This window comes from Jaculus jaculus, chromosome 9 (assembly GCF_020740685.1).
Source record: "Jaculus jaculus isolate mJacJac1 chromosome 9, mJacJac1.mat.Y.cur, whole genome shotgun sequence".
Classification (NCBI taxonomy): Eukaryota; Metazoa; Chordata; class Mammalia; order Rodentia; family Dipodidae; genus Jaculus; species Jaculus jaculus.
This window is the reverse complement of record NC_059110.1, coordinates 41,284,486-41,572,843: the sequence shown is the minus strand read 5'-3', so window position 1 is coordinate 41,572,843 and position 288,358 is coordinate 41,284,486. Positions and strand designations below refer to the sequence as shown.

At 39.4% G+C, this 288,358-nt stretch overlaps 1 protein-coding gene and 1 pseudogene across 1 annotated transcript; both read left to right on the top strand.

Moving 5' to 3' along the window:
• The first annotated feature begins 111,889 nt into the window (after positions 1-111,889).
• Positions 111,890-233,582, top strand: Rnf217 (ring finger protein 217). Its single transcript, XM_004651348.2, has 6 exons — positions 111,890-112,663; positions 201,919-202,152; positions 219,103-219,267; positions 222,350-222,551; positions 230,046-230,117; positions 231,106-233,582. Exons 1-6 carry the CDS (start codon positions 111,890-111,892, stop codon positions 231,177-231,179), a joined length of 1,521 nt encoding a protein of 506 aa, XP_004651405.2. The 3' UTR covers positions 231,180-233,582.
• Positions 165,931-166,974, top strand: LOC123463402 (annotated as a pseudogene).
• Positions 233,583-288,358: the final 54,776 nt, after the last annotated feature.

The window sequence follows — 288,358 nt, the reverse complement described above, 5'->3', positions numbered from 1 at the left end:
AGAGTCTTTTTGGTAGGCTGCACCTTCAAACTATAGCCCACAATGGGCCATTCTTAGCACCTCTGCCTCCATCACCCTACCACATGTTACTTGTGCCCCCCACCACCATGACTGCTAGACCCCTAACTAGCTTTCCGGTTTCCTGTCTTGGCATCTACATTCCACACATGCCAGCCATAGAATCCATTGAATCATGTCCCTCCTTTTCCTAACACTCCTTGATAACTTCCTTCCACACTTAAAAAAAAATCAACCTTTCAAAGCATGAGGTGAGACCCTCCATGAGCTAGCATCATATCCAGACTCAGTTCCCAACATGTTACCTGCAGTCCATCTGGCCTCTACTGGCCCAATAAAACAATGATTTCACCTTACTCTTTTTTTTTTAAATTTTTTATTTATTTATTTGAGAGCGACAGACACAGAGAGAAAGACAGATAGAGGGAGAGAGAGAGAATGGGCGCGCCAGGGCTTCCAGCCTCTGCAAACGAACTCCAGACGCGTGCGCCCCCTTGTGCATCTGGCTAACGTGGGACCTGGGGAACCGAGCCTTGAACCAGTGTCCTTAGGCTTCACAGGCAAGCGCTTAACTGCTAAGCCATCTCTCCAGCCCTCACCTTACTCTTGCTGTGAGGGGAAAGCAAGCCCTGTGAGAAAAGCAAGAGAAGAATAAGACTAAAAAGAGAATATCTTTCTCCTTCTCTCAATCCCTTCAATTCCAAATAAAAGGGAGACTTAAGACACCAGGAGGGAGCAATGGTGACACAGTGGATCAGGGATAGAGAAAATGGAAGAAAACACACTCATGTCTTGAGCATGTCTCTATGTCTTACGAGTTTGTCTTGATGATATAATAAATAGCTACATCATGAGCTGTTTAAAACATCTCACTTACTGTGTCATAGTTCTTTAAGTTGGAAATCTTATCAAGCTGGGACATTTCTCTGGGCTTCACAGGCTCACATAAAAGTGTTGTCACGTTTGTGTTTGTTTCTGGAGGCTCTGGGGTGAATCTGTTTCCTTGTTCATGAAAGCTGTTGGCAGAATTCCCAGTCATCCCTTTGCAGAGCTGAGTCACTGTTGGCTAGCTGAAGGACAGGGTTGCTCTCAGCTTTTGAAGTCTCCCAACATCCCTGGGTAACAACATTGGATCAGCTCTTTCTCTTATTTCAGCTCTCTGGGACTTCTTACACCATAATGCTATGTGGTTTCTGCCTTCCTCTTCTGGTTTTAAAGACTCATGGTTAAAATGGACCCTTCTGGATAATTCAAGATAATCTCTGTTTTAGGATCAGCTAATGAGTAACCTTAATTACGGCTGCCAAGTGCCTAAGGACAATATCTCATTCCATTTTTGGTTGAATAATCAGGGGATGGGGATCGTCAGCTGGTGTACTGTGAAATCTGCCTTCCACGGCATCCATTGCCATGCTGACTGCTTTGCATTCATTATGGAATCTATTTTTCTTAGAACTAGTATTACCAGCCAATCAGTGCCATGGCACTAATAAAAGCAACAAGGAAAATCTTCATAATCTCTGTTTCCAAACCAGAAGACTATACCTAGCAGGTTGCTTTTATATACCTCATCTTATTTTACTTTTGAAAGTGTGTGTGCATGAACAAGAAACTCTTTAAAAATCATGCCTATTGTATAACCAAGAGGCAAAAGGATAGCAGAGGTTATTTTGAAAACTGTTAAAGTAAATTTCAACTTGCCTTCTTTCTGTGTTCATTTCAGTCATGTGGCCAAAAATCCTGATACTGAATCAGCGATCATGGCATCTCCATGGCAACACTCCAGGGCACCTCCCGCACACACGGCGCTATCTTCACCTAACTGCAGCAGAAACAGTTCACCTGTCTGTAGGCTATTAAGAGGCTCAGTGCAAGAGCATGTGAGTAGAGCAAGAAAGGGGTGAGACACATTGTTTACATGTTGGCCATCGCTAACAAGTCCTGACCAGGAGGAAAATACTGACAAAATTACAAGAAATTCTTCCCAACTAATTCTGCAAAAATTGGACAGCTGGCTTTGTCAAAGTGCTTCCGTAGATTTCAGAATGTTTTTGCTCTATAGGAAATACAGATTTTGCAATATTTTTTTTCTAATTTTCCTCATTATCCACAAAAATCATTTTCTTTTTACATAAAAAACACAAAAATGGGAATGTGTATGACATATAAACACATATATGCTATTTTAAGCTGAGAAATAATATATTTATATTTGACTCTTTTTGTAAAGAACAAAGCCCAGAGGTAAAAACCTTTTTAGAAACCTCACTCATAATGTTTTCCTAAATGCTCCTAATTTCATACTACTCTCCTGACAGATGCCAGCTCATTGTCAAATTAGATGACCTTCACCTCAGGCTTGAGACCAAGGCAGACCCATCACTGAGGTGCACATCTTTGTCTATGCTTTCAACTGATGAAGAAATGACTATTATACCACTGTTCTTAAACTTCCTGGGAGAAGAAATATGCTGAGTCACATTAAAGTTAATGAGTTTCATTAAGTACAGTCTTGTATTATCTTGCTGCTTAGAGCCTACCATACTTCTTTGCCAAGGGAGTTAGAAAACACTCCTTAAGGCTCATACCTCATATATACCAAGTAGGTAGCCTTTTTGTAAGTTCTCCAGAGCATGCACCAACTAAGCAGTTCTTATTTTGGTTTTAACCCAGTTCTGGCCATCCACTGATGACCCTGTCATCATGGGAACTATAGCATGCTTTACCTGAACACTGCCTTACTCTGGATAAATTTTAAGGGCCTATACATGACCTCACTATTAGAAGTTTCAATACAAAGGACATTCTCTTCTCTGACAATAACATCATTTTACCAGAAACTCATTAGTGAAATTATTACTCAGCAAGGTCAACAATGAGATCTAACAGAGCCTTATGGAAGAAAAACAGAATATTAAAACAATAAAGCTTTTTAATATATCAGAGCCCTTTGAAATTACCCAGCAAAGCATGAAGTGGTGATAAATCTACAAAGAAACCAACCACAGCCATTTAAAGGGCTGTTAGCATCCATGAGTAGTTGTGTTTCATTTTGAAAATTGAATTATGTTTTATGTGGAAAGTTTATTTGCACTTATGACTTAACCTTAGGGTCTTCAAGATAAGCAATAAATCATATCCCTCAACAGGAAAAAGAGAGTGAAATGTGTTCTGAAGAAATTTTGAAGACAGACACAACCTTTATGAAGTGGAAAGAGAGACAGTTTCAGCGATAGAATTTTCTGTTACAGTACTAAAGAATTTCCAAATGTCACATTAGGCCAGTTGTTTAGCTTTTATTAGTGTTGATTCCAACAAGTGTAAAACATGGACAATAAGAGGACAGATTATACACTGTCCCATTGGATACTTTGAACATTACTCTTAACACACTAGGACAATGGGAGTAAAATCAGGCTGTTAGGACAGGCCAGAATGTATGGTCGTCTATGAGAATAATTAAAAATACCTACATGGACAACACTACAACAGTTCTACATCAGTTACCTTTCTGCTGCTGGGACAAAATGCCTGATGAAAATGAGATTCAGGGAAGGACAGTTTTTTTCAGTTTATAGTTCCAGGTAATAGTCCATCATGGAAAGGAAGGCATGTTCACAAGAACTAAAGGTATTTGCTCACATTTAGTCCATGATGAAGAAGCAGAGCGGAGGGATAAACGTTGCTGCTCAGACAGCTTTCTCTTTTGAATATAGTGCAGGCTCCCAGTCCATGGGATGGTGCTGTCCATAGCTGGGGTAGGTACACCCACCTTAAGTAACCTAATCTAGAAAATCCCCTACAGACATGACCAGAGATTTGTTTCCATGGTGCTTCTCAACTTTTTGAAGTTGACAGCCAGAGAAAAAATCATCACAAGTTCACCTCTTGTCAACTTGACACTCAAACAATACATCTAAGACATAAACTTCTATTCCTTGTACGCTACACTTGTGACCATATCATAATGCAAAGTATATTCAGTTCAATTTCAAAACTCCGTAGTCTTTGAATTGTCCCAACACTTCTTGAAAGTGTATATATAGAGTCTTTTCCAAGCCTCAGACAAATCCTTAACTATGAGTTCCTATAACATCAAAAAATACATACCTCCAACATAGATTGGCACAAAGTAAGCATGTTTAATCCAAAAGGAAAAGATGGTTGTATTCCAAGAAAACCAGAGCAAGACTGAAACTCAGTAGGGCAAAATCAAACCTTGCAGCTCCATATCTAGCATCTATGACTCGTGATGGGATCATCTGGACTCTGAAGGGCAACTTTACTCTAAATCCACAGCTTGCCTTTGTAGACAACCTAAGGTTCTGACATCTCCAACATCCTGGGTATCCATTATAATTTACAATCCACCTTCATATCTTCAAGCAGTGGCCTCCCAGGGCCACCTAGCAGGGACTCTGACCCTGACACACATTGCCTGTCCTCAGTGGCTCTCTGGATCTGAGGTATGATACTCCATGATCCCCTTAATCATGAAAATTAAATTTCATTTCTCCAACATCATTGCCATGTGAATGGTACTGCTAAGTTCTTCTTGCAATTGGGGTTGAAGACTGAACTCGTTGAACCATAGCCATAGTGGCATTTGTGTGCATTCCAGGATGATCTTGGTGAAGCATTTCCTGATGGGATGTATCTGAGCAGGCAACCCTTCAGTTTAGGCTTTCTTCCTTCCAGTGAACTTGGAATTTCACAAGATGAAGATTCCCATGGGTGGGGCCTCGCCCTCAGAGCACTTTTTATAGTGTCCCAATACAGCACAGGTGGTTTCCGTTAATAGTGCTGATCTCATTAATGGTCACATCTCTTTCTCAACATCAGCCTGAATGTTACCCCTATGTTAACATTTTCTCCAACAAATTATCCCATTACATTGAAGATCAGTGTCATTCAAGTTCTCAGGACATAGGCAAAATGCAGTCACTTTCTTTGACTGCATATGACATGAACTAGATAAGAGCCCTTGATTCCCACTGAAACTTCATGAGTCATGTCTCCACTGCCTGTGTTTCTCTCAGCATTCTTCTTCTAAGCTCTCACCAGGATGGCTTCTTAAGTTTTTTAACATTGTAGCATTATAGGCCTTCTCTAGCCCCAAAGTTACAAACTCTTCCACATTCCTTTCCATAACCAGCTTCAAAAGCCTATGAACAACACAGTCTGGTTTATCACAGCAACTCCCAGTACCAATTTTTGTATTTGTTACCTTCTTATTGCTATGACAAAAATACCTGACCAGAAGCAACTTGTGAAGGGAAAAACTTATTTCAGCTTACACTTGAGGTTTCATTTCATCATAGCAGGGAAGGCATGGTGGTAGGTGCATGAAGAACTGGTCACATTGTATCAGCAATTAGGAAGTAGAGGATTATGAACATTGGTTCTCAGCCAGCTCTCTGTTTTATACAGTTCAAGACCCACCCTCCACCCATGGAATGGTGTGGCCCACAGTTGAAAATATTAACTAGGGCCCAAGGCAAGGCCTCAGTAGGAAAGTATTTGCCATACAAACATGATGACCTGTGTTTGGATCAACAGCACTCACATAAAGATGCATAACAGAAAAAACATATAATCCCAGTGCTGGAAAGGCAAATGCAGTAGAATCCCTGGGACTCACTGAATAGCCTAGTCAATGGACCTCTGGTTCAGTGGGAGACCCTATCAAAAAACGTGGAGGATAGCATTTGAGGAGGACAATTTACTTCACCCTCTAGACTCCATATGTCTCCTCACACATGTTCATACACACACCTACAACAAACACATATGGAAAATAAAATGATAAAATGAGAGTTCTAAATTTACTTTTTAAATAAAGAAAAAATCAATTTGTAACACTACATTTTTTTTTTGCAAATCGATAAGAAGAAAATATATTAAATACTTAGCACACAGTCAGCAATGGGCACTCCAGTAGTATAATCAGTTAGTGTGTGGTAGTTATACATAGTCAGCTCTCTATAAAAATTAGTTTCAGGCTGGAGAGATGGCTTAGCCGTTGAGGAACTTGCCTGAAAAAGCCAGAGGATCCAGGTTTAAGTCCCCAGAACCCACGTAAGCCAGATTCACAAGGTAGTGCATGGATCTGGAGGGTTTTTTGCAGCATCTGGAAGCCCTGACATGCCCATATTATTTCTCTCTCTCTCTCTCTCTAATAAATAAATTAATTTTTAAAATATTGTCTATCTCCCCTGATTTTAAAAAATATTAATAAAGAACACATTATTTTAGCACATTTATGCAATTGAGACATTACTTCATAGCTAACAGTACTTATGACTTTGCTCAATAAAATATATTTAATTAAAATATACTGTTTCACCAGTATATGCTCCACAGTACTAGTGTAATCATACTTGTTAAATGAGCAACTGAATAACTTAGCCACAAACTTTTCTCTGCTGTGCATCACTCTTGCTTGTGTCTCCACCATTTTTTATGGAGGTGAGGACAGGAGATGTTCTTGAGAAGGCCTGGATGTCTGGTTCTACAGTGATGTGATCTTGAGAAAATTAAGCTCTTGGCACCTCAATTACTGCATCTGTCAGACCAACAATCACTGAACTCTGAGATCGATAACTGACAACTGTTTAATGTTAGTTTCCTTCTCCCTGCTTCCCTTGTGTGCTTCCAACTTGACCTGAGATTAGAAGTGTTATAGAGGTTGCTAGCAAGCATTAATAGTTCCTGGTTATCGTGAACTACTCTGCTTAAAGTACACAGTTTAGTAACTATTAAATTAATGACTTACATCAATTTTCAGAAATTTAATTATACAAATAGGGAAATAGAAATTCTTATCCAAAATCCACTAATAAATTGGCATTTTTCATATCAACCAACAAACAGAAGAGGGAGCTCTAAGATTGAAATTCAAATTCTGTCCACCAAAGAGCTACAATTTTATCTTATTTTGGTTGTGAACAAACTCTGACCTAAAAATCCCTAAAATACATAATAAACTTAGAGAGACAGCAAAAAGTGAATTCTGAGCCATAACCCAAGGATTTGGACATAGAATCACTGATCTTTCCAAATGCAGTACAAACTCGTCTAATGCTACTAACAGAAAATGCTTTCAATAAGCACTACATCTTAAATCTCTACTCATATAAAAAGATATACAATTCTTTGTCAGTATTCATTATGTTTGACAACATCATTTTTATGTTTAAGATGTTTGGTGACTTGTAGAGAACAGAGTCTTTTGTTGTCGTTGTTGTTATATCCATCAACCTTTTTCCTTACTAGTAAAAGTTAGGGACTCATTCCTGTGGTTGTCTAAACGGCTGCCTTCTATGAGTCATAGATGAACTGGTCTTTTATCCATTTATTACATGGCTATGACTCTTAATATTCAATCCTTAAATCTGTATCTATTCTATTCTATTCTATTCTATTCTATATATAATGCTATCAGTTTAGACCCCACAATATATATACTAATAATTTGTCAAAGATCAACCAGAAACTTTGTGAACTATCATTATTTTATGACTTATTTGTAGAAGTTACATAAACAACAGTAGTGAAAGAAGATCAAAACATGAATACTTCAGTCAACTAAATTAACTGAATCATAAGAAAAATAAGAAAATAATCTCCATTTAATGAATAGAATGCCTTAATTGTATTTCCTATCACAAAATAAAAATGGACAATTGGGTTTTTCAAAATGTCTGTAGCATTAATTTACTTCTATGTACAGATTTTTAGGACAAAATTATAGTGATTACATAAGAACCACTGGCTCATATGAGAAGATTGGAGATTGTGATGTTCTTTCAGTCTTCAAAACATATTATTTATAAAGAAAAAAATACTCATTTTGTTTGAATTATATTGAAAAGGGAATTATGTTGAGCAAGCAACTACTTCCCTGAATCAAGTATTTCCTCTATCACCAACTCTAACAATGTGTTCTTTATTCTGTCAAAAATAATTTAGGAATCTGGGTGTGGTGATGCACGCCTTTAATCACAGCACTCGGGAGGTAGAAGTAGGAGGATTGCCGTGAGTTCAAGGCCACCCTGAGACTCCGTAGTGAATCCCAGGTCAGCCTGGGCTAGAGTGAGACCCTATCTCAAAAAAACAAAAAATAAAAATAAGTTTAAAAAGAATAATTTATGGGCCTAAGAATATAGCTCTGGTAAAGCACTTGCCTAGCATGTATAAAGTTTTAGGCTTAATTCTGAGCACTGCCAATAATGACAATAACAACTTAGTGATTAAAATATAAACATAGCTTTTGTCTTTTGGCTTCATCAATTCAAGATTATTTTTTAATTGAAATCATTGTTGAGATAATTGTAGACTCACAAAAAAATGTCAGAAATAATACTAAGGAAACTGTGTATCCTTTATTCAGTTTCTCTTTTTAAAAAGCGTTTTGAGGACTGGAGAGATGGCTCAGTGGTTAAGATGCTTGTGTGCAAATCCTGACAGCCTGAGTTCGAGTCCCGAATAACTAGATAAAGCCAGATGAATGAAATGAAGCATGTAACGGGAGTTCATTTGCAGCAGCAGAAATCCGTGAAGTGCCCACACTCTCTGTGTCTCTCTTTCTCTCTCAAATAATACATAAAATATATTATTTATTTGAGAGAAAGAGAAGGAAGGTTCTGTGGAATTGAACCTGGGTCCTTAGGCTTCAAAGCCAGTGCCTTAGCCACTAAGCCATCTCTCCAGTCCATCATATTTTTATGTTTTGAACTTATCTTCATTTTCAGTTGACTCATGGAGACATGTAAGATGAAATTTTAATTGTTGTAGTACATGATTTCAATCATTGTCCAAAAAGCTATCTTTCTATCAACAAACAGTTTTTACAGCTTTGACACAAATTGCATGCAGTTTCTCTTTTGTTCTATTCATCTGGTCTCTCCCACTGCCAGCCACACTGCTGTGATCATTATGATTCCTTGTCAAGTCTTATGTAATTTTCCTTGTTATTATTTGTAATGATTGTTCTAAAGAAGGTGTGGTGATACATATCTATATAATGGAAGGCTGAGTCAGGAGGATTACCAGGAGGTCAAGGCCAACCTGTACTACATAGTTAGTTCCAGAGCAGTTCAAGCTACAAAGGAAGACCTGGCCTCAAAATACATTAGAAAAAAAAATATCCCCTCAAAACCACAAAGATTCTTGTAGCTATTGTACATGCTGCACCTTTCTATATAAGTTTTTTTGTGTATGTATTTGTGATCTTGTACGAATGCAGGCATGAGCATGAACTTTGTTTGAGATGGGTTCTCTTGTTTGCTACATGTATGCCAGGCTAGCTGTCCTGCAAGCTTATGGGGGTCTTCCCATTTCACTGTAGGCACCGTGGTATTACAGATACCTGCTACTATGTCCAGCTTCACATGGCCTGTAGGTATTTGAACTCAAGCTAGCATGCTTACACAGCAAGTACTTTCACCCACTTAGCCATCTCCTCAGCCCTCTGTAATAATTTTAAAATAATCTATGTCTAAAAAACAATGTTATGGGATTTTAATTTGAAGACAACGAAGAATATTGAGTTCTGCCCCTCAGTCCATGCTCATTGTTGGGGTCTTGTTTGAGTTCTTTCATCAGTAGTTTGGAAAAATTTTCAACATACAGATACTATGTGTGATTTATCTATGTATCGATCAGAGAGAGAGAGAGAATGAGAATAAGCATGTCAGGGCCTCTAGCCACTGTGAATGAACTCCAGACACATGTGTCACCATGTGCATCTGGCTTATGTGGGTCCTGGGGAATTGAACCTGGGTCCTTAGTGTTCATAGGTAAGTGCCTTAACTGCTAAGCCATCTCTCCAGCCCAACTATGTGTGTTTTAATAAATATATAAACATTGAATTTTATTTTGTATGCTTATAAATGTTATGTTATTAAATTTATGTTTTGGCATCTTTGTTGTTATTATACAGAAATACTGTTGATTTTTGTATCTTGTTTGTGTACCTTGTCTTTGCTATGCTCATTGTTCATTAACTCTAGGAAGTTTTCCTGTGAATTCCTTATCCTGAGTCTTATCTCTTCAGAGATCATTTTTTTCTTCATTTCTAACGTGTGCGTGCGCGCCCGCGCGCGTGCGTGTGTGTGTTCTGTTTCATTTTCTTGTCTTGTTACTGTGCCTAGAATTTCTAGCAATGTAGAATTAAGAATAAGACAGATTCTTGCCTTGTTTCTTATCTTAGTCAGTGTGGAGTGGTTCTTCTTGTTATTAAAACTGTTGTTGTTTCTACTTATTCTTAGGCAGGCTGAAGTAATTTTCTTCTATTCCTAAAGAGGGAAAGCATTTTTGTGGGGGGATTAAAATATTTTTATTTACTTATTTTCAAGGACAGAGAGGGAATGGGTACAATGAGGGCCTATTGCCACTGTAAATGAACTCCAGATACACGTACTACTTTGTGCATCTGGCTTTATGTGGGTACTGGAGAATGGAACCCAGACCAACAGGCTGTGTGAGCACACATCTTTAACTGCTGAGCCTTCTTCACAGCCTTAGAGTGTTTTTTAATTAATTTTTTATTGGTAACTTCCATAAATATTAACAGTAAACCATGATCATATTCACCTCCCACCACCCTCCCTTTATCCCTCCCAAACCTCCCCTCCACTGAGTACTTTTTTTCCAATTTATAAGTATGTATATATTTTACATGGGTCTTGTATCCCTTCATCCCTAGTCTTTAGTTCTCTGAGGGCCCTCCTAAGTAGGGTACTTCGTGTTCACTGTAGCATTCTGTCAGTCTCTGGCAAGGAGTTGTGCCTCAGGATATTTTTACTCTCCCTGTGGCTCTTAAAATTGTCATATCCAGGCTGGAGAGATGGCTTAGTGGTTAAGCACTTGCCTGTGAAGCCTAAGGACCCCGGTTCGAGGCTTGGTTCCCCAGAACCCACGTTAGCCAGATGCACAAGGGGGCACACGCATCTGGAGTTCGTTTGCAGGGGCTGGAGGCCCCGTCGCGCACATTCTCTCTCTCTCTCTCTCTCTCTCTCTCTCTCTCTGCCTTTCTCTCTGTGTCTGTGTCTCTCAAATAGATAAATAAAAAAATTTAAAAAAAATTGTCACACCCTTTCTTCCACAGTGGTCCTTGAGCCTTGGCAGGAGTTTAGCAGTTTATTCTTGGTATAGAGTTCTCTGTAGACTCTGTATTTATGTTGTGATGTGTTTTGGTTCTCCACAATATTTGTTGGTATTTCCCTGGAGGTGGGTCCACATTGGGAGCAACACTCATCACTGCTTCCTCTGCAGATTCTTCTGGACCTCAATGAATGTGGTAGAGGTGGCTGACTTTTAATGTCAAGTTGACAGATCTTAGACCTTGCCAGTATTCTCTGCCACCTGTAAAATAAAGCAGATTCTCCAGCCAAGGGTGAGAGCAGCTCTGGTAAATGGGGAATGCATATAATGCTGAGAGGCATTTTGATGAGGATACCTACTCAACTTGTCCAAAGAACAATGAGGCCTTCTTGCTAGTGATGGTGAGCTTCCTGCCCATGGAGTACTAACATGAATCCCAGTACCAGTTTTTGGGTTCTCTCCCAATGAGCAGGTCTTATGTCTAATAGGAGGATAGTTGGTTGCTCACAAATGATGTGTGCCAAATTGCACTAGTTTGTATTTTTTGTCTGGGTGGTAGATCCCATAGCTTGCTGGACCTCCTGCTTATTCATGTTGTTGGTGACCATTTTGGCTTGGTAGCTCCCATATTTTTCAGTGCTACAAGTGTTTGCTAGGAGAAGATTGGCTTTCCTCTTGGTTCCATGTGGGCTCTTGGTGTCCTGAGATGGTTGTATCTTCAGCAATAGGATCATACATTTTAGCTCTGCTGGGCAATCAAGTGCTTGGCAATAGCCAATATTGCTTTGGGGACCTCATGGGTCTCCATGGACAAGTACTCAGTGCAGAAAGGAGGGTAACCCAGTTCTGTCCTGGGATTCACAAGCCCAGTGATTTTAGCATTAACCTTTCTCCACCTTATACTGGGCATATCAGTCTGGTCTGACAGCATCCCTTAATTAGGTGTTTTATATTGCATACTGCTATCTAAGAGGAAGGCACCCAGTGTGCTAACTACCATGCACTATAGGTTTGTGTATTTCCCCTCCCCACCCTGCCTTTCCTCAACCCTTCTACCCTCCTGCCCTCTTATCACCCATATTCTTTCCCTTAACTAGTTTTTCTGGTATCTGCTCCTTCCTCCCTCTCTGATTTAAAGCTTTACTGGTCTTATTCTAGTTATAACCCCATAGTCTTAATGCTTTTTTCCCTTCTCTTCAGCTGGCCCGTTTTAGGAGCCACATATAACAGAAACATATGGCACTTGTCTTCTTATACTGTATAACTTCTAATAGGATGATATTTTCCAAGTCCATCCATTGTCCTGAAAATTTCATTATTTCATTTTCTTACTGCTGAGTAGACTTCCACTGTGTATATGTACCATATCTTCATTATCTATTCATTGGTTGATGGGCATCTGGATTGACTCAAATTCTTAACAATTGTGAATAGAGAGAGACACTATAAACATGGTTGAGCAAGTATCTCTGCAGTGAAGAGTGGAACATTTAGGGTAGATGCCCAGGAGAATAGCTGGATCAGTTGGTAGCTATATTTTCATCTTTTGCAGGAGTATCCATGCTGATTTCCATGCTGGTTGTACAAGATTGCACTCCCACCAGTACTGAATGAGGGTTCCTCTTTCCCCATATCCTCACCAACATTTATTGTGATTTGATTTTTTAATGAATGCCATCTTGACTAGAGTGAAGTAGAATCTCATAGTTATTTTAATTTGCATTACCCTGATGGCTAAGGATATTGAACATTTCTCTTTTTAAAGATTTTTAATTTTTTTTATTTATTAGGGACAGGAAGAGAGAAACAGAAAATGGGCATGCCAGGCCTCCAGCCACTGCAAACGAATTCCAGATGCATGCGCCACCATGTGCATATGGCTTACATGGTACCTGGAGAATTGAACCTGGGTCCTTAGGCTTCACAGGCATGTGTCTTAACCACTAAGCCATGTCCTCAACCCTTGAACATCTTTAAGTGAGTACTGGCCATTTGTATTTCTTCCTTTGAGAATTCCCTATTTAGTTCTCTGCCCCCTTTTTCAGTGGATTTTTGGTTTTTTTTTTGTTTTTTTTTTTTTTGCTTAGTTTTTTTAGTTCTTTGTAGGTTCTAGATATTAAGCCTTTGTTGCTGGTGTAGCTGGTAAAGATTTTCTCCCATTCTGTGGGCACTTTGTTACTGTTGCAGTCTGGTTCGCATTGCTGTTAGAAATCACCCAACCAAGAGCAGCTTCTGGGAAAAAGAGATTTATCTTGGCTTACAAGCTCGAGGGGAAGCTCCACGATGGCAGGGGAAAACGATGGCATGAGCAGAGGGTGGACATCACCCCCTGGCCAACAGAAGGTGGACCACAGCAACAGGAGGGTGTGCCAAACACTGGCATGGGGAAACTGGCTATAAAGCCCATAAGCCCGCCCCCAACAATACACTCCCTCCAGGAGGCATTAATTCCCAAATATCCATCAGCTGGGGAGCTAGCATTCACATCACCTAAGTTTATTGGGGACACCTGAATCAAACCACCACAGTTACCTAAGTTTATGGTATGTCTGTTTGTACAAGAGCTTTGTAGTATCATTATATCTCACTGGTCAAGTGATTGTTTAGCTTTGTGGGCTACTGGTGTCTTATTCAGGAACTCTTTCCCCATTCCTGTATAATGGAGAGTTTTCCCTATTTTATCTTCCAGGTATTTAAGAGTTTTGGGTCTTATATTGAGGTCCTTAATCCATTTGGAGTTGATTTTTGTGCAAGATGAGAGGAGTGGGCCTAGTTTCATTTTTCTACATGTGGCAATCCAATTTCTCCAACACCATTTGTTGAAACCACTGTCTTTTCTCCAGCAAGCATCATTGACTGCTTTGTCAAATATTGGGTAGGTATAGTTGCTTGAACTCAGGCCTGGGTCTTCTGTTCTGTTCCATTGATTTACATGTATTTGTATGCCAGTACCATGCTCTTTTTTATTACTATAGCTTTGTAGTATAACTTGAAATCAGGTTTGGTGATACTGCCAGAGGTGTTTCTATTGCTGATAATATTTTTGGATTTCTGGGACCTTCTACAGTTTCATACTAATTTTGAGATTATTTTTCCTTTTTATGTGAATAACGATGCTGTAGGGTTTTTTTGCAGGGGGGGAGGTCCAGGTAGGGTCTCACTGTAGTTCAGGCTGACCTGGAATTCCTATGTAGTCTCAGGGTGGCCTTGAACTCGTGGTGATCCTTCCTCTGCCTCCCAAGTGCTGGGACTTAAGGCATGCACCACCACTTCCAGCTGGTACTGTAGTTTTTATTGGCATTGTGTTTAATCTGTATATTGCTTTGAGAAGAATGGCCATTTTCACAATATTAATTCTGCCTATCCATGAGCATGGGAGGTCTTTCCATCTTTTTATGCCACTCTCAATGCCTTTCTTCAATGATTTTTATGTTTTCATTGTATATTTCTTTTACTTCCTTGGTTAGTGACATCCCCAGATATGTATTTTTTGTGGCCCAGGCTTACCTTGAACTCCTGACAACCCTGCCTCAGCCTCAAGTAGATTACATGTGTGAGCCAGCATGCCCAACTAATGCATATAATTTTGATTTTTTTCTACCTTCCTATTCAGCTCTATTAATTTTTATGTCATCATTTTCTTTTTTCCTTACATACATTGTTTGGCCTGTACACAGTTAAACCTTGTTTTGTCTTCCTGATTTGGTGATTCTTTCATTATAATGTAACATTCCCCTTTTCTTCAGTAATGTTCATGGCTCTAAAAATTATGGTATGTCTGTCTGTACAATAGCTTTTAAGTTTCATTAGCTCTCTGAAGTATACCATATATATATATGTGTGTATATATATATGTGTGTATATATACCATATATATATATGTGTGTATATATATGATATATATATATGTGTGTGTGTATATATATATATGCAATCTTTACATTTTTATTTACTTAATGAATTATTGTTCTACATCCCCAACCCCCCAAAAACTGTTTGTATCCATATTTAATAAAAGACTTCAAATAGTTATTTAATAGTATTTGTAAATATTACTATAACTGTCCTTGAAAATAAACATTTTGAACGCTAATAATTCAGTGCAATAAAGCTACTAGAACATGGGCTGTAGAGATGGCTTAGTAGTTAAGGCACCTGCCTGCAAAGCCAAAAGACCCAGGTTCTATCTCTCTCCAGAGTCCATGTAAGCTAGATGCACAAAAGATGAGTTGCAAAGTCACACATGGTGGCACAAACCAATTTTCTCTCTCTTATCCCTTATTCCTGCTAAAAAATAAAAAAATAAAAGAAAAGAAACCTTACTAGAACATGGCTGGAGAAATTTCTTAGCAGTTAAGGCACCATCTTGCAAAGCCAAAGGATTCAGGTTTGATTCCCCTGTACACAGATGCACAAGGTTGCACATGCCTGGAGTGTGTTTGCAGTGGCTGGGGGCTCTGATGTGCCCATTCTCTTTCTCTCTCTCTTTCTCTTTCTCTTTCTCTCTCTCTCTCTCCCTCTCTTTCTCTCAAATATATATATAAAATTTTTAAAATACTACTAGAGCACTAATGACACATAAGGAATTAGAGATTTAAAGACACCTAAAATGAAAAGGAATAACGCACACACAGTTTCTGTTCTCTGTCTGATGGGACAAGCACAGCAGGAACACTTACTGGGGAATGTCATAGCCTGATATTAGAGGTCATTAGAAATGGAAGACACTGGAAATTGAGGCTGAGAAGAAAATGGATGGAGAAGACAGCGTACCATACAGCATCATGTATACATTAGAAATGAGGGAAATGATCAGGAGGTAAAGAAATCATTAGAAGACCACACAGCCTTTTAACCTTTTCCTTTCAGAATGATAGTGTTGTCTTTCATCAAAGTACTCCTGAAAATATTCAACATATTCATTTGCCTGTTTAGCTATCCATCTTTCTTCAGTAAATATTATGTGGTTCCTGTCATATGCTAAATACTGCCCTTTGTGCCAGAAATACAGGGACAGTGAGCCACACAAGATCCTCCTTTGAATGACATGCCTATATCCTGTTCCTTAAAGGTAATATTTCTTGACATGGTAGGTCAGCACCCAAAACCTTCAGTTGATTCTGCTTTTCTTTAGATTTTTTTTTAATTTATTTATGAGAGAGAAAGAGACAGAGAGAGAGAGAGAGAGAGAGAGAGAGAGAGAGAGAGAATGGGCACCTCAGGGCTTCCTGCCACTGCAAATGAACTCCATATGCATGTTCCACCTTGTGCATCTGGCTTTATGTGGGTACTTGGGAATCAAACCTGTGCTCTTCGGCTTCACAGGTAAGTGCCTTAACTGCTAAGCCATCTCTCCAGCTAGGTTTCTTTTACTTTTGCTCTTACCTAATGAAAAATACCTCATCACTGATCAAAGTACTAAGAAGTAAAGTACCAATTGTCTCAAATTAAGTTAATGGTCAAAATAACAAGGAAGAATTGTAGCTTTTAAAACCTTGAATTCTGTGATATAATTTTAAATTGTCATTTTCTAATGTGACAAAACCTGCAAACTTGGGGCAGGGAGTGCAATGAAAACAGTGACCAAGAAATAGAGACAAAAGAGACCCAATCAGGAAAATGTAGTGTCTGCCTTCTCTGAAAACCAAGGGAAACAGCATGAGTCACATTTAGAAACCCCAAAACCATAATAGACAAACACACATATTGTAAAAGGCATTATTCACCATCACTAAACTTTAGTACTGTGCTTCCTTCCAAACTGAACCAGAACAATTAATTTAAGATGCTAATGCTTTATACCCAAGTGTCAATAACTGCCCCCCATGTCACCTGTGGATAGAATATTTTATAGAGAGCAAGTAAATGGTTAAAATTTATTGGAGAATAGATGTGCCAACAGATTACCATTTATAGAACTGACTCAGCCTATCTCCTTAGACATGTTGGGAGTTTCCCTATTTATAACACAGGTTCATAGAACTTGTCAGCAAGAATGTGTGAACCCCCAAGTAAAATTTAGTATGGGAGCCAAGCTCTCAGAATTATCATATTATTACCCAAATTGGAATTGCCTGTGTGACAGACAGGCCAGCAGCTGCAATCAGCCTGCACATTCGGGGTGAATGGGGAAGCATAGCCGGCAGGCTAGGGCATCTGGTTTTCCAAAAGCAGCAGCTGCAGCTGCTCTGAGGCTGCGGAATCTGATTTGACAGCCCCTCCTGGCTGGCAGCATCACTGCCATTTGGGAGAAAGATCATGGAACCTGTGTCATCTTTGCCTTTGACGTGCAGCTCACAGACATCAGCAGGATGCTAGAAGGCCTGGGTAGCAGATTACAACAAACCTGTGAAACAGGAATTCCTTCTCCTAGGCTGGAAACTCAGGCAGGCATTCCTGATGAGCTCAGGAAGACCCAGCATTGGGAGAAAACTACATTTGAAACTGTCACCTTCTTAGGTTTCTATCAAGGGGCAAGAAAGCTAAACACTTTGTGATCAAGTCTGTGGTCAAGAAAGTGGCAGTAGGAAGTGTAGGGAGAGAAGGTGAGACTGTAACCTGAGTAGAGGAGATGCTTAAGAAAACATAAGCAGGCAATACTCTTCCTTTTCCCCTTTACAAGGATGTTTTCCACAGGATTTCCTGCATGAGGAACTATGTAATTATTCCCCTTTCACTTTGTGGCAAGAATCATTTCCTGTCAGGTTCTTTTGGGCCAGAAGAAACAAACACACAAAAAAAGACCCCAAGTAGCCCACAAAAAAAAAGTAGAGTTCATCATATGAGATAAGGTTAAGATTATTCTTCTGGAAAGACTGGCATTTTTGCCCAATGCACTCAATTTGGTTGCTTGTGTTTTTGCTTTATACTGTTTTCTTAAATACATACACCTCCTAGATTGTGAAATACACAAATGTTTCCACCTTGTAATTGTTGCTCAAAATACATTCCACGGGCTGGAGAGATGGCTTAGCGGTTAAGCACTTGCCTGTGAAGCCTAAGGACCCCGGTTCGAGGCTCGGTTCCCCAGGTCCCACTTTAGCCAGATGCACAAGGGGGTGCACGCGTCTGGAGTTCGTTTGCAGAGGCTGGAAGCCCTGGTGCGCCCATTCTCTCTCTCTTTCTCCCCCTATCTGTCTTTCTCTCTTTGTCTGTCACTCTCAAATAAATAAATAAATAAATAAAAATACATTCCACTTCTTGAAATATTTGGGGCTTTTTCAGGCTCAGAGTGGTATTTTAAAAGCTCTTCCCCACCCCCCAAGCCCCACTGCCACTGTCTCCATTCACATTCCCACTTTGTATTGTTTACTGTGAAAGTAGGAAATCCTCCTTTGACAGAGACATGGTTGTCGAGATTAGGAAGGAAAAAAAATACTTCATGGAACTCAATCAATCATTTGCCTCTTCTTTTTTTCTTTTTTCGTTTTGTTTTGTTTTGTTTTGTTTTGTTTTGTTTTGTTTTGTTTTGTTTTTCAAGGTAGGGTCTCACTCTAGCTCAGGCTGACCTGGAATTCACTATGTAGTCTCAGGGTGGCCTCGAACTCATGGTGATCCTCCTATCTCTGCCTCTCGAGTGCTGGGATTAAAGGCATGCCTGACTTAATTTGCCTTTTCATCTGCATGATTCTCTTTCTCTCAGTTTGGGTTCTGCTTTTCCTAATTTACATTTAATGATCTGGGTTCATTACTCAAATTTGTGTCACTGAAGTATATTAATATACCTGAGGAACTCAGCCTTTCCTGCCTAAGGTGTTTTTGCTGTTTCTCTTATTCAAAAAGCTCATGGCTTCCTTGGACAAATTCATTCTCTCTCTCTCTCTCTCTCTCTCTCTCTCTCTCTCTCTCTCTCTCTCTCTCTTTCCCTTTTTCCTTCCCTCCCTCTCATCTTAAGAAGCTCTCTCTCACCTCTCAGTCTCTCAATTAAGCACTCATTGAAGACACTGGAGAGACATTTACTCTTCCTTCTCTCCAATTTAAAAAGGATTACAAAAGTGGCCATTCCATGACCATGGCAGAGGCCACCATGTTTACACACATGTTGTCTGGAGACAACATGTTAAACTGGCATAATATATGATGATGTTGTATCATAAAGCTCTTTATGTAGAACATTTTTCAAAGTGTTTCATTAAACAGTAGTACTTCAGGGTGCATTCTAACAGAAGAAGAGATATTGCTGAGTGTGGGAAGCCGCGCTGGCTTCGTCAGGCTTTGCTACGTCAGCTTGTTTACTGCTTTTGTATCCTAATCGTCTGCGCATGAGCATATGACGTTATCCTAACATGGCTGCTCACCTATCCCAATTGGGTGATGCAAAGTCGCCTGATGAGACTTAAGCCAATCAGACGACACTTCACATCCATATGATCACAAGTATATAAGCTTGGCACTCCGTAGGGTAGGGGTCCTTCTCTCTTTCAGCTTGGAGCTCCCAATAAAGTGTGCTTGAGAAGAATCCTGTTGTTGTCGTTCTTCCTGCTGGCGGGACGGGTGCAACAAGTGGTGCCAAAACCCGGGACTTGTCAATAAATGGCCAGTTGAGAGGACCCCTGAGGATACTTCCGAGGGAGGATTCAGAACTCAACACACGGAGCGGCGGTATCGGTAAGTTCCCCTGGATGTGCTATATGCTAAGTTTGGGCTTGTAACTGATTTGTAAGTCTGATATACATAAGTTAGTTGATCGTCTCAAACGTATATAAGGGTGCAGAATGGGACACCACCACTCCACCTTTTTGGAGCCACTACAGGAAGTATTAAAACAACGCAAACTTAAGATTTCAGATAAAACTCTTAAAGGGTTTTCGGAAGAAGTGGATATAATAGCGCCTTGGTTTGAGCTGACTGGGGGTTTAAATTTGACCTTCTGGGATAAGTTAGGTAGGGACATTGACCGTGAGGCAGAAACGCGAAAATTGCGCGCAGGTACACAGAGCCCTTATGGCGTTTGGTGCGATCATGTTTGGAGGACAAACGTTGTGAAGAGGTGATCAGGGAAGGTCAACGCATATTAGCACATCATCAAGATAGCATGTCAGAGTCTGAAGAAAATAAAAGGGGAAAACAAAAAAAGGTTAAAATAAAAAGAGAACCTAGGCTTCAGACAGAACAGAATAAAAGTGCACAGAATAAAAGTGAAACACAAAAGGGAGGGCCAAATTCCGGTCCGAAGCTATATCCAGATTTGACGGAACTTGCAAATTTATATATAGAAAGTTCTAGTGAATCGGAGGGAGAAGAATTAACTCCAGAGGAAGAACAGGATTTTGAGGAAGTAGAGGCCGAGTGTGGTCAGGAATGTTCTAGACCCAGAAAAGATGACGTCTTTGCTCCTCCGCCAGCTTATGCCTCTACGAGCAAGAGGTGTAAACAACAAGATGGCCTACTTCCACCCGGGGCGTGTGCTTCATCCGGATGTAGTTTGATAAAACCAGATACTTGGAGAAAGCTGGCTAGTGCTTATCCAGTTTTTCAGAACCCTGACACCAATGTTAGATATCATGAAGCTATAGGATATAAGGAGCTCAAGGATCTCGCTGAAGCTACTAGAACTTATGGGATAAATGCTTCTTTCACTATAGCGTTGTTAGAACGTCTTGCCAGCAATTGTATGACTCCAGAAGATTGGTTTGGAGTATCGAAGGCTTGTTTAAGCCTAGGACAATATTTAAACTGGAAATCCATATATACTGATGCTGCTCAAAGTCAAGCCAGAACTAATGCGGCAAATGGTCAGCCTGTATGGACTTTTGATATGCTTATGGGACAAGGACAATGGGCTAATAATCAGATTGCCTATCCTCCTCAAGTTTATCAGCAAATAAATGCCATTGCTCTCAGAGCCTGGAGGGCATTGCCAAATAGAGGGGAAGTGTCAGGCAACCTTACTAAAATTATTCAGGGAGCTACTGAACCATTTTCAGACTTTGTAGCTCGCATGATGGAAGCAGCTGGTCGTATTTTTGGTGATGCTGACCAAGCCATGCCACCTGTGGAACAACTAATTTATGAGCAATGCACTAAAGATTGTAGACGGGCAATTATGCCCTGGAAGGGAAAGGACTTCAGGCTTGGATGAAAGCCTGCAGAGAAGTTGGCGGTCCACTATCTAATGCAGGGCTTGCTGCAGCAGTCTTGGCTGCCACTAGGGGGCACAGAGGAACTTCTTCATGCTTTAAGTGTGGGAAGACTGGACATTTTAGAAAACAATGACCTCAAAATAATTCTAGAGTGCAGGGTCAGGTGTGCTTGCCTGGCTTATGTCCTAAGTGTAAAAAGGGAAAACATTGGGCAAATGAGTGTCGCTCTGTCAAAGATATCAATGGACGACCAATTAATCAGTCAACAGCTAATACAAAAAATGGGGTCAGGGGTCCCCAACCTCAGGGCCCTCAAATATATGGGGCACTTCAGAATCCATCTCTCCATCCTCCGGCACAATCAGAAGAGCCACTACAGGTTCCGCAGGATTGGACATCGTGCCACCACCAGACTCATATTAACACCACAGATGGGAGTGCAACCTGTGGAGTCAGATTTTCAAGGTCCATTACCCCCTAATACTGTAGGTTTACTGCTTGGTAGATCTTCCTCAGCATTAAGAGGATTGACTATTACTCCAGGAGTCATAGATTCTGACTATACAGGCACAATAAAAGTGCTTTGTTCATCCCAGAAAGGAATTATTGCCATTTCACCTGGGGACAGGATAGCTCAGTTACTGGTTATTCCTAGCCTCCATAAGCAGTTCCCTTCTGGTGAGAAAATTAGAGGGAACAAAGGACTCGGCTCTACAGGAGTTGATTTGACATACTTATCCATGGAATTAGATGAGAGACCAATTCTACAACTTATTATTGAGGGGATACATTTTCAGGGATTGCTGGACACGGGAGCTGACCGCAGTATTATTGCAACTAAGTATTGGCCCAAGAACTGGCCCAAACAATCATCTTCACAAACCTTGCAAGGTTTGGGGTATGCTCAAACTCCAGCTATTAGTTCTCGGGAACTTACATGGTCTACCTCTGAGGGACAAAAAGGGAAAGTTATTCCTTATATAGTAGATATTCCTATTACATTATGGGGAAGGGATATTTGGGCACAAATGAATTTAAAATTAACTAATGAGTATTCTCCTCAGAGTCAATCTATTATGAAAATGATGGGTCATATACCAGGTAGAGGACTAGGTAAAAAATTACAGGGGCAGGTAGATCCTCTAGTGGCCTCAGATAATTCAGGCACGTGAGGGTTGGGTTTTTCCTAGGGGCCACTGAGGATGCGATTCCCATTCCTTGGAAAACGGCTGAACCAGTTTGTGTACCTCAGTGGCCCCTGTCCTTAGAAAAACTCCTAGCAGCAAAAGAACTAATACAAGAGCAATTGTCATTAGGTCACTTAGAAGCCTCTCACTCTCCTTGGAATACTCCTATTTTTGTTATTAAAAAGAAGTCTGGAAAATGGCGGCTACTTCATGATCTCCGAGCTGTAAATGCACAAATGCAAATTATGGGTCCGATTCAGCGAGGTCTCCCTTTGTTATCTAGCTTACCGAATGGCTGGCCTCTTATTATTATTGACATAAAAGACTGTTTCTTCTCCATTCCTTTGGCTTTGGAAGATTGTAAACGATTCACCTTTACTCTACCAGCTATCAATCATGAGGAACCTGATCAACGGTTTCAATGGACAGTTCTCCTGCAAGGGATGGCCAATTGTCCTACTATCTGCCAACATTATGTAAGCCTAGCAATAGCACCTACTAGAAAGAGATTCCCAAAATTGAGGATTTGCCACTATATGGACGATATCCTTTTAGTGGCTCCCGTGGAGGATATTCTGTCAAAAGCTTTTCTATCTCTCAAGAAGGATCTTGAAGCCTATGGTTTACATATAGCTAGTGAAAAGGTACAGGAAGGACAGGTAGGTAATTTCCTCGGAGCAACAATTACTAAACATATTATTAGACCTCAAAAATTACAAATTAGAATAGATGCATTGAGGACGTTGAATGATTTTCAAAAGTTGTCAGGGGATATAAATTGGATCAGACCATATCTAAAGATTCCTACCCGTGAGCTGAGACCCCTATTTCAAATATTGGAAGGTGATTCACATATCTCTTCATTTAGAACTTTAACTCCAGCTGCATGAGTAGCTATTTTTAAAGTAGAGCAAGCGTTACAGTCTGCACAGTTATGCAGAATAGTCCCAGGACAACCTATTTTATTGTGCATTCTTGCTACACCAGAAACTCCTACAGGAGTCTTATGGCAACAAGGTCCCTTGCTTTGGATACATTCTCATTCTTCTCCTAAAAAATGCATAGAGCATTATCCTACTATGGTAGCCACCCTTGCTCTTCAAGGTATAAAGTCATCTTTGATGCACTTTGGTGTGGCACCTGATTCTTTGATTACCCCTTATAACTCTGAACAGGTATGTATTTAGCTGCTACTACTGATGATTGGGCCATCTTGATGTGTTCCTTCTCTGCAAGATTGGATAATTATCTACCCAGAGATCCTTTATTGCATTTTGTCTCGCTACACCCCATTGTGTTCCCTAAGATTACCTCGCAGTCACCTATTGCTGATGCTTTAGATATCTATCCTGATGGCTCTAAGACAGGCCTTGGAGCCTATGTAATTCAGGGACAACAACCAGTTACTGTACAATTTGAACCAAATACTCCTCAAATAGTGGAATGCCAAATTGTATGTCATGTGTTTGCACTTTTCAGTGAATCTTTTAATCTCATTTCTGATTCTCAGTATGTTGTTAATGCTATTAAAAATCTAGAAGTAGTAGGTCTTATTAAGGATTCTAGTCCTGTTGCTGTATATTTATCTAAATTGCAACATTTAATTTGGTCCTGAACCAATCCATTTTTTATTCAACATATTAGAGCTCATTCTATGCTTTCTGGTCCCATGGCTGTTGGCAATGATCTTGCTGATAAAGCCATGCAGTTTTTTTTTCTCCTGTCCTTGGATAACTTGTCTAAGGCTCGGGGTTTTCACAAATTGTATCATGTGTCCTCTGCAGTGCTGCGTAAAAAATTTAATATATCTCGGGCCATGGCACGTGATATAATTGTCAACTGCCCTGCCTGTGCCCCTTTCTTGCACTCTCCTCATATTGGCATTAATCCCCGGGGACTGTGTTCAGGAGAGATTTGGCAAATGGATGTTACGCATATCCCATCTTTTGGCAAGTTGCAATATGTACATGTGTCTATCGATACCTGTTCAGGAATTATTTATGCTTCTCCCCTTGTTGGTGAACGTACTCAGCATGTTATTACTCATTGTTTAGAGGCCTGGGCAGCTTGGGGTAATCCCCGGGCATTGAAGACAGATAATGGACCTGCTTATACTGCAAAAGGTTTTTGCCAGTTTTGTGATGCTATGGGCGTCGCTCATACCACTGGCCTTCCTTATAACCCTCAAGGGCAAGGCATTGTTGAACGAGCCCATCGTTCTATTAAAGAATGCTTACAAAAACAAAAAGGGGGAATAGGCCAAGGCCACACCCCCAAGAATAAATTATCTCCAGTACTTTTTACTTTGAATTTTCTGACGATTGATGCTGCGGGTCTAACGGCAGCTGATCACCATATGATCCAATCCCCTCCTTGTTATGAAGATGCAAAATGGAAGGATGTACTTGAAAATGTCTGGAAAGGCCCGGATCCAGTTATAGCCAGATCCAGGGGAGCTGTTTGTGTTTTTCCACAGGGCCAAGCTGATCCTATCTGGGTGCCAGAGTGGTTGACTCAAATTGTACATCATGAGAAGACAAGGAATGACAACCTTCTTACTACAACTGATGATCCTGAGCCTGCTCCTGCCGATGATGTTAAAGGGAATTAAGATGCAATTTGGGGCTGTGGCCAGAACATGGCCTGTCCCTATGCCAGTTCATTCCTATTCTAGTGTCTTACCTACTTTATTTTCTACATCCTGCCAAGGGGAAATGCCTTGCAGCAGGGATCCTATGCAAACACCAAAAATTTATAATCAAACCTCTTTTCAACTGAATGGCACTTTGTGTTTTTTCCAGGGTAATAAGAATCAGGCTCCCCCATGTATTGTATTACAGAAACAAAATCTTAGTGCTTGGCAGGACCCATTAGAAAAGTCTAAAGTTGATATGAGCATAATAATTGCAGCTTTAACTCAGATAACTAAGAGAAAACAAAATGGGTCAGGAGAGGGAGGTAATGTTACAAATATTAACATTACCACATTATTGATACAGAGTGAAGTGACCGTCCCCTCTAGACAGCCAAATCTTAAGATAAATGCTAGTAATATAAAAACTGCCCCCTGGTGTGAACCTAATTATGCATTTCCTCTGACTTTCACTCCATGTCAGAGTCCAGATAAAATCCAGAAACAGATCTTGCAGGGATTTCAAATGACACCCCCATTAAGGCGTTACCAATTTAAGAGTAAAGGAAATGATACACTTAGTAATAGTGCTGGATGGCCATGGTATCAATGGCTTCTGTCCAATGAGGTATGTGCAATGGCGGATGTGTCAGCTTTAGCAGGATTATTGGGTACTAAACATGCATTATGGAATATTTCAGCAGTTCGAATCAATATGAATGATAGAGTTTATATTAAGGATATAACCAAAAATCACCAATGGATTAATAGTAGCTTTAATCCAGCCTCAATTTGTGTACAAGCTCCATTCTTTTTTCTAACAGCGAATGTTAGCACTAACATCTCTTCGATAGACTGTAGGAATATCACGTGTTAGCTTGCAGAGTGCTGGAATGCCAGTGTCAATCTGGCTTTAATAGTAAAATTACCTACTTTTGTCCCCATTCCAGTAGAGGCGGATCCAACTACCTTCCCTTTAGTAGGACTTATTCGTCATAAAAGAGATTTTGGTATTACTGCAGCAATCATTTCAGCCATAGTCATTTCAGCTGCAGCAGCAACTACTGCTGCTCTTGCTATGAAATCTCAGGCTCAAACTGTGTAAGTTGTTAATAACATAGTGGAAAAGACTTCTGCAGCACTAGAAACACAAGAAGCAATCAATAAGCACCTTCTCGCTGGTATTCATCTAGTTAATCAAAGAGTAGATCTGGTGCAAAATCAAGTAGTGGAATTATATAAAATAATACAACTTGGCTGTGTTTCCCAGTATCAACATTTGTGTATTACTCCTTTGCAATTTAATTTTACTGCTTCTTTTAATCAGAGTCGCAAGCTAGCTGAATTTTTGGCAGGAAACTGGACGCTTGAAGGAGAGCACTTATCTCGGAAGTTACTATTCCAGATTGTACAGCTGAATGGAACTCATCTGGAGCCAATCTCCTTGGGAGATTTTACCTCTTGGCTATCTTCTGCATTTTCCTTCTTTAAGGAATGGGTGGGGGTGGCTATGTTCGGAGCAGCCCTTCTGTGTGGTATGGTGTTCTGTCTCTGGCTTATCTGTCGAATCAGACGACAACATAAGCAGGATAACATAAAGATTGTTCAGGCACTTACGGCTTTGGATCAAGGAGAATCTCCACAAGTGTGGCTGGCAAGCCTGCGAGATGGTTAGTTCTACCCTACCATTTGTAAGGCCTTTGTATACCAAGTGACCTTGTTGCCATTGCACCTTGGAAGGCTTACATCCCTGCATGAGCAGCCTTTGCACCCCGAAGGGATTTTTCCCATTGCACTCGGGAAGGTGCTTAAGCAGGCTTTTAGTCTTGGGCTCTACCCTCGGTCGGACTGGCCATCATGAGGGCTGGTCCTGGATTGGGTATCCTGAGGTTCAAAACAATTTTTATAAGGGGGAACTGTGGGAAGCCGCACTGGCTTCGTCAGGCTTTGCTACGTCAGCTTGTTTACTGCTTTTGTATCCTAATCGTCTGCGCATGAGCATATGACGTTATCCTAACATGGCTGCTCACCTATCCTGATTGGGTGATGCAAAGTCGCCTGATGAGACTTAAGCCAATCAGACGACACTTCACATCCATATGACCACAAGTATATAAGCTTGGCGCTCCGTAGGGTCGGGGTCCTTCTCTCTTTCAGCTTGGAGCTCCCAATAAAGTGTGCTTGAGAAGAATCCTGTTGTTGTCGTTCTTCCTGCTGGCGGGACGGGCGCAACAGCTGAGAAAATTTACTCTGCCACAAAACGATCTTGAAGATCTATAAGGCACCATCAAGTACTGAAAATTAAAGCAGACAAAGAAAAATGAAACCATGTCATCTGCAATAAAATGGATGGAACTATGGATCATTTAAGCAAAATAAGTCAGACTCAGAAAGACAAATGTCAAATGTTTTCACCTATTTTCATAATTTAGGTTTTTAAAAAGAAAAGACATGAAAATGTTTGGAATGAAGGATACAAGCAGGAGAGGGAAGGTGGAGAAAGAGTAGTGAGGAGGCAGGATATGATCAAATTACAATATATGCACAAATGAAAGGCTCAGAATGAAACCAATTATTTTGTACACTTAACATTAATAAAAGTTATCATTAACAAAGCAATAGTAAAAACCACATTTTGATTCTTTTTAACACATTTTCCCTACATTGACAAACATTTTAAGCCTCAAACTTATCAATTCTTTCACTAATTCATATGCTTTGAAATACATTCTATATCAAAATTTTTAAAAATGCCTAGATAAATCAGAAAAAAATTTTAATCACATTAAAATCATTTGGAATTTATTTTCAAGATATTTGTGTATATTTTTCCTAATGAGCCTATCTTTCTGGATTACTCTATATAATACCTGCTACCAATTTTACTTACATGCTTGCAAGTTCAAGTTCATTGTTCTTCCATATGCATTCTTCCTCTGAAAAACAGTGATTCCACTGTCCCCATAGTTGACTTTTTGAAGTGATACCACATACAATGTCTGTGCATCACCTAAGAATATGTCACCAAAACATACTCTACAGAAGTTCAACTATATAGTAAGTCAACTGCATATGAGCTATGTAAAAACAGAAAAATTTCAGAAATATCAACATGCTATTTCATTTACTCTTTCACCAAAACTCATATATCAGACCTTTCCATTTGCTCAACATTACAATACAACTCACATCTCTTCTCAGTGAACCTATGGTTTATAAATCAATGTTTAATATTGAAATGTTTTGGGGCTATTAAGAAGGTCAAGTAGTAAGCTATTGGCCAGGGATACCCATGTGATTCCCAAAACATGCAGATCATTGCCAAGGCACTTGGTTACTCACCAGAGCTAAAAGATAGACCCTGGGCTGGAGAGATGGCTTAGCGGTTAAGCGCTTGCCTGTGAAGCCTAAGGACCCCGGTTCGAGGCTCGGTTCTCCAGGTCCCACGTTAGCCAGATGCACAAGGGGGTGCATGCGTCTGGAGTTCGTTTGCAGAGGCTGGAAGCCCTGGCGCACCCATTCTCTCTCTCTCCCCCTATCTGACTTTCTCTCTGTGTCTGTCGCTCTCAAATAAATAAATAAAAAAAATAAAAAATAAAATAAATAAAATAAAAGATAGACCCTATTGATGAAGACACTACAGGTTGTGGTCACAGGACATTGAGAGATCATGCTGGAATTGAGAGGGAAGCCAGCTCCCTCCTGGATAGCCCTCATAGTGCTGAAAAGTGCTACAAGAGCTGCTGGGAGATACTGGTCAACAACAGCCTGAACAAGCAGAAAATCGTACAAGCTACAAAGTCAACCAGCCAGGCAGAAAGTATATACCTGTGTACTAGTGGCAAGCAGCCTGTGCAATAACCAACTGTTCTTAGATTGGATATGAGGCCTCCTCACTGGGAAACAACTCATACCTGGTATTGGAACCAAGTTACAATCCTATGATAGGAAACACATAGACTCCAGAGGGAATCTACCAGTACTGTTTGGCTGAGAAGAGTGGGTATGCACATTAAAAAGTCTCTCACATAACTCTGCATATCCCATCTTATCCAAACTACTTCACTCTTGGTTGAAGAATCTCACCCTCACCCGTTTTCTTTATGTTTGTCTTTTTCTTTTTCTTCTTCTTATCTTTCTTTCTTTCTTCCTTTTTTATTCTGTTGTTGGTTTTGAGGTAAGGTCTCACTCTAGCTCAGGCCAACTTGGCACTCACTCTGTAGTCCCAGGCTGAACTCTAACTCATGGCAGTCCTCCTACCTCTGCATCCCAAGTGCTGTGATGAGAGGCATGTGCCTCTATTGTTAGAGACAGAAAGGGAGAGAAGGGGAGAGAGAGAGAATGCAACAGGACCTCTAGCCACTGCAATGCAAATGAATTTCAGATGCATGTGCATCTGGCTTACATGGGACCTGGAGAATTGAACCAGATCCTTTGGCTTTGCAGGCAAACGCCTTACCTGCTAAGCCATATTTCCATCCCCATCCCCCAGCTGTTTTTTGTGTTTTTTTTTTTTTAACAGGTGGCAGAAAATACTTGGGAGGTCCAAGATGTATCAGAACAACAAAAAGGGTAGCTGACTGCCTACTATGGCACTAGTGCTCCCTACCATACCTATCTGGGCCCAGAAGACATTGTAGAGAAAGCAGAGACAGGTGTATTTCTTTCATTGCTAGCATGACATAAAGCTCTAGGGAGATGGCCACAGACACTTTGGTCACTCAAATTTCGTCAATACAGAAATTCAGAGGTTTGAGAGAGCTCAACACTTAATCAGATTTCTAACATACTTGCCAAGTCTCAGGGAACATTGAGGAAGAGGGAATGAAGAGAAAATAAGAGCCTCAGAATAGGTAAGAGTATCCCATTCCCACAGAGACTGACTGAGGCTTTCAAGTCCCCACAGTGATTACCAATAACCTCACTGAGAGGACGCCCAGTGGAATGGGGGCAGGCGAGATGGGATATAAGAGTATTACCTTTAAAAACATAAATTTAAAAAGAAGATCAAGTTTAAAGTGGATGGTGAAAGGATAATAGTTTACCAAATAGGAAATTTCAAGGTAAGAGGAAGTATATGATTCACACAGATGTAAAATATGGTGGTGTATGGGAACATTCTGGCAGAGGAGACTGGAGGACAAAGGCGAAACCAGGTCATAAGGTCATGAAGAGATCCTTGTAGAAAACAAAGATCTAGATGGTCTCAAAGCTAAGAGATCTAGACTTCCCGCTTGACAAGAGCAAACTGTGCATGACAAGAAGAGATGTTGTCTTCCTTAATTGTTCATTAGAAGTACAGGGTTTCTCTTCTTTTTTTTTTTTAGCATCTTAGATCAGCATTATTGTCTCTCATTGTCCTCCACTTACTTATATAAGCAGCAGAAAGAGAAATAAGGCCAACCTGCTCATCAATGTCTCCCAGACAGCAAATTAAAGCTGTCAAGTAAGAATTCTTCCTACCACAGAATTTTTTTTTCTTGCAATAAAACAAATAAATGGTTCTGTGGAAACCAATCACAAGGCACCAAATAATTCCTACACAGTTCAACCTACTTAGTCTAAACTTTGTCCTTAGGTAGAGGGTGGAACTCCTTATACTTTATAGCAAAACAGCCTTATAAGCACCAGCAAGACACAAAATGTATGTTAGATCTGAGAGTATAGATCAAGTTTGTGACCAGGGTGCATATACCTTTGAAAGCTTTTCCACCCAAGGCTGAACTTTGATTTTGTCTTCCATAGTACAGGGGCAATTATGTTTTTAAGAAAAAAATTTATGGTGGAACCTGGTCATTATTAGAATAATCATACTCTGAACCTCGCCCTAAGGAATGTTGAAGGAATTGGAGGAGTCATCAAAAGTGAAGCTGATACTCTCGACTGATTTGGCCAGAGGATATCCATCTTCTATCTTGGGTAGTTTTCATAGCCATGCATTGCAATAGGAGTGACAGTAAGGCCTCCTTTTTCAGGATACATATGCTCAATCAAAACACTCTGGGAGCAGCACACTGCCTTACAAGCCTAGACTGTTCTTTCTGAATAATAATACACCTATGTCTGAGCTCTCCTAATCACTGATGTATAGAAACATATCCTTTCTATTGTCTTCCCATGAGCATCTAGGCACACTTTCTGTCAATGAGATGTCCAGATTCCTGAATTTTCTATGTCATTCATCATGGCATAAAGGCCAGACATTTCTGTCTTCTGTAGTCAAGCACTACGCAAAGAGCTTGCAGTGACAGAGTTGCAGGTCTATTTGTGGGCAACTCACCTCAAAGGCTTTTGTCCCTGTGAATCAATGTAATGTGCCTTCCCTGTAGCTCTTCCTAGCACAGCTATCGCTGAGAGCTGTCCCTCTTCCTGGCTTGGCTCACCTTGCTGACACTTTCCTCTCCACTCTCTCTGGCCGTGCCTTTTTTCCTCTCCCTGAGCAAAGCCTCCCTCCGATAAGGATTCTGGTTATCGTCTTCCTGAGAACTCCTGCTTCATGTCCTCAACCCTGGCTTTTTGTGAATGAATTACCCCCTGACCCTAGCCCCATCCAATGTCACATTTCTTCCTGTTTTCTGATGGTGACACCTTTTGAGCTCCCAGTCAGCGGAAAAGGATAAACACAGAGGTCTCTGTTTCCTCCCATGGCTTCTCCAGCCTCACAAGGGGACTGGTCTTGATAGCACTGTCTGCAGATCCGTCTTCCCTTTCTCGTCCTTCACCAGAGGCTCTTTTTTCCCTTATCGCGCTTCATCAGTTGCCAGATTGCGGCCACTTCCTCTGCGTGATCCGGCAGCTCGGCCCTTTCCTCTCAGCGCAGCAGCAGGCACCTGAGGCAGACTGTCACTTCTTCCGGTGTGCACTCCTCCTGTTCAGAGTTTTCATTGAAAACAATTGGTGGATACCAGCTTCTCCAACCCACTTATTTGTTCATATTTTACCTTGGCTTTCCTCTTCACTCTGCACTGGCTTCTGTTACTTCTGCTTTGTTGGGAGATATTTCCAAGGTGAGTTACATTTTCTGTCTTCTTCAGGCCATTTCCTTTATAATCCATGAGACAGAACTTTCTCATAATTCTCATAAATAAAAGTCTATTAGAGTCCTTAATTATATGTGTATGTGGTATGCATGCATGTGAGTACATGTGCATGTTCAAGTGTACAGGCATGTGGAGGCCAGTGGACAACCTTGGGTGTCATCCTCAAGAAAGCTATCCACATTTTCTTTTGAGACAGGGACTCACCTGTCTTAGAGCTACCCAATTTGGTTAGATTGGCTGGCAAGCAAGTCCCGGGAATCTTCCTGAATCCACATTCCCAGCATGGAGATTACAGGTATGAGCCATCATGTCTGTCATTTATGTGGTTCCTGGGGATCAAACCCAGGGGTCCTCATGCTGGCAAGGCAAGCACTTGACCTGCTTTACCTATCTGCTCAGCCTCAATTTTTAAGAGAGTTATGGAGACCAAAATGTTTCAAAACCCCTTATTTAATAGGTTGTCACCAGCATTTTTAACAGGCAATTGAATGTAAAGGAACACTGTATTTAAATACTATTAAAGTCTCTTTAAACTGGGCGTGATGGCACACGCCTTTAATCCCAGCACTTGGGAGGCATGGTAGGTGGATTGCCATGAGTGTGAGGCCACGCTGAGACTACATAGTGAATTTCAGGTCAGCCTCAGCTAAAGTGAGACCCTACCTCAAGAAAAACAAACAAAAAAAGTCACACTTTAACTTTATGCCTATATTATTTTGTTATATGACTCAATATAGTCTCTTAAAACAAGTACTTCAATTATGCAGATCCAAGTGTGCATACGCAAGTAGCGGGTCACAAGATAAAATAGATTTTTTTTTTATTGTTGCCATCAAAGAAATTTGAACAAAACTGTCCAAGATTACTCTGGGCTAAGGAAAAAAAAACTGTTTTTTTTTTTTATCTTTTTAGGCCAAAATAGTAAGCACAATGTCTGACACATATATCAGCTCCATAAATATAGACTAAGCCCCATCTGTCTCTCAATTTCCACACCCTATGCATTGGCACATTCTGCCAGTTCTGCCTTCAAAGCGTATCCAGAATCTGCTCATCACCAGCACATTTGGAGACTCTCATTTCTACCCTCATTACTGTAACGGCCTCCTAGCTGTTCACTTTGGGTTCACCATTTACTCCTACAGTCCATTCTATTTAAAAAACTGTATGTGTATGTGTGCATATGTTTGTGTGTGTTTGTGTACATGTTCATGTATGCCTGCACATGTTTGTGTGTGCACGCATGCACATGTGCATGTATAGAGGCAGGAGAAAACTTCCAGGTTGATCCTCCCCTCCCCACCCCATCTGAGGTGGAATTTCTCTATGAATTCCCACTGCACACTGTTGTTTGCTTCACTAACTTCAAGCTTCTGGGAAATTCTGTTTCTGCCTACCACCTCTCAGGCAGTGTGCTGGTAATGCAGAAGCTAGCCTTGGCTGCCAGCTTTTTACCTCAGGACTGAGCGGGCAAGCACTGAACCATCTCCACATCCCAGTAATCCATTCCTTTTTTAAATATTTTTTTAAATGTATTTTGACAGAGAGAGGCAGAGAGAAAGAGAGGGAGTGGGCGGGGGGAGAGGAAATGGGTATGCAAGGGCCTCCAACCACTGAAAATGAACTCAATACATGTGCCACCTTGTGCATCTGACTTACATGGGTCATGGGGAATAGAACCTGGGTCCTTTGGTTCTGTAGGCAAGTGTCTTAATTGCTAGACCATCTCTCCAGGCCCTCAGTAGTCCATTTTTAATACAGATGGTGGAGTTGTTCTTTTGCCCCTATATTAAAAGGTTACCCATGTTCAATAACAACCCCTTTTTTCTTCCCTTTAGTCATTTCCTGCCAGCTACCTTAGCCTCTCCATCAGTTCTGGAACATGACGACCTACCACCAGGGCTTAGATTGATTTTCTACTTGTGCTAAGAACAATCAGTTAATGTCCTGTTTCTCTGTTAATGTTTGGCACCTGCTTCCCACACCATTGATGATCTCATCTCCTTTGAGGAATTCTTCCATTATTCCCTGGAACTATTCCTTCATTCCAATTCTATGCATCTTTTTAGAACTGAGTAAATAGCAATTGTGGTGGTTTGATTCAGGTGTCCCCTGTAAACTTATGTGTTCTGAATGCTTAGGTTCCCAGCTGGTAGCAATTTGGGAATTGAAGCCTCCTGGAGGCAGTGCATTGTTGGAGGTGGCTTATAGGTGTTATAACCAGCTTCCCCTTCCCAGTGTTAGGCACACTCTCCTGCTGCCATTGCCCACTTAATGTTGACAGGAGTGATTGCCACCCTCTGATCATGCCATTGTTTTCCCCTGCCATCATAGAGCTTCCCCTTGAGTCTATAAGCCAAAATAAACCCTTTCCTCTCACAAGCTGCTCTTGGTCAGGTGTTTTCTGCCAGCAATGAAAAACTGACTGCAGCAGTAATGTTTAAGCTGGCCACTGAACCACCCAAAAATGCTAATAAGAACTTGGCAGAAATTAGATGCCCTTGCCTCTAGATATTGTCTATAAATCAATTCTGAATATTTCCTAAATAAGAAGCTTAACTGAAGTAAGGTTAAATAAGGCAACATTCCAACAATGTTTTTGGGAAGAAAGGCTGGAGAAATATTTCAGTAGGTTAAATGCTTGCTTTGCAAGCATGGATATCTGAGTTTGATCCCCAGACTAAAGTTTAAAAACAAACAAACAAAAAAAAAAAGCTAGAACTAGTGATATGTGATTATAAACACAGAACTAGGGAAACAGAGACAGGTGGATCCCTAGGGCCAGCCCATTGAGTCCCTTTAAACAGGTTCAGTGAGACTCTCTTCCAAAGGTGAGCAGCACCTGAAGAGCAGTGCCTGAGCTTGTCCTGTGGTCTCCACGCACATGTGCGCCCACACGTCCCAGCCCACACGCACATTTGGAAGGTTAAAATAAAAAAAGCTCAATTTTTTAGGTATACTAGCTCCACAACAGTAGGACATCTTTTTTAAAACAATATTTTTAATTTTTATTTATTTGTTTGAGAGAGGGAAAGAGGCAGAGTGAGAGAAAGAGAGAGAGAGAATAGTGGTGCTAGGGCTTCCAGCCTCTGCAAACGAACTCCAGATGTGTGTACCACCTTGTGTATCTGGCTTACATGGGTCCTAGAGAATCAAACCGAGGTCCTTTGGCTTTACAGGCAAGGGCCTAAACCACTAACACATCTCTCCAGTCCAACAGTAGGACATCTTGAAAACAGAAATATAAACTGATATTTTAAGGAAATAATTTTAGTAAATAAATCTAAATTAATTGGGAGCTAAATTAAGTGGGAGCTGTGGGTTTGCTAATAAAATACTAAGGGAAATACATGGGGTTAGGTCACAGAACCATTGCCTCTTTGCCCTTTCCATCACATCAACCAAGTTCTTAAAGTCCCACCCAACTTAAATAATAGCAATTTATCTTAGACTTACATGAAGTGATAAATTATAATTTACTAATTAACATCTGGTAAATGCATAATTAAAATGTGGCATTCCGAGAATATATTGAGACTATCAAAAGGATCCCAGAGAAGAGGAGAGGCAGCAGTTGCCTACTAGATAGCAGCAAACACGCTCTTCCTATACCTAGTTAAGCCTGCATTCCTGTTCCAGCCTCCATGGGATTATAAATCACATCGGATTTTTGAAACTTTTCTTGTATAATAACCATACATTGTGAATTTTTATATACTTTGAGGAAGAGAATATAACGCTAGAGGAAAGTGTTATCCTTTTTGTTATCATGAAAACAATGAAAAACAGAAATGAAAGGCAAAAGGGAATGCATGGGCAGTGAGAGAAAATATGAGCCAATGTGTGTAGACACGATGAAGATGACTGAAAACAAAGAACAAGAACATGATGGAAAGAAAGATACTGGTGGCTTTTGTTGGCCATGCTTCCTCAAAGGACTCTGATATTCAATAATGTCACCTTACACCCAGAGTAAGCTGTGACATGAGTACTGCTCTTACTGCTAGCCTGATAAATCATTCCAAGGTGATGCGGACAGACATGGTGATCAGTCAAAGCCTATCAAAGCAGAAATCAGAGGCTACAGAGAACTCAACACTAAATTGGCGTGCCAATAGGCCGACCATGGCTCAGGGAACATTGCAGAAGGGGGGCAGAAAGGTTTAAAAGGCCACAAATTGGGCAGGAAGACCTGAGGCATGGTTTCTCCCCCTACTACCTCACAGGGGCTGACTGAGGTCTTCATGAGCCCACAGTGAATACCATAACACCACAGAGAATGGCCGCCAGAATAAGGGAAGCAGGGGTGAGGGGATAAGAGTATAAGCTGTTAGAACATATATAAAATAAAAAATAAACAAAAGTAAAAAACATGTATTACAAGGGCCTTAATGCTTACCAGTTTGGAGAGATAAACACTTGTAAACAAGTACTTTTAACTGTGAGCTTCAATAACACTGTGAGAGCTGGATTGGATGATAAAATATGCATCGGCCTATAAAGACAGAATAAACCCAAAGGAAAATAGTGCATTAAAAACACTTAGCTTTTTATTTACATTATCAATTAAATTTTGTTTCATTGGTATAAAAATACTCAAAAAAAGTGATATGTACACATTAAAATAGAATTCTAAAATGTGTTTCAGTCATATTCAGGGCTACCAAAGAAAGAACACTGAAGCAATGGAAACAATTTTTTAAATGACACAATTAAGTCTTAAAGTAAATATCAAAAATTACACTAAATGTACATTTTATGCATGTACATAAAATAGAGATTGGGGCTGATGCTATGGCTTAGTTGATAAAGGGCTCATCACTTAAGTTACAGAGCCTGCAGTCAATCCCCATCCCCACCTAAGCCAGAAGCTTTGGTTGGCTTCTGTAATCACAGCATGCTGACACTGACCCCCCCATGCCTCCTCACACAAAGAAAGACCTGAATAGAAGCAGGGAAAAATGATGATGTCAAAAGTTGGCAGAGTGAGTTCAAAACATGGCCAAAACATACATTTTGTATAAGAAATGGCTTCAAATAAAGAAATCCAAGTTTTGCTTGAAAGTAAAAAATATAGAAGCAATATATCATGTAAATATTAGTCACTGGAAAGTAGTAGGGCTATAAAACTGATGTCAGATAAACTAGACTCCTGGGCAAAATGTACAGGTCAAGCAAAAACAGAGTACCTGTCAAGTTCTACCTCCACCCCTAAGCCTTTTTCCTCATTATAAGGAGAATGAGAAAAAAAAAATTTTAATAGCCAGGATAGGATATGACAGAAACTACAGAAACTTAATAGCAATTAATTATGAACAATTATTCTCATGTGATTAAGAAGTAGGCAATCAACTTAAAGAGACATTTCTAAGGAGAAGACATACCAGTGGCAGCAAGCAAAATGCTCAGCATGACTCACTAGCAGAGAAGTGCTAATCCAAAACACAATGGAACTTCTTAGAACTCCAGCAAGAATAATAACCATCAAAAAATCGTAAAATTAACAGGTGCTGTTAGTAAGGGCTGCTTTTTACCATATAGAAATGATAAATGTTTGATATTTATTTATGTAACTTTAAAATTATTTTTTGGAACTACAATACCAATTGATAGGTCTCATTTGCTAAGTAGAATTTTTATAAAAATGGAGACCTGTTAGAATGTGAAAATCTATGTCCAAGTGCAAAACCTGTTGGAGGCATAGACAGCATTGTTGATGCACATCAGCTAGGAAAGCTTAGGATGTGTCTTACTGAACTTAAAAACATAAACTCAAATTTTTATATGGCAAAATAATTTTATGCAAAGAATTGCCTTAGTTCTTAGCTAATATATGGTGATATAACTGGAAATAAGAGTCCATAAAAGATGAAAGCCGTATGCACTTTAAAAATGATCCATGAGCAACAAGCGTCTCCCCCTTCACTCTGTGTTCGAGCATGCACTATTATCTTTTCTGTGCCTACAGCCATAGCTACAGAAGCAGAGAGAATGCAAAGATCTTGTTTTCCTTAAAGTCTTACAGTCTAGTATCTGATTGTCTTTGCAACGTCCAAGATACTGTAGCTAATACATTTCTAGCAAGCATATATACTTATGAACTTTTGCTACTTAATAGTTCTTAAGTCTTTACATATTATGTACAGGTAGCTAATATTATTATCTTAGTGAAAATTTCCAGCTATTTAAACCAATAATTTGGTAAACAAATTCTACAAAACATAGAAAAAATAAAAATTTATAGTATAATCATATAGATTTAGAGCTCATTGGCAGTGGCAAGAGGCCATGGTATACCCATTCTCTCTCTGCCTCTCAAATAAATAACTATATATAGAATAAAATAATCAGAAAAAGAGAGAACCTTCCTCAGGTCCTTGAAATAGGCAGGTGGAAGCACATTCCTGGTTTAACATAACTCCGGAAATGTGGATAAAACTATCCCTTTTGTCTGAACTTTTATTCTACTTTGTATACTACTATATTTTCCTTTCTTTTCCAGTAGTGAATAGCAATAAAGTCCTTACATGGAGGGGATCACTGAAGAAGTACAATCTGAGTGGTGTCCTGCTTCTGTGTGGCCAGCGCTGGGGAAGGAAAAGACACAGAGAGAAGAGAGGGAAGAGAGGAAGGAGGCATGTGGATCATGCCCCAGGGCAGGCATAGGAGAAATGAAGTCAGTTCAAAGGTGTCCCCAGACTTCACTCAGCTCCTGAGTCCCTGCCTGCATCTCTCATATGTGCATCTACCCTCAGTTCCTGAAGGTATTTGCACAGGACACACAGCCATTTAATGCCCTGGGTCTTACAACCAGTGAGTGTTAAACCATGACTGCCTCTGGGCTTCTCTCAGCCCTTTCCTATTCCTGTTTCTAATGGCTGTTTGTTAGCTAAATCCATCACTACTGTGTCTTGTTTTCCTAGCTAATCTGATTTGCACCGTAAGTAGTTCAGGGCCTGAAAGCTCTGAACACAGCAACTGGCCATGGCCTCAGAGGGCAGCTGTGTTACAGGCTGCAGTCACGGAATCCCCCCAGGTCTCTCAGAACCACAGGAGTTAGATTCAATTATCTCTGAGCTCAAGGATCCTGTTGCTGGTTTTTCCATTCTGGGATAAATTATAGACATCACAGATGCTTCCAGAGCATAACTGATTAAATCGCATAAGATCATTTCTGTTTACGAATAAAAAAGATGCTAATGCATCTGAAAATAAGGACAAAAATATTTTCCTCTTCTAAAACTTACTTTTAGGCAGAAATCTGAAGAGCAAAATTCAACTCTTCATTTTGAAATATGTAAGACCTAGGAGATAGTTCTATGGCATTGTGTGCTCCTGACACTTGTGTAAGCATCATGTCCTCCAGCTTCTTTCATCTTCCCTACTAAAGAGAATCTTGTCATCCTTCCTCCCCCACTCCTGGGTTCATATTCTACATTCTGTATGTATGAGCTTGACTGCACTAGGAATCTCATACAAAGTAACCCTATAGTATCTATACTTCTGAGACTGGCTCATATTATTTAACATGATGTCTTCAAGGTTTATTATGCTTTATCATGTATCCAAATTTCCTTCTTTTCTAAGACAAAATAAGACTGTATGTGCATACATTTATATCACATTCTTTTCATTTGTTAATGAGGGGTACTCTTGCTTCTTTATTTTATTTTATTTTATTTTATTTTATTTTATTTTATTTACCATTTGGCTATTGTGAATATTGCTACTGTGAACTTGGGTATACAAATGCATGTTCAAGTATCTGCTTTTCTCTTCTTTGGAAAAGTAAGCAGTACTTTTCTAAAGAAAAGTAACTGCCACCTCATGGGGAAATTCTATGTTGCATCCGTTGTCCTACTATCTATAATGATCTGTTTTTCACATCTTTGCAAAGGGTTGTTATTTTATGAATTTTGTTTTCATTTCATTTAGCTTGAGTATTGAAGTGGTTTGACTTAGGAGTCCCCCATAAACTTATGTATTTTGAATGCTAGGTTCCCAGCTGGTGACAATTTGGGAATTGAGGCCTCCTGGAGCCTGTATATTGCTGAATGTGGGCTTATGTTAAAAGCCAGCTTCCCCTTACCAGTGTTTGGCACACTCTCCTACTGCTGTGATTCACCTGATGTTGGCCAGAAGGTGATGTCTACCCTTTGCTCATGCCATCATTCCCCCATGGAGCTTCCCCTCAACTCTATAAGCCAAAATAAATACTTTTCTTCCACAAGCTGCTCTTGGTCTGGTGTTTTCTACCAGCAATGTGAACCTGACTGCAGCAAAAGAGTCTGCATTCTTCCTGCTGTCCCAATGCAGGTCAGTTGGTCCATTCTCAATAGTTGTCACTTCTCAAACAATTACAGCTGAACTGGCAGCAGTTTTGGCCCAAAGATTTTTTTTTTTTTTTCTGTATCATATCCCTCTGCTCACACCCGTCCATTTCTATACAATACACTTGCTGCACAAGTTCTCAGGACATGCGCATAACAACAAGCCTGTCACACAAACTGCTTCTAGCCTAGTCCAGGCAAAGCTCTTCCCCTCAAAAGCCAAACCTTACAGTCCATAGTTCTTACTGCATGCAGGTCTTTCATCACTGACCAGAATAGTCCATCAAGCTGTTCTTATAGGACTGCAAGTCAAAATTGAAAATCCACCAACATTCCTCATGCATATCAGTTCCAAAAGGCCAAAAGCCATGCAGTCAGGTTTCTAGCAGCAACAGCACCACTTCTGAATACCAATTTTACTGTTGCAGTTAGATTCATGTTGCTGGGGGAAAAAAAAAAAAAAAAAAACACCTGACCAAGAGGAGCTTGTGGAAGGAAAGGGTTTATTTTGGCTCATAGACTCCAGGAGTTCCATGAAGGGAGGGAAAAATGATGGCATGAACAGAGGGTGGCCATCACCTCCTGGCCAACATCAGTTGGACAACAGCAGCAGGAGAGTGTTCCAAACACTGGCAAGGGGAAGCTGGCTTAATACCCATAAACCCAAATCCAGCAATTCCCTGCCTCCTTCAGTTCCCAAATTTCCACCAGTTGAGGACCTAGCATTCAAAGGTTATGGAGGACATCTGTATCAAACCACCACAGGTACAAAGTAGCACCTCCTTTTGTTTTCTTAAAAGAAAATTTATTCATTTATTTGCTTATGTGGGGAAGGTTGGTTAGTATTAATACCATTTGCCATTGCAAATGTATACCAGACATTTGTGCCACTTTTTCATGGGGCTTAAGTAGGTGGCTTGGGAATTGAACCCAGGCTAGAAGTCTTAAAAGCTAGCACCTTAAGCCTCTGAACTATCTTGCCACCACACCCCCACTTCCTTTTGGTTCTGATTTGCATTTCTGTCATGGGTAGAGATGTTTAGCACCTTTTGATGACTTCCTGGGCTATTGGTGACTTCATTAGAGAAATTTCAAGGCTGTTGCACATTTTATAATCATAGCCATTTTGGCTCATTTTGTTAGTGAGTTGTAAGTTCTTTTTATACATTCTAGAGATCATTCCTTTATCGGGTAGATGGCTTACAAACATTTTCCCTTCCATGAGTGGTGTTTTTACTCTGTTGATAGGATCCTTTGATGAACAATATTCATGATGATTAGGTTTAACTTTTTCCTTGTATTTTTAGTGTCATGTACAAGATGATGTAGCTAAATACAGTGGAATAAAGGGTTTTCTGTTTTCTTGTAAGAGTTGTAAAAGACATAGTTGCTAAATTTATGTCATTGATCCATTTTGAGTTAAACTTGTATGTGGTACAAGGGTCCAAATTCATTATTTTACATGCAGATGTTCAATTTTTCTAACATTGATTGTTGAAAATATTGTCCCTTTTCATTAGATTGCATTGGCATCTGTATTAGACAACTTCATGTTGCTGAGGTGAACTTCCAGACAAAGCAGAGTTAAGGAAGAAGAGATTTATTGAAGCTTATAGATCCAGTGGAAGTTCCATAATGGCAGAAGTTGGCCCCCACTTAATGGAACAAACAGAAAAAGAGAAGACTCAAGCCAAAAACCCAAAAGCCATACCACACAGCACACTTAAGAAACTTAGGCACTTTGCATATCTTTAGACTGGAATTTCAAATCTACCACCATACCTTAGGGTTGGACACTAAGATCTGCCCAGTGATATCTCCTCCACCCAGGTGGCTACAGATCTAAATTTCAAACTATAATAAAATCCTGAATATAATGGGGGCAATTCATTTAAACTACCACAACATGCTTGTCAAAGTCTTTGACTATATGTGCAAAGGTATATTTCTGTGACATCTGTTCTATTCCTTTGTTCTTTATTTTTATCTGTATACCAGTACTACACCATATTAATTACTGTAGCCTTATAGTATTGAAATTAGGTAACATGGAATCTCCAAATTTTTTCTTCTTTTTCAAGATTGTTCTAGCTATGTAGGGAAATCTAATTTTTTAAATGAGGAAGTTAATGAACACAATTAGAGTAAGCCCTTTATGTAGGCACACACAATATTTTATTATTTATTGAGTGGGAATTTATTTAGGAGCTATTTATCTGGTGAGACAATTTCTTGTAAATATGTTACAAAGAATGTGTTGAATGTGCATATTGCTCAGTTCAATTTTAGAATTTTCCAGTAACTTGCTCTACCCAGCCTGGTAGAATACCTTAATAGCAGGCAAACCCAACACCTAAGTTCACTTCTGGTGTTACTCTGGGAGTATAAGAGCTACACCTGGCACCTTAAACTCCATGTACATGGCTAAGAACACTGCAGATAATTACAAAACCCTAGCATCAAATTAACTCACGATGCAAAAATCTCTACATTATAATACAAGAAACAAAAATCAAGACAACAATTCCACCAAAAATTGTAAATTCATCAGAACTGACCTCTAGTGAGATGGTTTTAGATGAAATGCCTGACAAATATTTCAAAAAGAAATAATAACATCAATACTCAAAGAAATAAAAGGAGAAATCAAAGGAATAAAAGAAGAAAACTAACTCCTGAAGGAATCCCAAGAGAACACAGGAAACCAACTTAATGAAATAAGGAGGTCAATATAAGAAGTGAGTAAGGAAATAGAAATAATGAAAAATACCAATCAGAAATATTAGAAAAAGCAGAGTAAGTCAAATAGAAAGCTGTAAAGTCTCACCAGTAGAATGAATTAAAGTGAGAATACAATATCTAAACTGCAAGACAAGGTAGCAGACCTAGTGCAGGCCAACAAAGAGAAAGACAAACTAATAGGAAGGCATGAATGGGAATTTCAAGATATTTGGGGCACTATGAAAAGATCAAGCATAAGAATTCAGGGCATAGTAGAAGGAGAAGAATTTCACTCAAAAGTCATAGTAGGTATTTTCACCAAAATCATGCAAAAAAATTTTCCCCAAATAGGGAGAGAGATGCCAACACAGATACAGGAAACCTTTAGAATGCCAAACAAACAAATATCAAGAAAGACCCTCTCACCGCTACATTGTAATTAAACTACAAAACACACAATATATTGAAAGTAGTTAGAGAGAAAAATCAAGTCACATAGAAAGGCAAGCCTATCAGGATAACTGCAGATTACTCAACACAAACTTTATAAACCAGAAGGGCTTGGAATGATATATTCCAAGTTCTAAAAGATAACAACTGTCAACTAAGATTACTTTATTCATTGTGTACTTTTCCAAATTTGAAGAACAACAAAATCTTTTCAACATGATTTTAGAACTAAGGATTTAAAATGTCCTTTTAAGAATGGCCTAGTTTGAGTTTCTTTTTGAAGTGCTAGCAAAGGTCTAGAAATATATTGTGACAATGATTATAAACATTGTACATGTATTTAACACTACTAAATTATATATTTTAAAGTGGTTAAAATACAGGGTCTTGGATAGATGGATCAGTTGATAAAGTGCTAATTGTGCAAGTATGTGGAAACAAGTTTGGATCTCAATAATCCTCATAAAAAGCCCAGTGCATCAGCTCATACCTATAATTCCAGTGCTGGGGAGTTTGAGACATGAGGATCGCTGAGGTTTGTTCATCAGCTATCTATGCAAATCTGTGAGCTCCATTCAGTGACAGACCCCGTATCCAAAATTATGGTGAACAATTGAGGGAGACACGCAATGATGGCCTCTGGTCTCCACAAGCATGTGCTCATATACTCACAAATATACATATGCACATACATATACTTTATACACACACAGTAATAAAGTTTAGAAAGTAAAACTACTTAAAATGAGAAACTTTATGTTACATTATTTTCCAGTGGATTACAGAGGAGAACTTAATCCAGGCCTAGGACCAACCAGCAAAGATTTCTGGGACACAGAGCTTTTTCTCACTTATCTACAAATCCTCTCTCCTCTGGCCTTCTTTCATAGATATGTCATGAAAACTTGTCCCTTTTCCTTGGTAGTCCCCAAATAGCTAATCTAGACATCATGACAGACATTAGTAATACCAAGACTCAAGAGGCTAAGGAAGGAGAAATGTAAGTTTGAGACCAGCCTGCTCCATGGTAAGATCTTGCCACAAACAAATTTTAATTAATTAATTTAATAAACAACTCATAAGGAGCTAAGAAGGATTTTTGGTGCCTTAAAATACTGGCAGGCTTCCTGGGATAAGAAGATATAAGGCCTTTGTTCTACCCTCTAATAGTTTTTCAGAATTTTCTCTCTCAAACTCTTTCCCACTAATGTCATAATTAGCCATGGAATTGACTAGATTAGCAGCAAGACTATGTTGACTATGTGTTGGCTAAGACATATTATGTAATGCCAGGTGTGATGACATGGGGACACACACCTGTAATCCCAGCACGTGGGGAGTAGATGAAAGAGGATCAGAAATTCAAGGTTAGATTCAGGTACATGCTAAGTTCAAGGCCATTCTGGGCTGTTTAAGATCATGTCCAAAAGAACAAAACAAAACAACAACAACAAAAGTCCTATTTTGATGATGAAAGGAAGAAAATGCATATGACAAAAGCCATTGTCACCAAATGTCTTATATAAAAGATGAGCCTGACATCATCAATGTTTGCAATAAGTATTACTACACCTATGAGTGCTCATGCATATAATAATCGCAGGTTACACATCTCCCATGTAAAATGGCTGGCTCCAGAACACTGGGTGATCTAGATGGGAAATATGTCTCATGCAACACTGGAGCCCTGAGCATAAGCAGAGCCAGAGAATGGAAAGGGAACCAGAGGTCTGAGTGACATTCTGCATTTATTGTTTTTTTTCCATATTTCCATAAGTTCTCTAAACAATTTATTCTTAATACATGCAAGTTTAAAAACTATTTTATTTATTTACTTGAAAGAGAGAGTGGGTAGGTGTAATAGGACCTCTAATCACTGCAGACAAACTCCATAGGCAGGTGGCACCTTGTATATCTGGTTTATGTGGGTACTGGGGAATGGAACCTGGGTCCTTAGGCTTCATAAGCAAGTGCCTTAACTCTAAGTCATCTTTCTACCTCAACACATACAATTTTAAACAAGTTCCTTTGAAACAGAAATAAGCACTGTCATTTTATAAACAGAAAAGACAATGCACCCACCAAAATCATTACATGATTTTCACAAAGCATTTTGTCAAAAAATACCATATTTTTGCCACACAAATAGACAAAAATTCATGTATAGAAAAATGTAACTTAAAAGTCTGTACAGGAATTCTATGGGCAATAAGACAGAGAGGTAAAAATAATTGTATTTGCTACATTTCTCATTGGTTTGGAAAAATATCTGACAAAAGCAACTTAAGGAACACAGGGTTCATTTTGGCTCACATTTGAGTTTACAGTCAGCCATTGTGGAAAAGGCATGGTAGCAGAAGCTTCATGTACATCTCATCTACAGTCAGGAAGCAGTGAGAGATCCACACTGGTGCTTAGCTTGCCCTCTCCTAATAAAGTCCAAGACCCCACCATCAAGATGCTGTCACCTATGCTTAGGGTGTAATTTCTCATCTCCACTAACCTACAGTAGAAACTCCCTCACTGGCACACGTAGAGCTTTGTTTCCAAGATAATTACAAATCCTATCAAGTTGACAGTTATGGTTACCTATTATAATGTCACATTTCACACTAGTTCTTATATGCAATTATTATTTGTTGTTGTGTTTTAATGATCATGCATTATATGCAATATAAATGTGTGGCTTAAATAATGTATTTCTCTAATATGAGGCAGCATGCACTTAGGCAACACTTCACCAACTATAGAAGAAGACCACACCTGTGGTTCTTGACAGAAATATAGAATGATCTGGGAAGGCAAATCTCTCCCTATACTGAAGATGAGTAGGATACCCTGGGCTTTCACTCCTCTTAGTCCAGCATGTCATGTAATACCCAGGACATGAAATTCAGGGGAACATTGCTTATGAGGCCCTTCAGCTGTGTTATAACTAGGGACCATGCAAACAAGAAACCCAGTGGGTTTCTGGACATTTGAAGATGAGTTCACAATGAATCCAAGGTTTCTCTTGTCCCTTGGGACCTGTCTATAAATAACAATCATGCTTTATGTCACCTGTATGAAAGAGTGTTTGCTGTTGGCAGATTTAAGACATGTTGATAGCTAACACTCAGTGAATCTGCTTCACACCCCCTTTGTAATAATTCATCAAAAATGTCCTTTAGCTCCTGTTTAGCCACTCTAAATATCTGGTTATTGAGTGAAAGTGAAAAGTTCTTAGTCATGTTAAAATACTCCCCCTGACATCTCAAAGAGTAGTTATAAGATCCTTCAGCAACCCTGGTTGTCTCTCTGTCTAGTGAGAGATACAGAAGAGATAAGTATCCTCTGAGAACACAGAGGAACTGCATTCCTATTCTGTCATTTGGTTGGTGTTGCAGTTATGTTCTCAATGCTGGGATAGCCAACCAGAAGAAGCTTGTTGGATAAAAGGGTTTATTTCACAGATTCTGGGGGAAGCTACATCATGGCAGAAGCTGGCACACTTCATGACTCAGCACCCAGTAGGGAAAGAACAGCAGCACCAGCAAGCATGAGCTGAATCTGAGCACACAAGGCTGGACTCCACCTCCAGGTCTGCCCTGGTGACATACTACCTCCAACAGGGCTCCGCCTCCCAAGTGCTCCAGGCTGAGACTATGGAGACATTTTATATTCAAACCACCATAGTTTTCATAATAACCAGAAGCAATTAATCTACATAACTCCCAGTAATTGTTTGTAGCTATTTCAATAGTAAGGGACCTAGAAAAAAGGAAAGCAAATATATCACATTTGCAGAATATTGTACTGTATTAAAAAAACAGATTGCTATTTCTTTTGTTTCCTCCACCTAAGTTTGGTTTTATTTTTATTTCTTTTTTCTTTTCACAATTTTTGTTAACATTTTCCATGATTATAAAAAATATCCCATGGTAATACCCATGTTAATAAAAATTGTGAAAAGAACAAAAATATAAATAAAATTAAAATTGAAAAAAAAAGAATGTTTCTTTAGTTGTATGCTGATTGCTTCACTTCTCCCTTTATTTTGATTTCCAGTGAACATAACTCTAACCAAACAGATTTGGGGCCTGAGCAATTAGGGTTGTATCCAGAAAATCTTTGCCAAGACCAATATGTTCAAGGGTTTCCCCTACTTTTTCCTCCAGCAGTTTCAGAGTTTCAGGTCTGATGTTAAGGTCTTTAATCCATTTGGACTTAATTCTTGTACATGGAGAGAAAGAAGGATCTATTTTCATCCTTCTACAGATATATATCCAGTTTTTGCAACACCATTTACTGAAGAAGCTGTCTTTTCTCCAATGAGTATTTTTGGCACTTTTATCGAATATCAGGTGGCTATAGCTACCTGGACTTACATCTGGGTCCTATATTCTGTTCCATTGATCTACATGTCTGTTTTTGTGCCAGTACCACGCAGTTTTTGTTACTATGGCTCTGTAGTATAGGTTAAAATCAGGTATGGTGATACCACAAGCCTTATTTTTGTTGCTCAGGATTATTATAGATATTTGAGGTTTTTTATGATTCCAATAAATTTTTGGATTGTTTTTCTATTTCCATGAAGAAAGCCTTTGGAATTTTAATACATATCGCATTAAATGTGTATACTGCTTTTGGTAAGATTGCCATTTTCACAATATTGATTCTTCCAATCCAGGAAAAAGGGATGTTTCTCCACTGTCTAGTGTCTTCTGCAATTTCTTGCTTGAGTGTTTTAGAGTTCTCATTGTAGAGATTCTTTACTTCCTTGGTTAGGTTTACTCCAAGGTACTTTATATATATATATATATATATTTTGATGCAATTGTGAATGAGAGTGATTCTCTGATTTCATCCTCTGTGTGTTTGTTGTTAGCATATAGGAAGGCTACTGATTTCTGTGTATCTATTTTGTATCCTGCTACATGGCTGTAGGTTTTGATCAGCTCTAACAGTTTGCTAGTAGAGTTTTTAGGGTCCTTTATGTATAGAATCATGTCATCTGCAAATAATGATAACTTGATTTCTTCCTTTCCAATTTGTATCCCTTTTATGTGTGTCTCTTGCCTTATTGCTATGGCTAAGACTTCCAAAACTATATTAAATAAAAGTGGGGACGTGGACACCCTTGTCTTGTTCCTGATTTTAGTGGAAAAGCTTCCAGTTTTTCCCCATTTAGTAATATGTTGGCTGTAGGCTTGTCATAAATAGCCTTTATTATATTGAGATATGTTCCTTCTATTCCCAGTCTCTGTAGGACTTTTATCATGAAGGGATGCTGGATTTTGTCAAATGCTTTCTCTGCGTCTAATGAGATGATCATGTGATTTTTGTCCTACAACCCATTTATATAATGTATTGCAATTATAGATTTGCGTATATTGAACCATCCGTGCATCTCTGGGATAAAGCCTACTTAGTCAGGGTGAATGATCTGTTTGATATATTCTTGTATTCTGTTTGGCAATATTTTGTTGAGAATTTTTGCATCTATATTCATAGGGAGATTGATCTGTAATTTTCTTTTTATTGTTCTGTTTTTGCCTTGTTTTGGTATCAGGGTGATGCTGGCTTCATAGAAGGAATTTGGTAGAATTTCTTCTTTTTCTATTTCCTGGAAAAGCTTAAGAAACAATGGTGTTATCTCTTCCTTGAAAGTCTGGTAAAATTCATCAGTGAATCCATCTGGGCCTGGGCTTTTTTTAGTTTGGAGATTATTGATAACTGTTCAGATCTCCATGTTTGTTAGAGGTGTATTTAAGTGATTAACCTCGTCTTTGATTTAATTTAAGTAGGTCATATAAATCAAGGAACTCATCCATTTCTTTCAGATCTTCATATTTTGTGGAGTATACGCTTTTATAGTATGTCCCTATGATTTTTTAAATTTCTATGGAATCTGTTGTGATGTTACCTTTTTTGTCTCTGATTTTATTAATTTGTGTTTCTCTCTTTCTTTTGGTCAGATTTGCTAATGGTTTATCAATATTGTTTATCCTTTCAAAGAAGCAACTCTTTGTTTCATTAATTCTTTCGATTTTTTTTATTTCTATTTCATAATTTCTGCCCTAATCTTTATTATTTCTTCCTGTCTACTGATTTTGGTTTGCCTTGTTCTTCTTTTTCCAAGGCTTTAAGGTGAAGCATCAGGTCGTTTACTTGTGACCTTTCTAAATTCTTAATATAGGCACTTAAGGCTATAAATTTACCTCTTAGAACTGCCTTCATTGTGTCCCGGAAATTTTGGTATGTTGTGTTCTCATTATCATTTGACTCTATGAATTTTTTGATTTCCTTCTTGATTTCTTCATTGACCCATTCATCATTTAGTAGTGTATTATTTAGTTTCCATGATTTTGTGTATGCTCTATAGCCTTTCTTGCTACTGATTTGTAGTTTAATTCCATTATGGTCAGATAGAATGCAAGGAATTATTTCAATTTTCCTGAATTTGTTAAGATTTGCTTTGTGTCCTAATATATGGTCTATTTTAGAGAATGTTCCATGTGTTGCTGAGAAAAATACATATTCTGCAGCCTTTGGATGAAATGTCCTGTATATATCTGTTAGGTCCATTCCTTCTATGACCTCATTTAGTCCAGATGCTTCTCTGTTTATTTTTTCCCAGGATGACCTGTCAATGGATGAGAGTGGGGTGTTAAAGTCACCAACCACCACTGTGTTTGGTGTTATCTGTGACCTTAGTTCTAATAGTGTTTGGTTGATGAATTGGGAGCCCCCATGTTAGGTGCATATATGTTTAGGATTGTAATGTCCTCCTGTTGGAGTTTGCCCTTAATCAGTATAAAGTGACCTTCCTTATCTTTCTTGACTAACGTTGGACTAAAGTCTACCTTGTCAGATATTAGGATAGCAACCCCTGCTTGTTTCCTAGGCCCATTTGCTTGAAACCCCATCTTCCAACCTATTACCCTAAGATAATGTCTATCCTTTGTAGAAAGGTGAGTTTCTTGGAGACAACAAATTGTAGGATACTCCTTTTTAACACAATCTGCAAACCTATGTCTTTTGGTTGGGGCATTGAGGCTGTTGATAGTAAGAGAGATTATTGAAAGGTGTGTATTTATGTTTGCCTTTTTGTGTGTGTGTGGTTCTGGTTCTACCTTTGCTCTCTTGTGTTAACTAGTATTTGAGTATTGCTTGTTTTTTCCAGGTTCCTTATATGTTTGCTTTTCCTTTTCTTCAGCATGGAGGATTCTATCAAGTATTTTCTGTAGAGCTTGGTTTGTCTTCAAATACTCCTTTAACCTGCTTTGTCATGGAATGTCCTTACTTCTCCATCTGTTTGAATGGATGGGTTTGCAGGATAAAGTATCCTTGGTTGACATTTGTTATCTTTCAGAACATGGAATACATCACTCCAAGCCCTTCTGGCTTTTAAAGTTTGTGTTGAATAATCTGCTGTGATCCTGATGGGCTTGCGTTTGTAGGTAACTTGATTTTTCTCTCTAATTGCATTCAGTATTTTTTCTTTGGATTGTGTGTTTGGTAGTTTTATTATAATATGGCGAGGAAAGGTTCTTTCCAGGTTTTATCTGGCTGGTGGTCTAAAGGCTTCCTGTATCTGCATTGGCACGTCTTTCCCAATTTGGGGGAAGTTTTCTTCTATGATTTTGTTGAAGACGCCTACTATGCCTTTGAAGTGGAATTCTTCTCCTTCTACTATGCCCTGAATTCTTATATTTGATCTTTTCATACTGTCCTGAACATCTTGAAATTCCCACTCATACTTTTCTATAAGTTTGTCTTTCTCTTTGTTGAACTGTATTAGATCTGCCACCTGGTCTTCTAGCTTAGATATTCTGTCCTCTTCTTCATCCATTCTACTGGTGAGATTTTCTACAGAGTTTTTTATTTCATTAACTGTGTCTTCATTGCTAGTAATTCTGACTGGTCTTTCTTTATTATTTCTATTTCCTTATTTATATCTTGTATTACCTTTCTTTATTTCATTAAATTGGTGTCCTGCCTCTTCTTTGATTTCTTCTTTGATTCCTTTGATTTGTTCTTTGACTTCTTTGAACATATTTACAGTCATTCTTTTGAAATCTTTCTCAGGAATTCCTCTAACTTGTTCTCACTGGAGGTCATTTCTGATGCATTACTACTTTTAGGTGGATTTATATTGTCTTGATTTTTAGTGTTTCTTGTGTTATAATGTATGTATTTTTGCATCTTGGATTAAGTTAATGCTTGGATTTTCTAGCTAGCTGGGTATTCTTAGCTGTATCCATTGATTTGATGTTATATATCTCAGTGTAGGAGCTTAAGGTGTTAGTTGTGGCTCTTAAGACTCTCAGAGTATCTACAAAGGTGTTCCTAGGGGTTGAGTTTCCCTGCTATGGGAGTATTCAAGTAGGCTTAGTGGAATAAAATACAGGTAGATACTAAAATTTTACTAAACACTGTACACATTCAATCAAAAACAGCACCAAGTATTTATGCAAGAGTAGATATTATAACAACGAGATCCTCTATCAACAAAGAGGTTAAGATTTCTGGTCTGTTGAGGGATCCAAGTCAGCTTGTGACCAAGTGAGACCCTTCCCTGGTACAATCCCAGTTACCTTTTTGGATGGTTTTGGTCTCAGTCAAGTTGCTGGCTGGGTCATTGGGCTGCTGTTCTGATTTCTGGACCTGGGCACTGGCTTTTCCTGTGGGGCAAACCAAGCCTGGCAACTGTGGCCCTGCTGATGGGCACCCCTGCTGCTGAAACTGCTACTGCTGCTGCTGAAGCTGCCACTGCTGGAACTGCCACTGCTGCCTCTGAAGCTGCCACTGCTGGAAACACTGCTGCTACTGCTGAAGTTTCTGCTACTGGATCTGCTGCTGCTGCCACTGCTGGATCTACTGCCGCTGGTGCCAATGTTGCTGATGCTGCTGCCACTGATGTTGCTGCTGGACTCTGCTCCTCCTTGGGTCCCGCTGTTGGCTCAAGTTGGTGTGGCTGCTCCCAGGACTGCTGCTGTGTTTGCTGGAGCTGGGCACAGGTGGTGGGGGAGGGGAGGGAGCCGCACCTGCTCTAGTTCTCTCACTGTTCCACATGTTCTTCTACCTCGTGGTCTGCTCCTCCGTTGTTCACTGCCACTCTCCCTTCATGCTTCTAGAGTTTGCAGAGCGCTCCGGTGTGAGTGGAAGCTCCCCTCACCTGGATTTTCCTGTGGCTTGAGCTGAGCCTGGCAGCTTTCTGGTGCACTGCCGCCACCACAGTTGGTGGACCTGCTGAGGCCGCTTTTGCCGGCCTGAGCAGGCTCTGGATCCTCTGAATCTCTTATACTTCTCCACTGCTCTTTCAATTTCCTGTACACCTCACTTTTTAGTAAAAGTGTGTCAGAAAAATTCTTAAGTACTAAATATGAGAAACTTATTAATTGTTTCTAACCATAAGGTTATTCCCTTTCTATATTCAATTGCCAAAAGAAGGATTTTCATTGGACATGAATCTAGGAAAGGCTTAAGGCAGGCAGGCATATGGAATAGCTTGGCATCTCAGGACACTACTTGGCTTGGACAGTAATCACACCTCTGCCTTCACAATGCTTAGCAACCTGTTGGCAACTTGGATACTCCCATATACATCCAGCTACAGGTACACCCCATTCTAAACAATGAGATGACTATTTCCTCCTCTAGTCAACTTTACTTATTCCTTTTTTTGTGGATTGTTTCTATTAAAATACATTTCAAAATATATGTAGGATCAAGAGATAGAGAGCCTGGACATTTAATGGTGCAAACTCAATAAAACAAACTATGTCCTCTTGATTACCATCTTATGCCTATGCATAAGTGGGTATACATATGATTAATATCAGATTCATCATAGGAAGGGACATGAGCAGTAAACATTATATTACTTCAGTTGGTCAATCAAAATAGATTTCCACCCAAACTATGTTCCTTAGTAACAAATAAAAGAAACCCAGGCAATAACAACCTGGAGCCCTTGACCACTTTCTCACTCAAGTGGCTTGCTGCCCCTTTTGGCTGTGCATTTAGGTCACACTACTGCTTTTCTCTCAATACAGTTTCTTACTGCTTTACATGTTATGTGCATCTTTCCTAACTGTAAAGACAGAGAATACATTAACAGACTCATAAATGACAAAAGCCAAACTAACAGATTCAGGGTTGAGATGTGACTCAAAAATAGCAATAAGAATAGATATTGTGTGGTACATGTTTTAGTGCATTAATACCCTTGGAATTATAATACTGTGGTCTGTCTTCTCTCAAGTGTCTTTTCTCTGCTTAAGTAAAAGCGAGCATCACCAGATCCATTTTCCTACTCCCTGGAGCTTGCCTTCTGCTAATTAAAGGAGATAGTAATGGCTCTTAGGTTTCATCTAATCCAGCTCTGTGTAATTATGGTTCATTGTAGCAATTACAAGTTACAATTATAATGAACAATATAGGGAAAAACCTTTCAAGTGTACTATATTAGGCTCCACATCCCTATTATGAAATGGACAGTGAAGGTTTCATGAGCAACCTCTATAGTAAGGATGTACAATGTGGCTCTCTTTACACTGGATTCAAAATTCATTTCCTCCAATCCTCCTCTGCCTAACTCTAGAAGGGCACAGGCATTTTAATGTCTCCTTCTTCAGCATTCTACACAGAAAGTCCATAATGATAATTTGATGTTGCATAAAATATAGTGTCATTCTACATATTTAATTTTTTTCATGTTTATGGTATTCCATTTATATGAAGTACAGTGAGAATGATCACCTCTATTCCTTTGGGTTCATTTTGTGGATCTGATGTAAAGTTTACTTTGTGTCTTCCTTTCTCCTTACCTCTCATTCAAATTCTTTCACCGGATGGGCATGTTGGTCAGTCATCTCAAGGTCCAACTGGGGCCCTATCTATTTTAGAGTTTCTTCCTATTTTAAGAGCCAGTAAGCTAGAAAGGAAATATAAAGGGAATATAAAGAGAGGGGGAACTAATAGGATGGCATTGTATATATGTAAGTAGAAGAACAGATTAGTGGGGGGGGGGAAGGTCTAAGTGAGGTCAGGGGAAGAAATTGAGTAAGGAAAGGTGGAAGGGGGGCTCATCAAAATCTAAGAGGCTATAAATAAGCCATATGGAAACCTACTTTTTTGGGCAATAACTCAGGAGCCCTAGATTGTTACTAGAAAATTTTCAGTGCCAAGGATGGGATACCTTTCAGTGAGTTGTTGGCCAGGGAGGTCTCTGATGCCTCCCAAACATAACTGGCCATTGCCAAAGCCCTTAGTTTCCCACCAGGAATAGATGAGAAGATCCTATTGCTGAAGACTCCACATACTTGGGCTGCAAGGCCACTGAGAAATCCAGATGTAACTGAGCTGCAAACCTCCTCCATGTAGACCAGCTGACAGAAACTGGAAAAAGCCATGCTGCATGCAGTTCAATGAGAAAGAGAGAAATCACCAGTGAAGATACCCAACAGTGGACACTGCAAGCCTTATATTTGGCCATCCAGGCCAAATGAGCCAATGGGTACAATAGTGGTATATCTGTTATGGGGGAATCCAACCACCCTCTAATTTGACTGGAGGCCCACTCCATGGGAGGGAATATATCCCTGATACTGAAAACCTATAACAGGGGTAGTCATGAACCCTAAGAGTATAACGTCTGCTGCTGTCTGGCTAAAAGTATATACTATGCTCACCAAACTGCCCAGTAAGCACTTCTCTTAACGTTCATATCCATATTTTAATGCTACTCTCACTTTTGGGTACAGAACCTTCTCTTTTCAGATGACAGTGACCTTGGGATGACTCAGAAGGCACCATGGTGCTGAAAAGAACCGACACAGGAGTACTCAGCACTCAAATATCTTAATCACACCTTCCATGGCTCAGGGTGTACTGCAGAAGAGGCACCGGAAAGAATGTAAGAGCCAAAGAAGGGTAGGACTCCTTAAAACGTGCTCCTCCAGACACAAAATGGCCAGGGTATACATGACCTCACAGTGCCTGACACTACCTACAAGAGACTATCATAATAGGAAGAAAAGATCATGACATCAAAATAAAAGAGAAACTGATTGAGCGAGGGAGGGGATATGATGGACAGTGGAGTTTCAAAGGGGAAAGTGGGGAGAGAGAGGGAATTACCACTGGATATTGTTTATAATTATGGAAGTAGTCAATTAAAAAACAAACAAACAAGCAAGGGCTGGAGAGATGGCTAAGCAGTTAAGCACTTGCCTATGAAACCTAAGGACCCTGGTTCGAGGCTTGATTCCCCAGGAGTCACGTTAGCCAGATGCACAAGGGGGCTCACGTGTCTGGAGTTTGTTTGCAGTGGCTAGAAGCCCTGGCATGCCCATTCTCTCTCTGTGTCTCTCTCAAATAAATAAATTAAATAAACAAAAAAAAATTTTTTTGTCTGTCTTTCCCGCTACGAATCTCCTGTGAATTCGCTCATATCTAACATTTCCCTTATCTCTATATTGTTTAGTTTTATTAGAATTATTAGTTATTCAAACTGGAAACCTCAGAATCAATCTTCACTATGTCTGTTCTCTTCTTGACCAATCAACATACCACTTAATTGGTTTTTCTCAGCCATCTCTCTTTTCTTTGCATCTTCCCCTGCTTGAGCAAGGCCATTAATGTCTCTTAGCTAAAGTACTATTATAAGTCCCTCTTAGCATTTTGTCAAGTAAATATACAAACAAGGGCAAACATCTTTAAAATTCCCACCAACCTTAGATGATCACATCTTTCTCTACATTCCTCACCCATCTTCTGTCACTCTCCCAATTGCAAACTGTGGTCTTTACATTTAGGACTATTAATTACTACTAATATACCTTCCCAACTCAAAAGGCCAACTTTGTATTTGCATAACAAGATTTCCACCTCTATTCTCCAAGCTGACACTATCATTTTCAGTCTGGCACAAGCTAAACTATTCCTGCACTGTGCACTTACTAGCCTGACATGATACCTATCACACTCAGCATTTTGTCTGTTGTCATCTCCACTAGACACAAGACACAGTGATGCCACTCTCCACTGTATCCCCAGGGCCTTGGAAGATGCTTGGCAAGTAAGAGGGCATCAGTAAGTACTGGCTCAGTGAGTAGTTAATGACTTAACAATTCATGACTTCATAGTATTTTTCCATGGTCTGAGTATAGGCCTCAAAATTTCATGTGTGAAAACTTAAATGCCAATGTAACATAATTAAAAGATTGAGTCTCTAGGTGGTAATTAAATCATGACAGTGAATGTCTCATGCACAGCATTAGTGAACTTACAAAAGAGAGTCAAGGAAGTTGTGTACCCCTCTGCCCCTTGCCTTCCTTTCCCTTCTATGTATATGATGCCATCTGTGAAATGAGCCTTCACTAGGAACACACTTGTTGGTGCCTTGATCTTCAACTTTTCCACCTCTCAAATTATAAAGAATAAACGCCTATGTTTTTTAAACTACCTAGCACTGTCTGAATTAAGACCTTTTAACCATTTCCATTTTGTCTGAGCTTCATTGTCAATATCATTACCTCCATCCAAGGGTTGTAATGAGAATTAAATGGTTTAATTTATATAAATTGCTTTAAAACTGCCCAGCACATATTAAGCAGTAATATATTAGCTCGTATTATACTACTATTATTTTTAAGAAAAATCCACTCAGCACATAGATAAAATTTTCAGTGTTTTTCCAAATATTGCCACTTTTTAGAGAACTACTGTGTGAATGCCTTCAAAGTTTCTTGTATAGATGAATTCATTTTCAGTTTTTGTTCTTTGGGGGTGGTGCTTGTGTCTTGCTTATGCAAGGCAGGCTCACATCCACAGATCAGTATCCACACCCCACAAAATTATCTTTATATCCTGATATTTTAAATAAATTTTTTGTAAAACTCTTACCATGGAACCTACTATTTTTTGTCCACTTTTAGAATATTCAATAGCTACTTAATTGTTGGTACAACATAGTCAATCCTCTAGCCAAAATATTGTGTTTGTCATTTTTAATGCCATGTAAACTCTAAGGAACAAGGTATTAGGTACCATCTGTTTGGGGAAAATGTCTGGGGATGATATTGAGATCCATGTGACTTAATTTGTCAATTGCCAACTTCTCTTACCCTTGCATACCAAGGAACTATCAAAATCTTATTTCTTATTATAAAGATACACACTGCTTTTTAAAGTCATTGAATTAATACTTATAGTCTTATGGCAGCTGGCTTTAGAGTAAGATTAGAATAAGCTGTCCCAAAATATGCCATTTGGAATAAAACTATTTTAAGCTTAAGGCAGTTGGGAATATATACACACAAAATAAGCCTTCTTGAAGCTTCCCTTATCTGTGTAAAAGCAGTATTAGCCAGTCAGGAGAATAAAAGCCCCTCTGAATGTAGAGAAGTGAATAAAATGTACTCTAAATCTCACCTCTAGGGGAGGAGAGGAAAAGATCACTCATACCTGAACAGACGAACATGAGACCCCCCCCCCCCATCTCTCATCTCTTCTCCCAGGAACCCATTTGGCATTCATAAGGAAAATTCTATGTTCTTTCTTGCCTACTAAACTGGGTTTATAAGGCACTAGCCTTATCTGTATAATTAGCCTGCTGCTTCTTTTGCTGGCTTTCTTCTGTATATTAACAATCCAACAAACCATCTCCTTTGTTAATTTGTTTTCTGTAAGCTTAATTTACAACCCTCTGCCCAAATTAAATATTATAACTATAGGAAAAGTTGTTTTTTTTTTTTTCTCCTATAAGAGATATAGTGTACTTGAAAATAATAATGAAAAAAGACTTTCAACCATGTTGACCTTTAAATCCTTGCCATATGACTGGAGAAATCACTTTAAAAATAAAATTGACGTATTAGATACTGAACCATGGTAACTTCACTGGCTAAGGCCCAACCTGCTCTAAGAACAAGGTCTATTGTGTGCAGGTGATATTGACGTAGTCTTGTAGAAATGGAACACTTAGGGAACAGGTTCTCCACATGGCCTTGCTATGGTTCTGCTTGGGAAATTAGCCTGGCCAGTGGCTTCTACTAAGGAGCTCATATCCACTCTCATCTACATATTCCTCTTATATGCTGAGTGTTCTTTAGACACAATCTCAAACATCTAATAGATAATGTTCAACCTTTGTATAAATCTGGCTTTCAGCTCATCTGGCTTCTAAGCAGGTAACAATATTAAGGATGCTTTGAGGCGACCTGGGAGAATATTTTTCCTCCCAAGTCTGAGTTACAAAGCTTGCTGTCTGAGACAGAAATTTGTAACAATAAACAATGTTGGCTTGCTCTTGTTACTTAAACCTTTCTTTTTTACTCTGTGAAATTAGTGCTTCAAACACTATTTGCATTTGAAAATACCTTATTTTATAATATTAAAAGAGGCAGAAACAAAATTAAATGAGATTACTAAACATGGGCTCTTAAAAAACACAAGAAAGGGCTGAAGAGATGGCTTAGTGGTTATGTGCTTGCCTGTGAAGACTAAGGACCCTGGTTCAAGGCTCAATTTCCCAGGACCTACATTATCCAGATGCACAAGGGGGTGCATGCGTCTGGAGTTCGTTTGCAATGGCTGGAGGCCCTGGCATGCCCATTCTCTCTCTCGCTCTCTCGCTCTCTCTATCTGCCTCTTTCTCTCTCTGTCTGTCACTCTCAAATAAATAACTAAATAAAAATGAACAAAAAAACACAGGAAAGTATCATATCCTGCTAAACTTTAACAGTATAGTAATTTTGATAACTGTTTGGAATTACTGTTGGATAACTCCAGCAGGACTTCCCTGGTAAATAAATTAGGTTAAATAACACAAAGGAAAGAGTTTAATAAATGAAGCATATTTAAGTCTTCACATTGCTTATGAAGGTTAAATTTTGAATAAATAAAAGTATGACAAAACACATTGCAACTTTGTTCATCTTTCTAATTTCAACAAAACATAAACACTTCCATCATGCCTATTATGGTGGTTGATTCAAGTGTCACCAGTACCTTAGGTATTCTGAATGCTAGGTTCCCAATTGATAGTGATTTTGGAATTAAACCCTCCTGAAGACAGTGTATTGTTGGGGGTAGGCTTATGGGTGTTATAGCCAGCTTCCTCTTGCCAGTGTTTGGCACACCACTGTTGCTGTTGTCCATCTGATGTTGTCCAGGAGGTAATGTCCACCCTCTGCTCATGCCATCATTTTCCCCTGTGATCATGGAGCCTCCCCTCAAGTCCGTAAGCCAAAAATAAACCTGTTTTCCCAGTAGCTGTTCTTGGTTGGGTGTTTTCTGCCAGCAATGCAAACTTGATGCAACAGTAAAGTTGGTACCAGAAGGGTGGAGTTGTTGCTGCTAGAAACCTGACTCTCTGGCTTTGGCCTTTTGGAACTGCTTTGCAGGAGGAAGAGACACCTTGCAGTGCTGTAAATACAGTTTAATGGACAACTCTAGTCAGAGTTGAAAGACATGAATTCAGTAAGAACTATGGATTGTGAGGTTTGGCTTATGAGGGTGAAAAAGAGTTTTGTCTGGACTGGGCTAGAAGCAATTTGCATGAGAGACTTGTTATTATGCCTGTGTCCTGAGAACTTGTACAGGGTTGCTTTGCATAGAAACAGACTGCTGTGAGCAGAGGGATATGGCACAGAAAAAAAATGAAATCTTTGGGCCAAAACTGCTGCCTGTTCAACTACAATTGTTTGAGAGATTACAGCCATTGAGTTTTGGACCAGCTGACCTGCACTGGGACAACAAGAAGAATGTAGGAGAGGCCTGAATGCTGAAGAAGTGTCACATTCTTAAAAGTCTGCTTTATTGCCCCCTGGATTAACAAATTGGTAGCCTACCTAGTATTATGGAATATAACAAATGCAGGAAAGAGAGGGTCATTGAATTTGCAACATGGTTTGGTATTTTGGGAATGCCCATGGGCAGTGTGAAGCAGGCTTGTTGGATTACCTGCATGGAGACACTATGGGGCCATTTGGATGAACCTTGGGTTGCAGTGGAGATGCACAGGAGATGCCAGGACTATGAGTGGCTGCCAAGGACAGCTGCAGGCACTGGATTAAGTTTACCAGACTGTGAGTAGCCTAGCCAGAGGAGTGGAACTTCAGAAACTTATTGCTATTTAGAATTATCAGACTTGGAGACTTGACACTGGTTAATTGGAGCTACAAAGTTTGATGTTTGCTCTGGTTGTTTTAACTCTTGTATTGGTTGGATATTTCTTTGTTCTGCCCAATGCCATCTCTTGCAATGTGAATGCTTATACTGTGTCATTATAGGATTTATTATTTGTTTTTTTTTAGTATTGTGACTCAGTTAAAAGATATTGGACTATGGGGATGTTTGAATATCACTGGGATTGATTAAAAACCACAGGGATTTTTAAAGTTGGATGAATACATTGCCTTTTACATCATATATGGTTATCAGTTTGTGGGGACCAGCAACAGAATGTGGTGGTTTGATTCAGGTGTCCCCTATAAACTTAGGTGTTTTAAATGATAGGTTCTCAGTTGATTACAATTTGGTAATTAAAGCCTCCTGGAGGCAGTGTATTGTTGTTGTGGGCTTATGGATGTTATAGCCAGCTTCTGCTTGCAGTGCTTGTCACACTCTCCTTTTGCTGTTGTCCATCTGATATTGGCCAGGAGGTGATGTCCACCCTCTGCTTATGCCATCATTTTCCCCTGACATCATGGAGCTTCCCTTGAGTCTGTAAGCCAAAATAAACCTTTTTGCCCACAAGCTGATCTTGGTCAAATGTTTTCTGCCTAAAATGTGAACCTGACTGCAACAACTGTCTCATAGTACAAAGCTTTCTGTTGACTACCTTTCCAATTAGAATACTTCAATTTTCAGTTAATACCACAGCACTCCTCCAGTCTGTTGTTTTACTTTAAAAGACCTGAACACCTAAACTTCTGGTCTCTTAAATCCTGGAACCCCTGATCTCCTGGACACAAGTCCTGATTTAGGGTGCTATGGTGAATGTCTATGCCCTGCTCAAAATTCATATTGAAACTTCATCCCTAGATGAAGCATTAGAAGTAATGGCATTAAAGTCATTAGGTGATAGGGATGAGATCTGTGCCTTAGAAAAAGGCTGAAAGAGCCATATTCTCCTATCTAGTCATGGATAGAGATAGAAAAAGGATAATATGTATTTCTTAATTAAAAGTTTAAACAAAATGTTTAGATTACTGTAATAATATGATATTATAGTATTAGTGATTACTAAATTTCTAGAATCAAAATTTTGAGTTTATTAAATATAAATCTTGCTTTTAATGTTTTTTAAATGCCTGATTCTCTGTTTGCAACTATAAATCTATTAGATGTTTATGTGTATTTACTGAAGCTTACAACATGGTTTAAAGACAAAAATTTTAAATATGTATTTTTTCCATTAGATGAAGCCTTTACTTTGTTTGATATAATGTCTGCTTCGCTGCTTATAACAATAAAATTCCTTAAATACTGTTCTGCTTTTATCTATATTTAAGAAATGGCTTGCAATGATTGTAATCTACGGTTAAAATAGATCTAAATGTGAAGTTTTCCTGCTCTCCCACTGCTTCTCTGTCCACAAAAATATGGTTTCTAAAATATTATTCTGCTCTTAACAACATTTATGAAAATGGCTTACCAAGATTTTATGTTTCATCCTTTTTTAATTTTAGTTTTATTTATTTATTTGAGAGAGAGATACAGAAACAAACAGGCAGGGAAAGAGAATGGACATGCCAGGGCATCCAGCCACTGCAAACAATCTCCAAACGCATGTGCCACCTTGTGCATCTGGCTTATGTGGGTCCTAGGGAATTGAACCTGGGTCCTTTGGCTTTGCAAGCAAGCACCTCAACCACTAAGCCATCTCTCCAGCCCTGTTTCATCCTTTTACTAATTGAAACTTCTAATAACTTCTTGTTAAATTATACCTAAATGCTGTTTTTATGTTTTCCCTTTGAGTACATCTGGATTTGTTTGAGAGAACACTTGATTCTCCATGTACAATATAAGATATTCTTAACTGTTGATTTGTTCTCATGTGGTTTCCTATTAGGTGAAACCTGATTCATTTTTAATTCAGCCTAATTATGCAAAATTTCATAGTTTTGTGGCTAGCTCAGCAATTGACAATAATAAGTTGTTAAGATTGATCCAACTTTTTATTTTCTTCAGCCTGACACATTTTTACTAGTCCCTCTAAAGCCTTTCTTGTGCACACGTGATTTTAAATTGTTTAAAAAATTTTAAATGAGCCAGGAATGGTGGAACTTGCCTTTAATCCCAGCACTTGGGAGGCTGAGGTAGAAGGATCACTGTGATTTGGAGGCCAGCCTGAGACTACATAGTGAATTCAAGTCAGCCTGGACCTAGAAAAAAAAAAATGCTTCTTCCCTTCTACAGACACCCCTCCCTCACCTACTGCCTGTTTTAGTTACTATGTTCAACCTCTGATATAATGTCATATCACATTCAAAGTCATATATATATATGATCTGGCATATATATATATATATATATATAGCTAATAGATTTAATATGTTCCAAGAGATTCTTTCCTAATGGCTCTGCTAATTTTCTCTCCCATGAAGGGCTAGCTCCCCACCCACTTAGCATCATCTACAGCAGATCCCAGGAGGAAGCTTCCTAGCCTCATGGGACAAAAGACTGCCAGGTGCACAAAATGCAACATGCCAGGCAAAAGGGAATCAAGAGCTGAAGCTCCCAGAAGCTACACCTGTGTTTCCAGACGCTCAGCAGTGGACTGCAGCAACTGTGGAGAGTTAAATGTTGCAGGCCCAGAGCCAAAGTTACCATTGCATTATCCTTTTAAATTGCCAGCTTATTATCTTTTGTATATGACTTGACACCTCTATGACTAGATAAGATATCCTTTGTCCTGGGTCATAGTTCTCCCAGTCGTACTAGACCTATGTATGGTCCTGCTTATCAGCTCTCAGCTATCACTCATTTTCCTGTGTGCTGGAACTTCTCCGTGTCCACCGAGATGTTTCTGCTTTGCAATTTCCTAAGAACCACAGTTCTGTGAGGAGAGCAGTTCAGTCCCTATTTGCCTGCCTGCTTGCCTGATCCATTCTAATAGATCTAAGTCCTTCAGGAAACAGTTTTGATTCTTATATTTATAGACCCTTCTCTAGTCTTCCACTAATGATGCATCCAGAGCAACCCGACACACCACATGGACTTCTTTATCCTGCTGATGGGAGGCTACAGATATGGGTCTTTGAGATCCTAAAATGGTGTTGCCTGTAACACAACTCCATCCAATTTTCAGCTTAAAGATATGATCACACCGTTCTTGACCTGATGAGGCTCTCTCTTCCCCTTCTCCTTTCAAAAATTACCTCTCTGTTCTTTTTATGTAAACAAAAATACTTTAATATTAGGGTCTAAGATCCCTTTCCCTCTCCCAATTGGGAATAATTGAGGATTCTCCCCCTGCCCCGCAAGGCTCAATGAGGGGTCTAGCCAGCCTAGCTCCTGCACTAGCATGTCTCCCAAGGCCTTTCCCTGGCAGAGCAGTTCCCCCACCCCCAAAGAGAGTATATATAAGGCCTCCCTTAGTCAGTCACCCTTCTCTTTCATCCTTGGTCCTTCTCTGAAAATAAGATGCATGTTCTGTTTTCTCTGTCTCTGTCTCTCCCTCTGTCTCAGCCTTTCACATCTTCTCTCTTTCTCTCTCAAGAATCATCTTTCTTTTTCTATCCCATCCCTCTTTTTTTTTCTTTTTTCTCTTTTGTTTTTTTTTAATTTTTTAATTTTATTTTATTTATTTATTTGGGAGCGATAGACACAGAGAGAAAGACAGATAGACGGAGAGAGAGAGAATGGGCGCGCCAGGGCTTCCAGCCTCTGCAAACGAACTCCAGATGCGTGCGCCCCCTTGTGCATCTGGCTAACGTGGGACCTGGGGAACCGAGCCTCAAACCGGGGTCCTTAGGCTTCACAGGCAAGCGCTTAACCGCTAAGCCATCTCTCCAGCCTTCTTTTGGTTTTTTTAAGGTAGGGTCTCACTCTAGCCCCGGCTGACCTGGAATTCACCATGGAGTCTCAGGGTGGCTCGAACTCATAGCAAGCCTCCTATCTCTGCCTCCTTAGTTCTGGGATTAAAGGTGTGCACCACCATGCCCAGCCCCTCTTCTATTTTTAATCTTACATCCACCTGTTCTTTTCTCCTCTTTCTCCAGCTCCCAGTTCAAATCCGGCTGAAGTTTTCCCTCTTCCTTCTGTTGCTACTCTGCCCCACTTTGTCCCAAGTTCCCACACACCTGCCTGGCCATGTCAGGTACCAGGTGGGAGCTGCAGCCACCATCATTTCTGTAGTCGCTACCATTTCCCTTGGCCCTTTCTCCCTCTTCTACCGAAGCCGTGCCGCTCTCCCATTGTGGTGGTCTGAATATACATGTTCCCCGTAGCCTTAGCTATTTTTGATTAAGCTTCCTACTTGGTCTCCAGCTGGTAGAATCTTTGGGGGGTGGAACCTTGCTGGAGAAGGTACTAGATGCAGACCTGGAGGTTTATTAACCCCTAGCTTGCCAGTGCTACTTTGGCTCACTCTCCTGTTGCTGTTTTCTACCTGCTGTGTCATGGAGGTAATGTTCAGCCTTTGCCTATTCCATGCTTTCCCCGGTCATCATGAATTTACCCTTCTAGACTATAATCTAAAATAAATCTTTTCCATCCATCAGCTGCTTTTTTGTTGGCTGTTTTGTCCCAGAAATAAGTAGGTGACTACAACAGAAAACTGGTACTAGAGGAGTAGAGTCGTCTGCCAGAAACCTTTACTTGTGGCTTTTGGTCTCTGGGGACTTACTTGCATGGAGAATGTGGAAGGATTTGAAAGCATTGTCTAAGAGACAGCTTGTAGTGCTGTACACAGAGTTTGGTGGATCATTATGGTCAAAGTTGAAAGCCCTAAATGCAGAAAAAAACTGTGGACTGTGAGGCTTGCCTTATCAAGGGAAAATAACTTTGTCAGGACTGAGCTAGAGGTGGTTTCTGAGCAGCTAGTGGCGTCTGCCATTGTGCTGAGAGCATGAGCTGGGTTGATTTTAAAAGAAATGGGATGGGGCTGGAGAGATGGCTTAGCGGTTAAGCGCTTGCCTGTGACGCCTAAGGACCCCGGTTCGAGGCTCGGTTCCCCAGGTCCCACGTTAGCCAGATGCACAAGGGGGGGCACGCGTCTGGAGTTCGTTTGCAGTGGCTGGAAGCCCTGGTGCGCCCATTCTCTCTCTCTCCCTCTCTCTGTCTTTCTCTCTGTGTCTGTCGCTCTCAAATAAATAAATAAAAATTAAAAAAAAAAAAAAAAGAAATGGGATGGTTGGTGCGAGTAGAAAACAGAAAGAAATGAAAAGTTTTGGTAATAGACAGCAGCCTAATTCAGCTGCAATTGTTTGAAAGATCACTACCACTGAGATTGAGCAAGCTGTTCTGCACTGGGACAGCAGGAAGAATGTTGAACATGTCTTGCTTTTCAAAGGTTTTTTTTTTTTTTTTTTTTTCTCCCTGGATTAACAAATGTCGTAGCTTTCCTTGAACTATGGGAGTATAACAAATGCAAGAAAGAGTCGCTGAATTTGCAATGCAGTTTGCTTTTGGAACGAGCTACTGAACATGTGAAGCAGGGTTGTGGGAGTCCCTGTCTGGAAGTCTGATGGAGCCATGAGGATGAACTATGGATTGCAGTGCAGAACTCAGGATTTGGGAGTTGGTCAGGCCACCAAGGAGAGCTGTAGGGGTTGTGGGCCACTGTGTTGGAGAGGGAATCAGAACTCTAGAGGCTTGATGTGGATCCTACATTTTGGACATAGAGCTGCTTGTTTTAGTTCTTGCCACCTTTTGCAGTATGAATATTTACTCTGTGCCATTATGTATATTTAATTTGTGTTTTAATTTTACAAGCTTACATTGAAGATACTGTCCTGAATCTGAGATGAGATCTTGCACTTTGGACTTCTCAAGACTTTTGGGTTTCATAAAATGAACAACTTTTTGTTTGGGGACTTTTTGAGATTGGCTGAATATATTTTATATCATGAAATTGTCATGAATTTATGGGCATTAAGGGCAGAATGTGGTGGTTTGAGTCCCCCATAAATTCGTGGGACTTGGGAGCTTAGTTCTCGCTTTTGGTAATTTGGGAGGTGGATCATTGCTGGAGGAATCATGTTGTTGGGGGCAGGCTTTAAGATTATAGCTGGCTCCTCCTTGCCAGACATCAGCTCACTCTCTTGCTGCTGTTTTCCACCTGCTGTTGGCAAGGAGGTGATGTCCAGCCTCAACACTATCATCTTTTCTTTGGCATCTTGAAGCTTCCCTTGAGACTGTAAGCCAAAATAAAAACTTTTCCTCCTACCAGCTGCTTTTGTTCAGGTGTTTATCTCCAGCAACACAAAGGTAACTATGACACCCACTGACCTATACTCTCTGTGATCCAGGGCCCCAGATGCTTCCCTTCTTCCTCCCACAGCAGCTGGAGCCACCAGATCATCCAAAACACACTCCCTCCCCTCCTAAAAACCTGTTCCTCTGTGAATTGCTACAAAATAAACCTTGCTTCTATCCCAAGCAAAGCAGTGGTCTCAGTCCTCTACCGGAACCTGTAAGAGCAATTGAACCCTTTTGTGCCATCAGACATGTAAGAACCTAAATATAAAACCCTCACCAGACACCAAACATTTGTATCTTGATTTGACCCAAGTTCTCAGATTCTAGAACTGAAGAAAATTAAGTTTCATTCACAACTATTTTACAATAGCCACACAAACAGACTAAGATAGAGGCCCTTGAAATCAGTCTGGCTCAGTTGTCACTATTCCATCCCTTTCCTCACAGCTTCTGATCCCCAAGAATTAAAAAATTAAAAAAATAAAAATAAAATAAAAAATTAAGGTTCCCAGAAGTAATCACTGTAATCTTGAGATTACACGCACCTTGCTGGACATTGATGCACAGGTCACTCTGGAAGATGCTCAAGTTTTCATAAAATCTCATCTTACTTAACACAGAAAACATCTAGATAAACCACTGGCATTTAATTGAAATTTATTGGCTTTATAATTCCATTTTAAAACAAAAGTCTTGGGCTGGAGAGATGGCTTTGTGGTTAAGGTGCTTGCCTGCAAAGCCTAATGACCCTGGTTCAATTCCCCAGTGCCCTTGTAAAGCTAGATGCACAAAGAAGCCTTTTGTTTGTAGCAATTGGAGTCCCTGAAGCATCCATTCTCTCTGTCTGTCTCCTATCTCTCTCTTCTTGCAAATAAATAAATTCATATATTTTTAAGTACAGGCTTTAAAAAACAATAGGCTTAAGAACTTTTAAGTAAAGTGTGCCTGCAATAAATGCCATAGAAATATAATAAGTGGGTCACACACTTAGTGTGTATTCTGCAGTGTAGAACAGTGAAGGAGAGAGACCACGCCTGTACTGCTGAGGTACAGCAAAGCTCACCACAGGGTTTCTTTTGCAATGTGTGAGCTGCTGCTGGCTCTGTGCTCTAAATACCCTTCAGAAGGCCAGGATTGCATTTTCCAACCTTCCCTTTCATGGTAACCTAAAGCATGTTTCTTCCAGTTCTCCCCTTCCCTGGTGCGATGACATTCACCCGGGGAGCACATTTCCAGGAGAAAGAGCCATCTGTAGCTCTGCCACTAGCCAGGCGTCACCTCAACATTCCTTTCTACCTACCAAACACTTTTTGAAAAAGGAATCCATTTAATCCCTTTTTAATGTGACCCAATATGTTTTCACAAATGGGAGATTTTCTCAAATGTGGCATTCATAACAGTCTGCATGGTTTATGTGGCATGAGTAAATCACACAGGGAACCAGGCCATTTTGACAGTCTGATTTAACTAGACCATTTTAATGCCCCATGAACAACAAGAGCAAATACAGACAGGCCAACCAAGGAATTTCTAGACTGGCCCAACTGAACCACAAGTTTACTCACATAGACGACCTCACTCACCTAAAAAAAAAAAGAAAAAAGAAAAAAGAAAAAAAAGGAAGGAAGAAAGAAACCTCTCTTAGTTTCATTATATTTATATTCTACGCTTTTAGAGACTTCATTAGAGATTTTTAAAGACAAGAATTATCTTGCTCTCCACAGAAAGAAATAGTAGTGGTTGGCATGTGCCTGCATGACTGGGATCGTCTCTCCCACTCTTAATCACTACATCATCTATCCAAAACTCCACACAGCATGTTTGGGCCAATACTAGACATAATTGTTTGGTTAATTCATAGGAAGCTGCATTCTCTGAACTTAATTAGAGACAGCCTATACTACTGATTTTCTGTGTAAGCAGAAGAAGCAAATGAGCCAGTTGTTTTTCATGTAGGATAATTAGCTCTGGATCTGTTTAGTTGAAGAAAAGACATAAAGAAACTTGTTTTGACCAGACTACTCCACAAAAGTGTGTTCAACTTCCACCCAAATCCTATAATTTGGTGACTTTGTATTCCTTTGTGTTACCAAGATTTAATCCTCTGAGGGTGTACTGTGGTCCAGATATCCAAGAAAATACTCCACTCGAGAAGTCATTCAGCAATATGCAGCTGCTTAAGAGATAAGAGAAATTTTCTCTTTCCAGTAAGTTCTCCAGCTTCCTCCTGATGCAAACAGAGGAATTGCTGACTGAAATCAGAACTGTTTGCTACCTTTTCAACTATCTAGACATCTGAAAGATGTGCTATGATGAGGAGACAAACTTCTTTTTTCTAACTCCATAAACCTGAATAAAATAAAGAAACATTAAACAGGAAACAAAAAAAACCTTAAAATTACATATAGATTAACAAGAAGTTACTTGACCAAAGGAGAAAAAGATTAACCTATTCCACAAACATTTTATATAAGGCAGTTCTTTGTCTCTGATAGGAATTAGCCTCAAGGAAGCAGGAATCCCAGGTATTCTTAAAATATTGTCCAAGAACCCATAGCTTTATATGCAAATAATTACATGATGATGTAATTGACTAGACAATAGTTTGAAACTTTTTGCATCAATTAAGCAAATGTTTTAGATTACTATGCCAGTTCTGCCTTAGACAATACAATGCATTTTAATGTTCCACAGATTCCCCTTTCTAGGTGTGGTGGTGCATGACTTTAATTCCAGTACTCATAAGGCTGGGATAGTAGGATCACTGTGAGTTCAAAACCAGCCTGAGTCCCAATAGTGAATTCCAGGTAAGCCTAGTCCAGAGCAAAACCCTACCATGAAAAGCCAAAAAAAAAAAAAAAAAAAAAAAATCCCTTGTGCTTCTATTCCCTCAGAGCTTTTTATTTTTATTTATTTGTTTATTAGAGACATAGAGAAGGAGAGAGAGAGGAGAGGATGGATACACCAGGGCCTCTAGCCACTGCAAATGAACTCCAGATGCATGTGCCACCTTGTGCATCAGGCTTACGTGGGACCTGGAAAATTGAATCTAGGTCCTTAGGCTTCATAGGCCAGCACTTTAAACCTTATCCACCAAGCCTGTCTCCAGCCACCCCTCTCAGTTTTATTGTTGGTTTGTTTTCGTTTTTCTCACTCTAGCCCAGGCTGACCAGGAATTCACTATGTAATCTCAGGGTGGCCTCCACCTCATGGCGATCCTCCTACCTCTGCCTCCCAAGTGCTGGGATTAAAGGCATGCACCACCTCGCCTGGCTCCTCCCTCACAGTTTTAATGACTACATTCTGCTTTAGCTCTATTACTTTTCAAATATGAATGGTCATATCACTTAAATATCTTGAAATCTCATTTCTTTTATATTGTTTTCAGTTCACAGCCTAAACCCAAAATACTCAAGTTTGAATACTATCCCAAATATTTAACACCTATTGTAACTTATTTAGGACATAATTTTAATGTCTATAATCTCCAGTTTCCTTATTGCCAAATTGTGATAATCATTACATAGGCCTAAAAATATGTATTTAGAGGACAATTTGATGGGCATAATTTATTCATGCAGCCAAACAACAGTAGTAACTTCCCCCTGTGGCCTGTGACCTTCCCAGCTATAGGCTTTGACTAAGTTTCCAGTATCGTGCATGAATTCCCTCCTGTAGAGTGGGACAGGATTGAAAAGTAGCTGGTTAAAACCATAACAGACATCCCACTATTTCATTAGTGTGTGTATCTTGTCTATGTGGACAGCTGAATATCTTTCAAGGTGCACTGATGGTTAGAATTGCCAATAACTTTTCTCCCCCAGCAGGCTGAGCAACACTTTTCAGTACTATGATGACTACTCAGAAGGGAAGAGGCTTCCAGTTCAGTTCTAGCTTGGTTTTTCAATGTTCTTCAATCAAATCATTTGGTATCATAACTGTTTTTAACATTTAAACTTACTTATTTTCTACTATTATTTTTTGTGAGTGGCGATGGGAGTTGACTCAGGGCTGAACACATGTTAAGTCAAGCAGTTTACCACTAAAGCATGCACAAAGCCAAAAAATTTATTTATTTTTTATTTTTTAAACTTATTTGCACTTGTATGTGTTGGGAAAGGGGTGTCCACCAGAGCCTCTTTCTGCTGCAAACAATAACCACTCGACCATCTTCTCTGCCTCCCAGAATTTATTTATTTTTTTTTTTTTGAGGTAGGGTCTCACTGTAGCCCAGGCTGACCTGGAATTCACTATGTAGTCTCAGGCTAGCCTCGAACTCATAGCAATCCTCCAACCTCAGTCTCCCAAGTGATAGGATTAAAGGTATGTACCAACACACCTGGCTAGAATTCACTTATTTAGAATTTAATTATCTAAAATTTAATTCAAAATTGTACACTGTCTGGTTTACCTGGCATGATAGCAAGAGTGAATAAACCAATTAACCATGTCATTTATGTGACCACATGCACATTTTTTATCCATTTATGACCTTGACACCCTCATTTACAAAATGAGAACTACACATAGAAAATAAGTTTTCTTTCTCTCTGTTATTATATCTACATAGGTTGTAAACATTCAACTTTATATCCACTTAGTATTACACATTTACTAACTGTCTTTGTTCACTTCATGCTGCTGTAACAAAGCATCTGAAGCCAAGTCATTTATAAAGAACAGAAAACTATGAAGTCCAAGATCAAGAGAACCACATCTGCTGAGTGACTTCCAGCACAGAAGACAGAAAAGCAAGAAAGTGCATTGGTGAGGGAGTTGGTGGAGGTGGGGTCCCACTTCTGTGAAAACTAACCCCCAATAAGGATCTTAATTCATTTATGGAAGCAGAGTCCTCATGAGGAAAATAGCCAAGGAAAAAGGAGTAACCAGTTGTAAGTATAAAACCAAAAAAGGAAAATGCCATTGTCTTAACTGTGGAAAAGGAAAAGGTTGAACCCCCAGGACATCAGTTACCCCTGCCCCACACCTGAGCTTCACTTGATCTACTCAGCAGTGCTTTTGGGTTGCAGTTTCATGCTGGCAGCTTTTCCAGGTTGGAGTGGCATACTAGTGGCCCCACAAATACTGGTTTCTGGGGCTGCCCTACTTCTGTGTCCTCTAGATAGGTCCCTAGTGGGAGCATTCTGCAGGAGCTCTGCCTCTACAAGTCTCACCATGGTCCCCTAGCCTGTGAATATCATTTGAAATTTAGGTGGACACCACCAACAGCTATTTTGTAATGGATATCAGCAGATTTGGGCTTGTACTTTCTGAAGAAACAGGACAAGCCCCACCTGTGTCTATTTGTGCCATTACTCAGAAGCACTGTCTCACAACTGAGGCAGAGTAGGTCACACAGTGCAGTAGGTGGTAAGCTCCCTTCTGTATCTCTCTAGGAAGCCTGCTCTCATGTTCCTAGCTTTCCCTGGAGATCCCTGAAGTGCCTTTGAGGCTATTCTCCCATTGTCTTGTTGAAAAGAACCTGACTTCCTCTTAGCTCTATTACTTTCTTTAGCTAGTGGTCACTAGACCTGGGACTCTCTCTAGAACATACTTTTACTCTTTTCATAAGCCAAACTGAGAGCTTTCCTAATCTTTCCTTTCTGCTTCCTTTTTTAAATTTTTTTTTTATTAATTAGTTTTGTAATCAGTGAATACAGTCAAATTGGTACCATTGTTAGGCTCATCCATGACCCTACCCCCTCCCTCTGGTCTCTCCTTTTTGAGGTATATGGGTTGTACATTGTGGAGTTAGCCCACAGTTATGGGTAGGAGAAATGTCTCTGTCTATCATGACCCAACGTGTGGCTCTGACATTCTTTCTGCCCCCTCTTCTGCAAAATTTACCTGAGCCATGTTGGGTTTATTTTTGGTCTGCTTCATTAATGAGGTGTTGGGGGCCTCTGGGTCTCTGGATATCTGATTTGGTAGGAATTGATTGTTTTCTGTGTCAATCTCCTTCACACTTGTGCTGGTATCTGGTTCACCAAGAAAATAGCTTCCATTTTAATTACAAATTCTATCATAAAAAATTCTTTCACTGGTCGTGGTGGCTCACGCCTTTAATCCCAGCAATTGAGAGGCAGAGGTAGGAGGATCGCCATGAGTTCAAGGCCTGTCTGAGACTACATAGTGAATTCCAGGTCAGCCTGGGCTAGAGTGAGACCCTACCTCGAAAAACAAAAGCAAAACAAAAACAGAAATTATTTCTTCTCTCATTTCACCATGAGTAGCCAAAAGAAATGGGGGCAAGGGAGAAGGGATATAAGATTATAAACTGAATATGACCAAACTTTAATATTTAAAGTTCTTAATTTTTTTAAAACATGAAACAATGGAAGTATCTTAAATGCTTTACTGCTAAGATGTTTCTTCCATGAGATATCTGACCTCATTGCTCTTAAGGTTTGACTCCCACAAAGGCCTTGGATAGACACATTTCTGCCAAGATTCTTGCAGCTATATAACAAGGATGGCCTTTCCTACACTTTCCCATAGCTCATTCTATGCTTCCTTCTAAGCCCTCTCCAAGTTGTCATTACTGTACATATCACTACCAGCATTCTGATCATCAGAACTGAAGTAATTTCTTATAAGAATTAGGCTCTCTCCCATTACTCATGTATTCTGAATGTTTGCCAGAACTGTTCTTAATGCCACATCCATTGTGATCTTGTCCTTCTTATAGCCAGCTCCTCTCAGGTCTTTCAGTCTCTACCCATAAACTCAGTCCAAAGCTACCTCCGCATTTTCAAGTACTTGCTACAACAATAACCTCATTTCTCAGCATCAATTATCTGTTTCATTTATTTATTTACTATTTATTTGTGTGTGTTTATATGTGTGCCTGTGTGCATGTGACATGTATGCATAGACATGCTTCTGTCATAGCACATGAATGGAGGTTAGAAGACAACCTTAGGGTGCTCTCCTTGCCTTCTAACCCTTCTCCTGGCTGCAGATGCTGCTGCTTGTGAGTTTCCAGATCCTCCTGGCTCTGTCTCCCATTGCTGTAGGAACATTGCGATTACAAACATGTGCACCACATCTCATCCAGCTCAATGTTGAGGTGGAAGAGGATTGAATTTACAAGCTTGCACCATGAGCCATCTCCCAGCTGAATTTTCCGTTTTAATCCATTGTATGTTTTATGTTTACTGTCACATAATATTTAAGACTGGATGATTTACAAAATAAAATGATTCACTTCTAATATTTCTGTAGGTTGTTAAGTCCAAAGTCAAAGAGCACACATCTGCAAAGGACCAAGCATCCTTTTATCAGGAACCCATTCTTATGATAACTAACCCATTCCCAAAATAACAGCATTAAATCCATTCATGAATGCTATTAATGGTGTCACCTTTTAGGACTCTTGCATTGGGAATTAACTTTCTAGCATATGAACTTTGGAGGACATAGTCAAACTACTGTACCCAGTCTTTCCATTCAGTGTTATTTTCTCATGTGTCCTTTAATATGTTATTATATCTTATACATTATATTTTTCTTTTTTCCTCCCTCCTTCCTTAGATAGGATCTCCCTCCTAGGTAGTCCAAGCTGTACTTGAACTCACATTGCATCTGTTTCAGGGTCTCCAGTGCTAGGATTATAGGTGTAAGCCACCATGCCTGGTTATATATAGTCTTATTTCTTAAGTAGGACTTGATAAGCTCCATAAATACAGAGTAAAACTAATTTAATTTAGTGTTATTTTTGCACTGTATTTTTTCTTACATTCTCCTAAAATTAGCTTTCCTCATTACCCTACATAACAACATATTGCTTGTAAATTCTCAATGGAAACCTGCATGTTGAACAAGTCCTTGGGAAATGATGTAATGGCATTATATCATCAAGTAAACAAATTTTTTCTAAACTTAGAAATGTTGTTATATGCTGTCTAATAAACCCAAAAGTAATCCTTATTTTGTAAGAAAAAGTTCAAGAGCTTGTATTTGAAAAGTTAAACCATATTTTAAGTACTTACACTATAAACACATATTGAACATATAAATAATGTGTCTTCAAATCTTGTGCCTGGAAAATTCTCACTGCTGAATCTCTTCTCCTGGAAAGCTGGTCTTAATTTGCATTGAATTTCAATGACTTCCTTAAGCAAACACCTGGAGATCCTCCAGTCTAATGAAAATGTGTGTCCACAGTCACAATTTTGCAAACACAGTGTGCTCTTTGGCAATTTTAGAAAGGTTGAAGGTGGCTATTGTCCAGACATCAAGCAGTTCACACTGCTATTCCCAGACAGAAAGAACTAGCAAAGGACAGCATGCCTTTTCTGGAGAAAAAGAACTGGGCTCAGATACTGATAAAACTGGGGGTCTATGTGGTAGAATAGTTCCATTGTGGTGATACTCATAGTCTTAATTTGAGAGGTTCCCATACTCTGGTTTGGGACTTCTGCCAAGTATCCACATCCTGAAATAATCCCTCCAGAGCTCTTCTGATAGTCTAGATTCTAGACTGTGTCCAGAATGGAGGAAAACACATCTGTCTTTGTCTTTGTGTTTTTATGTTTCTGTCCATATTCTTAGACTATTGATGTAAGGATAACTCAGTTTCTTTCCTACCTTTGGATACATCTACAACAACCAAAGCTAGAGTTAGCCCAAAGAATTGCAATCATTGGTAGTAGCTTTAGAAAAGAAGAATTTAAATATGTTAGCTGTTTAACAACAGCAAATAGAGGAAGTGAAGCAATACTCACTCCATGTCTGGAAGATTTTAAATGAGGTAGGACAACAGAATTAAAACCTAAATCTGGAGAAAAGGAAATGAACATAATCAACTAGATTCTAGATGGTATTTCCTCACTAGAGCATGTTATGTCCCATGGTGCTACCAAAGGGAGTTCTATCAAATTCTGCACGTCTAGACAAATCTTCTGTTGGAAATGCAGCTGTACAACATTACAACATGAACATTTGAATACGTAGGCTTGGCTAGGTGAGATAGAGCTGGTTATAAGGTAGAAGTAAGAAAGTACAATGTAAAAACAACCTTCAAGACAAACCATGGTCTGTGCATGTGGATTAGTGGGGGAGTGCCCTCTAGAATGCTGAAAGGCCACACTTGATTGCAGCATCATAGGGGAAGGCGCAGAAGACAGAACTGGAACAGGGATGGGGATAAGGATAACACATCATTTGTAAAAAGGCACAACTGCATGTTTACAGAGATTGGCAATAAATTTGTTTTTCCAGGCTATTAGACAAAACTTGAAGAAAAATTGTTTATCAAAAGTACAGTATATTGGGCTGGAGAGATGGCTTAGCAGTTAAGCGCTTGCCTGTGAAGCCTAAGGACCCTGGTTGGAGGCTGAGTTCCCCAGGTCTCATGTTAGCCAGATGCACAAGGGGGCGCACGCGTCTGGAGTTAGTTTGCAGTGGCTGGAAGCCCTGGCACACCCATTCTCTCTTCCTCCCTCTATCTGTCTTTCTCTCTGTGTCTGTCGCTCTCAAATAAATAAATAAATAAATAATGAACAAATATTTATTTAAAAAAGTACAGTATATTTAAGTAGATCAAACAATGTGGAATTTGTAGATAATTTCCTGCACTCTGTAAGATCACAATTTACTTTGAGGCTTTCAAAATTTCAACATTATTTTTGTATTCCAAAGGGTGTGTGTACTGAGTACAAAAAAAAAAAAAGATTGTAAATTATTTACCTAAAGAGTTATTTTAATTTTGGAAGGAGGAGATAAACATCACTCCAGACTGTTTCTGATACATCCATCAAGGCAGCTGGCTCTGAAGATCTTCCCCAGAACTGCTTACATAAGCTGAAGAAAAGAAAATTTTAATTTTTAAAAAATTTGAGAAAAGCCTACTTTGAAAATCATTTTATAAAATGGTCAACATTTTGATTGTTTTCTCTTGCCAGTCTTTTAATTCACCACACAACTATTTTAAATAAAATTTAAGCAACCTATATAGTATGTGTTCTTGGGATGAAGCTATTAATAAGAAATATAGGTCTGCCATGGTAGCACATACCTTTAATCATCCACATGGGAGACCGTGGTAGAATTGTTCTGAGTTCAAGGCCACCCTGAGAATACATAGTGAATTCCCGGTCAATTTGTGGTACAGCAAGACCCTACCTGTATAAAACAAAAAGAAAAAAGAAAAGAAATGAAAGTGAGTATATAAACTATAACATTTTCAACATAGTTCATAGATCATTTATTTTTGGATACAGTTATCTTAAAATAGGAATTAACTTTCAATTTATTGAAATTTAGCTAATATTTTCAATATCAATCTTATAATTAACAAAGAATCTTTGTAAGTAAATGAATTTCTTCAGAAAGACAATAAATTCTATAAAGTTAAGTGATAGAGGAAGTTTAATTTTAACCAATGATATAAGCATAGGGACCTAATAAAAACCTCAATGTGAGGGAGAATTGGCCTCAAAGAAAAATGTAATTAAATGGCAAGTTCAGAGTGTCACATGTACTCTTATAGATTGATCATCTTTAAATGTCCAAGTTGGTTATATTCTAGGATACTTTTAAATTGTTAATGTCATGAAACTTGCATTTAGAATTATGAAATGGGCTTTATAATATTGCTTCTTCAAATGAATTTTTAAAATAAATGTTCAGTGCTTGATAATGTTATAAGTTAGAAAAAAGATAAATATATGATAGGAATGATATAAACAATGGCAAGAGAGAATTTAATAGGTGTAGGCCCTCTTGTGCCCCATGATTGATGGTAGCTTGAAAATGGAGAGTGGGCTCATTTTTGCATATGGTTCTGACTTGTTTCCCAGCTCCAGCTATGGGTTCCATTCCACTGAGCAAACCAGTTGGCCAAATCAAGAGCAGTTGTTTTCACACCATGGCTATATGCTACTATTGCACTTATGTGAGCATCATGACAGGTTATTTGCTGCTAAATAGATTAGACCATGAGTTGCTTGGGCAGATATTGGTCATTTTCGCCCAGTCATCCAGGTAGCAATTTCTGGCACTAGACATGCTGACTGTCTGGGGAGAATCTGTCAGATAGACGCAGATCCTAAAGAGAGAACCACATCATCATACTTCAAAAGGGCCCCAGCTGAAACTAAGAATAATTGGCAAAACAAGCAAGGGTGCTGTTTTTTTGGTGAATCTGGTATCAACACAAGGGTGAAGGAGATTGACACAGAGAACAATCAACTTCTACAAAACCAGATATCCAAAGACACAGAGTCTCCCAAGACCTCATCGCTGAAGCAGACCTAAAATGAACCCAACATGGCTCAGGGAAATTTGCAGAAGAGGGGGTGTAAAGAATGTCAAAGCCACATATTGGGTCATGACACACACAGACATTTCCTCCTAACCATAACTGAGGGCTAACCCCACAATGCATGACCCATACACCTCAACAAGGAGGGGCCAGGGTGAGGAAGGAGGACAGGGAGAAGGCTAACAATGGTACCAACTTGACTGTATTCACTGAGTGCAAAACTAATTAATCAAAAAAAGACATAAAAAAGCAATGGCTATTCTGGCAAAAATTGCACATAGTATACTTTGGGTAATTAGTCTTAAATAGTTCCAACATACCTTTGTACTTGAGAATGAACAGCTGACTAATTTAATACTTTCTGCTATAATTCATTTGCCTCTTGGTTATAATTCTCATTTGTCTGTTGTCATTTAAAAGTATGGAAATATATAATTCCTAATTTAAATATAATAGAAGATTGTCCAAATATTTCCTTCCTTAAGAAACAAAAACTGTTTTTAGGATGTGGCTTCTTATGTGATTGGAACTCTCAAATTTGATTAGCATTTTAGATTTCTCTATGGTCTGAGTTAAAGAAAACAGAACTGGGCAAAAGTCATTTCATTTTGATTTTGAAATTCCAGTTCCAAAATTATGTCCTTATTTTATTTTGCCATTTTTGTGGTGACATAAAGTAAATACAAGTAGTCTATGAAAGTTTTTCCCATTTCCTTGCCAAATCCAGTCCTTTGGTAATGCCAGTCCCTCTCTTTCCTTTACTTTTTAGGTCTCCATTGAAATTCAGACAATTTCAACACTGAATTCATGAAGGATAAAGTCCTGAATACTGAGAAACCTACAAAAAATAAGTGTAACACATCAATCATGATTATTTGAAAAGAAACCAGGAGACATGTATAAGTACAGAGCAGTTTAACTGGATCTGTACTGAAAGTATTTGGCTATACTCTATCAGTTCAAGTTACCATGGGGGAGACTTTGAGAAGCATAGCGTATTAGAAAATTCTCAGCTTCCCCTAGAATTCATAAGCTAAAAATAAACTCTTTCTTTCCATAAGCTGCTTCTGGTTGGGTACTTGTCCCATCAAAGAGAAGGTAACTCCAACATGAATTCATGAAAGGTAAATTTAACTTATAAATTATAAGAATGATTCATGGCCAGCTTGGCAATAAAATATTGTGCTCTTTCCACCAAGCTCCAACTTTACTGTATTATCTAATCAATTGACCAGAGATGTAACTGTTTTGTTTTCTTCATCTTATTCTAACTGTCTAATGATCCAGGAAAGCTTATTTCTCTCCCAGTTAAGGTTTAAAAGAACAACCTAAGATTCTTGGGGTAGATTTTCAGTATACCCATGTTTGTCCCTTCTTAACATAGTGTGAATTTGTCATATGCGCTGTTCTATTTTCTTACCTGTGAAAACTAAATGTCTTATCTGAGTTATCTTCAGTATTTATCAATGAAATGTTAGAATATATTGTAAATTGATTCTTGGAAAGTACAGAGATAGGACTTCAGCAAAAGAGAAGGTAGTGAAAAGTCCATAACTAGAAAGAAATGAAGTAACATAAATGAGTGAAGGTCAAATAAATGGAGAACATAAAGTAGAACTCAATAAATATGAGGCAACAGAAGTGTGACTGTATTGATGTTCCCTGTGGAAAATCAGGTCAGGCAACTGAGTCTAATAAATCATAATTTATTCAATATTTTGCTTACTAAGGATATTAAGAAAGGATTTTTTATGTCAAATACTCACCCTTTTCCAAAATTCTTTGTAATCAAGTTTCAAACCCCTGATTTCAATGAGGTGTTCCTTCCATCCAAACCCACTGCTACCACTGCCTTACAATTCTATTTTCTTCCTTCACTACTTCCTCACTCCTGCCCCCGCTCCTCCACCAAGTAAACAGAATTCTATCCTGTTTCTGTTATGAACCACTTTACTCACAATCCCTTTTCGAGACCCTCTGCCCTTTCTCTTCCTTACTCAACTGTCAGTGAGAGTTTTGTCCTCACCTCCATGCTTAAGCAAATGAACCTCAGTCAGAATATCCTGTTCCCTCCTGCAGAGTAATCTACATTTCTCAGTGTCTAAAGAGTCTCTTTGTGTGTACCACCATTAAACATCAGCACCCACTCACCACTGAGGAAACAATAGTGCAGAACTACAAAGAATAGGGTTCTGTTAGTCAAGCACTTGCTAATCAAACACAAGAACCTCAGTTTGAATCCCCAGAACCTTTGTAAAAGCTGAGCACAGTAGTACCTGTGATCCCAGCACTGGGGGTGGGGGGTGAGGGGAGAAATTCTAGGGCCTGCTGGCTAACCTAGCCAAATCAGTGAGCTCTGACATAGACCTCTGGCCTCCACATCTACATGCACACACATGCATGTACAGCCACATGCATGAGCTCATGCATACAATATCCACAGCACACATGCTTGCAAAAAGAAAGTATTCTAATTTCAAAACACTTACCATTAACTGGGAATCACAATGAGCAGACTAGCAGAAGAGTGGAATATCAGTAGAAGGATTTGAGTGATGATAGATTAATATGTTGGTATTTGGGCTGGAGAGATGGCTTAGCAGTTAACCGCTTGCCTGTGAAGCCTAAGGACCCCGGTTTGAGGCTCGGTTCCCCAGGTCCCACGTTAGCCAGATGCACAAGGGGGTGCACGCGTCTGGAGTTCGTTTGCAGAGGCTGGAAGCCCTGGCACGCCCATTCTCTCTCTCTATCTGTCTTTCTCTCTGTGTCTGCCGCTCTCAAATAAATAAATAAAAAATGAACAAAAAATATTTTTAAAAAATATGTTGGTATTTACTTTGTTTTTTATATTTTGCAGCTCTAATGTTTGTTAGCTATGTGGTATGATGTAAAAGGCTGTTTAAATTTAATTTAATGAGCAAACTTACTCTACAAATATTTATGGCATTCTAGTTCCATGACTGATCCTCTGCTAGAAACACAAGTGACACCCTTGCCTTCAAAGAGACTATAGTTTGGTGGGGATGTGAGATGAGCTACCAGTGGTTACAACACGGTGAGTACCTGCAGAGTTCCAGGGAAGCAGGAGGCAGTGTATGGGGACATTGACCCAACCCAAGAATAACTTCAAATCAAGCCACAGCGACAGGAAATATGGAAGCACTTGCTTGATTAAAGATAAAAATCTTATAACCTACACTGCTTTCTCTGAAACAAAAGCCACCCATAGTGCTATCTATAAGGAAGAGTCAACATGGCAGTGCAATTAAAATTTTTACCAGGCCGGGCATGGTGGTGCACACCTTTAATCCCAACACTTGGGAGGCAGAGGTAGGAGGATTGCCATGAGATCAAGGCCACCCTGAGACTACAGAGTGATTTCCAGATCAGCCTGAGCTAGAGTGACATGCTACCTCATAAAAGAAAAAAAAAATTACCAGGAAATATGTATTTGTAGAATACATTACTCCTAAAACCAGTACCATCATAGTGAATATTCATACTTTCAGCTTTAAATATTCTGCTGAGCAAATCCGCTTGTCATGATTGCTGACACAGAGTACTTGTGTCATAGAACCGTACCATTTGCTGAGCCGATCACTTTTGGTCTTCTGAATCAAGGCCAACTAGAAAGTAGTTGACTGAGAGATGGAAAATCCCTTTCCAAAGTCATCATAAAGAGCTACACAGGTATAATGATTTACCTTTATAGTTTTATAAGCAAAATATACCTCATAATTGCATATCCACATTTTTGTATAGATGCATACAGAGCAAAATGTCTCTTGCTGAACAATGCCATGTAGGAGCTCTGAAATTTCTCTTCATCTGAGAATATGATAGGCCATATTTTTCCCACAATCAATCATCTCAAGCTTTCAAACTACATTGAGGCATGCCTTCTATATAAGACAACTAGGCCTGGTTTGTGCTTTCCATTAAAAATTATTAGTTTTAAGCTGGGTGTGGTGGCACATGCCTTTAATCCCAGCACTTGGGAGGCAGAGGTAGGAGGATCGCGGAGAGTTTGAGGCCACCCTGAGACTACATAGTTAATTCCAGGTCAGCCTGGGCTAGAGTAAGACCCTACCTCAAAAAAACATATATATTAGTTTTGGGCATGACGAGATGGCTTGGTGGCTAAGGCATTTGTTTGCAAAGTCTAAGGACCCATGTTCAACTCTACAGGTCCCATATAATCCAGACATATAAGGTGATGCAAGCACACAAGGTTGCACATGTGTACAATGGGGTGCATATGCCTGGAGTCCAATTAGAGTGGCTGGAGGCTGTGGCACACCAATTCTCTCTCTCTCATAAGAAAATATTTTAAAATGATTTGTTTTTATCTATAAATTACTAAGGGATTTGTTGTTAATTTTAAAATTTCATTAGAATTGCCTTTAAAATTCTATAGATTGGCATAAGATTATTTTTTTCTCAAAAATGTATTTTTTCCATGAGATATAAAGAAAATGTCAAAAAAATTTAAATAAAACATCCAAGAAATGTTTAAATAAGGCTAGTACTCCAAAACATAATCCCTACTTACGAATTGTATTAAGTTTATTAAATGATAATAAATTAGTAAACATCCATGTTCCCACCACCTAGATTCTTCTACTAGCATTTTCTTGTTTATTCACTTACCTGTTTATCCATGATGTGGTGGTTTGATTCAGGTGTCCCCCATAAATTTAGGTGTTCTCAATGCTAGCTTCTGAGCTGATGGAGATATGGGAATTAATGCCTCCTGGAAGCAGAGTATTGCTGGGGGTGGGTTTATGGGTGTTATAGCTAATTTCCCCTTACCAGTGTTTGGCACACTCTCCTGTTGCTGTTGTCCACCTGATGTTGGCCAGGAGGTGATGTCCACCTTCTGCTCATGCCATCGTTTTCCCTTGCCATCCTGGAGCATCCCCCCATGTCTGTAAGCCAAAATAAACATTTTTCCCCACAAGCTGCTCTTGGTCCTGTGATTTCTATCAGTAATGTGAGCCTGACTTCAACACATGAATTTTAGCATATCTCATGCTATTACATAGTTTAAGGTAAATCACTGTCATCTATATCCTCCTCTTAAATGCTCTAGCAATCATATTTAGGATTCAGGAATTTGTTTTGGTTTCTAAGCTTTGATAAATATGAATATTAGTACAACCCGACATGCATCAAGACACCATACCCTGAGAAGTTCCTCATTCCCCTTCACAAAGGATCTTCTTTTCCTTTATCTACCATTGTGATTTTTCTACTAGGTTGTTTAACTTCATATAAATGGGAAGAACATAGTAGACATTCTCATGTAAGGACTATCTCTAGGCTCAATAACTTAAACCATCTATGCTAATGTGTGTATCAGTAGCTCCTACTTTTACTGCAAGGTAGTAATACATTGTATGAAAATAACATAAGTTTAAAAATATTATGCTATGTCTCACTTGGGGTCATTTTAAAATTCTTATAATCACTGCTGTAATAGTTTTATAGACATATAATTTTATTTCATTTAGATTTAGGATTAGAATTCAAGGGCCATATAGTGTTACTATCAACAGCTCAGTTTTATATTTGTTATGAAAGACCCAGAAACTAAAAGATGCCATGACAGGCTTCAGCAGAGCACTGCCCTAGCTAGGCCTAAGCTTCAAGTTTTAGCTTAAACAAAGGGCAGTTGCCCCGACATGTGTTCAGGAAATATTTCCGCCTAAGGGCCTGAATCAGGCCCCAGACATGCCCAGAACTTGTCTGAGACTTGCCAAAGACTTGTCCTCCTGCTTCCCTGCCCCGACCAATCAAAAAAAAAAAAAAAAGTTATTGCTGCTTGTTTAGCCAATCACAATGGAGGTTACTTAGTTTCCTCCCCCCTCCACCAGTCCCCATCTGTCAACTTTGCCGCCAATGTCCTAAGCCAATCAGAAGGGCACAAGTACAGTCACTGTTTAAATCAACCAATCATGTACCCATCCCCTACTTCTTTGTTCTAATCTCTATATAAACCCCACCCTCCTGATGCTGGGTGCTCTTGTATGAATTCACTGCCGTGGAGCAGTCAAGAGTCCAAGCTTAAACCTGAAATAGAAGCTCCTTGCCTTCACATACATGTTTGGTTCTCTTTGGTGGTCATTGGGGGTGCCAGCAACTGGGCAGAGCAGTTAGACATCTTTAAAGGGCAGTGATATAATTTTATGTTATCATGAATATATGAAAATTCTCCTTGCTCTATTTTATTATCAACATTAGACAACCTAGTCTTTCAGATTCCAGTTTGGTATGTGTGCATGAAAATACCTGTAGGTCTTATTAGGTATTTACCTGAGGGTCAATAATATGCATACTTTGGTGTGGGTAGTGATCATTTCTGTATCCTTTGGGAGGAAATTTTCTCCTCAAATCTTTACTGATTTGTAGGACATAGTCTGATGTCTTAATAATGGATCATGGCAGGGTTTTTGTTTTGTTTTGTTTTTGTTTTGAGTTAGGGTTGCACTCTAGCCCAGGCTAATCTACATTTCACTATGTAGTCTCTGGGTGGACTTGAATCCATGGCAATCCTCCTACCTCTGCCTCCCAAGTGCTGGAATCAAAGGCATGTGCCACCATGCCTGGCATAGCAAATTTTGAATATGATCTAAATATTAGTCTTTTCTTTTTTCCTCTCTCTTTCTTTCCCTCACTTTCTTCCCTTCTTCTTTCATTCCTTCCTCCCTCCTTGTGGTGGTTTGAATAGATGGCCCCCAATATATTCAGTTTTTTGTTTGTAGTTTGCATCTGCAGCCACCTGGCTGGAGGCAGTGTCACTGGGTAGATCTTAAGGTGTGATGGTGGGTTTCAGATTTCAATCTAAAAATATGCAAAGTGTGCCTATCAGGAGTTCCTGAAGTGTGCTGCATGGCTTTTGGCTTGTGCTTCTCTCTCTGTGTGTTTGGTCCTGTGAAGGCAGGCCAGCTTCTTCTGCCATTTATGGAAATTCCCCTGGATTTGTAAGCTTCAATAAATATCCCTTCCTCCATAACTGTGCCTAGTTTGGAAGTTCACCTCAGTGAACCTGCAGCTGTATGCTACATTCCCTCACTTCTTTTTTTCTTTGCATGTGCATAGTATGTGTGCTGTGTGCATGAGTACACACTCATACAGCACCATGTGTGCTGTCTGCTAAAGCCAGAGGAGAATGTTGGATGCCCATTAGTTTTTCCTTATGACTTGGCCCAACTAATTCTGAATTTTGATGTTCACAAGCTCCAGTGATTCTTTGGTTCCCTACCCCACAGGACTGAGTTTACAGACATGTGTGGCCATGCCAGCTGTTTACAAGGATTCTAGGGATTAGAATGTGGTAGTCTCAAGCCCCATTAGATCCTCATGCTTCAGAAGACTACCTAGACTATGAACCCTCTCTCCAGCCCCCAGTCTTTTCTTTCTTTACTATGTTTTATTTTCTACTTGCAGTAGTCTCAGTTTTCTTCAATAATTATATTTTGCATTAATTTTTGATAAACAGGCATAAAAGAAAGAATCTCATTTTTATGTGTATAAATACATATTGTAATATATACATATATATTCAAATGTATCTCTGATCTGAAATACTTGTAATTCTGGTATGCATAAAACTGATGTTACAATTTTGGACCTACTATGAATGGCTCAACTTGAGATTTTTCTTTTAATTTTAATTTTCGTAATTGACAATTTTTATACTTGATGCTAATGCAATTTGATCATAATTTTTAAATCTCCCTTCTACTCTTCCCTTCCACTAAATGCTTTCCTTCCAACTAGTCTCTATACTCTTTTGATGACTTTTTTTCCCTTCCTCTAACACGGTGACATGTGGATGAACTCAATACTGTGGAGGTCTTGCAGAGGCAATGACAGCCACTGAGAGGTCATGAAGTAATAGACATTAAGCAGGAAGATATTGTCCCAAAGCTTTCCTTTCTATCCTCTGACACATTCTTTCTGCACCCTGATCTGCAATGTTCTCTGAGCCTTGGAGGGCATGATACATATGTCTCATTTAGCACTGAGTGCTCACCATCATTTGTTCTCAGCTCTTCGATACGTTCTGAGTCTCTCCAGAATTCACAGTCTTCTGCAAAGAGAAACTTCTCTAGCCAAAGGTGAGAACAGCACTAGTCTATGGGCATAAATATAATGGTACAGGATTCTGCATCTAGGGAGGCATTAAATTCTATAAAGATGCAGGCCCATGTATCCCAACATTTGGGTTCTTGTCTGAATTAGCAAGGCACTGAAAAACTGGACACCAAGAAGGGTAAATTATGAAGTTGGTATATTTCTTCATTAACTTGATTCACTAATTTGTCTCTGCAATATTTTGTAATCTTTCCATGTAGTAGTCTTTGAATGTTTTGAAACATGTATTGCCATATTTTTATAGATTCTGTATGATTTTCATAGTAAATAATTATGTCATATATTAAATAAAGCTACTATCACTCTGTTTTCTTCTTTTTTGTTTTTTGTGAGGAAGGGTGTCACTCTAGCCCAGGGTGACTGTAATTCACTATGTAGTATCAGCCTGCCTTCAAACTCACAGCCTCACAGTGATCTTCCTCCTCAACATCCCAAATGCTGCTGGGATTAAAGGTGTATGCCACCACACCCAGCATCTTTTTTCTTTATTTTCCTGGCCATGACCTCCAAAATAATGTTGATTAGGGATGGGAGAAGTAAGGTAGGACTTTATAAAAGTATATAAAGAAGTATAAACTGAGAACAAAATATATTTCCTAAAAGACAGTGTCAGATTATTTCTTTAAATATTTACACGTAGTTTAAATAAATTAAAGAGAAAAAAATATCTTAAATTATACAGTAGTCAATGTTTTTTACTCTCTTCACTTCATCATTAGGATAACAATGTTTTCTTTTGCTATCATTTTCTATAGCCTAAAGAACTTTTTAGGCATTATTTATAGGTAGGTGGATTTACTGGTGATACTTTCTCTCAATTTATCTGAATTGTCTTTATTTCACCTCTGTTCTTCAAGGTTATTTTCAATGGCTGTATATTTCTAAGGGAACAGGTTTTTTTTTTTTAATGTTGTGTTTTAACAGTTTAAAGATGTTATGCTCCCATCCTTCCCTGATGAGTTACTGGCTGTTAATGGCTACTGGAAGAGTGGGAGCTATTTGTTCAGGGGCGTAGCCATTCCTAAATTGCACATGCTGTGGTAAATAATGCCCCACTCATGTTCATGGAGCCAACCTTAATTAAACTCAGTGTGACACATACACACAAATGCACATGTACACACATGGGCATGTGTGTGCCTGCACACACACATGTTCCAGAAGAATTATTTGCAACTTATGTTATGGAAAAAGGTTAGTTTTCTCATATATGAGTGTCTAGAAATCAATGCATAAAAAAACAACAAACTAGCAGAAAATTGACAAAGGATGTGAACAAAGATCACAGAACAAGAAATGTAAATGTCTTGTTAATGATGAGATATATGATCTTATCAAAGAAATCCAAGTAATTATTTTGCTATCAGTTTAGTAAAACAAACAAGCAAGTAAAAAGCAGATGATTAGACCTCAGTAAATCCTTATGGTGGGTCAATAATTATCTATAAAAATAATATACAATTAATCAGAGATATGGCAAGATTGCTAAGACAATATAATGAATAAAAGACTAAAGATAAGACAAGTAGAGAAAAATGTGTTGTTATAGCATTTTTTGGCCCCCATAGTTGTACATAAGATGTTAGTTATCATTTGAAGCAGTGTTTTCCTGTATGCAATACTGTTTTTTTCCTTTGCCTTAAAAATATGAGTTTTCAGCAATTTGAATGTGACTCTCAAAGGCTGACCTTTCCTTATGTGTTATTATCCTGTTTGGGATTGGCTAAAATTGTTGATCATTAAATTATGGAAATTTTTAAATATTATTCTCTGTGTATATATATATATATGTATGTATGCATATATATGTGTATATATACATATGTATATATAAGTTTTACTCTAGCCTAGGCTAACCCAGAACTCACTCTGCAGTCTTAAACTGGCCTGGTACAAACAGGGCTTTTCCGATCTCAATCTCCATAGTGCTGGGATTACAGGCATGTGACAACATGCCTGGCCCTTAAAATAATTTTCACCTCATAATCTTTTCCTTTTCCTTCTGTGACTCCAGTTACTTGCATGAGAGAGATAGTTTTATATTGTCTCACAGATATCTGAGGATTTTTCTATTTAAGAAATTATTCTTAAAAAAGTTCTGAGTGTGGTGCCACAGGCCTTTAATCCCAGCACTCAGGAGGATCACTTTGAGTTCAAGGCCACCCTGAAATTATATAGTGAATTTCAGGTGGGCCTGGGCTAGATCAAATCCCTACCTTGAGAAACCAAGAAAAAAAGAAAGAAAGAAATTATTCTTTTCCAGATTGAATAAATAATTTTGTTTACCTATTTTCAAGTTTTGTTGACTCTTTTCTCTGAAATCTCCATCTTTTGTTATAGAAATATAGTGACTTTTAAATTTTGATATTTTTCTTATACTTTGTGTTTCTACCAGAATTCTCACTTGGTTTTGTTTTATATTATCTATATTTTGCTGAGATTGTAAAAGTCCATTATGAGAAGGTGCCACATTGAGCATGAGTACATCTTTAAATTCCTTTGTCTGATAATGCCAACATCTAGGTTACCTTGTAGATGCTCTCTGAAATGGGATTACACTTTCCTTTTTTGCTTAAATCAAGTAATTCTGAATTAAGCCCTGGGCATTTAAAGAAAATTCTACAGTAACTCTCAATTCTTTATGTCTCAAAAATGTTTTATTTTGTTTGCTTTGTCAAGAAATTGACTTTTGACTTGGTTCAAACTACAAATACTATTTCCTGGTAGCAGTTGCAGCTCAATTTAATTATGCTATGAATAGGGCCACTTATAATCTTTCCCATGCAAATTGTTTTAGGGTTAGTCACATATTTTGGCAGAATTAATAAGAAGATTTTGCAGCTTACCATTGTAACTCTTTTCATGGGATTCCTTCTTTACTTCCAGTAGAAGAGGTTGCTCTAAACTCCACTATTACATCATTCACACACCTGGGATTTATGTTGGGGTTTCTGTACAACATAGACCAAAGCCTCCCTCAGATTAAGTCCATTGGAAATAGGAGATTATATATGAGCTAATTTTTTATTCAAGTGACAACTCTCCTCCAGAATCTGCCTGTCTTTATCATTGTCCAGAGCATTCAGATAATTGGAGGAGGTTGTTGTCTTTGCTGCTTTATATTTCATTAGGAAGGCATGGTTCAGAGTTCATACCTGTCTTAGCAAGGAGAGTCAGTCTACTAAAAGCTCACCTGTCCACAGAAGCCAGACTTGGTTGTCACTGTTTAAGAAATCTTAATAACTCAAATTTCTGGACACCTGAATCAAACCACCACAACAGTTCAATGTATTATCTCAAATATCAAGAAAATAAACATGCACTTTGAATAACTCTATTGTCTATTTAACTGGATCCACATTTACTTTCATAAGCTTTGGAAAATTATACAAATTTCTTGTAACATTTCATTGTAATGAACTATTTTAGATCTAGAAGGATGAAATTTTTTTCAGTTTGACTAGTGAAAGCATTCAGAATACAGCCCTAATCAATGAAACAGATCCAAAAGACCCAGATAAAACCTTTAGTTTCACTTAAGAGAAATTCAAGACTAAATAATTATGTGATTTCTACATTAATACACATGAGAATTATCCAGTATCCTGAGGTTGCATATCTAGCATGAGCTACTGGGAGTGATTCCTTCTATTGAATGGAGTTGTACAATCACAAGATTCTTGTGTAATACACACAGGTTCATAAACAAAGGAGAATGCTGCTGCTGTATATTGAGACACACAATTATTAATTATCTTAATGGAAAAGTATGTCCTAGAATGCTTAGTATGATGTGCATATCTTTTTTAGTCTATCTTCTATTTTGATGCCATCATTCTTTTTCCTTAATCTTTTATTTTTATTTATTTATTTGAGAGAGAGAAATAAATAGGCAGGGAGGGAGGAAGAGAGAGAGAGAGAGAAGGAGGGAGGGAGAGAATGGGCATACCAGGTCCTCCAGCCACTGCAAATGAACTCCAGGTGCATATGCCCCCTTGGGCATCTGGATTATGTGGGTCCTGAGGAATTTAACCTGGGTCCTTTGGCCTTCCTTTCTCAGTTAAACCTTTATTGAAACACCTTCACAGAAACATCCAGAGATGTGTTTCATAGTGAATCAAAATCCAGTCTAGTGACAATGACAATTGCTTTAACGGATATGAGCCGATGATATCAGCACATAAGATGGTGAGCAAGAGCACAGCAGGCAGAGGGAACATAGTTGAAGGAAGTGAGATTAGAGCATGATGTGATATTGGAGGAAGAGCAAGTAGTCGGTGAAAGTATGTAAAACAATTGAGGGTGAGGGTCTAGGAGTGTGTGGGAAATGGTGGACCACATGAGGTAGACACTGGAAGTCATCAGTATCCCTTACTACTGCCTACTCCTATCATGTCTCAGCAATATAACAGCAATAGTTGATTATCTCACATTGTGTTTCTTGGACTCCATTCTTTATTGTATATTTTTAATTTGCCACTATATCTACTTTTCTTAAGCAGAATGGATCATGATTCTCCTGTTAAAAATACTTCACTCTCAAACAAAAGACAATCAAATCTACATAGTCAGAATCTCTGAAGAATATACAAATATACAAAGAATATACAAATATGACAAATGCAGTGTATTGAGAACATATTAATGGTATCATTTATACAGGATAGACAGTTGTAAATCCTGAATAAGATGATTCAGAACCATTGTTACAGTCAGGTTTGCACGGCTGGTAGAACTCACCCAACCAAGAGCAGTTTGTTGGAAAAAGAGGTTTATTTTGGCTTGTAGGCTCAAGTGGGGAGCTCCATGATGGCAGGGGAAATAGCATGAGCAGAGGGTAGACATCACTCGCTGGCCAACATAAGGTGGACAATAGCAACAGGAGCATGTGCCAAACGCTGGCATGGGGAAACCAGCTATATAACACCCATAAGCCCACCCCCAACAATACACTGCCTCCAGAGGGCATTAATTCCCAAATTTGCATCAGCTGGGAACCTAGCGTTCAGAACACCTATGTTTATGGGGGACATCTGAATCAAACCACCACAACCATGGGATTAGAAAATGTGGAGCATGTTTTTTTCTTGAAATGGGTGAAACTATGTCGCTCTAAAAGATATGTAAAATGTGAACCCCATGCACTTCAGAGTGTGATCCTATTTGGAAGTAAGATATTACAGATGGGATTAGTTCAGATGAGGTCACACTGAGTAAGGTGTACTCTTATGGAAAGTGGCCAGTGTCCTTATAAAAAAAAAAGAGAGAGAGAGAGGGAGAAGAGTCACAGGTGGATAGATGGCCATATGATAATAGAGACATGGATTGCAATCATACATCTACAAGGCAAGAAATACTGGGGGTTATTAGCAACCATCAAAGGCTAGAAGAGGAAAAGAAACATTTTTTCCTACAGGTTTCACAGAGAACATAGCCCAAGCAACATTTTGATTTCAGAACTTTAATTTCTAGAACTATGAGACAACATATTTCTATTGCTTTAAGGCATTCAGTTTATTACAACCCTGACTATATGTTACTATAATATCAGCCCTAGGAAACAAAATGCATTTTCCTTTGGCTCAAAGGAAGCACTCTGAGGATATAGAGATAAGTAGTGCCCATGGCCTTTGACAAGGATCCCAGACAGTATACAACAGCCTTGAAGGTTAAGAGCTGGAAAAGTAACCAAATCCATTCTCCTCTCATCACCTGCAGGTGACTTCCATTGGTTGAACTAATTAGAAGACAGGGTAGTCAAAGTTCCCGACCTGTGCAACTTTGGGTTAGCCTCTAGGAGCACAGAGGATAGGGAAAGAAGAAATGAGATCTACAAGAATAAGTGAAGCTATCCTGTAAAAACTATCTAAATGATTTTGTGCCAATTTATCTTTGCTTCCCCTTGTGTATTTACAAGAAACAGGACCAGAAACCCAGGGCTGGTACTCAAGTGCCTTATGTTCTGTCAACATGGGTCCACCAATGCAGTCTTGCCTTCAAATAATTAACTGCCTCTTCCATCTTATTCATCTGTAAAATTCTAGCCCATCTTTCAGGACTTCCATAAACTTGCCATGGTCCACCAGACAGAAGTCACTCCCTGAGCTGTCAGGCTCTATGATCCATCCACAATCTTTCCAGTGTCCCAGTTAGCCCTCTTTCCTTTTTAATTGTATGGTTCTTCAGGACTTGGATTATTATTGCTATGTAGAGGACTTACCTAGGCATTTCCTGACAATAAACACAAAGAAGAGATTAATGCATGTTGGTTTAAGAAAATTATGACGGGCTGGAGAGATGGCTTAGCGGTTAAGTGCTTGCCTGTGAAGCCTAAGGACCCCGGTTCGAGGCTCAGTTCCCCAGGTCCCACGTTAGCCAGATGCACAAGGGGGCGCATGTGTCTGGAGTTCGTTTGCAGAGGCTGGAAGCCCTGACACGCCCATTCTCTCTCTCTCCCTCTATCTGTCTTTCTCTGTGTGTCTGTCGCTCTCAAATAAATAAATAAAAAATTTTAAAAAAAAAGAAAATTATGATTTTTGTTTCAATCAAGATAGCATCCACCTAACCATGCCTTACCTCTGAGGGAAGGAAAGGCAAGATCTTTGGGGTTCTTTGAGGCTTTTAGGGGTTTTCAGATCCTAGTAGACCTTCAGTGTAAGGGTGCAGAGGAGCAAAGTAGGAATCCACTGATTCCCATGCTCTGGGGTACACCACCAGTCCCCCAGTCTCTTCAAGCAGCCATCCCCACCACAGCCTCAGCTGCAGTCCCAGCCGCCATGGGAGCTGCAGGTTACTCCTGCACTATGCCATTCCAGCCTCGACCACCAAGCACAGACCAGGTCCTCCTGCCAGATCAGCATGCTAAGTGGACAAGTCTCCAGGATATCATTCCCCTCTTCCTGTTTTACCACCACTGGGGACCTCCAGCTGCAACCACCTTCCCACTTGTGGCCCCACTGTGTGCGAACCAGGTTCTCCTGCACAATCTGCAGGCTAAGCCAACCCCTGGTTAGCAGGATAGCACTCCCCGCTCCTGGACCTCCACGCTCAATCACCATTTCACCCGCTGTCTACCATGCACACATGCAGACCAGGTCCTCCTTCACTTTGTGCAAGCTACTTAGACCCAGACTAGCAGCCTAGCAGTACCCCCTTCCTCCCCTTTCACCCATCACCTGACCCACAGCAGTCCCATATCCTCACCCAGCCATATCACAGGACCTAGCAGTCCCATCCACCCCCTGCTACATGGTCTCAGCAGACCCTGTAGTCCCATCCCCTCAAATCTCAGCACCACAGAACCACCACACAATCCCATCCTTACCCTTCTACCACCTCCCCCAACACCAGTAAGCTTTGCTCCATTTCCCTCTACCTTCTGCACCCTCTGGCCACCTGACCATGCAGTCCCATACCTCAAACCACCCCACCAACAAACCCCTTCATCAGGTCCTCAGGCCCCCACCAGAGCCTCAGGAGCTCCTTCCCTTTGAGCAGGCAGACCCCATTGTCATCAGAAGCCTAATGGAAGCAAACATAAAAGGGAATAATCACTGAAGACACTTCAAGGGTAAAATACAGCTTCCTCCTAAATTAAATAAGATTCCTACACTGTGATGGGCAGACCACAGCACAAAAGGAATAACATGAAAAAATCAAATGTAAGTAAATACAACAAAGTCACACAATCACACAATGGATATATGTAATCAAAACATAAAAGAGACAATAGGATTATAATCACACAATGAAGATACAAGCTAAGCAAATGGAAATAAGAAAAAAAAAAGCAGGCATAGTTATACTAATACTGGATAAAATAGACTTCAAACCAAAAGTAATCAAAACAGACACAGCCTGCCTCCATATATTTAGGAAGACCAAATAATTTCCTGCATGACATCAGATCACAATGCTGTATTGCTAGATATTAACAACAAAAGATGAACCAGGATTGCCACCAGTTCCTGGATACTGAACAACACACTACTAAATAATAAATGTGTAGTACATGAAATAAAAAATTAAATTGAAAATTTTCCCAAATTAAATGACAATGAGAACACATTGTACCAAAACTTAAGGGACATAATGAAGGCAGCCCTTAGGGGAAAATGCATAGCACTAAATGCCTTCATAACAAAGACAGAGAGATCCCAAATCAGTAACCTAGCCATCCACCTAAAGGCATTGGAGAAATAAGAAGAATACAACCCAAAAAGCTCCAGATGGAGAGAAATAACTAAGATCAGAAGATAAATTAATGAATTGGAAACCAAGAAAACAATTAAGAAAATTGATGAAACAAAGAGCTGGTTCTTTGACAAAACTAAACAATACTGATAAACTCCTGGCTAATATGATCAAGCAAAAAAGAGACACTTCAAATTAACAAAGTTAGAAATGAAAAAGTAGAGCTCACAGCAGACATACATAAAATTGGGAGAATCATCAGGACTTATTTCAAAAAAACTTCTATCCCACAAAACTGTATAATGTGGAGGAAATGGATGTATTCCTGGACACATACCACCTACCCAAGCTAAACTCAGAACAGATTAATCTCCTAAACTAACCTATCACATCCATCAAGATTGAAAAGATATTCAAAACCTTCCCAAAAAGAAGAGTCTAGGGTCAGAAGGTTTCTCAGCTGAATTCTATCAGACCTTCATGAAGGAACTGAAACCAATTTTTCTCAAACTATGCCACATAGTCAGAAAACAAGACAAGCCCCCCAACTCCTTTTATGAAGCTAGTATCACACTAATACCAAAACCAGGCAGAAATGCCACATGAAAAAAAGACTATAGGCCTATATCCCTGATGAACTTAGATGCAAAGATTCTGAACAAAATCCTCACAAACAGAATTCAACACACCAAAGCATTATCCACCTTGATCAAGTAGGCTTTATTCCAGGAACACGGGGTTGATTCAACATATGAAAATCTGTCCATGTAATACACCACCTAAATAAGCTTAAGCACAAAAACCACATAATCATTTCAGTAGATGCAGAAAAGGCCTTTGACACCATACAACATCACATCATGATCAAAACATTGGAGAGACTAGGCATGGACAGTTTAAATCTCAACATAATAAAGTCTATATATAAAGTTCCTAAAGCCCAAATAATACTCAATGTGGAGAGACTGAAAGAATTCCCATTGAGATCAGGAACAAGATAGGGGTGTCCTCTTTCCTTCTCTTTTGCTGCCTCCTTCTCTCTGCCGCTCTCAAGTAAATTAATAAAAATAAACCAAAAAACTTTTTTTAAAAAGGGGCTGGAGAGATGGCTTAGCAGTTAAGCGCTTGCCTGTGAAGCCTAAGAACCCCAGTTCAAGACTTGATTCCCCAGGACCCACGTTAGCCAGATGCACAGGGGGGTGTTCGTGTCTGGAGTTTGTTTGCAGTGGATGGAAGCCCTGGTGTGCCCACTCTCTCTCTCTCTCTCTCTCTCTCCTTCTCTCTGTCACTCTCAAATAAATTGATGAAAATAAACAAACAAAAAAAATTTTTTTAAATATAGGGGTGTCCACTCTCACCTCTGCTCTTCACATGGTACCGAAAGTCCTAGATAAGCAATAAGACAGGAGAAAGAAATAAAAGGGATACAAATAAAGGAAGGAGTTAAATTAATCCTATTCACAGATTACATGATTCATACATAAGTGACCCAAGAATCTCCATCTCAAAACTATTAAAAGTGATTAACTTCTTCAGCAAAATAGCAGGATACAAAAATCAATGCACAAAAATCAGTAGACTTTCTATATGCAAAAGACAAAGATACAGAGAAAGAAATAAATGACATTGTCCCCTTTTCAATAGCAGTAACAACAAAAAAAACCTTGGAATAACATTAACCAAGGATGTGAAAGACCTATACAATGAAAACATAAAAACACTCAAGGAAGAAATTGAGGATGGCTTGAGAACATGAAAAGACCTCCCATGCTCTTGGATAGGCAGAATTAATAATGTGAAAATGGCAATATTACCAAAAGCACTATACAGATTTAATGTAATAACAATAAAATATCCCAACATTTCTCTTCACAGAGATAGAAAAATTGACCTCAAATGTTGGAATGGAATGGTATGGAATGACAGAAGGCCTCAGATATACAAGCACATCCTTAGCAAAAGAAACACCTCTAGAGGCATCAGCATACCTGATCTAAAGCTATATTTCAAAACCATGGTAACAAAACAGCATGGCACTAGCATAAAAACAAGATTATAGATTAATGCAACAGAATCGAAGACCCAGAGTTTGGGTCAAGTATCTAGAGCTACTTAATATTCGACAAAGGCCCTAACAATGTAGGCTGAAAAACGACATCATCTTCAACAAATGGTGTTGGACAAACTGGATAACCATATGCAGAAAAATTAAACTAGATTCACACATCTCTCCATGCACAAAAATCAAGTCCAAATGGATCAAAGACCTCAATATAAGATTAGAAGTGGCTACTACTGGAAGAATAAACAGGAGGAACTTTCCATGATATAGGAGTGGGAAAGACTTCCTGAACAAAACCCCAGTAGCTCAGGAAATTAAACTATTCAACCATTGGGATCTCATGGAGCTGAAATGTTTTTTCACTGACAAACCTATAATAAGCAGAGCCAATAGATTACCCACAGAATGGGAAAAAAATTTTGCCAGCTATACAACTGACAGAGACCTAATTTCTAGAATCTACAAAGAACTCAAAAACCTAAGCAATAAAGTCAAACAACCCACTCACAAAATGGGGCAGTAAAATGAACAGGGAGTTCTCAGAGGAAGAAATATACCATATACTGTTGGTATGGCTAGAATCTGGAAGAGAGTCAGTCCCCAAAAAGTTAGCTTGCCTAGTGCCAGAAGGTACTTCATGAGCAACTGGGGGAAAATGGCCAATATCTGCCCAAGCAACTCATGGTCTAAGCTACTCAGCAGCAAACAACCTGACATGATGCTCTCTCAAGTGCAATAGTGCCACACAACCATGGTGGGTAACCAACTGCTCTTGAATTGGCTAAGAGATCCACTCAGTGGAACGGAACCCATAACTGGAACTGGGAAACAGGTCAGAAACATATGCAAAAAAAATGAGTTTCTTCTCAAATATCAAGCTCCTACAAATCTTGGGCTACAAGAGGGCCTACACCTATCAAATTCTCTCTAAAACAATAATGGTTTTCCCATTTATCCAGTGGTACTTTCACTCTATGTTGGCAAATCTGCTTCTCTTTTTCAGATAGATGCACACCCTGAAGAGAGACTCAGCCCATCGTACCTGAAGCCTTCTGAAGCCACAGAGTAATTGGGAAAATGAGAAAGAGTGCTGCTTTCTTGGTGAACCTGGTATCAGCACAAGAGTGAAGGAGATAGACACATAGAACACTCAACTCCTACTAAACCAGAGATCCAGGGACACAGAGGTTCCCAAGACCTTATCATTGAAATAGACCTAAAATGAATTCAACATGGTTCAGGGAAATTCATGGAAGAGGGAGCGGAAAGATTGTTAGAGTCACATGTTGTGAAATTACACACAGAGACATTGCCTTTTCCCCATAACTGATGGCTATCCCTGCAATGCACGACCCACAATCCCCAAGGAAGAGGGTCCCTTCAGAGCGGGGAGGACAGGGAGAAAGCTAAGGATGGTACCTACATGGCTGTTTACACACTGAGTATGTACATAACATATAAAGGAAAAAATAAAATTATGATTTTTATATGGACATGAACCATAGAATCATCCAGTTTAATCTTCCCATTCTAAAGTAGTGATAATCAAAGCCAAGAGAGTGCAGAGAAATGCACAATTAATGGCAAAACAGGGCTAGAATAAAGATGTTAATATGCTCTGTTTGGTTTTTTCCCCAAAATGATTATAGAAAAAAAAAAAACATTATTCTTCTAAAGTTCATGGATGTCACACTAAAGTCCTTTAAATATAAGAAAAATTAAATGTAAATGAATTAGAATAGGAATGTTTTGATACTTATATATTTTGAAAATTTTAAAAAGTATTTGAGAAAATATTTTGAGCTGTATTTATTCCACAATGTTTGAAAAGCAGCTTGTGGTATTTAACATCCCCCAAAGGCAGCTGGGTTTTCCCATCCCAATTTCGTAGCAGTGTGCTGAGAGATAAATAGATAAAATAATTTTCCATAATTTTAGCACAAATATAGCTGAGTAGCTTAAGCTGTCATATTAAAAGTTTTAGAACCAGTTAATCTTCTTGCTCAATTTTGTCAAGTAAAATGTCATAACTACTTTCAAGTAGCCAAAAAAATCACAAGTGAAGGAATTTCTCACTGACAAGTCAAGCTTTTGTGACAGAGCGAGGCAATGACTCTTTTCTTTTTCTCATGTTACTCTTTCTCTTGACTTGGTAATGTCAGGCCTTCTCAGTGACACCTTTTTGCTTGAGATACCAAGCACTTGAAAACCTATAAAGGGCAAAGGACTTTCATTTTTGCACTGTTGTAATTCAGGAGGTTCCAAGACAGCCAACTCCCAGGTTTAGTAATTCTCCAGACACAGAACTCAGCAAAACAGCTCCTGCACACTTACGGTTTAGTCCAGTGAGGGATTCAAACTGAAGACAATAAGTGACAGGGAAGGCAGTTAGAATAGACAGGGGACAGTAGTCACCAGGCACAAGCTACCAATTATCATCTGCCAATGCCACTAGTAGACAATGCTTATGTCTGTCAGCAATGATAGGCAACAAATTGAGTATTGCCAATGAGGAAGTTCACTCAAGTCTGTGTCCAGGGTTCTTGTGAGGGTGGGGTGTGTGGAGGTCAATAACGTAGACATGGCTGATTGTTTATGATCTTAGTTTCTAACCCTCCAGTGTTCAAGCTGACATGACTCAAAGCCTGGATCATAAATCCCATTATTAGCACAGACAGTGCGCAATGAGCAGTGGATCCCAGTTAAACAAACGCTGTCCTAGTTGAGCAGTACAAGGCTGTAGACGTTACTTCAAGCAACTTGATACAAAGGCCAAACCTTTCTTCATTCAAGGTTAATACTTTACAAATGAATTTTATAAATTTAAATTTTAGTTGTCTAGAGATAAGACTCCTCAGCAACTTACTCCTTCCCTCCTTTATTCTTCCTCTCTCTCCCAAAATCTCCAACCTCCTTTGGATTAGAATGCCCTTACATCTTATTAATCATGGTATTCCATAAACTCGTGGGAATTTCTAATATTATAACTTAATTAGGTCAAACAACAGTTAAATAATATCACATGGTGTCTGAAAAAAATGCAGTAATTCACTCAAGAATTCAAAATTCATGTTATCCGTAATATTTACACATAGATCTTTTTAAATTTTTTTAATTTTTGTAATTATTTTCAATTTTATTTTTTATCTTTTCACAATTTTTATTAACATTTTCCATGATTATAAAAAATATCCCATGGTAATACCCTCACCCATCCCCCACACTTCCCCCTAAAAATTCCATTCTCCATCATATTACATCCCCATCCCAATCGTTCTACTTACATATATACAGCACCAGCCTATTAAGTACCCTCCTCCCTTCCTTTCTCTTCACTTAATATCTCCTTTTTAACTTGTTGGCCTCTGCTACTAAGTATTTTCATTCTCACGCAGAAGCCTGATCATCTGAAGCTAGGATCAACAAATGAGGGAGAACATGTGGCGCTTGGCTTTCTGGGCCTGGGTTACCTCACTTAGTATAATCCTTTCCAGATCCATCCATATTCCTGAAAATTTCATAACTTCATTTTTCTTTACTGCTAAGTAGAAGAACTCCATTGTATAAATGTGCCACATCTTCATTAACCACTCATCAGTTGAGGGACATCTAGGCTGGTTCCATTTCCCAGCTATTATAAATTGAGCAGCAATAAACATGGTTGAGCACATACATCTAAGGAAATGAGTCCTTTGGATATATGCCTAGGAGTGCTATAGCTGGGTCATATGGAAGGTCAATCTTTAGCTGTTTTAGGAACCTCCACAATGATTTCCACAGTGGCTGGACCAGATTGCATTCGCACCAGCAGTATAGAACACATTCTGTTTTTCACATCCCTGCCAACATTTATGATCCTTTGTTTTCATGAGGGTAGCCAATCTGACAGAAGTGAGATGGAATCACAATGTAATTTTAATCTGCATTTCCCTGATGACTAGTGACAGAACATTTTTTAGATGCTTATATGCCATTCATATTTCTTCCTTTGAGAATGCTCTATTTAGCTCCATAGGCCATTTTTTGACTGACTTATTTGATTCCTTATTATTTAACTTTTTGTGTTCTTTGTATATACTAGATATTAATCCCTTATCAGATGTATAGCTGGTGAAGATTCTTTCCCATTCTGTAGGTTGCCTCTTTGCTTTTGTCACTGTGTCCTTTGCAGTGCAAAATCTTTGTAATTTCATGAGGCCCCAGTGATTAATCTGTGGTTTTATTGCCTGAGCAATTGGGGTTGTATTCAGAAAGTCTTTGCCAAGACCAATATGTTGAAGGGTTTCTCCTATTTTTTCCTCTAGCAGTTTCAGAGTTTCATGTCTAATGTTAAGGTCTTTAATCCATTTGGACTTAATTCTTGTGCATGGAGAGAGAGAAGAATTTATTTTCATCCTTCTGCAGATATATAACCAGTTTTCCCAACACCATTTGCTGAAGAAGCTGTCTTTTCTCCAATGAGTATTTTTGGCACTTTTATCGAATATCAGGTGGCTATAGCTACCTGGACTTACATATGGGTCCTCTATTCTGTTCCATTGATCTACATGTCTGTTTTTGTGCCAGTACCATGCTGTTTATGTTAGTATGGCTCTGTAATATAGGTTAAAATCAGGTATGGTGATACCACCAGACTTATTTTTGTTGCTCAGTATCATTTTAGGTATTCAAGAGTTTTTTGTGATTCCACATGAATTTTTAGATTGTTTTATCTATTTCCATGAAGAATGCCGTTGGAATTTTGATAGGGATTGCATTAAATGTGTAGATTGCTTTTGGTAAGATTGCCATTTTCATGATGTTGATTCTTCCAATCCAGGAACAAGGGATGTTTCTCCACTTTCTAGTGTCTTCTGCAATTTCCTGCTTGAGAGTTTTAAAGTTCTCATTGTAGAGTTTCTTTACTTCCTTGGTTAGGTTTATTCCAAGGTACTGTATTTTTTTTTTATGCAATTGTGAATGGGAGTGATTCTCTGATTTCATCCTCTGTGTGTTTGTTGTTAGCATATAGGAAGGCTACTGATTGATTTCTGTGTATTTATTTTGTATCCTGCTACATGGCTGTAGGTTTTGATCAGCTCTAACAGCTTGCTAGTAGAGTCTTTAGGGTCCTTTATGTATAGAATCATGTCATCTGCAAATAATGATAACTTGATCTCTTTCTTTCCAATTTGTATCCCTTTTATGTGTGACTCTTGCCTTATTGCTATGGCTAAGACTTCCAAAACTATATTAAATAGAAGTGGGGACAGTGGACACCCTTGTCTTGTTCCTGATTTTAGTGGAAAAGCTTCCAGTTTTTCCCCATTTAGTAATATGTTGGCTGTAGGCTTGTCATAAATAGCCTTTATTATATTGGGATATGTTCCTTCTATTCCCAGTCTCTGTAGGACTTTTATCATGAAGAGATGTTGGATTTTGTCAAATGCTTTCTGTTTGTCCAATTAGATGATCATGTGATTTTTGTCCTTCAACCCATTTATGTAATGTATTACATTTATAGATTTTTGTATACTGAACCATCCCTGCATCTCTGGGATAAAGCCTACATGGTCAGGGTGAATGATCTTTCTGATATATTCTTGTATTCTGTTTGCCAATATTTTGTTGAGAATTTTTGCATCTATGTTCATGAGGGAGTTTGGTCTGCCATTTTCTTTTTTTGTTCTATCTTTGCCTGGTTTTGGTATCAAGGTGATGCTGGCTTCATAGAAGGAATTTGGTAGAATTCCTTCTGTTTCTATTTTCTGGAAAAGCTTAAGAAGCAATGGTGTTAGCTCTTCCTTGAAGGTCTGGTAAAATTCAGCAGTGAATCCATCTATGCCTGGGCTTTTTTTAGTTTGGAGATTATTGATAATTGTTCAGATTTCTATGCTTGCTATAGGTCTATTGAAGTGATTAATCTCATCTTGATTTAATTTAAACTCATGGGAATTTCTAATATTTTAATGTAATTAGGTCAAACAACAGTTGAAGATCACATAGTGTCTGAAAAGAAATGGAGTAGTTCACTCAAGATATGAAAATTCATTTTACCCCTATTATTTACACATAGATCTTTAAGGCCCTTGATTCATAATTTTGGAACTTCAGCTCTATGTCATGCATAAGTCACTACAGAATATGGTTTCATTGTTTATTTTCTGTAATATTGAAAAGATATTTTAAATTTTTTTATTTTTATTTATTTATCTGAGAGTGACAGATGGAGAGAGAAAGAGGGAGAGGGTGAGAGAGACAGAATGGGTAAGCCAGGGGTTCTAGCCACTGCAAATGAACTCCAGATGTGTGCCCCCTTGTGCATCTTGCTAACTTGGGTCCTGGGGAATAGAGCCTTGAACAGGGGTCCTTAGGCTTCACAGGCAAGCGTTTAAGTGCTAAGCCATCTCTCCAGCCCTGAAAAAATATTTTGTTGGTTTCTAAATATATGCAGAATGTTAAGGCCTGGTCTTCCATATATCTGTAATACCTTCTTTGAACATTTTGAGGTATTCTACAAATCATAAAGGAAAATGCTGGGACGAGGACTATTTTCTCCATTGAACAAATCAACAACTGAATTTTCCTGAGCTTGACACATATTTGATAGAGCTCAAGAAATACCTGTTGTCCCAAGAACAAGTGTACTTGCTTGGCTTAGTTATGTATACACATGCAGACAGGAACCTTTAACGTCTGTCCCATTTCTCCTCTGTTCATTGGGATGAAACTGTTTCATTCTTATTTTAAATTTTTCTTGGTCTGTCCATTATAAAAGCAGAAGTGAAAAAAACACTTATAATGATGGACGTAAAAGCACTAACATTGACTCAGTTTTTTGATCAGAAGACTACCATCACTAGGCAGGTAAAAGAAAATCCAGAAAGATTTCAGGGATGCTGTCAGAACCTGGATCAGGAATGGAAAAGCACAAAATGCAGAGGTAAATTATAAACACTCAGAGGATGCTTGGTAGTTACACTTTAATCACTTTTTTATGTTAAAAGATTATTTAAGTGTGATGTCACATATTAAACAATCCTTAGAGTGATTAAATAAGTAGATTCTATACACCCATAAGGTTGATGAGACTACAAATTGGTACTCCATTGTTGTGGTAATGTCCACAGAAACCTTTAAAACACAACTAATCCTTTCTGCAGGCATTTTATTTCTAGGATTTTAATGTATAGTATAAAGGTGTCCAAATGGTACACTAAATGTTTATGTTCTACTTATCAACACTTCAAGATCATATTTTTTATTGAAATCATAAAACACTTATTTCACACAGTTAATAAATTCTCACATTATCTGCATAGAAATATTTCACATGGGGACTTCCGGTTAAGATGGTGGCGTAGGTACCACGGCAAAGCAGCCTGGGGAGAAAAAAGACCAAAAAACCCCAGCAAAATACACACATTACTAAAAAGTGAGGTATATAAGAAATTGAAGCAGCAGTGGAGAACTAGAAAAGATCCAGAGCATCCAGAGCCCGCACAGGCTGGCAAAAGCGGCCCCGGCATCTCTACCAACCACGGCAGTGGCGGCGCACCAGAAAGCCACCAGGCACGGCTCAAGCCACAGGAAAAACCAGGTGCGGGAGCTTCCACTCACACCAGCACTCTCCACAACTCAGGAAACATGAAGGGAGAGCAGCAATGAGCAATGGAGGAGCAGACCACAAGGTAGAAGAACACGTGGAACAGCGAGAGAACCCGAGCAGCTGCGGCTCCCTCCCCTCCCCCGCCACCTGAGCCCAGCTCCAGTGAACAGAGCAGCATCCCAGGACCCAGCCACACCAACTTGGGCCAACAGCGGGACCCAAGCAGGAGCAGAGACTGGTAGCAACATCAGCGGCTCCGGCACTGGTAATAGAGACCCCCAACAGCAGCAGACCCAGCAGCAGCAGACCCAGGAGAAGCAGCAGCGGCAGACCCAGCAGCAGCAGCAGCAGCTTCAGTGGCAGCAGCGGCAGTGGACCCAGCAGCACCAGCTTCAGCAGCAGCAGTGGCTCCAGAAGTGGCTGCTACAGCAGCAGCACCAGCAGAGGCAGCAGAGGCAGCAGCACTGGTGGGCCCAGCAGCAGCAGCTTCAGCTGCTGACAGACCCAGCAGAGGCAGCTTTAGCAGCAGCAGTTCCTGCAGTGTGAGGGGTGCTGATCTTCAGGGCCACAGTTGCCAGGCTCGGTTTCCCCAACAGGAAAAGCCAGCGCCCAGCTCCAGAAATCAGAACAGAAGCCCGATGACCAGGCAGCAACTTGACTGAGACCAAAATCATCCAAGGTAATTGGGATTGCACCAGGGAAGGGTCCCACTTGGTCACAAGCTGACTTGGATCCCTCAACAGACCAGAAATCTTAACTTCTATGTTGATAGAGGATCTGGTTGTTATAATAACTACTCTGGCATACATACTTGGGGCTGTTTTAGATAGAATGGGTACAATGTTTATTTAACTTTTAGAATCTACCTGTATTTTATTCCACTCAGCCTACTTGAATACTCTCATAGCAGGGAAACTCAACACCTAAGAGTACCTTTGTAGATACTCTGTGAGTCTTAAGAGCCACACCTAACACCTTAAGCTCCTACCCTGAAAATATATAACATCAATTCAATTGATACAGCTAAGAATACCCAGCTAGCTAGAAAATTAACTTAATCCAAGATGCAAAAATATATACATTATAACACAAGAAACACTAAAAAGCAAGATGATATAAATCCACCTAAAAGTATTAATGCATCAGAAATGACCTCCACTGAGAACCAGTTAGAGGACATGCCTGAGAAAGATCATTTCCTTGATTTATAGGGCCTACCTAAATGAAATCAAAAGGAGATTAATCACTTAAATAGACCTATAACAAACATGGAGATCCGAACAGTTATCAATAATCTTCCAACTAAAAAAAGCCCAGGCCCAGATGGATTCACTGCTGAATTTTACCAGACATTTAAGGAAGAGCTAACACCATTGCTTCTTAATATTTTCCAGGATATAGAAAAAAAAGGAATTCTACCAAACTCCTTCTATGAGGCCAGCATCACCCTGATACCAAAACCAGGAAAGATAGGACAAAAAAGGAAAATTACAGACCAATCTTCCCCATAAACATAGATGCAAAAATTCTCAACAAAATATTGGCAAACAGAATACAAGAGTATATCGAACAGATCATTCACCCTGACCAAGTAGGCTTTATTCCAGAGATTCAGGGATGGTTCAATATATGCAAATCTATAAATGTAATACATTATATTAATGGGTTGAAGGACTAAATCACATGATCATCTAATTGGACAAACAGAAAGCATTTGACAAAATCCAACATCCCTTCATGATAAAAGTCCTACAGAGACTGGGAATAGAAGGAACAACAAAGAGTTGGCACACAGAGGATGAAATCAGAGAATCACTCCCATTCACAATTGCATCAAAAAAATAAAGTACCTTGGAATAAACCTAACCAAGGAAGTAAAGAATCTCTACTATGAGAACTTTAAAACACTCAAGCAGGAAATTGCAGAAGACACTAGAAAGTGGAGAAACATCCCCTGTTCCTGGATTGGAAGAATCAATATTATGAAAATGGCAATCTTAACAAAAGCAATCTACACATTTAATGCAATCCCTGTCAAAATTCCAAAAGCATTCTTCATGGAAATAGAAAAAACAATTCATTTGGAATCACAAAAAACCTCAAATATCTGAAATAATACTGAGCAACAAAAATAAGTCTGGTGGTATCACCATACCTGATTTTAACCTATACTACAGAGCTATAGTAACAAAAACAGCATGGTACTGGCACAAAAACAGACATGTAGATCAGTGGAACAGAATAGAGGGCCCAGGTGTAAGCCCAAGTAGCTATAGTCTCCTGATATTTGATAAAAATGCCAAAAATACTCATTGGAGAAAAGACAGCTTCTTCAGCAAATGGTGTTGGGAAAACTGGATATATATCTGCAGTAGGATGAAAATAGATTCTTCTCTCTCGCCACGCACAAGAATTAAATCCAAATGGATTAAAGACCTTAACATCAGACCTGAAACTCTGAAACTGCTAGAGGAACAAGTAAGGGAAACCCTCCAACATATTGGTCTTGGCAAAGACTTTCTGAATACAACCCCAATTGCTCAGGCAATAAAACCACAGATTAATCACTGGGACCTCATGAAATTACAAAGATTTTGCACTGCAAAGGACACAGTGAAAAAAGCAAAGAGGCAACCTACAGAATGGGAAAAAATCTTCGCCAGCTATATATCTGATAGAGGATTAATATCTAGGATATACAAAGAACACAAAAAGTTAAATAATATGGATTCATACAAGCCAATCAAAAAATGGGCTATGGAGCTAAATAGAGCATTCTCAAAGGAGGAAATACAAATGGCATATAAGCATCTAAAAACATGTTCTATGTCACTAGTCATCAGGGAAATGCAGATTAAAACTACATTGAGATTCCATCTCACTCCTGTCAGATTGGCCACCATCATGAAAACAAAGGATCATAAATGTTGGCAGGGATGTGGAAAAAGAGGAACCCTTCTACACTGCTGGTGGCAATGCAATCTGGTCCAGCCATTGTGTAAATCAGTGTGGAGGTTCCTAAAACAGCGAAAGATTGATCTACCATATGACCCAGCTATAGCACTCCTAGGCATATATCCAAAGGACTCATCTCATTTCCTTAGAAGTATGTGCTCAACCATGTTTATTGCTGCTCACTTCATAATAGCTGGGAAATGGAACCAGCCTAGATGTCCCTCAACTGATGAGTGGATAATGAAGATGTGGCACATTTATACAATGGAGTTCTACTCAGCAGTAAAGAAAAATGTAGTTATGAAATTTGCAGAAAAATGGATGGACCTGGAAAGGATTATACTAAGTGAGGTAACCCAGGCCCAGAAAGCCAAGCGCCACATGTTCTCTCTCATATGTGGATCCTAGCTACAGATGACTTGGCTTCTGCGTGTGAATGAAAATACTTAGTAGCATAGGCCAGTAATTTAAATAGGAGACCTAAAGGGAAGAGAAAGGAAGGGAGGAGGGTACTTAATAGGTTGATATTGTATATATGTAAGTACAATGATTGTTTTTGGGAAGTAATATGATGGATAATAGAATTTCAAAGGAGAGTTTTGGGAGGGAGGGAGGGGATTAACATGGGATATTTTTTTATAATCATGGAAAATGCTTATAAAAATTTAAAAAAAAATGAAATATTTCACATGGTCCCAAATCATGATATATAGACACTTTAGTAACTTGCTAAGTGCTCAGGATTTTTCACTAAATAATAAAGGAAGTGAAGCAGAAAAGAATTATAGTTTATATATTTCATAAACACAGATGCAAACAGAAAAATGAAACATACCAATGTGATTTAAGTGTTGAGTACATTGGTGTGCTCCCTCCCTCCCTCCCTTCCTTCCTCCTTTTCTTCACTTCCCCCCACTTCTTAGTTTCTTCTGCTTTCCAAATACTTTAAAATTTGGATATATTACATTGTTTCATTTGACTGCTAACTTACTCATAAATTTTGCTATTTTTATTTTTCTTGGAGGATTTAGATGGAAAAAGAAAATGAAATCATATTTTCTTCTCTTTTCCAGTTGCTGCTCTTTTCATCTCACCATTCCAAGTTATCTTCCTCCACTCCAAGGATGAAAAGGAAAAATAATAGGAAGGAAAACCAACTGCCTTTGAGAAGCATAAAACTATTATCCTCATTTACTATACTTCAGGAAACACATTTTTAATTAAATTAATATTTTCACTTGGTTTGATAATTGAGGTGCACTTTGGTAGACAAACAAGCCTGCAATTTTTCCATGTAATTGTCCCATGGTATTTAAGTATTATGTATTCCTTCTCCACAATAGGTAAGAATTTCATTTAAAATTTAATATGCTTTAGTAAAATGATTCATAGTGTCTCTGATCCAATATAATTTTTCTAAGTTAGCTCTAGGCTTAAAAAAATGTACTTATTTGCAATGGGAGAGAGAGTGAAAGAAAGAAGAAAGAAGGAAAGAAGAAACGAAGAAGAGAGAAAAAGGAAGGAGAGACAGAGAGAAAGGGAGGAGAGAGAACAAGATAGGAGAGAGAATGAGAATGGATGCTCCAGAATCTTTTGCAGCTGCAAACTCCAGATGAATGCACCACTTTGTTCACCTGGCATCATGTGGGTACTGGGGGATTGAACCTAGGCTGGCAGACTTTGAAAGCAAGCAAGCTTTAACTGTTGAACCATCTCCCTAGCCCACCTGTGCTTTTTAATTGTCTAATGCCCAGATAAAAATTTTCAAGAGAGGCAAAAGTAAGTCATGTTTAAAGCCCAGGATAAGCAAAGTGTAACAGAGCACATTCAGTAATGACAAAAAGCATTTAGCTTATGCCAATCCTAAAATTCTGGATCTGACACTGAATTTTGTATTGGAGTTCTGATATTGAAGATCCGTTTTATGCAAAATACACAGTTGATGAGAACATGTTCAGCTGAAAGTGGCAGAGGCAGAACATTAAAGACAGTTACATGACCGATGACATGCAGCCTACTGTCTGTCAGAAAACAGTCTGAGTGTGGACAGCATTAAGCTTGTGGTAGGTAAATGGAATTCTTGCTTATATGTAACTATATTTTCAGCCAATACCCTTTTGGGGAAAGGACTTACATCAGCACAATCATTACCTGTGTTTCATGATAACTTATTTATTTATTTTTTATTATTTGGTTTTTCAAGGTACATTCTCACTCTAGCCAAGGCTGACCTGAAATTCACTATGTAATCTCAGGGTGGCCTCAAACTCACAGCAATCTTCCTACCTCTGCCACTCAAGTTCTGGGATTAAAGAGTGCGCCACTGCACCCAGCTAATTTTTTAAAATTTTTTTATTTATGAGAGAGAGAGAGAGAGAGGTGGGAGTAGGGAGGGAGAGAATGGGTGCACCAGGGCTTCTACCCACTGCAAATGAACTCCAGATGCATGTGACACCTTGTGTGTCTGACTTACATGGGTACTAGGCAATTGAACCTGGATCCCTAGGCTTTGCAGGCAAGCATCTCTCTAGCCCTGTTGCATGATAATTTTAATATTGGGTCTCAAGAGTGAATGCCAGGGGTGTCAGGCACAGGCTTCAAGCAATTCCGGGGTTACCTGGAACTTAGAGAACAACATGACTGCATGTTTAAAAAGCCAGAGGCTTCCTTCCCGGAAGAAGTCAGCAAGGAAAGAGCTACAGTTTATGCTGAAGGTATGACCAACCTTCAGGAATCCCAGCAGTGATGTCTGGTCAATTGAGTGTCAAGAAAATTCACTGTCAGAAACTGGCATAAAGAGATCAATTGCAGACACTGCCAGATCAAGTTCACAGTACCCAAGTGGTACTTTGGGATCCCAAGATCCCAGAAGGATTTTGAAGGGTTTTATTCTTATAAATGTTGCAGGGCACACATTTTTATTATTGCATCTCTTATAGTTTAGCTTGTGTTATTCTCAGCTTGCTGTCACTTTTCACTTGGAAAACAGATTATTGTCATAACCCATTGGAAAGAGTTGGCACACAGAAGGGGCTTATTGTCCCTGCCTTTAAGACAACAGTAAGCAGGAGAGGTAGGAAGCCATTTAGTCATGGTTGAAAAAAAAATGGAATAAAATTTAATCGTGATATGGCATTTAGTGATCAAATCCACTCCTTCCACATTTTCCCCGTGCATCAGATGCAGCTGAAGAAAACAGCCTAGGGTGCTACACTGCTTTCTCAGTACTCCTGAAGTAGTCAACTTTGTGGCATTTGCATTTGATTTAGAAAATATTTTAGAACAACTCAGTAAGAACTTCAAGGTTAAAAAAAAACTCTGCACACTTAACAGTGAACACTTCTCATATTATAGTTATGTGTAACTTGAATGCCCTTCTAAGATTAAAAAAAAAAAAAAGTAAAAGTAAGAGTTGGTTTCCCAATAATGTTTTCATTGGCTTTAGGGAACTAAAACACACCAGTGTCTGGGTGACTAATACTTCCTGTAAAATAAAGATAGATCAACACATAAGTTTTGGCTCAAATATAATTGTCTTGGAAACAGTTTTGGGGATGAATATGTTAATATTAACAAAACTAATGATTTTTACTAATGATGTAGTTTATTAATTAGGCAGGTCACATTACTACCTTATGTTAGCTAATAAAGGGTTACACACAGAGAGAAAGAGAGAGAGAGAGAGAGAGAGAGAGAGAGAGAGAGAGAGAGAGGGAGGGAGGAGAGAGAACACTGAGGGGAGGAAAAGGGGATAAATATCAGACTAGTTATTCATTAGTCTAAGTATTCCAGTTGGAGTACTAGTCTAACAGTGCTCTTGGGATTATCTGTAGGTTTCAGGTATCTTTTTCTTGCCGTACAAGGTGGAAAACATGGTTGGATATCCACAAGAGTCTGAAGAATTGCTGCCTTGGCATGGCTTCTTTGAGCTGCACATCCTAAACCAGTGTTTTCCAGTGCCAGGTTCCACGACACAGCAGCTTCATAGGAAGTTCCACTTAAGGCGCCAAGGGAGACTACAGGGTCTGCATGGGGTCCAGTGTGAACTCGGAGTGCATCTCAGCCTAACTCAGCCACCCCAACAGGGTGTGTGTGAGTGTGTGCGCGCGCGTGTGTACGTGTGGGGAGGTGTGCGCAGCGAGGGGAGGGGAGGGGAGGGGAGGGGAGGGGAGGGGAGGGGAGAGGCGGCGAGCCAGCGGGCTAGGTGAACACGAGGCGCGGGCGGCCGCCAGCTCGGCCTCTCCCGGGGCGCAGGCGGCGGGCGCGGGCTGGGCACCTCCCGGGCGCCGCAGGCCCCTGACCCTGCCCGGACCGCGATGGCTCGGGACTAACGGCCGCCGTGCCCGGGACTCGTCCGCCCCGCCCGGGGCTCGCGGCACCGCCCCGACCTGCATGTGGGCCGGGCGGCGCGGCGCCCCGAGCCAGCGGCCCTCGGCGTCCCCCGAGGCGGTGCCCGGCCGCGCCGGAGGAAGCGCAGCAGGAGCGGCGGGCCGGGCCGGGCCGCGCCGGGTTCTGCACGCACCGCGGCCCGGGAGCTCGGGGCGTCCCGGCCCCGGAGGAGGGACCCGGAAGCAGAAGCGGAGGCGCGCGTGGAGCCGAGCCGCGGCCCCCGCCGCCCGCCGGCGCCGGCTGGGGGTCCCGGCGGCTGGATGGGCAGCGGCGGCGCGGGCCGCGGGCGGCGATGGGCGAGGAGCAGAGCACGGTGAGCGGCGGCGGCGGCGGGCCCCAGGAGGCGCGGGCCCCGGCCGGGGGCGTCACGGCTGTCCGGGGGCCCCCGAGCCCGCGGGGGGACAGCGCCGGGGCGCCCGGGCTGCGCGCCGACCCCGAGGAGCCGAGCGGCGGCGCCCCGGGCAGCGCGGACGCGAGCGCCGCGGCGTCCCCGAGCAGCCTCCGAGGGCCCCTCGACTCCCAGGCGCTGGCACTGCAGCCCGGGCCGGACGAGGACGCCGGCCGCCCGCCGCTGCGAGGGCACGGACGGCGGGACGAGCCGCCCGAGGCCCGGCCCCGCGCCGCGGCCCCCGACGGGCTGCTCCTGGACGTGCTGGGGCCGCGGCGCCCGCACCCCGCCAAGAGGCCGGTCTTCTGCTCCGTGTACTGCGTGGAGAGCGACCTGCCCGAGGAGGCGCCCTCCCCCGAGCCGCCGCCGCCGCCGGCGCCCGACCCGGCTGGCCCCCCGTCCTCCTTCCCCAGCCCGCCGCCGTCGCTCCCCGCGGACCCTCTCTCCCCCGACGGCGGCAGCATCGAGCTGGAGTTCTACCTGGCGCCGGAGCCCTTCTCCGTGCCCGGCCTGTTGGGAGCGCCACCCTACTCCGGCCTGGGCGGGGTAGGGGATCCCTATGCGCCCCTCATGGTGCTCATGTGCCGGGTGTGCCTGGAAGACAAGCCCATCAAGCCCCTGCCCTGCTGCAAGAAGGCCGTGTGCGAGGAGTGCCTCAAAGTCTACCTGAGCTCCCAGGTAACCGCACCCCTCCCAGGTCCCCCCTTCACCTTGTCAAATCACCAGCAAGAAAAGGTGCTCCCCAGAGCTCTCTGCTCACAGTGGGGGGATAGGGCACACTTACCCAGGACCCCTATCACCTCACCTATCAGTTGTTACTGTGTAAGTGCATTTGGCCCTCACTGGTTTATTGACTGGAATTTAGCCCTGCTCTGTGCCCGGGGCTTTGGTTGGCAGCTGTAGGAGGAACAGGGTATAGGGTGAACTGACCTGTGCTTGCTTCTCTCAGGAGGTCGCCTGCAGGAGCTTGCTTCTCAGAGCGCTTTGAGACTGCCTCATTGGCCTGGCATCCCAGAAACTAACAGACTGTGAGCATAAGATAAATATTTATGGAGCTGGTGAAGAGAAGGTAGTCCGTGATACCCAAATTTTAAATTTGACTCTTTATATATTTCAGAGAAGTGTAAATTAAAAAAAGAGAAAAAGAAATTCTCTTTATCTCTTACTTTTTAGTTTTCTTTTTCTATACTGAAGTTTAAGTACTTCACTCAAGTTGTAAGCCTACACAGTACTTTATTTCTTTAAGACAGAATCAAAACAAAGCCAAACAAGCAAAGGGAGACCAAGAGGTTTAACCAAACAAGTGCTGGGGGAAATTTCCTCCTCGCCCTCATTTTGAGAGCTTGTTGGATTTTTTTTCTTGGAAAGCTTGAGAAACAGAGCAGCTCTCTTCAGTGCCGGTGACTGTGCTTTTCAGCGGGGTTCAGTCTGGGATGTTTCTGCCTGTGTTTTGCACAATCCTTAATGCCCTTTGATCTTTGATTGTGTTGGGCCTGTTCATCTTTCAAAACCCTGTCTGTTCAGGTGCCAGTTCTTCTGTGAAGCCTTACCTCACCCTCCAGGCCCTTGCTTGGACATTTTCAACAATACTTCCCCATATCTTGTGTGCAGCTGAAGTCTTGCTAGACTGTCTGGACAGTGTCTTACAGTTGGAATCTGATAGTTCGAGTTGAGTTCCTTTCAGACGATAGTGTTGGAACACTGGCTGAAGTGAACTGAGCAGACTCCACACAGTGCAGTTCCTGTAGGTTTTGTGGCTAATCCATGCTGGCTGGCGTCTCAACTGAAAGTGTGCATTGTGCCCAGCTGAAAACGCAAAGGCAAGCTGATGCAGAATGGAATGTTACACAAACAGTAGCTTGGTCCAAATGGCTGAGATTATCCAAACGCCTGCTCGAGGCCATGATGTCTGTTACAGGATTTATCCACAAATACTTGAATGAGGAATGTCTGCTGCTTGTTGTGGTCGTTTCTATGACATCACCATCAAACAGATATTACTGCCATCCATGTGCAAAGCCCTGTGGTGGGAGTCAGACATTCCCAAAATATGGGCCTCAGTCCAAAGAAAGTGTAAGAGCAAATGTATTCATAGGTAAAATGCAAAATAACATTACTGTGAGATGTAAACAGCAATGCCAAATGTTACTTCTTTGTTTTATTTTTATTTGTTCTGCTTAGGTCAGGATCTTTTTGTGTAGTGTATTCTGGCCTTGAATTTGTGAATCTGATTGCTGCCTTGGCTTTTTGGATGCTCGGATTAAAATGTGTATTTTCATGCTTTGCTCCAGCACTCAACTGGTAAATGCTGGTTTCAAATACCTGTAGGTTTATAAGTTCAAGGTTGGTACTTAGGGTGCAGGGAGGGGTGAGGGAAGGGGGGCTGGGACTCTGTCCTAACAGTTTAATTTTCTTAACGTTAGCCCTTTCTCCAGAGCAGCTTTTTCTTTCCTTTTTAGCCATCACAATGTAGTTTTAGGAAGTTCATGTTTTGAGCTGTATTGCAGAAGAGAAGACATAGGAGGAATGGTAGCAAGGTGAGTCAAGTGCTCATTGCAACATATTCCCACAGAAACTACTTTGAAGTGACATACAGATCTGGAGCTGACTGCAGCATTTTGACATGTACCCAAACTTTTCCCAAAGCACTGAGCAGAACTCTCAGTACAGAAAAATATATGTTATTTAAAATGATGACAGCAGAGTTTAAGCCCCAAATGCCAGGCATGCGTGTACTTCAGGGTTTTAACATTCATTCTCTGCCTTTAGAATACTCATCCTCCCTTCCTATCCTTCTTGCTTGTTCTTCATGTCACCCCTGAATGGCACCATCTCAACTTTATATCCTCTAGAGGTCTGGGCTTCCAGTCCCTTCATCTGTCTGTGCTTTCATGTCTTCATCAGGGAACTACAAATGCAGATCTGTCCACCAGTGCTGAGAAAAACAGCATCTAACTGCAAGCACATAGGGGCCAGGCCTGATAGCCATAACCTGTAGGCTCTGTTATGCAGATTGAGGCAGATTAAAAATTCAGGCTTGCTTGGGAGACAAAGTGAGTTCATAGCCAGCCTCAGCAATTTAGTGTAACCCTGTCTTCAAATAAAAAGTAAAATGAAGAATGAGGATACAACTCAATGGTAGAGTGCTAGCCTATCATATGTGAGGCCCTAGGTTCAATCCCAATAGTGAAAAAAGGAGGAGGGCCAGAGGATAATGCCTGTATTCTATTTTTCATCTCAAGATTTCTCATGGAAGCAAATATGGCCTGGCTTAACTTTCAGAGCTCTAAGGCCTTTGGCAAAACAACAACAACAAAAGAAAAAACCATGCTCTTCTAAAGACCTGTTAGTGACTTCTTCATTTGAGCTTGTGCCATATGCTTAGTGCATTCATTATTAACATCATTTCAGGAAATAAAGCAGAATTTCTATTATAAGCATTTTATGCAAACAGTAAAACGCATATTAATTTTGAGTTGGAATGTTGCCTGGTTAAGTGAACATTCTTCTGAAAAAGATGCTGAGTTCTTTGAAAGAAGTCATGAATTTGGAAGCCAGGAACATGAACTTTTAGCTGATAAGTCTCTTTCTGTTGGTTTCAGGGACTGGATATATGGTCAAGGGTGATGAGGAAAAATGTTGGTACCATTTCATTGCAGACCTAACAGACTGGGTGGGAACTTAATGCCTACAAGCTATTTGAAGCATAGTTGCTTTTAAGCATAATTGTTCCTTGCTTATTGCTGTGTACTGTTGTTAGAAGAGTGACTTTATTGTGCAGTGGGTACTGGGTACTTTCTGGTTGCCATGGCAAAGGGTAGAACTGGCAAGTCCTATCTCTATCACCATATAATTATTCATTTAGAGGCTGTGTGGATCAAGATAAAGACAGTGGAAGTGACTTGGTTTCTATGGCTTGGGCCTGGACATGCTTTGTACATACACTCTAGAAATGCATTTCCAGCGGCCTACATAGGAATCTGGCTGGCACACGCACACATGTCCCCAGGATGCCTGCATGTTGCAGCTTCCCAAGCTCTTCCAAGTGTCCATCTTCTCAGCTGGTTTGGTCTTTGTCATATTCCCTTAGGAAGAAAGCTTATCTGCACAGAAATCCTCTACAAAAGTCTTCTCTTTATGATTTTGATTTTGATTTTCAGTAGGAAGTGTGTTTTAAATGTAAAATATTAATGTTAGTAGTCTGGATAGAGAAGGATAGTGCTGAGCATACTTGAGGGCTTTCTAACGGGAGCAGCTGTCGTGACTTTTCTATTCCACTTTAGTGCTGGAGATTGACAGGTGCATATACACCTGCCCAGTGGTATTAATAGTAGCAAGCAACACATTTCTTCTCCACATTGTGAGTAAAACAGCTGCTATGTGGTAATGTCCTAAAATGACTGCTACTGTAGTCATCCTAGAATCTGTGACCTCGGGGTCAAAACTAAAATATCTCACTACTAAAATCTAAGATCTAAATCCAGATCTTCATGGGTAAAGAGTTACATGAATTCTTTCCCTTCAGAACCTAAAGCAAATGAATATTTATATTGTGTTTAACATGGACTTTGAAGGCTTTTGTCTTCACATAGGTAGATTTGCACATCCAATCTTGCCAAGTATGATTTTTTTGCATGTGTAGTACATGTAGTGTGATGTGTGTAGCAGTGTGTGTGCATGCACATGTGCACACACAGTCTTGTGCATGTGCAGATATGCGTGCACCTTACACATGCCTTGGAGGCTATAGGAGAACATAGGGTGTTCCCCTGTATTACTTATCTACATGTTTCCTTGAGATAGAGTCTTCCTGTTTCCAGATTTCCAGTGTTTCTCTGATCTCTTGTTTCCCACAGGACTGGGGTTACAGTCATGCATGGCCACACCCAGCTGTTTACACGGGTGCTGGGGAATAGAACTCAGGTAGTCTGAGGCTACTGTAAGGTCCTCATGCATGTTCAGGAAGTGCTCTTAACTGCTAAGGCATCTTTACACCATGAAATGTGATTTTTGGTAGTCATAAGTATGAGCAATATAAGCTTGGAATCTATTTTGAAGTCATTCTACAAATTTTAGAAGTGAGAATTAAGGCATATGTAAGCTATGCCTTTGTGTGCAGAATTTCCATAAATGTATGTGTGTACCTGTGTTTGTGTTGTGTATATTTATTTAGGAGTGGGTGAGGGCAGGGGATAACATTTGTTTTTAGACCTGTCTGAGTAATACTCTTGTTTTTCTCTTCTCTGTGTGCACCATTTCTCTTTAATAATTGCTTTCATTTTCAGTATTGTTTGCTTAATTTTTATTTATTTATTTGAGAGAAACAGAGAGAAAGAGACAGAGAGAGAGAGAATGGGCACGTCAGGGCCTCCAGCCACTGCAAACTCCAGACACGTGCACCCCCTTGTGCATCTGGCTAACGTGGGTCCTGGGGAATAGAGCCTTGAACTGGGCTCCTTAGGCTTCACAGGCAAGTGCTTAACTGCTAAGCCATCTCTCCAGCCCAATTGCTTTCATTTTAATTTCATTGCTTTCGGGTGAGTGTGTGTGCGTGTTATTTTGTTATATGTTCTTATGTGTGTAGACTTACATTTGCATGTGGGCATGTGTCCCCTTGTGCATATGCATGTTGAAGCCAGACGTCTACACTGGGTATCTTCCTCAGTTTTCTCCACTTTATTTTCCCAGACAGTGTCTCCCACTTATCTCAGAGTTCACTGATTTGGGTAGACAAGCTAGCTTGTAAACTCCATGGTTTTTTCTGTCTCCACTTCTCCAGAGCCGAGATTACAGGTGCACAGTTACTAGGAATCTAAAGTCAGGTCCTCCTCTTTATCCAGAAAGCACTCTACCTATATATCTATTTCTCCAGCCCTCCTTTACTTTTTAAAACCTGATTTTAACTGGCATTTGACTTCTTCTGCAGATTCTACTGTCAAGCACTGAGCCTGGACAGCAGGACCTGGCTCTGCTGTTTGGGTGGTTCCCTTCGAGCTGACTAGAGATGAGGCTATGGGGGAACAGTCTACTGTGTTCCACTGTTAAAGGTCTCAAACAGCACTACAAACGCCACTAACTTAAATCATCTACTGAAGTTTACGGTGATTTGTTTTTCTTCTAGAGTGGAGTTCAACATTTATATTTGAACTCTATCCCTATTGTGAGGTGATAGGTTAAAAAAGGAGTCATTAGAACTTGAACTCTCAGTGTCTTATCAAGAATATGATCAACAATGTAGACAGACATCTGAGGGTAATTTCTGGCAGTTAACTTATTCAGAACTATTGTACTGTTTATGCACTGGACAGATATTTATTGGGTGTTAAGTATGTCATGCACTGTGCCTAGGTGAATATATGAATATATGAAACCAACTGACAGCTTTGTTGGCAGGAGTTTTTTCATTATATCTAAAAAAAATGTTTTTTTTTTTAAAGTGATCGTATGTTTATTGATCTTTTTTCTCTCATCTGCTAACTTTCATTAAAGTTTTTATTAACACAATGTGGGGCACCAGGAAACTATTTATTTATTTACTTATTTTTTGGTTTTTCGAGATAGGGTCTGACTCTAGACCTGGATTTCACTATGGAGTCTCAGGGAGGCCTTGAACTCACTGCAATCCTCCTACCTCTGCCTCCCGAGTGCAGGGATTAAAGGTGTGCACCACCACACCTGGCTGGAAACCATTTATTAATCATGTTATATTATTCCTATTCATTTATTTCAAAATAGTAAATATACCTATTACTAATTTGTTAGTGTAGATGTGTTTGTGCATGGTTTATAGTTGTTAGAATATTTATAAATATGTTGTTCTTTTCAAAATTCTACTATCTTAACCTAAAAATATTTTCTAAGTTTGTTTTGGATCATTAATGACAGTATGGCAAATCTTTAAAGAAATAATGTTGTTTTCTTTTGGTGCCTGGGTTTGAACCCAGGCCTGGAGCATGCTAAAATGAGCACATGATCTGTCATTGTGCTACCCTTCCAATGCCTAAAGTTATAACATTTAAGCTATTATTTATTTAGTTCAAATTCACTTTATTAGAAGGTTTCTATGTGATAAACTAAATGAATTCTTCTCAAATTAAGTCTTATCTTAAAATGAAAATTCAGTGTCTATAGGAAAATAACTCCTGGGATGTATCATTCTCTGTCATCTTCAGTTTGGGTTACCCAGTCAACTTTGGAATAATTATACTTGAATTTGTAATTCTAATCATTAATAATAAGAACAACTAAATATATCAAATATATATGTGTGTGTGTGTTCTATTTTCTAAGCATTTATATATATATATGTATAATTATATATGTATATATATGTGTGTGTGTATAATTTGTTATTTAATTGGAGTTTATTCATATTTATTACAGATACTGTTGTTATTGGAGAATTAAAATAGTAGCTTCAGGGAATTTATGTTAGGCTATGAAGAAGTAAAAAAAAAAGTTAGCAAATTAAAGATAATGAGGGTTATGGTGAAACAATCAAGGGAAAGTTGTTGCATATTAAGGAAGGGTTGTTCTTAAATACATTTATAATCCTGGAGTATTAGTATAATGGGTATGTTGTACAAGGTGACTTTGGAGTTGAGACCATTGTGAGGATAATTAGGAAAGAAGCCATATGGATAACTCAGAACACAGCATGTATGTCGTTCTGGTGGCGTAAGACTGCCTTGGTGTCAGGAATGGCAAGGAGATCCATGTGGCTGAAGCAAGGATGTGGCGGGTGTTGTGGGAAGATGTTGCCAGAAGGAGTGGGCAGTGCTGGTTGGACAGGAATTTAAAGGCATAAATAATTTTCATTTCCTCTGTGGAGAATACATTGTGGGAGCTGAGTCCACTAGATGGAAGACAAGGGCAGTACTCTTGAGGGGTTGATACACCTTAGACTAGAGTAATGGAGGTATATGGTTTGCACTGCTTGAAATTTGTATGAATTTTAAAGATCGAGTTTGCAGAATTTGCTGATGATTGGATGTGGGATGAAAGAAAAAGAAGGAGGATGATTCAGGGTTTGAGCCCAAGCAATTAGAAAAATAGGGTTGGCATTTAATCATAGGGGAAATTTTGTAGGTGTTAGGATGATAGGTTTTAGAAACTTGAGGGGTTTGAAAGACTATGTGAAATGCCATTGATACATTCATGAAAGGCTGTTATAGGCAGTTTGTGTCTGGTACTCAGAGAAGAGTAGGAGATGTAAATTGGAGCATTGATGACATGTTGATGGTATCCAAAGCCTAAAGTCTAAAGACTGGATAAGGTTGCATTGGGAGTGATGGTAAGTCGAGGAGGATGACTGAAGACTGATTCTGAGAAATACCAGTGTGCACAAATATGGACTCTGGGACATATGAAAGAGTCACAGAGGAATTTGAAATGAAGAAGGGCAATTTGTCAAGAGGAGAACTGATAGAATGTTTTTCCAGAAGTTAAACAGACTGTTTTAGAAGGGAAGGAGCAACCATTCTTGTTGGATGCACCTGAGTTCCAACAGGTTAAGGACTGAAATTGACCCTCTGATTTCCCAGCAAGGAGGTTGTTGCTAACCATGGCCAGAGCTGTTTTTATTGGTAACTGTGGGCTTTTAGACTAGAGTAGATTCAAGTGAACAAGAGTAACTCCATTTTGTGCTTTAGGCACTATAATGTCATATGAGAAAACTCAAGATTAGAGAGAGTCAATAACTAAAAACAAGACTCAGCTGGGAAATGTTGAAAATGGAATTTAAATGCATGTCAATTTGGCTGTAAACCCCCAAGGTCCTTTTATGTCACTTAAGTTCATTATTTCATAAAAAAAAAGAATGATGACAGAAGGCGTGGGTAAAGTTGATTAGCCATGGATTTAATACTATAAATAACTTCACATTCCTGAGTGAGGTGAAAAAGCATACGGTACTGTTGAATTGATGGCATTGTCCTTTTAAAAGAAGAGGCTGCGTCATTATGAAGAATACACTGTGAAGTCCAGTGGCAGTGAGAAGATGAGTTTGAAGACTGGGGGTGATACTGTACAGGGGAAATGGCATAGTTGGGCTATTACACAAAATCAAAGTCTTCCAGTTGAAGAAGGAGAAGAAACTTAATTACATAGTTTGAGAAAGTGGAAGTCTTTTGCTCAAATGTAGATCTAGAGAAACAAATGTGGTTTTTTGTTTGTTTGTTTGTTTTGTTTTGTTTTCTAAACTTCTTGTATCTCCACATGATAAAATCCAGAGGAACTTTGTGGTCCTGATGCTTGCTTCTATTATAGTTTCCTCTGACTTTACTATCTCTTCATGCTGATGTCTACATGGTCCTATCTTAATTAATATCCTTCCCTGTAAACTGTTAATGGGACCATCTCATTTGATGTCTGGTTTTCAGGTGATACCTATATGGTATTTGCTATCAGATATTCTTCCAGCCTCATTTATCTTCTTCCTACTTTCATGTCATATAGCATCTCTCAGGTAATTCTGCTATGTCCTTTATGCAATTTATCTCTTCAATACTAATTACTGCTTTTTTTTTTTTTTTTGGAAGTAGAGTCTTGCTGTAGCCCAGCCTGATTTGGAATTCACTCTGTAGTCGCAGGGTGGCCTTGAATTCATGATCATCCTCCTACTTCTGCCTCCTGAGTACTAGGATTAAAGGTATGCACCACCACACCTGGCTTCTCTTCTTTCTTTCCACATTTCTAAAGCATTGTTTCTCCTTTGTGAGTTAAAATTTTTTATTTTTATTTGGTTTTTCAAGGTAGGGTCTCACTCTAGCCCAGGCTGACCTGGAATTCACTATGGAGTCTCAGGGTGGCCTCAAACTCATGGTGATCCTCCTACCTCTGCCTCCCGAGTGCTAGGATTAAAGGCATGCTCCACCATGCCAGGCTGTTTTACCTTATTTTTTAATTTGTTTATTAGATGTGGACATATTTAGCATGTAAACAACACATGTCGGTACCATCTTTACCTTCCTTCCTTTCCCCTTCCTGAAGAGGCATTCCTCATAGGATATGCAGGTCAACCCCATGGGGATTATGGGTCATGCATCATGGGGGCTGTTGCAGTCAGGTTTGCATTGCTGATAGAAATCCTCCAACCAAAAGCAGCCTGTGGGGAAAAGGGGTTTATTTTGGCTTAAAAGCTCGATAGCAAGGGAAGATGATGGCATGAGAAGAGGGTGGACATCACCCCCTGGCCAACATAAGGTAGACAATAGCAACAGAAGAGTGTGCCAAGCACTGGCAAGGGGGAACTGGCTATAACATCCATAAGCCTTCTCCCAACAATACGCTCCCTCCGGGATGTGTTAATACCCAGATCACCATCAGCTGGGAACCTAGCATTCAAAACACCTAAGTTTATGGGAGACACCTGAATCAAACCACCACATTCTGCCCCTGACCCCCATAAACTGATATCCATACATGATATAAAATACAATTCATTCAGTCCAACTTTAAAAGTCCCCATAGTTTTTATCAATTCCAATGAAGTTCATACACCCCCATAATCTAAGGTCTTTTAACTGAGCCATATTACCAAAAAATAACCTCAAAAGCCCCATAATGGCATGAACATTCACACTGCAAAAGATGGCATTGGGCATAACAAAGAAACATTCAGCCAATATAAGATTTAAAAAACCAGGACAAGTGTCAAACTCTGTAACTCCAAGTCCAACAACTCTAGCCAGTGACAAATCTCCAAGTCTGATAATTCTAAAAAGCAACAAGTCTCTGGCATTCCAATTCCACCCCTCCAGCTAGGCTACTCACAGTCCTGGAAAACTTCATCCTGGGTGGGCAGCTTTCCTTAGCAGCCATCTCGTGGTCCCAGCATTTCCACTGGGTCTCCATTACAATCCATGGTTCATCCTTATGGCCCCATGGGGTCTCCATGCAGGCACCAGCAAACCTGCTTCACACTGCCCATGGACATTCCAAAACACAAGACTGTGTTGCAAACTCAGTGGCCCTCTCCTGCATTTCTTATACTACACAATACCAAGTAGTGTGCCAATTTGTTAATCCAGGGGGGGAATAAAGCTGACTTTGAAGAACAGGACACTTCTTGAGCACTCAGCCCCTACAAAAGAGTCTACATTCTTTCTGTTGCCCCAGTTCAAGTCAACTGGCCCAATCTCACAGATTGTAATCTCTCAATTGCAGCTGAACAGGCAGCAGCTTCGGCCTAAAGATTTCTTTCTGTGCCATATCCCTCTGCTCACACCAGTTCATTTCTATGCAAAGCAACCCTGTACAACTTCTCAGGACACAGGGATAACAGCAAGCTTATCACACAAACTGCTAGCTTAGTCCAGGCATAGCTCTTTCTCACACTCACAAACCTCATAGTCCATAGTTCTTACTGCATTCAGGCCTTTCAACTCTGACCAGAATAGTCCATCAGGCTGTCCTTACAGCACTGCAAGTTGTTTCTTAGGCCAAGGTTTCAAATCCTTCCACATTCCTCTTGAAAATCAGCTCTAAAAGGCCAAAGCCACACAGTCAAGTGTCTAGCAGCAATCCAACTCCTCAGTACCATTTTACTGTTGCAGTCCAGTTCGCATTGCTGGTAGAAATCACCCAACCAAGAACAGCTTGTGGGAGGGGAAAAAAAAAGGTTTATTTTGGCTTACAGACTCCAGGGGATGCTCCATGATGGCAGGGAAAATGATGGCATGAGCAGTGGGTGGACATCACTCCCTGGCCAACATAAGATGGACAATAGCAACAGGAAAGTGTGCCAAACACTGGAAAGAGGAAACTGGTTATAACACCCATAAACCTATCCCCAGGAGGCGTTAACTCCAAGAGGTGTTATTCCCAAATCTCCATCAGCTGGGAACCTAGCATTCAGAACACCTAAGTTTATGGGGGACACCTGAACCAAATCACCATAGGGGCAGCAGTCAATTATGTGGGAGAGGCAGTGTCTCTATGCAATATGTCTCATATTGTAGTTCTAGCAATCTTTCTGCCCCCTCACAAAATTCCTTGAGCCATATTGGGTATGTTTTAAGTCTTCTTCAGTGATGGGCTCTTAGGAGCCTCTGGATCTTAGCTTTGGTAGGTGTTGAGTGTCCTCTAACTCCTTCACCATTGTGCTGATATCAGGTTCCTTGAAAAAACAGCGTGCTTGCTCATTTCCCCAATTACTCTGTGGTTTCACTTGGGGCCAGGGTTAAGTGCACTGGGTCATTTATCTCCTTAGATTCTGCTCCATATGAAAAAGAGAAGCAGAATCCCCAACGGAGAGTGAAGTCAGCACTTGTTAAATGGGATAACCATTATTAATTTAGAGAGAATTTAAAGTGTGTAGACCCTCTTATATGTCAAGATTAGTATGAGCTTGACTTTGGAAAGTAAAATCATTATCTGGCTATGATTCTGACTTGTTTCCCAGTTCCAGATATGGTTTCCTTTCCACTGAACATATCTGTTAGCCAATCCAAGAGTAGTTGTTTACCCACCATGGCTGTGTGCCACTATTGCACTTGTGTGAGCATTGCATCAGGTTGTTTGCCTCCTGAGGTGCTTAGATTTTGAGTTGCTTGAACAGACGTTGGCCACTTTTCCCCAGTAGTTCATGTAGCACCTTTCAGCACTAGATGGGCTAATTGTCTGGGGACTGACTGTCTTCCAGATTCCAACCAGGTCGCTCCATGTTCTGTGCTGACAGTATATGGTGTCTTCAGCTGTAGGGTCTTACCATTAACCTCTGATGGGTAATCGAGTGCTCTGACAGAAGTCTGTCTTTTTTGCTTTGGGAGATCTAGTAGATCTCTCTGATAAACAACTAACTGTGGATGTAAAACACATCATGGTACAAGGAGTTACAGGCCAGCACCAAGAGAAAAGAAAAAGAAATAGGAGAAATTTAAGGTTAGGCTTTGTCTCTTTCCAGGGCCCTTTGATTCAGGTGCTGCCCCTAAGGTCCACTTGAGGGTCCCACCTTTTAGTCTAACTTCCAGTATATAGGATTCTGTGGTACCAGTTCAATTTGGGTTCACTTTTGTGTTCCCCTCAACCCTCCCTCTTCCCCCACATCCTACCCTCTCTATTGTCCAAACATCAAGATGCTATTCAGATGTGTCAGCAACTCGGCTTGATCTAGGTTAGGAACTGCAGATGAGTGAGACTGTGTGATGATTTTGTGTGTGTGTGTGTGTGTGTGTGTGTGTGTGATTGTGTGAGTTCACTTAGAATGATCTCTTCCAAGTTAGACCATTTTTCTACAAATTTCATTGTGTCATTTTTTTCTTGCTGCTGAGTAGAATTTTATCATGTAAACGTACCATATTCATTCATCCAATGATAGGCACCTGGGTTGATTCTGGTTTTTAGCTGTTAGGAATTGAGCAGCTGTACACATGGTTGAGTAAAATATCTCTGAACTGAGATGTGGTGCTTTTAGAGCAGATGCCCAGTAAGGGAATTACAGGTTCTGTTGGTAATTCTGTATTCATCCTTTTCAGGAGTCTCCATATTGATTTCCACAATGGTTGTACCAGCTTACATTCCCACCAACAGTTAATGAGTGTTCCTATTTCTCCACATCCTCACCAACACTTGATTTCATTTGATTTTTTAATGTTTGCTATCCTTACTGGGGTAAAGTGGAATCTCATAGTTGTTTTAATTTGCATTTCCTAATGGTTAGGGATGTTGATCACTTTCTTAAATATGTGTTAGCCATTTGTAATTCTTCCTCTGAGAACTCCCTATTCAGTTTTCTGCACCACTTTTAGAGTGGGTTGTTTGATTTTTTTTTTATTTAATTTTTTGAATTCTTTGTAGATTCTAAATATTAGGCTTCTGTCAGTGATATAGCTGGTGAAGATTTTCTCCCATTCAGTGGGTAAAATATTTGCTATGATTATGGTATGGTTATCTGTGCAAAAGCTTTTTAGCTTCATGAGATCTGATTGGTTGAGTGATTGTTTAGTTTCCTGGATCATGGGGGTATTTTTCAGGAAATCCTTCCCCCCACTTCTATATTGTGAAGAGTTCCTAATATTTTTTCCTCCAGTAATTGAAGAGTTCCAGGTCATATATTGAGGTCTTTAATCCATTTGGATTTGATTTTTGTGTATGGTGAAATGAGAGAGTATAATTGCATTTTTCTACATATAGTCATCCAATTTGTCCAACACTGTTTGTTGGAGATGCTGTCTTTTCTCCACTCTACATTAGTGGCACCTTTGTCAAACATCAAGCAGCTGTAGTTACTTGACTTAAGGTATAGGTCTTCAATTCTGTTTCATTGGATTATGTTTCTATTTTTATTCAATTACCATACTGTTTTTGTCACTCTGGCTTTGCAATGTAGCTTTATATTGGGTATGGTGATACCGCCAGAGGTGGTTTTTTTTTTCTTTTTTTCCTGAAGATATGTTTTAATATCTGAGACCTTAAGCAATTCCATATGAATTTTGAGATAATTCCTTAAATCTCTGAAGAATGATGCATTGGTATTGCATTACGTTAAATGCGTATATTGCTTTTTGTAGAATTGCCATTTTTATAATATTAATTGTACCTCTCTAGGAGCATAGGAGGTCTTTCCATCTTCTCAAGTCCTCCTCTTATTTCTTTCTCAAGTTTTTTTTTTTTTAAATGTTTTCATTATATAGGTCTCTTACATCCTCGGTTAGTGTATTCGAATGTATTTAATTTTTTTTGTTGCTATTGAAAATGGAACAGCCTCACTGATTTCTTTCTCTGTTTTTTTTGTCCTTTGCATATAAAATAGCTACTGATTTTTGTGCATTGATTTTGTATCCTGCCACTTTCCTGAAGGAATTTATCACCTTTAGAAGTTCTGGGATGTAGACTTGGGTCACTTATATATAGGGTCGTGTCATCTGCAAATAGGGCTAACTTGACTTCTTCCTTTCCAATTGATATCCCTTTTATTTCTTTCTCCTCTCTTATTGCTTGGGCTAGTACTTCTAGTACAATGTTGAAGAGCAGTGGTGAGAGGGGGCATCCCTGTCTTGTTTCTGATCTCAGTGGGAACTTCTTGAGTTTTTCCCCATTAAATATTGTTTGGGCTTCAGGAGATATACATACATACATACATACATACATGCATACATACATACATATTACTTTTATTGTATTGAGATATAAACCCTCCATTCCTATTCTTTCCAGTATTTTGTTCATGAAGTGGTGGTGTATGTTCTCAAAGGCCTTCTCTGCATCAATTGAGATAATCATGTGGTTCTTATGGCTCAGTTTATTTATGCGATGTATTACGTTGACCTATTTCCGTATGTTAAATCTTCCCTGAATTCCTGGGATGAAGCCTACTTGATCAAGGTGGTTAATGCTTTTGATGTGTTCTGGAATTTGGTTTCCAAGAAGTTTGCTCAGGGTCTTTTCTAAGGTCATTAGAGATATAAACCTATATAGTATTCTTTCCTTGTCACATCTCTGTCTGGTTTTGGTATTAGGGTGGTGTTAGCTTCATAAAATGAGTCAGGGAAGATTCCCTGTTCTCCAATTGAGTGAAACAGTTTGAGAAAATGGTTTTAGTTCTTCAATTAAGATTTGATAGAATTCAGCTGAGAAGCCATCCAGTCTTGCACTTTTCTTTTTGGGGAGGTTTTTGATTACCTTTTCAATCTCCATAGATGTGATAGGTTTGTTTAGGAGATTAATCTGCTCTGAGTTTAGTTTTGGTAGGTGACATGTGTCCAGGAATCATCCATTTCTTCTAGATTATTCAATTTTATGGTGTCTGGAATTAAACCCTGATGATTCTCCCAGTTTCATTTATGTCTGTTGTGATCTCTCCCTTTTCATTTCTAATCTTGTTAATTTGAGACTTCTCTCTCTCTCTCTTTTTCTTGATCAAATTATCCAGGGGTTTGTCACTCTTGTTTATTTTTTCAAAGAACCAGCTCTTCATTTCATCATCTTTTTTTAAATTGTTTTCTTAGTTTCCAATTTGTTAATTTCTGATCTAGTCTTGATTTTTTCTTTCCATCTGGTGCTCCTTGGGTTGGATTCTTTTTGTTTTTCCACTGCCTTTACATGGACAGCTAGGTTATTAATTTGGGATCTCTCTGTCTTTGTAATGAAGGCATTTAGGGTTATAAATTTTCCCCTTAGAACTGCCTTCATTGTGTCCCATAAGTTTTGATAGGTTGTGTTTTCATTATCATTCAATTCTAGGAATTGTGCAATTTCTTTTTTGATTTCTTCAATGACCCAGTCACGTTTTTAAAAGTGTGTTGTTTAGACTCCAGGAGCTGGTGGAGTTCTTGATGTATCTCTTGTTGTTAATTTCTAGATTGAAAGCATTGTGATTTGACATAATGCAGGAAGTTACTGCAATTTTCCTAACTATATGAAAGCATGCTTTATGGCCTAATATATGGTGAATTTTGGAGAAGGTTCCATGGGCTGCTGAGAATGTGTGTTCTGTAGAGTTGGGATAGAAAGTTCTGTAGATATCAGTCAGGTCTAGTTCTATGATGTTGCTGAGTTCTATTATTTCCCTGTTGATTTTCTGCTTGGATCTGTCTATTGATGGTAATAGAGTATTGAAGTCTCTGTTGAGTACATTTTGTTTTAAAAACTGCGGTGCACGTGTGTTTGGTGCATATATATTTATGATTGTGATGTGCTCATGTTGGATTATTTCCTTGGTGAGTAAGAAGTAGACTTCTTTGTACTTTTTGATTGAAGTCTATTTTATCAGATATTAATATAGCAATACCCATTGGTTTTTTATTTCCATTTTCTTGGAATATCATTTTCCAACCTTTCATCCTGAGGAGGTGTCTGTCTTTAGTGGTGAGGTGGGCTTCTTGAAGACAGCAGATAGAAAGATCCAGTTGTTTGGACTATCCTGATAACCTGTTTCTTTTGATAGATGAGTTAAGACCATTAATATTTAAGGTTGTTACTGTGAGGTTTGAATTTATCCCTGCCATGAAGAGGTGTTTTGTGGGGTTTGGTGCTTTCATTTGATTTGTACTGTATTGAGCCTGGTCTATTTTGGTTATTATGATCATCTTATTGGCTCTTGAGATTGGTTGTTTGACTGTTCTGTGTGGAGTATTCCCTCAAGTATTCTCTGTAGGTTTGGCTTTGTGTTCATTCGCCATCTATTATGAGGGATACTTTTGCTGGGTAGAGTAGCTTAGGTTGGAAACTATCATTTTTTAGACTTTGAAGTGTTCCATTCCAGGCCCTTCTGGCTTCCAGGGTTTCTATTGAGAAATCTGACATGAAAAATCTGTTGATGGGATTGCCTTTGTATGTTGTGAATTGTTTCTCTCTTGCTGCTTTTTAATATTCTTTGTTTTTGTTAAGAGTTTTAACTGTGATGTATCTTGGAGAGTGTTTTCTTTGGTTCTGTCTGTCTGGTGGTCTGTGGGCTTCTCGTATCTGGATGGGCCTCTCTTTCAAGAGGTTTGGAAAATTTTCAGTAATTTCGTTGAATATGTTCTGTATGCCTCTGGCTGGACTTCTGCTCCTTCTGGTATACCCATGATTTGGATGTTTGGTCGTTGTAGGGTATCCCACAGTTCCTTCGTATTCTGTTCACATAAGTTTTTGAACTTAATGCAAAGTTTTTGGTCTCCTGATCAATTTCTTCTGTCTTGTCTTCCTGTCAGAGGTTCTGTCTGCCACATGAGTAACTGTGCTGGTGAGGGGTTTTAGGGAGGTTTTGTAAATTTCTATTTGATTTTTGTTTTCTGCTGTTATTTTGTATTGTGTTCATCTCTTTTTTGAGATACAATTTCAATTCAAGTTCTGTTTTTCTTGATGCTTCCTGGAATTCATTCTTGCCTTTGATCAAGTCTTCATTAACCTTTATCAACCAGTTGTTGAGATCTTCCATTTCTCGACTCACCTTCAATTTATTCATATCCCTTTGGAGGGTTCTAATGTTTTCTTAAACCAATTAAGCCTACTGTCAAAAGCTGTTCAATTTCATTGATATTGTTGTTGGTTCTTTGTTGGTTTGCTTCCAGTTCAGCAATTTTTTTGATGGGGTCTCATTGGTTGTGTTTTCATTTTGGGAATGAATTTCTGTTGATTTCTCTGTGACTTCATTGGAAGTTTCCATCATAGAACTAGGAATCCTTGGTGTAGATTTCTTAGTTTTCAGACTTTTATTGGCTCTTTTTGCATTGTTGTCTACCTGTTTTAGGAAGACTCTGTATTTTATTGAGGAGGAACCAAGTTTTAGACTTTGGCCATGTGCCCTCTGACTCAGGTGAATAGGGATGATGGTACCCAGTGGCTAGTCAGGATACCAAAGCAAAATACCTGATTCCACAGCTCACACAGGGACCAGGCCTCCCCAAGCAAGGCACAATGCAACCTACCAGCACTAGGGAACTGGGAGGAGCCATGGAACAGCAATCTGGTGCTGGGAACCCAGACTAGGGAGCTGGGAGGAGCCAAGAGACCGGGGTCTGGCCTCCTCTCTCCACATGCTGCCCCTACCAGCACACAGACCAACGCAGGGAACCCAGACCAGGGAACTGGGAGACCTTTGTGAGTTTTTGTGTCTATCACCTGTACCTAGGTCAGAAACACATCACTGAGATTTTCTTTCACACCTTCCACCATGTACTCTGTATAGTTCTACATCCTGAAAGTGTTTGTGTATTCTGCTTGACCTCTCCCTCTCTGCTGTCATATTTCTCTTGTTTGTGCCACCGTCATTTCCCTCCTGCATTCTAATAACAGCCTTCCACTTAACTTGGTTGCTGTGCTGCAGTCTTGAATGTCAGTCTGTTCCCCACAGTGAAATGAGGGGCTTCTTGAAAATACAAGATCATTCCTGCCCACCATCCCACTTTTACAAGCTTTTCAGTTTGACTTCTTACTCAAAACAGAATGTAACCTTCATGACAGGGTTTATGTGTCCCTGGATGATCTGACTCCTGGGTGGCTCCTTAGGGATTTTTTCTGATTGGTAGCCCCACGAGCTTGTGGCCAAGTAAACTTCCTTTTGTTCTTTGACCACTTGTAACACTCTAAATCTGTGTTTGCCTTTAGTAACATGAACTTCAGTCTTAAGAGAGCCACTTTGTCTTTCCTTGCTGGTCCATACCTTAATGCTTTCATACTTAATCATTCTTCTAGTCACAGTAACACCCTGCTCCATAAGAATTGTCCTTGAAGTCCTGTATATGGATTCTGCATTCTTCCTGTGTTCTACCCTATTTACTTGAGGTTATTAAAGAATGTAGAAATCTTGCTGGAAGATTCTGCTTTTTTCATTGTATTGGTACCTGCCTTTATATATATTTCTGCTCTGTGTTCTCATGGGACTGTAAAGATTATTGACATAAAGAACTCAATAATTTTTTTGTATATGAGATAACTTTTCTATTGTTTGTGCATTGTGGGCATAGAATGAGTGTATGAAGTATACTTATTTATTCTAGAAACACTTCATACACTGAGGCTGATGTTACAGATACATAAACCATTAGACTAGATGACATAGGTTTGCATCTTGAATGTCCTTCAAGCCGCATGCTGAGTCTTGTTCCCTAGTCTCTAATGACATTGCAAAGTAGTAGATCACTTAGGAGGTGGACCCTAGAACAAGGAAGTTATCACATAAAGGACATGGCCTTGAAAGACATGTTGGACCCTGATCCCCTCCTCTCTCTGTCTTTCCTTTCATGGGTGCCAATAGGTGAACAATCTTCTCTGCCAAGAACTTCTGTGCCAGCAGTGACCCTGAAGTGGTATCTGTGAAACTGTGAGCCCAAACAAGCCTTTACTTCTTATATGTTGATTATCTTAAGTACTTTGTCACAGTAATAAAGCTAGCACAGACAAATGATCTTTTAGGGAAAATGAAAATTTTAGCATTTTATTATCTTGCTTATAAACCCATAAGAACTTCCTTTTCAGCGAGTAACTTTACATATGGATTTACAATGGATTACTTTACACAAAGATTCCAATGCTAACCCTGCCAATAAGATTTGACCTGTCACTCCTGCTCTCTCAAGATATAGTATCTTACCTGTAGTTAATTCCCCTCAATCTTCAGATGCCAGCCTCCACCTGAACCAGCCCTGCTGTTAATGATTTTGTGTCCTTTTACTCCATCAACACTGTATTTGTTCCTTTTTGTAATTACAGCATGTGATGATTGATGTGTGATCATGTGAGCTGTTTTGTAGCACTCAACACAGAACCCGGCACAGAGTAGGTATCCAGTAAATGATTGTTAAAGACAGAGAATCATTGAAAATAAATTATGGCATGTTTAGGTTGGCAACAAAAGTAAGGTAAATATTTGAATCTGAAAGTTTGGCCTCTTCTTCCAAAATATATTTAAATTTTGAAGGCTAGAAAATCCCATGGTTACTCTGTCCTATAGCATGCATCAATTACTGTGGCATTCCGACTTCAGTTATAACCCCTGCTCTAGTTACCGTGCCTGCTGCCTAGAGAATTCCTCCAAAACCCAGAGCATAACATGACTTTTTTTTTTTTTTCTTACCATGTGAACCTGGAACCTGGGAAGGGCTTAGCTGGCCAGCTTACAGCTGGGCTTGCTCACTCACCCACTTGACTCGCAGCTGACTCTGGCTGCCGTCATGGAGCTTACTGTGACTATCTACCAGAGTGTTGTGCATGGCCTCGCCCACATGTTGTGTCTCATGGTTCCGAATTGTCATTCTTCCCCCAGAGCCAATGTCCCAACCAGGCGATGCTGTGTGGTCTACTGTTCTCTGATTCCAGAGCCCTTCAGCATCACTCACACAGAGCAGTCACAGTCCACCCAAGCTCAAGGGAAAGGATGTTAACTCTTAAGTCTCTTGGGGTATGTGTCAAAGGATTTTGGAACCAACTTCAGACAGTCTTCAGAAATGTGTCAGATTAAGTAGGGAAACTTTTGCATAGCCTATATTTTACTCTGTTTTAAAAAATGGTTTTGTCCTGTAAGTTATTTAAATATTTCCAACTCACATCCTGATATTAGTTGATACATTTTGGTGTTGTATACCTTGGTTTTATTTTGGAATACTTTAATAAGGACTCACCTATAAGTAAGGCTCATATAAAAGCTATTCTTTACCAGATTATTTTATTTGATTTCATTGTAACTGAGCTATGTCAAGATTAGTATCAATTTCTTTTTTTTTTAAGTTATTTACTATTTACAAGGAGAGAGAGAGAAAACAAGAGAATGTGAATATGGGCATGCCAGGGCCTCTAGCTACTACAGACAAACTCCAGATACATGCACTACTTTGTGCAACTGGCTTTACATGGGTACTGGGGAACTGAACCCCAGTCACTAGATATTGCAGCAAGCGCCTAAACCACTGAGCAAGGAGCAATTTCTCTAGCATCCCTTAGTATCAACTTCTAGTTTTTCTGACTAACACTATTTAAAATTATTCTGTGGGTCAAGGGAAATACCTCAGAAGGCAGGAGTGCTAGTATGCAAACATAAGGACCTGAGTTCAATCCCCAGCACTAGCATAAAGAGCCTGGTATTGGCACACATGCCTTGTAACCTCACTACTGAGGGGCTTGGAGCCATAAGGATCATGGAGCCTCCCTTGTATAGCTGTCTATACTGAACCATGGGATCTCCACATGAACTGAGAGACATCCTCAGGGAAATAAGGTGGAAGAGAGAGGAGGATGTCCAGGGTCTTACGTTGGCCTCTGCACGTGTGGGCATGGGCACACACGCGTGTACTACACATAAATTGAGACACAAAATTATTTTGAATAGTGCAACTTTTCCATTTATCAACATATTAGTTGCAGTATTAGTCAAATTTTTACTTGAAAATTTGAAGAAATTCAAATTTTTCTGGAAATAACAGATTGATGTTGTTCAGGCATTTTTATAAAGAATAATTTTTAATTTAGGGATACTTTAGAAATAACCCTCCTACTTAATCATTGTTAAGTTAGCTCACCCTTGGATTTGTTTTTTGAGGCAAGTCCAACAGACTGACTTTTATTTAATTTTTTATTTCGAGAAAGTGAGAGAATTGGTGCACCAGAGCCTTCAGCCACTGCCATCAAACTCCAGACACGTGTCCCCGTGTGTGCATGTGGGACCTCGCCCAGTTTGTGTCACTGTGCATATGGCTTATTTGGGACCTGGAGAGTAGAACATGAATCCTTAGAGTTCACAAGTAAGTGCCTTGACCACAGCCATCTCTCCAGCCTATCACTCTTTTTTTTTTTTTTATGATAAATGTGCTAGATTTGATTGTTAGATTAGTATCTTCTTGAACAGGTAACTGTTTAAATATCCAGAATCATGTATGTTGTACTCAGCCCTTTATTCTTTGTCTATGATCTCTTTACCCCCAAATGTGGGGGTGAGGAGAGGGCTACAGTTAGGGTGACTTGGCATCTCAAGGTAAAAAAGGCAGGAAAGCTTGCACTTGATAGAAATCAAAGTTTTTCCACAAACAACCAGGACCCCTCTTGGGAGGGAGGTCTTTCATAGGACATAAACATTGTGGTTTAATCAAGTTCAGCCCCCCAAACTTGGTGTCAGGGCTAGCCTTGTTCTGAGACAGCACCTACCAACCAGCTGTCCTTCTGGTTCACCTGAGTCAAAAGGCAGCCCACCACCACTGAAAGGTTATAAATACTTTGCAATTAGACAACTCTCTGGCCACTTGGGAACTTCCAGCTGTGGATAAGTTTTTCCCTTGGCTGGGTCTGGGCTGAGCCAAGGGGAGGGCCCCTTAGTCCTTCCTCTATACATGGCTCCTTTATCCCCTCCAGCTCCCCACATAGCAGGAGCTCCTTGAACTTTTTTTTTTCTTATCCACAGTTTTCTCCAGTTCCTCCACATGGGATCTCTAGCCACGTGGGTGCCTTTACTTGGCTCTGTACTTCACTCAATAAATATAATAGTTTAACAATTATTCTTCTGTTTTATTCAATTATTTGAGTAATATTAGAAGGGAACCTAGGGTTTGGCATTGCAGGTCTTTCCTGGATCCCTAGCACCCTGTTAAAGGGGGCATATTTGTTTTCATAATGTTGCTTTCTCTTTTTTTCTTCTTTTCTGGCTAAGGTAACATAATTCTAGGTTTATTCATTCATGGGAATCACTAATCCCTTTTCAAATCTTCCTAAGCTCTTTGCCACAATCCTATTGTCTACAGTAAGATTCTGAAGCTAATTACAGGCTACCTAGCAAATGACTTCCCCTTTGTACAATTTGTTCTTGTATTTCCTCACGTGGCCATTGACAGTGTCTGTCTGTGAGGCTCTGAGTTGTTTGAGGTGGGTTTGGTCACAACATCTTTTTCTCTTGGCAATAGAACAATTGAAAGCAGTAGGGAAAATGAAACAATTGCTTATGAACTATCTTCCCTAATACTTGGAATTAGTTGATTAATAGTTTGTTTAAGTCTAGCTTCCAGGTAATATCAGGAGTTACTTTGATATTGCTATTTTTTCTCATACCTTTGTTTTTCATGACCCTGGTGGGTAAGGTGAATTTCCTTCCCGGTCAGAAGTGCACTTGGTGGAAAATGAACGGTTCTCATTTATTACTACTTTAACTTCTTCTGTCTTAAGTGACCTCTCACCCCATGTGTGGTCACTGTTTATTGTTTTCAGGATTGCTTCTAAATGAAACATGTTGAAAATAACAGGGTCCTAAAATTTTAGTGCGTCTTTATGTTTTGTTAAAATTACATATGCGTGTGTGCTTCCATAGGCACACACATATACCACATATGTGTGTATAATCTGTCTTCCGGTCAGCATTTCAAGGTCATTTGTTTGTATTAAGAAAGGAATATTTGATGATTTTGCAAAATGGAAACTTAATTTCCATGAACTTTTATTTATTTCAGGTGTAGCTTCCATTGACCAGAACAGATAACCCCAGGGTTACTTTTGTTTTCTCTTTGCTCTGAATTTTCTCTTGTCACTTTGGAAGTCATTGATGCTTTACCCTTAGTTAGAAGGAAGTGCTTAGGAGGAGAACTCTCAAAGAATGGTATATTTTTTTTCCTGTGCTGCTTATATTTGTTTGTTCAAATGATGAACTTCAAGAGATGTTAACCACTTGTTGAAGTTGGCTGACTTTCAGACACAGTCATTCCATAACTGGAAAATGAGACATAAGCAAGCGTAGTGATTTAGCAAACCTGGGCACTTGGCTGTGATTTTCATCTCTGTTCATGTGTGTGCTGTTTTTTTTTCAGGTAGAGTAGTTGTTATAGTGTCAAACTGAATAGAATGCAGACTTTGGAAGTCCAGGATCACCAAGAGCTGAGCAAAATTTTTCAAATATTATTATGTCTATGACATTGTTTTTACAATTATTAGTGATAGCAAATTGCTACATTATTTGTTAGCAAAATAAAATGCCAAGAAAATCACTGGAACTTTTGGCCTCTTCTGTTTTAATACCCGTTTGGTTTGTTATAATCTAGGTGGATTGGCGAAGCTTGTGGGTTTGTTCGAAAGTCTAATGAGGCCAAGGTCAAGCAGGCAGTCTCCTCATAAGTTGGTTAACCACATGTTGATTCATGGCCATTTCCTTAACCCTGCACAGTAATGTCATGAAGCATCTGCTGCTGGTCATAAGACTGCAGCTGAGACATGGTGCAGGAATTGTTAATCTTGTCTCCTCTTCTGGGAAAACAAGCTAAAGTCTGTGCTGAGTGAGCTGCAGAGCTTTATGCAGGCAGGGAGGAGGATCTTGTCTTCTACTGTCCAGAACTTTCTTTTCTCTCACTCTAGTCAGTCTTTAGTCTGTTCTCTAGTGCTCTAGTACACAATTGGCATAAGAGAATCAAAGAGTGGGAGAAGCTGTATTAAAATATATACTAGCTCAGTAGTCATTGCTATGAGGAGAGGGTGTGTCCACATAATTCCTATGGTCCCTATTTTTAGGAAGTCTAGAAATCCAGCAGGTGAAAAGTAAACTCCCCAAGACAAGGATGAGGGAACAGTGTGCATGACTAGGCTGATGCTGGTAGAGAAAGCTGTGGTTTCAGAGACCCACAGCTGGAACTTGGCTGCTGTGAAGAATATGTTGTTGTGCAGGAGAAGGGAGGTAAGAGATGGGGAGGTCTAAGCAAGCTGGAGTGAGCAAGTATAGACTCTTGAAAATGCTCATGCACAAGGAGGGAGGGAGTACAGGAGACCATGACTGGAGAGAGGGCCTCAGATAGCCAGCCATTGTGGCAGATTCACATGAATAGGTAAGAGCTGCATCATGAGAACATGCCAGCAGAACAAAGATCTTGGCACAAGTCTGAGCTGCACATGTATGTGCCCTATGTGACAGGAAGAGGTTGGGCACATGCAAGACTCCCTTCAACTGAGGGCACCTGGCAATGTCTGTAGCACAGAAACTTGGCACACAGATGCAGCTGTGGGTCAGGTGGTAGACATCCTTTGTGGAATGGATACTTTAACTGTGATGGGGAGTCACTGGACCATTTGGTGCAGCTATAAAATGGTCATTAATGTTTAAATAAGATACTGCCTTCTATGCAGAGAGAAAATTTTGCTTAGAGGGAATTGAATCACAGAGATGGTGAGGCCACTGCAGTTGACCAGTGCCGAGTGGCCAGCAGTGGACATGACCTCACTCTGCCCTGTCTCTTGTAGGACTTTTGCCTTTAAAGGGTGTGGCATATTCATAGTGCCACTGCAGCAGCAGGTCCTTCAGGTGCTGCAACCTTTATGTTGATAATCTTAAGGTTGTGCCACCCCCGTGCCAGCTGAGTCCTTATCTTCTAGGTACCATAGCTTAAGTTTAACCTCTCAGCTTGATCCTCTCACAGTTTTTACCTGTCTGGGATACAGTTTTATTTTTTGCTTGTTTTAAACTGTTTGGTTTCAGTGATACTGAATCAACTTAATTCAAAGTTAATTTAGATACACTTTATGTAAACAACCCACTTTACATAGTAATTTATAACAATTACATTGTTAGAGATTTTATAATTAGTGACATTAACTTATGATGCTATGCTGCATCCCAAATTGAAAGAAATTCAGTTATTTTATTTAAATGCCTACCTTCTAATGATTTTTATAAGATATTTATATTTTATTTAAAGTTTTTTAACATGTTCATTTCACAATGTGATAGATTTCATGATTATATTTCAATTTAATTAAATTAAATGCTTTGACCAAATTCCAAATTCCTTTTTCCCCTAACAGTAGTCTTATTTCCCCTCCCAAATATCCCTTTTCTATTTTATGACACACACATATATATATATATATATATATATATATATATATATATATATATATATGAAATCTAGGTTTGAAATATGAGACAAAGGTGATATTTGTCTTCCAGAGTCTGCTTTATTTTCTTTAATGTGATGATCTCTACTTCCATTTTTTTTTTTTTTTTTGCTAATGATATAATTTCATTCTTTTTATGGCTGGATAAAATTAACTTATTCTATGTATATCCATTCATTTGATGATGGACACCTAGAAAGATTCAATAATGAGCATATGAGTAGTACTTCAGTAAATAAGGGTATGAAAATATCTCTGTGGCTTGCTTACTTGAGTATGTTCCCAAGAGTGGTCTATCTAGATTATATATACTTCTGGTTCAGCTTTTTGAGGAACCTCCATACCAATTTCTATAGTGCCTCACTGTTTACATTCCCACCACCAGTGTACTATTAAGTTATATGGATGCATCATGTATTGGTACCATCACTTCCCTCCTTGCTCCCCCATTTCATTGAGGGTCTTCCTCGGTGGAATTGCTGGTATTCTTCATGGGGTTGTGGGTTATGAGATGTAAAAGCAGCAGTCAGTCATTGGTCAGGGAAGAGGGGGGACAATGCCTCTGGATAACCCCTCCCAACCTATGACTCTTAGAATCTATCTGCCCCTTCTCCCACAAAGTTCCCTGAGCCATGGTGAGTGTGTTTTAAGTCTTCTTTAGTGTGAGCTCTCAGGAAGTTATGAATTTCTGCTTTGGTATGTGTTGAGTATCCTTAGTGTCTGTTTCCTTCACTCTGGTACATGTTTTCAGCCTTCCCATGGAAGCAGCACTCTTGCTCATCTTGCCAATTCCTCTGTATTTTAACGTGGGCCCTGGTTGATGTGATGGTTGGTTTATTTCTGCCCGGAGTCAGCTGTCTCTTCTTGTCTTGTTGATAGATTTCGGTTGTGCTAAGTTCTCACTGGCTTTTGAAAAAGAAAAACAGATTCTCCAACAGACAGTGAGATCAGTATAGGTTTAAGGGTATAAGCCTTGAAAATTTAGAGAGATTTTGATGGATGTAGTCTCTCTTTTGGCCAAAAACTACTGGGAGCTTATCACTGGAGACCATAATTTTGGTCTCCATGGGATTTTGACTTGGTTCCAAGTACCAGGTGTGTGTTCCTTTCTACTGCCTGCTCTCTTAGCCAGTCAGAAAGCCATTGGTTACTTACTAAGGCTGGGTACCACCATTGTACAGGTATGTACATCTTGTCAGGCTGGTTGCTTTTGAATAGCAGTGTTCCCTGCTTGCTCACAACATTGTTAGCCACTTTCCCCCAGCAGCTTATGTAGTGTTTTCCAGCACTGTAAGTGCTAACCATAACTGGATTCTAGCTAAGTCTCTTGATGTTCTATGTTGGCAGCATGTGACGTCTTCAGCAGTGGGGTCTTACCTTTTACCTTAGGCAGGTAATCAAGTGCTTTGACAGAAGCAAGTCTTGTTTGGGGGACCTTGTAGGTCTCTTGGATTAACAGTTCAATGTGGGTTGTAACCAGTTTCTGGTACTGGGAGTTACAGGCCTGAGCCAAATGTTTTAAGGTTAGGCTTCACCCCACACTCTTCATGGCCCTCTTCACTAGACAATCCCCATACTTCTGTTTAGGGTTATATCATTGTCTATTACCCAGGAAAAAGGTTTCTATGATAAAAAGTCATTTTGGGGTTTTTACTTTTTTTTATTAAACTCTGCCCACCTTCTTATTCACCTTCCCCAAACCCTTTCATCTCTATTTTCTGTCCCTGAAGTTGCCTGTCAGGTATGTCAGCAACTCAAGCTGTTCCACTTTAGGAACCGCAGATAGGGGAGAACATGCAGCATTTGTATTTCTGTGTTTGTATGAGTCCACTGAGTATGATCTGTTCCAAATCCATTCGTTTTTCTACAAATTTCATTATATCATTTTTTTCCTTGCCGATGAGTAAAATTACATTGTGTAAATGTACCATATCATCATTTTCCATTTTTCCAATGATGAGTACCTGGGTTTATTGCAGTTCTTAGCTATTGTGAATTGAACAGCTATAAACATGGTTGAACAAATATCTCTGTAGTGAAGTATGGCGCTTTTAGGGTAAATGCCCAGTAGAGGAATAAGTGGGCCAGTTGGTAGCTCTGTTTTCATTTTTTTCCAGGAGTCTCCATATTGTGCTTCCACCAGCAATGAATGAGGGTTCCTCTTTCCCTACATCCTTGCCAGCAGTCATTGCCATTTCATTTTTTAGTGATTGTCATCCTTTCTAGAGTTAGGTAGAAATCTTATAGTTGTTTTATTTTGCACTTTCCTAATAGTTAAGGATGTTGAACATTTTTAAAAGTAATATTAACCATTTGTATTTCTTCCTTTGAGAACTTCCTATTCAGTTCTTTGCCCCATTTTCTTTTTGAGCAGATTGACTTTTTTATTGCTTAATTTTTTGAGTTCTTTTTAAATTCTAGATAATAGGCCTCTGTCTGTGGTGTGGCTGGCAAAGATTTTCTCCTATGCTGTGGGTAGTCTCTTGGCTCAGTTTATGGCATATTTGCACAAAAGCTTTTTAGATTCATGAGATCCCACTGATTGAGTGATTGTTTAATTTCCTGAGCTACTAGAGTATTGTTCAGGAAGTCTTTCCCCACTCCTATATTATGGAGAGCTCCCCCTATTTTTTCTTCCAGTCATTTAAGAGTGTCATGTCCTATATTAAGGTCTTTAATCGATTTGGAACTGATTTTTCTGCATGGTGAGATGCATGGGTCAAGTTTCATTTTTCCACATGTATTTATCCAATTTGTCCAGCACCATTTGTTGAAGATGCTGCCTTTTCTCCAGTGTATATTGTTGACACCTTTGTCAAAGATCAAGTAACTATAGTTACTTGAACTAAGTGCTGGATCTTCAACTCTGCTGCACTGGTCTATGTGTCTGTTCTTTTGCCAATACCATGCTGTTTTTATTACTATGGATTTGTAATATAGTTTTAGATCAAGTATGGTGATGCCTGTAGAAGTGTTTCTATGCTAAGGATATGTTTGGATATCTGATGCCTGCTGCCATTCCATATGAATTTTGAGCTCATTTTTTCTATATCTGGGATTTTTATTGACATTTCATTGAATCTGCATGTAGCTTTGGTAGAATTGCCATTTTCACAATATTAATTCTAATCCAGGAGCATTTGGGGGTGGTCTTTCCATCTTTTCATGTCCTCTTCAATATCTTTCTTGAGTGCTTTTATGTGTTTATTATATAGGTCTTTCACATTGTTGGTTAATGTTTCTCTAAGGCATTTGATTTTTTTGTGTGTGTGGCTATTGAAAATGGGATAGCCTCACTGATTTCTTTTTTGTACATTTGTCTTTTACATATAGAAAGGCTACTGATTTTTGTGTGTTGATTGTGTATCCTGCCACTTTGCTGAAGGAATTTATAATCCTTAGAAGTTTTATGGTAGAGTCTTTTGGGTCACTCATTCATAGGATCATGTCATCTATAAATAGGGCTACTTTGTCTTTTTCCAGTTTGTATCCCTTTTATATCTTTCTCCTTCCTTTTTTTTTTTTATTAATTAGTTTTGTACTCAGCAAATACAGTCAATTTGGTACCATTACTAGGCTCATCCATTACCTACCCTCTCCCCTTGGCCCCTCCTTGTTGAGGTATATGGGTCATGCATTCTGGAGTTAGCCCACAGTTATGGGTAGGATGAATGTCTGCATATCATGACCCAACATATGGCTCTGACATTCTTTCTGCTCCCTCTTCCACAAAATTTACCTGAGCCATGTTGGGTTCATTTTTGGTCTGCTTCAGTGATACGGTGTTAGTGGCCTCTGGGTCTCTGGATCTCTGATTTGGTAGGAGTTGATTGTTCTCTGTGTTAATCTCCTTCACCCTTGTGCTTATACCTGGTTCACCAAGAAAACAGCACCCTTGCTTGTTTTGCCAATTATTGTTAGTTTCATTTGAGGCCCTTTTGAGGTATGATGGGTTGGCTTTCTCCTTAGGATCTACATCTATCTGAAAAAGAGAAGCAGATTCTCCAACAGAGAGTAAGCAAGTACCAGACAAATGAGATAACCCTTATTTGTTTATAGAGAATTTAATAGGTGTAGGCCCTCTTGTAGCCTACGATTGGTGGTAGCTTGATAATGGAGAGCGGGCTTATGTTTGGATATGGTTCTGACTTGTTTCCCAGCTCCAGCTATGGGGCCCATACCACTGAGGGGATCAGTTAGCCAAACAAGAGCAATTGGTTTCCCACTATGGCTGTGCACCACTGTTGCACTTGTGTGAGCATCACCACAGGTTATTTGCTGCTAAGTAGGTTAGACCATGAGTTGCTTGGAGAGATATTGGTCATTTTCCCCCTGTCACCCATGTAGCACCTTCTGGCACTAGACGTGCTGACTGTATGGGGACTGACTCTCTTCCAGTTTCCAGCCATGCCATTCCATTTTACATGTCAACCACATAAGGTGTCTTCAGCAGTAGGGTCTTACCACTAACCTTTGGTAGGTCATCAAGTACTCGGTCAGAAATCTGTCTTTCTTTTAGGAAAACTTTTAGGTCTCTGATCAAAAGCTGATTGTGGAAGATAGCCATATGCTGGTACTGGGAGTTACAGGTCAATGCCTACTAAGAAAAGGAAGAAAAAGATAATTAATATCAAAGAGTTAGAGAGGGGAGAGGGGGGGGGGAGGGAGGGAGGGAGGGAGGGGCTGTAGAAGATTAAGGTCAGTCTTCATCATACCCTCTCCAGTGTCTTGTGGCTCAGGTGTTCCCTCTAAGGGCCTGGTGAAGGTTCAGCCATTTGGTCTGCCTTTTAAGATGTGGAATTTTTTTGGTACCATTGCCGTTTGGGACTAGATTTGTGTTCATTCTTTCATGTTTTATGTTTTTGAAGAAAGATCTTATAGTTCTGTTTGGCCTTATCCCCTCTATGTAGATCAGGCATGCACCACCATGCCTAACTGCCAGTCATCTGACTATATCTAGAGAACTGAACTTGAAGAGATTTTATTTTATTTTATTGTTCATTCACTGCCGTGGTGAGGATCAAACTCAGCATCTGGCCAAATGCTCGGCAAGCAAGCACTGTACTCCGAGCTACATCCTCATCCTTTTTCATGTGTGAGGCAGAGTCTCAGTTTGTTGCTCTGACTGGTCTTGAACTCCTAAGCTCAACTGATCCTCCCACCTTAGCTTCCGAAGTAGCTGAGACTGTGGGCCTGCATCACCCTGCCTGGTCAGGATTTCATGATACAGTCTCTAGACCTGAGCTGATAATCTTATGGTACAAGTTAGATGTAAGTTAAAAGTAATTATAATTAAATATGTGGTTCTGCAGCTGCTATACCAGTCAAGTGCGTTTGCTGTGTTTGATAACTAAAGTGTTGAACTTTTTCATCACCAAAGAAAATTTAATTGGACACCCCTACTGTTCCCCAAGGCTATACAGGTCCTGGTCCATAAGCCAGGGGACCAATCTAATCTATGAAAACTACAAGCAGAGCATCAGTGCCTCAATGGCATTATAGTTGTGATTTGGGAATTCTGGGATGAGGCTCAATCTTTCACTCCCGTCAGGGTCACCATGCTTAGATGTGAGGCTGTGGCATAGGTGGTAAGGGATACCTCTTCTGACATAAGTTATGCAGGGCATTTACTCAGCTTTATAACAAAGGTGGGTTTTTTTTACAGTTAGACTGAATGTTTCCTAAATAAAACAACCATGTATCATCAATACTGGTCTCATACAAAGACACGGAAATTAAAACCTATTCCATATTCTCAAATGCAAACCACATAGATAATAGTTAAAAGGGCTAAAAACAGAAAGGAGGAAGCTATATCTTGATCTAGGATGGTTGGTGGAACATTGTACTTCTGATGGCACATAGATAAATGAGATGACTGATTCCCATGGGTTCTGTCAGCTCATCCTACAAATGAAAAATTTAAATAATATGAAGAGAATATTTTCTTGTTGAAATTAGCTTGTTTCCTTATGCTTAGACTTTCTATATGATTTTAAAATGTATACTAATTTTTCTTTTCATTTTTTTATGAGAGAGAGAAAGAGAAAATTGGCATGCCAGAGCCTCCAGCCACTGTAGTCAAACTCCAGATGAGTGTGCCACCTTGTGCGTGTGTGTGACCTTGTGTGCATGTATCACTTCATGTGTCTGGCTTACATGGGTTCTATGGAGTTAAACCTGAGTCCTTAGGCTTTGCAGGCAAGTGCCTTAACAGTTAAGCTATCTCTTTAGCCCCTACAGTAGGTTTTCTGTATGATACTGAAGACTGATCACAGGGTCTTTCAAAGGTCAGGCAAGCACTATAAGTCTCAGGCCTTGTTTTGTTTTGTGTGTCAAGTCCTCACTGTGTAGCCCAGGTTGGCCTTGAACTCATGATTCCCCTGCCAATACCTCTAAACATTGGGAATTAGAGACATATAACGCCATGGCTGGCCCTCATACTAACATTTTAAAAATCTATTTAATTTCATTTATTTATTTGAGAGAGCAGGAGAGGAAAAGAGAGAGAATGGGTGTCCAGACACTGCAAATTAATTCTAGATACGTGCCACCTTGTACATCGTGCTTACATGGGTCCTAGGGAATTGAACCGAGGTCCTTTGGCTTTGCAGGCAAACACCTTAACTGCTAAGCCACCTCTCTAGCCCATACTAACATTTTAATAAAATTATATTGAGATTTTTCTGTTTCAAGTTTTTGTAAAGAATAGCTTATGTAGAATGGCACAGTAATTTGTTGTAATGTAAATTATTGTGAGATTCTTAGTTCAAGGTAATTGATTATTTAATAAATTGTTTAGGTCTTTCTTCTCCAGGCAGTAGGGTTTTACTGAGAAATAAAAAAAAACAGCAACTTTTGAAGTTTTGAAAGAAAATACACTTCAGACTTGAATGTTATAAAAAGGAAGAAGAGTCATACATGGTGAGAGGAGGAGGAAAAACAAGTCTTGAAGAATGGGATTCTTGTTGAGACAGGATCTCACTCTAGCCCCGGAGCTTACTATGTAGTTGAGGCCAACCTTGAACTCACAGTAATCTTCAGCTTCTTGAGTCCCATGATTAAAGGCGTGTGCCACCACCTGGAGCTAGGAATGTAGTTTTAAAAGGCAAGCCTAGATAAAAGCATGTGAGGTGTGTGTGTGTGTGTGTGTGTGTGTGTGTGTGTGTGTGTGTGTGTATGTTTACAAGGAAATTTTAAAATATTTTTAAAATGTTCTAATACTATAATTTTCTTATGCTTAACACATAAATTTGGGGGGGAAAAAAAGAGTCACTGGCCTGGCTTTAGTTGGCAGCAGTTTCCAGAGGCAGCTTCAGTTCCCTGAGCTTCCCAGGGTGTTATGCTGCCTGAGGCAGTAGTGAAGAACGCTGCATCTGCAGTTGTATGGTATTGCATTTCCAAGTATGCTTTCATCTTTTTAAGAGCGAGAGTTATGCTTGAAAAGCTGTACACCTGTTACTTGACCTTGGATTTTATAGCTCTGGGACTGATAGTCTTAGGCATTTAGAGCTGACTGCTTGGTGGGGGGGGAGGGGGAGGGAGAGAGAACTCTCTGAGATAGTCACGGATATAAAACAAGATTAATTTTTTTTGTCAAGGTAGGGTCTCACTCTAGCCTAGGCTAGCCTGGAATTCACTCTGAATTCTCTGGGTGGCCTCAAACTCACAGCAATCCTCCTACCTCTGCCTCCTGAGTGCTAGGATTAAAGGTGTGCACCACCACGTCCGGCTAAAACAAGAATTTTTAACTGGCTAAGCATCAATAACTTCATTTATTAATCCATGCTACTAATATTAAACAAAATGGTATTATTCAGATTTTACCTAAGAATAACGTATAGTTCCATTATTACAGTATTCAAGCAATATTATTAGTAGCTCTTGACTGTGTTTATAACTTGGAATAGGGTGATGTTTGTGTATTTCAGTTATTTGTACCATCATTACCTTTTTCTTGAGCCATAATCTACCAAAGATTAGTATACTTTTATTGATTGTCCCCCAATCCCTTTAAAAACTTTTGTTTTGTGAAATAGCACAATATTTATATGCATATATACATGCAACATTATGGCATACTTTAGAACCATAATGAAATCCACAAACAGACCAGTAGAGAATTTTGGAGAGCAGCATCATGGTGCCCGCCCAAGACTCATTTTGTTCTGTTGGTTTTACAGCCAATCAGCAAACTGGATTTTATGGAGTCCTTTATTAATATAATTCCACCACCAAAAATCCTTAAGCAATGTTGTTTAGTTTAATCTAATTTCACCTTTATGAAAAGAAAACATACTTGCTACATTTTTTTTATCAAAAGATTTTTTATTTTGACTCAAAGTTAAATTTCAAAGGTCTGTCTACATTGTAATGAGTTTTTTCATTTTCATTGCTGTTCTTTAGTTTATCATGTGACAATATCTGTCACAGATGTTGTCCTCTTGAAGTATTTTGAGTCTTGTCATTTTTCTCTCTTACAGACAACACACTCACACACACACACACACAGATTTTTGTCTAAGAAAGCCATTCTGCTTTACAAAGCTGTACATATTTACCTAGGGCTGGTATTTTCAAATTATTTTCCAGGGTGATTATGCCAATCAATATTTGTTCTCATAACTGATGAAAGTCCCTGTTGCTTCACAGCCTCAGCAGTATTTGAGTATCATGCTTTGGTCCATGCACTGGGTGTGAAAGCAGAGAGCATGGTTTTCTATATGTATTTCTTTGATTTACAGTGCTGTTGAGCTTTCATTTTGCTTATGAACATGTCTGGGACATTTACATTTTCTTTGTGTGTTGCTTTTTCATAACTAGTCCCCCTCCTTTTTTTCTTTCTTTTTCTTGACTCACATGTCTCTTTCTTAAAGAGTTCTGTTATTTATTTATTTACTTATTTACTTATTTATTTATTTATTTTTACAAAGGTTGTAGTCTTAAATCCCCTCTTCTCTGGTCCCACATTCCTTGAGGGCTCTCCTCAGTGAGGTTGTTGGTGTTCACTGGTAGGTAATTAGGGCCTCAGTCAGTCTCTGAGAAGGGGGCCTCTGACTCAGGATATTTTTACCCACCCTATGGCTTTTGCAATCTTCCCAACCCCTCTTCTGCAATGGTCCCTGAGCCTTGGTGGGTCTGTAAACAGTCTGGTTTAGTGTTGAGTTCTCTATGGCCTCTGGGGTTCTGATTTGATGTGTTTTGGTTGACAAGAGTATTTGTCAACTTTCTCTTGAAGGTGGTTGTCAGGTTAGCACTGGGAGCAATATTCATGTCACTGCTGTTTCCACTGCAGTGTCTCATGGGTCCTGGTAGATGTGGTAGAGGTGGCACATTTTATGGTAGGTTATCTTTTTCTGTCCTGTTGATGAGTCTTAGATCTCCTGAGTTATCTCTGTCATCTGTAAAATAAAACAGATTCTCCAACCAAGAGTGAGAACAGAAGAGTTCTGTTTTTATACCTAGAATTCTAATCATTTGTTTGCCTTATATGTTGTAAATCTCTTCTTCCAGCTTGTGATTTTCTTTTATATTCTTTTTGTGAAGTTCTCTTTATGAAAAGTTTATTTGTTTCTCTGTATTTGTGAGGCTAGACTTCTGCCTAGCACCCTGAATATGCTTAGCATATAGGACCAAAGAGCCATACCCCCATCCAGAGGTCTTTTGAAAAAAAAATCATATATGTGTAAATAATGTGTGTATGCATGTTCAGGTATATATAGTTTGTATATGCATATCCATATGTAAGTGAAGATATATGCATGCCATGGTGCTTGTATGTAGGGGAAAGGGCAACTTTTCTGATCAGTCTTTGCCTCTAACATAGTTTGAGACAGAGTATCTGTTCATTGCTCCACAGATGTGCTTCTGGGAAATTTTCCTGTCACCCCTCCCTTCTTGCTGTAGGAGTATTGGGATTACAAAGGCACATTACAGCTTGGGCTTTTTACATGGAGTCTGAGGATCCGAACTCAGGGACTCAGACTTGTGGGACAAGCGCTTTATCCACTGAGCCTTAGCTTGAGAACTTTAATTCTATGTAGCCCAGCACTTTGCAGTTCTGTCCCCGTCTTCTTATGTTGTTCACCTGAAAGCAGGATCTAATATCCATTTGAACAGTGGACTACCAAGACAATCTAGGGTTTTCTCATGGAATTGTAAAACATGTTAGCAGTTGTAACCGTTGAGATGTATAAACCCTGTGCTTTCTGAAACAGACTTGCTTGTAGTGTTCCATGAAGATAGATTCATTTTACATCATAGCTATCAAAGAAGATTTTTTTCTTCTTTTTTGATGTGATGTGTTTTTGATCATTAAACTGACAAGAGAAGCTTTTGACAAGACATACAAAAAAAGCCTCCTGTTTTAATTGTTTTTGCCTGGTGATTGGATTTTTCTACACAGGAGTTTATGGCTTTATGTGTTTCAGAGCTTGCTTCTCTCTCACTGGTCATATATTTTCTTTTTCTTAAATAAGTTATTTTTTAATTTAGTAGTTTTGTACTCAGTGAATACAGTCAAATTGGTACCTTGTTAGGCTCATCCATGTCCTACCCCTTCCCCATGACCCCTCCTTGTTGAGGTATATGGGTCATGCATTCTGGAGTTAGCCCACAGTTGTGGGTAGAAGAAATGTCTCTGCATATCATGAGCCATCGTGTAGCTTTGACATTCTTTCTGCCCCCTCTTCTGCAAAATTTCCCTTTGCCATGTTGGGTTCATTTTTGGTCTGCTTCAGTGATGAGGTGTTGGGGGCCTCTGGATCTCTGGATATCTGATTTGGTAGGAGTGGATTGTTCTCTGTGTCAATCTCCTTCACCCTTGTGCTGGTACCCGGTTCACCAAGAAAACAGCACCCTTGCTTGTTTCGCCAATTGTTCTGAGTTTCATTTGGGGCCCTTTTGAGGTAGGATGGGATGGTTTTCTCCTGAGGATCTGCGTCTATCTGAAAAAGTGAAGCAGGTTCTCCAACAGAGAGTAAAGTTAGCACCAAATGAGATAACCCTTATTTGTTAATAGAGAATTTAATAGGTGTAGGCCCTCTTGTAGCCCACGATTGGTGGTAGCTTGATAATGGAGAGTGGGCTCATGTTTGGATATGGTTTTGACTTGTTTCTTAGCTACAGCTATGGGCCCCGTTCCACTGAAGGGATCAGTTAGCCAAATCAAGAGCAGTTGGTTCCCCACCATGGCTATGCACCACTATTGCACTTGTGTGAGCATTTAAACAGGTTATTTGCTACTAAGTAGGTTAGACCATGAATTGCTTGGACAGATATTGGTCATTTTCCCCCAGTCGCCCATGTAGCACCTTCTGGCATGAGACACACTAACTGTCTGGGGACTGACTCTCTTCCAGCTTCCAGCCATGTCATTCCATTTTATGTGTCAACCGCATAAGGTGTCTTCAGCAGTAGGGTCTTACTACTAACCTTTGATGGGTCATGAACCTTCTCCAGGCCCTTAGAGGGAACACCTGAGCCTCAAGACACTGGAGAGGGTATGATGAAGACTGACCTTAATCTTCTATAGCTTCTCTCTCTCCTCTCTAACTCTTTTATATTAGTTATCTTTTTCTTCCTTTTCTTAGTGGGCACTGACCTGTAACTCCCAGTACCAGCATGTGTCCATCATCCACAATGAGCTTTTGATCAGAGAGACCTACAAGGTTTCCTAAAAGAAAGACAGATTTCTGGTCACATATTTTCCTCTAAAACTATAGCATAAATCATGACTCTGGATGAGTCAGTACAGAAGGGCATGCCATTCCTACACTAGGAGTTGTTTCTTACCTATACCAAAAATGACTATAAGCCAAATTCAGGCACCCAAAATTTAGTTACATGTTGCCAATTCAGAGTATCCTTAGGTGAACCTGAAAAATGCCTACTCATAGCTGCAGGGATAACAGTAGACCAAGGACCAATCTTGATGCTCTTGGTCTTCTGGCCCTGAACTGTGTTGTTCATGCTTGTTTCTTTGCACTCTTTCCCTGCAAGCACGTCATAACCTTGGCTCTTCAATTTATTTCTCCCATATCTGTTTTCTCTTTGTTTTTCTGCTCTATAAGCTTCCCTTTGAATTCATTGATCCCATTATTTTAGCTATCCTATGTGGACACCAAAGCAGACTCCTGATATATATCTTTAATCTTCCTACCAATCTTAAGAATCCCTTTTCTACTTGGGAGCTAAATGAATTTTCTAGTATACATTCCTCCTAAGATTGCTCAAATGACATATTTCCAGAAGGAAAGGTTTTAATGATTTCTCCATTCCACACGCCACTGTATCCTTCCATGTTCTCTCTGAATTCCTGTCATTTCCATTCTCTGCCGCTTGCCCACAAGCCACAGTTGTCTCCGTAGCTTATTGCCACACTGCACTTCTCCACTCTATACCCCTAACCTCCCATCCTGTGGACTCTACATTTGACTTTTCTTCAGTCACTTTTCCTTCACTTCAGACTCTATCACATTGCTGTTGGGTATGGGTGAGAGGGAGTGAATCAATTTAACTGCTTTTTTTTCTACTTGTTTCTTTATTTAGTTTTGGACTTTGAGGCAGGTTGTCACTCTAGCTTAGGTTGACCTAGAACTCATGTATACTCCAGGCTGGCCTCAAACTTATAGCCACCTTCTCACCTCAACCCTCAAGTGCTGGGGTTAAAGGTGTAAAATGCTACACTGAGCTTTTAACTGTTTTTCTTAAATACTATTTAAACCCATAACTTCCCCTATATTGGTCACTCTAGCCACTACCTCCAAATCCAGAATTTCTTTACCATTTTCCCATACACATTGATTTTATATTAGTAATGATCCTTGTAAAATTTGAAGTCTTTCTGCACAAACACAAGGACTTGAGTTTGGATCCCCACCACCCACATAAGATAGTAGGCACAACATACCACTGTAATTCCTACACCAGGGACACAGACGCAGGTGGATCCCTAGGGTAGGCCACCTAGTCCATGCTGAAGTGGTGAGCTCCGGGGTCAGCAAGACACCTGATTCAAAAAACAAGGCAGAGAACAATTGAAAAAGACACTCAATTTTGACTGTTTGCCTTCACACACATTAAGAGCACACATATACACATACACACAAGCATACATGTATGCATGCAAACCACAAACACATGCAAAATCAAAGTAACCACTTGTTAATGTAGGATTATAAGTGACTACAATTATAAATTTAGAGTGGGTAGGAAATCTATTCCCATTTTGATAGAAATAATGCCTTTTCATAATGAGCGCTGAGTGAATGCCTGGTGGATTGACCCCCTCAAAGCCCCTTTGCTGCTGCACTTTTATTCCAAGTACAGTTTGAAAATTTCAAACTCAAACTATGTCAAACTCCAAAACTTTTTGAGCAGGTGTTTGGGTTTTGGGACATTTTTAGATTTTAGGTTTTCATATTAGAGAAGCTCAGGCTTTAAAGTCTCATCAGAAAAACTCTGAAATCTGGAACAGTTCTGTCTACATGGATGATGGATAATCAGTCACATCTTTACAGTCTTGAACCTGTGGCTAACTAATAATGGAGTTTAATGTCAGTTTCATCTGTCAAGGTGACTCTACTTGTCTAAGAAAAGCCTAAGGTAAACAGTGTGTGCCTTGTGATGAGAACCAACCATATCTGTGAGCTCTGATTCTAAGTCTTTTAATTGAGTTTGAGAGAAGATGGTTTTGGGATACTTTACTTTAAATTTCCTCTTGCAGGAATGTCATTCCATTTTTAGCTTGTGTATGACATCAGTTGTTAGCCGCAGGTGCCTGAGAAAGTTGGCACTTAGGCCTGGCAGGCATACATTTCTTCCTCAGCTGACGCACAGCAAGTCTCTTCTCCAGTTTCTCGGGCTCTTTTCTGTCCTGTGAGCACCACTCTATGTACCTCTTTCCTAATCTTTCTCATCTCTTGAAAACATAGCAAAACACAAATGGTTTCTGTACCTTTTCTTCATACACTTAACACACTGTAGTTCAGATTCGCTGCTATGTTTACTAGAGTCCATAGCAAAGTCCTCTGCTTTTGGCTCATGTAACCCAGCCTGTGCCACATTTGCCCAATCTTGAACATGGGGTTGATTCATGTGGGTAGGGCTGCTCTGGGAATTATGAAATGATAAACACCACTCTGAAAAAGATGTTTGAAGCAATATTACTTAGTATAGGGAAATGTACAGACCATTCAAAGAAAATCTTTATTTTACTTGTATTGACTTACCACTCCAGTAGGCCCAGAACTCCCAGCATTGCTTCCATGTACTTTATACTTATTCCTCTCACATAGTTACACAGCTATGAAACCAAAGCAAATATTAAAAAAAATAGATCTCAAGTCAAGACAACAACGCCTCCAAGTTCACAAGATGAGTAAAATGCAGAAACAAATCAATGTGTATGTGGTTGTGTTTACTGTCAACTCTGGTCATAGTATACTCTATTCTCTCAAGCCATATATTCCCCATGCTGTTGAGAACGCTTGCTTTCTACATATTCTGTATATATAAGGTATATTTACACCTCTACCCCTATTGATTCTTCCATCCTTAAGTAGTTTTTCTTTCAAGAATTTCTAAGGAAAACTTGGTCTTTTCATTAAGAGCTGTAGGAGACATAATGGTTTATAGATTTTGTGTAGAGTACAGGAATAGGCACTAGAATATGTTTTGCCCAGGTATATTGACTGAGGCATTTGCATGCCTATATCTTAAGATTATTTTCTACATTCCAATTTGAATTATACTTATGATCTGGCAACATTCTATATTAATAAGCTAGTCCTGAACAATTCTTCTAGAAAAAGTGTTTTAAAAATAGAATAAACTTAAATAACTTTAGATTCTAAAAAATGGCATACTATCTCAAGCATCTTTTAAAAAATATTTATTTATTTACTTATTTGAGAGAAAAACAGAATGAGAGTGGAGTGGGCACATCAAGGCCTCTAGCCACTATAAATGAACTCTAAACACATGTGTCACCTTGGGCATATGGGTGCTAAGGAATCAAACATGGATCCTTAGGCTTCACAAGCAAGCAATGTAACTGCTAAGCTATCTCTCCATCACTCAAGCCTCTTTTGTCCTTTTATATTTTATCCATAATTGCTATTTTTAAAACATTTATACTTAGCAGAAGTATAAGATATATCTTCCCATCACATGTAATGAAAGCATCCTAAAGCGATTTTGGCATGTGGAACCTCAAATTTCCAGTTATCATCTTAGATACTATCTGTTACTTACTGTTTTGAGCTTGAAGAATATTAGTTTTTCAGTTGTCCTTCATTTTCTCCAGAGCTGCTTTATGAGATTTTTTATCACAAGGAAATGAAAGAAGGTAAGAGTGTTCTAAGGGACACAGTTATGATAGAGAATGCTGTCCTCATAATTTCTGTGAAATTCTATGGAAGTTTCTTTGTAGATTGCTTATTTTTTGAGACACGCTGTCACTCTGCACCTCATGCTTGTTAGGAATTCACTATGTAGCCCATGCCTGTTGCATAAATCTGAGTCAAAAACCTATCCTTGGAAAGATATAGGCCCTAGAGAGAAGCTATGTTGAGCCCATCAAATTGCTTTCTAAATATATATATTTATGTACATTGACTAATGCTGTTGTCACTTTTCATTAGAGAAGCTTCTTTTTTTAGATAGAAACTAATACTGCAAATAATCAAGTGTCATCGCGGTAACTAGAAGAGAAAGCCTAATACTTAGCATTGGACAAGTCATCTCTACCACCCCACCAGGGCTCAGGAAACCTTACAGAGGAGGTGGTAAAGAAATATTAGGATTGCTTTCACTGCTAGCTAGAGAAGCATCTCTATGGAGGAGGGTGGTAGACATTGAAATTAAAAACTCAACAAAGTGCTAAAAATAAGAGGCTGTTAAAAGCTTAAAACTAGGACCTGGAAAAATTTCTCAGTGGTTAAAATATTTGCCTGCAAAGCCTAGCAACCCAGGTTCGAGTCCCTAGTACCCAAGTAAAGCCAGATACACAAAATGGTGCATGCCTCTAGAGTTAATTTGCAACAGCTGGAGGCCCTGATGTGTCAATTCTCATTCTCTCTCTCTCTCTATCTCTCTCTCTCTCTCTTTCTCTCATCTGTCTCTCATCTGTCTCTCTGTACTTACAAATAAATATTTCTTTTTTACAAAAAAGTTCAACATTGCATGAAACATCTCTATGTTACCCTTCAAAGCTCAAAGAACATCATGAAAGAGAAGGCAGAAAGAATGTAAGAGCTATAGGGTGTTAGGCAATACACTGGGGCATAGTGTATCTCCAACTGAGCAAGGCCTAAAAGCTAATCAGAGAGCAGTTGGTAATCACTAAAACTCATATGCCACTATTGCACCCCTGGGCACATCTTGTTGCTATGGTTTATTGTGTAGCTTACAGGATCCACTGCTTGTTAAGACTTTTCCCCCCAGCAGCCTGCATAAGACTTCCCAGCATTGCAGCAGCTAGCCAGCAGAGAAGTGATTTCCAACTTGATTTCTCAGTGTCCTATGGCCATAGCATGTGATGTCTTCAGCAATGGGGTCTTACCATCTAGTTCTGGTGGGTTACTAGGAGCACTGGCAATAAACTACATTATATAGGAGGCCTCATGGGCCTCTTTAGCTTGTGGATCTTAGTGTGTGTTTATTCTCATCCATATTCTAACTTGCTACCGAGGCTATGCCTTTGTGGCCAGTGGTAAATGGAGTTTGGCCTTCAGGATTTTTAGACTAAATCTGGGAACTATAGAATAGGGAATCAAGTGTAAATTGGGCCAAGGAGAATTCTGTGTTAATATTACTACCTACCCATGATATACACCATGACTAATTAAGACATTATATATTTTGTCATCTAGTAATTAAAATATTATAACAACTGAAATAAGTAGATTTCTTCCTGCATAGTCTCAGGAATGCATTCTTTTAGTATTAAATAGCAAAGTTAAAATTTGAATAACAGTTGTTAAAATTAGGAGTCATTACTTACTAAAGTAGAGTTCCCACATTCTTCTTGGCTTTCTCTCTTTATTTAAGCAAACTATAGAGTATATTGTAATGGGATCCTCCACATCTTACTGCATGTTTTGTATTATTTGTGCTGAGATAGAGAAACAATATAATTACTTTTAATGCTGAGTGGTATGATTCAAAGCACTGATAAGTTAAAAAAAATTACACAGCTGCTGATGAACAAGTGTGGCCCCATCAATCATCCCTGAGTGATGAGGGAGCATCCTGAGGCAGACCTCTTCCGTTACTGTTTCCATCAAGGTGGTTGTACTAAAATCACTTTACATGTAGATTTTAGTAGCTGTTACATTCTCAGTATGAAATAAGATCCCTAGTTACAGAAATGTTCATTTATTCCACACTCTTCACAAATGGTGCACATTGAATTCTTTTCTTTTGTTGGAAGATAGAGGGCTAAAGAGACTAATACTCCTTCACTTGGGTCGTCCTCTCACGACACTTTTCTATGGTCTGCCGCTGAGTGGTCAGGAGTCTGCCCAACTGCTGAGGAATCTAGTTGCCCCCAGACACTGAAAAGTGTGCTCACTTGTGGGCTCAAGCCTTCTGATCCTCCTCATCCCGAGCCTCTTGGTCACTAACAGGCCCAGGTTGCTATGAATGGCTGCCCTACTTTTGCTTTCATATCTGTGTCTGAATTCCGTCTTGGTGTCCCTTCATATTCCCCCTGAGACTTACAGGAATTCTTTCTTTTTCTGTGCTTTGCTTTGGTTTCACTTCTTGATCTGCCTCCAGTCTGGATGCCTTTGCCTTTTACCGCAGAGATTTTCTTTTGAACCTTGTTGTCCACTACAGCTGCTGCCCTACTTCCCCATGCTTGGCACTGCCTGCCTGGCTCTGGTCCTATGCTTCGCTGTTTGAAGTTTTGCTGAATGCTCTTCTCCTCTCTATTTTCTGCCAGTATCCATGTGACTGCTGGGCTGACTCCTGTACATTCTGATCATTAAAATACATTCTGATCATTAAAAAGTAGCCGAGGTGATGTATTGTTAATTAACTTGATTTAATCATTTCAAAATATAAGCAGAGATCAAACATCATACTGTACCCCCTTCACATGTACAATATTATTTGTCAGATTAAAAAAAAGAAAAACAGCCACAATGACTTCAGCAAAGGAAAATCCAAGTATTGTTTGGATACTTATGTGTGATGGTGTCAACTCTTGTATTACACAGTTACAATTATGCTATGTCTTCTGTCCTAAAAACATTGGTTAAGACATTGGAATTTTGGAAATTTATGTTCAGAGAAGTTATGAAGGCCTGTGGTAGTAATCAGAAGTAATTGATCTTAACATTTATGTTTAATCTTATTGTCCAGAACCCAGGTAGTTTTGAGCTCTTAAAAAAAAAATCTGGGGCTGGAGAGATAGCTTAGTGGTTAAGTGCTTGCCTGTGAAGCCTAAGGACCCCGGTTTGAGGCTCGATTCCCCAGGTCCCACATTAGCCAGATGCCCAAGGGGGCACACGCGTCTGGAGTTCGTTTGCACTGGCTGGAGGCCCTGGCATGCCCATTCTCTCTCTCTGCCTCTTTCTCTTTCTGTCTCTCTCAACTAAATAAATAAAAATGAACAAAAAAATTTAAAAAATCTGTATTTGAAATCCATGTTTTTAAGTTAGATTATTTTGATTCTGATCTTTTCTTTAAATGGTTGTTGCTTTCTTCAAAGTTTAGCAGTCAAAGTAGCTTTGAAAATGAATGTAGTCAGAAAATGTCTGTCAATTTCTAGGGCATGCCAAGTATATTCCTTGTGTTTGACATGAGGCATGTGGTCTGCTCCTCACCTTGTCAGTACTGTATGGTTCACATGTGGCTGTGTGACTGAAAGAATAGCTGTCATCAGTCCCTGGCATCTTCCCTGCTGTGTCTTAGTCTTCCAGCTCTGGTTAAGGGTCCACCACTGCCTTTCTCCTCCAGCCTCACCAGCCAGCTTCAACCAAGACTGGTTTCCTGGGAAATCTTATAGTTAAGAGTGGGAGTAGAAGCTAAGGGAAATAAACAGAACAGGGATACCCTAGCCTGTAGGAGAATAAATGTCTGGGAAATTCAAGATAACAAGAATAATGTCCTTGCCTGACTAGTAAATTGTCCCCAAGGGCAAGCACAGAAGCTGTCTCAGTCACAGTTGTCTCATTGGAAGAAGGTAGGGCTTGCAGATGCTTTGTGAAGGTCTGGATCTTTTAAAATTCTTCTCTGTTGTATTAAAGATCTTTTGGTAAAAGGGAGAATCAAAATTACAAGTGGATAAATGCATGTTGAAAGACAAAGACCAGAACTCAAGTATGAATTCTGTTTCTTAAAAAGTTAGCTTCTCCAGTCTTGAGCCATACAAAGTCTTCATTTAAGTTTTGTGAAAACATGGCATAAGGAAATTAAAAGCTATTTTCTGAAAGCCTGGGTACAAGATTCATAGCAAAAAGGATTGATTTTGTAAACTTGGTCTCTAGCACGGTACTTCATAGGTTACTTAGGGAAGTGCCTTGATCTTCTTGACACATTGAAACATACAGGGGTAAAACTCACCTGCAAACACGTTGACTATGCAGTTTAAAACAGATATGATAACATCAGGGTTCAAGGTGAAACATCTTAATGATGAGAAAGCAGAAATACATTCTGTTCATCAGGCAACAGAATAAACTTGATCTTGGGAAAGTCCTGGGAAAAGAGATATATGTGGATTGGGTCTTTGGTCATCAAGTGGTTATCACTGTAAGCTTCCTGTAATGACTTTCCAAATCTTCCTTTGAAATAACTTTTTTCTTAAATCCAAATTTGTGGATTTTTGAAGAAACTCAATTTTCCAAGAATTGTTATGATGTAGAAAAGTCACTAGAAAGTAGCTAGAAAGTTTCAATTTTTTCCCTAATGGTTTCCGTTCTTCCCTTCATCTGTTGAACCTGTAAAAAGGTTACTTATTTTAAGATCTCTTTCCATTTGTGCTCTTGTCCCTGTGCTCTAGGTTCAGGCATCTCTTGTGTGAAATGGGCAGGGCTCACCAACATCCCTTACTCTCTGGGTTAGAGAACCATCCTGACAAAGACACTAAACAGAAGTCAATCTAGAACTGGTCATATCATACACACATTCAGCTAGGGGTCCCAGCAGTGAATCACAGAGTTGCTGTTAGTGAGGAACTCCCAGGCATGACCACTATCAAGGCCTGGCTTTCCTCCTCCTTAGAATGACTTTTTACCCTCAGTCATGAATAAAGGGAAGCCTTTTACCCTTGACAGCTATTCAAGTTTGGATCTTGAGTGGCTATGAAAGCCTCATGTTAGGAGATGGTGGAACCTTCAAGCAATAGGCCTAGTGGAAAGCAATTAGGTCCTGAGGGTGGAAGATGCCCTTTACCTCCTATCTCTGCACCCACTAACTGCATTAATAGGCCTCTTTTGTCAATCAGTGCTGTCACTGTGTGGTGTGACAACTCTGGCCCAAAGTAATAGTCAACTAACCATGAACAAAAACCTCAGACGCTTTGAGCCAAAATAAACATCTTCTCCTTTTGGGCTGATTATCTACAGTATTTTGTAAGTGTAACTCATAATGGGATATTACTTCAACTTGCAAATGAAGCAACTCTCCATTTGCACATGAAACTCAGGTCAAGACCTCCTTTCTACAACTGGGTGACCTTAGCTCGGAGTGTTCCTTCCCCCCTTTCTTCTGGATTCAAGGTAACAAGAATGTTTTCATTTACTTAGTACCTGACTGTGTGTTTGGTTATGGGAGATAAAACTGAATTTACCGTATTCAGCTGAGCTCACCAGATTATTTTTTCTAGAAAGCTTATTACTCTTCAAACTGGCGTCATCATGGAGTGTCACCATTTCCAATGGCTCTTTCTTCCTTATTTAATGACTGAAAGTGACACCTTATATGAATTTTCATTGTTCCTAACATGCAGTTTTATGTCACAACTTCACAGAGAATAAAGAAGTAAGATAGAATATACCTCCCTGAGTGATGTGTAAGAAATGTATATGTATAGAAGGGAATTAATTGTTCTTTGAACTTGTATCATTTTTTTCTGTTTGTGTTCATGAGTCTGTGGCTGATACCTGTGTGATGAGAGCATCAAGGCTATTGAGTAATTACATATTTTCCCATCCATACCCATGGTCCAGTTCCTGAAAGGAATGAAAGCAGGAAGCGGACACAGTGGCTCAGTTGTGTGGTTCACTGGTAGAGTACTTGCCTAGCATTTGTGAGGACATGGATTTGAACCCAAGACTATAAAGGAAAAATAACCAAGTATTAGGGTTTGTACTTTTTTGTTGTTGTTGTTGTTTTGAGGTAGGGTCTCACTCTGGTCCAGGCTGACCTGGAATTCATTATGGAGTCTCAGGGTGGCCTCGAACTCATGTCAATCCTCCTACCTCTGCCTCCCGAGTGCTGAGATTAAAGGCATGCACCACCACGCCTGGCAGAGTTTGTACTTTTAATCCCAGCACTTGGGAGGCAGAGACGGGTGAGTAATTGATTTGAGGCCAGCCTGGGCTACATTAGCAAGACTTTATCTCAACCCCCCTCCTAAAAGAGAAGAGCAGAAGAGGCCATGTTGACTAGTGTTGCATGAGCTCTTGTAATGTCTTCAAGACACTGCTCCAGCTCTGTCGCCTACATGGAGCCTGGAAGAGTAGTGGTTCTCATTTGCCTAGATGCAGTGATTATCTTTCAGTTGATGCCATCTCTTTCTAGAAAGAATAAGGAAAAAGCAGAGAGGAGGGAGAGAGGTATGTGCCATGGAGTTATATCCATGTGTTAATAATAATGCATCATGATGCCACAGTACTTTTATGTATGGTAGCAGTTGCGTGCATGACAACTAGCTATAGGCTTGATTTTCTCTCTCTTCTGTTCTTGCCTACCGGCTTTCCTCACTAGCCCTCTCTCCTTCTGTTGTGCAGTTCCTCTGAAAGACATGGAGAGATGTTTCTACTAATGCTATTGCTTTGTAACTACTGTCAGAGACGTTTCTAAAATAATGCATCCTTTCTTCATGTTCCACATTGGAAGAAATTTAAAAGTTCTTCACAAATTGTATATTTCAATTTTGTTTCCAGTTTCAGTCAGTAGTGTTTGGTTCATACTTGCCTTTATAACTCTAGTTTTATGATGGTAAGGCAGCCCAGCATTCTTCTTTTACCAAATTAGAGGGTCAGACAGAGTTTGCAGACTAGTAGGTTTTGCTTTTGGAAGGAAGAAGAGTTCTCCCATTGATCGTACCCTCAAGGGTACTGTCTTTGTTATCAGCATTGAATTCATTGCACATGCATGGTACTAATGAGCAGTATTTTCTGAAAGTTACTTTCCTTGACTGCCTGCTGTCAAAGAATGAGGCTGGAGTTAGCTAGCAGATGCACTCTGTTACTTGTGACTGGGAATGATTTCCTCTTAAATAAGACTGCCAGAACACAGTAATTGGCTATGCTTTATTTTTTGTGATGATTTTTTTCATGATTGTGTTCAGCTTTCGTTTTACTTGACCCTTCTCACTGTATGGTGCTAATCAAATGGTGTGGTGGCACTCAAGAGACTGAGGTAGTCAAGGGAAGTCAAGACCAGCCTGAGCTTCATAGCAAGACATTGTCTTAAAGAATAAACAACCAAATGCACACATACAATAAAAAAGTTATAATACGGGGCTGGAGAGATGGCTTAGCGGTTAAGTGCTTGCCTGTGAAGCCTAAGGACCCCGGTTCGAGGCTCGGTTCCCCAGGTCCCACGTTAGCCAGATGCACAAGGGGCGTACGCGTCTGGAGTTCGTTTGCAGAGGCTGGAAGCCCTGGCGCGCCCATTCTCTCTCTCTCCCTCTATCTGTATTTCTCTCTGTGTCTGTTGCTCTCAAATAAATTAAAAAAAAAAGTTATAATAGAACATCACTTTATCTGCATTGTAGTTTGACTTGTTTCTCAGCTCCAGCTATGGGTTCCATTCCACTGAGGAGATCAGTTAGTCAAATGGAGAGCAGGTGGTTTCTCACCATGGCTGTGTGCCACTATTGCACTTGTGTGAGGGTCACATCAGGTTGTCTGCTGCTAAGTACTTTAGACCACACATTTCGTAGAGAGATATTGGTCATTTTCCCCCAGTTGCTCATGTAGCATCTTCCAGCATTAGACGTGCTGTCTGGGAACTGTCTCTAGAAGCTGGTTTATTTTAACTGTAATACAGTATTGTTTTAAAAATCATAGAGTTGGACTTCCGGTTAAGATGGTGGCATAGGTACCACGCCAAAGCAGCCTAGGGAGGAAAAAAGACCAAGAAAACTCAGCAAAATATACACTTTTACTAAAAAGTGAGGTGTATAAGAAATTGAAGTGGCAGTGGAGAAGTAGAAGAGATCCAGAGCATCCAGAGCCTGCACAGGCCAGCAAAAGCAGCTCCATCAGCACGGCCAACCGCAGCGGCGGCAGCGCACCAGAAAGCCGCCAGGCTTGGCTTCAGCCACAGGAAAAGCCAGGTGCGGGAGCTTCCCCTCACACTGGCGCTCTCCGCAACTCAGGAAACGTTAAGGGAGAGCGGCAGTGAGCAACGGAGGAGCAGACCGCGGGTGGAAGAACACATGGAGCAGCGAGAGACCCAGAGCAGCTGCGGCTCCCTCCCCTCCCCCACTGCCTGAACCCATCTCCTGCGAACAGAGCAGCGGCCCCGGGACCTGGCCACGCCAACTTGAGCCGACAGCAGGACGCAAGCAGAAGCAGAGTTCGTCAGCAACATCAGTGGCTCCGGCACTGGTAACAGCGGCCGCAGCAGTAGCAGCTCCAGTTGCAGCAGCAGCAGCAGACCCAACAGCAGCAGACCCAGGAGCGGCAACAGCAGCAGACCCAGGAGCGGCAGCAGCGGCAGGCCCAGCAGCAGCAGCTTCTGTGGGAGCAGCGGCAGTGGACACAGCAGCAGCAGCTTCAGCAGCAGTGGTGGCTCCAGCAGTGGTAGCTACAGCAGCAGCAGAGGCAGCAGCAGCGGTGGGTCCAGCAGCAGCAGCAGCAGCAGCTTCAGCAGCAGCGGCTACAGACCCAGCAGCAGCAGCTTGAGCAGCAGTTCCAGCAGCAGGGGTGCTGATCTGCAGGGCCACACTTGCCAGGCTCAGTTTGCCCCGCTAGAAAAGCCAGTGCCCAGCTCCAGAAATCAGAACAGCAGCCCGATGACCCAGGCAGCAACTTGACTGAGACCAAAATCATCCAAGGTAACTGGGATTGCACCAAGGAAGGGTCTCACTTGGTCACAAGCTGACTTGGCTCCCTCAACAGACCAGAAATCTTAACCTCTTTGTTGATAGAGGATCTGGTCGTTATAATAACTACTCTTGCATACATTCTTGGGGCTGTTTTTGATTGCATGTGTACAGTGTTTAGTTAAACCTTAGAATCTACCTGTACTTTATTCCACTCAGCCTGCTTAAATACTCCTATAGCAGGGAAACTCAACCCCGAAGAACCTCTTTGTAGATACTCTGAGAGTCTTAAGAGCTACATCTAACACCTAAAGATCCTACCCTGAAAATATATTACATCAAATCAATTGATACAGCTAAGAATACCCAGCTAGCTAGAAAATCCAAGCATTAACTTAATCCAAGATGCAAAAATATATACATTATAACACAAGAAACACTAAAAAGCAAGACGATATAAATCCACCTAAAAGTATTAATGCATCAGAAATGTCCTCCAGTGAGAACGAGTTAGAGGAAATGCCTGAGAAAGAGTTCAAAAGAATGATTGTAAATATGTTCAAAGAAGTCAAAGAACAAATCAAAAGAAACAAAGAAGAGATCAAAGAGGAAATCAAAGGAATCAAAGAAGATGCAGGACACCAATTTAATGAAATAAAGAAGGCAATACAAGACATAAATAAGGATATAGAAATAATAAAGAAAAACCAGTCAGAATTACTAGCAATGAAGAACACAGTTAATGAAATAAAAAACTCTAGAAAATCTCACCAGTAGGATGGATGAGGGAGAGGACAGAATATCTAAGCTAGAAGACCAGGTGGCAGATCTAATACAGTCCAACATAGAGAAAGACAAACTTATAGAAAAGTATGAGTGGGAATTTGGAGAGATGGTTACCAATCAATAATCACAAATAAATATGAGATACCAGCATGGATGTGACATTTTAATGTATTTCATCATTTCTGCAAATGTTCTTCCTTTATCTACTTAGTGTCTAAATAGAAAGTGTCTTTGTCTTATACTCAGAGTGAATGTGGACACAACTCCAGAGGCATGCTCACCTGGACAGCCCCAGGTAGTGCCCTTCATTCTGAATTCTCTGGAATGGGGAAAAATGGCTGACCCTAACTTAAGCAGTTGAGCCTGGAATGCAGTGAAAAGTTTTCTCTATCATCATGAAAATGTCTCTGTAGAATAGGTAGAAGAGACTTTGGGAACTAGTGACAGCCATCACTAACAATACTGCGTCATACTGCTTCCCGTTCTCTGCTGGGAAATCATGATTTAGCTCATAGGATCCTTGGAAAAATTCTACAGGGTACTTAAAGATGAGAAAGCTGAGGAGCAAAGGGAAAAATCAAATAATTGATGTAAGATCAAGCTTCAATATTTCATATTGTGACTAAGTTATTTGGTACAGCTTTCAATCAAACATTATGTCTGTCAGTCCAGTTCAGGAAGTAGGATATGAGTCTGTCTCTATGCTAATTGCATCTAACGGGGCACAAGAGGATCAGCCTTGAGCAATAAATTAATCTGTAACCAATTGTGGTCAGAAGCTATTCTGCAACAAACACCAGAGCCAAACTTTCCATTACCAAAGAATTCTTTCTTCCAGTGGCTTATTCATGTCCTTTGGGTACAGTTTCCTGACGATCCCATTTTATAATAAAGGGAAATTAGTTTTTAAATTGAAAATGAATGCCATGTCATGTCAAGGCCATCTGTACACTTTATTGTAATAGTGTTGGCTTCTTGAAAGACCACATTGATCCTGTTCCTGGTATTCAGTCTGTAGGCCACCTGTGCACAGACAAAAATGGTCCTATGGCTGTGTGAATATTCTAGCCATGTATATGAATATACTACTTTATACTGTCTTTTATCCTTCCATGCAACATTGAGGCTGCAGCATGTAGGTATTTAACATCTAGAGCATATAGACTTCCCCCTAACACTCTGGCAACTTCTTGGCACTTATCTAGTTTTTATTAGGTCATGTAAGATTGTTGACATTGCAGAGAAGAAAATAAGAGACACATTAACTGTACGGACTGAAATAATATCTTTACCAAGCAGTAAACCTCGCCTGTATTAGTTTATAACCCTATGCATTGGTTATATTTCTCTTTTCAGTAAACAAACACATGACAAGAAGTGACTTAAGGAAGGAAGAGTTAATTCTGGCTTAAAGTTTGAGGAAATACGTTCCATTATGGTGGGGAATGTACAGTGGTAGGAGCGTAAGGTAGTGGGGTCCCATGTAGTCTGTAGTCAGGAGGTAGAGCAGACAGGAAGTGAGGCTTGACCCAGTGGCCCACTTTTTCCAGGAAGTAGTCACCCCCTTAGAGTTTCATGACCTTTTCAAATAACACCACCAACTGGAGTCTTAAGTGTTCAAATGTAAGAGTCTGTGGGATACATTTCACTTTTAAAGCTATAATAAGTCTCTAATATCAGTGTTGATTTTAAAATAGTCATATATTAATTGGATGTCTTTTAAAAAACTTGTGCTTTAAAGTCAACAATTTTACAAGTTTTTCTATGAAAATAATCAGAATACATATATAAATACATTAGAATAATCAGAATAGGATGTTTACCACTATATTATATACTAGAAAAATAAAACATGGAAAATGGTCTAAATGTTGACTAGTAGAGATTGGTTAAATAGAGGTTGGGAAACTCATATTCAGGCATTTAAAGTGTAGAAAAAAGGGTGGTTGTGATATAATCAAAATGCCATTATGATAGCATATGTTGTTATTCATACTTTACTTAATTATATAGCTATGGTTTATAATTAAATAGTAATAAATATGGATAGAGGAATTATAACTTAGATAATACTATCATACAGTTTTATTTTTTATGTTTTCTAGATTTATATATACTTCAAAAAAAGTATAAAAAGCAACATAACTCCCTCCAAACTCAAGAATTTCACTTCTGGAAATACTTGTTCACACTCACATATATATTCATAGCTATATTATTATTATTATTTTGGTTTTTTGAGGTAGGGTCTTGCTCTAGCCCAGGCTGACCTGGAATTCACTATGTAGTCTCAGAGTAGCCTTGAACTTGGTGATCTTCCTACCTGTGTCTCCCAAGTGCTGGGATTAAAGGCATGAGCCACCATGTCTGGCCATATAGCTATATTTTTTTTACATAACATTTGGAAACAACCTCAAAGTCTACCAATAAGAGAATGGAATAACAAAATATAGTATAATTTAGGAATAATGTAGCATTTAGACTGAAAAAATATTTGTCTACCCATGTAAGTAGCACTAGTCGATGGCGCCTTGCAGCCCCTCGGCAGCAGGGTGTGGGCGCTGAGCTGACCACTGCCACTGGGTTTGACTTGCTTGATTCTAGCCCAAGTTGCAGGCTTGTTTGTTCTTCGGATCAGACATGACCAGATGTTGACCTCATGAGCATGTCAACCTCTCCAGCCACCATGCTTCTCCAGAGGCTGCGGGACTCTCCTGGGGCAGCACTGCTGTCCAGCTCTTCATTTAACCATAGTGGCATGTGGCCTGCTGGCCCCTCTGGCCCGTCATTGGCTTCTGCACACATACTTCTATCTGCGCAATTGGCATCTGAACCAAATGAGTCAAGAATTCCTTCAGCAAAGCCTGAAGGAAGGGAAGCTGCCCTCCACTACTTTGAGGAGCATTCCTCTGCCAATGGCTCCATGCCCATTGTCTGGCAGGCCATGCCCTACTGCAAGTGGTGTCCCAGTTCCACTGGCTTCTTCAGCAGTGTTGTCCCTAATGTGAGGGACACCAACTCTTCCTTTGCGATGTGGAACGACATGTGAGCCATATTAATGCCAAGCTGCTCTCCAAGTCAATCAACCACTACAAGGGCACTGAGGATGATTACAGGGATGACCCTTTGACCAACTTGTTTGAGAAAGACAAAAAGGACTATGTCTATTGTCTGGAGTCATCACAGCAGAGCCAGACTACGTACATGACACCATTCCAGAAGAGCAGATCTTCCCAGTGATGGAACATCTGAGGAAGAAGAAGCGAGCCACACCTCCAAGATGCTGTGTATTTTAAGCCCTACCATCCTGAGAAGCTGGGCATGTTTCTGGGGCCTTTGCTAACCTGGATTTACATTAGGTGTTCCAGCTGCCCAGGCTTTAGCTGGCTTGGTATGCTCTTCTCTCTGTACAGCATGGGGCTGGTGGAACTGGTGGGCGGGCACTATTTCCTGGAACTGAGGCACCTGAGTCCTCCCTTGTACAGTGTGGTTCCTGCCTTTCAGTGTTGCACCTCAGCAGTGCTATTCCTGGCCTTTGCAGTCCCTTGGACCCCCACCTACCTGCCCAAAGTGTACTGCCACAAAGGCTTTGGCAAGAACATAGCACTGTATTCACTGTTGAGATCCAATGGAGAGTGGACCTATGTGGTGGAGCCCAACCTTCTCCAGCCTCTGGCACAACTTCCATCCCTGTCTGCTCTAGGGTGCCAAGAAATGCCTTTCTGAAGTTGGCCTCTCCCTGGAAATTCATATTCAAGCTCTCTGTATAGACTTGGTGGCTTGCTTGATGTTGCTATAAAGGCACTGGGTCAGCTGAGGAGTGTAGATACATCAAGAGCCTTGACTGGTCATTCCCCAACAGAAACAGCAGTTTGTCACAGATTCAGACCTCGCCCTCCACACAGCCACACTACCTTATGCAGTCTGTCCTACAAAGAGAGGGTACATGTAATGCCAGTTATATTCTCCAATTGTTTTTAAACTCTGCCTGCTGTTAGAGCTGGTAACTGCCAAAAGGCTCATGTACAGTGAGTGGTACATAAATTGTTTTAGAATCTTAAGGGCAGTATTTGGTGAAAGGTGAGATCCATTTGAGTGGATTTCTTTCTCATGGGGTATGAGAATGGTTTGTGTGTTTAGAATCTATGCTCAAAGAGGCAGGACCATGTTGATATATTCTGTTTGTTTCCTTGACCTGGTATAATAAAAAGTGATTGAAGCTGAAAAAAAAAGGTTGAGTCTAAAAGCAAATTACAAAACAGTGTATGTCAACATATCTGAAAGTATAGACTTACAAATGAAATACAAGGCTTACTAGGTTAGCCGTGATTGATGTCACTGAAAGAGAAATAAGAAAATGGGGAGATGTAGTACCTCCATAGGTAGAAAAATAGGTAGGTAGGTGTATAGAAAGAAGATAGAAGTCTGTAAGCAAATAAAACAGTAGTAGGTGGAAAATATATTTATTTCATTATTCTTATGCTGTTCTAGATTTTAAAACATTTTATTGAATATTTTAATACATGAATATACATGAATATTTAATTGTATTCCTGTTCTATTCCCATTTTTTGCCTCCTCTCTTCTATCACACTGAGCACCCTTTTCTTTCCAAGTAGTCCTTTTTCTGCTTTGATATCTCATCTTGTTTTCCTCCATCCTCTATGTCAGAATGCTGATGCACTAAGAATTACTGTGAGGGAGTAACCAGAGCCACTCTGAAGTCATGAATGCTCCAGTCATTTCATATCCCAAGCAGTGCTCCAAAGTACTACTTCCCACCCTGTGGCTATTATGTTCTGTCTTCACCTTCTTCCACAATGTCCGCTAAGCCTTGAAGGGGATGATAGAGATGTCTAAGTTTGTGCTGAGCTTTCAACTTTTCTAGACCTTAAGATTTTTTTTTCCTAAAAATCCAAATACAGAATTGCAGTTGAGAAAATAAGGACCAAATGTTGAGCACTGAAAATTCTTCAGTGAAGAGCAGAGGGAAGATCAGATGCTGGAGAAGATAGTGTCAATATAAGAGTTTCTGCAGTTGTTTCTAACATAGCTATACATACCTGTATACACATACAGATATACATATACATGTTTGTGTCTATATATATACACACACATACATATACATACATACACTCACATGTGACTATAGCTGTGTTTTCAAATTGGGTTATGGCAAAACAAGTTTTGTGGGTCAGTACCACCTTTGGTGGTAGCATAGCATCATGCTGTGTAGTCCAGGCTAGGCTCAAACTCATATCTACCTGCTTTAACCTCCCAAGTATCAACAGAACAAAACATTTTTTTAGCTTTTTATTTATAGCTTCCATAATTATAGACAATAAACCATGATAATACCTGCTCCTTCCTCACTTCCCCCTCCACCATGTACCCTCTGCCCTTAATTAGTCTCTATTTAATAATGTTCTCAACAGATCCTCCTATTATGAGAGTCTCGTGTAGGTAGTACCAGGCATGGTGAGGTCATGGATATCCAGGCCATTTTGTGTCTGGAAGATTGCACTGTAAGCAATCCTACCCTTCCTTTTGCTCTTAAATTCTTTTCACCACCTCTTCTGCAATGGACTCTGAGCCTTGGAATATGTGATAGAGATGTCTTAGTGCTGAACATTCCACTGTCATTTCTTTTCAGCACTGTGGTGCCTTTTGAGTCTTCCAATGGTCACTGCCATTTGAAAAGCGAAGTTTCTGTAACCAAAACTGAGAGTAGCGTAACATATGGGTATGAACATTAAGACAAGTGCTTAAAGGACAGTTTGGTGAGCTTGTTATATGCATTTAGCCAGACAATAGCAGGTATTACTCCCCTAGGTCTCATGACTTCCCCCTCCATAGACTTTTGACTAACTTTTCAGTAGGAGGCATGTATTCCCTCCCATGGAGCAGGCCTCCACTTAGCAAAGGGCTGGTTCATTTAGCCTGGCTGACCAATCTTAAGGCTTGCAGCATCCACTGCTGTTTTTTACCATCGATGACTTCTCTCTCCTATAGAGTTACATGCAGCATAGCAAAGCATTATTTTTAATGGAATATGTTCAGAGTTGATAGGCTTCAGAATGCTGTCCTTGGAAAGTTAAGCTTATAAGTTAGGCTCTTGGTTGTCATGCAGGAACATTCCTGGTCAGTACTGTCCACACTGGTGGAAAACGTTCCCAAACAATGAGTGACACAAGATTTGTAACATGCACACAGAGTAGCTTTGCTGAAAATCTGCCTTTTTTCTTTGAGTGTTGGATATTGGTGTCTGCTGGGCAGAGAAGACCTATGTCAGTGGTCCCCCATTCAAACCTTGACCTCCTGTTTGCTGCTGAGCTTCCCTGGTGGGCAGCAGTTCACTGTTTCCATTGCTGCAGGAATTTTGTACATTCTGTGTACAAAATTGGCAGAGGACTTCTGGAAACTGGACTTTGCTCCTAACACCTTCTCCATTTTTGTTGGGATAAATGCTACCTTTGGGTAGGACTGCAGTGGAAAAACTTGGCATGAATGTATGAAAATATGTTCTGTCAGCTACCTGCCTTTCACACACACAGGGTATTTTATGTGACAAAATCATACCATTTTCTTAGGCTTCCATATAGGAAAAAATGTTTTTCTTTCCCACTGATTTCATATATTACTCTCCATGCCACAAAATAGCTCTATACCACACTTTATTTTCTATTTGTGTGCATAATGAGAGAGTTAAACTCAACTGGAGATTGATTGGAGGAGTGTTGCTGACCAAGGTCCTTTAATCAGCAATGTGAGCCTACAGGTGTTTATATTCCTCTACTTTATAGCTCTATTTTATTTGATTTCTTTAAAGCTGTTTTAAGGTTCTGTGGTGTCACAAATGAGGTATAGAAAACATAAGTGCTGCATGAAGGTACAAACAAAATAAGAAGAATAACCTATATTGGGAAAAATACTTCTTTATAAGTAATGTTACACACATTTCTTCTCCTCACTTGGTACTAGGATCATATCTTATATAGGCATTTAAGCTCAGTTGTATGTAACCCTATAATTAAAATACATTGGATCCACTCCTCAATTGTGTACATCCAAATGTCACTGACTTTTAAATGGGAAGTAACTCTTGAGTGTATTTTTATACTGTAGGTAGAAATCACTTTAGTCCTTGTATTCAAACTATATTCAGTGGTTATTTTGGCACAAGCATAGTATTATAATGAATTGGCCCATTCAATGGTGAAAAGTTGTAATTAAACAGATAGTTACTAACCCAGTAATGTAGAAAAACATTTAATTGTGATATAAAAGAGGCGATCATTTATCTTACTTAGTTTACAAAAGCTGTTACTATATATTTCCATTGGATAGGTTTTTCTAAAACGTTTAAAGTTTGTCGGGGTACCCCCAGGTAATAGAATGAGAGTGTTCTAAGTATGACCACAAACACTGCAGTGTGTGAGCTCATAAGGCTCGAGGAACTAAGCTGCACTGTGTTCTTTGTGGAGTACAGACCCATGCAGTGCCACTGCTTTATGGTTTTGTATGTCATGCAGGATTTTACATAATTTCTTGCCAAGCTTCATCCTTTCATTTAAGGAAAATTACAGTTATCTTTACTTTTGTCAAATCAAGTGACTTGATACAAATCCAGGGACAGTGGTTTTAAGGAAAATGAGAAATATTTACAATATCTTCTTTTCAAACTTTGGCTTAATTCATACCTAATTTTGATACAACAGAATGAACATGTTGTATCATTTCAGGGACAAATCTTCTTGAGTGAAAGAAGATTCATTAAAACATAACATCTTGTTTGCTTTTGTTGAAGATCTTAGGCACGTTAGTATTCACAGAACTTGAGCTGTAATTCACAAGGACAGTAAGAACAAGACAACAGTGAACCAGAAATCCAGGCTCATTTTTAGATATTGGTGGAGAGATAACTGACTTAACAAGGCTATTTGCAACTTGATGATTATAAGATGAAAACCAAGAAGAAAGATGGTTGTATGCTGTGGATCTCAGAAAGTTCTTTCTTGGGCTGGAGGGATGGCTTAGCAGTTAAGACATTTGCCTGCAAAGCCAAAGACCATGTTTGATTCCCCAGGACCCATGTTAGGCAGATGCACAAGGGGGCACACACGTCTGGAGTTTGTTTGCAGTGGCTAGAGGCCCTAGCACACCTATTCTCTCACTCTCCCTCTTTCTCTGTCAAATAAATAAATAATGTTTTAAAAAATAAAAAAGAAAGTTCTTTCTTGATTTAGATGGGATGTGAATATTCAGAAGATGGTCATGAATTAGATAAGAAGTGGGATTAACAGGAAATCTAATAAGGAAGAAGAATGCCACCTTCCTGCCATACCCCCACATTTCTCCCAGAAGGCAGTTACTTGTCTCCTTAAGGGACGAAGATGGGAGGTTTAACAGGAAGGCTGCCTGTTGTGGTATGAGCTAGAGATCGATGAGGCATGCACACGAACACGTTCACTCTCCCCAGTCTCCTTCAGGCCAGCTCCAGGCATCAAGTTGGAAGTTTCTTCCTAAAGAAAGTAATTCAGAACCATGGCAGTGAACCAAGATTACCAACAGCTTAGAAAGGCTCACAGATCTCCAAGTTAGCTTCTTACTACCTCACTGTTAACTGTGGCTTTCATGGCTCCTCTGTGAGGATCTTTAAAAAGCAGAAATGAAACAAGAGAGCTGGCAGCCTGCAGGTCAGGAAGTAGGAAGAAAGCAGCAGGTCTAGCACCCGTAGAGCAGATCCAGCACAAGGGCTGAGAGTGCTACACCCATGTAGTGTTCTCACGCATGTGATCCCCGCACACAGGAGGCAAAGGCACGATCATTTTTCTGAGTTCAAGGCCAGGGCTACAAACTGAGACCTGATCTGAAAAAAATAAGGGAGGTGAGAAAAAGAAATATAAGATATAAGAAAATGGAAATGGATAAGGTGATTTAGCTATTTTTATGGGGAAAGAAAAGGTGAGAGATGTTTAAAATTCAATTGTAGAGTTTTAGAAGCATTAGTAATAGGTCAGTAAGTACTGAGGAAGCCAGAAAAGGAAAAAAAAAAAGAAATAACAAGGAGATTTCAAGTCCTTATAATTCAGCATGACTGTGGTGATACATGAGAATATCAAACTCTTCTGCACAATGTACTGTCAGGATAAATAGTAAATAGGTGTCCTGAGTGATGGGTGAATAGTAAAAAGTGCTCATTTATTTCAGATGTGGATTGCAAGTGTATAAAAGTTTATGATGAAACTACTAGAAAGATGAAGGGAAATAAGTGGTGAGAAATATATGAGAGTTCTAAACCCTAAACTATGATAAAAAAGGAAATGTCAAAAGAAATAACCAAGAGCCAAAAACTCTTTGCTTTTGAGAAATAGAAAGTAAACTTGGTTATATTTTTACTATCTTTAAAAAATACTTATTTTTATTCATTTTGAGAGGAAAAAGTGAGACATAGGCAGATAGAAAGAGAGGGTGGGTATGCCAGGGCATCCAACCACGGCAAACAAACTCCAGACACATGTACCCCCTTGTGCAACTGGCTTACCTGAACAATGGGAGTCAAACCTAGGTCCTTAGGCTTTGCAGGAAACTGTCTTAACTACTAAGTGATCTCTCCAGCCCTACTATCTTCTTTTAACTTTATTAATTTTTGGTTGTTGGTTTTGGTTTTTTGAGGTAGCATCTCACTCTAGCCAAGGCTGACCTGGAATTCACTATGTAGTCACAGGGTAGCCTCAGACTCACGGTGATCCTCCTTCCTACCTCTGCCTCCCAACTGCTAGGATTAAAGGCATGCATCTTCACACTCATCCAACTTTATTAATTTTAAAAAGCAATGTATGGATATAGATATACTTGATAAAAGTAGAATCAACACTATCATGTAAATGACTTAACTAACTTTGTTTCTTAGACACAGTAGTGTTGATTTGTGACTTTGGGAAAGCTATAATAAAGTCTTTAGTTTCAACATTTGTAAAGTAGAGATAATTATAGTAATTATGATTAAGTAACCTTCAATGAGTGCTAAGAGAAGAAATGAAGCACAAAACCACTGAGCATAGTGTTTGCTACATATAGTGTTAACTATTCATTTTAATATTTTGCTACAAATGCATTTAATTCTACTAATTAAGTTTTTTTTAAGGCTAAGACAAATCAAATTACATTGAGTGGCACTTTGTAGTAGAAGGGATAAGGTGTGTTAAAATTACTCTTAGTGGCTATTTCTTAGTATAAGTACTATCTAAGTGAAAATACTTTGTGTATACTTTCCACATAGTTTTGATTCTTGAATCACATTGTTGTACTTACCCAAATAAATTTAAATCAAAAAGAATTGTTTTTAAAAGCAAGCCTAAAATTAGCATAAGAACAGAAACAAAGGAACTAGCTGTTTATTTTATTTACTCATAATCACTTGGAGGAACTAAGGCAGAAAATATCTACTCACAGTGCTTGGACAGCGTACCTACTGAAATACATACTGAGTAGGAAAAATATGTCCATGTCAGTTTCCTTACTGCAGAGTGTAGTGGGGGTCATGATTGAAAGCATTGGGGTCCAATGATGACACACAGTTCAAAGCACATTTCTAAAGCTCAGATCTTGAGTTCCAAAGAGTATCTCACTAAAAGAGGCAGTGTTCTATAGAGAATCAGCTGAATCCAGCTACAGAACAAGGAATTATTTGAGACTAATACAGGCCTGTCAAAAGCTGCTGATTTATAAAGGTCCCCTTTGGACAAATTTGGGACAGTTTGAAAGATGGTAATAAATTGTAATATTATGAATAAAAATTGATATGCTGAGTCTACAGTGTTATTCTTTTTTATTATTATTTTATTTGAGAGTGACAGACACAGAGAGAAAGACAGATACAGGGAGAGAGAGAGAATGGGCACACCAGGGCTTCCAGCCTCTGCAAACGAACTCCAGACGCGTGCGCCCCCTTGTGCATCTGGCTAACGTGGGACCTGGGGAACCGAGCCTCGAACCAGGGTCCTTAGGCTTCACAGGCAAGCGCTTAACCGCTAAGCCATCTCTCCAGCCCAACAGTGTTATTCTTTAAATACCCAACCAGTGGTATGAAGCATACTCTTTTGTTTAAAAGAATGCTAGCTAATAAATGGAGAAGGAATAACAGAACAAGAAAAGTTACCACTTAGCAGCACCCAGTGCAATGTCTGATTCAGAGACAGCTCGTGAATGGAAGGAAATCCACTGGGAATGGACTGTACTCACATATACAAGTATCAGCTCACGCTTTCGTACTTACTACAAAGGGGAAAGGCACATTTACAGTGGAGAGAGATGACAGGTCTGTCTGTAACTCAGGGGATAAATTGAAAAGACATGCTTCCTATTTGGATGCCTGGATAGGACACAAGTCAAAAATGTTCAACTCAGCTTGCTTTTTATTTATTTATTTATTTTTTTGTGTTGGAGTCAAATACAGGGCCTTGTCTTTGCTGGACAAGTGTTCTACCACTGAGGTATGCCCCCAGCCCAAACTAAGCTTTCTAAAAGTATAATAATAAACAAGTTTATATTGTGAGACATTCTGCAAAGTATCTGGACAGCATTGTTCACATTCTTAATGATATTTTAAGCTGAAGGACTGAAACAGCTGAAATGGAAAAGGCAGCTAGACAGACTATGTGATCCCTGATTGGATCCTGGATAGCTAAACAAATAGCTAGTGGGACTGGGGAGATAGCTCAGTGAGTAAAGTGCTTGCTTGCCTTACAAACAGGAGGACATGAATTTGATTCCCAGAACCCATGCAAAAAGACTGAGGTGGGCACACACTTGTAGTCCCAGCACTGAGAAGGTAGAGACAGTCAGACCCCAGGGGCTTGCTGGCCAGCCAATCTAGCCTAATTTGTGAGTTCCAGGCCAATGAGAGATCCTGTCTCAAACAAGGTGGAGAGTATACCTGAAGTGTTCTGACATGCATATGTGAGCACACACACACACACACCTATGCACCTGCACATATATGGGTGTACATAAAACATAAAAAAGTTGAATAAAACGTTTGAGGGACAATTGGGACATGTGAATATGGAATTTATATTAGGTAAAATATTTTATCTCTGCTGTGTTTCCTGATGAGAAATATTTTAAATGTTTTAATTGATTAAGCAAAAAATAGGAAAGAAGATTGAAATGTTTCAAAATAAAAAGCTATGGGCTGGAGAGATGGCTTAGCGGTTAAGCGCTTGCCTGTGAAGCCTAAGGACCCCAGTTCCAGGCCCGGTTCCCCAGGTCCCATGTTAGCCAGATGCACAAGGGGGCACACGCATCTGGAGTTCGTTTGCAGTGGCTGGAAGCCCTGGCGCGCCCATTCTCTCTGTCTACCTGCCTATTTCTGTATATCTCTCTGAAATAAAGAAATAAAAATAAAATATTTAAAATAAAATAAAAAGCTATAAAAAGATAATTGCATGGGCATTTATGGACATGTACATGTTCTTTTCTATTTAAAAAATATGGGGATGCATGTTCCACTGGGTGCTTGTAGTCCTGGTACTGGTGCAGGTAGAGACAGGATTCAGAATTGCTCAGCCATTCAAGTTGAAAAAATAACTGACCTCCAGATCCCATGGGAGACCAGATATCAAGGAAATAAAGTGGAAGAGGGACAGAGAAGGACCCTGACAGCTGACTCTAGCCAGTGCATATGTGAGCATGGACATGGAAGCATGCATAGACACCGCCTGCCACACACACTGGAAATAAGAAGCAAATTCAGGTTAGGAAGTTGTGAAAATAGTTTTGGAGCTGGGTATATAATTCAGTTGGTAGAACACTTACCTGGCCTGTGAAAGGCCGTGGGTTTAATCACCATTACCATAAAATAAAACAAAAAACCTGTAAAATTAGGGGCCTTACTCAAGAATTTTATTTTACCAAAAAGTGATCTTTTTTTTTAAATTTAATTTATTAGTTTTCTTTTCAGCAAATACAGGCAGTTTGGTACCATTGTTTAGGTTCATCCATGATCTACCCTGTCCCAATGGACCCTCCTTGTTGATGTAAATGGGTCGTGCATTATGGAATTAGTCCACAGTTATTGGTACGATAAATGTCTCTGCATATCATGACCCAACATGTGACTCTGACATTCTTTCCACCCCCTCTTCCACAAAATTTCCCTGAGCCATGTTGGGTTCATTTTTGGTCTGCTTCAGTGCTGAGGTGTTGGGGGCCTCTGAGGCTCTGGCTCCAGATATTTGGTAGGAATTGATTTTTCTCTGTGTTGGTCTCCTTCTCCTTTGTGCTGGTATCCAATTCATCAGGAAAACAGCACCCTTGCTTGTTTTGCCAATTTTCTTTAGCTTCAATTGGGCCCCTTTTGAGGTATGTTGGGGCAGCTCTCTCCTTTGGATCTGCATCTATCTGAAAAAGAGAAGCAGATTCTCCAACGGAGAGTAAGTTAGCACCCGTAAAATTGAGATAACACTTACTTTTTTGATAGAGAGTTTAATAGGTGTGGGCCCTCTTGTACCCCATGATTAATGGTAGCTTGATATTCAAGAGTGGGCTTATGTTTGGATATCGTTCTGACTTGTTTCCCAGCTGCAGCTATGGGTCCCGCACCACTGAGGGGATCAGTTAGCCAAATCAAGAGCAGTTGGTTCCCCACCATGGCTGTGTGCCACTATTACACTTGTGTGGGCATCACAACCGATTATTTGTTGCTAAGTAGGTTAGACCATGAGTTGCTAGGACAGATCTTGGTCATTTCCCCCACCTGCCCATGTAGCACCTTCTGGCACTAGACACGCTAACTGTCTGGGGACTGACTCTCTCCTGGCTTCCAGCCATTCCGTTCGATTTTATGTGTCAGCTGCATATGGAGTCTTCAGCAATAAAAGAAAGTGATCTTAACTCTTTTGAAAATATGTGATCATATTTTAAATTATTACTTATTTATTTATTTGCTGGGGACTAAACCCAGGGTCTTGTGCTTGCTAGGTAAGTGCTCTACCACTGAGCTAAATTCCCAACCCTGATCACATTGGTGTATTTGAAGCATACATCCCTTGATAAAACTCACCTATGACCATCTGTTCTTTGAGAAAATGAAAATCATCTGCTAAATTATGTGCATTAGCATCCTTTCTAGTTATTTATTTTTGCCAATTTTGCATCTCAGATTTAAGTTGCAACATTGCTCATGGCTGCAAGAGCAGCCCAGTAACCTGGACAAGGGGCCATGAGTGCAGCGAGGGTCTGCTCGCCTGTTCCTCGCTTCTTGTCACTCCTAATGTGCAGCTCTGCAGGAGTGAGTTTCTTTTGCCAGATATCCCACTATAAGCAGGACTTTAGACAGAGCTGTTTATTCTCATGATAAACAGCTCCTGGTCTAATCAAGAGACTCCCTCTGGCTTGGGGTCAGATGTCTTTGAAAGTTTTGATTGTTCTGTTTCAATTTATTTCAACAAATAAATACTAAGTGCTTACTGTAAACAGGACAGGGTCTTGGTGCTCCCTAGTACACCAAAATAAATAAGATGTAGTATGTGTCTAAGGAAAGTAGATACCACAGGAAAGAGAGCTTGAGACTCTTGGATCAAAGAGATAGAGAATGGGAGTGAGCTAAGAGGCACAGGGGTGGAAAGCTGTGAGCACATGGTCTTCAGAGGTCCTTTGTATTTCCAAAATGGAGAGCTGGACCCTGGTCATCCAGATGGTTTGAGCCATTTACAGAACTATGATTCATAGACTTGAGATCTGACTGGATTTTTTTTAATTGCCCTGCTTTCTGATGTTAATTATTGCAGCTCTGTTGCCAAGTAAACATCTGCTCAGGGTCAGATTCTGGATACAAGCTTGCTGCTTTGGCTTCTCTTGCTGGAAATTATTTTTACTTCACATAGAATATTAGATGGTATTCATGAATGCTGCATGGGATGTGCAGCACACTGACAGCTCAACACATGGCTGGAAAGCTCACAGAGAACGGCCAACAAACAAACACACGAACATGTCTTACTGCTTATAATTAGTCATATAGACTTACATTAAGATAATAATGATGTTGATTTTTGCTTGCCAAACTAAAGGGCAAAGTCTAGAAGAGAGAGAGAGTATGTGTTATATATTGATTTTGTTTATATGCCTAGTTTTAAATTAACAGTCCTCATCAGAGAAAGGGGTAACAAAATGGTTAGTATGGTGTGGTATAAGTAATTACAGCTTTTGGAAATCAATTTGGCAATATGTGTTAACAGTCTCATAATATTTACACACTTTGACCCAATAATTCTATTTCTCGGAATCTTTCCTAAAGAAATAAGCTCAAAAACAGGAAAAGCTTTTTGCACCAAGTTATTCATCCCACATTTCTCAAAATGCTTTCAGCTTGGAACAGTGTTCCTATAGAAATTAACTGCGTCTCCTCCACTCAGAAACAGTCTGTGCTTTTGGCTGCCATACAGTGATCGCAGGCATTAAAAACATGGACAACACTCAGATTATGCTCATGAGGAAAGATAAGGCACAAACTGAATTACATGTAAATAATATAAAAAGATACTTGTAAGATACAAATGATGATTTTAAGGATATACAAGATATGGTTAATATTGGTTGAATTTACATGACAGTACAAAGCCCACGTTTTCAACTTTCCTGTTTTCCAAATCACCTGTGCAAAATCAGCTTTGCGAACACAAGTTATCTCACTTTCACTGTGTGACCCACAACAACAAAAAATAATACTAGGAAGATCATATATTGCAACCTTCAGCAAGTAAGCCCATCCTCCCCCAGGTCTGTCACCAAACATTATTCTCCAGGCCCCAGTATGTTCAAGTTGTGTCTCCCTACTATGACTACCAGAGCTTTTGGTTTAAGGGGGAAACAGGTAAATATGTTTTGATTCTACCTCATGAAATAGGAGGTTATTCAACGTTTATATTAATTGTATGTTGCTCCATTATAATGCAGTAGGAATCCACTGGGATTTGAGTCAGCCAGTAAAAGTTTTATAACTAACATATTAATAAAATTAAACTATTCAGTGCTTATGTTGGTTAACTTTTTGTCATTATGACAAGTACTTCAGAGAAAAATAACCCAAGGGAGGATTTATTTTGCCTTATGATGTCAGAGATTTTAGTTCATGGTCAGATGGATCAGTTCTTTCTATACTGCAGTAAGTTAGTTAGCACATGATGCCTTTTTGGTAGCCAGGAAACAAGAGTGACAGAAAGGTTGAGCACCAGTATATCTTTCCAGGGCATGCCTTAAGGGACCCATTTCATCTAACCGTGCTATACTTTCTACAGTTTCACTACCTCCCAACAATCTCCTTAAATTTTGAACGCACAGATGGATTAATTTGTTCATGAAGATAAATAGCTCATGATCTCATCATTTCCTTAAGGTGTCATAGATCAAGAATTCTATGTCTGAGCATTTGGGAACATGTCATATCCAAGTCCTGACAGTCCTAATATTGCTTTTGTAAACAATATTTTGGGGGATTGGACTGCAAAGATAAGCAAATGGATCAAAGGTGCCAGAGGAGTTCCCTTTCCTTCATCCCACTGTTTCCTTACAGTTAGCATATCAGCTGTAGCAGCTGAGGTCATAGGAAACTGTGGGTCTGGGTGATCCCTTGGGGACTGGCCTTCTTGCCTGAATCAAATCTCTACACTGGTACTTAGCACTGATTCATTTATCCTCTTATAACTACTGATCAAGACCATTTTCCCTGTCTCCTCTCTCTCCAGAGCACCTTAAAGTGGTCCAGAACCGTATGCTGATGGCTCTACCTGCAAATTTACATTACACTTGGTTTAAAACCATCTTTTGTCCCCCCTTGATTAATGCTGCTCTTGGGCTAGTGGCCTGGTCTCCCTTATCACATATCTCTGTTTCCTGCTTGCCAGTTAGCCTACTGGAACTTAAGAATCATTACCTGATGATTACATAGAAAGCCTCATACAAGATATATTAACCTCTGCTTGAATTTCAACAAATAGTTATTATGCACCCACCCTATGCCAGGTAGTCAGCAGGGTATCGAGATGCATGAGCAAGCAGCACATTGTCCTTACCCTCAAACAGTTTGTAGGATGATGGAAAAACAAGCAGTTATTATAGACTAGGGCAAATAAAAAGAATTGAGCAAGTGTCATTAGCCAAAAGAACACTTGATATTGTTTTGAAAGATTAGGATAGTCTTTCCATAAGATTTAAAATGTCATGCTCAGAATTTTGTTTTAGAAGTAATACTCCAAGCTGGGAATGATGGTACACATATAATTCCAGCACTTGGGAGGCTGAGACAGGAGGATTGCTATGAGTTTGAGACCAGCCTTGAGACTACATAGTGAATTCAAGGCCAACCTGGGCTAGGTCAAGAGTCTACCTCAAAAAAAAAAAAAAAAAAAGTACAACTCCAGTCTAAAAGGAATTCTTGTATACTGCTGGTGATATAAATTATATAGCTATTATGAAAAACAGTATGGAGGCTCCTAAAAACAACCTAGAAATAACATATAATCCAGTGTTCATCACCATACAACTGCATATCTACCCAAAGGAAATGCAGTAGGTAGGTAGAAGAGATGTCTATAGTCCTTTGCTCATTACAACCTTGTTCACTACAGATGAGACTCACAACCTTACTGTGTACAGATGAGTGAATGAATAAAGAAAAATTTGGTTCGTGTATACAATGAAACATTCATAAAACAGAAGGATTTTTAAAAAGTGAAAAAACAAAACAGGGGGCTAGAAAGATGGCTTAGTGGTTAAGGCATTTGCCTATGAGCCTAAGGACTCATGTTCAACTCTCCAGGTCTCACATAGCCCAGATACACAAGGTGATACAAGAACACAAGGACACATGAGTACACTGTGGCACATGCATCTGTAGTTTGATTACAGTGGCTGGAGACCCTGGCATGCCAATTCATTCATATTCATTTTTTCTCTCTCTCTCATTAAAAAAAAAAAATGCCAGTCTGTTGAGCTTGCCTCAAAAAAGAGAGAGAGAAGGGAATTCTGTCATGTACTATAACATGGATGGACCTAGAGGCTATTATTTTCAGTGGGATAGGGTAAGAAAAAAGGATAGTGAAGTCTCCAGTCAACATTCATAATATCATAAGTGAGGAACAGAAAGCTGAAGATGTTCTTAGCTAACCATTTTGCCTTGTAGTCTGTCTGTCAGGTAGGAGGTGAGCTGGTTGATTGTATATCTGTTAAGGGAAATGTGGAGTTTAAGTCCCTGATGAGAGTCATAAAAATTTGAAATGAGTCCTGGGTGAGAAATGGATGACAGAAAGGGTCTCAGAGGACTGCTGCTGAATGATGGCAGTCCAGATGAGCTTGGAGACCATCTGCCTGTCACAGATTGAGGGTAATGCATAGTCATTTCATGTTTATCAAGGTAGTGCACAGCCTGGCATCACTGCTTCTGAGGAAGCATATGCGAATTCTCTGTGGCCCAGTGACATGTCCTTATTCCAAGTGGCTCATTTTGCAGAGAGTGGGCATGCATCTTCAGAGGCAGCGTCCATGTGTTCAAACTCAGGCAGGGACCAGGTTTGAATTAAAGCCCAGTATGTTGTTTCTAAGTAATCTTGTGAAAATTATTCAATTTATTCCTGGGATCATGGTAGGAATAAATGAATTGATGGTACATCTAAGAATAGTGCCTGGCAAATATATGACATGCAGCAAATACGTCGTCGTCTCTGTTAGTTCATTGTGACAGACGGTGGCAGGAGTTCCTGGTTTACAAGCAAGCACTTATTCAGGAGTTCTGATGTAAACATATCATTAGGATCCACATTTTAATGGTAGGAGAGAAAAAAAAGACAGCACTGTATTTCTTTTTCAAGAAAGTAAAACTATAACAAATGGAGACAAAAAAAATAAAGCTTGCTCTGAAAAAAAAGGTAGGCTTTTTTCAGCTTTTTAGTAGATTTATAAGATCCCATGTTTAGTTACTAAATGTTCTAAGAAACAGACTGGTTTCCTAGGTATGGATGTGTGAATGTAACATGTGTAGATCCCTTTCCACATGGAAAAGAAATTTTTAAAAAGACATATGAAGAACCTCCTTGTATATTGCTATGATAATAGTTCCACGGTATATTATCATGTAAAGAAACCAAGGTGGATATTACTTACTAACATTTGGGTCTTAAAAGAATAGAAAAAATGTATAAGCATTTTTCATATATGTTTTAAATGTTTCTATAGGTAAATCCCAACCTCTTAAGGGAGAGTCAGTAGAATAGAGGACAGTTACAACACAGACACTTGTTAATGGCATATTTTGGTTTTTGAACTACTGGGAATTTGGGAATTTATAGCATTGAAAATGAATTAAACTGCTTACATTTGGTATGGGGAGATGGCTCAGTGGATGAAGTGTTTGCTGTGCAGACCTGAGTACCTAGCTCAGAACCTATGCAAAAGCTGGACATTGTGATAGGTATCTGTAATCCCAGTGCATTTACAGCAAGAAGAGATGGGACAGAATTTGCATACAATACTGTATGCAAGATGGAAAAGAAACATAATAACCAATGGTTCTTTTGTTCTTACATTTGTTCTTCCAAAAAACAAGAGATATTGTCTCAAACACGGCAGAAAACCTGAAGTTGAACTCTGCCCTTCACAGGTGTACCGTGTCCCTTACTGTGCTCACCCATGAACAAGGGCACATAGACTTACAGCATATACACAAAAATACAATGCTTAAGCATACTGCAGTAAGCAAGCATGAATATTTATAGCATGAAAAGCGGAAAGTTTATTTAGAAAGGGCAGTTGTATGTGGGAAAGTATATCTGAATTCTATAATTGTTATTTGAACTATTTAAATATTATCTGGTGAATCCTTAAGGGGTAGGCAAACTCATTTAATTCTTTCAGAATTACATGCTACTGTGGCTTTAATATGCTGTTGTCTAAGAACTCATGAAGCCAAGTGTATGTCTAGGTGTTCATTCCTGAATAGGACATCATGTCTTTGGAGATGTCTATTATGTATCCTGACCATTTCTCCCTTTTAAAACTTTTTATATTTCATTTATATATTTGAAAGAGAGGTGGGGGGAGAAAGGGTGCTCCAGGGTTTCTAGCCACTGCAAATGAACTCTAATTGCAAGTGCCACCTTGTGCATCTGGCTTTACATGGGTCCTAGGGAAATGAACCTGGGTCCTTTGGCTTTGCAGGCAAGCACCGTAACCACTACACCATCTCTGCAGCGCATCCTGACCATTTTTTGTTGGTTCGGTTATCTGTATTTTTTTAATTGCTTTGAAGTTCTGATTTATTCTGGATATATAAAATATGTCATTTTATATTGTGAATACTATCCCATAATTTTGTGTTTCTACTCTCAACAATATTTGTTGGTGAGCAGACTTAAATTGTACTCACTTAATTTATCAGATTTTATGGTGTTTCAGTGTTGTGTAACTAACCATTCACTCTCAAAAGTTGTGAAAAGCCAGGCGCAGTGGCGCACACCTTTAATCCCAGTACTCGGGAGGCAGAGGTAGAAGGATTGCCAAGAGTTCAAGGCCACCCTGAGATTACCTAGTGAATTCCAGGTCAGCCTGAGCCAGAGTGAGACCTTACCTCGAAAAATCAAAAAAAACAAAAAGTTGTGAAAAAATTTTTCCTTATCATCTTTAGAAATTTTGTTTCTTTTACCTTTCATATGTAGATTATAGTTCATCTGATCTGAGATGTTGCTTGGATTTCTGTTTTTTAATTATTAAATTATTTATTGAGGGAAGTACAGAGCCAAGGAAAGGCATCGACATAGAGGGCCTGGAAAAAACTGTGGAAGGAAAAGAAAAGGAAATTCAAGGAGCTTCTGCTGTTTGGGGAGCTAGAGAGGATAAAGGAGCCCATGTGGAGAGTAAGGGCTAGTGGCCCTTTCTGCTGGGCCTGGGCCTGCTCTTAGGCCTGGGCCAAGGCAGTCCAAGCCTAGCCAAGGAAAAACTTACCCACAGCTGAAGTTCCTAAATGGTCAGAGAGTTGAGTGGATTTTTAAGCTTATCAAAATGATGTCTCTAGAAAATTTCTGCCTGGGCCTGGGCCTGATCTTAGGCCTGGGCCAAGGCAGTTCAGGCCTAGCCAAGGAAAAACTTACCCACAGCTGAAGTTCCTAAATGGTCAGAGAGTTGAGTGGAATTTTAAGCTTATCAAAATGATGTCTCTAGAAAACTGTCCAGCCCACTATTCTACGGCATCTGTGGTATGGGAGGGCTTTTGTTTTTCCTTCCCTGGTCTTGTGTACCTGTTCTCCTGCCAGTGTGTCCTCATTCCTGGTCCTCTCTCCTGCTACCTATCCTCCTGCCAGGCACTCAGTTGTAATGACTGCAGCTTTATGGTTAGCCATAAATCTTGTAGAACAAGTTTTACTGCTCTGTTTTTCTAGATCAAGGTGTTGACTTAGTCCACTCAAACTTTGATAACCAAATGCCACAAACTAAGGAGCTGCTATAGTTTGGATCTTAAATGTTTCCCCGGGGCCATTTGTTGATTCCCAATCTGCCTGTTGAGCTTCAAGAAGGTGATGGATCCTTTAGGAGGTGGCGCCATGCTCTTGAAGCAGATGAAACCCTCAGCCAAGCCCCGCCCTCTCCTAGTTTCCTTGTTGTTGTTTTTTTTTTTTTTTTTAAGCTGTCAGGAGGTAAATGAACTGGGCTTTTCTGCCCCTACTCGTGCCATGGAGCATCACTGTGCTACACAACCCAAAGACAGAGAGCCAGCAGAACATGGACTGAAGCTGCTGGTGAGGGCCTGTTCCTCACAGACAGTTTATATGGAAGAGGAGAAGCAGTTCTCTAAGCCTTTTGTAGAAGAAAACTCATGTCACTTACAGGGGCTGTACCTTCATGACCTAATCACCCTCCAAGGCCCTTCATCCTAGCATTCACATTGACAGTGTATGAACTTTGGGAAACCCAAGGATTCACAACATAACAAGTGTCATGACTAGCCACATGTATGTATTGTAAAATTATCTTATAATTCTGAATGCATTACCCCTCAAAAAAAAAAAAAAAAAAAAGAAGAAGAAGAAGAAGAAAGGAAAGTGAAAACTACTTGAAATTTATTGAAGTGAAGTTGCCTGGGTCTGTAGCTTCATGTGCATTGAACTTAACACCTTGACAGCATATGGTCCTTTCCAGTACAAGAAGACAGTCCCAGGCTAGATATATGGCTTAGCAATTAAAGCACTTGCCTGCAAAGCCTAATGACCCACGTTGGACTCCTCATATCCCACATTAGCCAGACACACAAAAGTGAAGCAAGCACAAGGTCGGCTATGCTCCCAAGGTGGCACAAGCATCTTCAATTCAATTCTGTTCAATTTCAGTGGCTGAAACATTGGTGTACCAACACACTCACTCACTCTCTCTAGTCTAAAAGAAAAAAAAAGAATACAACAGTATGGCTTTCCATTTACTTGCTGCTTTGCATCTCAGAAACATTCCAAGTATTTCTATGTGGAGATATTTTGTTATATTCACTCTTGTTGGATGTTATATTATTACAAGGAGCATTGTTTCTTATATATTATTTTAATATTTCTGGGTACTAGCATATAGAAATATGTTTTATTTTATATTATTGATATGTTCAACATACTTGGTAAATTCACATTTAAATTCTAATAGGTTGCAAATTATTTTGAATTTTTTACATCATGAAATCTGCAAATAATAAAAGATTTTTTAGTTCTTCATTTCTAATTCTATTTTTATTTCCTCTTCTTGTCTTCTTGCTTTGACCATGAGCTCTACTCTGTTAAATAACAGTGACACTGGGCATGACTATCCTAATCCAAACTCAAGGAGAGGGCATTCAGTATTTCACTATTATGTTTACTGAATGTTTTCTGAATATCATTGTCTTAAGGAAATTTTCATGTATTCCTAGTTTTCCAAGATATAGTCATGACTGGATGCTGAAAATTTCAAATACTTTTCCTTTGTGTTACTCATACAATTTTTCTCCATTATTGATTTTTAAAATTTTATTTTTATGAATAGGACCTTTCATTTGCCACTATTAAAAATCCAAATCTGGGCTGGAGAAATGGCTTAGCAGTTAAGGAGCTCGCCTTCAGAACCTAAGAATTTATGTTCAAATCTCCAGGTCCCATATAACCAGGTGCACAATGACACAAGTATGCAATGTCACACATGCACACAGGGAGAACACTTGTCTGGAGTTCCATTTGCAGCTGTTGAAGACCCTGGCGTGCCCATTCTCCATCTCTCTCTCCCCTCCCTCCCTCCCCTCCTTTTTCTCTCTCAAAACTAAATATTTTTTTAAATCTGAATTTTAAACAGATTCTGAGACAGGTGGCTCATATCTGTCAGTCTTACCCCTTGACTTATTAAAAGTTTAACCTTTTCCAGACCTAGAAACTGCTGCTTCACCATGAAGCTCTGTGAGTTTTCCCACTTCAAACCTGGGCTTCATCATTTTCACTTTGCCAGGAAAGATCATCTGTAGGATAAATCAACTGGCAAGCCTTTTCAGTGTCTGCCCCAGTGCTTTCTGGAATCAGTTTTTTCAAGTCACCTCTTGGGTCATGGGTCTCACCACCTTATTCTGGATTTGATGCGCCTGTGGGTGCTGAGTGTAGGAGGTCTAATCTATCTGAGTGTTGGGTCATTTTGGTTAGTCTGACACATGAAGCAAGTAATCATTGAAAGTCTTGATATTAACATGCGATTTAATCATAGCCTGACATTTTCCCAGGATGGAACACATTTTTTAAGGGTAAAATCCTTGCCATGAAAGTTAATAAGACAGTTTTGACCCAAATATCCTCAGTAAATACACTGAATTTTCTAACTATAACTTTGACATTATGCAGATCAGTAAGGCTTACCTCAAACACATGCCCCTTGAGGATATAAGATTCAATTTTTGGTTCCTTGTGACTAGTATTTTTAATATTGAATGTAGCCAGTACTTTCCTATCATACAAATCTTTCTTAGAAAAACCACTTCTTTTGACTTGATTTTGCCACCTCTTGCAAGCTGCTTTTTCCTGCCAAATGTCACAGTGTTGCTAGAGCTCAAAAAGATTTTATTAATGTGTGAACCACTACTGCTGATTATTGAATATTAAACCAGTTTTGATTATATTCTTGAAACATAGCCAAGTTTATCATGATCTCTCTTATGTGTTTGCTGGCTTGATGTGCCATCATTTTGTTTATGCTTTGGAATTATGGTCACAAAAGAGATTGTCCAATGACTTTTTTAAAATAATGCCCTTTGCAAGTTTTGGTATCCAGACTAAGTGGACCTCATGAAATCAACCATTGCAATGATTTCCTTTTGCCTCTTGTTTTCCCTTTTTCTCTAAGAGTTATATAATAGTAATGACATTTTGTCTGTAAATGCTTGGTGAATTTACCAGCAAGGCATGTGGTGCTAAAGTTTCTCCTTTGGTAATATGACATTTTCCTCTGGTTGTAGCTTATCACTGTTTTGTTTGTTATTGGTACCTTTATTTCATGTGCTTCATTATGGTTTAATTTGTACTTTCCTCTTTTGGAATTGAGAGGACATCTGGCTCTGTGATTTCTTCATTGTAAAAAATATATATTTAGGCTGGAGAGATTGCTTAGTGGCTAAGGTGCTTGCCTGTAAAGCCTACGGATCCAGGTTCAAGTCCCCAGTACCCAGGTAAGCCAGATGCACAAGGTGGTACCGTTGTTGTTGTTGGGTATCTCCCTCTCCTCTTTCATCAGTACTGTTGTTGTTAGGGTGTCTCCCTCTCCTCTTTCATCAGTACTGTTGTTGTTGTTAGGGCATCACCCTCTCCTCTTTCATCAGTACTGTTGTTGTTAGGGTATCTCCCTCTCCTCTTTCATCAGTACTGTTGTTGTTGTTAGGGTATCCCCTCTCCTCTTTCATCAACGTTGTTACTGTTGCTTTAAGAAATTTCCCCTCTTCTCTTTCATGAATACTGGTAGTGTCGTTTTTAGTATAATTTCTTCCCTTTCATGAGTAGTGGTACTATCAGTCTTTGGGCCTTCATTTTTCTTCCATATTTGCCAGTTTGATTTTTCAGGACAGAGAAGAATCTGATTGTCGCTGGTATCAAGTGAACAAAATGCTAAGACATCTTATACATTCTCATTACTAGCACTGAAAAGATCAAAGTCATACACTCTACTTTTTTGTTGTTGTTGTTGCGGTTTTTTGAGGTAGGGTCTCACTCTGGCCCAGGCTGACCTGGAATTAACTATGCAGTCTCAGGGTGGCCTCAAACTCACAGTTATCTTCCTACCTCTGCCTCCCAAGGGCTGGGATTAAAGGCATGCACTACTACATCTTGCTTCATACCCTCTACTTTTGACAAATGGAGTTTTGAGTCCCTGAGTTTATACTTTCTTCTGGCCTTTTCTTGGGATAACTTAATTAATCTGCTATTTTAGAGGTCCTTTTGGCAAGTTGCTAAAGTCCTCTGGAGTTATCTCAGGTGGCAAATTAACATCTAGCTCAGGTGCTAAGTGGATAATTATGTCTTCTGCTGGCACCTTAGAGATCCTTTTAAAGTTAAGTACTTTCTTCTTACAAGAATGGGCATGCTTTTGTGCAGAAAAATTAAAGAGGGATCTTTCAGTGATATAAATAGTGGTATTGTCAATGAACACAACAGAAATGCAAAATAAGTTTTTTTAGGTATATTAAGTACTTAGCATCCTATAAGCAAAAGTTAAATAACACATTTAAAATGTTAATTTGATAGTAACTAGTATACGTTTGGTAAATTTTCACATCATGCTTATAATTTTAAAAGCACTTTGTTTAGTCTCATATGGAAATATTTATGAATGAAATAACATACTGCCTGGCACTTGCGTCAAGTTGATATGAACATAATATGGGTCTGGACAGAGGAGAAACAAGATTGGACTTAAGTTGACAATTGTTTGAGTGGAAGAATGAAAAGTCAAGGATTCATAATACATAGTACACATTGCCAACTTCTATGCATGTTCATAACTATTCCTAATAAAGTTTTTTGAAAACATGAGGGAAATATCAAATAAATTAGTATCATCAAACGCCAAAATGAAAAATCTGTCCACACCTACTTAATTGCTACATTATCAGGTTCCATAAAGGCAGGATTCATGGCTCAATCTACTTTATTTCATACATTACCTGTGGTATTGTGGGAGCTCAGCATAGTTTTGAAGCACTAATAATCTTGGTTCCCTTTACTCTAAAAACTGGCTGTAAGTTATTTCTAGCAAACACAATAACCATGTAGACACCTTGTAAAAACTTCTCAGTAAATAGCACACAATAGTTACCAGACTAGTTAAATCAAAAGTTTAAAGTTCTCCTTGACTTCTTTCTTTACTTTATTTTTGTATCTAGCCCATCAACAACTCTCACTGCTTCCACTCAGAACACAAAGGGCTAACAGGTGTATGAAAACAGGCATCACTAGATTTCAAAGAAATGTCACCTAAAACCACAGTGAAGTGCTACCACAGTTATTAAAAGGGAGCGTGGAGAGATGGCTTAGCAGTTAAGGCTCTTGCCTGCCACGTCAGAGGACTCGGGTTTGATTCCTCAGGACCCACATAAGCCAGATGAACAAGGTGGTGCATGCATCTGGAGTTCATTTGCTGTGGCTAGATTCCCTGACATGCCCATTCTCTCTCTCTTCCTCTTTGTCTCCCTCTCTCTATGCCTCTCTCTGGAGAGAATGGAGGGAAAATTTATTGTTTTCTGATGGTAGAAATATAAATTACCATAGCCATTATGTACAACAACATGGATGTTCTTCAAAAACTAAAGATATAACTTCTACATAATCCAAAAATTCGTTGTAGTAAATACTTATATGTGTATACAGCTATGGGTACACAAAAAATGAAATCGGTACATAAAATAAATATTTGCACTGCCATATGTATTGCAGCATTGTTCAGAAGAGCTAAGATGTGAAATCAACCTGAGTGTCCATCAGTAGATAAATGAAGAAAATGTGATGTACATGTACACACACTGGAATACTATTTATCCTTAAAAAGAAGGTAATCCTGTCATTTATAACAACGTGTACAAATGTAAAACACATTATATTGACTGAAGAAGCCAGACACAGAAAGATAAACACTGCATGATCTCATTTTTTTAGTAGAATTGGGAAAAGATGGCACTCAGGAAAACAGAAAGTCAAGGTAATTATGCAGAGCTGGCTGGTGGGGAGACAGGTAGGGTTAGAGAGATAGTGGTAAAACAATACAAAAAATATCATTTATTCAGGAGATCTAATATACAGCAAGGGAGGGAGACTGGTTAATAATAATATAAGCTTGAAATTGGTAAGAGAATGGATTTCTGTGTTTTTGCGACAAAAAATAAGTATGTGAGATAATTAATGTACTTGTTAATCAGCTAGATCTGGCCATTGCATAGCATATACATGTTTTAAAATGTATTGAATACCATTCTACATATTTTTTCCAACACTTATGAGGCTAATGTAGGAGAACTGACATGATCCTAGGCTACAGAGTGGGTTCCACGTCAACCCCGGGCTGGAATGAGACCCTACCACAAAACAAACAAAAAACAACCTGCTTGTTCAACTTCTAAAATCCATCTATGGTCAGCTTCCTGGACAATTTGATGGAGAGTGGTTTCAATTCTGAGAGCCACTCTTCTTATCTCCTCACTTTTGTTCCTGTGTGGTGTATTCTCCTACAAAAGCCTGAATGATTTTCTTTTAATGTAAATCACAACATATCTCTTTTTCTTTTAAATTCTGTCAGTGAAATCACACTGAACTTGGGATACAGTCCAGTCTTCTAAGTATGGTCAACAAGAACTGTGTGGTCTGTCGTAGGCCTTATACCAACCTCATCCAGTGTTTCTCTCCCTCATTTAGCTCTGGACCCTGTGCTCTGAACACAGGCACACCAGGAATCTCATGCTCTGACCCCATAGTTATGGTTTCCTTTGCCTGCTGTTTATTCCCCAAATTTTTCTGTTCAGCAGCATACCCCCTACCCCCATGATCTCAGTGAAAGCTATCACTTCTGCTATGAAACACTTTTCCTGATGTGTAATTCCTTTACAGTACAGATTGCAATCTGCCTTTTTTTCTTTATTTGCTTAGCATCTATCTCATCAACAGAAGCCTGGAATTTCCCTCATTTCTCCAAAAGCCCACTATAATGCCTAACCCATAAAACCAACATTTTACTGAAATCTAAAACATAACTGGTTGTAGGATGTATATTACATTATGTATTACCAAGAAAGTAAAAACATGGCAAATTAAGAAATTGATGCTTACTTGCAACTATTGATTGTAAAAGTTTTGACATTTGAGTTACTAAGTTACTGTTAAAGCATATCCTTGAATTGATGGAATACACATGACATTGAATAAACACATGAACACATTTTGCTTACTCAAGATTACCTGTCTGGTAGTGATTTTTTGAAAAACTTATTCTGAAAAAGATGTACATGTTGAGGCCAATAGACCAGATGGGTCATAAGAATTCACACTGCAGGAAGGGTTGTTAAGAGGAAGTATGAAAAACAAAAAGTGTTGTCTCAGTAATGGCTCAAACCACCAATTATTTCTTCCTTAGCAAGAATTCAGATTCTGAATATCTAAGTCATGGGTGGGCCCAAAAGATTTAAATTCTTAAATGGCATTTCAGTATACTTGTATGCAGTTGGAAGTAGATTTGGCCCTTTACTAAAAGAAGGAAAAATAAATGGGGACAGACACAAATGGATTGACAGAGGTGGCAATGGAAAGAATGGGTAATGTTCCTGTGATGCTTTTCTCTGTTGAGTAAAATGTTGCATAAAGTAATTTACTTGAGTGTAATAGGATGGTGATGTGGAGCTCTGAGCAAGAAGTGAAGGTAGGTAATAAGTAGAGAGCTTGAGCAAGAGGAAATAAGTGTTCTATGAATATGGAATAAACTTACAGAAAGATCCAAGCAGCTCTGAAATAGACAAGGTTCTTGGTTGGATGCTGGGTAGTGTCCCAGCATGGCCAGGTAATGAACACCCTCTGCTGGAGGAGTAATACCATAGCCTGTACCCTGGGCTGCTTTGGCTTGTTCTAGTCTCTAAACTACATTGTGTGTCCATAAGACCTGATTATTCCCAGATGCGCATAAAGCAGCTGCATTTATTCCAGTTACATGGTTAAATAAATGTAGGTGGAAGAAGTCCAGATTCACACACCAATCTGGGAGCAGAAAACCCAGGCTCCTAATCATTAAAGTGGGCTGCTCCCCAATAAACAAGAACCGCTTAAAGTTGAATGGTAAGAAAATGTATTATATGGCTTAATAACCAAATTAATTTTTACTCTGATAGGGGAAAAAATCCAGGCTCCAAAGATGGCTTAATGCCCTGCTCTTATGGTCTGGTTAAAATTCATGTGCCCAGCCTCATCTTTCCATATTCACTCTTTGGGATCAAGTCGTCTTCAAGCCCTTGTCCAAGGTTGTAGTCTTAAGTTGGGCTGTAGGTATGTTCATTCTACAAGTTGATGTGGTAAAGAGTGGGTAGAGCATAGGCACTTATGTTCTAGTTTGCTCGGCTATGTCTCCAGTAGGTCTTTTCCTATGTTGTTTCTCTCTGCTTGGAACAGTTTCACCCTTATTGGCTAAGTCCCACTGATGTTAAGATCTCACCTGAATCCTCACTACTTCCAAGAAACCTCTTCAGACACTACCTTCTACCACCATGAGGAGATCAGTTTCCCATGACTTCTCTGTCAGACTTATGTTCTCACTAGTCATCATCCCAACTCTGTCTTTCTTATTCCTGATGGGCATCTGCTAAGCTTCAGCACATAACATAATGTCTAGCTGAGAATTCAGCTTAGGAAATGTCAATATAATGTTAAAAGAAGAAATATTTCTTCTTTAAAAGAATTTTAAATTACATGCTTCATCAAGCCAGATTCGTTTTGCACAGTAGTTTTTATATAAAAGGATATTGAGGACTTCTGACCTGAGGAATAAACTAAACTACCTTATTATTAAGCATGATTGCAAAAGCAGACATAGTGGCAATCCCAACACTGCTGAGGCTAAGGAAAGAAGACTTCAAGTTCAAAGGTAGCCTGGGCTATAAAGTGAAATTCTGTCTGAAAAATCTAATTTACATATATGTCCATTACTGTAGTTTATAACGGTATCATAATACTATAAAATCTAATAATACAGTCTGAATGTAACTATAAGTTGACTCATCAAACAAAAAATTAGAAATATTAAAAATTAGCCTCTGTACCATCATTTTTACAATTATACTATAAAATTCTTAGTATTTCATACTTTTATCAGTATACTGGTACACTTATAAGCAGCCACTCTTCTGTATTACTGCCAGGTCACCTCATGGCCTTGGCTGATGTTAAGCATGTTATTCCCATGTTTCCTTTAGCCATTAACTTCTGATGTTTGTGACAGGTGAACAGCAAAGGTAATGTTAATGTGAGTTTGTTTAATATTTTTTATTGTTTTAAAGATTTTATTTTTATTTGTTTATTTGAAGCAAAGAGAGAGAATGGGCATGCCAGGGCCTCTAGCCACTGCAAACAAACCCCAGACACATGTGCCACCTTGTGCATTTGGCTAATATGGGACCTGAAGAATCGAACCTGGTCCTTAGGCTTCTCAGGGATGTGCCTTAACTGCTAAGCCATCTCTCCAGTTCCTGGGTTTTTTTTTTTTTTAATAGTATTTTTTTTTTTTTTTTTTTTTTTTTTTGCTTGTGTGTGTGAGAGAGAGAGGTGGTGTATGTGTATGGTTTGATATGTGTGGTAGATGCACATGTATGTGCCTTTGTAGAGCCACATAGACTCTGTGGTACCCCACATGCTCACCTATAGCCGGAGGTGCTCCCCTAAGGTGGCCTGAGTCATCCTGCCTGTGCCAGCACCATAGCTTTCCTCCACATTCTTATTTGAGCCTAAGTCTCTTATTAATGAAGAAACTTGCTGTTTTTTTACAACCTGGACAATTCCCTGGTCTGCCCTGAAGGTCTAGGATTACAGGCACACATGACCATGCCCAGCTGTTTACATGCAATCAAGAGAATTGAATTTGTGTAGTTTCAGGCCCACTCAGGCCCTCACTCCTACATGGGTAGCATACATCACCACTGAGCCATCTTTTCAGCCCAGGTTATTTATTTATAATATTTATTTATTTACTTATTTATATATTGGTTTTTCAAGGTAGGGTCTCACTCTAGTCCAGGCTGACCTGGAATTAGTCTCTCTCGGGCTAGCCTAGCACTCACAGCAATCCTCCTACCTCAGCTCCCCTGCTGTGCCACATCAACCAGCAAGGTTTTTTTTTTATTTCTTACTGTTTTTTATAAGCCAAGGTTTTTTTCTTCTCCAGATCTTATGGTTTTCTCTCCTTCCTGCCTCATTTTCCAGGTATACTTTTGTACTTTCTCATTTGAATGGATTTTTTTTAATATATATCATCATCAGAATTTAATATAATATGGCATTGTTCAAACTTGATAAGAAAAATTAATACTTTTGTCTGCCATAGGAATATAAAGAATTTTGGGTGACTTTTCAAAGAAAGTTTTAAAATTCTAACTTTAGGATAAACAATGCAAAATTACATCTCTTTCCCTCTAAGTATGAATTTTTTTATTAGTTATGTACACAATGTATATTCAGCCATGTTGGTATCATCGTTAGCCTTCTCCCTGTCTTCCCCCTCTGAAGGGACCCTCCTCATTGGGGATTGTAGGTTATGCATTGTGAGGATAGCCATCAGTTATGGGTAAGAGGCAATGTCTGTGTGCATAATGTCCCAGCTTGTGGCTCTAACAGTCTTTCTGGCCCCTCTTCTGCAAATTTCCCTGAGCCATGTTGGGTTTGTTTTAGGTGTACTTCAGTGATGAGGTCTTGGGAGCCTCTGTGTCTGTGGATCTCTGGTTTGGGAGTTGAGTGCTCTGTGTCTTTCTCCATAACCCTTGTGCTGATACCAGGTTCACCAAGAAAGTAACACTCTTGCTCATTTCCCCAATTACTCTATAGTTTCAGCTGGAGCCCTGGTGAGGTGCGAGGGGCTGAGTCTCTCCTCAGGTTCTGTATCCATCTCAAAAAGAGAAGCAGAATCTTCAGCTTAGAGTGATGTCATCACCAGATAAATGGGATAACTATTATTATTTTACAGAGAATTTAGTAGGTGTAGGCCCTCTTGTAGCCCAAGTTTGGCAGAAGCTTGATATTGGAGAGCAACTCATTTTTTTGGATATGATTCTGACTTGTTTTCCAGTTCTAGCTATGGGTTCCATTCCACTGACTGGGTCCATTAGCCAATTCAAGAGCAGTTGGTTAACCACCATGGCTGTGTGCCACTATTGTACTTGTATGAGCATCACATCAAGTTGTTTGCTGCTAAGTAGCTTAGACCACAAGATGCTTGGACAGATATTGGCCATTTTCCCCCAGTCACTCATGAAGCACCTTCTGGCACTATACAAGCTAACTATCTGGAGCCTGACTCACTTCCAGATTCCAGCCAGGTCTCTCCATGTTCCGTGACAACAGCATATGGTGTCTTTGGCAGTAGGCTCTTACCATTAACCTTTGGTGGGTAATCAAGTACTCTGACAGAAGTCTGTCTTCCTTTGGGAAACCTTGTATGTCTTTCTGATCAACAGCTCATTGTGGATTTCAATTGCATCCTGGTACTGGGAGTTCCAGGCCAGTGCCAAGGGAAAGAAGGAAAAAAAAGATAGGCAATATAAAAGAGAAAATGAGAAAAAAGAGAAAAACTTAAGGAGGTAACCATATGCAGGAAAAGGAAACTAGATCCTCACATCTCACCATGCCCCAAAATCAAGTACAAGTGGATCAAAGACCTCACTATTAAGACCTGAAATTCTGCTACTACTGGAAGAAAAAATAGGAGGAACTTTCTACAATATAGGAGTAGGAAAAGACTTCCTGAACAAAACACCAGTAGCTCAGAAAATTAAACAATCACTCAACCATTGGGATCTCATGAAGCTGAAAAGTTTCATGAAAAACTTAAGATTAAGAAGATTAAGTTTAGTCTTTGTTATACTCTTTCCAGGAAGGGCCCTTTGATATGGGTGTCTTCTATAAGGACCTGATAAAGGTCCGACCTTTTAGTCAGTCTTTCAGGATATAGGAATTTATGGTAACAGTTCCATTTGGGTCCAGTTTTGTGTCCTCCCCCATTGCTACCCTCTCCTCCTGCCCCACCTTCCCTATTGCCTCATCCTGAAGATGCCTATTAGGTATGTCAGCATTTCAGGCAGATCCATGTTAGGAGCCACATATGAGAGACACCATGCAACAGTTGTCTTTCTGTGATTGGGTGAGTTCACTCAGAATGATCTATTCCAAGTTTGACCATTTTTCTTCAAATTTCAACATGTTATTTTCCTTACTGCTATGGAGAATTCCATTGTGCATATATATATATATATATATATGAGAATGACAACTTGGTTATCCATTCATCTAATGATGTACATATAGGTTAATTCCAGTTCTCAGCTATTATGAACTGAGCAGCTACAAAGATGGCTGAGCAAATCTCTCTGAACTGAGGCATAGAGCTTTTAGGGTAAGGGAATAACTAACTGGGTCTGTTAATAATACCATAGTCAGTCTTTTTAGGAATCTCATTATTACTTTCCATAGTGGTTGTGCCATCTTACATTCCCACCAACAGTGAATAAGGGTTCCTATTTTTCAACATCCTTTCCAACATTTGTTTTCATTTTATTATTTATTTATTGGTTTTTCGAGGTAGGGTGTCACTCCAGCCCAGGCTGACCTAGAATTCACTATACTCTCAGGGTAGCCTCGAACTCACAGTGATCTTCCTGCCTCTGCCTGACTAGTGGTGGGATAAAACGTGTGCATTACCACACCTGGGTCATTTGATTTTTTAATGTTTGTTATCCTTACTGGAGTAAGGTGGAATCTCATAGCTGTTTTAATTTGTATTTCTCTGATGGTCAGGGATGTTGAACACTTTCTTAAGTGTGTGTTTCCATTTATATTTCTTCCTCTGAGAACTCCCTGTACAGTTCTGTCTCATTTTCTGAGTGGGTTGTTTGGTCTTTTATTGTTTAGGTTTTTGAGTTCTTTGTAGATTTTAGAAATTAATCCTCTGTCAGTTATATAGCCAGAAAAAAATTTCTCCCATTCTGTGGGTAATCTCTGCTTATTGTATATTTGTCTGTGAAAAAAAATTTTCAGCTTCATGAGATCCCAGTGGTTGAGTGATTGTTTAAATTCCTGAGCTACTGGGTTTTGTTCAAGGAGTCTAATCCCATTCCTATATTGTGGAAAGTTCCTACTATGTTTTTCTTCCAGCAGTAGCCAAGATTCCGGTCCTATATTGAGCTCTTTGATCCATTTGAACTTGATTTTTGTGCATGGTGAGGTATGTGGATATAGTTTCATTTTCCTGCATATCGTTATCTACTTTGTCCAGCACCATTTGTTGAAGATGCTATCTTTTTTCTAGTCTACATTGTTAGGGCCTTTGTCAAATATCAAGTAGCTGTAGTTACTTGATCCAAATTCCCAGTCACTTTTAATGTTCTGTTGGTCTATAATCTTATTTTTAGGTCCATGCCATGCTGTATTTGTTACTATGGCATTGTAATATAGCTTTAGACCAAGTATGGTGATCAGCTTCCAGAGGTGTTTCTTGTGCTGAGGATGTCCTTGGATATCCGAGGCTTCCTGCCATTCCATATGAATTTTGAGATCATTTTCTTCTATCTCTGTGAAGATGAATGTTGGGATTTTTATTGGTATTGCGTTAAACCTATATATTTTGATAAGATTGCCATTTTCACAATATTAATTCTGCCTATCCAGGAGCATGAGAGGTATTTCCATTTCCTCAAGTCTTCACAAAATTTCTTTCTTGAGTGTTTTTATGTTTTCATTATATGTCTTTCATGTCATTGGTTAATGTTATTCCAAGATATTTTATTTGTTTGTGTGGCTACTGAAAGTGGCACAGTGTCACCAGTGTTTTTTCTCTGTATCTTTGACTTTTGCATATAGAAAAGCATCTGGTTTTTGTGTGTTGATTTTGTGTTCTGCTACTTTGATGCAAGAGTTATCACCTTTGAGGGTTTTGAGATGGGGGTTCTGGGATAACTTATGTATAGTATCATGTTGTCTGCAAATAGGGCTAACTTAACTTCTTCCTTTCCAAATTTCATACATTTTATTTCTTTCTCCTCTCTTATTGCTTGAGCTAGGACTTCCAGTACTATGTTTAAGAGCAGAGGTGAGAGTGGACGTCGCTGATCTCAATGGAATCCCTTCAGTTTCTCCCCATTAAGTATTATTTGGGCTTTAGGAGCTTTATATATAGCCCTTATTGTGTTGAGATATAAACTATCCATGTCTATTCTCTCCAATGTTTTGACCATGAACTGATGTTATATTTTGTCAAAGCCTTTTCTACATCTATTGAAATGATCATGTGATTTTTGTATTTAAGCTTATTTATGTGGTATAGTACCCTGGCAGATTTTATTAATCCTAATCCTGTGTTCCTATGATAAAGCCTACTTGATAAAGGTAGATAATGCTTTTGATATATTGTTGAAATTGGTTAGCAAGGATTTTGTTTAAGATTTTTGTGTCTAAGTTCATCAGGGAAATAGGCTTATAGTTTTCTTTTCTTGTGGCATCTCTGCCTGGTTTTGGTATTACAGTGATACTAGCTTCATGAAAGGAGTTGGGTAGCTTTCCCTATTCTCCAATTATGTGCCCAGTTTGAGAAAAACTGGTTTCAGTTCTTCCATGAAGTTTTATAGAATTCTGCTGAGAAGGCAACTGGTCCTTGACTCTTTCTTTATGGGGAGGTTTTTGATTACCTTTTCAATCTCAATGGGTATGATAGGTCAGTTTAGGAGATTTATCTGCTCTGAGTTTAGCTTTGGTAGGTGGCATATGTCCAGGAATTCATCCTTTTCCTCCAAAGAATCTAGTTTTGTGAAGAAGAAGTTTTTGAAATAAGTCCTGATGAGTCTCCCAATTTCACTTATGTCTGTTGTGATCTCTCCTTTTTCATTTCTAACTTTGTTAATTTGAAGTCCTTTTTTTTTTTTCATTTGATCAGATTTGCCAGGGGTTTATCAATCTTGTTTATTTTTTCAAAGAACCAGCTCTTTGTTTCATCAATTTTTCTTAATTGTTTTCTTAGTTTCCAGTTCATTAATTTCTGCTCTAATCTTAATTATTTCTTTTCATCTGGAGCTTTTTGGGTTGGATTCTTTGTTTTTCCAATGCCTTTATGTGTATGGTTAGGTTATTGATTTGAGATCTTTCTGTTTTTTGTTATGAAGGCATTTAATGCTATGAACTTTCCCCTAAGGACTGCCTTCATTATGTACCTTAAGTTTTGGTAACCTGTGTTCTCGTTGTCATTTGATTCCAGAAATTTTGCAATTTTGTTGTGATTTTCATCCACTACCTATTTATTCTCTTAGAGTGTGTTGTTTAGTTTCCAGGAGGTAGTGGGATTCTTGGTGTATCTTTTTTTGTTAATTTCTAGCAATCCAGCATTGTGATATGATGTCATGCAGGAAATTATGTCTATCTTCCTAAATATGGAGGCAGGCTTTATGACCCAGAATATGATGTACTTTAGAGAAAGTTCCATAGGCTGCTGAGAAGAATGTGCAATCTGTGGAGTTAGGGTAGAAAGTTCTATAGATGTCCATTAGGTCTTTTAAGTCTATTTGATCTATGCTGTCGTTGAGCTCTCTCACTTCCCTGTTAATTTTCTATTTGGATGATCTGTCTATTGCTGATAGTGAAGTACTAACATCCCCAACTATGATGGTATTGGTGGTTATTTCTGTTTTGTTATCAAGTAGGTTTTGTTTCATGAATTGTGGTGCACCTGTATTTGGTGCATAAAGATTCATGATTGTAAGATCCTCTTGGTGGATCATTCCCTTGGTAAGTAAGAAGTGGCCTTCTTTGTTTTGGTTACTTTTGTTTTAAAGTCTATTTTATCCCATATATGCCTGTTTGTTTCATATTTCTGTTTGTTTAGAATATCATTTTCCACACTTTCACCCTGAGAGGTACCTGTCTTTAGTGGTGAAATGGGTTCCTTGAAGACAGCAGATGTCTAATTTCCTGTTCTACCTGTCCACGCATGGTGGGGCAGTGGGTGGTATGGAGGTTGCCTGTAGAGGTCCCTGAGGGCAGAAAACCTGAAGGAGGGAGGGGGATGCTAGCCTGCTGACCTGGCTCTCAGTAGCCTGTGGGTCGTGGAGGAAGACCTGGTCAGCCCACAGCTTGGTGGCCGCACATGGAGGTCCCCGACAACCCGTGAGGGAGGGGAAACACTAGCCTGTTTACCTAGGTCCATAGCCTACAGGAAGTGCAGGAGGACCTGGTCAGCACATGATGGTTGCTGCTGGGATGGCATGGTACAGGAGGAACCTGTTGGCGGGGAGGCTGGGATGGTGGCTAGGACTGCAGCTGGGATGGCTGCTTGTGGAGATTGGGGGACTGGTGGGCTACCAGAGAGGGTGGTAATCAGCACATTCCCTACTTAGCCCCTCCAGGCCCTCTCACTGCAGATCTCCTAGGATCTCCAAACCCCTTAAAGCCCCAATTATCTTTCCTTTCCTTCCCTGCGAAGTGAGGCATGGTTAGGCGGACACCATCTTGTTAGGAAGAGGCTAAGTGGATGTGTTTTGCTCTCAAAGTTAGAATCTTTTCCCATGGGGAGAATCTAGTGCTTGCTGTGGTAAAACCCAGGAGATTAAGATGCCAGGAGTATGAAGAGTTACTGTTCACTACTTTAGAAGACGTCCCAGCCCCTCCTTATATCAAAAAGTAGTTTTATATCCACATTTTGTATTTTAAATTTTTACTGGTATCTTTAATATTAGTCATATCTAGTCCCTACACCAGATGCTAACTCACTAAAAGCCAAATTTCATAAGGGTTTCTTATTTTTCTTATACCTTTATATTGTGATTAATTTTAATATAATTGTTTAAGGTTATGGTAACGTTGGAGCTATTTATGTCTTTGGCATGTTTTCATAATCATTTTAAAACTTTAATACTTATTCAATGTTAGCACTTTCTAAAAATATTTCTTTGAAAGGAATGAGGCCCAAGCTAGTGGTGAATACCCTGTAGTAAGATTGAAAAGTGTGAAGCACCTTTGAGTTGGCACATCATCTGATGCTGTCTCACCCTGTCGGTCCTGTAGTTGGCACATCATGTGAATGCTGCCTCACCCTGCAGTCTCCAGAAAAATAGGATGGTAATTTGCTCTTTTAAGAGTCTATGGCTTGGGTTCATGTGTGTTCACAAGTAAAATGATCAGATAAAACTTACCAATCCCACAAGTCATTTTGCAAACACTGTGGTTATATTTGGTAGTGCCTAATGTAAAAACCAAATTACTGCCATACATTCATTGTTACCTAAAGAGATAAGTAATCCTTTGCTGTAGCTATAAAATATATAATACTTATTAAAAAAAAAAGAAAAGAAACTTAACCAATATCCTGTTTTTCTTCCATCTGTTCTTTCACACAGGTACAACTTGGCCAAGTAGAAATAAAATGCCCCATCACAGAGTGTTTTGAATTCCTGGAAGAAACAACGGTTGTCTACAACTTAACTCATGAAGATTCCATCAAGTACAAGTACTTCTTGGAACTTGGCCGTATCGATTCCAGCACCAAGCCCTGTCCTCAGTGCAAGCACTTTACAACCTTTAAGAAAAAAGGACATATCCCCACCCCTTCCAGATCGGAGAGCAGATACAAAGTAAGTATGTTCTCCAAACTCATGGGTTAGATGACACAGGATGGGAGCTGCCAGCTTGGGCCCACTGGTGCTGGGCAGTGGGTGGGCTTCCTTCCCTTACGGGAGCCTAAGGTGAGTGTATACTGACTGGGATTCTGACAATGTTTGATCTGAGGAGATTAATGCTAAGAGAGCACTTTTGAGGATTTCATTAACATTTCTCCTTGACTTTTTTCATATTGGAAATCCATCTAATAACCTATTGGAAAGGCTAAGCTTAGTGGACTGGTCTTTACTATCACCCAGTATACCAAATTCTAAATAAACGCCAAGGCTCTTTTTTTTTTTTTTAATTTTTTTTTATTTATTTATTTGAGAGCGACAAACACAGAGAGAAAGACAGATAGAGGGAGAGAGAGAGAATGGGCACGCCAGGGCTTCCAGCCTCTGCAAACAAACTCCAGATGCGTGCGCCCCCTTGTGCATCTGGCTAACGTGGGACCTGGGGAACCGAGCCTCGAACCGGGGTCCTTAGGCTTCACAGGCAAGCGCTTAACCGCTAAGCCATCTCTCCAGCCCCCAAGGCTCTTTTTGTTAATATGAACTTGGCTTCTTCAGCAGTCTCAATGTCCATCTCCTGGTACTCTATCTGCACAAGTGGGAATAGTATAAACCTTGTTCATTCTTCAGCAGGTACAGAGGGTCCTGTCCGCACCTGGCGGGCCTTTGCTCAGTGTAGGGGAGAGAGACAAATGGGACACAGGCCTGGCCTCCACACAATCTCATTAAGGTATGCTAGTGTTTGTTACTGTGACAAATACCTTCCAGGAAAGGTTTGTTTTGGGCCCCAGTCAATCTTGGAAGCTTTAGTCTTTGATTGGCTGTCCCTGTTATTTGGGTCATATGGCAGGAGCACATGGTGGCACTCCCTTTATTGTGAAGCAGACGGGAGGGGGAGTGGCTAGAGTTTCAACGTTCTATTCAGGGCCATGCCCTCAATGATCTGAAGGTGCCCATTAGGACTTAACTCCTACAGTCTCCACCACCTCTCCTGAGCACCTCCCCAGAAGCATGCCTTTAGCATATAGGCCTTTGAGGGACACTTGAGATTCAGACTGTGGCAGAGGGTGAGAAGAACATATGCTGGAATAACAGTTAAGATGATGAGAAAAAAAGCCTCCCTCAAATTCTTAGACATTCTGGATATATGGGGGGCTTTGGGGACCACACAGGAGGGATGGGCACTAACGTGAATGTCTGGAATGACCTCATGGAGAGGTGTAGTTCCACTGTGTGCTGTGGTGGCTCATACCTATAATCCCAGCACTCAAGAGGCGGAGGTAGAAGGATTACTATGAGTTCAAGGGCACCCTGGTGCTACAGAATGAGTTCGAGGAAAGCCTAGCCTAGAGACTCTACTTTGTAAAAGAAAGTAGCATAGTTCTCTTGGAAGACACAGCGATGAATGCATTTCAGAGCAAGGATGAGAAGGTGAGTTAGTATGTTCAGACCCTAAGGCTGAGGCCAGTCATTTTGGAAACATTACAGAAGGAAAGGAGAGGCAGCTGAGCAGGTAGATAAAAGCAGGTCATGTTGAGTTTTGTACACTGTGCGCTGAAGTTTGCATTTAATTATGTAGACAATGAAGAAAGATCATTCTGGCAGCATTCACAATGGCTAGGACAGGGTGTAAGAAACCAAGGTCTAAAAAACCAAGCAATAGCTGTGAGATGCGGTCCTGATAGCACATTAGAGTTACCTAGAGAGCTGTTAAGAAGCACATGTGTCCTGGCCCCACCCAAGTGCCTAACACACAGCAGAATAGAGAATATTTGCAGTAAATGAAGCAGAAAACTCAGAGAAGCTCAGGCCATAGCTTTCATCCTGATCATTACAACCAGTGGCAGGATGAAGTGGTTTCAAAGGCTGTTTGAAGTCATCTCCATTTAAGGTAAGTTTCACCCATGCTCGGTGTCTTGGAAGCACTGGCCACTGCATTTTTCATGCTGCAGCTGTGAGCAGGCTGTGGTTGAACAGTTTCCTCGTTGGCTGTGGCAGTGGTTAGCTGGAGTGCTGCTCTGTGACTCAAAGCCACTGAATGACTAATTGATCTTTGAAGCTGCCTGTCCCTCCTAGTTAGTATTCTTATTTATGGTCTTTATACAATCTAGTCTCTTTAAGATATTACTATCAGGGAAAATAAATATTGTTAATCTGCAAAACATGTCCTCTTGATATTATAAAGCTGTTTTAAATAGTACTCTGTTCCTAACTATCTCAATGGGATATGCTCATGTCTATAACATAAGTGTGTGCAGATGCATGCACCCCATACATATATGCATGAGGCCAGAGGAGGCCATCTGGTGTCCTCCTCTATTTCTCTTCCACCTTACTTCTTTGAGACAGGATCTGTCACTGAACCTGGAGCTCACAGTTTGGGGGTTAACTGGCTGACCAGCAAGTCCCACTTACCCATTTACACTGAAGTTGAAGGGCTGAGGGGCCACACCCAGCCTCTTACCTTGGGCTGAGGATGAAACTCAGGTCCTCATGCTTGCACAGCAGCTGCTGTTCCCCACTGAGCCATCTCCCCAGATCCTCTTTCTCCCTTTGCTCCAGGTGGATGTTGTTAATGCTATCGGTAAATTAGCTCTTTTAGAAAGACAGTCATACCCTAACTAAAGATATTTGATGTCTTTAAAACATATATGTTTAAAATTACAACTATGGGATGCAAATTTAATATGTGTTAGCTTCATGTCAGTGTCAGAATATCTTAGATTGATGACTTACAGGGAGGAAAGACTTATTTTGTCTCCTGGTTTCAGGCATTTCAGTCCAAGATTGGCTTCCTCCACTGTTTATAGCCTGTGTTAAGACGGACCATTAGAGCCAGAAGACCAGGAAGGCTAGGGGGGTGGGGGGAGGAGATAGGAACCACCAAGGTCCCATTACCTCTTCAAGGGCATGCTCCCATTAACATTATATCTTTCCCCTAAACCAGATCTGCTAATGGTTTTACCACCTCCTAAATTCTTAGAACTAAAGTCTGGCAGTCAAGCCTTTGCTAGCATACATGGACCATTAGGAGACATGCCAAATCCAAAGTGTAGCACACGAAGAAAGAAACAGCTAAGGAGATGGCTTCGTGGGCATAGTATGTGCTGCACAAGCGTGATAGGCTGAGTTCAGAATCCATATAAAATCAAACATATAGGGCAAACATTTGTAATCCCAGTGCCCTTACAATGAGAAGGAAAGCAGAGAGGAAAACCTTGAAGCTCACAGAGCAGGTACCCTGGTGAAGGCAGTTGTGAACATCTTTAAAGAGGTGGAAGTCAAGGTTGTTCTCTGACCCCCACATACATGCCATGGCTCATGCATGTCTGCATTTACATAATAAAACGTCAAGCTACCACTGCCCATAGGGGAGATAGCTTTCATTACTTCTTATTATTCTCCTAGAAGAGAAAGTCTAAAGCAGAAGAGGTCCATTTTCCTCTTGGTTTATGTTACACACTGCTTGATGCAAATACCTGAAACAATGGGACTTACTGGTTTTAGTATTATATTCATATGGCTTTTCTCATCATTTAACTCTTAAGTGCACATTAACATTACTTGGCATACATGCTCAAACCTGACCATATATTAAGATTAGAGGGCCTTGGCATTGGCATTCCAGCATGCCCCATGCCATTCTTTGTTTTGTAATAGCATTGTAAATAGACAGTTAAGGTCTTGGTTCTTATGGTTAAAAAAAGCAAGTTTTCATTTTAGTATATTTTAATCATTGGCCCCAATAACCAAATTCACTTCCAATAAGCTATAGTTTATTGTAACTTTAATAGCAGTGAATTTAAATACCCAAGTGCAAAAAATAATTTATCATTGTCACTGATGTCTTAACATTTCTGAGAAACCTAAAATTTCTTTGTAATATCTTTATAGCCTCAAATTGGTTTTGTACACATGGATAAATCCATGTCATATTTCATTTCACTAATGCTGTTTTTCAGTTATTGAATTATAGTATCTTGATAGAAGATATCACTAAGCATTTATTCTGGCTTTTGTATCAATTCAAAACATGTAATAAGTTATAATCATTTGAAAATGTCATGATCATTTATAGTTAGCATGGTTTTTTTAAATTTTTATTTATTTTGTTTTTTATTTATTTTTTATTTTCACGATTTTTATTAATGTTTTCCATAATTATAAAAAATATCCCATGGTAATTCCTCCCCCCCTCAAACTTTCCCCTTTGAAATTCCATTCTCCATCATATTACCTCCCCATCTCAATCATTGTATTTACATATATATAATACCAACCTATTAAGTAGCCTCCTCCCTTCCTTTCTCTTCCTTAATATCTCCTACTGGCCTCTGCTACTAAGCATTTTCCTTCTCACGCAGAAGCCCAATCATCTGTAGGATCCACATATGAGGGAGAACATGTGGCGCTTGGCTTTCTGGGCCTGGGTTACCTCACTTAGTATAATCCTTTCCAGATCCATCCATTTTTCTGCAAATTTCATAACTTCATGTTTCTTTACTGCTGAGTAGAAGTCCATTGTATAAATGTGCCACATCTTCATTTATCAGTTGAGGGACATCTAAGCTGGTTCCATTTCCCAGCTATTATAAATTGAGCAGCAATAAACATGGTTGAGCATGTACTTCTAAGGAAATGAGATGAGTCCTTAGGATATATGCCTAGGAGTGCTATAGCTGGGTCATATGGAAGATCAATCTTTAACTGTTTCAGGAACCTCCCCACTGATTTCCACAATGGCTGGACCAGATTGCATTCCCACCAGCAGTGTAGAAGGGTTCCTCTTTTTCCATATCCCCACCAGCATTTATGATCATTTGTTTTCATGATGGTTGCCAATCTGACAGGAGTGAGATGGAATCTCAATGTAGTTTTAATCTGCATTTCCCTGATGACTGGTGATGTAGAACATCTGTTTAGATGCTTGTGTTATAATGTATATATATTTGCATCTTGGATTAAGTTAATGCTTGGATTTTCTAGCTAGCTAGGTATTCTTAGCTGTATCAATTGATTTGATGTGATATGTCTTCAGGATAGGAGCTTAAAGTGTTAGGTGTGGCTCTTAAGGCTCTCAGAGTATCTACAAAGGTGTTCCTAGGGGTTGAGTTTCCCTGCTATGGGAGTATTCAAGTAGGCTGAGTGGAATAAAATACAGATAGATTCTAAAATTGAACTAAACACTGTACACATTCAATCAAACTCAGCACCAAATATTTATGCAAGAGTAGTTATTATAACAACCAGATCCTCTATCAACAAAGAGGTTAAGATTTCTGGTCTGTTGAGGGATCCAAGTTAGCTTGTGACCAAGTGAGACCCTTCCCTGGTGCAATCAATCCCAGTTACCTTTTTGGATGATTTTGGTCTCAGTCAATTTGCTGGCTGGGTCATTGGGCTGCTGTCCTGATTTTTCTGGAGCTGGGCACTGGCTTTTCCTGTGGGGCAAACCAAGGCTGGCAACTGTGGCCCTGTAGATCGGCACCCCCGCTGATGGAACCGCTACTGCTTCTGCTGAAGCTGCCACTGCTGGATCTGTTGCCTCTGCTGCTGAAGCTGCTGCTGCTGCTGTAGCTGCCGCTGCTGGATCTGCCACTGCTGCCACTGAAGCTGCTGCTGCTGGATCTGCTGCTGCTGCCTGTGAAGCTTCCGCTACTGGATCCACCACTGCTGGGACCGCTATTGCCAGTGCTGGAGCCACTGATGTTGCTGCTGGACCCTGCTCCTGCTTGGGTCCTGCTGTTGGCTCAAGTTGCGTGGCCAGGTCCTGTTACTGCTGCTCTGTTTGCTGGAGCTGGGCTCAGGCGGTGGGGGAGGGGAGGGAGCCACAGCTGCTCTGGTTCTCTCGCTGTTCCACGTGTTCTTCTACCTCGTGATCTGCTCCTCTGTTGTTCACTGCTGCTGTCCCTTCATGTTTCTTGAGTTGCGGAGAGCGCCAGTGTGAGTGGAAGCCCCCCCGCACCTGGCTTTTCCTGCGGCTCGAGCTGAGCCTGTCAGCTTTCTGGTGCACTGCCGCCTCTGCCGCTGTGATTGGCTGAGCTGCTGGGGCCGCTTTTGCCGGCCTGTGCGGGCTCTGGATTCTCTGGATCTCTTCTACTTCTCCCCTGCCGTTTCAATTTCCTATATACCTTACTTTTTAGTAAAAGTGTGTATTTTGCTGAGTTTTTTTTGGTCTTTTTTTCCCCCTAAGCTGCTTTGGCGTGGTACCTACGCTGCCATCTTAACCAGAAGTCTCCTAGTTAGCATGGTTTTTGCATGAAGTTTAGATCTAAAAGAACATTTGGGGCTTTCATTTGTGTAGTCCATTTGTTAAGTTTTTGTGCTCAATATGGGGAAAGGATAAGTGAGAATATGTCAAAAAACAGTAACCAGAACTCTTAGGTGTTCATTTATTTTTCTACATACTCACTCAGGAACTTTTGGGTAGAAATTTTCAAAAAGACTACTGTGTTCTGAACATCTGTAGATTTGATATATTGAACAAGTTCATTTCTGAGTTGAGAAATTTACATTGAGACCATCTTGCCTTTGGCCAAATCAGTTTCAAATTTTTTTCATATTTCTGTCTTCACTGTGTAACACATGTCAAAAGGTTTTAGAATTCCATTTATATGAGTGGCTGCAATTTTCTAACAAGTAGTCGCGATAATTTATTAATTAATGGCAACTGCCTATCAAGTTTCAAACAAATTAACAGTGAGAAAGTAAAAATGTTGAATTTATGACTTAAATGTACTCATGTGATGCCTAGAAACAGGCACATCACCCACACTGTAAGATTTTCTCTGTAGTAATTAGCACCTAGGATTTTCTGGTGATTTATGTAGTTACTTGCTTAAAGTTTCTCTTTCTACTTGGTCTCTGGGAAGCTAGGTCCAGATTGGCTTCATTCACTGCTGATAAGCACTGTATCCTGGAAACTGTGCTTTTGAAATATATTTGCTAAAGGAACTAGTAAATGGCCAGTGTATAAATAATATATACTGTAATAAATGTAGATGGAAAGTGCTGAGAGCACAGGAGAAGAAAGGATGGGAGAAGTTGGGAAGGTTTTGTGGAAGAGTAAGGCAACAAGATGGGTCAGAGCACTTCTTGCAACTTGATTCAAGATATCAACTTGTCACATATGTCTTTATAACCTGGAGTGCAGTTTACACAGCTTTAACCTGGGGTAGTCGCACTCGATGAGACCATGCAAAGAAAGTGCTTAGCATAGCTGACAGTCTGTGCTGAGGGCAGGTTAGAAGTCATTGTGGTCTTCATTCTTCTAGGGATAGGAAGGCAGAATCAGGATATCTGAGTGTTGAGAAGGGAAGGGAAGAATAGGGATGAGTCCCTGATATGGGGAGGGATGGTTGATGATAGGAATAATGAATGACTGTGCATGAGGGGGTGGGAGGAGGAGAAGGTTGTTTAGTGAGTAAACATGACTTTACTTTGAAATATGCTAATGGTGTGTGTTTGAAGAGCCTTTGAGTATCAGAGCAGTGCCCCTGCAGCATAGCTCAGGAGTGATCTGGTGGGAAGCCATCAGTATTGGAGAGAGGTTTGTAGCTAAACTCATAAAAATAAGAAATGTGGTAAATGTAAGAGTTGTGCTCTTCTTCATGGAAGACAAGGAGAGAGGAAAGGATCATTGAGGGTTAGAAGTGGCTGAGGGTTGTTCTGCTGTTCTCTAGGAAGAGGAGAAAGGAAGGGACCATTGAGGGTTAGATGTGGCTGTGCAACTAGGTTTCTGGGGAGGGTTCCATTCTAGGCTTCACTCTCCTAAGTGTAGACTGAGTCTTCTTTTCCTGCCACTTCTGTGAGGGTTGAAGCTCATGCAAATCAACACAGAGAGTGTTAAAGACAACTCTTTTATATGGTTCCTTGAGGCAAAACTAACAACCACCCTTTTGCTTTTCCCACAAATGTTTAGCAAAACTGTGATAATTTGCACAATGGTGCTATGACTCACCACAAGGTGGAAAAAACACAATAAAATATCCCAGAGAAACTCTTCTGTGTTCTTACCTAGAGCTTTAGCATTCTCTTTCTTTTATAATCATAAGCCCTCTGAGTAGCAATTAGGTCTTATGAAGCTGCATAAATGCATTACTTAAGTGTGTGGTGAGCAAAACTCATAAGGTCTTTCAGAACACCAGTGAGTCAGTAAGTCTACTTGAAAATGTGCTTGCACTTCCCTCTGGCAGAAATGGCATGAGCTTCTTCCCTGTGGAAAACTGGGGGAAGCTTCCCCATGAAAGTGCAGTTCCTGTGCTCCTCTGCCCTTCCGCTTTCCCTTGACACCATGGCACTCAGTCAGTGTGTTTACAGACTTGAGAAGCAGGCTGTGAACCAGCCTGCCAGGTCACTTTAAGCTTATGACACACACGGATTTCTCTTGGGATTAATGCATCATCCATGTCAGGAACTAATAGAAAACAAATACAGTTTCTGAAATGATTGTTGCTGGCATAGATTAATAAGGGAGATGAAGACGAAGTTGTCTAGGCTGGCTGTAAAGAGGCCAGTTAAACAAATGATATGTTTTTATATGTGACCCTTCAAAACATTTATAATGTTAGGCCTGATGCAAGCCTACTAAATTTATTAGAGTGCAGTTCACCCTTTAGGTATCAAAGATGTGTTTGCAAAGCTTCTTTGTGTTTGCTCTCTTGATTTCTAAACTAGCTGTATTTTTGGAGATTTTTGTTTGGCTTTCCACCTCTCACAGTAGCCAAGTAAGACGTAAAGCATGTGAGCAATGGCTCTGTAGTTAAAGGTGCTGGTTTGCAAATACTACATAAAATGAGATGCAAAAAGTGTTAACAAGCATCTGACATTCATTTGCAGTGGCAATAGACCTTGGTACATGTTTGCATATATATACACACACATTTAAATAAATAAATAAAGATCTGTAGCTATGATAAATTGGTATGCAGTAGTGTTTAGAACTAGTCTTTTGGTTTTGTTTGTTTTAACTTAACCATATTCTCTTGAATCTTAAACATAAAAGACAAGTAAAAAAGAATCCTGTCTTCTTTTTTGACCAGCCAGGAGAAGGTCAAATTGTCCAAGTCTAGTGCTTCTTATACAGTGGTCATAAGGTGTTCTGTAATAAGAGGGGGTGGGACCGTGCATTTTATTTATTTATTTATTTGCAAGCAGAGAGTGACAGACAAAAACAATGAAATATGTGTCAGGACCTCCAGCTGCTGCAAATGAACTTCAGATGTATGTACCACTTTCTGCATCTGGCTTTATGTGGATACTGGGGATTCAAACAGGGTCATTAGACTTTACAGGCAAGTCTTAACTGCTGAACAATCTGTTCAAGGATTGTACATTTCTTATCTACTATCCTATATACTTCTGTTTTTCCATATTTAGCCTCTAACATTTGTAAAAGAACCGAATGGACCAGCTACACTAACGCTTTCTACCATGTGCCTCCCAGCTGCTCGTTCAGACTCTGACTGGAAACTACCATTGCTCAGAACTGTCGTACATGTGTATCATTCCCTTCCTTGTTCCACTAAATCTAATGTTGTGAGCAAATCTTTCCTCTCCACTCTCCTCCTCCCTCTTGTTATTAGTCACAGAAAATATTCCCATTTCTTCTTGTACATTGCATAAATAATCTGACTACTCCTTTCTGTAGTTTCTCCTTGACACATGTTCATGTCAAAAACAAGATGGTGACACTTTTCTGGCTAGAAGCTCAGGCTACACAATTCAAGGCAGAATTTTCTACAACCCTTGGCTATATGTCAATGAAAAAGTGAATTCTCAGACAACAAATAGACCCATATTTCTCTCTGTGTATTTTGGATTTAGTAGGAGATTATGTTAATATTTAAAAGTATTTTCATGGGGCTGGAGAGATGGCTTAGCGGTTAAGCGCTTACCTGTGAATCCTAAGGACCCCGGTTCGAGGCTCAGTTCCCCAGGTCCCACGTTAGCCAGATGCACAAGGGGGCGCACGCGTCTGGAGTTCGTTTGCAGTGGCTGGAAGCCCTGGCCTGCCCATTCTCTCTCTCTCCCTCCATCTGTCTTTCTCTCTATGTCTGTCACTCTCAAATAAATAAATAAAAAATGATCAAAAAAAATTTTTTAAGTATTTTCAGGGCTGGGGAAATGGCTTAGCAGTTAAGCACTTGCCTGTGAAGCCTAAGGACCCCGGTTCAAGGCTCGATTCCCCAGGACACACATTAGCCAGATGCACACGGGGGCGCATGTGTCTGGAGTTCCTTTGCAGTGGCTTGAAGCCCTAGCGTGCCCATTCTCCCTCCCTCCCTCCCTCTCCCTCTCCCTCCCTCCTCCCTCCTCCCTCCCCCTCTTTCTGTCCTGTCACTCTCAAATAAATAAAAATGAACAAAAAAAAATTAGAAAAAGAAGTATTTTCAGGTGGACTGACATGAAACAGGATCACCAGGGAAGGAACAGAGGACTCTTCTGAAATAACCGCACTCCTTAGTTCCAATATAGTTCCCTAGAAGAGCATGCCTCCTGCTTGAAAATACAGAACATGCTGAGATGAATGTAGCATGCAATAAATATTGGGTAACATGCAAAGTGAGTCATGAGGCTGATATAAAGAAGGTCAGTAAGGTTATTTATGTGAATAAGCACTATGTCATGGTATAACATCTTGCCCTGTGTAACTTTTTGTATATTTTCTCTTCTTTTTGTCCCAAGTTTCCCTCTCACATTCCAGGCAAGGATCACTTGGACCTCTCTAGTCTGTGTTACTGAAGCCTTCCCTCTATAGCCCAGTGTTCCTACACTACCATGTAGGAGAGGTCCCAGTCATGCAGTGAACTCAGAAGGAAGACAGGGTGGAAGTCAGCCAGGTGTTCCCTCCACTGTCACCACTCTGGCTTTAACATTTGGGGTTGTAAATGAACAAACACCACTTCCTTGAATACATTTTAAGTTTTGCATCAAAAACTCTGCTGTCAAGCAGCTTGTACTCACTGACATCTCTAGGAGAAAAAAAAAAACATCATAGTTCTAAAAAAAACTTTTTATAACATCTTTCTTGGTCATTTGTTAAAGGGATTTCTTTCTTTAGAATGCATCCTCGTCTGATTTTTATGTTTACATAATTCATATAAGGAATCTCAAAACCATAGTAAATCTTGGTATACATGCCAGGGTTGTAGGGATTTATAGGTTCTTTTTGTTGGGTATGTCATCAAAGCTCAGGGTTGAGCTTGCTGAAAAGGTGGTCTCTGTTTAACCCTGGGTAGAGCATTATTTCCTTTATGTGCCCTGAGGGCCTTATCTAGCCCTTGGGGCAGATTCTTTGTGTGATAGTTTCCATTCCCCTATGTCTCCCCCCTGGCCATGCTTTAACTAGACCTGGAATTCTGGATTGAAGATACCTCTGCACTGAGCAGTGACCCCTGTCTCCTCAGCATACCTCCTGAGGCTCCTATGTAGTATGGCAGTGTCTGACCTCTTTCCAAACATCCCTCTCCCCTTTGGTTTTCCTGCTCCAGGTGGATGCTCTTCTCCCTTCTCTTTCTCCCCTCTTTCCATCTTGATCCTCTTTTTATTCCCTCTTTCTTCCAACCTCTTGCTTTATTCGTTCTCTCTTTCATACATTATAATAGTCTTAAACCCATAAAGACCATCTTTGTACCTCTATCTCGATCCCCAAATCTACCAGTTACCTCATCACATGTCCCAGTGGCATTCTGCTCATTGTTCTAGAGCTTAAGACCATAACTACTCTGGATATTTATCTCCTAGTCTTCCCTGAACTGTATTTCCACATCACCAACTTGACCAGCAGTCACTACATAACTATATTGCTCAAGCATAGTTTGTGTCTGCATCAAATAAATTCCTAAAGGACAAGATATTTTCATTCCTTTCTGTATGTCAGTAGTACCTGCCACAGGTAGCTAGTGTATGTATGAAAACTTGTGGAATGGGCAAGGAAACAAGTGGTTGTGCTGCTGAGAATCTGATTGACCTAAAATCCTAATAAGGCAAATTCATTGTGGGAAACTACAATAGCTCTTATCTTTGTAATACTTCATTTATGCATGGATATATTCTAATAATTAATTATTTGGGGATTTATTTGTTATATATGTAGAGTGTATAAGTCAGATAAATATAGTTATCTGTGGTTCACTTTGGTTTGGAATCCTTTTGTGGGATGAAGACTTGACAAGGAAAAAATTTTTCTTAGCACAACTACTTATCATGTGGATGTCAGTGTGGTAAAGCTTTATGGAAAAACTAATGAGCTTCAAATGTCATAAGTGTAATATAAAGTTATTTTATCTTTTTTGAATTCTATGGCTAATTAATCAAGATTCCTGACTCCAATAACTTATTCTTGAAACAAAGTCCTGCCTCTTGTTGAAGAGTTTGTATATTATTCATAGGGTATAGTAAAATGTCATGAAGAGAAAATATTATTAACATAATCTGGTAACTTATGAAGTAGTCATACCATCTCAATCACTGGTTGTAGTTAGACAACTCTGACTTCATTTGATTCCTCTAGTTTATTTATTTATTTTTAATTTAATTTGAGTGGAAAAAGAGAGAGAGAGAATGGGCGTGCCAAGGTCTCCACCCACTGCAAATGAACTCCAGATACATGTGCCCCCTTGTGCATCTGGTTTACATAGGTCCTGGGGAATCAAACCAAGGTCCATTGTCTTGGCAAGCAAATGCCTTAACTACTAAGCTATCTCTCCATCCCTAATTCCTGTAGTTTAATGTTCTCACAACTGAGCTATTTCATCCTGCCCTGAATTCACTTAATAAATTACTTACCTCCTTGTCCATAGCTCAAAGATAGCATCATGGCTCTCAGTGAATACATAGGCAACTAGGAGGGTCAGACATCTACATGCCTAACTTAAGCTCCATGACAAAGTCTGAATCTGGTTGGGAAAACTAGGAAAGACATTGTGAAGCAAGGGGTCAGTAACATGTCAATGGACAGATTGTGTTAATTGGACCCTTTCCCGTGACAAGAAGCAGGAGTGTGCTCTTTCTCCTAAGTGAGGTTTTTTTAAGTCCCACAGCAGGTAGGGAGGATAGAAGAATAGTCTGAGCAGCTATTCAGGCCTGCCTGGGAAAATCAGACCCTTCTCTGGAGCACAGACTGATGTCAGTTCCTTCTCCAGCGATCTGCACTTGGGCCATTTTGCTCTTTGTGTCATTGACCCTATGGCAAGAACAGATAATGTGTATACCCTCATTTCACTCCTTAAAAAAAAAAAAAAAAAAAAAAAAAACTATTTTGCTTCTCTTTGTTCAACAGTGAGTACCTCTGCTTCCCAAAGCTGATGCCAGATGCCAGCTACCTCTTAGGCAGCTTGCCAGTTGTGCCAATCAGTGGCTTCATATATTTTTTGGCCAACCCTGGTCCAGTAAATTCCTGTCCTGGGAAAAGGACTTGCATGTAATAGAATCTTCTTCAAACTTTAACATGCATGTGAATCACCTGAAAACGGCCTTGTAAAAATGTAAACTCTTGGGGCTGGAGAGATAGATCAATAGTTAAGGCACTTATCTCCAAAACCTAATGACCACGGTTCAGTTCTCCAGTACCCATGTAAAGCCAGGCTGGATGCACAAAGTGGCACATGCATCCAGAGGTTCCTTCTTTCTCTCTCTCTTTCCTTGGAAATAAATAAAAATGTTTTTAAAAATTATAAACTCTTGATTCTGTAGCTAAGGGGACTTGTGAATCCTGTGTTTCTAACAATCTCCCAGATGATTATCCTCCAACCATATTTAGAGCAGCAATGGGTGCAGCATGGTGCTTCTGAGGACAAGTGCTCCATGTGGTAGGTTATAAGAAGGCATTTCATGAGGGTCATAACAGTAAACAAAAAAGTAGAAAAGGAAGTAATGTTGATATTCTTGTGTTTATTTATTTAAGAGAAAGAGGCAGATAGAGAAGAGAGAGAAAATGGGCATGAGGACACCTAGCTGCTGCAGATGAACTCCAGATGCCTGCCCCATCTTGTGCATCTAGCTTACATGGGTACTAGGGAATCAAATCTGGGTCGTTATGCTTTGTAGGCAAGTGCCTTAACCACTATGCAATCTTTCTAGCATTATATAAGACCAATTTTGAATATGATTAAGGTCAGAATGAATAAAGTATCCTCAAACCAAAAGGTCAGTACTGAAACAATTCAGATATTGACTCTGAGTGCCAAACGCACTAGAGTTGACTCAATCCTTTTATTATTTTAGTCTAAGGCATGGTAAGGAATTGAGTATTAATTATTTCTCTTCAATTCAGAACTTTCTGATTAATCCCTATGGCAGTTTTTATCAAAATTTATGTTAGTGAGAGTTAGTAGTAGTACTTATTTATCATGAGAAATTGGTATTTAAGATTTCCTGGTTTAGATTCCAGGTGTCAGACTCCTTCATTCTGATACCTTAGGAGTGTCATAGTTCTATGAAGGTCTTTCTCAGAGATACACAGATGTGATAGTCACAGGCATCCTTGCCCCATATAATTCAGGTGAATCCAGGTCTCAGAGTATCTTTATAAGTATGCTCCTATTCATTTCAAAAATAAAACCTAAGATTGATTAAAAACCTAAGTGAGCTTTTAAAAAATTATTTAATGATGTAGGGTTTGAATATTATATAATAGAAAAAACTGAATTTAGTATGCAAGCTTTCTGACATAATAGCAGATGAGTATGGGTAAGACATGTGTTTTCCTGCATCCCCATCATTTCCTCTATATCATCTCAAAGGAAAGTCCATGTGATGTGATCAACTGTTCACTGATGAACAGTAGGATATAAGAGATAACTTTGTTTTATTTTCTGAGTGCATATCTTCAGCTCATTAATATTACCTTTAAAATGACTTACTTGAGCCTGGCTAGCATGGTGGCATATACCCAACACTTAGGAGGCAGGAGAATCAAAAGTTCAAGGTATTCCTTAGCTACATAACAAGTTTAAGGCCACTCTGTAATACAAAAACCCTCTTTCTCAAATAAAAGAGTAAATATTTAAAAAGATTGCTTGGCAGTTAAGGAGCTTGCCTGCAAAGGCTGAGGACCAGGGATTGATTACCCAGTGCCCACATAAAGCATAATGCACAAGGTGGTGCATGCATCTAGAGTTCGTTTGCAGTGGCTAGAGACCCTAGCATACTCACTCTTTCTCTCTCTCAAGTAAATAAAATATGTTTAAAAGATTTTAATAATATTGGTGATCAGAAAAGATAAAGCAATTATTGTAAATGAATAGCATGACCTTTTAAAACAAAGGAATCTTCAAATTTATGAGAGCAGGTTAGGATTTGTGTAGAACTTTGAACTTACTGAATAGTTTGACCACCTGATTTTCAGAGTACTCGGTTTTAAGTGACCAACCAGAAAAGGAGTCTTGTTGCAGATAAGTAAATGATTAGGATAATGAAAAGTACACTAGCCTTGAAGCTAGCCAAGCTTGGGGTTAAGTACCTTCCAATACCTACTTGCTGTTGGATCTTGGGCAGGTTACTCAATCTGTCTTCTGATGATGGCCATATTTGCTTCCTAGCATTGTTTTGAGAGTAAGACAAATAAGGCATGATATTAGCACTTAACAGAATTTGTAAAACAAAAATTTTTTAAATTTTTATGACAAAATGATATTTTTATTTTAAAAAAGTTAAAGGCAAATGTACTTTTACTGCTTTATAGCTACATGAAAATAGAAAGAACATTATTTATTGTTATGCAACAGAGTCTTGCTATGTAGCCCAGGCTTGCCTCCAGCTCACAGTTTCCTGCCTCAGCCTCCTCAGTGCTGGGATTATAGGAATGTGTCACTGTGCATGGCTTTTTTATTTTCAACACAAGTGAAAACTGCAGTGCTTTAGTTATAAACAAAAAGGAAAGGACTGTGATTATAATTGTTAATCAGATACCAAGTGTAATAAAACCTCCCTTGCCAAAAAGCCATCATTCAAAAGTATGAGTGGTGGTGTCATATACAGTTTACTAAAAGAAACACCAGCTGTTCTTCAGAAAGTCAACAAATTCACCTGAGCTGTAGGAAGCTACTGTGCTGAAGCATGGAAGATAGTAAGTTATAAATACCTTCATTGTGAGACATGCTAATTCATTTTAATCAAATGGGCTGAGAAAATCTACTTGTGCCCATATGTTTAGAGTGAGGACTGGAAATAATGTGTGAAAATGGAATACTATCATTTAGAATAAAAGAAGCCCTATAAAATACCTCCATTGTCCAGTGAAGGCAAATATTTCACTGACCACATGCAGAAGTTCGTATATGTTAAGAATTCTTTCTGATGGTTTCCTCATACCTGCAACATGACTCCCATATTGATATATTTCTGACAATAGGCTCCTTAGCATTACTCATAATTAACCTCCCTTAGATTAGGAGTTAAGCGAAGCAGCCGTTATTTTTATTTTAGATAGCATTTCGCAGCATGTGCTGAAACAGCAGTGTGGCAGTGCCAGAGGGCTTGTGTTTGATGGAGCCTCTGGGACTTTGGTTTCATAAAGTAAAGCAAGCCATTATTAGGAAGAGCAATAGAGATTCCTTGGAAGTGAGACAAAGGACAGGTGAATTAAAAAACAAAATATGTGGATGGGTTTGGTATGTGTAAGAACCCCCCAAGTTTAGTCTGTACTTCAGCCTAGGAGATATTTATGAAATTAAGCTGATTTTCAAAATGTGTCATATGTTTAATTCCAGTGTAGTCTGTTAAAAAAAAAAAAAAAAAAGTCATCCTTGCCAAAGTAATTCATTCCTCCTTCAATAACAGTCGCTTTGATCTTGTTCAAAGGGAGGCATTTCAATGATCTGTTAATTCATGTCCCAAGCATTGCCATTTTCATCCTTTAGACACTTTTCATGTATATGTGAGTATTCAGTGTTGTTTTTGCTTACACAGATCCAGTGTCCCACTTGCCAATTCATCTGGTGTTTTAAGTGCCACTCTCCTTGGCATGAAGGCGTTAACTGCAAGGAGTACAAAAAGGGAGACAAATTATTGCGTCACTGGGCCAGTGAAATTGAACATGGACAGAGGAATGCCCAGAAGTGTCCAAAGTGCAAGGTGAGCTATAATCACAATGCAGAAGTGAAGTAGATCCATCATTTTTAATGCTGGTACAGAGAAAAGTAGTTGCTGTTTCATTTTACATGAGAAAACTGAAATGATACATAAGTAATATTTAGTCTTGTCATTAGCGTAATATTTCAAATTTTAAGGAATTAATCCATAAATACTGATTTTAAAATGTCAAAAATCTTTTTTTGATAAAAAAAAATTAAGACACATGGATGGCTAAATGCTAGCATGAAGATAATAGAAAAGTATCATTTCTAGCTTGGCACACATTCAGTGATGTGGGCCCTGAATCCTGGTGGTCCTCTGCTTGTCTTGCCCTCCTGCCCTTGTCTGTCACTTGAGTCTTATCTTTGGACAATCTTGCTTTCTGTAAATATGGTGAGGAAGAAGATAATACTGATATCAGGAATTGAGGATTTTATAGCTCCATCTGTCCAGTTTTCTCTTGACAGTCATGTAAGTGACCAAAGATGAACAGCCCTTGAGCTGAAACCTACATGGTGATAGTTCTTCAAGTATTCAAGGAAGATGGCCTCTGGAGTGGTCAGCAAGGAAATCTGGCCAAAAAAACTAAGAACTGATACTTCATAATAGGGTCTATTGAAGTCTTATGGTTTCTTCCTTTCAAGACTTACTTTCAAATATTATGCATGTGTGAATACATTTGTACTATATGTAGCCTCTACCTATGAATAAATTACTTATGTATATGTGACTACATGTGTGCTATATATGACCTCTGTTGCAGTCCGGTTCTCATTGCTGGTAGAAATCACCCAACCAAGAGCAGCTTCTAGGAAAAAGAGATTTATTTTGGCTTATAGGCTCGAGGGGATGCTCCACAATGGCTGGGAAAAACAATGGCATGAGCAGAGGGTGGACATCACCCCCTGGCCAACATAAGGTGGACTACAGCAACAGGAGGGTGTGCCAAACACTGGCAAGGGGAAACTGGCTATAAAGCCCATAAGCCCGCCCCCAACAATACACTCCCTCCAGGAGGCATTAATTCCCAAATATCCATCAGCTGGGAACCTAGCATTCAGAACACCTAAGTTTATGGTGGACACCTGAATCAAACCACCACAACCTCTATCCATGATAAATTATTTATATATGTGTGTACTATATATGACCTCTACCTGTGGGTAAAATATTTGAAAATCTTGTCTAAATTGGGCTTACTTTTTCTTGTAGTTCTTTAAATGCTTCCTTGAGGCTTAGCACTGGACAAATAGTTTCTATCACACTGAAGAACATTTTAAAAGTTAGTCTTTTCATCCTTTCTCTTGCCCTTTTAGTTTATTCAAAACTACTTCCAAGTTTCCAGCTAAATAAAGGCCAGTAGGAGTTGGGGAGTACTGTTATTCCACTTAACACTTTGCTCATAAATGTACTGTATAGTTCTCTAGAAAACTGTAAAAATTATTTCCATTTACTCCGGTTCTAAAACTGTACTCTTGATAAACAATAGGGAAACATTATGCCTTGAGGGAATTCTGAATGAACTAAGGCAATACATAAAAACATGCATTAATTACTTCAGTCTCTTAACCTAACATTAAATGGACTGGTAAAAGAAAAAGCAGTCAGCCTTAAGAAGTTTATTGATTGTGCTAACAACTTCCCAATATTTTGACAGACTCAGATAAGCACCTAAGAGAATGCACACATGCTACTTCCCATGAAAATCCAGGGCTTTCACAAGAATTATTTTTCAGGGCTGGAGAAATAGCTTAGCAGTTAAGGCACTTGCTTGTGAAGCCTAAGAACTCACGTTCAAATCTTCAGGTCCCACGTAGCCAAGCACACAGTGATGGAAGAGTGCAATGTTGCACATGCACCCAAGGGGACACACACATCTGGAGTTCATTCTCAGTGGCTGAAGGCCCTGGCATGCCCATTCTCCCTCTCCTCCCTCCCCATCAAAATAGTAAAAAACAATTACTTTTTAAATAGCACAAAGGAAAAGGGGGGCCCAGCTATTTGGTGGAATAGGTGTTCTACCCACCCGTGAGGGGAACCGCGATTCCCTGTTTTCCCCCCCTCTGAGCCCTCCCACTGACAAGAAGACCCAGAAAAACCTTAATGTCTTGCCTATCTTTCCCGGGGATTTGCAGCACAGCTAGGCAGTCGCCATCTTGGCTGGAAATCTGCAGAGTCTTTAGATAAATACCCTGGAGTGGTTTGGCTGGCCATACCGCAGGTATATCTTTAGTTTTTTGAGGAACTGCTGTCCTAATTTCTTGTTCTCTTCCTAATTTTAGTGGAAATGCTTTGAAGATTCCCCCATTTACTATATATTAGCTAAAGGATATTAAGTGGAAAAAGTCAGTTACATCATTGGGAGTGATAAAAAAAAAAAACTACAGAGACTTTAGAAGTTGGATGAATGCAATGCATTTTACATCATATATGGTTATCAATTTATGGGGGCCAGGGGCAGAATGTGGTGGTTTGATTCAGGTATCCCCCACAATTAGGTGTTCTGAATGCTGGGTCCCCAGTTGATAGAGATTTGAGAATTAACACTTCCTGGAGGCAGAATATTGTTGGGGGCAAGCTTATGGGTATTATAGCCAGTTTCCCCTTGCCATTGTTTGGCACACTCTTCTGTTGCTGTTGCCCATCTTATGTTGGCAAGGAGGTGATGTCACCCTCTGCTCATGCCATCATTTTCCCCTGCCATCATGGAGCTTCTCCTCGAGTCTGTAAGACAAAATAAACCTTTTTTCCCTCAAGCTGCTCTTGGTCGGATGTTTTCTGCCAGCAATGTGAGCCTGACTGTAACACCTATCTTCCTAGTACTTGGGAGACTGAGGCTGGAGAATCACTGTGTATATGAGGCCACTCTGGGTTGTGGGTTGCAGAGTAAATTCCAGGCCAGCCTGGGCTGCAGAATAGGATACAATCTCAAATATATATAAAATCTTGTAAGATAAGATTATAACAAAATCAAACCCTCACAGATACCACGGGTGACTTACATTGAGAAAAGGTATTGTTCCATAAAATAAGACATTTAACTTCTACATTCCCTTCTCTCTGTTTCTCTCTCATCATTCAGATCCATATCCAGAGAACAGAAGGATGTGATCATATGACCTGTTCACAATGTAACACTAATTTTTGTTATCGATGTGGGGAGAGATACCGCCAGCTCCGATTTTTTGGAGACCACACATCAAACCTCAGTATATTTGGATGCAAATATCGCTACCTCCCAGAGAGACCTCATTTAAGGAGATTAGTGCGAGGCTCAGTCTGTGGTGAGTATCACACATGCTTTTGGGAATCCAGTACTGACAGTAGAACTTAGAATATCACAGTGCATAACCCACAACCCTATGGGGAATACCAGCAACCCCACTGAGGATGGTCCCCATCAGAATGGGAGCAGGGATGAGGGAAAGATTGGAACACATGATGTATCCATACTAAGTATGCTCATAATAAAAAAATGAATTACTAAAAAAGAAATATCACAGCAATGATTACTCTGAGCTCTTGGTATGTACCAGGTATCCACAAAGGGCATTTATCCCAAAATAGGATCACATGCACTCATACATGATCAAAAAAGTTTGTCAATAGGTCCTTCCATAACAAATCCACCTTTTAAACTTCTGAAATCCTAAAGGCAGCAAAGTAACAATAAGGACAGTGTCAAACAATATGCCTTAAAACACCCAGTCTTGATTAAATGTGTGCATAGAATATGGTTAGAAAGATGGAAAAAACATTGCAAATCCTTACAGTGGGCTCAGAAGTATATCTTTATAGTTGATGTCCTAATCTACCTTTGTCTAGTGGTTAATGGAACAAGAATCAAAAGCCCTCATTATGGGCTGGAGAGAAGGCTTAGCGGTTAAGCACTTGCCTGTGAAGCCTAAGGACCCCGGTTCAAGGCTCGGTTCCCCAGGTCCCACATTAGCCAGATGCACAAGGGGGCGCACGTGTCTGGAGTTCGTTTGCAGAGGCTGGAAGCCCTGGTGCGCCCATTCTCTCTCTCTCCCTCTCTCTGTCTTTCTCTCTGTGTCTATCGCTCTCAAATAAATAAATAAAAATTTTTAAAAAAAAGCCCTCATTATACACAAACCCATGTTTACTTATCCATCTATACATGCCTTTGTGGACTGACTCTCACACAAACACACACGCACACATGCAAACATAAGTACAAATGTCTGCTTATATCAAATCCCTTTGCCATAATTCCACTGCCTTTGGGATATAGTGTTGTTCTGATCTGATATGACCTGCTCACATTACAGCGCTGCAGTGTCCATTGTGAACTTTCCTCCTCTCTCCTGTCCTGCAATAACTTATTATCTGTTCCTCTGGCCGTCTTTCTCATGTGTTCATGTACTTCTAACATGTACTTGCCTCTCTCTTTTCTACATACTTTTGCCTCATTCATGAAAATCTCACTGTAGCTCTTCTCAGCCGTTTCATCATTGTTCCTAACCTGTCCAGAATCATGTCTGATTAGAGAAAGGTTGATGCTAACAATAGATTTCAGTCTGGCTAAAAATACCATGTATTTTTTAAAATGTACTTTAACAAGCTAGAGAGATTGCTTAGTGGTTAAGGTGCTTGCCTGCAAAGCCTAAGAACCCAGGTTTCATTCTCCAGAATCCATGTAAGCCAGATGCACATGGTGGCTAATGCATCTGTAGTTTGTTCGCAGAGACTTGAGGCCCTGGCATACCCATTCTCTCTTTCTCCCTCTCCCTTTCTTCCCCCCCCCCTTGTCTCTCTCTCTCTCTTTCTCTCCCCCATCTCTCTAGTAAATAAATAATTATAAAAGAAAATAACTAAGTGCCTTCTTTAAAAACAAGTGTACTTTGGGCTAGAGAGATGGCTTAGCAGTGAAGGCGCTTGCCTGCAAAGCCTAAGGATCCATGCTTGGCTTCCCAGATTCCATACAAGCCTGATGCACAAGGTGGTGCATTTGCAAGGTGGCACATGCACATAAGGTGGCACACATGTCTAGAGTTGGATTACAGTGGCTGGCAGCCCTGGCACACCCATTCTCTCTCATATACTCTCGCTCTCACTCATAAAAAGAGGGCCAGTTTGTTGGGCTTGCCTCAATAAAAAAGTGTACTTCAACATATGGAACCCAGTGTCATCATTTTCTAAAACCTTAGGTGATGACTATAAAAAATTATTAAGTTTTAATTAAGCATGATTTTCCAGAGACAACTGCATTCAGTAGTCATCTGAGTTGAATAGTTTTTAATGTTTTCTATTTCCTTATTTGTTTGTTAAGTAAAATTTGTAATCATAAACCAGTATTTTCTAGCTGCTTATACAGACATTAGGTATAGCTAGGAAATCTAGCCACTATTTATCAGAAAAATACCAGAGAAAAATAATTGCAAGTGAAATTTTGAGACATGAGCTTTTGTAAATCTGTGTATACAGAGAGCAAACTCAAACACACAGCAAACATTTGTAAATTTATATGTAAGAGAGCAACCCCCAAAACAAAGCACTTACATTTTTTGCCATTTTTCTTTCCTGTTCCAATGACATACTAAATTATGTTGTGGCAAAATATTTTCTTCAATATTTTATGTTAAATAATATTTGCCTTGACAATCTTTTTTCTTGCCTTTTTGTCTTTGTTTAGGCATTTTTAGTGAGCAAAGTTATTTCCTGTACTACTTGTCTAATAATACTTAATAATGTGGATGTATCTGTTTATATTGTCTACTTGCCTGGATGTACCTAGAATGTGTGTCTCTGGTCAGATACTGCATAGAGTTATTATGCAACCTGCAGGGTGAACAGAGACTTGAGAACCCCAAAGACTGTGTCAGCAGAGAAATAGTTTCTTCTTTATAATATTTTCTACTTGTTTATTCTTTTTGGCCTATCATGAACTGAGGTGTGGGTATGTGCATGTGTGCAGTGCATATGTGTACATATGATGAAGTCAAGTTAAGTTTAACAACATAGGGAATAGCTGGCTTAAGATAAGTGCACCCTCCTACACATTTCCCCACCCTTAGCACAGCTGTCTCTAACTGCTGTTGCACTATCACTCCATTGGAGTGGTCCCCACATCACTCCTCCCACAGACACAGGACGGGGGATTACTCTGTAGCTCTCAAAACCAACTACTCCTTGCCATATTAGAGAGAAAGTGAACTACAGGTCCACCCACTCTGCAGTACCATCCTTGTGCGGCCCAGGTGGTGCCCTCAGTCTTGGATTCAGCCAAGGTACCTGTTGCAGTCAGGTTCACATTGCCGGTAGAAGTCACCCAACCAAGAGCACCTTCTGGGAAAAAGAGGTTTATTCTGGCTTACAGGCTCAAGGGGAAGCTCCACAATGGCAGGGGAAAACGATGGCATCAGCAGAGGGTGGACATCATACCCTGGCCAACATAAGGTAGACAATAGCAACAGGAGAGTGTGCCAAACACTAGCAAGGGGAAACTGGCTATAACACACCCATAAGCCCACCGCCAACAATATACCACCTCCAAGAGACATTTATTCCCAAATTTCCATCAACTGGGAATCTGGCATTCAGAACACCTAAGTTTATAGGGGACACCTGAAACAAACTACCACATTCCACTCCTGGCCTCCATAAACTGTTAACCATCCATGATGTAAAATTGAATGCATTTAGTCCAACTTTCAAAGTCTCCATAGTTTTTATCAATTCCTATGATGTTCATACATCCCCATAGTTCAAGATCTTTTAACTGAACCTTAATAACTCAAAAAACCATAATGGCACAGAATGGACATTCACACTGCAAAAGATGACATTGGGCATAGCAAAGAAATCCTCAATGCATGACTTAAACAGGGAAAACACCAAACTCTGTAGCTTCAAGCCCAACAACTCTAGCCAGTGACAATCTCCAAGTCTGATAATTCTAACCATCAACAAGGCTCTGGATTTCCAGTTCCACCCCTCCAGCTAGGCTACTCACAATTCTGGAAAACTTCATCAGGGCCAGTAGTTTTTCTTAGCAACCATCTCATGGTCCTAGCAGCTCCACTGGGTCTCCACTGCAATCCACAGTTCATCCTCATGGAGTCTCCATGCAGGCAACTAGCAAACCTGCTTAATACTGCCCATGGCCATTTCCAAAACACAAGACCGTATTGCAAACTCAATGATTCTCTATTTCCTGCATTTCTTATACTCCACAATACCAGATGGGGTGCCAATTTGTTAATCCAGGGGGAAATAAAGCAGATTTTTGAATAACAGGACACTTCTTGAGCACTCAGTCTCCTTCAAAGGAGTCTATATTCTTCCTGTTGCCCCAGTGCAGGTCAGCTGGCCCAGTATCAATAGTTGTTATCTCTCAAACAATTTGCAAGTGAACAGGCAGCATTTAGGCCCAAAGATTTCATTTTTTCTGTGCCATATCCCTCTGCTCACACTAGTCCATTTCTATGCAGTTCAATCCTGGAACTTATCAAGACACGGTCATATCAGCAAACCTCCCAAGCTGTTTCTAGCCAAGTCCAATCTAAGTTCTTTCTCACCCTCATAAGCCAAACCTCACAGTCCATAGTTCTTACTACATTCAGGTCTTTCAACTCTGACCAGAATAGTCCATCAAGCTGTCCTTACAACACTGCAAGGCATCTCTTAGGCCAAGGTTTTAAATCTTTCCACATTCCTCTTGAAAATCAGTTCCAAAAGGCCAAAGCCACATAATCAGGTGTCTAGGAGCAATCCCACTACTTGGTACCACTTTACTGTTGCCGTCAGTTTCACATTGCTGGTGGAAATCACCCAACCAAGAGCAGCTTCTGGAAAAAGAGGTTTATTTTGGCTTACAGGCTCAAGGGGAAGTTCCATGATTGCAGGGGGGAAACAATGGCATGAGCAGAAGGTGGACATCACCCCCTGGCCAACATAAAGTGGACTAGAGCAACAGGAGAATGTGCCAAAAACTGGCATGGGGAAACTGGCTATAGCACCCATAAGCCCGCCCCCAACAATACACTCCCTCCAGGAAGCTTTAATTCCCAAATCTCCATCAGCTGGGAACCTAGCATTCAGAGCACCCAAGTTTATGGGGGACACCTGAATCAAACCACCACAGTGCCCTTAGGCAAAGATACAGCAAGGGCCTTGTATGTCCATCATAACTGGGAATGGAAAGTATGGTCCTTATTCTGTGTGACATATGCCTAGACAGACTTGCCAAGAGGTTTGAGGATAAAAGCCTCTAAGACATTGACACCTTATCCAAGGAGTATCCTCAAAATGAAAGTGGCTAAGAAAGCATTTTAAATTCTTGTATTATTCCATACAAAACTTTGAGGTTTTAAATCATCACATAATTTTTTAAAATAAATCTTTAACTAATCTTGAGAAATTATTTGGATGAACTATAGCAGTGGGGTCTACTCTGGATATCAGAATTAAATATACAATTTAAAAGAAAAAAGAGCCATGGAACACACCTGTTATCCCCAACACTTGGGAAGCAACAGGATTGAAAGTTCAAGGCCTGCTTGAGCTTCCTAACAAGAACACATAGCAAGGAATAAATAAATAAAGCAGTAAGTCTAGATAGACTATCAGTGGTCTATAGACAAATATAATTTAGAATAGCAAAAAATCAAATAAAAATTTAAGTATAGTAATTTTGTAATTAAGATACAATTTATGGCTATTATATTCAACTATTGAAATGGCTGTTTAAAAGAACTGTGACCACCTTCATAATAAAGGAATTGTGTTTCTCCACCACAGGCACCTTCAGAAGTGCATTTATTAATGCCTTAAACATGCACTTATCACTGGAAAATTTTACCCTCCCAAAGGAATGAAACATGTTCTTCCAATTCAGTGTTGTTTAAAATGAAAAACAAACAAACAAACAAAAAAAAAAAAACAGTGCTGTTACTTTCAGTCGTGTCCCAGTGCTATGATGAAAACATGTTGGGAATTTTTTTTAATGAAGTATGAATAAGCAGACTGAGCTATGTGTATAGAAAAAAAGCAGATTCTTTAAATCTTTTTCTTAGCAGCCATCTCGTGGTCCTAGCAGCTCCACTGGGTCTCCACTGCAATCCACAGTTCATCCTCATGGCCCCATGGGGTCTCCATGCAGGCAACTAGCAAACCTGCTTAATACTGCCCGTGGCCATTGCAAACTAAAACACTGTATTCTAAACTTTAAGCATTTTTCTCACTTTGCGTATATTAACTATTCAATGAGATTTAGTATTACTTAGTGCTGTAGTATAAAATATAAAAAAAATTATGATAAAACAGTATGTTAAATTAATAGTATCTACATTAACTTGATATTAAGCTGTAGTTTAAAATTAGGTATAATTTATACCTTGACAACTCATTTTTAAAAACTGTTTCCATTCCATTGAGTTAAATAGTTAATAATGGGGCTGAGGAGATAGCTTAGTTGGCAACGTGCTTGCCATATAAGCATGAGGACCTGAATTTAACTCCTTAGAATTCATGTCGGAAAAAAAGTTGTGGTGGCAAATGCTTGTAAGCACAGCACTGGGGAAGCAGAAACAGACAGATCCCTGGGTCTCACAGGCCAGCCAGTCAGTCTGGACTATTTGGTGAGCACTAGACCAGTAAGAGACCCTATCTCAGAAACTATAGAATATACAAGAGGAGCACCACTCCGAGGCTTCCCTCTGACCTCCTCATGCACATAAATATACATGTATTCACACATGTATATGTACATCCACACACATGAACACATATGCATTTAAAAGTTGATTCTTGTCTGCCAAACTGCTAATAAATGACTGCATTATGTTTCTCTTTTCTATAAAATTGTTTATTCCCAATTACCATGCTTAATATAGGGAATTGTGTTGCTGTTTGACTCTTAGACAGCTGTGGAATTCTACTGTGAACTTCTCTGTTCCTTTGATATCTCTTGTGGCATTTGGGTTGTATATCCATACAATAGTGTTATATGCCAGAAGGCTAGTGTACAGTGACAAGACGTCATTCTGTGCGTGTTATGGCTGCAGTACTGTGTCACCTGTGAGTACAGTAGTAGTATTACTGATCACCAATATTCATTCAGAAGAGCAACACTGGCTGAGCTGCCAAGTGTGGCATCCCTAATAGTGTTTATCCTCCTTACAAGTACTTCATTTTTAAATTTGTTACAATAATTTACTTAAATAACTTTCAACCCATTATGTATCCATGGTGGTTTTCTCTATGGTAGTCTTTGAAACATCCCATTTGTAGTTCAGTCTTCTCAGTGTTCATGTGATTAATTTTCCTTTTCCCTAGGAAGTAATAAAGCATGTTTTCAATATGGGCTTGGACAGTATCCCTGTGTTGTCCTCACCAGCCTTCCAACTTTGTCAGCTAATTAGGTCATGTCCTGTCACCCAGAGTTATTGCTCCCTTCTTCAACTTTCAGCATTTCAAAAACTAAAAGTAAAAGAAATAAAAAGAAAAAGCACAAAAATGACTGGTCCTGGTAAACCATAGTGTAAGTCAAAGATTGGGAATGTTTTGGTTGTGAAGGACAAATGCTTTATTAGCTGGCTGGCATGTGGCCAGGACGTTGTGGTATTATGTGTCTGAATTTCAGAGATGAACTTACATGTGTACATCTGTTCTACACTGCTACATCTCAGAGAAATATGAGCTTAGTTGTAATCAAAATTCTTATTTTAAAAAATAACAAACACTGTGATGTTTAAAAGCAATACTATAATTGTTTGGTAAATTAGCTTTGAGACTAAATTTTACCTTTTGTTTTACAGCTGGAAAATTATTCATTGCACCTCTAATCCTGGTTTTGGGATTAGCACTAGGGGCCATAGCAGTTGTAATCGGTAAGAAGCACATTGTATCTGAGACTAGAGATGACATGAAATGTAGATGTAATAAGGTGTTTATATGCGTGAGTGAGCATTTTTATTCTGTACCCTTCTTTAGATGACTATTCATTATGTTTCCTATGGGGTGTATTTGAGTGATTCTTCAGTCTGGGGCAGATGTGTTAAAGCAGTGCTTCTCTGATTTTGGATGCTTCAGAATAGCTAGAGAGGTAACCAAGCTGCTGGTGCCTTCTTGTCAATCCTCACCCAGTATGGTGGCAGGACCCATGGATTTAGATTCTACAAAGGCCCCAGGGGTTGCTGATGCTCCTGGTTTTAGGACCATACTGGAAAACCATTGCTTTATCATTTTTAAGTTTAATGATGTTGATAAAAGCTGTTTTGATTATTATGATGATTCTTTATGGTACCTGGATATTTTTCTAAATGAAATTATTTTCCATAAGTAAACATATTTATAGATAACACATGTGGAGGACAGAAAGTAAGTTTTTTTATGTCTGAGTTCTTTCAGTGAGTCAGGACTTAATAAAAACAAATAATTTTACCTGAATTTTATAGTGGAGGTCATTAAGACTCATTAGGACCTCAAAAAGTAGAAGAATGGGGAACCAAGCCTCATGGTTTATACCACAGTCTGTGTTCTTAAGTAGGATGCTATACCTTGTGGAATGGAAATTTGAGTATCATATTATACAGTGATAGTACTATGGATAATAAGATTTAAATGTAAGGTTTGTTATTGTGGTAGAGGCATTATTCTGTAGCCACACTCATATCACTGAGAGTGTTTGAAAGGGTAAAAGGAGCTATAAAGAAGTCCTCATGAAAATCCATTTCAGCCTATGGACTTCATCTCTATGTATTAGAGTGTTAATAGTAATGGTTTTATAGAGTTTAAATATAAAGAAAAGTAGGAATTTTCAATTATTTAAACATTAATGCTTCTTCCTCTGATTGCTTTTTTTTTTTGAATCCTTAGGTTTATTTGTGTTTCCTATATATTGCCTTTGTAAAAAACAAAGAAAACGGTCACGGACAGGTATGCACTGGTAATACACAGATTTCACACGATGGAAGCTGGTCCCGAGGAGCTATGCAGGATGGTACACCTTCTGGGAGTTGTGTCATTCAAAACATGGAGAAAAACTTCTGTTATCTTGTCTCCTGTGGTTCTCGGTGGACCACAATGCCTCTAGCTATGGTGCACTCCCAACATGGTATCCTGTACTTTCCCTAAACAAGTTGCTGCTTTTAAGAAATGGTCACTTTCGTAAATTATAAACATCTGTATTGTAACTCTGAACTTCGTGGTTCTTGGAAGAAAACATTTTAATTAAGAACCAGGTATCCTAAGAATTGTTCTGAGTATGCCTCTTCTGAGCATTGCTTGGATTGTCTGACCCCTGGGCCTCCCTCCAGCCTGTCTGTGAGACCTGGTGTGAATAGCTGATGTCCTGTCTTTCCCAAAGAGCAGGGCCACATCTTAGAAGACAAATACAAGCTCACCGCATGCACCTGATTTTATCTGTGGTCCAACCAGAGTCTTCTTTTGTCCTTTGGATAGTATGATGGCTAAAAAATAATCTGTGCCCAAAAGGGAACCAGTGAGCCTCAGTGAGTGAGAAGAATCACGAGTTACTGATGTGTGGTATGTGCAGGATGTGAGTGTGTGTATATAAAGGCACATTATAACCAAGCTCCATAACCTTGTACTTACCTATTTCCATATCTCTATTCTATTTTTCCACATTTTCATAGACCACCTTCCATGACGATGGTTCTTTAGTGGGCATAATTTGATAATGTGCTGAATTAAAGTCAATGTCGAGAACAGGATATTTTGATGTTGGCCCTTCTCTTTTTTGATCTTCTTTTCTGTCACACACACACACACAAAAAAAATTTGTGCAATGTTACCTAAGGAGATATGAAACTTTGGAAACAAATACCTGAAAGGATGCCTAAATTAAATTCTCAAAAAAGTTACTGTCCTTTCAGATTTCTTTAATTTTGCCATGTATTCTTCACTGTGTAGATAAATCCTTTACCTGAAGTTACATAATCTAAACATCTAATTTCCTTTAAAGAGAATTGCTTAAGTCTTTACATGAATTTCCATTCTGCTTATTATTTAATTGACAACTTATAATTTATAAACAATCCTACTTTACAGGGTTTTAAATTATTTAATGTTTCACCCCTTTCATCTTTTCTCTATTTTTTTATTTGTCCCACGTTTCTCATAAAAAAAAGAGTGATCATTTGAAGGACTTCGCTTATGTTTACTTCTCAAATGCATAATTTGTTGTTACCTACTCAGTGGTAATTTGAAACAAACCTTTTTATATTCATTGTTGGATCTATATTATAAACTGCTTTTGTAGATGAAAACAATATTTTCAGGAAGATTTCCAAGATAAGAAGTTTGAAAATAAGAAACTGGGAATTATCTAACCAGTTCCATTTCTTTGTTTTCATCTCAAAAGTTTATCAACAGAAAGAAAAGGATCCCTAAGAAGTCTAAAATTTCCAGTTGCCTCAAAATTAACATTTACCATAGATGTAGCATTTATTTCTCAGCAGCGTTGTTTTTCTTTTAAGTAGATTATATGAAGAAACATGGCTAATTTGTCTTTGTTGAGCTCCAGAATATAAGAATATTTATCATTTTGCTTGAGCTGTTAAGGAAGTTCGTGATAGTAGAAAATGCTTGAATGGATAAGTGAACATGTTCACATTCTTTCTGTATGTAAGCTAGCTCTATAACTCCTGGGCTACATTGTCTGTATTTAAATCGAGCCATATGTGACATTAATTGCTATGAAAAGCGTATTTTAAAGTAAAATATGAGGTAAGGAAAAGTTACCCTCGGTTCTTACAAATTCATCTTCCCATGCATTCATCCATCCATGTGGCAAATGTCAGCTTGTTATTTGTTCAGTGTCTGTTTTAGGTGCTCTAGTTTTAGACCAGAAGAATAGAATTTCTAGCCCAGATACATGTTTCTGTCATAAAAGTGCTTAATTTTTGGAAATTAATCTTTCCTAAATTTTGGCATCATTTTGGCAATACATGAATTTGACAGGCTTGTATATGTAATGGCGTATACATGTATGTGTATATCCTATATAAATATGTTTGTCATATATATGCATACCACCTGAGTGAAAATATGTTCTCTGGTCTTCAATCATGTATTTTCTTAGGTTTTTGTATCTGTTGTCTTGGGCCTACTCAGGGATTTTTATTCCATTCTTTAAATAATGTATCTTTTGCAGGTATTTTTATATGATTTAAAACTTTTTCAATATGCGAGTTATAAAGAGGTGTTTGTGGTCAGCAAAGGCAATTTTCTCAGTGACTGGGAGAGTGTGCACTATATCACACAGGTGTCTCATTTTTCTACTGCATAGATTTTTTAAATAAATGTATGCATGGTCCTATTTTGAAAGCTGATATATAGTAGTCCTTTCCCTGATAGTAATGTAAAAGTAATTATTTGTGAATTTTTTTCACTGTCTCAAGATTTTCAAAAGAGAAGAAAATTATCAAGATTATTTATATATCAGTGCCAACTTTGAAGTTAAAAAATAGTAATAGCCTCTAGGATAAATTCTGAAAACTACTTTAGAAAGAAGTATACATGTTAAGTAAGTATGTATCCATGGCTTGTCATTTTTATATGTTACTACTGCAAATTTAATATATGTTCCTTTAAAATCAAACCATATAGAATATAAAGTATAAATTTTTCTGCTCACTCTACCCCTTATTTTATAGTGGTGACCACTATTAATTGTTTGATATCTGTCCTTCCAGACACTTTCTATAAATTCACAAATAAGTGTGTATGAGTGTATATGCATGCATGTACCTGTGTGTGTGTTAGTTTTGTACAACTAGAATTATAATATCCTTATTTTACTGTGATGTTTCCATTTTATTAAATATTATAAAATATCTTTCCCTATGAGTTTATTAGCCTATCCTTTTGTAAATTATTCAAAAACCCACTGTAGGGTTGTACTTTAATTGACTTACTTAGTCTCCTGGTAAATGGACAAGTTTGTTTTCACTTATCACATAGTATCATTGAAGACATTTCCATATATTTTTGTCACTGTCTATAACCAGCCATTTCCATAGGCTTTGAAGTTTTATTTTTAAAGAACATTTGTAGTAAAAGTTTAATGTATAACCAGGAAATAAAAGACCACAGAAATAATATGAGACCCTTTTTGCAGTAATGAAAGATGGTACAGGCATATATAACTTTTCAAACAAAGCATCTTTTAAAAGGTAATTTCCTTTGTAGCCAAATACCTTGCCAATTTTTTTTTTCTGATAAAAATTGTGAGAAGGATTAATTGATTGTTGGACTACCCACTTTTGAAACCAGGAGAATTTAAGTGAAACATTCAAGCCAAAGTGATGGTGTCTGTCACATATCAAAGAACACTACCCATGCATGTGCATGGCACTTCACAGGGAACATCATTAAGCCATTGTGAAAAGTAGCAGGAAGATGAAAGAGGTTAAAAACTTGTGATACAAGCAACATCCTCTCTCCACCATCTGAGTTTCCCTTAGTTAGCTATTGTATCCTAAGAGAACTGACAAGAAAACAGTGAATGATAACGTGAGACACCAGTCTGATTATGACATGATTTCTATAAGAAAGAAGTGGAATCAGGAGTCACTGGTGCCTATGAGAACATATCTTGTTCTGTGACGCCATAGCTTGAGTCACAAAGCCCTGAATGAGTCTTTGTTTTCTAACCCAATATACCCCTATGTCCCTATGCCCCTTCCAACCATATTTTGGTCTACACCTCTACTATGTGAGCTGCTCCCCTTCACTAGGAGAGAAAAAAGGCAGGTGGTGAGGCGAAGCTCTCTGATGTATGGCGCCTTAGCATTCCTTCCTGACTTTTGCCAAGTTTGAATGCGTTTACCCACACATCTCCCTTCTTAAACAAAAGTGATTATTTGTAAAAATCAGACTTTTTATGCCTGTTATTGAGATTATAAAAAGTTATATATAAAAGTTTGATCTACTTTAAGTGTAAAAATCAGAAAATCCATGCCATAAGCCATTTAAGATTTTTTGTTACATAAGCAACCTGCACACATGCCTTAATGTGAATCCTGAAATTGGATCACAGGAATATCCTTCTATATCTGTGACTGAATTCTGTCTCAACTATTGAAAATGATTTTACCCCCTGTGGATAGCTTCATTTTATGTCATTATGTTATAAATATAGCCTTAAATCCCCTAATGCACTTTAACATATGTGTGCCATTTAAGTAATTCAGTGATAAAGTTGAAGCAGTAGATGCCTGTGTTTAGTGGACACAGTAGAGTAATGTGTCAGCTCTTCAGACTTAAGGAGACAGAGCTAATATTTTAAGCAAAATGTTCTTCAAAATGCAATCATTTTTAATATAGTAGTCTTGGAAATTTGTTCTCAATAAATTTTCTGTGTTTAAAGCTCAAATATAGCAAATTTAATGTAACCTGATAACCTAATTGGAAATTTTTAAATATTTACTTCTACTGAACATTTTAAATGCACTGTTATGGTTCATGAATTCAATAAGTTTACCTGACTAGAAACACAGTAAGTAAAAATAGCCAGATTTTGTTTTGCAAATCATTGCAATTTAATTTTGACATCTCCCTCCTATTATGATAGCTAGGGTCCAAGATGTACATCTGCCATTATAACTTTGATAAAACTGAAATAATTTTATCAAAACTATATATATATATTATTTGCACAAAACCAGAATTACAAACATTAATTTAAGGTTGTGAAATATTATTTGTGGATGCAAACCAGTGATAGAAAGCATTAAGAGAAAACCATGTAACTCTGCTTTTGAGCATGGAACAAATGCTGACTTCAAAGCCATGTGCTGTACTGGGCTCACTGCATGTCACTTTGAAAGGTGGGAGCATTAATTGATTTTCCACAAATCCAATAAACACTGAGCCACACTATATTGTGAGAGTATTGGAATTGTCATTTGGAACATTAGCTGAAGCCTTAATACATCACCTAAACTTAGAGAGTCTTATACACATTGTCACTTACAAAAGCATGAAATCATTCATATTAGAAACTATATTTCTTTTTTGTCTAAAGAAGTGACTGTTTTGAGGATGAATAAAATGGATTTAAAATGCAATAAATTATTTTTGAATAATACACAAAATATTGCCAATGCCTTTATTTGGGGGTGGGGGTGCTTTTCCTTATGTCTTCTAAGACATTTTTCATAGGTTGTATTTAACTTGGTGTCATTTAGTTTATGCAAACTTGTTAACAGAAAAAAAATTGTTTTTCAATTATGTCCTATAGGGTGTCATTCTGTTCTATCATGAATATGAAATTATTTTCTTCCCTACCTATGAAGTGATAACCACATATATCAGTACCAAATACCTACTTTTTTGTAGATATCCAGGTTATCTTGCTTTTTACTTCAACAGACCTTTCCCTTCTCATCTTGTCCAAGTATGAAATAAATTTTCTTACTATTAATTTGTTTTATTCTAATAAAACTAAGTTCAATAGTGAAAGGTCTGTGTAATTTACCTCTGTTAGTGAGAATCATTTATCCTGTGTATCGTACTTAAAAACTGAAATATATCCAGAATGCCTAGGACATTTTTGTCACTTCCTGACAGGAGTTGAGGAAGCCTGCCTACTTCTCTGCCCAGCAAGTCCTGTGGATGAGATGCCACTTGGACCAGAGGGCTTATAATATTTTAGAACCAAGGTTCAGAAATGACTTTATGATTATTATAAGATCCATGCTGCTTTTACATAATTGCTTGACAGAAAGCTCATGGGGATGTTCATCCAACCTAAGCCAAAGTCATCTACCTTTATCCAAAATGGGTGATGCTTATCATTATTGGTCTTTGAGAAAAAATTATCTCTAGCTTGAACTTGGGGTAGATTTATATAGAGTAGCATTTGTATATAAGACTCAGCTATGTATTTGTATTCTGTGAACATTATTAGATGTTTTGATATAGTAGATTACCTTGAATACAACTGATATTAAGCTCTATTCTAGAGAAAATATTTGCCATTTGAAAATATTCAACTTCTTCATTGATGTGATTTACACATAAGCTACACTCTAATGTATTAGTATAGCTTTACGATATAACTCAGAAAATCTCAAAGGAGAGTCAGACTTGGGTGTTAAATGGCCCCAAAACTGCAGAAATAGTGTCATTTCTGGCTTTTTTCTTACCACTAACAAGCCATGCTGTCAGTCATTTGTTTCTTTCAATGTGTGTGGTGTTCCTCTTGTGCCCAGCTGCAGAAATGGTCTCAGTAATCTAGTCAAATACTTTTTTAAAAGTTGTCCACTAGCATTATTTGCTCTATATCCCAATGAATGTATTGTTTCTTTCAAGTAAACAGTATCCAGATACCATATACATACCTGAATTTTCAGTCTATAAAAAGTAACGTGTTTTATGTTTCTGTATAAAGAAATTCTATATAACTATCATGACATTTTTACCAGTGGACTAATCCTTTTTCTAAGACCCTTTTTAATTAAATATTTAACAGAGAACAAGAGAGAGAGAGAGAATAGGCATGCCATGGCCTCTAGTCTTGTGCATCTGGCTTTACATGGGCACTAGGGAATTGACCCCCAGGTAGACTTTATAGGCAAGTGCCTTATCCACAGAATCGTCTCTCCAACCCCTAAGACTTTAAAAAAAACAGCATATGTTAGACAGTTGTGGTGGTGCACACTTTTAACCTCAGCCCTCAGGAGGCTGAGCAGGGAGTATCACTGAGTTTGAGGCCAGCTTTGGCTATAGTATGAATTCCAGGTCAGCCTCACCTAAGGTAAGACTCTGCTTATTTAAACAAACAAACAAAACTTTTTAAAAGGGAGGGGCATTGTTTAAAAATCTGGAGAAATGGCTCATTGGTTAAAGGTGCTTGCTTACAAAAGCCCACTGGCCCTGGTCCAATTCCCCAGTACCCAGATAAAGCCAGATGCACAAAATGGATCTTGCATGTTGAGTTGGCTTGTAGTGGTACATCTATTCTCTCTCTCTCTCTCTCTCTCTCTCTCTCTCTCTCTCTCTCTCTGCCTCTCTCTCTCACACACACACACACAGCCTGCTTGCAAATAAATCAATAAAAAAGATTTTTAAAGTCCATGTTAGCCCCTAATAGCTAAACTTTATATGATCATTTTTTATCACACATAAATTTCTATAAATGGTGTTTGAAGTATATTTCAGCCTTTCATTTTATATGAAATGTAGAATAGTAATTGTATATTGTATATAAAAACATATACAACCATTTATCTAAACAAAAAGAATCTGTGACAGATTTTATTATGAAAATTGGCAATCTTTTTGCTTATGAAAGCAATTAACATACTAAACTAATTAGTATTTAGTAAATTAGACTTTTAAAATTCTGTAAGATTTTAGAAATAAATCAAATATCAACCTTAAAATGTCCTTGTATGGCTGGGGCAATTACATTGCAAGCATTAGGACCTGAGTTCAATCCCCAAAACCCAGTTTAAAAATTTTAAGGTGTGGGCTGGAGAGATGGCTTAGAGGTTAAGCGCTTGCCTGTGAAGCCTAAGGACCCCGGTTCAAGGCTTAATTCTCCAGGACCCATGTTAGCCAGATGCACAAGGGGGTGCACGCGTCTAGAGTTCGTTTGCAGTGGCTGGAAGCCCTGGCATGCCCCTTCTCTCTCTCTCTCTCTCTCTCTCTCTCTCTCTCTCTCTCTCTCTCTCTCTTTCTCTCTCTGTCACTCTCAAACAAATAAATAAATGAACAACAAAAAAAAAAGTTGAAAAAAAAATTTTAATGTGTTGCCAGGCGTGGTGGCGCACGCCTTTAATCCCAGCACTCGGGAGGCAGAGGTAGGAGGATCGCCTAGAGTTCGAGGCTACTCTGAGATTACAGAGTAAATTCCAGGTCAGCCTAAGCTAGAGTGAGACCCTACCTCAAAAAAAAAAAAAAAATTTTAAGGTGTGTTTCATATGTGCTTGTAATCTCCATGCTGGGGAGGCATGCACAACCAGATAGTGTAGCCCTCTTGTTAAGTTCCAAACCAATGATAGACTTAAAAAAAAAAAAAATTGTGAAAAAGTTGGAAGTCACCTAAGGAATACCCAGTGGTACCCAATATTCCTCTGGTCTTCACATACATACATGCACACCCACACGTGTGTATCTGCACACACAAAATGTTACTATATTAACACATCATTTTGTTTTTCTTTTATGTGTGTATGGTGTCTGTATTGTGCATGCACATGGAGATGCACACACCCTTTGTGCACATGTGCAGATGCCAGAAAAGAACACTGGGTGTCCTCCTCCATAACTCTGCCATCTTATTTTCTTGAGATGAATCCTCTAACTGAATCTGAAGCTGCCATTTTTCAGTTGAACTGCCTGACCAGTGAGCCCCAGAAATTCTGACCCTGCCCCACTCAGCAGTGAGGTTGCAAGTGTGCATGGCACTCGGGTCCTTAAGCTTTCACTTCAAGCATTGTATCTGCTGAGCCACCCCCCACCCCCAGACACATCATTTATTAAGAAGCAATGAGAGGTAGGTGTTTTCCTTTAAACAAAATTGATTAGACATTTTCATAAAACATAAATTTTCTATTACAAAACCAGAAGACAACTAAATCATTCACATTCTCTTTCTGTGAGTGTTAAATAGTAAAAAGAAATATTTTGGCCTTTAATCTGTTCCTGATGTATATGAAAAAACTAAACTTGTATAGAAGAATTACCTTCTCCTATTTCAGCATCAGACTATGTCTCAATGATCATATTCTCAACCATAATAGTAAATCATAGATTTTCTTATTTTCAGGTGAGCATCTGACAGTAATAATTTGTACTAGATCTTGTGTATTTTCTTATATCATACAGCTTAAAGTTTTCTGTAAAATTTTAGTCATTTTGCAAATAATGTGATAATATTTTTCATATTTAAAATGAGTCTGATTGAAAAAATGTTTATTTGATTTTTTAATTATTTCTGGGTTTCATTAGATCATTACCTTTGATCTTCATAAAACTACTTAGAAGAAACCTTTCTGAATGTATTTTAGGAAACACACAGGTAGCAAGAGAGACTAAAATAGATAGCACTAAAATTCTTAAGTCAAAATACCTGAAAAGGTATTAGAAAGGAAAAAATATTCTGCTGAAATGAAAATGATGGAAAATAAGGGATATTAAAATACCTAATTTTTTACATTGTTAAAGCAATCAACTTCCCATTTAAAATGCTTATTTCATGCTGTTGGGTTTCATGAATTGTGTGTAATATATAATTTCCTCACCACTGTAGTATTTCTACTACACTTATTGTCAAAAAGAAAAAGATTGATGTAGAAAACAGAAAATGTGGGCTTCTTCCCATTTTCCAATAGCATTAATATGTAGTCCCTTAACCTTCCATATGGTGCTGTAAGTGACGAGCATATAACATTTATGTATGTTATTAGTGCCTTATTTTTTCACTTGACTTTATTTCTTATCTAAAGAGCCATATTTTTTGTGAGTGTTCCTTGTTCCTTGTGTTTAAGAAGTGCTAATGAGAGAGTGTATCTTTTTGGATGTATTAGCTCCAGAAGAGCAAGTTTGCTGTGTTTTTCTTAAGCATGTTGTTTATTTTTAAGCTAAAGCATGAAAAAAAATATTAAATACCAAAAAATGAAGCCATTTGACTTAAAATTTATCTAAAAATCACAACAGTGTTGAATAAGTTTAAACCAAGAATTAGAATGGTATCAATTATGTCTATAGCTCCAATTAGAACAAAATTATTTTACAAACAAAAATAAACCTAACTATGTGATACTGCAGGAATTGGACCATTTCTTGTCTTTGATAATATTTAATCAGTAATTTCTTTGCAGTTGCTGGGAAGCAATGGTATTTGCAATTTTTATGTTATTCCTACACAGTGGGCTTTATCAACAGTCAGCCATTTTGTGTTATTTTGCTCTTCCTAATCTGTGCCTTAATTTTGCTTTATGCAGGTTTTGTTGTTTTTATGTACCATAGCATATGATTCAACTTTTCCTTATGAATGCATGAGAATGATTAAAATAAACCATGTGCTTAGTAAAGACAAAAACATAGGCTGTATATGCAAATATGTGTAAATATTTGACAAAGACAAAAAGGAAAATAATTTTCCTGCCAACAGATAGGTCCTGCTGGACAGCATCTGGAAGTTAACAGATTTTTTTTTAAGCAGTGAAATTTAAAGATCTTATTACCTCAAGAGTTTTCAGTGGATATGTGTCAGTGTCCTGCTCCTTCTACATGAGCACATCTCACTGTAGCTAGTGTCAAAAGCAACACAAGTGTCAGGTCACGCAACTGTTGGACAAGTCCTTCAGGGGATGGATGCCTTGTGATAATGTGGATCTCATTGTGGACTTTCAGTGATGTCTCTGTGGCCTTTGGTTGTGGCCAGGCTTTTTTTTTTTTCAGTAATTATTGTTTTTAGTTGATTGTTTTTAATTGGGAGGGCAATCTTAATGACAAAGTCAGATCTCATGGAAGAATATAAAAGCACTGTGCTGGGATGGGGGCTATAACTGCAGTCAGCACACTCCCATGTTCCTGTCCACGCTGTATAGTTACTGTGCAGTGCTGTTAACTTTTGTGTGTGCATCGTCTGGCCATGCCTAATAAAAGTCTTTAAGAAAGAGGACTCTTGTATTTTTTCCAATATATTTAGATTCTAAAAAAATTCAAAGGCAAAATCAGCTCCTACACTATTATAAGCAAATAAATTGGGAGTTACTGGAGTCATTTCATCATTGTGTTCCAAGAGTGGAGAAGCAGTACTGAGCCAAAAGTTGCAGGTGCGCTTTTGATGGAATGTATCAGGTTGCTGTTGTATGTTTTGAAGAAATTTGAAAAATGGTGAAAACCAGTCCAAACATTCTGCAGTGAAATATGAGAGAAAAGCAATAGGTATGACAGGCAGAGACTGGGCTAGCATGATGGTCAGTCTCCTGACAAAGGGAGCCAGACAAGGGAAGAAATAGAAACCATTAAGTCATCTTTATACCCTAGCAGTTCTGTTCAAGGCCTGTTTCTAGAGAAAGAAGGGCATGTTTTGACCAAAGGATATATACAAGATGTCCAGTAATAGTAAAATGAACAAACATACTAATATATTCATACAGTGAAATACCTAAGGACAATAAATATGGGGAAAAAATGCAATAATGGCTGATCAAACCATAGCTGAATCTTAGAGGTAGCATGTTATACAAATTGATCCAGACACAATACAAAGTAAATGCAGGGACTGCAGAGATGGCTTAGCAAGTAAGGCGCTTGCCTATGAAGCCTAAGACCCAGCTTCAATTCCCCAGTACTCATATATGCCAGGTGCACACGAAGGCACAGGCACCTGGAGTTCATTTGCAGTGGCTACCCTTGGGCACCCATGCTCTCCATCTCTTTCCTAAATAAATTTTTTTTTGTTTATTATTTTTATTTATTTATTTGAGAGTGATAGAGAGAGAAAGAGGCAGATAGAGAGAATGGGCGCGCCAGGGCCTCCAGCCACTGCAGACGAACTCCAGATGCGTGTGCCCCCTTGTGCATCTGGCTAACGTGGGTCCTGGGGAATCGAGCCTCGAACCGGGGTCCCTAGGCTTCACAGGCAAGCGCTTAACCGCTAAGCCATCTCTCCAGCCCAAATAAATTATTTTTTAAAAAGCAAAATAGATGCAAATGACATGAGGCATGATGTCAAAAGCAGACAAAACTGACAGTTTTCTCTAGAGGAACAGAACCAGTAGAATGAATTTAGATCATAAAGGGAATTTATTGAATTAGTATACAGGGTATGCTCTGGGCAGTCCAGCAATAGCAGGCTTGAGCATCAAAGAACCCAGTAGCTGCCAACTCCACAAGGCTGGATGCCTCAGTCGTCCCATTCTGGCACGGAAGGACAGGAAGATTCCTGGAAAGCCTCTGGTCTTCAGTTCACATTGAAAGCTGATGAAACTTGGTTCCAGGATACTCCAAAGAGGGTAGATGCAAGTAGAATTGAATAGCTAGAGAGCCAGGTAAAAAAAACTCCCTAGCACATAGCAAAGGCAGCCAGGCTTAAAAAAAAAAAAAAAAAAAAAAAAGGTCTGTGTTCTCTTAGGGCCTCTTAGGATATAGTCCACCACTGGAAGACCTACCTACTCTAGAGGAAGGACTGCCTCTCTCAGTTAATACTGCCTGGAAATCATCTCAGACCCAGCCAGGATTATTGAATTGGTTCTTAATCTGAGCAAGTTGACAACAGAATTTAAACATCACAACTAACTATTGGTCAGAAAAGTGGTTACATTAGAGTGTGAATTACTGACTAGGAAAGAATATATATGTTACTCTCATGTTACTGGGATAAAGTAACTGACCAAAGGCAGCAGATAGGAGGGAAGTTTTGTTGTTATTTTGACTTCCAGTCTTGAGGGGAAGTTCCACGACAGCAGGGTATGAGCTCAGGCTGGACGTCACTTCCTTGCCATAACAGTGGAAAAGAGAAGCAGGGGAGTGGGCTGAGCTCTAGCATGGCGAAACTGGCTATGACACCCCAAAGCCCAACCCCAACACACCTTTTCCAACAAGGCTCCACCTCCCAAATTGCCATCACCTGGGGACCAGGTATACAAAACACATGAGTTTATGGGGACATCTGCTCTATACCACCACAATGAGGAAACTTTCTGGAACAGTAGAATTACCTGACTTCATCACAATATAAACATATATGAAGTTTTGTGCTCTGCACTTAAAATGTTACACATTCTTGAATGTATTTTATCTCCACTTGAAAAATTAATGGAGCAAAAAAAAGTAATTTGGAAAATTCTAGAAGATACAATCCACCTATATAAGCATAGATACAGATATGTGATATTTTTGTGTGGGGTTGGGGGGTTTCAAAATAGCGTTTCAGTCTAATCCAGGCTGACCTGGAATTTACTAGGTGGTCTCAGGGTGGCCTTGAACTCACAGGGATCCTCCTACCACTGCCTCTCAAGTGCTGGGATTAAAGGCATGTGCCACCACACCCAGCTCAAAAATGTGATTTTGATATATCTATGTAAATGTAAATTGTAACCTTCCCCCTCCCTCTTTTATTACTGTATTTTCTTCCTTGGGTCACTAAAATACTTTGAAATTGGAGCTGGGGAAATTGGCTCAGTTGGTAAGAGTGCTTGCTGCAAACATGAGGAATGAAGGGCTTGCTTTGCCCTGACTTTTATTCCCCAGCACCCACATAGAAATCTGGGCATGCTAAACATGCTTGTGACCCCAGCCCTGTGGGGAGCAGACAAGGGAATCACTGGGGCTTGCAAAAACAGCAGGTCCAGGTTCAGAAAGAGACTCCATCTCGAGGAAACAATGTGGAAGGATGATAGAAGACTCCCAGCTTCTCTGGTCTCTACACATGTGCTATGGCATAGGGCATACTATCTATACACACGTGCATATACCCACACCACACATACAACACACACACATGGTAAAATTGTATATTCTCACACACACTCACATATACTTTGGGGCTGAGGAGTTGGCACAGCACTGAGAGAAGGTAGGACTGGAAAAATCACTGGGGCTTGCTGACGAACAGCACCATTTGAAAGAGACCCCATCTCAAGGAAATATGTGGATAAGTGATAAGAGAATGACACCTAACCTCTGGCCTCTCTGTGGGGCATGCACTAACACATCACACACACTGCGCCATGCATACTGCACACACACGCATGCGTAGAAAAGGAAAAGTACTTTGAAAATAACTTTCCAAGTAGATGTTTGGGCTATTTATAGTTTACTGCTGTTAGCAGTGTGATTGTTCTTGAGCACAGATTTGACAGAAATTTTTAATAACAATTGTGAGAGCAAGCTGAAAACAACCATGAGGAACATGACATTTTTATCCAACTGTCATAGTTTACAGCTGATGCCAATCTATATTGCCCAGAGTCCTTGCAATATTTCCACTCAATCTTTGTCAGGGCTTTAAAAAAATATTTGCCAATTTGGCAGGTGAAACAACATGGCATCTAATCTTGTTTTAATCATGGACAAACTCATTATATGCCCTGCACCGATTTTCAGTTCTCTGAGTTCAATTTCCCTGAATCTAGTTAGTTTCTTTCATTATACTAAGCACCCATGTCTCCAAGCAGCAGCTGTAAATTTAAATGCAAAAATTATGATATCCCCACAGCTACAGGTGCCAATAACACACATACACATAGTACACTATAAATGCATTTCACTCACACAACTTACCACAACTGTTTGACGTGATGTATGTTCCAACATAAACATGAGCTCAGGGCTGCAAGCTGTTTCTACCTGGCTTCTGGTTCAAGTGCCCTCTCCCAGTGTTGAGCTGGCTGAATGTGTTCTGGAACTTAATCATGTTTCTCAAACGACATAGCACCTCATGTTGTGCCAGTTACACCAAGCCTTTTAAAAAATGTCTTTACTATGGCTGAGATGGAGTGTTGGACCACTTGGTACCTCCTTGTGGTCCTTTGAATTGTGGAGCTTGCCTAATAATCTGGTCCACCTATTTATTCGTTCAATTAATATTTCAGCAAAGCAAAAAGGAGTTTTACATTTAAAATTAAGTTGTTCACAAAGTTATAACTTTGAACTCTCAGAGCACAACTGAGGTAGGTTTGTGAAGAAAGAGGGCAGCCCAGCAGTGAGACTGCTGTCTTTCAACCCCACACAGCCTCTTCCCAGCTGCGTAATCTACGGTAGGTTATTTCCATCTTTATAAATGAAATATCTGCAGCCAAAGGGTTTTTAGGTTAACTGTGTTTCATTCATGTTTAAGTGCTTAAACTGGTTCTCTGACTAAACTTTTAGCACACATTAGCTCTTATTATTATCAGTGACTGTCTCATTAGGAACGTGTTGACCAATACAAAATTAATCATTGGTGGCCTTCTAGCTTAGTGGTATTACTGGACATTGTGCCTGGGATGTCATGTGAGGTATCCCAAAAGGCAAATTATCTTAATGGATAATGCCAGACATTTTCATTTCTATATTTTCATATTGGTTAAATATAAACTTTTACTCCAGGAATCTATTATCATGTTGTTAGTCAACATCTACTGCTTAGTCTGCTGAGTAATTGTATTCACCTACCCAACCAGGTGGCTCATGTCTGAGCTGCTATCTGTTTCTGAGACAGACATCTTAAAGAACCATAGAAAGCCTGTCATGTCCTCCTTGAACAATGTGGCCTGTGAACAACAAACCATGGTATTTCCCTCCTCTCCCCTCCCCCACTTTCCCCTTCATAACTCTGCTTTCCATCATGTCCCCTCCCTCTCTCCATTAGTCTCTATTTTAATTTGATGTCACCATCTTTTTCTTCTATTATGAGGGTCTTGTATGGGTATTGCTAGGCACTGCAAGGCCTTGGTTATTGAGGCCAAATTCTGTCTGAACAGTTGTATGTAAGGAGTGGTACCCTTCCTTTGGCTTTTACATTCTTTCCACCACCTCTTCTGCAATGGACCCTGAGCCTTGGAGGGTGTGAGATGTTTCAGTGCTGGACACTCTTCTGTCCCTTCTTCTCAGAACTATGATGCCTTTTGGGTCATCCCAGTGGTCATTTCCATCTGAAAAGAGAAACTTCTCTAACCAGAAGTGAGAGTAGCATTAGTATATGAGTATGAACATTGAGTGTGGTGCTTTCAGAGCAATTTGATGAGAGTAATATATGCATTTATCCAGATAAGAGCAAAGCAGGCTTTATATCCCTAAGGCTCATGACCTCTCCTCCATAGGCTTTTGATTAGGTTGTCAGTACCAGGCATGTTTTCCCTCCCATAGAGTGGGCCTTCAGTCCAATTAGAGAGTAGTTGGTTTCCCCCAAAGCAAACATACCACTATTGCACTCTTTCAGTCATTTGGCCTGTCTGGCCAAACCTGAGGTTTCCAGTGTCTGCTATTTTCATCATTGATGACTTATGTCTCCCATAACACTGCATTCAGTGCAGCTTTTTCCAGCTTTGAGTTCACTGGGCTACACGGAGAAGATTTCCTGCTCAGCACCAACTTGATTTCTCAGTTACTTTGCCGCTCAGGCATGTGAAGTCTTCAGCAATAGGGTCTTTACCATATCTTTCTCATGGGGAACCAAGGGCCTTGGAAATAGCCTGTAATGTTTTGGAGGCAACAGGGACCTCCCTGGCCAACAACTCACTGGAAGGTATCCCATCCCAGGCACTGAAATTTTCCAGTAACAATCTATGGCTTCTGGATGTGCCATTACTAAAGAAAGTAGATTTTCATATGTCTATTCAGAATATCTTGAATTTTATTGACCCTTCTCCCCCTAACCACCTTTCTTTTATACAATCTCTTTCCCTCACCTCACTTAGGCCTTTCCCTTCCCTGTAATCTGTTCTTCTACTTACATATATACAATACCAGCCTCTTACAACCTTCCCTCACCTCCCTCCATTATAGCCTTTTCTAGTTTGTGGGCCTGTGCTACTGGTTTTTGGTTCCAAATCACACACAAGTCTATACATTCGTAGCTAGGATCCACATATAAGAGAGAACATGCAACGTTTGGCTTTCTAGGCCTGGGTTACCTCACTTAGTATAATCCTTTCCAGATCCATCCATTTCCCTGCAAATTTCATAATTTCATTTTTCTGTACCACTGAATAGAACTCCATTGTGTAGATGTACCACATTGTTATTATCCATTCATCTGTGGATGGACATCTAGGTTGGTTCCATTTCCTAGCTATTGTGAATAGAGCAGCAATAAACATGGTTGTTCAAGTATCACTAATGTAGTGAGAAGAGTAATTAGTATATATGCCTTGGAGTGCTATAGCTGGATAATATGACAAATCTATTTTTATCTGTCTAGATTTCCACAATGGCTGTACCAGATTACATTCCCACCAACAGTGCAGAAGGGTTCCCATTTCACCACACCCTTGCCAACATTTATTGTCATTTGTTTTATTGATGGTAGCCATTCTGAGGGAGAGAGATGAAATCTCAAGGTAGTTTTATTTGCATTTCCTTAAGGACTAAGGATGTAGAATACTTTTTTTAGATGTTTATATGCCATCTGTATTTCTTCTGGTGAGAACTCTCTATTTAGTTGCATAGCCCATTTTTTTATTGGGTTGTTTGATTTCTTATTGTTCTGTTTTTTGAGTTCTTTGTATATTCTGGATATTAATCCTCTGTCAGATGTGTAGCTGGCAAAGATTTTCTCCCATTGTGTAAGTTGTCTCTTTGCTCTATTCACAGTGTCTTTTGCTGTACAAAAGCTTTGTAATTTCATGAGATCCCTGTAGTTGATTACTGGTTTTATTTTCTGAGCAATAGGAGTTACACTCAGAAAGTCATTACCTATGCCAATATGTTGAAGGGTTTCCCGTAACTTTCCCTCTAACAATTTCAGAGTTTCAGGTCTGATAGTAAGGTCCCTGATTCACTTGGATTTGATTCTTGTGCATGGCAAAAGACAAGAATCTGTTTTCATCTTTCTACATATAGATATCCAGTTTTCCCAGCACCACTTGTTGAAGAGGCTGTCTTTTCTCCAATAAATATTTTTGGCATTTTTGTCAAAAATCAGATGGCTTTAGCTGGCTGGATTAACATCTGGGTCCTCTGTTCTGTTCTATTGATATACATGTCTGTCTTTGTGCCAATATCATGCTGTTTTTATTACTATGAATTTGTAATATAGCTTAAAATTGGGCATGGTGATGCCACCAGCCTTATTTTTGTTGCTCAAAATTGTTTTGGCTATTGAGGCTTTTTGTGCTTCCAAATGAATTTTAGGATATTTTTTTCTATTCCTGTGAAGAATGCCATTGGAATTTTAATGGGTACTGCATTAAATGTGTTGAATACTTTTGATAAGATTGACATTTTGACAATATTGATTCTTCCAATCCAAGGACATGGATGTCTTTCCATTTATTTGTGTCTTCTACAATTTCTCACTTGAGTGTTTTTAAGTTCTTATTGTAGAGCTCCTTCACTTCCTTAGTTAAGTTATTCCAAGGTACTTTTTTTTTTGAAGCAATTGTGAATAGGAGAGATACCCTGATTTCATTCTCCGCATGCTTTGCTGTTAGTATATGAAAAGCTACTGATTTCTGTGTATTTATTTTGTGTTCTTCTATGTTGCTAAAAGTGTTTATCAGCTCAAACAGTTTGCTGGTAGAGTTTTTAGGGTCTTTTATGTACAGAATCACATCATCTGCAAAAAGTTATAATTTGATCTCTTCCTTTTCAATTTGTATCCCTTTTATGAGTGTCTCTTGCCTTATTTCTATAGCTAAGACTTCCAGTACTATATTAAATAAAGTGGTGACTGTGGACACCCTTGTTTTGTTCCTGAATTTAGTGGAAAAGATTTGAGTTTTTTTTGATATATTCTTGTATTCTGTTTGCCAATATTTTGTTCAGAATTTTTGCATCTATGTTCAGGAGGGATATTGGTCTATAATTTTCTTATTTTGTTTTGTCTTTTCTGGGCTTGGGTATGAGGGTGATGCTGGTTTCAGAGAAGGAGTTTGGTAGAATCCCTTCCTTTTCTATTTTACAGAAAAGTTTGAGAAGCATTGGTGTTAGATCTTCCATGAAGGTCTGGTAATATTCACCAGTGAATCCATCTGAGCCTGAGCTTTTTTTAGTTGGGAGACTTTTTATAACTGCTTAGATCTCTGTACTTGTCATTGGTCTATTTAAATGGTTTATCTCATCTTGATTTATTTTTGGTAGATCATATGAATCAAGGAAATCATCCATTTCTTTCAGATTTTCAAACTTAGAGGAATATATATTCTTAAAGTATGACCTTATAATTGTCTGAATTTCTTTGGTATCTGTTGTAATAGTGCCTTTTTCATCTCTAATTTTATTTAACTTTTGTTTCTTTTCTCTTTCTTCGGGTCAAATTTGCTAAGGGTTTATCAATCTTATTTATTCTTTCAAAGAACCAACTCTTTGTTTCGTTGATTCTTTGGATTTTTTTTTTTTTTTTGGCTTCTATTTCATTAATTTCTGCCCTTTATGATTTCTTCTTGTCTACTGCTTTTTGGTTTGCCTTGTTCCTCTTTTTCCAAGGCCTTAAGGTGGAGCATTAAACTGTTTATTTGTGAACTCTCTAATTTCTTAATATAGGCACTTAGAGCTATAAATTTGCCTCTTAGGACTCCCTTCATTATATCCCAAAGGTTTTGGTATGTTGTATTATCATCATTATTTGATTCTATGAATTTATTGATTTCCTTTTTGATTTCTTCAATGACCCATTGATCATTCAATAGTGTACTGTTTAGTCTTCATGAATTTCTGTATTCTCTGTAGCTTTTCCTATTGCTGATTTGCAGTGTGAACCCACTGTGGTCAGATAGAGTACAAGGAATTATTTCAATTTCCTATATTTGTGGAAATTTGCTTTGTGTCCTAATATATGGTGTATTTTAGAGAATGTCCTATGTGCTGCTGAGAAAAATACATATTCTGCAGCATTTGGATAGAATATTCTTTAGATATCTGCTAGGTCCATTTGTTCCATGACATCATTTAATTCAGATGTCTCTCTGTTTATTTTTTGCCAGGATAATCTGTCAGTTAATGAGAGTGAGGTATTGAAGTCACCCACTACAATTGTGTTTGATGTTATCTGTGACCTTAAGTCTAATAGTGTTTGTTTCATGAAACTGGGAGCCCCCATGTTAGGTACATATATGTTTAGGATTGTAATGTCCTCCTGCTGGAGTGTTCCTTTAATCAGTATAAAATGACCTTCTTTATCTTTCCTCACTAATGTTGGTTTGAAGTCTATCCTGTCAGATATTAGGATAGCAACCCTTGCTTGTTTCCTAGGTCTGTTTGCCTAAAATACTGTTTTTCATCCTTTCACCCTAAGGCGGTATCTATCTTTAATTGAAAGATGAGTTTCCTGGAGGCAACAAATGGCAGGATCCTGCCTTTTAATCCAGTCTGCAAGCCTGTGTCTTTTGGATGGTGTGTTGAGGCCATTGATATTAAGATCTATTATTGAAAGGTATTCATTTACTCTCACCATTCTTATTTTGTAGTGTTTCCTGTTTTACCTTTACTCATTTGTTTTAAGTGTTATTTGAATGTGGTTTATTTTTTCCTTTTTCCTCCTATATGTTTTTCTTTCTCTTCGGCATTAAAGATTCCTTCAAGTATTTTCTGTAGAGCTGGTTTAGTTGTCATAAATTCCTTTAGCCTGTTATGGTTGTGGAATGTCCTTATTTCTCCATCAATTTGGATAGATAGCTTCACAGGATAAAGTAGTCTTGGTTGACAGTTGTTATCTTTCAGAATTTGGAATACATCATTCCAAGCCCTTTTGGCTTCCAAAGTTTGTGTTGAGTAATCTACAGTTATTCTGATGGGCTTGCCTTTGTATGTGACTTGCTTCTTCTCTGTAACTGTTTTCAATATATTTTCTTTGGTTTGTGGGTTTAATAGTTTGATGATAACATGGTGAGGAGAGGGTCTTTCCAGATTTTGTCTGTTTGGAATTCTAAAAGCTTCTTGTACCTGCATTGGCATTTATTTCCCAATTTGGGGAAATTTTTCTCCTATGATTTTGTTTAAAACACCTACTAAGCCTCTGGATTGAAATTCTTCTCCTTCTGTTATACCCTGAATTCTTATGTTTGATCTTTTCATAGCGTCCCAGATATCTTGAAATTCCCACTCATACCTCGCTATTAGCTTGTCTTTCTCTTTGTTAGACTGTATTAGATCTGCCACCTTGTCTTCCAGGTTAGATATTCTTTTCTCTCCTTTATCCATTCTGCTGGAGAGACTTCCTACAGAGTTTTTTATTTTGTTGGCTGTATTCTTCAGAGCCAGAATTTCAGCCTGGCTTTTGTTCAGTATTTCTATTTCCTTACACTTGTCTTGTAATGACCTCTTTATTTCATTAAGCTGATTTCCTGTGTTCTCTTTCAGAATTTTGTTTTCTTCTTTAATTTCATTGTTTTCTTATTTGTTTCCCTTCATTTCTTCTTTGATTTCTTTGACCATAGATACCATCATTTTCTTGAAATATTTGTCAGGCATTTCATCTAAAACAGCCTCATTGATCATTTCTAATGGATTTATAATTTTTGGTGGGACTGTTTGTTTTGATTCTTTGAGTTTCTTATATTATATTGTAGTGACTTTTGCATCCTGAATTTATTTGATGCTTTGGTTTTCTACTTATCTGCAGTGTTCCCAGATGTGGCAGTCCACCTCTGTAGACCCTCAGGATATGAGTTCAAGGTGTCGGGTGTAGCTCTTGTCCCCCAATCAAGCCACAGAAGTAATCCTAGATGTTGAGTTTTCTTGGTAAGCAAGTATTCTAGTGGACTGGATGGAATAATTTACTGGCAAATTCTAAACTTCAACTGAGTAAAATACACAATGAATAAAAACCAGCACAAAATATGCAATTATGGGGATTAAAACAAACAGAGAGTAATAAAAAGCCAAAATCCCTAAGGGTGTGTGTTATTCTACACCCTTAATCATGTCAGCTGGGAAGTTGATGTTTCTGTTCTGAATTGGATTCCAGGTCAACCTGGATCTGAATCAGATCCTGAACCCAATAATGACAGAAGCAAAAATCAAAGGCCCTGATATATGAAAGCCCCAAAGGCAAGAATATTCAACCCCCAAATACAGATTATTTGAAAACAGTAAAGCCAATCAAGAATATATACCCCATAACCTGCTCTGACTAGGAAAGCAAAATTAGCTTTCACAGTGCAGGCCAGTGTACCTGGTTTGTTGTTGTTATTGTTTTTTTGTTTTGTTTTGTTTTGTTTTGTTTTGTCAGTCAGCCTTGTTACCTTTTGGGGTGGCTTCTAATCTCACCAATGCTGACTGCCAGCCTTGATCCTTCCATTTTCTGCTGTGCAGCTGTACCTCTGATCCACTCTGCCGACTGAGTAGCCACTGGGGGTTGAATGCTGGAGGTTCGGGGTTCTGATGGTGGGGGATGGGAAAGTTCAGATTTCTACAGTTGCTCACACTTTCAGTAGCTCTTTAGTTGATCTCAGCTGTCTTTTCTTCAGATTTCTTAACTTTACAAGAAGACTGATGTAGTTGAAAAACCTGTTGCTTGGTCTCTGCTGCTGCTGCTGCTGCTGCTGCCTGGCATGCCTGGCAGGGACTCTTCTGCCTTTCTTTTCCACAGTCAACTGAGAATGAAGCTGCCACCAGAAGATAAGGAGTTGGAATGGCTTCTCAGGGCTCTCCAATTGTCCTTAAGACCCTATTATTCCTATTTTTCCCAAGCTTCAGTTTTGTGACCCAGAGACTTGGTTCTTTCCCTGCAATTTTCACAGTCAGCTTCCCTGGCCTCCAGCAGTGGGATGCCTGAGTTCTGAGAGCTGGCATCCCCAGCAGCCTGGAAATTGTGGCTGCCACATGTTTAAAGCTTAGTCCTACAAACTAGTGTATCACTGATTCTTTCACAAGCAGTGACCCAGGTGATGAAGCTTTGCCCCCATTTTGTAGATGCAAAGACTGGCTGTGAGGTACAGTTGCCATTTGTTACTTAGCAAATACCTTTTGAGTAACTTCTATGTGCCCCTTACTAGTCTAAGCTCTGATGATATGAGTAAGACCAAAAAAAAAAAAAAAAAAAAATGGCCAGGTATGGTGGCACACGCCTTTAATCCCAGCACTTGGGAGGCAGAGGTATCAGGATCACTGTGAGTTCAAGGCTACCCTGAAACTTCATAGTGAAAAAAAAAAAAAAAAAAAAAAAACCAAAAAACCTGTCTTCATGGAGTATCCTTCACAGTAATGAAAGAAATCGACCAATATGTAAATTATAGGGAAAAGTGAGGGTCATAGAACATGGTTGAGAATTTAATGTGTGAGCAAAACCCAGGAGAGATGAACCTCAAGAAGAATTGTGACAATGTAGATGACAGAACCCAGGACCCAGTGCAAGACTCCAGAATAGTCCAAGTAGACGGGGGGACGAGGATAAGCAGATATGCAATGGGGCCACACTGGAAAGGTGGGTGGAGAATTACAACAGGGTTTGTTGTCAGTGTGATTTGAGAATTACACTGGAGGTTAGGCACAGAGGCTGTCAGAGGCTGTGTGCTTATCCCTGTGTCTGCCTGCCCCAGTGAAACTACATGGAAATAAAACCAGGCAAGTGGAAAACCAGCTGAGAGGGAACTGCATGGTGAAATCAAGATCTGGGAATGCCTTAGCACAGTGCAATTAGTACAGTGCGATGTTAATGGTTTTAGGTATGGAACTATTAGGATTTGCTGGTGCCTTGAAGAAGAAAACTATGATCACCCCCTCAATACATTATTTATGCACTCAGCCAGAATATTTTTATAACAGGAAGTTCCAATATCAGTGTAGTCAATAATTCCAACTTTCAGACTCCCACACCTGGGATGTCTACTCTCCCCAGACCACATTAGGCAAACTCAAGCTTCAGCCAGCCAACTCTCTGGAGCTTATTGTCCATTGCTTGAACTGGTCATAAATGACCAAAGGAAGGAAATAAATAAAAGAAAAAGGTTCATTCTACCAGCTAGTAGATTGTCCAAAGCAAAAATCTTCCCAGTCTTATTTCATCCTTCTGGCTTCCCCATCTTCCATATGAAAACAAAATCACTCTCTTGATTACAACCATTCATTTTCCCTTTGTTCATTAAAAAGCCACTGAGCACCCTTAAGGAACATCCATATTTTCATGGATCTTCAGAGGGAAAAGGCAAATTGGTGTCCACAAGAAGAGAAAGTTAAGACAACAAGCTCAGCCCCTTTGGTCACTGGGGGGGCACACTCATAAAGAGGAAAGGAAAATTTTAAAGAATCTTAGAAGAATGCTACACAGCTATTTTATATTTGGACAAAAAAATATTTTGTTGGAGTAGAGACATAGTACTTGAATGAAGCTTGGAAAAGAGGAGATAAGTCAATGGTCAGCAAAAGAGAGAAAGGAAAGGCCTCAGGGGATAGAGGATGGGGGAATATATAAAACTAATGGCAAAATGAATCAGTTTCATAGAAACCTTCCTGGATACCACTCTACCAGTCATTACTGTCAAGAAGGGAAAGAGGGGCTGGATTAGAAGAGCCCCGTGAAATGTGAAGAAAGCACAACCCACTAAAACTGAAGGCTTGGCTGGTGATTCCCAGGCAAGAATCGAGTTTCCCCCACATTGGTCCAGGAGACACAAAGTCACCAAAATAATACAGACCATTGCCAAAACACTTCATTGCCTGCAACAGCCAAAAAACAAGTCCCGTTGTTGAAGATACTGTAGTCTGTGGCTACAGGACATCAAGTGATCATGCTAGAACCAGAGGGAATCTAGTTCCCTCTCAGCTAGCCCTCATAGTGCTGGAAAGTGCTGTGAGAGCAGCTGGAGAATAATGGTTGCCAACAGATTGAATAGGCAAAGATCCTGCAAGTTACAAAATCACCCATTTAAGCAAGAAATATACACTTGTGCAATAGTGGCAACATTGCTGATGTAGATAGCAAACTGCTCATGGACTAGACATGAGACCTTCTTATTGAGGAAGAACTCATATCTGGATCTGTGAACCAAAGCATATAATATCCCTAGGACAGGAAACCAACAGGATCCTGAGAGAACCTCCACTGCTCCTTAAGAAGAGTAGACATAAACATCAATAAGTCTTTCTAATAACCAGGCTTATCCCCTTTAATCCAAATTGCTCTCACTTTTGGTTGGAGAACCTATTCTATCTTACAGATGGTAGAGAACACTGGAAAGACCCAGACCCATCAATACCTCAAGAAGAGAAATCCAACTGCTACCATGAGATAGGTCACCTCTGCCTCATCTGCCAGTCCCAGAAATCACTACAGCGGAAGCAATGATACAAATACAGCTCTCGTGGCAAGCCTGAAAAACAATTCCAGGGAAAGAGTGACAGACACTGTAGTCACTCAAACCTCATCAAAAAAGAGATCCAAAGTCTACAGAGAAAGCAACACTAAACCAGATCCCTGTGTTGCCCACTAAGGCTCAGGGAACTTTATAGAAGAGGGGGCAGAAAGATTGTAAGAGCCTAAGGGTGGGTGGGAATATCTGGAGGCACTGTATTCTCCCCCCCCCCACCAGAGACTGAGGCCTGTTGGTCCCTACAATAAATATCAATAACCCCACCAAAGAAGACCCTTAGCAGAATTGGGGCAGGAGTAAGGGGGCCTAAAGAGTACATGGCTATATTTCACCTAAGCAAGTCCACTCTCCCCTGGCCCTGTAAACTATAACATCTAACTTCTCCCTATTCACACCTTCACCTACATAATGCAAATTGCCCCATATTACTGATGTTCCTGGGAAAATGGTCTTTAACCTTCCCCACATATCCCTCTATGCCTGTTACAATAACTGCCCCATAGAAGGTTTTCACTGTCTTGACTGAATGCAAGATTCCTTGACAGTGCTGTTCCTTGGAGTGAGACTATAGTATCTCAATCTAATGGGATTGTTTGGGGGTGTGAATCTCTCTGAAGAGCAGACCTCAAAATAGAGGTTGGCATGCAGGAGGTTTATTACTAAGTGCTCTTGGCATGAACATCTGAGAGGGCATAAAAGCAGGATTGGGCAATGAGAGAAAGTATGGTGAAATGAGGTCACCATGCAAACCCATCAGTGCGAGGCTGCAAGGCCAGAAAGGCCCTGCAAAGGCTTCCCTACAATGAAGGAAGAGGGCCATCCTACCTCTACACAAATCAGATGCTGAGTGTGAGCTCTTCCTGGGAAGAGGCTTGGAATGAGGAAGCTCTCTTCATGTGACAACATTAGAGACAGCTGAGACCTGGCGATTGTCAGAACTCCCTGTAGCTGGCCAGGGAGTGTTCTGGGGTGGGATGAGGTGAAATGAAATGGATAAGGTAGGGGTATGATGGAACCAGGGCAGCACATGCCAATGTTCTTTTTCAGTTTCTTGAGCTGTGTGATATCCCCACACCAAAAGTAAACAAAACTTTTCTTTCTACCATATTTTACTATCACCAATAAGTGGTTGTTTTTTACATTTCTTGTTTGCTTACTTAAGTGCTGGGGATCACAGCCAGAGCCTTACACTGGCTAGGCCAGCAAACACCCACTGAACTAAGTCCCAGCATTGTTTTAAAATATTTTCTAAGAATTTCAAGCAGGGAAATGCACTCTGTAAAGTCAGGATGGTGCTCTATTCATTCTTCCGTCCCCACACCTTCCACAGTAACTCGGCAGAAGCATCACAAACACTTAAATGCTTATAGAATTAAGAGCAAAACCACAACAAAATGATGAGAAGACATGCCAAGGATTCTCCAACTCTGTCCTGGAACCCTCATCTATGAAGTCTGAGCAGATTTACAGTGAGGAAGGTCTGTTGATAGGTCACAATGTCAGATATGTGGTACCTCTGTGACTAGAACAGGATCTTACATAACCAATGGCTCTGCTTTTGAAAGAAATGAATAGTACTGTCCTGTTTCCCCTGTATGGACTTCCCTGGGGGTACTGGGGCAGTTTCAGCTATGCTTACAACAGCAGGGCAACCGTAAGAGAGACCAAACCACAGTCAAGGAGCACTCAGGTACCATGTTGGAAATAAATGAGAAAACCACCTAAGTAGCACACTTATTTTCTTTCTAAGAGCTGAAATCAAATTTTCCTTTTCCCTATAGTATACATTCTCATGTAAGCAATTGATAATACTGGAAAGTATTTTTTTAATTTTTTTGTTTTATGTTTATTTATTTATTTGAAAGTGACAGACAGAGAAAGAGTCAGAGAGACAGAGTGAGAAAGAATGGGCATGCCAGGGCCTCCAGCAGCTGCAAATGAACTCCAGACGCATGCGCCCCCTTTTGCATCCTGGGGAATAGAGCCTCAACCCGGGGTCCTTAGGCTTCACAGGCAAGTGCTTAACTGCTAAGCCATCTCTCCAGCCCCTGGAAAGCTTTTTTTTTTTTTCATATATAAACATCATTATAGATTTTTTTCTTAATACTATTATTGTAGCAAGGGCTTTATTCCTTATTGGCATTGCTAATCAAGAAGCATGCGTCACAAAATTAGATGATTGGAGGTAAAGAAATGAGCACTGCTTTAAAGGCCTGGATTCTGCTGCCTGCTCATGGGGAGCTAGGACCTCACACCAGGTTATCAGACCCCTGTAGCAGCAGTAGCAGCATTCCTTTTCTTTGAACATGGGGAGAGCCAACATACTACAATGTATTGTATAACTAATACTACATAATAACATAAAAGTACAGCAATTATGAATCTCTTTTACAATTTTATAACATTAAATTTTGCTTTAACAACTGCATAATGTGAATAAGTATAAGTAAATACTGTTTAAGCCAGAGGCCCAAATACTACTTAATGGAAGGAAACTCCCTCTCTCTTTCCCTCACACTAATCACTCTTGGACCAGGAGCACTACTGAACACTGCTGGGTTGATATTGTGACCCCAAATTAGTATGTTTTTATGCTGACCACGAATTTAATATTGAGTGAACACATTCTGTTCTGCAAACTTAGAATTTCAGTTTGCCAAGTTAGTCATGATTTCATACTTTAAGTCTTGTTAAGATTTATTTCTCTTAGCCTATCTACAAGTTAAATTGGAGAGAGGAAGTACCAGTATGAGGAGAAGATCCTTAAGAAATAGTCCAGGCATTTCATGGGGAACGTTGGATGATTTCCCCTTCAGCCAGCGGGCACAGTGGCCCTTTCAGTGAACAGAAATAGATCTCCCATTGAGCTTCTGTTTATCTCCTCTCTCCATAAAAAGCAGCTGGCTGTGCAGGAAGGACTGGCGGCTGCAATTAACTGCAGGAGGCCAGAAGCCGGAATCCCGAACAAGGAGAATGAAGGCTGCTCAGAGAACTTGGAGTCATGTTGCTCGCTCCTTATTAGAACCCCTCAGCCTTCTGAGGCGAAAACAATCTGTGACCTAAAGAGCATAGCATGCCTGGAAGTTTCCTGTAAGTCATAGGGGCATTGGCAATTGCCATTCTTCTCAGACTTACTTCCTAAAGATTTATTAATCATCCACCAAGTGTAGGCTGATAGGGCTTTGTTAAATAAAAAGCATCTGAAAGTGGTCGGTTGGATTGTTCTTATCTTCTGTGACTTTGTATTCAAACTTTGCTAATTTCACCCTGACAGTGAGGGTGAAAATGGAAGTGCAGTGTTTAGACACTGGAGGTCAGAAGCAGTTGCCACTGGAACACTCCACTCATCTTTTTAAGCAGTCACATGTCATTAAGAAACAGCTTCAGACATCACTTAGATCTTGGCTAGGATCTCTTAAGATCATTATTCCAATAGTTAATTTTATATGTCAATAAAACAATAAAAATAAAGACTTGGAAATCACAACAATATAATTTAGTAGGAAAGGAACTGGAAAGGTACAAGGATAACCTAAGAGCCCTCAGAAACAGGCTTCAAATGACATCAGTGATGGCATTTTATGTGTTAGTTTGGTGCTTTTGTTTGTTTGTTTCTTTCTTTCTTTTTCAAACCCTTGTGTGGAGGGCTGATTTTTAACAGATCACAGAGAGGGAGGTGCTCTGATAATGTTTGGTTTTGATTATTATTTTTTTGAAGACAGGTCTTGCTATGTCCCTCACAATTACTGTAGCCTAGATACATCTCCAGCTAGAGACACTTCCTATGTATCCCAGGCTGACCTCCAGCTAGAGACACTTCTTATATATCCCACACTGACCTCCAGCTAGAGACACTTCCTATGTATCCCAAACTGACCTCCAGCTAGAGACACTTCCTATGTATCCCAGGCTGTCCTCCAGCTAGAGACACTTCCTATGCAGCCCAGACTGACCTCCAGCTAGAGACAATTCCTATGTATCCCACACTGACCTCCAGCTAGAGACACTTCCTATGTATCCCAGGCTGACCTCCAGCTAGAGACACTTCCTATGTATCCCACATTGACCTCCAGCTAGAGACACTTCCTATGTATCCCAGGCTGACCTCCAGCTAGAGACACTTCCTATGTATCCCACACTGACCTCCAGTTAGAGATACTTCCAGTTGCATAAGCTCAACTAGTATAAGACTCAACCCCAAAATGATCCTATATCTTCAACTGACTTAAGCTCAAGAATTTTTGAAGACTACAGATAAACAATTTTTTCTAATCAAATTCTAGGTTGTGCATAATTATTTTTAATTTGTCTATCCAATATTTTATAAAATCAGTTCATTGGTCCTGAGGAGTTCTGGATCTTCATAAGTGGCATGAAGCTGTTGTAATTACCTTCACATTGCTGGTATAAAACACACAACCAAAATAAATAAATAAACAGATAGAAATAAAACACCCCACCAAAAGCTGCTTGTGGGAAGAAGGGATTTATTTTTACTTATGGTGTTGAAGGCAAACTCGTGATGGTTGGGGAAAACATGGCATGCACAGAGGCTGGACATCACCTCTGCCATAGCAAGTAGAAACCAGCAGCAGGACAGTGTGCCAATCTGTGGCAAGGAGAAGTTTCTGAACACCCTTTAGGCCTCCCCTAACAGCACATCTTCTGCAGCAAGGCTCCATTTCTGAATTTGCCACCAGCTGGGGACCAAGCATTAAAAACATATGAGTATATGGGGAATTCTGAGTCAAACCAACATGGACCCTGTAACAGATCCTTCCAATGGACTACAGCCAGTGTAAAAGATATCTACTGAAAATGCTGAATATAAAACAAGACAAGCTGTAGGAGTCACCTACCTGCATGCTTTCCCTCCAGTGGATTTTCTGGAGGCACAGTTACTGAGGACAAAGCTAATAAAATCCCCATACTAGTGGAGACTGTGCTTTATGGCTTAGGTATTAAAGACAGTAGAAAAGGCAGCCTGATGAAATGTGAGGTCAGAGTCCTGGAAAAGAAAGAATTGGGGAAGGCAAAATAAATAAATAAATAAAAAGAATTCTCAGCAGAGTAATAGACACTTTTTAAAAAAAAAAATAACCATGTAAGCATTTTAAAACTGAAAAAAAACATAATATCAAAAATGAACATTTCTCTGAATGGGCTCAAAAATTCAATGAAGATAGAAGTGTAAAATATCAGTGAACTTTAAGGTGGATATATATAAACTATTCTTAGCTAGGTGGAGTGCTACATGTGTGTAAATTCAGCATTTGGGAAGCTGAAACAGGAAGATTGCAAGTTCAAGGCTAGGTTAGGCTACAGAGACCCTATCTCAAAAAAAAAAAAAAAAAAAGAAAAACCTAGGGCTGGAGAGATGGCTTAGCAGTTAAGACACTGTCCTGCAAAGCCAAAGGACCTAGGTTGGACTCTCCAGGACCCATGTAAGCCAGATGCACAAAGTGACACATGCATCTGGAGTTGGTTTGCAGCTGCTGAAAGTTCTAGCATGCCCATTCTCTCCCCTCTACCTTTCTCTCTCAAATAAATAAATAAATAAATAAATAAATATAAATATAAATATAAATATAAATATAAATATTCAAAAAATATAAAAATTAAAAAAAATTCTAAAGAACAGAAAGAAAAACATCAAAGACTAAAGGAAAATGAATAGATTCTTAAGGATCTGTGGAAAGTATCAAAAGTTTGAAGGCACAGGTGCTTTAAATCTCGGAGAAGAGATTGAGAACAGGATTACAAAAAGATATGAGTTCAACATGTGGGTTAAGAATGGGTGGTACACTCTGAAAACCCATGTTAAAGTTTAAGCCCCATTGTAAGATGCACATTTCCATTGTGAGAGTGGTTATTTTATTCTACTGTGATGTTTAGAGGTGGAGTCCTTAAGAAGTGACTGGGATTAGATAAATATGTCAGGTTTGAGAGGAGGCTGTAACTCAGTGGTTGAGCTCTTGCCTAGCATGTATAAGGCCTTGGTTTTGAACCCAAGCACTGAGGAATGACAATGATTAAATGCTATTAGTGTTACAAAAATAAAGAGACAATGGAATACTCACATATACACACATACTCTGACTATACAATGTACTGCAATTGCCTTCAGTCTACCAGCAGAAGTCCATTATCACTTACAGCCCCGACAATGCACCAAAATTGTTACTCAAAAGAGACACCCTTGGGGCTGAAGAGATGGCTTAGCAGTTAAGGCATTTCCCTGCAAAGCCATAGGATCCTGGTTCAATTCTCCGGGACCCACGTAAGCCAGATGCACAAGGGGGTTTATGCATCTGGCATGCCCATTCTTTCTCTCCCTCCTTCTATCTCTTAAATAAATAAATATGAAAGAGAGACACCCTTTCTTAGCAACTTGCTTAGTCTGTGCTATCATGGTATTAGCAACAGAAAATAGGCTAAGACAGAAACTTTCTATAAAATGTACTTCAACTCAATTACCATATATATATATATATATATATATATATATATATATATATATATACACACACATATGCACATCCAGCCATGGTACACATTAAATATGAGTCTAATGTTAAATAGACTTCAATGGAAAAATGTTTCTATACCTACACTAGTACAATGAGCAATTTTAATTGGCTTCTTTATTTGTAAAATTCTCATTATGTACATGTCTTTCTTTGTGTTCAAAAACTATGTATTTAAGCTGGGAAAAATTTAAACTATCACTTTTAAACAAGTAAACTACATTAAATACATATCTGATTATATATTGAGGTTTCTTTCCCATCAAAGTTCTAAAGAACATTTAAAATGTAACTTTATCTTATTTGTTGATTTTGTATGTGTTTAAGGTTGTTTGTTTCATTTCAATTGAATTATCAACTTAAACATAGCTCTGTTTAACGATGAAATTAAAGAAAAACACAGAAATATTCTTAGCAGAAATAGCTGTGTTTGCATTCTTACTTGGTTCAACACCAAGCCTCAAATAATATAACCCAATCTAAAACCCAAAATAAGTTCATCATCAATGTTTTCTTATCCCAGCATTTGGAGGCAGACATAGGAATACATAAGTTGGAGGCCACCCTGAGACTACATAGTAAATTCCAGGTCAGCCTGGGCTACAGTGAGATCCTACCTCAAAAAAACAAACAATAAAAGGTTTTACTTACAGATGTGAAGATTAACTTCACCCCAATATTTTGCTTTTATGACCATTGTTTCCATATCTACTTTAACAATTACATATTAACTGTGTGTGTTCTTGAACATATTACTTTTATTATGTGACAATGAGAAATTCTATTTTGTGAAATGTAGGCAAAAGAGATATGTAACTTACTAAATAAATGTGTTTGTATTTGTCTTTGATAATTTGCTGGTATATAAACTTTAAATAGGAGCAGGCCAATGAAATTGATTTTATATGCCATTGTCTCTCAAAGTCTTTCTTCTTTTAATAGGCCCCGTTTTATTATATAGCTATCTTTTTTGTTATTATAAGTTTACAATCTAAGCCAATTTTCCTTCATTTGAAGTTCAACTAAAAAGAAAACAATTCAAGCATTTATAGTCAAAATTTAATTAAAAACCTGGTCAGTGATGCTAGTCATAATTACATTCCATGAAAGTACATCATGTGGTCTCAGCAACAAGGCTGCTCCCCTAGGCCATGTTCCCCCAAAGTCAGAGGTAATAAGTTACTTTGGAGTAAGAAACCAAACAACAGAAGTGACTGCCTGGGGAGAAAGCAACAGAAAGGGGGAAACTTTACCAAAGTAGTTGCTCTGTGGACAATGCCTCAATCCCAGGAAACCCCTGGAAAAGCCACATGATTGCCTCAAAACTGCTGGCTCCTCACACAGAGGAGCAAATGTTTGTTTGCCTGCTCTGGTCTCCATTCGCCCTGTATTATTGGTGGAGTAATAGCTCCCTCATACATGTTTCTCTGTAACCCTCAAGGGCTTGGCAATCTCCACAAGGCATCACGTGCTGGAGAGGCAGAGAACTCCCAAAAGAAAGTCCGAGGAACATTACTCATGGCCAGCATGGCTGAGGTGAAAGGATGGGCCAAGGAAACGTGAGGACAAAGCATATGAGGCATCAACAGAGCTATGGGGGGGGGGGGTCCCTGTAACAGAGAAGAGAATGATGGCAAGTCATGAGACACTTTAAGCCAGAAAAGTTACATTTGTCTCCACATTCACACACACACATGCATGAACTGGCACACTCTGCAGTCACATCAAGTTGGTTGTTTGAAATCAACAAATATGGTAAAGTTTGCAGCCTAGAAATTAGCAAATTGTAAACCAGTGGACATTTCTAGTGGGACAAGGGAACTGAGGGTGGCAGGAGAGAAAACGCTAACTAGTATGCCACTATTATGAGTGTGTGTGTGTATGTATGTGTGAGTTCATGAGTACACATACACATAACATACACAATAAATTATAGTTTCTAAATTCTACTTTGGTAGAATAAATGACAATAAAATTCAGAGATAATTTACAGCTCCAAAAGTGAATCCGTGCTATAGAAACATAAAGTATGAATTTAGTGTTACAACAGCATCCTCCATACATTAAATAGGGATGAAAATAAGGATATTCATTCAGGCAGTAGTCATAATTCACTCATTAGTGAATGAATTGCTGCTCCCACACACACTTATATCTCAACCTCTATTTACTGTCTCAGCATAAGCATATTTATCTTGAGATAGTCTTTAAAGTTAAAATGAAATCATTGGGGTGGACCTTAATTCAATACTCTATCATCTTCATAAGAGTTCCCACAGAGGGAAGGCCATGTGAAGACATTGGACACAGGGCTTTCTACAAGTGCAGGAGAGACCTCAATAACATCCCTGCTGACACCTGAGCCTTGGACTTCTGTCACCCAGAACTGTGAGTAGATGTTTATTTTGTGTAAGCCACATAGTACATCGTGCTTTGTTACAGTATCCTTGAGAAATTAAGAACTACTCCAGGTAGGGACAGCAAGGACAGGGTAAGGCTATTATGAGCTAATGGTTTATACTCTACTCATGAAACTAATGAGACATTCAAGAGGAGACCACATGGTGCAAGAAGCTCTCCCATCATTTCAGAGTTCTGTATTAGAAAACAATGGTTGGTCTGGGAAGATGGCTCACCCAGTAATGGAGTTTGGATCCCCAGCAAAAATGTCAATGCTAGATGGGTATGGAGGCCTGCTTGTAATCTCATCATGTAGGATGCAGGGACAGTGGACCTGTGAGGCAAGCTGGCAAGTTAGACTAGCCAAACCAGCAAGCTCTGAGTTCAAGTGAGAGACCCCATCTCAATAATAAGGTGGAGAGTGATCAAGGAAGACAACTGACATCAACCCCTGCCTGCACATACACACAAACACACAAAACATGTTTTGTAAATGCATATATAGAAAATGTTTATGACAAATCAGGCTGGAGAGATGGCTTAGTAGCTAAGGCGCTTGCCTGCGAAGTGTAAGGACCCGTGTTCTACTCTCCAGATGCACAAAGGTGAGGCAAGTGCAAGTGCTCACATGACCACTAGGTGTTGCACGTGTTTGGAGTTTGAGTTCAGTGGCTGCAGACCTGGTATGCTAATCAATTTTCTCTCTCTAAAAGAATTAAAAAAAAAAAAAAAAACTTTTTTAAGGGGCTGGAGAGATGGTTTAGCAGTTAAGGCACTAGCTAGTGAAGCCTAAGGACCCAGATTCTATTCTCCAGTACCCACATAAAACCCAACACACTAGGTGGCACATGCATCTGAAGTTTGTTTGCAGTGGCTAAAGGCCAGTAATGCACCCATTCTCTCTCTCATTAAAAAAAAAAAAAAAAGCAAATACAGAAAATAAAATAAGAAATAAAAAAGAAAATGATTATGACTTAAATTCTACCATTTATCTTCCTTGATCCTGATACTTAATTCGTGTTTCTAAAATGACTGAGATACATGCAGGCAGCAAAGTCTTCCTTTGTTTAGAACATATCCTCCCCTTACTTTGAGGGCAGATATTGTATTGTGTTATGAAATGAACATCAAGTGTAGTGAAGTCACTCAAATCCAGGGGCTCATTCTCTCCCAATGCCTTGATGAATACATATAAGAACATCTTCTTTACCAGATGTATGCACATAAGCTAAAACAAATGACATTGTAATGAATTCCCAGAATTGGCATCAACATTGTTGTGGTTTCTATGCTGACTAGATTTAAAACCTCAATCACACTGTTAGATAACATATAGAATTAGTGTGTTAAATGTATACTTGATGCATATGAAAAGGAGCAGGAAGTGACACCTTTCAGAGGTAATGTGACTTAGTGGAAGTGGAATCTTGGCTTCAGATATACCTGTCTTTACCAATAACTGTGTCACATGAGGTCTGGTGCAAATTAAATAATCACCCTCAGTTTCAATTCCTTTACCTTCAAGCAGGGAATGTGATATGACATGATTCCTGGGGTTACTGAAAACTATAGCTGAGGTGATCTATAGGAAACCTTAGCTCAGTACATGGAGCAATGTTAAATGCAAACTAAAACAAAACAATGAAACATTGTCATCATCTGACATAATTTCACCTGTAAAATGAAGATAATAACAGCTAATTTTAAGAATATTGTGAGAAACAAATGAGCTTATATATGTAAATTGACTCGAGAATACTTAGAACAGAACAGAGAATCAAGAAAAGTTAGCTATCATCACTGGAATTTCTATTGAAAGGTTATCTTTCAAAGTTCTTATGATTTGGCGTCCTCTGGTGTTCATATTGGGTAACAGAATTGGTCCCATTGGTAAGTGTTAAGATGAGTCACAAGGATTAGAAGGTCTTCAAGCTATTATCATTTACATACTTTTTTGCAACATCCAGATAAACAGCTAGTTATCTAATAGTTCTACTGAAATTCATTTAGTTTTTGAGTTAAATCAATATATTCTGCAATTTCCTATCATTGTGTAAAAAATGAGTATAGATTGACATTTTGTTTGAGTACTAACCAGAATTATACCTCCTGTAACATTGTAGAAAACCCAACTTTATATTCTTAGATATTATGGTATGGAAGAATCAGTGAAGCCTTCATAAAAGGTAAATTTTTGAAAATTGAATTCTTATGAATTGTGAGAAATGGCTTTCCTGGACCAGGGGACAGAGTATTTTTCCCACAATGATTTAAGCTATGTATAAATAAATAATGAACATTATGAAAGCACTTGCTTCATGAAAGCAACTGTAAGTTTTTACAAGTCTGGACCTCAATATACAAATAAATGGCTGTAAATGGGTAGTGCTTGAAGACAGGTGCCTTGTAGCCACAAGAAAAGCCTGTGTCACGTGAAGACCAGCAAGCTTGCTTCACATAAAGTCATTGACTTCCCCAGAACAAATGTCAAGGCATAGTAATCAATCTGCAAAAAAAAAAAAAAAAAAAGTGTTTTGTGTGTGTGTGTGTGTGTGAGAGAGAGAGATAGAGAGAGAGAGAGAGAGAGAGAGAGAGAGAGAGAGAGAGAGGGAGTTAGTACAGGGTGTTTGGAAAAGGTGGGTTAGAGATCCAGAGAGGTAATATGAACACAAAATAATAATATAGAAAGCAAAACTCTGACTATATAAGAGGACTAAAAACCAAAGAAATTTTCTGAAAGTTATTGAATTATGCAAGCAGTCTGATTGAGTTTGCTCTCAGATTAATTATCTTTTAGAATGGCTTGCTTTACTCATTTGACAGTTATAGGGAATAGTTATTCATTTTCCTTACTGAACTGGTTTACAATGTTATAGTGCCTGAGAGTTCCTGCAGCTTGTCAGTTTATGTTAATTTTCTTCATTTTTTAAAGGAATGCTTTAAACTGTTGACCCAGCTCATGAATAGAACAGCCCTTTTCTTCCTCCAGTAGAAAAAAATGTAATCATTTAATTAATACAACAGATATGTACAAAGTGAAACATCCTAGCATAGATGTAAATCAATATACTATGATAAAGTCAATGTGTCATTTTCTTTTTTGACTTTTTCCATCAATATCATGTAATATTCACGTAAGTTTAATTCATTAACTTTGATTGTTAATTTATATTTTCTCAGAAAAATTCCTCATATATCATAGAATGAACTGAGATAGACATTTTTAACTGTTCCTATGAATAAAGGTAAAGAAAAGTAGAAAGCAGGGGATATGCTGGTTAAGAACAGTGGCTGAGAAACTTAACTGGGTTTCATTTCCCAGCTGTTATGAGTTGTTTGACCTAATCCAATTAAACATTCTAAGACACGATCTCCTATCTATAATGAGAGAACAATAATAGCAACATCTACAGAGATTTTATGCATACACATATGGATGTGTATGTCAATATATGTGTGTATGTATATTACACACATATACATATAATTATTGTATCGGAGATCAAATAAAATTGCTAATATTTACTTAATTTGGTATTCCCACTGTAGATTTTTATCTTTCAAAATGAAAATAGGAATATGTTGGTATTGAATATGAATTCAATTCATCTGGCACTCCAGTTCTTCTTTAGTCCACTTACTCATCCAACCTGAGCTACAAAATTTTCCAGAATTAACTTTTTTTTTTTTGCTTTGTTTTGTTTTTCAGAATTAACTTTTGATTAAATGAGGCTGGTATTATTGACTACCCCACCTCCCTCTTCCTGTAGCATCCCTGCATTTGTTCTTGACTTCTTTTTTTTCCATGTGATTAGAAAGCCTTGTCAACATGAAAAACCTAGAGTATGATTTTAGCATGGAAGACCACATTTTAAGAAGAAATAGTCATGGATTAAGGCATTTGTTTTCAGAGCTGTATGGAAGCCATCCATCCTCCTTTAGTGGGTGACATCTAGGCTTAGTCTGCCAGAATCTCTATGGAATACAGTGTGGAAACTTGAAGAATAGCTGTTAGAAGAGATCAGTGATGTCTGAATAGCACTAGCTTTGTGGTGGTTTGATTGTAAATGTCCCTCATAGCCTCAGGTATTTTTGACATGATAAAGCATCCTACTTAAGCCTCCAGCAGGCAGAACCTGCTGGAGGAGGTGTGTAATCAGGGGCAGATTATGAGTTCAGCTCCAGGGTGGGTGTTCAGAGTCATCTCATGCTCGGTGGTGCTGGCTGTTGACTCTCTGCACTGGATATATGATGAAGCTTCTCCTGGAATCTGTCAGCCTGAAATAGACCTTTTCATTACCACAAGATTCTTCTGGTTGAATGATTGTCCCAGCAACAAAACAATAACTGCAACAAGCATAATAGCAGAGTAAAATAGACAAAATTACAATGCAAGAGAGCATGGGCATAGCAAGAGTCCATAGCGGAACGTGGACAGGGTGAGAGTCCACAGGGCAGTGTGGACAGGTGAGAGCCCACAGGGGAGCATGGACAGGGTGAGAGCCCACAGGGGAGCATGGACAGGTGAGAGTCCACAGGGGAGCGTGGAGAGGGTAAGAGTCCACAGGGGAGCATGGACAGGGTGAGAGTCCACTGGGGAGCATGGACAGGTGAGAGTCCACAGGGGAGCGTGGACAGGGTGAGAGTCCACAGGGGAGCGTGGACAGGGTGAGAGTCCACAGGGGAGCATGGACAGGTGAGAGTCCACAGGGGAGCGTGGACAGGTGAGAGCCCACAGGGGAGTGTAGACAGGTGAGAGCCCACAGGGGAGCATAGACAGGTGAGAGTTCTCAGGGGAGCGTGGACAGGTGAGAGTCCACAGGGGAGCGTGGACAGGGTGAGAGTCCACAGGGGAGCGTGGACAGGTGAGAGTCCACAGGGGAATGTGGACAGGGCGAGAGTCCACAGGGGAGCGTGGGCAGGGTGGGAGTCCACAGGGGAGCGTGGACAGGTGAGAGTCCACAGGGGAGTAGGGACTGGTGAGAGTCCACAGGGGAGTGTGGACAGGGTGAGAGTCCACAGGGGAGCGTGGACAGGGCGAGAGTCCACAGGGGAGCGTGGACAGGGCGAGAGTCCACAGGGGAGTAGGGACTGGTGAGAGTCCACAGGGGAGCGTGGACAGGGTGAGAGTCCACAGGGGAGCGTGGACAGGTGAGAGTCCACAGGGGATCCTGGACAGGTGAGAGTCCATAGGGACACGTGGACAGGTGAGAGACCACAGGGGAACGTGGACAGGGCGAGAGTCCACAGGGGAGCGTGGACAGGGTGAGAGTCCACAGGGGAGCGTGGACAGGGTGAGAGTCCACAGGGATGCGTGGACAGGTGAGAGTCCATAGGGACACGTGGACAGGTGAGAGACCACAGGGGAACGTGGACAGGGCGAGAGTCCACAGGGGAGCGTGGACAGGGTGAGAGTCCACAGGGGAGCATGGACAGGGTGAGAGTCCACAGGCAAGCGTGGACAGGTGAGAGTCCACAGGGGAGCATGGACAGGTGAGAGTCCACAGGTGAGCGTGGACAGGGTGAGAGTCCACAGGGGAGTGTGGACAGGGCGAGAGTCCACAGGGGAGCGTGGACAGGGTGAGAGTCCACAGGGGAGTGTGGAGAGGGTGAGAGTCCACAGGGGAGCGTGGACAGGTGAGAGTCCACAGGGGAGTGTGGACAGTGTGAGAGTCCACAGGGGAGCGTGGACAGGGCGAGAGTCCACAGGGCAGTGTGGACAGGTGAGCGTCCACAGGGGAGCGTGGACAGGTGAGAGACCACAGGGGAGCGTGGACAGGGTGAGAGCCCACAGGTGAGCGTGGACAGGTGAGAGTCCACAGGGGAGCGTGGACAGGTGAGAGTCCACAGGGGAGCATGGACAGGTGAGAGTCCCTAGGTGAGCGTGGACAGGGTGAGAGTCCACAGGGCAGTGTGGTCAGGTGAGAGCCCACAGGGGAGCGTGGACATGTGAGAGTCCACAGGGGAGCGTGGACAGTGTGAGATTCCACCGGGCAGTGTGGACAGGTGAGAGTCCACAGGGGAGCGTGGGAAGGTGAGAGTCCTCAGGGGAGCGTGGACAGGTGAGAGTACAGCAGAGAGAAATGACACCCCAGCTCTAGTACTAACCAGTCCCTCTTTCACATTGCAAACATTTCCACTGAAGAAATAGGATGACTTAAAATAAAAATAACCAATGACCTAACCCCAAATGTTCAAGTCCTGATGAAAAAAAGTTTAAGAAACATAATAACAAACAACATGACTTCTATGGAAATGGCCTCCAATAGTCTCTAATGAGAGTAAATTAGGAAAACATATGAAGGAATTAAAAAGAATATGATTACTGTTGAGCATGATAACATGCTTTTTTAACATTTAGTGAACAAGTAAATTTATTTGGAAAGATATAAAAGGCATGATTCTAACATTGATTAATAATATTAACAAAATTAGAAAAATTTATAAACTACAGTTAAGGCAGGGATTCTGCATGTGGCTACAAACAAGAGAACCCACATTTCTTTTATGTGAACAAGTGCTAAGGAAAAGAGCACGGGAATTTTTACAGACAGGCCACAACAAGTATTCTGTACATTTATGTAAGAAACTGTACATAAATAGAAATATAAATTATGTAATTTGTAAGAAATGTTTCACAGGCAATGATAGGCCATAACTTAGTTTTTAATGCATAAAATTTATAGCACATTATACATTTTTACATCACAGAATCAATGTAAAAGAGCTCAGACATGACAAAGCTTGGACCTGACAGGAATAATGCGACAGAATAAGGCAGCATACACTGCAGTGGTGTGTATGCATAAAACACACCCAAACCTTCACAAGACCCCTCACTGGAATGGCAAAACATCAGGTATGATCTGATCAGTAACTGGGTAGAATGTAGACAAATGTCATTGCCTTCAGTTAATATATGAGTTTCACTTGGTTTACATATACACAGTTTGTAAAAATAATAAAACTGTCTTAACCTCACTTCCTAGTGCCAGTATATTTGATATAACTAAACTAGAGTATTGGTGTTAAGATAGAATAAAATTATCTTTTTCTTTCTAAATGTAGTAAACTTAAAGACGCCATTCAGAAAAAAATAAATAAATAAAGACCAGTTTCAAGATTGCTTAATACTAGTGTTAACTAGTGACTGAGCTGCTATATATTCACATGAAACTCGGGCAGGTGAGTCAAAACTAAAATAATCTCTATTTTACATGATTTGTGTATGGTATATAAATTACATAAACATGAAAGTACTTTGAAAGCTACTGAAACTTTAAGCACTACAATATATGAAAGGAATCTGGAGAGAAAGAAAGCATAATACCCTAGGCTTGAATAATTTGCATATTTATTGTTAAAGACATTAATTTACTCTCATTTATTCATGAAAAATACATTCACCAGTTCTTTTAAACATAAAATTAGTGGCAGTTGTAGCAAAAAGATGTTAAGCCTGAAAAACAATCTGACAACAAAACAAACTTGACTGTGAATAATGATTTCTATTTTTTAAAATTAATATTCCCCAAACAGGTTGAAAACTAACTGTTGCACCACAAATTCCAGTATCATCTTGTTAGGTTTCTTGTAAACACTAAGGTTTATTAAACACATGTTTACCGGATAGGGACAAAGTAATTTAGGTCTCCAACCTATCTGAATACAAAGGACTCAGGTTATTACATGCTGATAATTCATTTCGGATTACTTGTAGGTAATTAAACCTTTGTTTCATAAATTGTGCTGTGAACGATGGTCAAAAGAAATATATAATTCCAGAAAGCGTTCATGTTCATCCACACATGTTCTCATTCACAATGATCACAAAAAGGCCACTATAAAAACCCCAAGTATATCTAATAATATTACAACATCTATCACTACAGAAGGATATTTTCATCTCATAAAATAAGAAAGTTGCAATACCTATTATGAAGTTAACAGTAAAAATTACAGATACCTTTACAAATTAATGTATATACACTTTAAGATATGATTTAATCTTCCATACACAAGGTTTTCTACTTGCCTCCTGTAGGCAGTGGCATGAGAAAATAAGCAATAGCATTCTGATTTTCTGAGAGTCCAAAGTCTAGTACTTATTTAAAATATACCAGTAAGAGTAACCACAAATTATAGAAGCACTAAAAATTAACTCTAGAACACAATATCTGAAAATACTGTTTTAGTCATCACAAATACAGCCATGTTAAGCAACTGTCTCATGATCCTGATGGTAACTGAGTCATTTCCCACTGTAACAATCCAATTCCCCTAATTTACAAATAAAGGTTACATTTGAAGAACTTAGACCATTGGCCAGTACTATTTCTAAAACAAAACCAAATTTTAACCAATCTACTGCAGTGTACCCAGTGTAACTGCATTAAGGAAACATTTTGGAAACAGAGATTACTTAAAAGAGATAGCAAAAACAGTAAATCACTTATCACTCTCCATCTTTTGAATGGAATATTAAAATACTTTAAAAAATAAAAAAAATTCACTTTGGGGGGAGTTGACTTATCTTAGGCAACAGTAAAAAATATAATACAATTACATGACAAAAGGCTGTGATTTTCTCAGACTATTTGATAACAGCATCAAAGCCAGCCGGCTTCAGGATCAAGCATGCTCAACTCATCACACACTTACTGGGGCAAAGGGCAGCGCTGCCACTTGATGGCAGCAACTTGAAATAAGATCAGGGTATTGTAAAGAGATCATATGTATTTCTTGTTGCACATAGTATGAAAAGTTTAATGCAAAATAATGTACACGTTTTTATTATATCCATGTTTGTACAACTTAGGAGAATTTCTGAATTATATGCTCAAATACAATCCACTAACAAGGATAAAGTACTCAACAGAAGGAAAAATGTATAAATAAAATATGAAAAACTCTTGTTATAATAAGTGGAGTGGTTGTAAATGACAGGGTATGCTTTCTATCCAAGAAGGCAAACTTGAAGTAGTATTAGTTTTCCAAGAACTGCAATCGCAAGTGTTCAGAGGCAAGATTAATTCCATTTTTGGAAGAGTTCTATATTTGCAAATAACTGAAACCTCTTGTAGGCTTTCCATGGCCATGTACATGACTTGTAATGACACTGACTTTACCCACTAGGAGTCCATGTACTTTCCCATCTGGAGGGGGGAAGAATAGAAAATCTCATTAACTTACAAGACAAAGCTACTAAACTGGGAAAGTCCAGGAGCAGAATCAAAAGTCATTTCTCCTTAAAGGCAACAGCAACATTTTGGAAGTGGTGGTAGCCAGTTTGGAATTCCGTGTTTCTTACTGAGAACAAACCTAAACTGACAGTATTCTTTAGCATTTGAAGGTTTCCAGAATTTTTAATCTCAGCACTCAGGAGGCTGAACTATGAGTTTGAGACCAACATGAGATAGAGTGGATATTCCAGGTCTGCTTAAACTGCCTTGAGACCTGCTTACTAAAGTTACCTTTCTGTTACTGGGACAAACACCTGACCAGAATCAGCTTATTCCTCCTATAATTGTAAAATAATAATAATAATAACAATAACAGGATTTATGTCAGGCTTATAGTTTCTAGGGTAAGCTGCATCATGGCAGAAGAAGCTGGCTCACTTCATTGTTCATCTATAGCAGGGAGAGAACACAGCAAGCACAAGCCAGCATGAGCTGCCTCTGAACACACATATACCTGCAACTCTACCCCAAGGTCTGCCCCTGGTAACATGCTTCCTCTACCAGGGCTCCACCTCCCAAGTGCTCTGTTGTGTGAGAACTAATTAAGAAACTAATCACAAACATCTAAAGCTATGGGGACTTTAATTCAAAACCACCACATTCAATCCTTGGTCCTATAGATTCATGACCATCTTACAATGAGAATTGCCCTTGATCCAACTTCAAAAGTCTCATTGACTTGGTCAAGTTTGATACTGTTCAAAAGTTCAAGGTCTCGTCTGAAGTTATTCAAGACAGTCTCTTAACTGTGAGCTTTGGAAAATCAAAACACAAATTGCATACTTTCAACACATAATGGTATGGAGTAAACATTCCCACTGCAAAAAGAAGGCATAACAAGGAGAGTCTGGACCAATGCAAGATCAACAGTCAACAGGAAAACATCAAACATCCGCAGTTCCAAGTCTGACATCTAGAACCAGTCATGAAGTCTTTGGGCTTCCAATTCTGCCCCTCTAGTTGGTCTGCTCACAGCCAGAAGTTCTCCTTGGAAGCCATAGTTCTTGTATATTCATATTACTTGCCATTCCATTGCAACCCACAGTTCATCTTCACAGCTCCAGACAATGCTCTTATGGGCCTCCATACATGGATTTCAACCCTGATTCACATTGCCACATGTTAATGACACATCATGAGCCACTTTCCTGTATATCTCATGTTTCCAAAACCAGTACCAAATGGGTGGCATAGCCAAATTTGTAAATCCCGGTGGGCGGGGGGGGGGGGGGCTTGACCTTAAAGAGCAGTGTGTTCTGCCAACAGTCTTTCTTCAAACTCCCTCTTTCAAAAGAATTTGTATTCTTACTAGCTTGCGCCTTCCCATGGTTTGGCTTTTACCTTCAGGGTATTTTTATCGTATTTCCAATGAAAAGCAGTTGGCCCATCTTGAATGCTGTTAATCTCCTTAAAAGTTTAAGTCTAAAACCAGTCACTGCTTGTAACTTCAAATTGCTTGAATTTTTCCTGTGATAAATTATACATCTTTCATTTCCTTCTGTTTGATACCTTCTGTCAAGCACACCAGTCAATTACTTTTAAATTCACCCTTGCTCAACTTCTCAGGATATGGGCAGAATTAAGCCAGCCTGTTGTTCACTAGTAGCCTAGTTCCAACAAAATTATTTCCTTCTCATTTGAAACTTCATAAGCCAAGCCTTCATAGTTCACAATTCTTTCTTCATTGAGTATTTTCCATCTCTCATAAGAATAGCCTTTCAACCTTTGCTTATAGCACTGCAAGGCTTACTCAATCCAAAATACCAAATCCTTCCACATTCTTCCCACAAACACATGACAAAAGACCAAAACCACATGGTCAGATTCACCGCAGCAATGACCCATCTTCACAGTACCAAATTTTCTATTGAAGTTACGTTCTCATTGCGGGAACAAACAACTGACCAGAAATAGGTCATGGAGGAAAGGGTTTATTTCAGAATTACAGCTTTTAGGGACAGCTTCATCACAGTGGAAGATATGCATAAAAAGAAAGGATAAGAATTTTGTGTCAAATCCAGACATGGTGGCACATGCCTTTACTTCCAGCACTTGGGAGGCAGAGGTAGGAGGATTACCGTGAGTTCAAGGCCACCCTGAGACTACCTAGTGAATTCTAGGTCAGCCTGGGCCAGAGTGAGACCCTACCTTCCAAAAACCAAAACACCAGGAAAAAAAAAAAAAAGAAAGTAATTTTGTATCAAATGCAAAGAAAACACTTTCAGTAAAATCATTGCACAGAGAAAAAGATGCTCATCCAGGTACAAGTGACATTTAAGACACGAAATAGACAAGACCAGAAAAGAACTCCCAACATACACATTATTATAGTCTTTACACTAAATGTATACAACAAATTATCTTGAAAGCTATGATAGAGAAACATCAAGTCATGCATAAAGACAGGCACATCAGAATAACAGTGAATTTGTCATGAGAAAAATTGAAAAACAAGAGGACTCAGAATAGTGTATTTAAAGTTCAGAAAGACAAAATATGCCAATCTAGACTACTCTACCCAGGAAGTCTATATGCCATAATTGAAGGAAAAAGTAAAACTCTACTCAATAAAAATAGGCTACTTCAATTTATGAGCACTAAGCAATCTCTCCTGATAATATAAAGAATCATTTGGACTGTAGAGAAAAGTAGGCACGTCTATGAGGCTATACAAAAGAATAATCCACACTAGAACAAATAGTTAAGCAACTAATGAGCAAGAAAACACCAAAAACCAGATAGTCAACAAAATGACGGGTAATTTTACACACATATATGCCAGCAGATTACATTTAAAAACAAGATCCCCCCATTAATTGCTTCCAAGGATCCACCCACTTGTAGCTTCCAAGAAATGCACCTCACCATCAAAGACAGATGCTATCATAGGGTGAAGTCATAAAAGGTATTCCACTCAAATGAAACCAAGAAACAAGCAGGTGTCACAATTCTAACATCTGACAAAATAAATTTTAGACCAAAACTATTCAGAAGAGATAAAGGTCACTCTATATGAACTAAGGGAACACTCATCAAGAGGACACTACAATTCTTTAAAGACATATGCACCAAACACAGGTTCATCCAATTTCACAAAACAAATACTACTGTATAAAGTCACAGATTAACCCCAACACAGTAACAATGGGTGATTTAAATAGCACACTCTCACCAATAAACAAATGATCCCCCCTCAAAATAAACAGAGAAACATTTGCACTAAATGACATCATAGAACAAATGGATCTAAAGGACATTTATCAAACATTCCATTCAAACATTACAGAATATACATTCTTAGCAACTGTGGAACTTCCTGTATAATAAATCATATAAGAGGATACAAATGGATGCTTAACAAACAGAAGAAAATTAAAATAATTTCTTGTATTCTGTCTTATCACAATGAAATACAATTAGAAATCAATAGCAATAGAAACTATTTAATTTTAATTGCTAGAAATATTTAATTATAAAAGACAAAAATAAGGCTTTTAAGAGAAAATCGCTATCCTAGGGCAACTAATATATTCTTCCACAAAAGCAAAAAGGTAAATAAAAACTAGTAAGTTTACTATATAAAAATTTAAATGCATTTTTGTCAAAAGTGAGATGAGAAGCCACAAAACATACAAAACACATATAACCACAAGTTATTAGGATCTAGCAGATGTAAAGATTCTCAAAAGTCAACCAAAAATGCAAACAATCCAATTCAATGATGAACAAAAGTCATGAACAGCAATATCTGAAAGAAAGGCTAATAACATGAAAATATATGCAGTCTCATTATTACTGTGGAGAATGTATATTGAGTATAATAAAGTGTGATTTATACCCAACAAACAGCATTTAAGGAATATTGCATTTATTTTAAAACTTGGGGCTAGAAGATGGCTTGGTGACTAAGGGGCTTGCCTGTGCAAGCATAACTACCAGAGGCCAGAACCCCAGCAACTGTGTAAAAAGCTGAACACAATGGCACGTGTTTGTAATCTCAGCCATGCTCATGGGTTAGATGGGAGGCAGAGACAGGAGAATACACATGAAGCTCAAGGACCAGCTACCATGGCAAAAGCAGCAGTGGACAACAGGAGACTGTCTTCAAGGGGGGGCTGAAGATAAGGATCGACACCTGAAAGTTTTCCTCTAACATTTACGTGCACCCTGGTACATGCACACCACACCCCCACACACCGTCCATCCATCCATACATTCAAACATACAGATACATGCCAAAAAACCCTTCATAAAAATAGATATTGAGCCAGGCACAGTGGTTCAGGTTTATAATCCCAGCATTCTGGATCCATTATTCACATGTGAATTTCCTTCAGTCCCCCTGTCTTTAACATGACTGAAATACATTTTTCTATATAACTTGTCCCTTGATGCTACTATTTTCAGAAGCTTATATCTTATATTTTTATTACCCCCCTCTTTGAAACTATAATTATTAATTATTTGGATTGTGGAGGTTGATATCAAGGTGGAACTAAGCTATATATACCCCTAACTCTTGAAAACATAATTTGAAATAAAATTTTGTGTTTCTCTGGGTAAACATATCATTTCATTTACAATTTGCTCATAGTTAAAACTTTTGAGTGTTATCATTGATATAGTTTATAATTCTGTATAAATTACTCTTCCTGTACTTAGAAATGTTTTTCAGAATACATCATTATAAGTGAGATTATTGTGTCAATACCAACTGTCAGAGAGGTTTACCAATTACTTTCCCTCATTAATCACTTCATAGAAATTAGCATTAAGACAGGAAATGGAATCATATGTAAATAAATGATGTCACTTTTTTCAAGTTGTGCAAGCCTAAAACATAGAAGAAACAACTACACTCATTTTCTGCCCAATTGAATACCACATCTTACTATTTTTACTTTCAAGTATTTTCATGTTATATAATAATCTTTCTTATTTCCCAAATGTCTTTGTTTCTTGTAATGTTTTCCTAGTCTTGCAATTATCATTACATTTTAATTATGAAATACACGAAGAAAATACAAAAATCAAGAGATATAGAAAAATCCTGTGTATTTCGTACCTTGTTCTACTTAAATACTATATTTTTAGCAAAGTTGTGTGGGATTTTTAAATAAAGGACTTCAGAAATTACAGAGATTATTAATACCATCCTATTCCTTTCCTTTCCTTCACATTATCCTGAACTTTCTATATGTAGTTCCTAGATATCTTTTGTACTGTTGATCTGTGTGCATTTATGCACTAATATTATAAAGCTTTATTTTGCATGTTTTCAAACTGTTTAGAAAAAGAATATGGATTGATAAAAAAAGGGGGGGGGGAGAGGGGAAGCTGCCGTGAGAGAGCAGGCTGAGGTGAGAGGAGATGGTTCTTAAATAATTATATTACACAATACAAAATAATCATACAAACTATGCATCAAGTTAGTAAGAACAAACTCACAACTGTAAGCTCTTACACTAGTTTACACCAGAGGCAAAGAACACACCACCGTATGTTCTTATACCAGTTACTATAAAGTCATAGAGTCTGTCTCAGCCAAGACCCAATAACTAAAATCAGCTTTTAACTGCATCAATCAGGAGGCAGAGGTAGGAGGATCTCGGTGATTCAAGACCAGCCTGAGACTACATAGAGAATTCCAGGACACCCTGGGCTAGAGCGAGACCCTGCCTCAAAAAATTGTTTTCAAGAGACTATATATTTAATTCCAGATCAGCCTGGACCACAGTGAGACCCTACCTCAAAAAAATTTTTTTTTCAATTTGTTAATTTTGTTCATTTGTTAACAGACTAAAGGTTCCCATGATTTCTCTAGGATTATTCTTTTTTAAATATATTACTTATTATTTATTTCTATAACTTTTAAACTTTAAAAGTCCTCAAATTGTCAAACAGTAAATATAAATTACATTTTCTGACTTATATGTGATTTTAAAATTATTTAATATTTTTATTTCTAAAAGTTGATCTCTTAGAAAATAAAAATCAGTATTATCAGTTAATTAAAATGAAAGGAATGCATAAATTCATCTGTCTTTAAAATTCCTAGCCATCACCTTAAAGGAATGAGAAAAATTCTTCCCATTTGAAAATGAACTTCATAAATTTTGTGTTGTCTTAATGAGTGAAATGATTTGATTTCACAACTCTTCTCTAAGATGACATGATTGTCATATGATTAAGCAACTTTTCAAAAAGTCTTTTGATTATTAAAATAACTGTATATAATACACTGAATTTTCTTTTTTTTTGTTTTTGTTTTTGTTTTCTGGGGTAGTGTCTCACTCTAGCCCAGGCTGACCTGGAATTCACTATGGAGTCTCGGGGTGGCCTCAAACTCATATCTCTTACTGCTACCTTCCGAGTGCTGGGATTAAAGGTGAGTGCCACCATGCCCAGCTAATGTTATCATTTAACACTATTTGAAGCATTTGACTTAATAATTTTTATGACCAAATTTATTGATAAACTTATTGTGGGAATGTTACCTGGAGAAGTTAAGTCCTTTTCTTCTTGAGGCAGACACTCTACAAAAGAAGAATTTCTGAGAGAGACCACATAAGTATGCTTTCCTCCACCCATGTTTGTAAGTACATTTTCTCTACTGGCTTTTGTTTAAAAGCTTAAAGTTGCAGTTACCTTCTTATTGCTTAGACACAACAGCTCACCCAAAGCAGTTAATTGGAGGGAAGAGTATATTTCAGCTTACAGTCTTAAGGAAAGTTTCACCAAGCAGGAAAAGCATGACAGGGAATCACATCTTTCCACAAAGTAGCTCTGAGCACCCAGTGAGCTAGATTATTAAAGATACTAAACCTTGAGCTCTGCTGCAGAGACATGCCTCCTCCAGCTAGGCTCCACCTCCCACAGGTTCCACCACTCTTCTAAATTGCCACCAGGTGGGGGTCAAGTATTCAAAGCAAATGAGGCTATGGGGGACATCTTATATTAAAGTCACCACATTCTGTTCCTAGTCCCCATAGACTCATGGCCATCTCATGATACAAAATGTAGTTAGTGCAACTTTCAAAGTTGCTTAGTCTTTACCTGGCCCAAAAGTATTTAAAAGTCCAAAGTCTCATCAGACACTCAAGGCAGCCTCTTAACTGTGAGCCCTGAAAAATCAGAACATAATATACATTCTTCAAACACATGATAGCAAACAGTAGACATTTCCAGTCCAAAACTGAGGAATGAAGGAAGCCACAGCAAGGAAAAACAATATAATATAGAGAATAAGTAGGGCAAATATAAAATCCTGAAGCTCCATGTCGAAAGTCTTTGACCCATGATGAAGTCCTCAGGATACCAGTCTGTCCCTCCAGTTGTACTGCTTGCCTTCCAGACAGGTGCACCCAAGCCAGAGTGAGTAACTTTCCTTGGCAACCACCCCACAGTTCTGGCATCTCTAGCACAGCTGATTTTAGCTATTGGATCTTAGCTGAGACACACTCTATCCACAGCATCAGCTCTTTGACTGTAACAAGTATAAGAACTTACAGTGGTGTATTCTTTGCCTCTGGTATAAACATGTGTAAGAGCTTACAGTGGAATGTTTGTTCCTATGGACCTGCTGCATAGCTCATATGATTATTTTGTACTGTGTAATATGCTTATTTAAGAACCAGTTGGGACTGTTTCAGAATATGCAAGTTAGTAGAAGGCTTAGAAAATCTCTGTTGTATTTATTAGGTAATTCTTTGCCATTTTAGTATTATTTGTGATCTATCATGTGACCATGAACAATAGATATGTGTGCCGCCATCAAGATATCACTTAAGTTTCTGTTCACCAGAGTAAATGAACACCATGGTTGCTTTAACTTTTCCAGAGGACATTATGATATACCTAAGTTTTCTTTAAATTTTCAGTGTCATCCACAGTGAGCCCAGAAATGTACATTGGTGTATGAAAAAGAATCTAACAACACCTGGCTATTTGTAGGATGACGTCATAAGATCCATCTATCTAGAGGTCAGACTGTGCAAGTGCAGCCCCTGGAGTCACGGTTCTCTAATCATCCGAGAGCAAGACTGGAGCTGTAAAGAATGACCCTTTGAATATATGAGTAAAAACGTCTTTTAACAAATGCTTATAATACTGTCTTCTAGACACATAAATTGACCTTGATATTCATAACCTCACAGTAGCTGATGCTATCTACACAAGACCTGTAAAAAGGAGGGGAAGAAATAATGACACCAAACAGAAGAGAGACTAGATGGGAAGAAGAAGGGATTTGGGAGGGGAAAGGAAGTGTGGTGGGAGGGGATTCCTATCATGTTATATTTCCTATATTTATGGAAGTTGTCAATTTAAAAGTTTTAATAAAAAAGAAGTGAGAAAACCCAATGAAAACCATGAACTGTGTGGTAGAGGCCTTTTCCTTTGTTCTATCCTTGTGTGACATACCTTTGGTAATCTATTGTTTGCATGATGAGTGGTATTTCTTGTGCCAACCTAATGTCCATGTGGTACTGAGGTCTCCTGCATGCTGCTAGTGCTAAGCTATACATTCCCAGCCATTTTTAATATTTTTAAAAATATGTTTATTTATTTATTTGAAAGACAGTATATGGGCATGCAGGGCCCCTTGCTACTGTAAATTAACTCCATATACATGTAGCAGGTTAGCTGGCCCTGGAGCCTGCCCTTCAAATCTACAAACCAATGGGATCTTCCCTTTACATGCTGACAAAAGAATATATTTTCAGTAGCTATTAAAAAAAAAAAAAAAAGACCTGTCTCTGATGTTTCCAGCTTTCTCTGCTCTCCCTCGCTCTGCTCTTTGATCTCTGTTTAGATACACATGAGTGGCTTCCCCTCCGGGTAGGGCTCGGGGGAGAGCAAAATACTGTTTCTTGGTCTGAGTTCTGCTTGCTTCTGCTTTATACTTGAGGGTAACTTCTTACTTTAATTACATGTGTTATTTTCCTCTGGTCTCTGAATCTACCACAAGTGTATTTTCCTTACATTCTAGATCTACCCCATGGGTGCCCTCTCTAACTCTAGGCCTGTTACCTGTGTAATTTCTCTAAATTCAGTGTAACCATGGGTATAATTCTCTTTACTACTCATTTCTTATTTGAATTTCTTGGTCTTTGCTTTCATATTTTCCCTCTGCTATTCTTCCTTAATCCACCACCATTCACCCTCTTAACTTTATTCCATGAGGAAGCTCAGAGTGGAAGCTGTGTGTCTCTTCTAAGTTGTCCTACATAAACACCAATGTTTTATCTTTTGTGTCCAGCCAGTTCTTTTAAATGAATCTCACAGACTCTGCTGTGCTTTCCACATGAGTGTGCATTTCCTTCTTCCCACACACTTATGACTCTGCTCTAGCCTTCCTCCTAAATCCCAGTTTCTCTTACATAAACACCACATTTTGGGATTTGTCCCTTAATAAACCTAATAATTATAATTTATCTTTCTTCAGTCCATTTTTATCATTTTTTTTGTTAAAAATAGGACAGGGCCTAGAGAGATACTATAGTGGTTAATGCACTTGCCTGCAAAACCAAAGGACTCAGGTTTAATTCCTCAGGACACACGTAGTATGTATGCCAGATGCACAAGGTGGAGCATGTGTCTAGAGTTCATTTGCGTTGGCTGAAGGCCCTGGCATGCCCATTCTCTCTCTCTCTCTGCCTCTTTTTCTATTTCAAATAAATAAAAAAATAAAAATAAATAAAATAAAATAAAATATAATATAATAAATTAAAAACACACATATAAAAAATAGGACAGGACCCAAACTTGGGGTTTACAAATTTTGGGGACCTCTCCAGAACTCCAAAATCCTGTATCAATATGAAACAATTAAACTTTATATGATCACTGTTACCTCAACTGGCTTAATGGTCTCTGTGTTTCAGGCAGTTGGTCTAAATTCATTAGTATTTGTAATATTTGGCAATTGCAGTGTTTTGTTGATATATGTTCTACATGATTCATTGTCCATCTCAAAGTGTATCTGTGCAGCATCTGTCATAAAGTTGTGTGTCTGTGTGTGCAGGTGCGTGTGCTCATGCATGAGTATGTGCATACATGGACATGTGCACGCATACATGTGTTGGAGGTCCTGAAGCAAAAGCTAATCTTTTTCAAGTCCCTATTGCCCCTCTTCCTTCTAGGTTACAGCTCCCTGTGGCCTCCTGTGCAACGTGGGGGATGCAAGAAATGGGAAAAGCCCTGTGTGATTCCACACTTGGCTGGATGATGAACTCCGTGTTCACTAACCTGCAGCCCCATCACACACTAATGGACCCTAGGTAACAGCTTCAGCACACTACTCTGGTGTTCACTCTTGGATTTCTACTTCAGTGATCCTGGCAAGACTGAACCCCACACATCTCCCCTGGCCTTCATGACTGACTCTGTGGCTGATGTACTCCATTTTCTATCCTCCAGAAAAGTAGAAAGTTTGTGCAGGTGGAGAGAAGGCAGTGCTTGCCTTCTCTTGCTCCAATTCCCTTTGCCCTCCTGGTACATGGTGTGGGCAGATGATGTGAACAAGCCCTCTTGTGGGCAGAAGTGCAACCCAGACATCTTTTGGAAGCTTTGTACGGTCCTCCTCTCTCCATGAATAATTCTATAGTTTCAGCAGTTGGAGCCTCCTTTTCTCCAGCCTCCTGAGGAATTCATTGGTTCACCAGCTGGTTCTCTCACCTTAACTTCCACAACTCCCATGGTACTTAAGAAAAGTACAGATTGCTTTCCTACACTACTTGGAAGGGTGGAAAGTTAAAAGAGATTTAAAAAAATAGCACTCTGTCACAGGCTTATTAAAAACACCTAGGAAGAGTGGGACTGACAGCCAGGTCCTCTTTGCTTTGGTGGGGGTCAGGAGGGAAGGGTGAGGCACAAGCACAGACCCATTCCTAACTCTCCTTCATCTCTTCCTGCTCCTCTTCACTTCCCTCTCCAGTGCATCTGGACTTAGGAGCAAAACTACTGGCTTCACTTGCTCACATTTATTTCATCCCACCTGTTTACCTGGGTGAAAACTTCTTACTTTAAAACCTGAGAATTTAACACCTTTCATCTTTATGGTGAAGAGTTTGTAAAACAGTTAATCACAGTCTCGGATAAACATTAATATTACCTAGAAAACTTTTAAAACAGAAATTAAGTCATATCTCTGGGGAGAGTGTATCCCAGATACAGGAGGGCTATAAAACCCCATGCGGGGTCCCCCGGTACAGGAGGGCCATAAAGCCCCATGTGGGGTCAGAAATACAGAACTTGATGGGAGAAGAGAGAGAGAGAGAGAGCGCACATCACTTATATATCCCATACAACATGTTGCCACAAAAGATGCCAGGCACAGGCATCCTCACCTCTCCAGAAAGAGCACCTCTTGAGTAAACCAAGAATTCACTGACTAGGTCTTCCAGCTGTCCACTGTGTTTTGTTTGGAGTAGCTGAAGAGATGAGAAATACAAGAGACAATGTGGCTGTTACGTTAATCTTTAAAGAAGTTAAAGAAATGCACCCTTTAAGTGACAAGGTAAGTAAGAGTACAAACAGTGGATTTTTTTGCATAATATAGTGCCTTCAGTATAAGTCTTGCTCAGCTAAACCAGTTTGGAGGATATTACGGTTTGGCTATAGAATGTTCCCCACTATTTTATGTGTTTGAACTCTTGGTCTCCAGCTGGTGGTACTATATTGGGAGACTGTAGAGCCTAATTGAGGAAATGGATCACTGGATCAGGTCAGACCTGTGAGTGTTAGCTGGTCCACATATGATCTCTCCCTCTCTCTTTTGCTCCCTCCTTCCCTCTTTTTCCTGATCTACTAAGATGTGATCAAGCAGCCTCCACCTCCATTGGTACAGCCACATTGCCCCTATCACTGTGCTTCCCCCAATGGACTGTAACCCCTCAAACTGTAAATCACAATAAAGCTCTCCTCCTCTAAGTTGTTTGTCAGATTTTTGGTCATAGTGACAGTAAAAACAACTAATACAGTGACTAACACAACTTATCCTCACAATTATCATTCTTTGAGACTCAGCTGAGGCAAAGCAACCTTCCTTTGTCTACTCTCAGCCGTCTGAGTTAGGATGCCTTCCCCAGTGAACTCAAGCACACTGGGCTCACCTCACAGCCTTAACCTCACATGACTTTATGAAGAATCTGTTTATCCCTCCTTCTTAACAGACTAAGAACTCCCTGGGCAGGGGCGGAGGGACTGTGCCCTTTATCTGTAGCTTTAGCACCTGACATTTAGAAGCTGTTCAGTATTTCTGAATGAATTCCCATGCTTTATTACTATAAATAATGATGGTCATATAAAGGGGCAATAGTTTAATATTTTATAAATCAGAAAAAATGAGTCAGTGTGCAGATGAAGGTTAGCTGACTCAAACTGGAAATTTATGGACTATTTTTAGCTCATTTTAACAGTTGGAGTCAGCCCTAACCTGGTGTTTAATGTCTAGGATCAAGAAGACCAGCACAACTGAATAGACCATAAAAGATTTAATCATCCAATTGCACTGCATGCCTGCCTGACCATGTTCACCAAAAGTCTCTAGAGAATACTTGCAATAATGATGACTGCTCATCTGTGAGGTCCTCACTGTAGTAATAGGAAAACCACAAACTACTAAACAAACAAATACACGTTTATCCATGTGGAAGAAACCACACGTTTGAGCTGGAGAGATGGTTTAGTGGTTAAGTGCTTGCCTGTGAAGCCTAAGGACCTAGGTTCCAGGCTCAACTCCCCAGGACCCACGTTAGCCAGATGCACAGGGGCGCATGCATCTGGAGTTCGTTTGCAGTGGCTGGAGGCCCTAGCGTGCCCATTCTCTCTCTCTATCTGCCTCTTTCTCTCTCTGTCTATTGCTCTCAAATAAATAAATAAAAATAAACAAAAAATTAAAAAAAGAAACCACAAGTTTGACTTCTAACAAGAAAACAGTGTACAACTCTATTAATTTTTTATTAATATTATTACTCCATACTTTGGGAGTATTCAATATGTAGAAAATGTAACCTTCTGATTGTTTATTTAATATCTTTTGAAAACGTTTTCTTTGATATTTTAAAATTTATTTGGAGGCAGAGAGATAGAGACAAGAGTGATACAGAGAATGGGCACACCAGGGCCTCCAGCTACTGCAAATGAATCCCAGATGCATGCTACACTTTATGCATCTGGCTTTATGTGGGCATTGAGGAATCCAACCCTAGGTCGTTAGGCTTTGCAGGCAAGTGCCTTAACTACTGAGCCATCATTCCAGCCCCCTATTTAATGTCTTTTGCAGCTATATATTTGTTTAAGTTTCTTTGGCAGGAATTATAGGAAGCTTAATAAAATAGTCATAGTCATCCATACCAGATTTTATCATGCATTTTCATAAAGAAAGGGAATAACACTCCTGATACAAAATAGCCAAGTATTGAAGACCAGGCATAAGTAAACACTAGATTGTATTTCACAGAAGTTTATGTGCATGTTGGGAAAAGGGGGCAATCTGTAATGAGTAAAGACTGGTGGAGGTGAGACCTGAGCTGGTAAGCCATATTTCCTGCTGGGCTTTCCCATCACCCTGTCTGACAAGCCTTGGAACAGGACTGTGGGTGTCTAAAGTATTCTCTGGGAAAGGCTGCCTCGCTAACCTAGGCCCACAGCCTGCAGGATTGGGAAAACAGAAACACGCATACCGTCCAGTGGTTACTGTTTACAGATTCTATATGAGTAAATGTCCCTGCGCTCTAAAACTTGTTTGTGACATCAAAATCACTGTTTCGAGTACTTCCTCTGTAAGTTGGAACGATGAGCAATGCTCCGCCCCATCCAATACTATAGATTTTCCCCCAGGCCAATAAGATTGTTCAACCTTATTATTTCAGCCCTTTGCCTGTTTTGCTTTAGTTTTGTGTATTTTAGGAGTTCACTATGACAGACCCAAGCATACAACTTGGGTGCTGTGCAAGTGATACTACGTACAAAAAGCCGTGATGTACTTTAGATAGAAAGCATAGATAAATTTAACAAGCTTCTT

Coding starts and splice junctions, on each gene's coding strand:
- Rnf217 (XM_004651348.2), top strand. CDS start 111,890: ATGGGCGAGGAGCAGAGCACGGTGAGCGGCGGCGGCGGCGGGCCCCAG. Junction 222,552..230,045: donor AGTGCGAGGCTCAGTCTGTG/GTGAGTATCACA, acceptor TTTGTTTTACAG/CTGGAAAATTATTCATTGCA. Junction 230,118..231,105: donor GGCCATAGCAGTTGTAATCG/GTAAGAAGCACA, acceptor TTGAATCCTTAG/GTTTATTTGTGTTTCCTATA.